Genomic DNA, 286,427 nt, shown 5'->3' with positions numbered 1-286,427 from the left:
AGCATTAAGCACGTGCTTAAATCCCATTCGCTTCAATGATACTTAAGCACATGCTTTATGCTTAGCAAAATCAGAGACTCATCGCGTGTCTCCCCCCGGCTCCCCTCCCAGTGGAGCAATGCGGAGCTGATTAAAAACCAGAAGAGAACAATTTCAAAGGGCCCCAGTCACTGTGTATGTGACAAGATTGCTGGATGCGGCACTCAAATACTTTTAATGCTAAATAAATATTACAAAAGAGATAATGAGAGGCTATTTTACGTCTGCACCAGTGTAGACTGAGGTATAAAATTCCTTTTAGAGCCATACGTTCCGCAGCGCAGTATATAATTGCAACCTCATAGTCTATTAGCAATTCACCGATGGGCGATATTCTTCCTAATTTATCCTGATCAAATCCTGTTATTCCACCCATGTGCTGGCAAGATGCAGCCGGTCTTTGGCTGCTCTGCTCAGTTACACTTCCTCTCTTTATTTCAGAGTCGGAGGTTTCTTGTTTTGAACTTGCTGGGACTGTCCAGATAACCATCCTCCCTCCTCCAGGAGATGCCTTCTGTCCTCTGTGCCATCTTCTCCAAATTGCTGTTATCTCTCGATCCAATCCTTCTGGGATTTGCTCTGAAGATGATGTTGATGCACCGGCAGTGCAAACCGAAGAGCCGGACTGACAAGCAAAATACACATGCTGTGTAATATATGAGTTCTCTGGCCAGTTAATGGCCATGCCAGTTCTGGACTCCCCATAGCATTCTTTTCATACTGTAATTTAGAGATACCCAGTGTCATCTTAGACCGCTCCCTCCTTGATTTTCAAAGGTTGAAGACCACAGGATGGCCAAGATATGCCTGGATCACAGGACGGCCGAATAATAATGGTAACAGGGGTTGTGGCAGGCATAGCAGCTACCAGTGCAGGAGCTCAAGTGGTATCGATCTTTTCCGAGGTGAATTTCATCTGCAGTGAGGGTTCTGCTGTTTGCCTGCAGTTCTTCAATGGAAAATGTTAGTGCTCTAACACACGTGTGTCCTGCAATATTGTCAGTCAGGAGTGGAGATGAGTGAGCTCTTGGCAAAAACTCTCTGGGAACTTTGGCTCCCAAATCTTCAACCTGGTTGGATTGCGTTTGCTCCATCCTGCATTCAGTTTCTGAGAATGCATCCACTGGCTGGTCTTTTTTTTTTTTTTTGTTAAAGTCCCAGCTCCCGGAGGCACGTGATTAGGTGGTTTTTTTAAAGGGATGTTTCTAGCCCTCATCATTTCAGAGAAAAGCTTGAAAACATGATATCTAAGGGCTCCAACACCAGCAGGCCCCAATATTTTGATTTTTTTTAAAATATTTTTTGGGTGGGGGTCAGGGGAGGCAGATGAAGGATTTTTAAACATTTGGGGTTGGCAAGACTGGAATAACAGGCTACACTCACCATTGGGTGTCTCCTTGTGGCCGAGTCTGGGGATTAGTTCCATTCAGGTCTGATACCCCCCCTTCTGAAGGTTGCTCGCACCGTGTCCCCTCCTGCTCTCCAGGACTTGCAGTGCTCCCTCTTCATGACTCAGGCCCTCCAGCCAGGTCACTATAGTCCTCCCCTTCCAGGGTATCAAAGTCCAACTGGATCAGCTGTCCTCATGGCGCTCCAGACAGTCTTCCAGTCCAAGGTCAGGTTCCATGCCACTTTCCCAGCAGCGGGTAGGGGAACCTGGGTTCACCCTCTAGTCCAAGTTCCAGCCCAAGGATCCTATGTCCAGAAGCTGTGGTCTGCTTGCTCCTAGACCCTTTAACTATTGGCCTGGACTCCTTCCTACTCCCCTTCTTTTTCTTCTGCTCCCAGCCCCTGGATTTACCAGTCCACACCCGCTCCTCTTTGGGCTTCCCTACACTGTGTGGCTCCGTCAATGCAAGGTATGCAAGTTGCGTTATATAAGTAACGTAACTGAAGTCGCCCTACCTTGCATCGAGTAGCCGTGCTGTCTTCACTACGCTGCGTCGATGGGAGACGCTCTCCCGTCCCCATAGCCGAGGCCAGGTCTACACTTACCTGGAAATTCAGCGGCAGTCACGGGGAGTTATGCAAGCTACACAGGGTAGGTTGCGTAACTCCCATCGACTTCGTAATGCCACTTCTACGTTGCGTCTCCACTGCGCTGCGCCACTTGAGGGGGTGGTTTTAATGCGTCGACTTCCAGATCGATTGAGCGGGTCTTCACTGACCACTCAATCGATCCGGATAGATCGAGCTGACGGCGGCGAATTTGCCACCCTCAGTGAAGACATACCCTTACACTTACACGTCTCGTTCTGGAGTCGGTGGGAGAAGCACGCGGCAATCGATTGCGCATGCCTTCACTAGACCCGCTCAATCGATGCTGCTGCGTAGCTGGCTGCAGCACCGAAGCCGCTCTGTGTAGACAAGCCCCCAGGGAAGGGCTGTAGATTACTTCCTACCTTTGGCTTCTTGCCAGACTCTATAGCCCCAGATCCACCTCCCTGCTCCCAGGGAGTGACTGCAGACTTCTTCCTCCACAGCCTCCTCCTGTTCTCAGTTTCATCTCTTTATACAGGTCCAACCTGCCCCTTCCCAGCTGAACATCAGCTTCCATTAAGCTTTATTGATCCCTGGCTCTCCTCCAGGTGCAGTATATATAGTTAATGGACGTAATTTAACCCGCTCTGCCTGGTGTAAGGTGGACACCCCAGCACAGAGTCACAAATGGGAAGACAGGGGGAATGTTTTTTTCCAGTAAATGGTTTCCTGCACAGTTTTTTTTTGTCCAGTTCTACTAAGAAGCAAGTGCTACCCCAGAGAAGCTGCCCCGGGGCTCAAAGAAAAACCTTTTGCTTGGTCCGCAGGAGGGGAGGAAGCCACCTCGAAAGGACGCAGCTGCCGGTGGGGCAGAGAGTGGCTGGAGCCAGGGTCCCCCTTCTCCCCACAGGCTGGGTGATGGGGCTGCCAGCTTTGGCCGGAGGTTTCGTCACATGACATGATCTTTACGGGCTTGGCAGCCCTGGACGGGGAGCACATTTGTCCCGTGAGCTGGGATGCCGGATACGCTGTCGGCAGGCGTGCGACTGACACGTTGCCCACTCCCTGCACCTGTTCCAGACAGACAGGGGAAGAGCCTTTGAGATCTCACGGCCAGCCGACTGTTGGGCCAGCAGCAGACAATGAAGACCTCCCCACCCTCGGATCTCTGGAGGTTCCCCTTCTAGCCCCATGTCGGCCCTTTTCTAGGTCTCCTCGTCCCGCAGCACGCTGCATGGCAACCACTGGTTGTGAGACACGGCCTGGAAGCAGCTCTCTTCAGAAGGGACACTTGTCGGCCGTAATTCCTGGGGCAGAAAAAGACTCCAGGAAATAGGGCCCAGGGGAGCGTCTCTGTGGCCATTGCCATGCAGAAGGGGCAGGGAGCTAGGAGACAAGGGAGGCTGAAGAAAGCCATGGATCTGCAGAGCGAGAGGGGATGGTCCCTTCCAGTCTCTGGGGGTACTGGGCAAAAGGAGGTCCAGGGGAGCGGCCCTGCGGCCACAGTCTTGTGCAAGGGGCAGGGAGATGAGGAAGAACTCAGGCGGGATGTCAGAGTTTTATTAAGCCCAGGGTGGGCGGCCAGTGGTTGCGACTGCTTTGTTCTGAAGAAGATTCAAGAATAACGAAAGCTGGCCGAGCCTGAGCCGTCTGGGGCTTTAATTGCTACCTTTGAGACACGGATAATAAGTTACGGCTTCCTCAGCTCAGGAGAGTGTTCAAGGGGTTTGTGGAGTGACCCTGAGAAGGGGGAAACTGAGGCTGCAGGGCACCTCCTTGGTATTAGAGGCACGGTGTGTAACCCTTCGGGAGCACAAACCTAAGGCCCTTGTCTCTGGCTGGGATCCCCCATGTGACGGCGGGTTGTGCTTAGCTCCTTCCCTTCTGTCCATTTGCTCCGGGCCCGGCCAATTGCTGCCCCCAGCCAGGCCTGGCCAGGGTGTCACAGCACACAAGTAACTGTAGCCATGCCCAGCAGAAAGGCAAGGCAGGATTTCCTTAGGAAACCACCCTCCCCTCGATCAGGGGGACCAGGAGAGAAGCAGAGACTGGCTCGAAGCACATCCACACATCAGCACACGCACACACACACTCCACACCCAGACCTGTGCACTCACAGGCACGCACGGACCCCTCAAGCACTGCACCCATGCAATCCACGTGTGCCACTCAGATGCATGCACCACACACCTGTGCTAGAGGCCCTTGCTCTCACACAGTGCAGGACACAGATGCACCGGGCGCAAACGTGCTCTCCGTGCCCGTGAGCTCACAAAGGCAGCCAGACGCACGTTTTCACGCACGTGCACGATCAGGCAGGCCCTGTCCCACGTGTGCATAGAGGTGCTCGCATACACGTGCATACCAGTGCATCGAGGAGGGACGGGATACGGTATTGAGAAAGGCCAGTGGGTTACTGCAATCGGCAGCCTGCAACGCCCAGCCACCATGGGACCATCAAAGCAGGCTATCCCGCACCAGACGGGCGGGAAGTCAGGACACCCGGAAGGCAGGGAGATAGCCGAGCTACGTGTATGGTCTTTTCCAGCCACACACGCATGTGACCAAGAATCAACTTCCTTAACCAGCTCTGTCCCTCTGCCACTGTGTTTCATGTCCAGATGCAAGCAGCAGCCAGGACTCTGGCAGGATCCCTAGCAAAGCTGCTGTCTCCTAGATGAATGGCAGCGGATGCTGTGTTTTGCGGATCCCGTGACTGGCGCTGCGAATGGTGAAAAGGGGACAACGCTTTGGACACACTCATTAATGGTTTTAGCGTCTCAGTGCTCACAGCTCGGCACTGAGACTGATTAAGGATGAGCTAATCTGTTACTATAATCTTTCAGCGTAATGAACAAATTAAAGCGAACGGAGAGAAGTTCATACCTCTTCTTGGGCTCGGATGACTGTAGAATTGATGAGACAGCAGCACATCCATTTGCATTTGGGAGAGTTCTCCTCCAAACCACAGGAAAGCTCTTGGTTTCCAGTTACAGCCTGGAGAATATAGCCAAAGACAGACATGAAGAGGAAAAATATCCAGATTCCCTCAGACAGAGGGCACCTGGGATTAACCCAACTGGTTTTGGGAAACAGAGAGTCTGGGAGGCTAGCTCCCCGGAGATACCCCTGGGGTGAGCCTAATCAGACACAGGCCCTTTGCTGGTGTACATTTGCCTAGCCCCATGGATAGTTTAGTTCAGGCCTGTAGCTAAATGAGATTACAGTGTTGCTAGGTTTCACAGTTTTGTCCCGTGATATTTGGTGTTTTTCTTAAAGCCCCAGCCGCTGGAGTCAGGTGATTGCATAAAGTGATTGTGATTGCATCAGAATTGCAGCTTTCCTTGCAAAGAAAAAGTCAGCTTCTAGCCCTCGGGGTGGTGGAGGAAAGCTTGAAAATGTGACCCGTGTGTGTGAGCCTCAAGGCACAAAAGATAGAAAGCAAAACAAAGAGCCCAAAGTGAATTATTGGTTTTAATTCTTAGGATTTTTAAGCTAATCTCTTGATTGGGGGGAAAGGGGGAGCTTGACCTGTGATATTTTTAATGCCTGGGGATGGCAATAATAATTCCCAGCTCTTTTCCCAGTTCTCAAAGTGCTTTACAAAGGCGGTCAGGATCATTATCCCCATTGTACAGATGAGGAAACTGAGGCACGGGGGGAGTGACTTGCTTTAGGTCTCCCAGCAGCAGAGCCAGAACCCTCCTCTCCTGAGCGCCATTATAATATGCTGCCTTCTAGGCCACACTGCCTCTACAAGTTGTTGTACATTTCAGGGAAGCCAGCCCATGTTGTGGGTCTGAAACAAGCACCAAACCCACATGAGTTTCCCCTGCATTTTGAGCCCTTCCCTGGCGTCCCCCACCCCCTGTTCTCTGAAGTCTTTTGGCACGCACCCTGCTTGGTTATAGGACTTCAAAGTGAATGGGGAAGAGCCACAAAGCAGCCACGAAGGACCTAAAGTGGTTTTTATTCCAAACTTTTCCTGCAGCCATTCATCAGTGCCTAATGCAAAGCCGCTTAAATACTGCCTAGTGCTGCCCTTGTGAGGGGCTAGAGAGAATTATTACCTTTAAAGAAAAGGGGATTGCAGCAGGTTTTGGTCTGGAGGGATATGGATTTGAGGCCTGGGGCAGCCAAATGTTTGATTTCATACTTCTCCTCCCCACCCCTCCAAATCTCTTCTGCAGGATAAGGTGGAGTTTGATCCTTTCGTTGGCTGGATTTCGGCAGCGAGAAAATCCAAGAGGGTTTGAAGGCCTTAGACACAAATCACTCAAGGCTTTGATCACCACGTGCTGAGAAAACCCCTGGCCCTCCCCCTCCCCCGGATCCCCAAGAAGGGACCGATGGGATTTCGGAGGAAACCATTTGGCAGTAGATTTGGGAGGGGAAGTTGTTGATCAAGAGCTTGGGGATTAAAACGGCTTGGAAATTCTGTTCAGATCGCTCTTCATCTCATCTTGCAAATTTCCTCTTGACAACCAACTTCCTTCCAGCATGCCCATCAGAATCTATAAATAGACGCCACCCCATTCTTTTACGGTGATCATTATTTTAGTTATTTGTATTGCAGTTGATCTCAGAGCTTGGCAGTTGATCTTAGAGCGCTTTGGTAATGCCTACAGGTCACACATGGACACTAGGGGCTGCACAAACACAAGGTAAAGGAAAAAGACCTTGCCCAAAAGAGCATCATACAATCCTCACCTCTGGATTTCACAGAGCACTGTGGCTTCTATACATCTATCAATTACACTGTAACGTCTTCAGAATCGGCTTTACCTTTGGAGATGCTACATTGTCACCACAAATCCAGGAACAAATAATCAGATAAGTGGCTAGTACACTTTCCGGCTCTATCATCACTAATGATTATTAGATCTATTGTTATTATTCACAATTCATTTCCAAACAAATGCTCATGTGTGCTACAATCTCGTGAGTTTTCAGCCATCGCAGCCATTGTTACAATTATCCTTCAGCCGGGCACTAGTAATGACTCACACGATCTGCTGAATCCTCATGATATCAGCTCCTCACTTTTCCTTGTGAACATCTGCCGGAATAAGGGCTTGGTGTTTTTTACACTTTGGTCAGTGCAAAGCATGTATCATAGAATCATAGGACTGGAAGGGGCCTCAAGAGGTATTACAGTAATAGAGCTGTCCTGCAGGACCTCAGGTTTTCAGGGCTGGGTTCCTCCAGCCCCAGATTCAAATAAACCCCCCACAGATACACACACACATTTCAGATTAACCGAGTGCGTCTGAGCGGACCGGGCTATCAGCGCTCTCAGCTGACCCCTTATATGTCCCTGAACTCAGCAGGTTGGGTGACACAGCACTTTCAGCTGTCACCCTTATATGCCCCTTTGCACCGCACCAGAATAGAGCGCACTTCTGAGCAGGCTGGGTTCAAACAGCACTTCTCAGCTGCCCCCCTTATTTGCCCCTGGACTCAATCAGGCTGGGTCAAACAGCACTTTCAGCTGCCACCCTTATATGCCCCTGGACGCCGTAGGCTAGGCAGAGGAGCATTTCTCAGCTGCCTCCCCCCTCACTATACAATTGTTCTAGCAGTAACCCTCCTGATGAGCAAACCCCATGGGACCTTTGGGCACTCCAGGGATCTTTGGCTTAGGTAAGAGAAGCGTTGCTGCAAAGCAAGATAGAAAAGCCAAGGACACAAAGGAGTAAATGCAGTTTGGAGAGAGAGAGAGAGAGAGAGAGAGAGAGAGAGTGGCAACCAGCTTGATTATAACAGTTCTTTTATTGCCAGGTATATAAAACTCGTGATACTAATAGTGATACCATACAAGGAGAGAAAAACAATCACATGCTTATAATACTACACAATTACAGTTGGGGTGTTGGAGGAAGCTAGTGCAGGTTTGATTACAAAAGTAGGAAGTTATATCTGGATTGAGAGAGAAAGAGAGAGAGTGTGTTGGGGGAAAAAAGGGGGGGTCTCACCACTCCATGCAGCTCAAAGGTTCCCAGGAGACAGGCTGTGTTCAGCTTAGGGTCTGGAGCGCTTGAGACAGGCAGAGCCCCCAACACAATCAGTCAGGAAGAGGGGAAGTTCCAGTGGCACTGATGCAGAATTTGGATCCAAGCATCAGAACAGGGGTTTGAACTTTGGTAGGGGAAAAGCTGCAGCCCCGTTGCCGAGTTCAGCCTGCTGGAAGCTGGCAGAGCATCGCCCAGCCTCCCACTGTCCACACAGCGGGGAACGAAAGAGTCTGCAGCTCAGGGTGGCTCTGCTTTCTCCTACCCCTCCCCTCCTGGGAGCAACAGGGACAGGATGGTGCATCTGCCCCTCTCCCCTGCAGCACCTGCCTCAGAAGGACAGAGGAGGTGAAAAAAAAAAACCTACCGCCTGGAAGGAGAAGCCAGGACCCCACTACAGCCCCCCAAGGGTCAGGGGAGGAAGTTGAAGAACCCTAAGAGATGCAGAGTGAAGTGGGGGGGGGGGGCGGGCACTGAGAGGGGATTGAACTCATATGGAGGCTAGAGGTGCTATTGGGTCTGGGGATCGGGAGTAGCCCGGATGGGTGGGGAAGAATAACGAAAATAAAATGAATTATTTTTAGCTATCTGGACAATTCATTATGAGATGTAAAAAAACCAGGCACCTAAAAATGGATTTTAATTACTGAATAACGTATATATTTATGTAGGTAGTAAAATTATACAAAGAAAGAAGAATGATTTAAAGCTATTTTTGAGATACTTTAAATGTGACTGAATTGGTTATTTAAAAAAATAGCATTCGGGGATTTTAAATATCATTAGTGCCCTGAACTAGAGAAAGCGCTGAATGGTGGCTGGTTGTTGCAAAGATATATTTGCCCCACCAGATCTTTGCAGCAGACATAAATCTTTACTGAAAAATAATCAGAAAACTTGAAACACGGAGTGAGTGCTTTGTGTTTCGTAGAAGTTCATTCTTCATTTACCAGCTCCATTTTAAAGGCTTTGTACAGTACATTTCTAAATATGTGCAAATTAAGTTTCTCCATCATATTTTATCTTCATCGCCCTACAGAGCTCTCCACTGGGTACTTATGTTGTACCTGTGTACAAGAACTTCACATAACTACTTACCCTTTTTCCAACCACTTCCTTCCACCTACCTCTCCATTTTTGAAGGGATGCATCCAGCTCGGATAAAACAAAGACTTAACCATCTTGCATCTTCTCCATTCTTAAATACATTGTGGACCTCCGGCATACACCGAGGCCCGGTCTACAGTTAAAAAGTAGGTCAACCTAGCTACAACACTCAGGTCTATGAAAAATGTCATGCCATGTAGTTAGGTTGAGCTGACCCCCCGTGTAGACACGGCTAAGTTGACGGAAGAATTCTTCCATCACGTTAGCTACCACCTTTTGGAGAAGTGGATTAACAACATCGACGGAAAATCCCTTTTGTCTATGTAGGAAGCATCTACGCTGTGACGCTATAGAAGCACGGCTGTAGCAGCTGTTGTGTAGACATACACCAAATTGCTATCTGAGCAGCCGGGGAAAGGCATGTGTGCATTAAAGGCTGACTTTTCCACCTGAAATTATCTCACATCCATTGCCTGAAGAGTAGAGGCGAGTTAAACGTCAAAAGACAGACTAAAAACCAGGGTGTGATGATGTTTTTTAAAATCTCGTGATTTGTGTGGTTAATCTCATGATTTTTTAGGATTGGCCTCATGATTTTTGACCTCCTGAGGTTGGCAATCTTGAATAACGGTCAGTAAAGACCTCACTAGTCTGGGAGTGCTTGCCACTTCCATCCCATTGAAGACAGTCTTATTTTGTTTCTGTACAGCTCCCAGCACAATGTGGCCCTGACCGCTGCTGAGGCCTGTAGGCCCTACCAAACCAGACCGAAGGCCCGGTTTAAGGCCCAGTGTCAAACTGTGCACAGTGGTGAATTGCACCCAACGTGAATAAAGGCTGCAGAATCAGGGCCATAATTTTGGGCACAAATAATTGTGAGTGTAAACAACGGCATTTTCATGCCCAGCCACACAATGGCACCCACAAAATCGGGGGGGGGGGGGGAGGGTGCTTTGTAAAATTGAGCCTTTAGGATCAAGTTTTGCTACTAATTTTGCTCACACAAATTCCACTGAAATTAGAACTGAGCATGGAAACAGGACTTTAATTTATCTGTTGGCTGCACTTTCTCCCAGCTTTCACAACCTGCTGGGAAGCACATCAGGCCGTGAGCCAGCAAAGCACTTTAAATACAAGCTCAACTTTTTAATGTCATATTTAAGTCAATGAGACATAGGCACATGCTTAAAGTTAAGTGTGAGCTTAAGTGCTTTGCCGAACAGGGCTGGTTTTCTGAAGCCAGTCCCTAAATATAGTTAATTGCACATTTTATTTCATCCAGCTTCTCAAATAAATTATTATTATTAAGAACAGTCTTCAGCAATGACATAATAGACACAGATCATATTCGATAGCAGCCACTGCGCTGTCTATATTTGGAAGGCCTGGTTAGCATTTTGCTCAATAGAATAAGTGGCCCAGTAAATCAAAATCGGATCTTGATTTGAGACCCCTCATTTAGAGTGTGACTGATGCATCTGCTGTTTGGATGTGTCAGATTGGAACCGGCTGAGCATCTGAGAAATATATGAGACACTAAAGCATGGAAAAAGTTGAGCGGAGCCAGGATGAGTGGAATGCGAGACAAAAGGGGGGGGGTGCCTTTCCATTGCCTCTATCCCCCACCGCCACAATTTCACACGCCTCTGAATGAAGGTGGTTCACTCCGTTGTTTCAATCCTTTATTCAGCACGTCTTCCTCCTTGGAGCCAGAAGCTGTGAGAAATGGGGTTATAAATATCTGGAGAAGCATCATGGCCCAGAATCAGACCTGGGCTGTATCTACCAAGACCCCAAATCTGTTTCAGAGTCACAGCTTCCCACAATAGAGTCCCCCATTCTGTAAGTATAACCTACGTTCTTTTTTCCTAGATGTATATATTAACATGTAGCCATATATATAACTTTTCATCAGCAGATCTCCAATCTCTTTACAAAGGAGGTCAGTTACATTACTTCCATTTTACAGATGGGGAAACTGAGGCAACTAGACATGCTCGAGGTCTTCCATCAGTAGAGCTGGGAAAAAGAACTCTTTCTTAGATCTAGCCTGCTGCTCAATCACTACTCCACACGGCCTCCCCGTAACAGTCAGTGATGCTATAGCTGTGTTAACGGCTAGAGAAATAACTCCTGGTCAATTCTTGAACAGATTCCCGGAGAAACCCAAGGAGTAGTTGCTGTTTCTGGAGCTTGGGCAAAACCTCCCCTAGCTGGTCCTTCATACCTCTCATGTGAGATCCAACAGCACCAGACACTTCCTACATGGAAGGACGCCTAGGGAAACAAATCTCCCTGCTGTTTCCATCGCTGATCGTGTGAGGAGCACGGCAGATCCTGCTCACCGGATTGCCATCAACACTGTGATTTTCTCATCCAGCCTTTGGGCACCAGGTGCACATTTCCAGCCAGGAAACCATGGCCCCAGAATCAGGTGGTAGCATTGTGCCGCTGTCTATCCACAAAGGGCTCAGAACTATCCAGCTCAATAACCCCCCCCAATGTCTTCCCTCAGTGGGGACCTTCTGAAACCTAGGCATTAGGAGTGACAGAGCACTGGCGTGGCACTTAGGAGACCTGGGTTCTAGGCTTGGCTCTGTAGCTGGCCTACTGGATGACCTTGAGCAAGCCACTCACCCGCTCTGTGCCTCAGTTTCCCCATGTGTAAAACAGCAGTAATGATACTGCCCTCCCTTGTAAAGTGCTTTGAGATCTGCTGATGAAAAGAGCGAGGTATTATTATGACAATGACCACTACCCCTGAATCACATGCTGGCCCTTTGGGGTCTTCTCTTCCCTTTGACGCTTAGGTACCGAGTCTCATCTCAGGCAGGCCTTTTGCACCAGTGCAGAGTAAAATTTACACTGGGGTAAATTGCTGCACCTTCTGCAGGGCCATGGCGAATCTGTCCTATGATTTGCTGTTTCTTTCTAGCCCTTTTTACTAACATTTGCAGAGAAGGTAGGTCGGCTTTGCGCTGGGCTATGGCTACAGAAGGGACGTGCATTTTTTCAGGTGTGCGTTGGCTCAGACAGGGCTCCACAAAAGATGCTCTTAGCTGGGTCACGACAACGAATTTCTGTAATTTAATAAACTGGTGCTCATCCATCCAATTTATTGAAACGTCTAAAAACGGTAACTTCATCTGCCTGTACTCTCTTTTTCTCTTTCTCTCTCTCTCTCACACACACACACACACACGCACGCACACACACACAAAACAACCTAGGAAATTCCAAAAAAAAACCCACAAAAAAAACCATTCACTTCTGAAGCTTTTTAAGGTTGCTCAGCGCGAACATTCAACTTCTCTCTCAGATCATTTATAAAAACCAAGCAGCGATAAGCAAGGAAATGAATCGTTAAGGCCTATTATAACTTTTACCCTATCTATAAAATCAAATAACACATTGTTCTTCACAGTGTAGGCTGCGTTTTATCTGACTCAACGGTTTGGGGAGATTGGATAAAATGTTCAGCGTTAGCATACCTCTAATCGTTATGTGCACACACACTGTGCTGTGTGCACCCACACACAGCTGTACATAGACACACACACTGTGCTATATACACACACACACGCTGTGCTGTAGACACACACACTGTGGTACGTTTAACTTCCTGCACATTTAACTTCCCTGGAGCCGGTCTATTGATTTCCTTGGGGCTAGCCCCAGAAGTTACGCGCGTGTGCGGGATCAGGGCCTTTTCAGCATGGGACCAAATGTTCAATTCTTCAAAGAGATTTCAGTTTGGAACAATCAGGCTCTGACTGTGAGTGCAGAGTCCTGGAGAATTCAGCCCCCATTGAGGGCGCGGAGCCTTTAGCAATCCAGCCCGGTTACTGAACCTCCAGAAAATTCTGCTCCTCACGTAGCTCAAAACAGTCAGTTAAATACAAGTGAGCTGGTGGTGATTGATTTCAGAATCCCTCTCATATCCCACCGCTCGCACATCAGCGTCCAGATGTCACCTTGGACCCTCCTCCCTCTTCGCCATCTTTCCAGCCATGCTAAAACCCCGTTGTTCCCCGAGAAATGAAATCAGCCGGTCCGCTTTTCCTCCCAGTTTGCTGGCAGGTTTCATTTGGTTTTTTATTTCTGCTGTGGTTAGGGCTGCTCTTCTGTGATCCCATTTAAAATCATTGATTTACCACGGAGTCCTCGATAAGCAATTTAGAGCAATTTCAGTTGTTATCTTGCAGCAAATCGCAGGGTGCAGGGGAGGGGAGGGTTGGAAAGAGAGGAAAAGAAAACCTCATGCACCCCCCATGCAGGGCAGGAGGGTCCCTGGCTCCCAGCAGAAGGCGCTGCCCCGTGGCGGAAGGGGTCTTCACCTGCGTGACGGGGGGACACGGCACTTTCCTCCTCCTGCACCCTGGGGACTTTCTAGCGCTCATGGTGGCAGCTCCCCTGGCTCTGGCCTGGCACCGCTGCCCCCCCCACACCACACTTACCCACTGCCGCGCCCACCTCTCCCGCTCCAGCCCTGCAGCTCAATGGGACCGGGCGGGGCGACCTCACCCCCCAACCAGGGGGTAGCCAGGGCGTGGGAGATTCCTCCTCCTGGTCACCCACAGCTTCCCCCACCCTGCCTGCCCCTGGGCTCTGTCCAACTGCCCCTCAGAGCCTCCGGCGCCCCCCACCCCCTGCAGATCATGAAGCGCCCTCTGGAAATGTTTCCACCACAAACACGTCACTTCTCCGCTACCCTTTCCTATGGGGGAGGCTCCCAATTTCGGAAAACTTTGAAAACACAATTCTGCTGGCTCCAGTCAGCGGTAGCACGGACGTCCAGCTGGCTTGGTTTGCCAGCTAAAGACCTGATCCAAAGTCGGATGAATTCAGTGTGAATCTTCAATGTGGTTTGAATCAGGCACCAAATTCCTTCCAGATGAGCATGGGAATCTGGTGTGTTTTCTTCTCCCAGGGTTGCTATTTAAAGACACTATTTAAAGGTGCTTTTCTAGTTCTCCCTCCTCCTCTCCCCCCAGTACCTATCTAACTCCCAGTACCGTCTTTGGCCTCTTTCCCATTCCAGTCTATCCCACAGTCCAGGAGCTCAGGCGCTGAGCTGAGCGTCCGCCTAAGGAAGTCAAGTGACACTTGCCATGCGTAGGTCCCAGAGCAGGTCACGCTGGTGCGAGTGAACTTTCCATATCCCCATTTCACACACAGGGAAACTGAGACACAGAGAGGGACAGGCCACCGTTTGCCGGGGAAGGGATGCTGATTTTGTATCCCTTCAGTTGTGGGTACTCTGAGAATCAGGCCTCCAGAGCCTCAAGACTCAAGACGGAGGCACCCAAACTTAGCTGAGAACAGACCTCCAGTCTCCTAATTTTCAGTCCAGGGCCAGATCCTCTGATGATGTAAAGGTACATCACTTCGGTGAAGCCAGCCCACGGAGGATCAGGCCCCAGTGCGCTATCCACTGGGCTTTGCTGCCCCCAGTGGGTGCTCGGCGCCTGTCAGAATCAGGCCTTTTGTTAGCAACCCCTTTCCCCATCTGTAAATCGCAGGGAAATTATTGTTGGTTATATTCCCATGGCACCAACTGAGATCGGGGTCCCACCGTGCTAGGTGCTGTACATGTCTGATGGCTGCACCTGGGACTGGACCAGGGGCTTCTAGAGCTAAAAACGTGCATGGTGAGGGTGGCAGGCAGGGGTAGCGGCCCAAGCATTTACCTGGGGTTCAGACAGGATTGTCTGTGAGGCAGCTAGTCTGTCGTGCTCCCACTGACTCAGTCAAAGGTAGTTGCGGGGGGGGGTCTCCATCCGAGCGGGAAATCACACCTCCAGCTGCAGCATGGACCTACCCATGCCGTGAGAAAGTCCCTGTCCTGAATATCTTACCATTTAAATAATCAATGGAGACCCACGGGGAGAGAGCAGGAAATGGCAGAGGGCCAGAGCTGGGACCGGGACCCACAGCACCGGACCCCCAGCCCGGCATCCAGAACAAACATTGGAGCCGCTTCGCTTTGACTTACTGAGTTATCTGCTGCTGTACGGAACCAACGTGGATTTTTACCTTGAGGTGGGCGTGATGAGCGGGGAGTGATTCGGAGAGGGAGGCGGGGTCAAAATGGGACTTGTGACTGCCCTCCTTCGCAATGCGCTTTGAGATCCACTGACAAAAAAGTGCTGGAGCAGGAGCATCCGTTAGAACACGTGGCCTCTCCAACCCCCCTGCAATTTGTGTTTATCCACAATCTCCCCCCCCCCCAGCCTCTCCACACACTCCAGGCTGCCAGCGACGTGCTGGGGTTGGCTTTGAAACGCGTTTTTCCTGCCCCCACTGCGGATCCATTAGCCACAGACAACATCTCCCACTTCATGAGTGTCAATTATATCTCAAGTGCTGCTGGCAGGGTCTGTATTTTTCTGCCTAATCCCAGCGCCCCCATAATTGCCCCTTGTCAGCCGCATGAGCCGTGGTTTCCTGCACGGCGCTTCGTGTCATTGCAGCTGACGCTGCCCGGGTTGAGTGGCGTGGATACACAGCAAACGAGCGTTCCTCTGCGCTTCAGCTGCTCCTTGCCTTCACCACCTTGCCAGCTGGTCGCGTGTTCGAAGCAAACGCAGACCCCGGATCACAAACCCCAGCAGGGAAATCAGCCCTCGGGCAGGCAAGAAGCCCAGAATGTGGAGGGGAAGGGAGCACAAGACGGGACATTTGTCTCCCGCCCGCCGCTGGGCCCACGTGGTTCTTTTCGGAGGATGGTTTTGTTGGGCTGGGAGAGGAAGGATGGTCGTGTGGTTCGAATGCACACCTCGCGCGTGCAGGATGAGGGGTTCAAGTCCGCGAGTTGCTGCCGTCATCAGTGAGAGCTTTAGAAAAGAGGTCGGTGGTGTTACCCCCCATTTTACAGAAGGAAAAACTGAGGCACAGGGAGGGGGCGTGGCCAAAGTCACCCGGCGGGCCAGTGGAAAAGCCAGGTCTCCTAAGCTGCAGCCCAGGGAGAAAAAAAACCTCATCCCCTGAGCGCCATGGTCCTGCCCACCTAGCCGCCGGCGTGGAGGCAGAGATGCAGACAGAAGAATGCTCCCGTTGACCCAGCAACCAGCCAGGCGGGGGTAGGCTGCGTTTAACGAGGGGGGGGAGGGATTACAGGTGCAGTCCCACCCCGAGGCTCTGAGCTTTCAAGCTGGAATGTAGTGCAGAGCGTCAACCATTCGCCTAGCTCTTGAAAGACCTGGGGCCCTGTCCCTGCGGCGCGACCCTGGGCAAGTCCCTGGGCCTCAATTCCCGCTCTGTAAAAGGCTACCCTCCATCACGGGGTGTTAGACAGTGCCATTAAGGGCCGTGCGGGGCTGAGATACTGCAGCAAAGGTATCACCAGTTCCGGGCAATGCCCAGAGAAGGGGCAACTGTATTGACCATGGAACGGGCTAAGACAGGGGAACAGGGAAGTCTCTGCCTTGGTCATCTTTGAGCAAAGGCTTCGGGGAGTATTGAGAGAGGGCCAGATTTGCCCCAAGTGGCATCAGCAGAGACAGCGCTGGTTTCTTTGGTACTCTGAATCGCCATCATGTCATGCTGGAGGATCTGCTCTATAAATCATGTGGGTGTTGGCCCTGGGTATGAACCCAGAGCTGGGATCCCAGCCAATTCCCGAGGTGTCCTGCATTGTCCACGGGACGTTCAATGGGTCCGTCAATTACCTCTTGCAGCCACTGGAAAAAACACAAGGGCCGTGAATAACTCATTAAAATCCAGAGCGGTTCGAATCCACCACGGCATTTCAGAGCTACCTTGTCCTTACCCTCCGTTCCCTCCCCAGGCGAAAGCTCCCATCAAGATGCGGCGCGACAGCAAAGTCTGCTCGAACAATTAACTGGGAACGGTCCTGCAGAGAGCAGAAACGCACCGCCATAAAACTTTACAGATGCTGCTTTTATCGGCAAGCCTTTAAAGAGGAGGAGCAGGTCAGGAGAGAGGATGTTAGCTGGGTAATACAAGGGAAACCTATTAAAACCGATCACTGGAACAGCGCGTGGCGCTCCGATCGTGACTGGGACACGTGCAGCACGCTAAGGGGCCGTTCCAGCAAAACACGTGCACGAGTCTCACTGATTCATGGATTCTCAGAGCAGAAGGGACCGCTGTGACCATCTACTCTGACCTCCTGTGTGACGCAGGCCATGGGACGTCTCTGAATAAATTCTTGTTTCAACTGGAGCTTCGTGTAGAAAAAAAAAAATCCAGTCTTGATGTAAAAGTTGCTAGCGGGGTGCAGGATCCAGCACAGCCCTTGGTGAATTATGCCAGTAGTTAATTAGCCTCACAGTTAAAAATATAAGCCTTATTTTCCAAGCTGAATTGGTCCAGCGTTAACGTCCAACCTTTGGAGCTTGACTTGAGAGGAATTACTCTTTGCTGAAACAGGACCTGGAGGTGACAAGGGCCCCAATTCAGGAAAGCACTTAAGCACATGCTTATTTTGAAATGTCACTGAGTTAAGCACGGGTTTGAATTTCAGCACATGCTTTCGCTGCTGTTTGCCTCCTGAGAGGTGGTGAGCATCCTTGTCTCCCATTGATCTGAGGGCATTGAGTCCTCTGGGCTCAGATTCGTTTCTAGCATAAGTGGGCCAAATTCCATCGAGGCCAATGGAGCTGCACCTTCTTACCCCAGGGATCGGTTAAGATCCAAGGCCAGAAGATGCTGGGGGATTCAGCACCTGTAATCCAGATTTTCCAAAGTGCCCAGCACCCAGCAGCTCCCATTGGGACACTTTTGCCCAGGAATTCTTTGACATTTCTGGTTCTGATTGTGAGTGTCTGATTCGGACAACTCCTGCCTATGTAGATGGGCCGGTGCAACAAACTGTTAGGTGAGTGCATCCGAAGGACAGCTGGTTTGCACAGACATGAATAGAAGATAAAGTATCCCAGCTAATGTCATGTTCCTAACCTGTCCTTTTCATCAACAGGTCTCTAGAAATATCATCAACCCCAGTCCAGAACACTGAGCTAAAAATACAGCTGTCGCACATGTGCAGAATGGCTTTAAGAAGAGCCTTAGAAGAAAGAGGGTCCAAAGGGTAGCATGCTACCATGGGTTTTAGAAGGCCTGGCTTCAAGTCCCCGTTCTGCCACAAACTTCCTGTGTCACCTTGGACACATCACTTAGCCCCTCTGTGCCTCAGTTTCCCTTTTTTACGATGGTAATAGGCCAGCCCTGCCTCAAAGGGACGTTGTGAAGATAAGTACATTAAAGACTGTGAAGTGCTCAGATAATAAGGTGATGGGGGCTTTGATAGATCTTCTCCAAATGACCTTTTTTTAAATGGGAAATGCCTTTTCAGTGAACCAGAATTTTTGGTGGGAAACTTTCCATCTTTGTCCGAAATGGTTGGGTTTTCACGGCTGGCCCAACAGGCTGGTCTGGGTTTTTTTGGCAACTGAAAATGGAAAGCTTTCCAGTTTTCAGCAAAACCCTGAAAAATGTCAAAGACATTTTTTTCAACAGAAATGTATTTGCGGGGAAAAAAGCTCATTTCCTGACCGGCTTTAGCTTTCAATGTTAATTATATTATTCTTCATCGTAGAATGGGCCCCATCAGTTCAATGTTCTGATTTATTGCTTCTGGTGGGAATGTACAAAAATGTGAAATCCATTATAGAACTGGCAGGAATTTCTCTGGTTTAACAATTAAAAAAAAAACCTCACGAGTATTTTCCCCAGCAACAAAAAGTCAGCTGGTTACCAAAAAGATGGGGGTCTCCTAGGTTGTTCTAGCTGGGAGGAGAAACTGGTGATACAGTCGGGAGTTCCTCTGATGCAATTTGGTTTATTTACAAAGAATGGAAAAGCCCCATTTCCCTGAATGCAGGAGGAGCTGAAAAACAGACACTAGTTTTGTGGCTCACAGAGCCAAGCCTCTTCTAGCCAGCACGTCCTGGCTGTGTGTGTGTCTTCTGCCCCTTCTCAATTGGCACTGCCCTTCCCTGACACATACCCACCTTTATCCAAAGACAGTAATGCCTCGTGGAGCTCTCTGCCCACAGAATTCAATTCCTGTCTCTTATTGCTGTCTTAATTGAGGGGAAGGGAGGTCACACCCAAGAGGTTAAACAAGGTTTCACAAACTTTTCCAACTGCGGTGCCTAAAGTCAGATGTCTTGAGTCTCGAGTCTGCAAAAGCGCCTAGTGATTTGCAGCTAGCGGTACCTGGAAAAGGCCTGTTTTTTCGGAGACTGGAAGCTCAGCAGTGTCTGAAAATCAGGCTTTTTGCAGGGGGTCTCAAGTCGGGTCCCCCAAAATGGGGCCCTCTAAGCATTAGTCAGTTTGCAAAATGCATCTAAGCAGATGCTTCACTGACCCCGTTGCAGCCGGTAGACGGCAGCGGTTCTCTCTCTTTCTCTTTCTGTCTTACAGACGCACACACAAACACACACACCATGCAACCGCTGCCCTGGGTGCCGAACAGAAGGGGACTATTTTACTTTTTTAAACTGCAGCAAAATCTGCACGATGATATTTCCCTCCGCTGGGCGGGCTCCATCTCGTCTGTCTGTCTGGGGCCCCGCCATCAGTGAATCTAACAGAGGCGAGGAGACAGCTGGAGTTTGTTGTGCAATTAATAAGCTCCCATGCCATGCTGACAGCCGTACACCCCGACGTCAGATTCTCTCTCTGTCTTTTTTGTCCTCCCGACAGGTCTAAAGATGACTGAAGCAGACACACATGCACGCTCGAGGCGTGGGGTGTGGTTAATATTCAGAGATGGAGGAGTTAACCCACAGGAGTCTGCTGAGAGTGATAAGGGGGAGGGAGGTGAACAGCAGACAGGGAGATAGATGGAAGACGCTTAGGAGAGAGACAGAGCAACTCAGAGAAGACGACAGACCGCCAGAGACATGGCATGGACCCTGGGAAAGGGAGAGAGACAGATAAACTGGTCACGCACACCCAGGTTGGCTCATCGCAGACCAGGGCAGGGGCGTAGCAGAGGTGATGCTGGTGTCAGGCATGCAGGGGGCTCCCTTGGGTTGGGGGTGACAGGCTGTGTGCTCCCCCAGACTGGGGATAGAGGGGTCTGGGCTGGGGTCAGACAGGAAGGGGGCTCCCCCAGACTGGGGAGAAAGGGGTCTGGGCCAGGGTCAGATGGGAGAGTGTGCTGTCCCCAGGAATTGATTTGTTGACAATCCCATCCTGGGCCAGACACAGGGAATTACCACCCTGGACACTACAAGCTAGTGGCCAGAACCCCCTGTTCTTATGCCACATGCCCAGCCAGAACCCCACCCTCCAGGAGTGGCTCTACGGGCATTCCTTGCGTGCATCGCCGCCCAGGTAAGCTGAGCTCAGACCCGTTCCCGGGCGTTGGGCCTTCGGCATTACAGTCACGTCATGCAGCTTTTGCACGTGGATCAGGGGCTGCCTGCCCCCGGCGCTAGAGAAACCTGGAGAGGCGTGGGGCCCGGCTCAGGGGTGGGAGGCTGCGTCGGAGTCCCTCCGACACGTGGGAGCTGGGTTTTGCCGTGAGGACCCAAAGTTAGGGGGAAGCAGTGGGCTATGGCTGGGAGGAGGGTAGGCAGAGATGTTGGCTATGCAGAGGGGAGAGAGAAGGAGCTTGTTGTATCCCCGGATAACCGGACATTATCCCCCCTGATGCTCATTTCTCCAAAGCATCCACATGGCTCCTGCTCCCTTCATCCGTGCATGGATACGGCATGCCTTTGCACTGTGGCTATGATATGGGAGCTGCTGGCTGCGGGCTGGTGTGGCCCTATAGAATAAGCCACCGGACTGGCAATGAGGGAAACTGGGTTCTAGCCCTACTACAGACCCAGGGCAACTCACTGCCTCTCTGTGCGTTGTTCCTTCTTCCATCCGTTGCCTGAAAACTCTTCAGGATGGGTGCACCTAGCACTTTGGGGTTCTGACCCCTATTAGGGCCTCGAAGGGCTGCCATAGAATGCTAACAAAACTTGTGATGATGGGTAAGGCCCTCCACTTCCCTGTGCCTCAGTTTCCCTCCATAGCATAGGGAGAGCAGCGCTCTTTGAGAGGTGCTGATGCTGGGTATTGGAACTACAGCCTCAATACCCTGGCCTCACTGAGCTGTTCTTCCTCATGCCGGGGAGTAGCCGGTCGTTCCTTTTCCTCCACTAGAGTTGAGCGGCTCCCCGGCCGACTCCAGGACTGATCGCAGGAGCAGGCCGCCAGGCTTCCCGGCCCACGTGTGCCTGACGAGGGGAATCAACTGAGAAGCGGAAAGCGAAATCAATGGCAATGTTGCTGCGTGATGAGCCGGCCGAGAGCCAGCGATCGAGTCCCTCGCTGTCTGAGCGGCAGGTCGATTAACCAATGCTCCGTCATTTAAACAGCTCTTCAGCTTTATGAGGTGCCATGGTACAAAGCACCAGGCCACGGCAGGGCGGCCCTGACAGTCACAAGCTTTCTGTGACTTTTGCCACAAGTCTGAGCCAGCCTTTGGGAGATGTCTTAAAATCACTGCAATGCAGGGCTGGAAGGGACCTTGCGAGGGCATCTGGTCCAGCCCCCTGCGCCGATCTATCTCCACCATCCCTGACAGGTCTTGGTCTAACCTGGTCTTAAAACCCTGTAATGATGGAGATTCCACAACCTCCCAAGGTTACCTGTTCCAGTGCTAACCTGTCCTTAAGATTTTCCTAATATCTAACCTGAATCTCCCTTGCTGTAATCTAAGCCCATTCCTCCTTGTCCAACCGTTGGTAGTCCTGGAGAACAATTGATCACCATACTTTTTATACAACCTTTTACATATTCGAAGATATGTAACATATTGTTATCGGGTCCCCCCTCAGCCTCCTTTTTCTGTAGACTAAACATTCCCAGTTCTTTCAACCTCTCCTTGTAGGTCAAGCTTTCTAAACCGCTTAGTGTTTCCACTGCTTGTCTCGGGATTCTTTCCAGTTTGTCCACATCTTTCTTCAAATGTGATGCCCAAACCTGGGGTCTTTATGAAAGGCTCAGTGGAAATTAAACTAAGGAAATTAAATGCCCAAAAACTTCATTAAGGTTGCCCAGTGGTGCCTCGTGCTCTTCCAGAATGTGGGTTGTTATTCATCTTAAACCTCAGAATACCAGGAATGCAAACTTAGGGTACTTGCCGCCCCCCATGTGGAGGCTGGCAGAATGGGGCAGAGTTAAGGTTAAACGGTTGTGCACCTTAATTCTGAATTTTAAATATAAATGTTCAGGACTTATTATTTTCTGGTTTTCAGAGTTTGAGTTCTGCTGAATGTGATGCTCTGCAAGGGCACGAGATACCCCCAGTCACCCCCAGAAGTATTTTTGTCAGTGAATAATCTGACCTGGTTGGCAGGTTTTGTTCATCTGCTGCCCAGGGCGGGAACAGCAGGAGGCGCTGTGTGGCGGAGCTGAGCTGCACTGGCAGAGCGGGGGGCGGGGGAAGAGGGAGCAGCCCCAGGATTACGGTGACAAAGAGGATCAGCACTGAGTTGGTTCCCTGGATAAAGCACCGTCTGTGGCTAAACCCAGTGACGCTAGGGAAGCCCTGCAGGGAGCCCAATACACAGGCTACATCTGGAGACTCTGGTTCCTTGGCCTGGTTCCCCATGGCACACGCTCCGAACTGCCCTGCCGGTTTATCTAGTGATACAATATGTGTCCTATTAAGCGGAAATTAAATGCCTGTCTGGGAGCGCTAATGACAAGCCTCGCTGGAGCTATTTGGTATTAGCGCTCACTTAGGCAGCGAGCAGGTGGGCTGCCAGCTTCCAGAGCGAGCCCAGGGCAGCCCGATGGGTCCCGGGGCTCCCCTGCGCAGAGACCCGGGCCAAGCTGCAGGAGGTCCCCTGCATGAGATGTTTTATGCAAATTATTGAATGAGGTCGTTTGCATCCATGGAAATAGCGAGCACGTGACCAAACTTCCGGGAGACACACGGCATCATTTGTTCTCTCGGCTTGGCCTGACCCCAGTGAATCGGACCAGGTACCATTCACGAGGAAGAGCAGGGGGCTGTGTCCTCCACTGGGCTGGCTTATGAGGCTTCCCCAGGCCAGCATCCATGACACTGGACTCAGCCTCCAGCTGTGATTATCTGGGCCCAATCCTGCCCCCCTTGACATCAGTAACACAACTCCCATTGGCTTCAATGAAAGCAGGACCTGCCTGTTAGTGCACTGTCGTGTGTGTGTGTGTACAAGTGTTTGTGTGTCCGTGTGTGTGTGTGCATGCATATATACATGTGTGCATTGCGTGCACGCACCACTGCCCTCTGTTGGATACAACCACAGTTGTTTTACTGCGCGTCTCTGACCGGACACAGCTTGCTCGTGCGTGGGAGACTCTTTGATCTGAAGCTGTGTGATTTATTACAATGAGAACTTATTGAAATGTTTCAGACAAACTTGTTTGTGGGTCCAAAAATGGCCTGTCCTTGAAAATACCATTTTTGCCAGAACATTGTCATTTTTCCACAGCTTCCCCCATCAAAATACACTTTTGGTTTTCTTTTTTAGGTTTTTTTGTTTGCCTTTTTTTTTTTAAACCGCTTTCTTACCCATGTTTCCCCCCTTTTTAAAATTAAATATTGAAGAAGAAAAAAAAGAGGTGGAAGGGGGAATATGTCGAAGGGGGAAGCCACAGAAAGATTAAAAATGTATCATTTCTAACCCGATTTTTGTTTTGGTGGAAAAAAACCACAAATATTTTCAAAAAATGAAAAAGCGATTGTTTTCTATAACTTTGACATGAAAACGTGTTCAACATTTTCCAAAATCTCTCCTCAGTTGCTTTTTAAAAAAAATTATTTTCAGCCAGTTCTACTAACTTTCTACCTACCTATCTGTCTGGTCTGTAAACTCTTAATGAACTTGCAAATTCTTTGGGGGCAGGGACTGTCTTTTTGTTCTGTGTTTGTACAGCACCTAGCACCGTGACGTCCATGACTGGGGCTGCTGGGTACTACTGTAATACAGCTAATAAATAATCAGACATCTGTATCTAGGGTTTGTTTATCACCACACTACAGCCCCTTTTGCATCCCTTGGGCAATGTGAAGGCACCTTAGGGGACGTCTATGCTGCAGTCACGGGATGTGATTGTAGTTCATGTAGATGGGCCCAAGGTAGTTGTAAATGTAGCTAGCTCAGGTGCGGGACCAGCGAAGCTGCGGCAGCGTGAGCTGATTGCCTGTAATTACCCAGACCTCGGGGTGGGCTTGTACAACCCGTGCTGAAGCTTGTGTTTCCGCAGCTTCAGTGCTCCGGGACCTGAGTGAGCTGAATTACAGCTACCTCAGGTCTGTCTCATGCGCGACAATCACACCCCATGATTGCAGTGGCGACATACCCTTACAGCATAATTTACATCTGGTTCTACGTGCCAGTCCGGCCCTCCAGATTGTGCCACCCTGCTATCAATGCTCACGCCTGCGCTTGGCTAGGAAATGCATTTTCTGCACATCTCTTTTGGTTCAGAAAGTCACCGACAGGGCTGCCGACGGCTCAGACGGTTTCGAATCTGATCTATTTTTTTTTTTTTGAAGCATTTACCCTTTCGAATTTGAATGTCACCGGCGTGGAATGCATCCAGTGATCAATACCGAGCAGGGAGGAATCCTTCCAAAGCTGCAGAAGGACTTTTAAAGCGGCTGTGAACAAGATGTCTGGAGGGGGTGGGTGGGTCCCCCCTCTGGCCGGGTTTTTATTTATTTCTCCGGCAGTATTCGGTGATTTAAATCCTGCCTCAGGAGAGAGGGTGTTTTAGCTCATCCTTGTGATTTTGTTTGGTGTGAGATCAGGCACTAGGGAAGGCCCATTGTGTGTCAAAGGAGTTACCCCGGAGAAGGCTGTTCTGCTCCTACCTCTGCCTTAGACGCCTTGTGTGACCTTGACCAAGTCCCTAAGGGTGTGTCTGCACCGCAAAGGAAGTTTTGATTGTAGCACGGCGTGGCATACCCGTGCTCGTTGGATCTGCCTAGTACGAGTAACAATAGCAGTGCGGAGGTGACGGCATGGGATAGCAATCCAAGTATGCACCCGCTGTCCCAGGCGGCTCTGAATTGAAGCAGCTAGACTGTGCCTCAGCATCTACACACCTATTAGTACCCGTGATAGTTCCATTAAAGCTAGCACGGACAGCCATACCCATGCCACAATCACACATTCCCCTGCAGGGTGCATATACCCTTCGCTTCCTTTCTCCCCTAGATCCGAAGCAGTGGGTACTTTTGCCACGCATAGGGAGGCTGCGAGGATAAATCCATTGATGCCTGTCAGGCGCTCAGATGCGTGTGATAAACACTGTCGAAAAGGCTGTCAATCACCTCCCACTGCTGGGAATGTTTTCCCGAGAAGAGTTGCCCCATAGCCAGCCTAACCTCCTCCTTTCCAGCCCTCCAAGTTCTTGGTCCTTGTCTGACCATCTTCTGAGGCTGGGACTAATTCCTGAAGACCTGCGTAGGCTTTGATCATCAGGTCCCCGAGCCTGCTTTTCACTGCACTATACATGTAACATTTCTGGGTCTCATGCTAGGTACGTAAATAAGAGGCTCTGTCGGACTCTGAGCAGGATTTTCAATAGTGACCTACCATTTGAGGGGGGGGGGGGGCGCAAATTGAGAGATCTAAAGAGGGGAGTGATTTTTAGATAGTCCTGAGCCCCTGTCCTCTGCAAACCAGGTCCCTTTAAGGTGTGTCAAGTTGGAGCCCCAAAAACCAAAGGGACTCCCCCCAAAAACATAACATGAACCACCCAAGATCAAAGCCAAGGGCCGGATCCTCAGCTTGAGTTAATCAGGTCAGATCCATTGGATTGACAGCCGTTGAGACTCCCTGAATGTGGCCCTCCACCCCGCATCATGTGGGTTATCTGCCATGTCTTGTGCTACTTCTTGCTGCCCTTCTTCCAGGTTTCTCTTGGTGTTTGCTACATCCTTCCCAGGAATGGCCTGTACTGTAATATTCCAGGGCAGCCTCTAGCAAAACTACAACTACCATAAACTAGATCCCTCTGCGGGTTCAAATCAGCATGCTTTCAATTAAAGCTACACTCATTTGCACCGACCCCATTTCCTTTCCTTAGTTTTGCACATATATGATTGCCCTATACACCCAAGATCCTCTCCACTTTGGTAGCTAATGTTTCCTAGCCTCCTCTGATGTGTCGTCAAAAGAGAGTGAGCTGGATAATTTTAAACATATTTCAGCTCACTCTAGCAGTCAGGGACATCAGATGAATCTGTGACACTCCCTGGAGGACTTTAGGTCCATAAACCAATGATTGGATTACACGGATCCAGAGGTGTCGTTTTTTCATCTGTGACAGAGACAATATAGATAATATTCTTCATTCGCTAAGTAATCCAGGATCATTCGATGCCGGTTACAAACACAATGTGAGCGACAAACATTCTTTGTTTATTTAACTGTTTCAGGAGGCAGAGCACAAAAGGACCAGAACTGCAGCACATACAAAAAGGAGGCCATGCAGATCAGTCTGCACTGCCTGTTCCCACCAGGCTAGATGTATTTTGCTATTAAAATGGAACGGAATAGACTGTCGATAAGGGCTCGTATTATTTACATTGTGTTGGCTGGTTATAAGCATTTGCTGGCTCTGCAGTTTGAACCCTTCATTTTCATCTGCGGAGTGCTTAACCCTTCGATAACTGGATTTGCAGTTATTAGCTGATCTGTACTCTGGTATTAATGTTTAAATAGTGTCATAAGTGCACAGGTAGGAAGATGTGGGTCCTGATTCTCCTCTTAGTTGCACCTTGTGTAGTGATTTATATCTGCAAAATGAAGGGATAAAACTTGCAATGTGTTATTTAGCCACTAGACGTCTCTGTATGGTGCATGGAGTTCCAAAGAGGGTTTGGTCCCTGGTAAACAAAGGAGACAAACCTGGCACTCAAGTTGTGTGGAAGTGGATTAGTAAACAGTTGATTCATCCAGTTTGATGGGCTGTCACTGAGTGCTTAGTGAAAGAAGGGAGGGCTCAGTTGGGATTGGAAGGAGAGGGAGATCACTTGGCTCACTGGAAGCAGGAGGCTGTTCTGAGGCTATCGGGTGGCAGGGACAAAGGCTCAAAGTGGAGTGTGGATTCACAGTCCAACACCACAGTGCCCATACCAGAAAGAAAGATCTGGAAATCCCTTCTGACAAACAGAGCTTCTTGCGCAGACCCAAGCAGGGCCAAATCTCCACTCTCTGCCCAAAGCAGTGCCAATGTTTTCCTATTGTCTATTTTTCATCCAAAGGACAGAATTGTACCATAGATATTTGACAGATATATTAAAAAACCTCTAGGCATCTAGAGAACAAAAGGCCCTGCTCCTGGTTAGGATGTGATTAGAGATCTTATTGCTAAACGGTGTCGTTTTAAAGGCCCAAAAATAACCTTTCTAGCATTTTATTTTTTATTTTACAGTAGTGGCCCCAGCTCAGATCAGGGGCCTATCGTGTTAGTCACTGTAAATGGACTCATAGAAATATAGGGTTGTCACCCCTACCCCACCCCACCGAGGCAGGATTAAGTACACCAGACCATCCCTGACAGATGTTTGTCTAATCTGTTCTTAAAAACCTCTGCTGACAGGGATTCCACGGCCTCCTTAGGTAACCTACATACATCCATTAAGAAACAGTCTCTGCCCCGAAAAGCTCACAGTCCGAACAGGCTAAGGAAACATCAGCACCCTGGGAAACTGAGGGAAAGAAAGAGTAAGTGACTTGCCAAAGTCAGACAGGGAGTCTTAGCATAAAAAGACCATTCTCATTGCCCTTCTTCAGCAAGCAACCCTCAAGCTGTCCTACCTTTGATCTTAAAAAAAACAAACCCTCAGTCTTTTAGAAATATTCAGTTTGCTTGGAGTCAAGGTCAGGTTTTGCATCCAAATGGGCAAAAGTTAGACCTTTCCTGAGCTTTAATCGGAAAACCTCCATTATTTTGGCCCACGTGTGGTGAAACTCCGGGACTGCAAACTCCCTCAGAATGAACATTTCTGGGGCACACATGTCTAACACTGAGGGCAATTAACCAGAGGAACAAACTCCCAAAGGAAGGGGTGGATTCTTCATCTCTTGATGTCTCCTAATCCAAACGGGGCGCCTTTCTGGAAGAGATGTTTTAGCCAAACACAAGGGATTGGGCTTAACACAGAGGGAACTGGCCTGTGTTATACTGACCACCTGTCAGTCTAAATGATCGAACGGTTCCGTCTGGCTTTGGAATCGATGAAATCGGGGATGGCTTTTTCCTGGAAAGGTCACGAACAGATATTTGCTAATTGCAAACAACCACAATCAGAATCCCTTGGGTTCTGTGTCTAGCTTTGTGGAGCTGTAAACACGGTGCGACCTGTGCATCTGCTCACACGCAGCGTCAAGCTGATCTTTCGATACACACACTGCCCCCCCCATGGCATAATGGTGCCGTTTTCTTTTTTTAACAATGCGATTCTTTGGGGACAGACACATACCGAAGACGCTGCAGATCCAGCTGAGAAAAGTCATCAGCACCCCTGGTACCTGCCAGGAATAAGGGGAACGTGGCCATTACAGCAAAGAAGCCACAAATAGAAGAGGAGAGGGGAAGGGTCTGAACTCAGGAAAGAACTCGTCCTACACAGCTGAACAATCCCCATCCTTACACTCCTAGATGTTAAGGGCATTAGACTCCCCAAAGGGACTTCCCTCAGTGCCTGGACCAATGAGGTGATACGTGCTCCCCCCATCACCCCGGCCGGCTTCTCCACAGCCCCTCTGCTTTCTTCATAAGCCTGTCTAGTGGCTGCCATTGGCTTTGGAGCTTGTGAGCTGCTGCCCCGGAGCTTTTCCAACTGCCCTATCTCATGCTCCATGGTGGAAGAGGCTCTGCTCTCTCCCGGCTGAGCTGCCCATCCTCCATACTCAGTCCTTTCCCTCCAACACAGGGAGGCTGGTCTGTCCCACCACAGGGCGCATGTCGGATATGCCACTATTTAGGGCCTCTCTTTCTCCACCTGTAAGGGCAATCGTCTGTCTAGGTCCTTCTGCAGCCCCCTAACTCTTCAGACATGTCAGTGTTATCACTTGACTCCCATTCTCTTGAGTCCAGTCTAGCACCTTCACCCCAGGACCAGCCTTCCCTGAGCTGCACCCTGAGCACATGGCCTTTCAATACAGGTGACCCAGTGCCCGCCCACTGTATGCACAAGTCCACCCGCTCCATTCAAGAAGAGGCAAGGTTATCCTCGCCATCTAGTCAGTGTCTTTGTCAGGCACTTATCATTGTGGGCCCTAAACATGGCATTTGTACTTGGTGTGCCTCCCAGCCACTTTCTTTCTTCCAAAACTCATCCTCTACCCAAGAGACAAGGTGGGGGGCAGGGCAATATCTTTGATTGGAGCAGTTTTTAGTGGTGAGAGAGACACGATTTCGAGCCAGCACACAACTCATCCACCAAAGGTCAGCTCACCTACCCACTATGGCTCCAGAGAGTGAGACACATCGCACGGTTGGGTTGGCTTTTTCACACGTGATTGATACGAGCCGTATTTCAGCACTGAAAAGCTCACCCTACATGCCCATCGTCTTCATCATCTAAGTCTGCAGCGTTTCACGGTGCAGTGGGCAAGAAGTTAAGGGAATAGCCGGTATAATTTGTGGTATCAATAAAGATGCTCAGCAAATATGCAGCTTGTGCCTGACTTTTATGCTTGGATTCATTATCTATTTGGCCAATACCTTATGCCAATGAAAATTAGTCTGTGGTCTGCTCTTCCCTGCGAGTGAAATTCACCCCTTTGTAAAGAGCTGGCACCACACCTACCTCTCCAGAACAGAGCGTAAGTGGAACTTGAGTGGTTCATAGGCTCAGTGAATTTCCCGTTCCACTGTTTCTTTGGGTGGCACGTGATTGGTCGCTGAAATCACATGGTCTTGTTCCTGCTCCCTCATTGGCTGATGGAATGAAGAGCAGAGAACGCTCTTCTGGTATACGATCAGTGATGGTTTCGGGAAGGGACATCGGCCTGGCAGAGCTAATTCCCAGACGCGGCCAGAAGGAGGCGCTCCAGCAGTGAGGTGGGGTCAGACTAGCCTATAGCACCTTCCATGCAAGGATCTCAAAGCACCACGACAGAGGTGAAAGATTCTCAACCTCCCCACCGCATCTGGTAGCGAAGAGTCACCCTCTGGTTTACAGATGAGGAAACAGAGGCACAGAATAGGGAAGGGACTTTGCAAGCTCACCCCATTGGTCAGTGGTAGAACTGGGACTAGACCCCATGGAGTCTGATTCACTTATTGATTTTATTCTCCTGGAGGGAAATTCCCCCCTGTGCAGAGAGCTGGTCTGCACACAAGCCCTCTGCCATCTTGCGTGGTGCACAGATTTCTGCTGGCTCTTTGCACAGCAGTAAATTCTATCCAACATGCAGAGCCCTGCCTAACTCCCTGTCCGGCATGCAAGCCACTTGATTATCCTTCCTCTCCCTATTATCATCTTCCTTGCCAGCAGCCACCTGTCCATGCCGTGCCCCCCTCCCCAGGCATTAGTGTTAAAATTAGGGAGCCCTATGGGAGACAATGTACCTTTAACTTACTGCATGAAATCATTCCATTCAGGGTTTAGGTGCTTTGCAATCATGCTAATGCTCCTGGGTTCACATGTGCCGGTGAAATGATTTTGCTGCATGTTGCAGCTGGACTATTCCTAGTCTATTTACAGTATGCTCATTATGCTTTTACTTCTCACTCCCTATTGCACATACTGAAGCGCTTTTAGGAATTTAGTCCTATTAATTATTTTGTAGCGTCGCACCTAATTACCCTGACGTAGATGACAGCAGCAGGTACAAAGCGGGGGTGGTGGACTCCAACCGAATGTCCTGTGCTTTCCCAATTGTTTTGCCATGGTTTCTATGTTTCTAATAGCTACCTTGTTGCTAATTATAATAATTCTCTTTGCTATGGCAAAGGTATCATTAGCTGGAAAAACTCCAAGCGCCACACCAACTATCTTTGTTTGCAAGTGATATTTGATTCTCCGTGTGCCGGCCTTGTTTGGGGAGAGAATATAGAGCATAGGCAGCATCTCTCCGAACACATATAGTACCTCTAGATCAGTCTAACGAGACATAACCAGGGGCGGCACATTTTGCTAGTGGGTTTTACAGACGTTTGCTGACGGTAGAGGGACGGTGAGATGCAGAAAGAGCAGGGTCCTTTCCAAGCACAAAAATGACAGCCCGTTCCCTCCTCGCAGGACCACTGCTGCCCCTTCCCTTCCAACCTTTTTTTTGCCCCAGTCCTGTCTTTTCCCCACCGCTGCCTCCTCATCCCAGTCCCATTTGCCCCACCTAGTCAGTCCCCCGTCTCCGCTCTCTCATCCTCATCTTCTGGCCCAGCCACACCTAGTCTCGCCTTTCTGGACTCCCCATCCCAGTTTCTCGTTTCGCTCCCTCTCTCCTTGGCCTGGCCTCCTCCGTTTTTCATGGGACAGGGCTGAGCTGGCGTAGGCACCGAACTCCAGGAGACAGGTCATAGCTGTGACCCTTCAGCAGCGGGCAGTATCAAAGCCCCAGAAAGGAGCCAGTTTAGCCCCCGCCCTGCTTCTTGGCCTTTTCTATTAGCTATTTTCCAGGGCTCCCCGCTCACGGTGCTGACTTCTGAGACTCCCTCATTTAGGAGCCTAACTCCCCTGGTGCATTGTCTAGGCAGACTGGCATCAACCTTCAGGTCACAAATTCTACAAGGCGGCAGGGCACCTTTGTCCCCTTGTGAATCTAGCTTTTAGGAGCCTGGGAAGTCAACAGACTTCAGCTCCCATGTGTCACTTGGGTGCTTTTGTGAATTTGACTCAGGCCTGTAAGAAAGTTCTGATTTCTTCTCTTTCTTTTTCGTTTTTTGCAACCGCAGTTTGTTAACATTGCAGGCATGGCATGGCCTGTTCAAGGCAGACACACCCCGATGATCCTCGCCTCAGTCTACGCCTCAACCTTTTTTCCTGAGGAATGGAGGTCTGGCCCCACCCGGCACCTGCCCACGCCGCAGAGACGTGAGCTCCTGCCCGATGTGAGCGAGTGTTGTGGCGACCTGGCACACACGGCGGCAATGCCACGCAAATTTGCGACAACTATAAAAAGCCGCATGCGGCGGTTTCCACACCGGAGCCGCAGCCTGTGAGTTGCCCCCGGCTTGACACCTGTGGCGTCTTTCAGAACGTACCCGTCTTTCAATCCATCCACACACGGCCTGTTCCCGAATAACTCCAGCCCCAAATACTTTACAGCACCATGTCATGCACCAAGTGTTTGCAGCATACATTTTGGAAGTAAGTGATATAAAGCCGGTTTAGAAAGTGAAAACAAAATTCTTTCAGATCTTCTTTATTCATCAAAAAAAGCTTTAAAAAGGGAGGGGGACTCATTCTTGTTTTTAAAAAACGCTTTATCCCTTTAAGAAGGATAAAAGTTCTTGAAGAAAGCCGGCTTGGAGTGATTTCAAGAGGAGCAAATGCTGTCCACCAGAAGCGTGATGGAAGAGAGCTGTATGCTCAGATACCTGTCATGCAAAGCATTCTTCAGGCTAGTCACTTTTTTTCCATGGCTAAAACTCCATATTTTCATAAACCATCTGTCTAGTGCGGGAACATTACATTTATTTCCAATCCGCAGCAACAGTAACCCTAGCAGCTAGTCACAGGAGATAATGTAACACATTTGAAGCAAGGCGGTAGGAGGAATTGTCAACGCTTAACAAAACTAAAGTGCAGGATGACACAATAGATTCACTTGAAGCTAAATTACAGGCTGAAATTATCAAAGCCACGAGAGATTTGGATGTATATTTCCCATTAGTTTTAATGGGAATCAAGGGTCTAAATGATAGATTATAAAGCCAGAAGGGTCCCCTGTGATCATCTAGTCTGACTTCCTGCATAACACAGGCCAGAGAACTTCACTAAAATAATTCCTGTTTGACCTAGGGCCAATCTTTTAAAAAAAAACATCCAATCCTGGTTTAACAATTGCTAGTGCTGGAGAATCCACCATGACCCATGGTAAATTGTTCCAGTGCTTAATTATCCTCCCTTTTAAACATTTGCGCTTTATTTCTCAAGTGAATTTGTCCAACTTCCGCTTCCCCTTGGAGGCGTTGGAATCTCAGACGCCAGCTTTTTCCCCAAAACAACAGCCACCCAGTGGGGTGAATCAGCATCGTTTCAATGCCAATTTGCCCCTGAAGAGAATCTGGTGCACTAGTTTCTGCTTTGGAGGGCAGTACCACCCTATCTAAACCAGACCTCCTGACTCTTCATCGCAGGCCTGGTTCTGTGGGGTATTGAGTGCGCTGGTGAGATCGCTGGGAGTGGAAGGTGCTCAACATCTTGTCGGATCCATCCCAAACGCCATCGTCAAGGCGCATCCAGAAGGTACACGGCTCCCTTGAAGATCAAGCACCACACGGCTTGATCTCTGATTAGGTCCTTGAGTGGGATGTTCGGTTTATGTCCATCACTGGTGACCTTATCATTCGTTTTCCATCGTAATCACATGTACCAAGAAAGCTACCAAAACCAAACTGGTGCTGATGGAGGTGACAGCTGGGTTTGACTTTAAATAGCCTCCTATTGGTCCCCAGCATTACAGTATAAATTATTGCTGGGAAATACTAGTCGGATATAGAGCACCTGGTGCAAGGAAGGGATAGCAGAGATTTTGGCTCTGCTTAATTAAAGCTCTGCTTAATGCAAACGTGGATTACTTTTGCATGTGCCTGGTATCTGCAGGCTGGACCAAATTAGGTCTAAGGGCGATGAAAGGTTACGTTTCAGCTAGCCACCCCGGAGCATCGCTCTCTGACCGAGCCAAGCATTGGAGGGCTCAGGATTGTCACTTGGCTTTTACAGGGTCAGGAAGTGAGCTTGGACACGGCACGGCGCAGTGTGTGCGTGATAATAAGGGGTCCAGCCCCCTGCAAGGACACGGTGAGCAGGGAGGCAGCACGTGCTGGTGTTACAACAGGCCACTGAGTGCTTACAAGAGCACACACCCGCATCCACATCCGTCCAGACATGTACATACGTGCATACGAAGGCCTGCCTACGTAAGCACACAAACATAAAGGTACTAGTAATAAATAACAACAATTGGCTCTTGCGCAGTGTTTTCCCTCCACAAATCTCCACGTGCTTTACCAAGATCATCACCTCCATTTGACAGAGGGGGAAACTGAGGCACGGAGCAGGGAAGCCACTTGCCCAAGGTCACTCAGCTGGCCAGCAGCGGCATTGGGAATGGGACCCAGGTGTCCTGAGCTCTAGACCAACACACTACAAATGCGTATTTGCACACACACACTTGCCGCTGCGCCTCTGCGTGCCGTGTTCTTTTTGCAGCTTGTCACACAACGTGGGACGGGCTGACACCTGCCCTCCTGCCAGCTGCACGCCAGGGCACACGATGCCTTCTCTCCCCAAGGCCCCGTGGCAGACGTGACAAACACAGGGGGATCTTTGAGACAACTGCATCTGTTTCATGAAGGTTGTCTGTCTCCTTTGTGAGCTGATTCCACTGAGATGCCACAGGCATGTAAAACAGTCGTGCCCGTCGGTATCCGTACGAGTGATATGCCTTTGTGTGTCGCTGGGTGGGTTTCCCGTAGAAGCAGGAAAGACTGGCGTGAAGGCATAACGCCAAGTCCCGAGTGCCCGTTATGCAGATGCCCGGGGAGAGGGGCATTGATCGGTTGTACCTGTCCCCGGAGGCCTGGGGGACAAAGTCCCCAAAACACCATCAAGTGTCAGCCTGAACGGACTGAGAGGCCAGTTGATCCAAAACCCAGTGTGAACCTGGAGCCAGGAGGCAAACCCTACGCACAGCCTGCATGGGGAGCAGTTTTATGATACGTTTTCTCTGTAACAGGATTGCCCGAGAATAAATGTCCTGCGCCCTGGGAAAGCAGGATGGTCACAGCTCGCCTGCCACTGTCCCTGAGAGGGAGGAGAACAGCAGGCGAGAATCACAATGAATTGCAGGGGGACAGCCAGCCTAATTCCCTGGTCTGGAGGGAGAGAGTCACGGGATTCTGCCCATAGGAGGTGATGGTTTGTCACGGACCGGGGCATGGGCTACCATGCCTAGTGGTCAGAGTCAAGGTCCTGGAGGAAGAGCCGAAGTTCAGAGGCAGCGGAGCAGGGCTGGAGGGGCTGGTGCAACTGCAGCTCAGGTATAAGCAGTAAGTAGTCACGGGCCAAGCGCTACTGTTGGGTAAAGAGCAGTCCTGGATCCCAGGCCCAGCTGCAGGCCCTGATTCCTGAGACCTAAAGGGGCATCCCTTGAGCAGACCATGGAGAGGCCAGAGGTGAAGTTACCCAGAAATGTCACAGGCTCGGCACTGGGAGCATTGCCTCTGTCCATCCCTGGAGATGGAGTTCCCCACCCCAGCCTTGCGTCTTTCCTTTAACACCCTGCCTTTTCACTAATCCGTAACTCTTTGCTGGGCATTGACTTTCAGGGTTTCCTCCATGTGTGCAACTCACTGCTTTTGTGGTCCCAGCCCATCTACTGAATTAGGCAGCGATTCAGCAAAGCACTTAAGGTCGTGCTTCTTTCGAAGCAGGTGAGCAGTCTGGCTGGAATCCTTGAGACTAGTGGCTTGCGTAAAGTGGAGTGGGTGAGTAAATGTTTCGCTGACTCAGAGCTATCAGGAGTGCCCCAAGAAGCCCTGTGTAGCCCAGGCAAATCCAGGTGAAGACATCATAACTCGAGGCTCTTATACAGTGCTCGTCATCCATAGATCTCAAAGAGCTTCACGATCTTTAAAGCACTTCTCCTTGCAACACCCCTCTGAGATATCCGCCACCAGCCTCTTCGAGCTGAGACTCCCTGGAGAAGCCCGTTTCACTGATCGCAGCCGCGTCGATGTCACACCTCTGCAGTTCTCAGGCGACAGTGATCCTCCTCCTCTCTGCTCTGTTGTCCGTGTCCGGAAGGACATTCCACAAGGCACAACTGAGGGTGCGTTTCACATTCTTCCTATTCCCACGGCACAGTCGGATGGTCAGCCAGCCGCAGGCAGCTGGCGTTGTTTAGGGATCCTTTTCGCCCCTTTCTCCAGATTGGGGAAAGCAACGCTGTCCCCTGCTCTGAGACCCGGGCAGGATACGAATGCTGCAGATGCTCCAGTGTCTAGGGCACATGCCCGTACTGCCTAGATCCAGGTTTGTAACTGGGGGCATCCTCTGTCTGCCCCCATTGCCACTCCCCCCTCGCCGCAGGGTGGGAGACGGGGGAGATAAACTGACGGACTTCGCAAGAGTGGATTTTTATTGATCCTGCTCTAGTCCCGGCCAGCCAAACGGGCAACAGGTTCAGAAAAGTGCAACCAGCAAGGCAACGTGCAGGGACGCAGCTGCTGAACCGACAGCTCGGTGCTGGTACGTCGCTGTGTGACGCTGCATTTCTTCACACCTTCACCGCTTAATCCAGGGTTGGGACCAGGCACCCGTAGCTGGGGCGTAGTAGCTGAGCGCCAGGGCACACCCAGGGGTATGCTGGATGACCTGCACACTGCCCCTTTGGGGGCGGGGGGGTGTTATTACCCCCATATCACAGAGAGGGAACTGAGGCACAGAGAGGCTAAGGAACGCCCGAGGTCATATAGGAAGTTCATGGCAGGCCAGGGAATTTAAGCTAGATTTCCAAAGTCCAAGGGACCATCCTACCTAAGCACAAAAGCCATCCTTCCAAATCAGACTAACTTCATCCAGCCTACCGGGGAAAAGGCCCTCGCCAGGAGCCACGCGGCCCTAACGCACCAGGGGGGGCAGCTTCTTCCCAACTCTAGGCGGTGAGACATCGACACATCTCCTGCCCCAGGAGGGTTTGCAAAGGAACCAGGGCTGGCCGTGACACAGGAACAAGCTGCAACCTCAGAGCGTGGCTTGGCCGGCGTCACAAGGCGCATTCTGAAGCCAGGGAATTTCAGGGGTTCACTTGACTGGTAGCCTCCTGTCCTCCCGCGCTGATGCTACCTTATCGACCGGGACAGCTCAAACAGGGAAGTCAATTAGCCGGCGTCGCCAGTGGCTTGCATCCAGCTCATTGCAGCTTTCCCTGCTTCCTTGACGTTGATGCAACGCGCCATCCCCTGCCATGATGAATGGTGCATGTAGGTATCAGGGCTAAATACCCTTGACAGATCGCACCTGTTCCCCGGGGCCCCAGGTGCTGAGCCACGGCCTCCCTCGGCCTCGAGTTGATCGACGCGCTAGCTTCTTTCAATAGCTTCGTCTCCTGACCTTGAACTGGGCTCTGCCTCCTCCCCCTCCTTTTTCCCTTCCGCCCATTTCAGGTCGATGCCTGGCCGGCGGGTGTCAGAGATCCTCAGAGAGGGTGCATATGTCAGTCTGCAGGACTGACTGGCACAGGCGGCTCCAGAGAGTTAGAGCCGGTGCCTTAGCCGGCTTAAACTGGTGTCGCTGCATTGACCTCCCTGAACGTGCACTCTGCTGACTGGAGCAGGATAATTTTGTGACCCATAAGAGTCCCTGGAGGGATGCCCTGACGCCGCGGTGAGCAGATCTCCTGTTCCAAGGTATCGGCTGATCACAGCAGGGGCCAGGGAGGAATTTCACCCCCTCGAACCACTGGGGCAGCAGCTTGACAAAGGCTGCGAACTTCTTTATTAACTGGCAATTCCCCGCTGGTGCTGGGGAGGGCACTGACTACAGGAAAACCACTCCTGTCCTGCTGTGAAGGGTGCCATGCTCTGGAGGGGCTCCTTGGCCTGGGTGGCTTGGCCAATGGACCTCTACCGCACAACGGATCCACCATGCCCCCAGCTGAGCAGGAGTATAGGTGCAATGCGGGCTCCTGTGACACCCAGGCTGTATTAGCACTGACTGGGCCACTTGGGTCTGCCTGCCTCTGGAGATCCCCAAGGATTGTTCTCTGTCTAGGAAGGAGCCCATCACTGCAGTGTCAGAGTGCCTCCCGGGAATTAATCCCTCCATTTCCCTGCAGGGCAGCGAGGTGAACATCCCCAGCTGAGAGAGACCCCGAGACCGCGTGGCCCGCGCACGTATGCAGTGGCTTTCTAGCCAGGTCGGTCCCAGGATCTGTGCCAGGTCACACGTGGGACAGAGGCGGGAACGGAAGCCAGATCTCCTGTGCTGGGCTCACCCGCCTGCTGCGGGGCCTCTGGATTGCCCTGAGGATTTGCCCCGCAACGGAGCCACGGCACTACCACCTCGGCCAGAACGGAGGCCCTTTAGCGGGAGATCCTTCGGAGTCTCCTCTAACCCAGCGCCTCTCCAAAGCCATTTCACGGGCAGCCCGGCCCCTCTGTTCCTTCAACGGCACGCACGATCAATCCGAGCCGACTTGTCATGACTGCTGGCAAACACTTAGTTAGGTTGCTCAGTACATCTCCTGGAAACACAGCTATTTCTCAAGCCTAAATGAAGTCTTTAATGCCGTCGTGTCTAGCCGGCGACGCCTGCGGTGCCCGGCAGTGTTTTCAAACACTAATGAGCAATCTATTGATTTGCTGCAGTCGCTGTTTAATGTTTGTGTTCCAGCGCTGGAAACACACATTCCCCACACTGTGGGTGTTACTTCAAAGGGGAGCGCCAGGCAAAGAAGATGATTGCCTGTCGCTCGGCGTGGGTTTCGGTCCCAGACACATGCGACATGGTGGTTGTTGGGGGTTTGTTGTTTTTTTTTTTTTCATTACCGTTGCTACTTGTGACAGATCATTTCGCGGGCTGTCAAGTGAGCCGCTGCGTGAGACAGTATCAATGGAGAGGTGGAGCGGTGTAGCAAGGAGTGAATGCACGCTGGTTTAAATCCCAGCCCCCCCCCCAGCGAAGACAAGGGTATCCGACGGGGAAGGCTGGAGAGGAGATGTACAGTTAGAGAGGACACCAGTAGCAGGGTCGATGTGTTGATGATGGATGCACCATTGGAACCCTTCATAACTGTGAAATATGGGCCTGAAATCTAGGGCTAGAGGCTACCCTGTCTGATCTTCCAAGGGCTGCCAGGATCTGTGAAGATGTAGGGTGGCATGTCCACCACTTGGGATTGTCAACACTAGACTTCCTAAAAACACAAGAAAATAGTTTCTCTCCCCTGCCAGTGTCAGTGTTTTCTTTTGTGTTTCTGTCTGTCCAGTCCCCCATGCAGCCATCCATCCCCATCCACCCCCCAAATCCCCATACACACTCATCCATCTGTCTAGTAGTGTGTTCTCTCTTATCTGTCTGCCTGCCTGTCTCAGGGTTTGGTGCAGCAAGCCATCACCATCGCCTCTCACCGCTTCCCAGGTGAATTACATTGGCACGCAGCCAGATTGCGTGGAGCCTTCATCTCGTCTCCCGTCCCGGCCTGCTCTGCTTGGGGTAATGTTTTAGTGGGGAGTGGGGCTGTCATTCAGGCAACGGGGGGAGAGTTTTATCAAAAACGACGGTCCGGCAGTAGGCTTTAAAGGTGCTCAGACACCAGGTTAGCTCACCTCTCCTGGAGGTTAGTTGCACAGTCGGGTCCTCTTGACCCTTTAATAGGTCTAAAACACCCCTGACTTCTGTGACCGTCACAGTAATCTCTGCTTCGTCTTGCAGGCGAGGCAGGCAGCTTGTCAGACCAGGAAGGGACGGGAGCTGGAGCAGGACTCCTCACACCGGGACCAGACAAATGCCGCAAAAGGCAATTTAGGTGCATTTGTTCCAATTCCACGCGGCGGCTCCATTTCACCCCGTTCATAGCGCCACCCTCTTCGCTAGGTGGAAATTCTTGGGTGGGCAGCTGCTGTTCACGCAAGTATTTGGGGAATGGCTGATCTCGGCGTGGACATTACTATTCACAGGCGAGCCAGCGTATTCACTGGTCTGGTTAGTATCCTTGGGTCTGCTGGTGAAACAGTTTCAACCTTCCATGCAAGGAAGAGAAGAAACTCAACTTGGCACCAAATAGAAAGGGAAGATGATCACGGGATCAGGCCCGTGTATCTAGCAAGATCCTGATTGTCTCAAATCCTGTATCTGGTAATTCAGTGGGCGTCCCTGTTAACTGACTCCTTTGCTACTGCGTCTTGAGTAGGCGAACTCTCTGGGATGCATTTGGGTGGATAAAGCCCAGGTGGAACAGTGAAATCAGAACCCTGCTAGGTCTGTAAAACGTCCAAGCCTCAGTGATACAGCACGCGGGGATTGCTCTGTTGGAATAATGTGTGCACTGTCAGACCAGAATGCAACGTAGATCCAGGCATGGCCGGGCGAGCAACTGACAACAGAGATTTTTGAAAATGCAACCGTTGGTTGCAGAGGAAATGGAACGGTTAATTTCTAGAACAGCTCCGAGGCATTTCCTCTGCAGCTGGATTATACTCATCCACATTAGCCCAGCAGCAAAGCCGCTGAGTTGCCTTTGAAGTGGAAGTTCTCCTCCCTAAACCACTGCGCTTTCCCCCGCAGAATGCGATTGAAAGTGGAGCAGGAAGCCTCAGTGAGAGTTTTGTCTCCCACCGCCCTCCCCGGCATGTCCATCATACCAGCTTAGCGACTTTCAGTCATGCTCTCACTTGTGTTTTATTAGGGTTTGGTTTTTAGCGGCTATGACTGTAAATTTTATTAGCGGCGCTGGCATCACATCAGCCAAGGGGAATCTGAAGGAGTCCAGATGTTGATCGATGGGTAATTGTTAGAATGGCAGGAGAGCTACGCGGCAATACTGGAGTGTTTTGCAGCAATGATCAATGTGTTACACAGATTTTGAATTTTTCTCTGAGCATGTCTAGAATCAATTGGCTTTAACTGGGCGTGAGAAATGTAGAAACTGGCCTTTTAGAGGGAGCTATTTTGGGGATCAGGGAAGTTTTCAGTACCGGGGATGGGCTATGAGTAGGGAAGATGGTTGGGCCAGTGGAGAGCACGCTAGTCTAGGAGTTGGGTGACCTGGCTTCAATTCTTTGCTCTGTCACCAATTCCCTGTGTGATGGGCAAGTCACTTAGTCATTCTGTGCCTCAGTTTCTTCATCTGTTAAATGGGGACGATAGCATTCCCCCGCCTTCTGGAGGCAGGGGAGTTGTGAGATGCTTAGATACGAACAAGGGCCATATAAGTACCAAAGACGGATGCACCTGGAATAAAGCCCAATCCACTCTACTGCAAAAGGTTCTCGCTACCACTGGTGTGCAATGTCATGGACCCTCCATCTTCTGCTGTTAAGATCTATTATTTATATCCAGTAAAGCCTACTGACTGCTAACCAAGAGCAGGGACCCATTGCCCTGGCACTCTACACACACGCAGCAAGAGACAATCCCTGTCCAAAGAGCTTAGCATCTAAAGAGACCAAATACAAAAATCAGGCTCATCCCCATTTTACAGATGGGAAACTGAGGCCTGGAGAGATGGAACGATTTCCCCAGGGTGACACAGGACTTGGCTACGTAGTGAGTTAGTGAGGGGGTCAGCCAGGAAGGCAATCTCAGTGTGCTGGCCTGGATGTGGACGTGTGGCCATGTGGACGTTGCGGCCGCTCAAAGTCCCACAGTGCCTTAGCTGCCGGGCCACCGTCTCCACTTCTTACTGATGGTTTCTGACCGGTGTCAAAGCAAGTCAGGGATGAGCATCTCAGCTAGCATGATTCCTGGAGTGAAGCTGGGAGCAGGAAAGAGAGCCAGCCAGCTGGGAAGGGGGAACTTCACTGCAGTGGGGACAGTGGGTGTAGGGATGGCCTGAAATGAAGGGTGAGCGGTGGGGAAGGAGAGACAGATATCAGCAGTTGATGCCAGTAGGCTGGGGAGGGTTGGCAGAGAGAGAAGCTCTATCTTTAGCCCTGGGTAAGCCACAAAGTTTGAGTCTCTCACCAGCAGAAGTGGATCCAATAAAAGATATTCCCTCCCCCTCGTCTCTCTAATAGCCTGGGACCTACATGGCGACAGCAGCCTGCCGGGCACCACGTGGGTCGCTCCGAATACACTGTATCACTCAGAGCTTGCTGATCAAATAGGAAACTAGTTGGAACTAATAAAGCCGCCTGCGCTGTGATTACATATTCCTGAGCCACAGCGGGCACCCAGCCAGACGAGTTTCATTAGAGGTAAAAGGAGGAGGAAATAAATAACTCTTAAGAAAATAAAACGTGGGTGAGACAGACTCTCTGAGCGCGGAGAAGGAAGCAAAGAGCTACCCACTAAAGACTCCCGGATAATACAATATCCCATGCAGTCAGCCCTTTATCTCTTTTGAGTAGCTATACAATGAAGAGTGAAAGAGATGGGCTTAAGCAGAGCTAAGGAGCCAGTGGGAATCAGGTCCACAGCCAGGTATCTAACGGGAAACACCCTCCTTTTTGCTGATGCGGCCTATGTATGCGGCTGTGCTTTCTTCCTTGAGCTCTTCTTTATGAAGATCGGTGGGGAGGATCTTCCTGTGGAGACGGCACCCTGGGCCTGCCATCGCAGTGGCTGTATTTCTGGTGGGCTAGTGAGGCAGGGGGCAGCCACCCGTCAAAAGCCGGTGATCACAGTCCGATTATTATTATTTATTTATATTGAGGTAGCACTTCGGGGCCCCAGCCGAGAGCCAGGCTCCATTGTGCCAGGTGCAGGACAGACACAGAGCGAGAGACAGTCACTTACAGGCAAAGGCCGCCCCTCGGGAAAACAGCCCAATTCGGAATAGCCCTGAAACACGTGCCCCAGCTCAGCCATCAGATATGGGCTGGACGGAGGGATCACTGCGTGACATTCCCCGGCTGGAGCTATGCAGGAGGTCGGCCTAGAAGATGATCGTAACGGTCCCTTCTGGTCTTGGGATTTATGACTCTATAACTTTAAGTCCCTGCGTAAGTCCCATGGAAACGAACCATTTAAGCACGTGCTTAAGTGCTTTCCTGACCCAGGGCCTAGATAGACATTTCCCCCCCCCAGCCCAGAGGGGTAGCAGAGGACAAGGGGGAAGGAGGTGAGGTCTTTGAAGAGTTTGTCCCATTGCCTGGCTCACGTCGGGAGGAACTGCACTAGCAGGGTTACGCCAGTGTCAGACCAAGGTCAGTGGGCTTCGGATCTCTGAACCGCCCGCCTCAGGGGTAGCCGCCAGTTGTCCCTCTGCTCACTCATGCCATCAGCTGGACCCAGAGATTCCGCTGCCCAAATTCTGGCTGGGCCAGGCCTCCTACCCCAAGGGCAGGAGTAGCAGCGGCATGATGGAAGCCCCCGGGCCTTTCTAGGGTAAGGAAGGTGGCAGGATTACCCTATCCCGGCCTCTATGTTATCGCTCTGTTTTTCCCCTCTCTTGAGTCTGCTCCCAGCCTCCTCTGAGTGCATTCCAGCTGTGTTTCTCGATTGCTTTGAAACAGTGCACCGGCTCCCGCCTGGCCTCTCTCTTATTTCCCCAGGTGTTTGACACAAAGGCAGCAATTTAATAATGTGACGGGTATGGCAGTTTATGATATTTTTAGGATCTGTGTGTTTTAGTGAGTAGGTACATTTAACAGCAGGGCAGAAATGTCTTCACAGAGCTCCCACCGGCTCTCGGTAAGACTCTACACAACCTATTTCCCTCCACCTCCCAGCCTTTCTCTCTCTCTCTCTCTCTCACACACACACACACACACACACTAACAAGTGTATCCGAACACATATACATGTGCACACTTCCACACACACATACATATGTATGCACATGCAGACACACACATACACATGCAGGCACACAGGAATGCATGGCCATGCACGGACGCACACCTGCGTGTGCACTCAGGCACACACAAATGTGCGCACACACAGACACACACAGGCACACAGACATGCAGGTACACATATATACATACAAACTCAAATACGTGCACACACACACACAGCGTTACCCCAAGAATTCTGGAACCTGTGGGCTACATTGTGCCGTGGAATATGTGACTTGCCTGTGGTCCCTTCTGGCCTGGGAATCGATGAATATTTGCAGACCACAGCTCAATAGGTAACACCGGGCTCTCTTCCCAGCTGGGTCTGAGCAGTCCCTCTGCCAGGCCAGGCCACCTTCTCTCAAAGGAGCTCTGCTATCCAGGCCCCTAAAAGAGGCAGCCCACCCTGCTATAGGGGAATTAATAGAGCTGAATGAAGGGTCACAGGCAAAACAAAACCTGGCCCGCCAGACAGCATCTGCTCCTCGCTGCCAGGCTGTGTCTGGGCTCAGGCTGGCCCTGGGTGGCTTCTCAATAAAGCAAAGGGGCCGATCCCCAAAGAGCTGCGTGTGGAAGCTAACCTCTTTTCCCTCGCTCACTCTATGATTTGCATGACGGCAGCCTCCGCCGTGAGTGGGGGCCCCATTGTGCAAGGCGCTGGACACATGTGTAGCACGAGACAGACCCTGGCCCAAAGAGCTCACTAGGCTGACGGGACAACAGCTGGTGGGGGAGGTGGCGGTGCGTGACGAGCGCAGGCAGACCGGAACCGTGCTGCTTTGGCCGGCAGTGTTGCAAACCACCCACCCTAGGAATTGGACAGTCAAGACGCATCCTGCAGTGTCAGGCATCCTGCAGAGTTTGGGGCACCCCCAGCAGATCCCCCATCCTTTCTCGTGCCAGGTGGGAGGGAAGGTTGAAGCTAGACGAGCAGCCAGCGGGGGTGGAACTGAAGGCAGCATGGCCTAGTGGGTAGGGCCTGGGGGTTGTGACTTGGAAGATGTAGGGTTCAGTCCCAGCTCTGCCGGTGGCCTGCTGGCTCAGTTCTAAAATAAGCCCAGCCTAGTCTGCCAGGTCCTCATCCCACAGGGTTTAAGTGGGACTCAAGGGATGCCCAGCTCTTATTCTGGCCCTCGACACAGGGGTGAATTTCACCCGCTCAATCACTTGCCGGGGACCGGACTCAATGACCCAGAATGATCCAGTCGAACATTTCCACGTAGCAGCCCTGCTAGAAGGAAGTCAAATCACGGCTGAAAGGACTATAGGACCCCCAGTTTGAGTCTCATGTCAGGGGCTATTCTCTCCCCGGGGGCTGGCCATGCTGAGCCCTCCAGGGTACACGGTGTCGGCCCAATCGCCCCACACTCACTGTTGTTGTCTGGCAATCCAGGATTGAAACCGCCCTGCTTGTCCTTTCCTCGATCGCTCCCGGTCTCCCGGTGCGGCGCTTGCTGTTTGACCTCAGGAATTGAGCCTCAGAGCTTCTCATACCTAACTGAGTTGCGAACGTTTCTTCCCTGGCTAATCCTGTTTGTTCTGTATCACGTCACTCCAGGAGCCCCCCGCGAACAGCTCCATGTAAACAAGCATTTCTCAGATCAGGCAGGCTCAGCGTTCTCTCCCTGGGGGAAGGCTGGCCAGTGTCTCTGCCGCGGGGGAGAATGGCAGCCCCTGTGTGGGCGTCGGCAGGGGGGCAGAGCGTAGCGTAAGTCCAACCTGTATCCAGCCCACCGCAGGACCAGTACCATCCCCGATGACAGGGGCCCAGCCATGATGAAGCGCCCTGTTACATTGGCACATATTGAGTGTCTCAAGGGGACTGGCCCTAAATAACATCCACAGCCACAAATCAGCGACAGAGGCTATGTCCAGGGCTAATCAGACTTAATCCTGCCTCAGCACGGTGGGTTGGACTAGATGACCTCTCGAGATCCCTTCCAGCCCCACATTTCTGCAATTGTGGGTTATTTAGATCTGACCCAAGGGTTTGCTACATTGCACTGCCGGATCCCTTTAATTAGGTGGGAGCACAGACTCCAACACAAGCATCTAAAACCAGCGTCGCACTTTCCTGCCAAAAGACGTGGTCCAATTGAAGGCACCTAGCCGTGAGGGTCCTAAATCCAGCCCTTGATGTACAGAAACAGGGCAGGCGGGCAGCTCTGGATTCTCCATGCCCTCCGAGCCCTAACCCACACTGGCCAGCCACCAGGTTTTCATGCATCTCTCCCTGTGATTCGTGGAATTACAGCAGCCTGAGATGAGATCTGGGCTTGGCTGTACACACATGCAGCGAGCATTCAAAGAGCTGAAACTATGGCGGGCGGGAGGCACTTCCCCCAGTCACAGAGCAGGTCACCTGGAGTGTTTTAGTCACTTGACCCCACTGCCCCACCCGTCCATGGCGATAATGACTCCTGAGGGCAGCGTGGCTTGGGGGATCAAAAACCAGGGAGGAGATGTTTTGCTTTCTGCCGTGGAGAGAATTTTACCTGCAATATCACTGGGTTGAGCGTCAGATGGAGAGATGGATGGATATGAAAGAAGCAACCACAGCTTTCATATCCCTGGCTGGTACATCCACTGGGCTTCTGCCCCCTGAAGGCAGCGGGGAAAGTCCCGTTCAATACGATGAGGCCCTAACAGGCACATAACTGATAAGCTGCTGAAGGAGATGGGCAGAAGAGAATGAATAGCAGGGTCCACTAGCTGAACAGTGGCCTGGCAACTACAGGACTCAGCACGTTCTTCTAGAGCCAGGCTTGGGTCTCTGACTCAGACACGTTTCGGCACGCACTGCCAGCTGTCCTGGGACTGCAAAGCTGCCTGTGTCCATGGCCATCTCGCTGGGCTGCCTAGATCGCTGTCTCTGGAAATCAGGTTCTCAGTTAAAAATCACTTCCACTTTCCTCACCTGGCAAATCCTGGGTTCCGAGAGCTGTGTTCCAGGCACCATTCACAGAGCCATCGCCTTGGTTCGCTTGATAGCGCTAAGTAAACCGTCGGGCGAGTTCTCTGTCACGCTGCGCCTTGGGGCGAGACCTGCACCACTGGCAGGGCAGGGCAGAGCAGAGCTCACCGTTCTGATCTGGCGGGGTTTTGCCCCCTTTTCCCACTCACTCGCCCTGACCCACCAGTCATCTGCTCTAACCACCAGACAGCACTGCTTTCCAGAACCCACGCTTCCTGAGTACTCCAGCCACTTCGTGAAACACAGTGACGCCAGATTGGGGGGTGCTGGGAAAATAAGAAAACAGGTCAACAAACTCCCAAATCTATATCTAATCAAGAGAAACTATGAGAATGAGATAGATAAATAGATAGATAGATATGTATTAGCTCTGATCGTTGTACAGTATTTTACTATTAACACAAGGCTGTCTGGCTGGGTACATCACGGCCTCTTTCAGCTCCAGGCTGTCATCTCATTTGTACATTCTCTCTTAGCAATAGACACGGTTTGAAAACAACACAAACCCATCCAAGAGATTAGCAATCCCGTGGCACATTAGCATCTTCAGCTCCCCCGCCCCCAGGACCATGGAAAGCCCTGGCGACGGCGGATAACAGACATCAGCCTTGTGTTCTGGAGCAGCACAACACACACACCGCTCAGCACGCAGGTAGCGTTTGCTCTCTGCTGAGAGATGACTGAGTATTTGATTTGGATACAAGTGACAGATAACACTGAACAGGCGGCGGGATGTAAGAACGCCTCTCTCCTGTGGATTTCAAACTGAAGAAGCCTGTTAGCCTAGAGGTGCGGTTTTATCACACCCACCATCCCCTGGCTGTGTTCTGTGCGTGGATGTCTATAGGCAGGGGGCGTGCAACCTCATTGCTTTGGCCTCCAAATATTAGGTGGGTTTCTGACTCCTCTCTTTACTTTATGATGGTTTTTAATGTTTTATGAGGTTCGATTGAAACAAAAATAAAAAGAGGGGGAAATATCAGGTTCTCAGCGGGGAGGAAAATGAGCATCAACTTAAAAGGCAAGCGGCTGTGCTGATAAGTAGCGCGGGAGTGAGCGTCCCTGGCAGAGGGTAGTCACAGGTACTTTGAGTTGCGCTGTAACACCACATTAAAATGCAAATTTCTCCCTGCCTGCTGGGAGCCGATAATAAAACGCTAACCAGGAAAGAGGCGTTGCAGACTCTATCGGGGGAGCCAGCGCCAGGGAGAGGGGAGTTGAAACAGAGTTTTCTTTTTAATTATTTTCTCTCTTGAAAAGAACGGAGACTCGCCATGTTTTCTTAAGGCATCAACAGCCATAAAGAAAGGCCAGAGGCATGTCAAGATTATCAGACAGGCTCAAACTCCAGATCCACCTAGGCTGGCTCTGACAGTCCTGTACTGACTCCGACCGCGGCCCCGGCCCAGTGCTACAGAGCAAGAAGCTCCACTAAGGACAACTGTGGAAGAACCTGCCCCTGGAGGAAATTCCCCAGGGCTCAGCACCTAGAATCGGGGCCGGATTTTCCCAAAAGCCCTTCACCCAACGTGCAGAACTCTATGGAAAGTCTGGCCCTCCGGGCTTGATCCAAAGTGCATTGCAGCCAAGGACAGGGTTCCCTTTGACTTCAAGGGACATGGGTTCAGCTTCCGAGAGGTTGGCTAATACGAGGAAGGTTTAAGTCCCATAGACCTTTCGTCATCGGTGGGTGTTCTCATTCTCCAGAGCATATAACACAGCAGTTCCCAACCGTTTTGGCTCGAGGGCCACAAATATCATCTTTACAACCCTGAAGGACCACCAGTCTATCAACTCATACAACGTATTGACGTGTGCACCATTCAGGACTACAAATCACGCCATATTTACAGTAAACACGTTGATGCTACGGGGCTCATTTTTACATTCACTGTTTTACACCTACAAATTACTCGCAGTGTGTCACACGCTCACAGACCAAGCACTAGTGTAGGTGGGTGACTGTCACTACACACTGAAGCATGTGGCCTGGCAGCTGTCATGATGAGTGACAAACCGGAAGGACCTGATTTTTAGAGTCCTGCCCCTCCTCAAGCATGGTGTGTCCTGGCTGCTCCGCCAGCAGGACCCCACCGCAGCCAGAAGGACGGAGTTCAGGGAGGAGGCTGCAGCAGGGAAACTGCACGTGTTCTATAGCTCTGTGCGCTTCACCTGGATCCCTAGGCAGTGGCTCCCTTTCAAAGGGCCACTTTGAAAGCCACCACGGGCCACTTTTGGCCCACGAGCCACGGGTTGGGAACCAGCGATCTAACATGTGGCGGTGCCCCCCCGCTGGCTGTGAAGTGAGTGCCCCGAGCCATGTTAACACGGCCCATGAGTCTCCCTCCCCTCAGGCCCTGCAGAAATACAAGAGGCAGGGGGTCAGGGTTTGCCAGTGGAAGGGGAATGCCGGTTCTACGTAGGACTTCCAAAGGCAGTTGCCTTTGCATTGCGGCCCTCCAGAGCCTGCTGGCCTCTGTGGGAGTCCTGCTAAAGACTGCATGGTAGGAGACAGAGAAATTGACTAGACGCAGAAGGTGAAATTGACTAGCATAGTTGTACTGTGGAAGGTGAGTGGAACAGCACTTAATGGACAGGTGAAGGGGTGGAAAATCCATTACACTGATGCCCTGAGGCTGGGGGGAGGGAAATGGGGACACCCCTCTCTCCCCCAACACCGCCTGGACTCAGAACTGTGCAGGGGAGACCACCCCACATTCTGAGTGCACTAGGACTTGGGGGTCTCACCCACCTCATGTGGGCTTGGGCGAAGGCTGCAGAGAGGAGACGGCCAGGCTCAGCACTGCACTACTAGGAAGATGCATTGTGGGTATTTCTCCCTTCCTTAGGCACTTTTTGTAAGAGCAGATAACTTTCACTATCTGGTTACCTTTGGAACTGGCTCCCTATGCAGCTGCTGCAATTACAGATGGAGACAGCATTCGCCTTCCCTTGCTGTGCTAAACTGTGAGGTTGCTATGTGCTGTTAAACAGCACCTCACTCCACCCCAGAAGTGGCTGCATTTCAGCGGTAGGGCAAGCACTCCCTGTGTGAGTTTGTATGCTAGCTGGTTAAGCTTGCGAAGCCAGGGATGATATACAATTGTAAGCTATCATATCATTAAAGCGGCAGTAAATGGCGGGCTCATCCTTGGCTGTTTTATACTTGCTATTATGTATAATGTCTGTTCCATAGCAACAATGAGACACCTTGGACTGTGTATGGCATGGCAATTATTGTGCTTCTCAGGGGTAAAATTGCTCAGCCTTCACACCCTGATTGGAACATACCAGAGGAGTGTGATAATGGCTCAGCAATGCACAGTCCCGACACCTTATTGGCTTGGAGGAAAATCACAGGGCTTGTTCTACAAAGGGACAGTTATTCTTTTTAACTCTTTAAGCGCCTGGGTCAGTGAGAGCAGAAAACGCCCCCAGCATCTCTGAAAATGGCAGACATGTGAGTGAGAGCCAGCTTGCCTCCAGCCCAGTGGGGATATAGACTCATAGAATATTAGAGTTGGAAGGGACCTCAGGAGGGCGTCTAGTCCAACCCCCTGCTCAAAGCGGGACTAACCTCAGCTAAGATTACCTAGTCGCAGAGCTGGGAACAAAAGCCATGTCTCCTGCATCCCAGTCCAGTGCTCTGTACACTAGACAACTACAAACCAGGTACCTAGCCTTTCTAGTAGTGTAGCATCACCAGCCCCAAAGGTTCAAAAATCGAGAGTTTAGCTTAAAAATCATGAGATTTTTAAAAAAAATAATAGTTTGGGGGTTCTTTTTCATTCCCGGCTGGTTTTTTGAGCTATGAGGAGTCATTTTTTCAAACTTTTCTCTGCTACCACCACGGCTAGAAACTTCCATTGGTTTTTAAATGAAGGACACACGCTAACCTTGGTAAATTTAGCTGTGATTTCCCAAGCAGTTCAACCAAAACCACATTGTTTTAGGTAAAATATAAACCAGGTGTATTAACTGCAGAAAAATAGCTTTTCAGTGATTGCAAATAGCGGGCATAGCGCGGGGGGGCCTTCATCCCAGGACTCGAGAGTCTGGGGCTTTAAGAAAAATGTCAACCATCGCAAAGACTCGGGATAAAACTTTGGACGTGGCAATGCTCCCAGCATGGGTACTCGCCGTCTCACAGCATTCAGGACTGCACTGGTGCCAGTCCTGCGGGATGAGACACATCTCTTTCCATTTAGGGATTTATCCCTGAGAAACAGGAGAGGTGACAAGCCCCCCGCTTGTCTGTAACACAATCCTGAGCCCTGAACAAGCTGAGCCTGCCTTTGATGCAGGTGGTCACCAATGTGACTCCCTCGGGGTGAGACTCACCCCTTTGCAGACGGCCGGCACTAGACCTTTACGTCGGCTGATAAGGCCTTTTGGCCAGAAGAGACCTGGCTCTCTGCCCCGGGATCAGTTTTACCCTAGAGTTTAAGCGATGCATAGGCCTGCACAGTGTATCAGCCCTCTGGTACAGGGTGACCAGATGTCCTGATTTTATAAGGACAGTCCCGCTATTCGGGGCTTTTTTTTAATATGGGCATCTATTACCCCCCCCACCCCTGTCCCAACGTTTCACACTTGCTTTCTGGTCACTGTTACAATGGGAAGAATGTTGTTATTTTATTGTATACTACCTGTATTACTGTAGCATCAAGGAGCCCTAGCCACGGACCAGGACCTCATTGTGCTAGGCGCTGTACAGACACCGAACAAAAAGATGGTCCCTGGAGAAGAGCTTAACATCTAAAGAGACCAGACAGATGCAGGGTGTGGGAAGGGCTTGAACACACCAGCAGAGTGACTAGTGTGAGGGCAGCAAACAGCACATTAATGCAGCCAATTATTTTTAAACACGTTAGCTGGGGATTAGCCCAAGGAAGGGCCAGGAGGCATTGAAGGGAAGGCGGGGTGAGGGTAAGAGGAGAAACTGGAAGGGCGGGAAAGGGGCGACATAAATGGCCAACCAGCGCAGGGCAGAGAAAGTCCAGCCAAAACTGTAGAAAAGTTCTCCAAAGGGCCCCTGCGTTGGCTGCGTCTGCCCCAACTGGCTGGATGTCTCCTCTCTGCAGCCTTCACCCAAGCCCACATGGGGTGGGGGACACCCCCCGAGTCCTAGTGCACCCAGAATGTGGGGTGGTCTCCCCTGCACAGTTCTGAGTCCAGGGGGTGTTGGGGGAAAGAAGGGGGGGGGGGGCCCATTTCCCCCCCACACACACCCTCAGGGCATCAGTGTAATGGATTTTCCACCCCTTCACCTGTCCATTAAGTGCTGTTCCACTCAGCTCCCACAGTACAACCATGCTAGTCAACTTCACCTTCTGCGTCTAGTCAATTTCTCTGTCTCCTATCATGCAGTTTCTAATGCTGCCAGGGAAATATGTTAAATCTCTTCTCCCTCTTCCCCTCACCCCGGGTCCCCTCCCTCTACTCCTTCTGCCAAAACACTAGCAATGCAATGAAAACAAAATACTAATAACAACAGCAATGAAAACATTCCAGGTAGATTTTTGTGAAAGGGAATCTGGGGCATAAACAGCTTGGCAGCGTTCCTTTCCAGCAAGGTGGGATTTATTGCTGCAGCGTAAATTTCCTGTACATGAACCTGGGGTTTTGGGTTGATCGTTTCTAGTGTAAATAACTGGCTCTAGTCAGAGTAAGTAGAACAGCAACCTGCAAGGGATGGAGCAAATGTGGGTCTCAGCCAGAGTTGGTTGAACGAATTCAACCAGAGTTGGTTGGTTCGTGTAGAGGTGTCATAAATTTCAAATGATTCTTCATTGTATAATTAGCCAGTTTGCCAGGATCCAGCCACACAGGAAGTCAGGGGCCCAAAGCCTTGGCTAGATTCTCCTGTCAGGCACCTAATGCCCTTGGGGCTTTTTTAAATCCTTGCCCTATTGAACAAGGGATGCACCACTTACTTATTCAGAGCTAGCTGCGTGGGATGAGGTGAAGGTTTTCTGATGGTGGAGAGGATACGTAAATGTGTGTGATGCAGCGCTAATATCTCTGCTAGCATCAGCTCAGCTTCTTAAATGTCCCCAAGCCATTATATAGAGGCAATAAAATGTAACAAATTGGTGGCCATGTTACATAGAACACCACTACTGTCACTATCCTGTATGTCGTGGCCACTAATCATGCAGCAGTATGGGTAGAACACACATCCTCCTCATTCAACAGCAAGGGCCACTTGAGCTAATAGAGAATCCCCATACTGGTAGTATAGGGCTTATGACACACAGATGAACAGTTCTGAGTCCATGCAGTAGAGGGCAGTAGTGCATATGCACTGGCCAGTTGATTATATTATCTTGCACATATACTTCTAAAATAAAATTGCTATATTTTGATCATGAAAATCTTCCTGCAGATATTCCACTAGTCAGTCAGTCTGCAGGAGTGGAACCAGTTACCATCTCAGGTGAGTAGAGGAAAATTTGATCAGTGTGGTGTCTTATCACTTTAAGACCCCTCCCCTGCATGGCTAAAATGCTGGTCGTGGTGAGCAGTACATCGGCCAAGCTGAGCTGATGCTGACTGCTCCACAGAACGCAGTCTGCCTTGCAGAAAGCTGTGTGCACCTCTTCGAAGTGGAATTGCTTCAAAATCTAACAATTCCTCTGGAAAATTTTGATTTTGCTGCAATATTTCAACTGTCCATTACAAAGCATTTCCCCTGGGGCCAAACAACTGCTGTGCATCATGGGAGTCATGTGGCCATGGTGCATCATGGGAGATGTAGTCCAGCTGGGGCACTCGGCCCATAGAGGAGAATGGAAACATGTGGCACCCAAACTATAATTCACATGACACCCAAACCACAACACCTATGAGGCACTGCAGGTGGCCACAGATTAATGTGGAACTGAGGTGAAATGAAACGTTTTTGCCATTTTTCAAGCCAACATTTTTTTGGAACTTTCTGCTCTGTGAAAAGTTTCGAGGTTTTAACTTTTCATCCCAATTTTGGGACTCAAAAAAATAAAAGGTTAAAATATTGAAATTTCCTGCTGGAGGCAAATCCCAATTTTCAAGCATCCCTGCTCCCCTTTATTAGCTATTACTTGGAACACAATGCTAGCTAACACGCACATCAGCATAGCCAGAATTGGATACTCCATCCAGCTCAGGGGCCAGTATGTAAGTCCCGAGAGAGGACAGGTTGTGAATTGTGATGTATTAATTCACAAAGGGCACATTACAGTCCCAGTCAGCCTCCTGCCTAACAACACACCTGGGACACGTTTATTTCCCATAATCCACACGCCGGAGTGTCTTATTGCAATTATAAAATTTTATTATATTCTTTTCTTTTTAAAAAAAAACACATATTCATGTATGTTAATTTAATGATGAGGCTTATAAGTTCCAAGCAGGGAATTAGGATGCATTAATTTTACTGCTGAGAATTTTTATTAGTTAATCAGCTCGCTCAATCACGCCTGCCCCCTTTTATAATTAGGAAGAGGAAAAATGTAGCATGTGTGTTTTCAGCATACCCTGAGCTGAGAAAAAAAAATGTGTGCAGGGCCTAGCCACGTAAGTTTTAGGGTAGACAAGGGAGAAATCGTCTAAGAGGCTGAAGTCCTGAAAGTGCCTGCAAGAAATCAGTAAATCAGCTGTCTTAGACTGTTCCCTGGGAAGTAGCTGTTCCTTTATAAGCAAACTGAGGCACACAGAATTAAGTGACTTTGCCTAGTTCAAACAAGCAGGTTAGTAGAAGAGCTGGGGGTAAGCTCCCTCGCTCTGCACTCGCTGGCCTCCGCTCTGTGTTCTCACCACTACATGCCACGGCTTCCTTAGGGGGCCGTAGCCTTTAGCAGGAAGGATCGCTCTGAATGAGATATCATTGGTAGCCATGAATTGGGAAGAGGAAGTTAAAAGGAGACGTTGGACAGAGAAGAGGTGGGCAGTTGGTCATTAAAGGGGACCTTAATGGGGAAAATATGGAGGGTGAGATTCTATGCTAAGCCTCTAAGAGGAGCACACACAACTCACAGCCTAGGGGGTTGGGCAGGGGCACTAAGGTGCCTTTAAGCCATCATTAAACCTTCCCAGTTCTGGGCTGCTCATACGGCTGGAGCGGCCCCAGGGATAACAATCCTGAGGGACTGGCTACGTTAGAGCAGCCTCCCCAGGCTGATCTATGGGCTACAATGCTGTCTTGAATCTCGGTCCTGGGACTTCATCCTCTCTACCCATCTCCAGCCCCACGGGCTTGTAGGATCCCTTTGTTCGAGTGCAGCCACTTTACTCCAGGTGAAGGGAGCAGAGCAGGGAGAGGATCTCATCCTGGATTTCTAAATGCTGGTTTCTGATGCACATAGAATGCCTGCCGGGCCTTGGTTTTGTGGAGGGGTCAGAGAACTTGTTCAGTGGGTTTTGTGGGGTGTTAGGTTGGTTTGGGTTTTTCACGTTCAGTTTTTTACCTTTGAAATCCCAGAAATGACATCTTTGTAAATGGAAAACAACAAAGAGAAAGGAAAAGCGGGATCAGGAACGGCTGGTGTGATTTTCCAGAGTTTGCTGGAGGTCTCTTTGGAGGACTCAGTGAGATGGCATGGGAGCCTTCTCAGACCTCAGTCAAGGAGAGGAGATTTCCTCTCTGTGTCAGTCATTTGAGTTAAATAGGCACTAGAAAAAGCCAACAGCAAAGACATTAAACAGTTCTAGCCCCTCTCAGTTAAACAGGATTTGTTGGCTTTCTACCTGTGACATTGCAGTCTTACTTGGTCTCCAGTTGTCCATAGAGTCTTCTGCATTACAAGTAATCCATCCCCAACCCGCTCCCGCGTCTCCGAAAAGCAGCTAGAGGAAATGAATGAATTGCCCGGCAGCATGGCTTAGCTCCCGCGCCCTGTTAGGGATGCTCTACACTTTGCATTATGCCCAAGCTCTGACTTAGGTTCGTTCGCACACACACACACACACACACACACACACCAGTCTGAATCAGCTCAGCCAGCACTGAGGAACCGGGTCCCTAGGACATGGCTTGGGGCAGAACCTGAATCCCACCAGCCCGTGAGCCCTGTCCTTTTACAGTGAGGACACAGCTCAGGCGAGAAGCGCTGAGCAATGCAGTGTGAACATTAGCACGGATGTGAGCCCACCCCCTCCCCAACCCTGGGGGGGTCCAGCAGTTATAAACCCAGGTCTACAATGCAGTGTGGACGCTCACGCACAGGCTTGGTCCGCCAGCCCGGGTCCCCGAGACCTGAGCTTAGCACGCAGTACAGAGAGCGTGGCCTGCCCTGGTGTCCCCGGGGGGCCGCTAGCGCCTGAACACCTGTCTCAGTGGGCAATCCCTTCCTGCAGGTGGGCCTGTCACTCTTGGGGTTGATTTGGCTTTGCAGGTACTGGTGCAACGTCTGCTCTTACCTTGTCAATGTGTCCCAGGAGACGTCTGCACTGGAATGGGGGGTGTAGGCTAGCGAGCCGCCTGAATACAAACCCGGGGCTCAGGCTTGGGCGGCGAGCCATGGTGCCGCAGCCGCACAGCTCCTTTTAGTGCCCGGGCGTGATGAAAGCTAGCACGGCTCTGCCGCCACATGCTGCCCGGCTTGCAGGAGGGACGTGCTCTCCGCGCACCACACGTCGCATTCTGCGCTCAGGCCCAGGTGCGGGAGTCCAGGGCATCCCCATTGGAGCCCAAGGACTGGCTCCGGATGGCCTTCCAGCAGAGGGAGGTCAGTGTGTGTGTGTGTGTGTGTGGGGCCAGAAGCGCCCGTGCCCGTTATCATTCCCCAGTGCGATAATGGCAGGCCCAGAATTAAAAACGGAGGCATTCGTAGGCAGGAGCCTTACGTGCAAGCGGAGAGCTGTGGAGGGCGAGGGAACGGAAGCCACTTGGGCGCGTGTGGCCTGCCTCCAAAGCCGAGTTAAAAAGACGTGAGAGATTTTTGCTCCATTTGATTAACGCCCCATGCAGCATGGGCGGCTCAGAGGAAGCCGCTGAAAACGCCATGAAGCACACGGCAGAGGCCGTGGGGAGGATGCAGTGGCTGATTTAGCCAAATTCATTTTAGGTCTTTGATGACCAGGCTGGGACGTAGCTGAACTCGGGTTCGTTCCTGGCGCTGCCACTGGCTGCCTTGGGGGAGGGGGGCTTCCCTGTGCCTTAGTTTCCCCTTCTATGCAATCGGGGGTAACGGCACTGCCTTTGCAAAGCGCCTGGCGAGCGATTGATGGGAGGGGAATGTGACAGCAGCTTGCTCCAGGCAGTGTGCGTGCCCGGTACAGCGCGTGCGCGCCCGGGGTGTCTCGCAGTGACGGATGCAGCGCGTAGCCGGGACAGTGTGCGTGCACGGGGTGGGGGACGTTTCAGGCTCGTAGGGCTACATTCCTTTTCTACAGTCACACTCAGCCTGAGCCCAACGGGCAGCCCGGGGCAGTCCACACCCGTAGCCGCACTATTGCAGGGCTCCGGCTTCCAACCATGCGTGGCAGCGCCCATCCTCTGCCTCCACGCCAACCTCCTCTGGCAAATCCGCCCCCGTGGCCTGTCGCCGGGGTGTCCGAGGCCCAGCAGGCTTTTCGCGCTACACCCGGGGGAACCCAGCGTAGAAGGGTACAAAGCCCACGCCATTTCCCTAAGCCAGCGGGCCACAAGGCTGCCACATGGGCAGACCCACTCCCCTTTGCCATGTGGGAAGGGCAGGCTGGCGGCGGCTGCCCGACATCCCCTTCGGGACCCGCCCATGTGCCATTTCATCCAGCGCTGGACAGGAAAGGGGGAAAGCAATTGCCTTCTGCTTTAATGTCTGTACACAGTGTGTTGTGCATAGCTACACCCTTATTGGGACAGGTGCTAATGGCCTCCGGCAGCTGAGCTGCTGATCCAAATCACAGAGCGAGAGATTGTTGACACTTGGAAGTTAATTCAGATTCAGGTAGGGTGTGAATTTAAAGTGCAACAGCTAGTCCTGACAAACTCCATGTGTTTGATGAGTCCCTAGTTAAAGTCAATGGGTAGGGCCAAGCAGGCTTTCAGACTCAACAGAAGGAGCAATTAAGCCACTTTATGGCATAAAGAGAGCTACAAAGAACGGAGGGACTGCCCAAGGCACATGGCAACTCAGAGCTGAGCCGGGTAAGCTGAGGGGGGTTCCCTGGTCACGAACACAGGAGCTAGGATACCAAGAGCAGCCGGAGTGTGTTGGTGGTGCCTGTGAGCATGCGCCTGAGAGGAAGCAGAGCTACAGGAGCTCGCTGGAGAAGGAGACGTGGAGATTCCTGAGAAAGGAAACTGCCAGCTGCTGTTTGCGTCTTCTGTGGTCAATGACCGGGACGGCAGGTGGCCATTCTTTGCTCACAAACAAAAGGCCATCGAGACTGTGACTCATCTCAGCAGTATCTCCTCGGAACGGAAAGAACCCAGCAAGGGGCCGATTATCGGCTAAGCCCCAGGCTAAAGGGGCGATGCTAAATAAACCCACCAGAGATGCTGGCCATTCTCCCGCCTTTCCAGTGCCTTTTTGTTTTTTTTTTCTATTCGCTTTTATTTATGTACGAAAAATCAGACACAGTGGTGGGCGAAGCCCAATCGAGAAATACTGTGACTCCCCCGTGGCGGGAGCAGCTGGACTCGCCTGCCCCTCTGCTAGTCAGTGCCGGTGCTACGGCCAGGGAGGCGTACGGCAGCGGCCAGCCACCCCCCAGACGGCTGTGCGCCATGGGGCAGCACACAGGGACCACTGTTGGTGGGTGGCGGGGCTGGGCGGTGGGGGCGCTGCATCCTGCCCTGTTCCCGGGCCCGTGATTGGCGCCATGGGAACGTGGCGATGGGAGAGGCCGAGCTGTGGGCTCCCTGGCAGGGAGGGGGTCAGCTGCCCAACAGACGACTATGCTCGAGGCCTCAAATCGGCGAGGCAGTGGCTGGGAGACATACTGTGGCCAGGCCTGGCTCGGGCAGGCCCCACTGGGCTGGGACTAGGCCTGGCACTGTGAGAACAGCAGCATGACGGAACCTGTCACCAGGAGCCGCTGCCCCTTCCCAGAGGATGATGGGGGGAGGGGGGCTCTGTGGGGCACATCTGGAGTTGCTGGGCGGCAACATGAGGGGTCTCAAGTCTCTCCCCCAACAGCCTCTGTGCGACCTGGGGAGGGGAAGGGGAGCCACAGAACCACACCAATGCGTTGTACAGAGGGGAAACTGAGGCACGGCGTGGGCAGTGCAGGGAGGGTGCTTCCAAAGCCTGTGGTCAGGGAGCCAGTTAGCTGCGAGCTCAGCTCACCCCTGCCGCATGCCCCGCCACAGCGGCTACGGGCCGGGCATACAGCGGGAGGCCAGCGTTCCTGGCAGAAACCTGGGTCTGGTGCACGTCAGCTGCGGGGACCCTGGCAGCGCCCATGGGGGGCCATTTCCGCGTGTGCTTTGATTTGTGTAAGGCACACACGTGGGAACCGCTGAGCACACGCAATGCAAGCAGGGGGTAGGGAGGGACGGAACATGGGGCCTTATGGGAAGGAGCTGGGGGAAGCAGCAAGATCCCAGTACAGGGCCGAGCACCCCAGCTTCGCATTCCCAGGTATCTCAGGAGCTTTGGGGTTGATCTCGGAGCCCTCTGGGGTCCCTGCCCTCCCCTCCCTGATTCAGACCAGTCCTGGATTTTCAGAAGCAGAAGAACCAGAAGAATGTGAAGGGAACATGCCCTGGGCTGGAGGGACGAACCCAGGGTGGCCCAGGTGAGAGGGACAGAGGTAGCCGCTATCCTCTGGTTCTGCATAGTCAGGGGAGTGGCAGAGGCCTCGCCACATACTCCCAAGATGGATGGTGACCACCAAAGCCACACCGCTTCACTCCAGATTTCCGGTGCGCTCCCCAGAGGGCCCAGGTTCTTAGATCCCCCTCCTCCCCTCCCTGCCCCCAGCATTTGGAGCAGCGTGTCCTGTGACACCGGGGGCACAGCCGGGTCTCTCGGTGTGTGTGTGGGGGGGGATCCCTGAATGTATATTTATTCAACATTATTGTGCAACAAAGAAAAGCAGAGAAATGTTGTTCGTCTTTCGCAGCCGATGTGTATTCGGCGGCCGCAGGGCAGGGTTCGCAGAGCGGGCAAAGGCAAGCGGCAGGGCACCAGAACGGGCACATCCGAGTTGCACACGGGGTCCCTTCCACGTTGGCCGTCATTGCCCCAGTTCTGAGCCCACCCCCCCCACTTGCTGCCCTATATCAGCCTCCTGCTTTTATTCCTTCGCCCCCCCTCCATCTGCCAGGGGCACCAGTGTCTTCCCCTTAACACGGGGCTCCGCGCCCCCCGCCACTCCGGCTCCCCGCTACAGCCCCACCTAGGTCCCGGGGACGAAAAGAGGGGGGGGCATTTGTGCAAGCGGCGTTCAGGCACCTTGGCACTTTGGCGGGTAAGTGGGCGGAAGGCAGAGGCAGCCCCTCACTCCCTCCGGACGCCGGGGTTCCCCCGGCTCGGTTTGGATCGCTCGAGGCTCGTTCCCTTTCGGAAAAAAAGAATGAAAATTAAAAAAAAGGTGGCGGGAGGGATCGGGAGGCTGGCTGGCTCGGGGGAGCCCCGTGTGCGGAAGAGGACGTGCGCAAGAGACAGCGAAAGAGAGGGGCGTAGGTAAAACTGGAGCCCCGGGCCAGGCTCCGGGGCATCCTCTCAGTCCCCGGCCCGTGGGCAGCAGCGGGCGTGGCGTGGCGGCCCGCTAAGCAATCTCCTTGATTCGCCGGATGTAATCATGGAGCTCCTCAGGGTCCTGCAGCCCCATGTCCTGGCACACCCACTCGAGGTCCTCCTCATCCGCCACGGGGATGGAGTTGTAGGCCAGCTCCTCGGAGGGCAGCGTGGCGAAGGTGGTGAACTTCACCCGCTTCCGCTTGGAAGTGGGCGAGTTGAGCGGGTCCTCGCTCTGGTCCCTGGTGGAGCCCCCCGAGGAGCCGTCCCCCCGCCCGTGCACCTGGCTCTGCACGCTGGTCTGCGAGCTGCCGCTGCTGTGGTGGTCCCCATGGCAGCAGGTCGGGACGCTCTCCAGCGGGTTGCCGGGGCTCTCGGGTGGAGGGGAGAGGTCGTTCTGGGCCCTCAGGGGTTGCCCGTTGCCCAGGAAGACCCAGTGGTGGGAGTGGTCCATGTTGGTCTGGCCCTCGGGCGGGATGCGCTTGTGCCTGTACTTCAACACGAAGACGATGCAGTTGATGAGGAAGACCAGGATGGCCAAGCAGAAGACGCCCAGCAAGGCATACATGCCGATCTCCAGGTCTGTCAGCCCCCGCGTCACCTGCACGAAGCCCGTGGGGAGGGTGGGGAAATCCTCGGTGGTGTGGGAGATGCTGGGAGCTCCGCTGTCCTGGCTGGGCTCCGGCTTCCTCTCCACGTCTGCTCGCAGGGTGGTGCTGGCTGCGCTCTCCTCCCTCCCCGCCGCCCCTGGTTGGCTCGGCACGTGGCCGGCGTCCCCGTAGTCGTAGGTGGGGTCCTCCTCGGAGCCGAAGCGCACTCGCACGCTGGCCAGCGCCGTGAAGAGCACGCTCTTGCGCTTGCTCTTCTGGCAGCTCTCGCAGATGACCAGCTCGGCACGCAGCAGGTCTCCTGCCCCCTCGCCTTCCGCCACCACCAGCGGGAAGGCCCGGTCCTGGGTGACCGACACTGACACCACCTTCTCGTCCAGGCTGCTCACCACCAGGTTGTAGTCTTTGGGGTCGTAGAGGGAGAGGGGGGCTGTGGTGCCGTCGCTGTACGAGACCCACATGCTCAGGAGGGCTTCCTGCAAAACAAACGCGGGGAATGGGCATCCACCTGTCTATCTGTCCATCTGTCCTTCCATCCCCCGTGTTCTCCAACCATCCATCCATCCATCCATCTACTGCCCCACCCCCCATTCTCTCCATCCATCCAACCCCCATGATCTCCATTCATTCATCCATCCAACCAACCCCTTTCTATCCATCCATTCATTCATCCATCCATCCAGCCCCCTTCTATCCATCCATTCATTCATCCATCCATCCATCCATCCAACCCCCTTCTATCCATCCATTCATTCATCCATCCATCCATCCAACCAACCCCCTTCTATCCATCCATTCATCCATCCATCCATCCAACCCCGTTCTATCCATCCATTCATTCATCCATCCAACCAACCCCCTTCTATCCATCCATCCATTCATCCATCCATCCAACCCCCTTCTATCCATCCATTCATTCATCCATCCAACCAACCCCCATCCATCCATCCATCCATCCATCCATCCATCCATCCATCCATCCATCCATCCATCCATCCATCCATCCATCCATCCATCCATCCATCCATCCATCCATCCATCCATCCATCCATCCAACCAACCCCCTTCTATCCATCCATCCATCCATCCATCCATCCATCCATCCATCCAACCCCGTTCTATCCATCCATTCATTCATCCATCCATCCATCCAACCCCGTTCTATCCATCCATTCATTCATCCATCCAACCAACCCCCTTCTATCCATCCATTCATTCATCCATCCAACCAACCCCCTTCTATCCATCCATCCATTCATCCATCCATCCATCCATCCATCCAACCCCCTTCTATCCATCCATTCATTCATCCATCCAACCAACCCCCTTCTATCCATCCATCCATTCATCCATCCATCCATCCATCCATCCAACCCCCTTCTATCCATCCATCCATTCATTCATTCATCCATCCAACCCCCTTCTATCCATCCATTCATTCATCCATCTTCCTCCCCATCCCCCATTCTCTCCACCCATTCATCCCCCATGCTATTTACCGATCCATCCATCCCCCTTCTATCCATCCATCTACCTCTCTATCCCCCATGATCTGCATCCATCCATCCACCCCCCCTTTTCTCTCTTCCCCCAGGGGGGTGCATGGGTTTGAAAGGACTGTGCTGTTCAGCAAACCTATAAAATGACCTCCCCCCTCAATGGGTTACATTCCTTGGGCCCATTTCAGCCCTGGCGTAAATTTGACTTCAATTTTCCCACGACACGGCCCAACAGGGCCACTGGCACCGACGCCCCTTTACAGAGCACGAGCTCAGTCGGCCGCTCGTGCCGAGCATAGAGATCCCATGGGGGAGCTGCGATGACACAGCCCGAGGTGGCCAACGCAGAGGCCTGGGCTATTGCACCCCGCAGACAGCGCCATGCCAAAGCCCTGCTGCAAAGGATTCCCAGGGCCAGGCCTCACCGGGAAGCTCCAAGGCGTAGCTGGCAGGTTTGAGACAGATGCAAGGTCGGGTATGCAAATTGGCAAATGAGAATTTGCATGTTTGCAAGTGATTTGCATACGGTCAGCACACGCCGACACAACTGGCGGCTGGGGCAGAGACACAGGGTTGGTAGCTGTGGGAACTGGGGCAGGTCAGTGGATGGGAGCTGGGGGGCGTCTGGCCACAACTGGACCCCCTCATCTTCTGCTCCCACCATTGGCTGCTCTGTCCGTGCTTGGATCCAGCCAGGATCAGTGAGAGAGAAGCCAAGGCAGTCCCTGCTACCCAGCTGGACGTAATGGGAACTCCCGCCGTTCTGACACCAGGCACAGGAGGGAGCCTCCCCCAAGGCCAGCTGATCGGGGGATCCTGCCTCCACCCCCAGCTGGAGCCTGGGCCTCTCCCAGGACCCACCAGTCCCGTTGCATTGCGTGGGATGGAGGTGAATTTCCACTGGGCCTATGAGATGAGCCCCAATGAATTTATTGCACCCGCGTCTGACCCGGAGCCGCACTGCACGCCCCGTCCCTCCTCTCATCATGTTATTTTAAGGGTGTCTCAGCTAAAGGCCCTCTCAGCCACCTGGCCCCCAGGGGCTGGACCTCGTCCACATGGCAGAGCGCTGACTGCAGGTGCTTCCAGTGGGAGACTACAGGCCCCAGCATGCAGTGCTCCGGGGATAGCCCAGCTGGCTGGGAGCACTGCATGCTGGGAGGTGCAGCCTGCTTTGGCCGGCCCCGGTGTTACCTGCTTGGAGAAGTTCAGGGTCTGCTGGGCGGCCGTCTTAGCGACGATGGTGTGGCTGTTGCCGGGGCTGGGATGGAGGGAGAGCGAGAGGCTGGACACCACCTGGGCCTTCAGATCAGTGATGCTGACCTTCTCGTCCGCCACCGTCACCACCGTCTCCCCCAGCACCGCCTCCGTGAGCGGGGACACCACCTGCAAGAGACAGCGGGCCGGGACGGCTCAGCCAGCAACCCACCCCCCTCCTGGCCCGTGCCAATGAGGGACCACCCCCCTGCTGCGAGCTTCTTCACAGCAGTGCCCGGCTGGCGTCAAGGAGCCAGGGCCCAGGCTCGCCCACAGAGCAGCGCTGCAATTCCCCCATTCCCCTAGCCTCCCCCTTAGCCAAGAAAAATCACTGGCCCCCAGAGAGCCGGGGAGCTGACGATGCGTCCGGCAGGGCCTCCCCCGCCGCTGGCCCCGAGACGACCACACGGGCATGCCCTCTGCCTGCACCACGGCCGAGCCGCCGGCACACCGTGAGAGCACCCATCCGCCGGCAGCCACCCCACTGACCTTGAGACGCTCGGCCCTTTGAAACCCGTATCAAAGAAACCAGGAATTTCGCTTATTAAAGCAAAACCGAGCCCAGGCCCTGAACTAATTACAGCCTGAGCGGCCTGGCACGGCACTAAATGACTGAAGCCAGCCTGCAGGGGAGGAATGTGCTAGGGAGATAACGTTAAACTGCTCCCACCCCATTCCTCCTCCCCTGAGGGAGGAAGGAGAGCGGCTGCTGCTTTGCTGAGCTTCAAAGCCAGGATGACATTCACAGAGCCCGGCTCGAAGGCAGATCTTGGCCAGGCAGATGCTGCTTTTGGGGCACGGGGGGACCTCAGGGAGATGGGCGTGGTGGGATTTCCACCCTCTTCAGCGCGGCCGATGGCATTTGCAAATTTCCTGCCTCTTGGGGTGACCCTGAACCCATGATCCCAACACCCTGCACACGCCAGGGCCCCACTGTGCGGGTGATGCACCCAGGCTGGATGCTGGAGCGGAAAGCTGCAGATTTGGCCCGGCTTTATCAGGAGCACAGATCCAGACTCCCCCAGCCTCAGGCCTATCCCGGCTTGTCTCCACCTTTTCCTTCTTAATAGAGCTCCTCAGACGCTTCACCCAGGGCTGGCCCCTCCTTCTGGCCAAGCAGGGGAAAGGAGAGTGCCTGCATTGCCTCTCCCCCCGCCGTTGGCTGCAGGAGGGAGATGCACGCCTGCTCAAGGAGATTTGCAGCATTTTCCCGCTGACAGTGGTTGGCACCAGGCATCGGCCAGTCGGCTCATTTACAGGCAATGGGTGAAAGGTGCCTCTGCCCCTTTAAATCTGGGGAAGTGTGGAGTTGCCCCCCCGCCCCCGCAAGGAAAAGGGGCGAGGGGCCCATACCTTGAAGAGCGTGGTGCCCGGCTCCCGCCCGGCCAGCGTGCTGCTGTCCACCATCTGGGCCACCCGGGGGTCATCCACCTTCATGAAGTCGCTGACTAGGTCGGTGACCTCCACCAGCCAGTCAGGCCCCAGCATGGTGATGGCCTGGTGGGTCCCCTCCGAGGAGGTGGTGTGGAACTGGGTGAAGACCTGCAGGGTGGCGTGCTGGTACTGGAGGGTGCAGCCCCGAATCTGCTTCCGCTCGTCCTCGTCCTCGTCATCCTCGCTCTCCTGCACTGACCTGGGGGCACAAGACAGATCAGTCACCCTGCCACGGCGGCCGCAGGCCTGGGCCTTTCCCCTCCTCCGCAGCTAGTGGGTACCAGGGGCAGAGACAGAGGTGAGAGGCTCGGCGGAGGGATGGGGAACAGCGGGCGCAGAGGCGGTAGTTCTGCTGGAAAGGCTCTGGGGGTGATAGTGCATCACAAACCGAACATGAGCCAACAGGGCGATGCAGTGGCGGAAAAGGCTGCTCTCCTGGGGTGTATTCACAGGAGCATCGTATGCAAGGCACGGGAGGTAGCGGGCCTGCTCTGCTCAGCACTGGAGCGCCAATTCTGGGCACCGCACTGTCACAAAGGTGGGATCACACGGGAGAAAGGCCAGGGGAGAGCAGCAAAAACGATCCAAGGTTTAGAAAACCTGAGCTGGGAGGAAAGGTTGAAAGAACTGGGTGAGTTCAGTCGACGGAAGAGAAGACTCGGGAGGGGGGGAACCTGATAACAGCCACTCTTCAGATATGTAAATGGCTGTTCTAAAGTGGACAGGATCAAATATTTCCCATGGCCACTGAGCAGAGGACAAGAAGCAATCAGCTTAGTTTGCAGGAAGGGAGATTCAGGTGAAATACTAGGAAACATTTTCTCTCTCTAAAGGGGGGTTGTGGAATCCCTGTCACTGGAGGTTTCTAAGAACAGGTGGGAAAAACACCTGCTAAGGATGGTCTAAGTCAATGGTGGCTAAGTACAGCTCCCTGACCACTTGTTTATATCCCATCTCTGAAACAGTGTGTGCAAAAACTGCTGCCCTTTTTTTGTCAGTACGTACCCCTGCGAATCTACATTTCCCACAAGGAATATTGTCACAGGCGGATAGATAGCTCCGTTACACTCCTTCATTTCCAGCCCTGTTGCCGTGCTCCGCCCCCCCCAGAAGTAGCTGCAATTCAGCAGTGAGGCCTGTATCTAAATCATTATGTGCAATAGTATTGCTGCAGAGAGTAAATTACCCCTCTGGGGCAGGAGGCCACAAGGGCAGCAGTCTGACAAAGGGATTCTGGATGCAGGTGGCGCCCGATGGCAGATCCCACGGCATGTGGCGTTGGCTGTCAGAGGGGACGGGGTTAATGTGAAGGGCCAGTGCTATTTGTGCATTCTGCACAAAAGGCCTCGGCCAGCTGTACAAATGGGAAAGGCAAGTGCATGTAGGGCATGTGCTGTGTATTGTTTATTAGGTGTGTTATGGTAATGCCCAGGAATCCCAGGCACGGATTGTGCAAGGCACTGTACATTATTTATTAGGTGTATTATGATAGTGCCCAGGAAACCGTCCTGGACCACTGGCAAAGGATCCCCCTCTGGATATCCCCCCTCTGTCCCTGTCCCGCTCTGCCTCTCTCTAAAACAAAGGAGTTGCTGTTGTTTCCTCCGGCTGAAATTAGCAGCCTGCAACCATGCAAAAAACTGAAGAAGAGAAATGGGATTTGCTGGGCTCCCGGCAGTTCTGTAAGGCCGGGGAAAGAGGGGGAAGGCCGTGTAGTCACGTGTGTGTGTGCGTGTGTTTGTCTGTGTGTGTTCACATGAGTATGCGCACCTGGGCCTGCCTGCGGGCACCTGTGTGTTTACATGCACGTTCGTTCTTTGGCCTGTGCTCGTGGGTGTATGTGCTGCACAGATGCCTGGGTATAGCACAGCTGCTGATATGCAGGTGAGTGTGTGTGTGTGTGTGGATGTGGATGCTTGTGCACATGTGCATGTGTGCACGTAGGTGTGCGTGTATGTACGTTTGCCCAGGGCTCCGAGTTAACCCACCCCCCGGGTTTATTAAGCTCCCGTCTGGGGTCACAGTTCCCAGGCAAAGACATTTGCCAATTGCTCAGCCTCCCCCGGCACTGCCCCCACCCCAGAGCCAGGCAGCCCGAGGGACCCCGGCGACTCTGCCTTAGGCACAGACGCACGGGGGGCAAACCCACGCCAGGGCCTGCGCCTCCTGGCTGCACTTCATGCCCCAGAGCTTTGTTCACGCCCGAAGAGCAGAGCTGTGTAATAAAGCAGCTCGTTAGAGGCTGCTGCTCATCTCCAGTGCCAGATCCTTATCCGGCCGCGGGGAGCCGCTCTCCAGACAGACAGAGTCACGGGCAAGGGTGCAGTCAGAGCTGGCGGCCCCAGGCTGGGGCCATCTCTCCCACCCTTGGCCGCAGGGGCGCTTTCTCTGCGGCGCCCTCCAGTGGCCGAGCAGGGAGCCACCGATGGGCAGCAAGATGCAAAGCCGGGCAAGGGCAGATTGGAATGGCTCCCCAGCCCCCCCCCCATTTTCCCCAGCCCGCGGGGCGTGAGCACCTCCTGTCCGGCAGGATGGCCACTCTCCAGCCCTTCACTTGGCTCAGCCGGGGGTCCGACAGCTCGATGCGCAGCGGGAGTATGGGCACCCAGACGGTCATCTCCAGCGGGGCGCTCAGGTGCTCGTAGCTGAAGGTCACCCCGGCGTTCATGGAGCCACGCGTCTCCTTCCCGCTGACAAAGACGTAGTCGCAGCTGCTGGACACCTGGGGAGAACGGGGGGGAAAACACCGGTGCTGAGCGGCGGGGCCGGCGGCCGCTCCCAGGGCCACTGGTTGGACCGAACCTTGCAGACGGGGGCGCCCTAACTCCCCTTCCTGCCCCCCATTTCCCGCCCCGGGTGCTGCATTGGCACCTTGCCTGGAGCTGGGGGGCAGACCCTGCCGGTGCGCGGCCCGGGGAGACTACAGCTCCCAGCATGCAATGCAGTGGGGTGCTTAGCTCCCGCTGGTTCCCGTGGGCCAGGGCTGTATGACCTGCGGGAGCTGCCCTCGTGCTCACCAGCTCTGATCTCCAGCATCTGCCAGGCAGGTGCCCTGCTCTCCCCGTCGCCGCCCCCCCCACGACACGTTCACCCCCATAGGTCAAACGCTAAAGGGAGGGCGAACGATACAAAATGCCATGGGATCAGTGTTTGAGCCCGCTCAGAGGACGGGGCAGTAACAAAGGGACGTTATATAGCAGGAGCTGTCCCTGTCTTGCCAAAGCCGGGAGCTGGCCGGGACACCCCAGCCGTATTGCGAAGGCAAACCACCCCAAGACCGCTGCTCTCATCAGTAATGGGCCCAGTCAGAGGAATAGCCTACCACTGACAGAGCTTTCCATTACCGGTGTGACACCCCAGCCGACCGGGAAACAAGCGGCAGCTTGGCAAAGCAAGGGCTAAGCAGAGCGGTACCCAGGGAGCAGCCTTTGTGCACGGCCGGACGTGGCCACATGCAGGCGTGCACATTTGCAGGAACAAAAAGCTGCCATGCACTGCATCGGCGCCCCCAGTGGTTAGTAAGGGTATTGTACAAAAGGGGCGGAGTCTGGAAAGGGGGCGGAGCCCTGCGTGGCTTTCGACCCTCTGGCGGATTGGGAAGCAAGGGCTCAGTCCTGGTAGGTAGTGAGAGGCTCCCGGAGGTGCCGATTGCCCCCCACTGCACCCCATTGAAGGCTTTTCCATGAGCAGTTACCCGACGTCCACGTGCAATTGTAGCAAACGTGCACACAGCTCAAGTGAGCAGTGGCACACGCAGTCCAGGGGAGAGAACAGCAGAGTGAACCTGGGGAGCCCCAGGTTCTGTCACTGACTTGCTGTGCGACTACAGGTGGTGCCTCAGTTTACCCACCGGTAAAATAAAGATAATGCTACTGACTTCGCTTTGTAAAGTGCTTCGAGATGGGTGCAAGTGTTATTATGGCTAGAAAACCCGCGCTCTGTGATGGCTTCCACCACACTCCCCCCTAGATGCTGGATAGCAACCCAAACTGGTAAAAAAACCCATCTTCCCACCCCACACACACACACTGTGAAACGAAACATCTTCATTCAAAAACTTCAGTTTAAAACGTTTCCCTTTGCGTCCAAATGTTTAGTTCGTTTTGTTTTGGCTCCGTCAAAACCCCCAAATGGCCTGAGATTCCAAATGTTCCTTTTTTCCCTCTCCCCTTTCGTCCTTTCCCGGCCCCGGATGCAACAGGACAAGCTGTGCTTAGATGCTGCTTTCCCTTGCGCCGCTCTGCGGCTTTTTGTAGCTCCCCCAACTTCGTAAAAGTGACGGAGCGTTGCCCGAGATCATGCAGAGAGGTCTCAGCAGAGCTAAGAATTGAAACGCTGTCTCTGTTAAACCCTAGCTCTGGACCGTAAACACAAGCCCAGCCTTGCTCTGAACACAGCCCGACAGGAAATACATGAGAACCAGCTCCTGTGACATGCAGCACCGAGTGGATAAGTCAGTTGCATTAGACACGCCTTTTCCACGTGCCAGCGGCACGTCTTGGAACAATTTACTTAACAGAAATGATCCCTATTAGCCATCTATTGTTGCTAATGTATTTACACGGTATCTGCCTTTAAGGTATTACGTGGCGCCCCCGTCGCCGTCATTAACGTTAATACCTTGAGATGCTTCTGCACAGAGTCAATTTTAATCTCATTGTTGTGTCTCCTCCCTTTCTTTAATTTCCATTTATGCAAATAACATTAGTTAAATGTGCTATAAAACAAATATATCCGGAGGGGGCCACTTATTACAGACCAATCCAAGCCAATTAAGCAGCTCAAGGAGGAAATTACTAATGGATTGCTCATGTTTCTTCTTAGGGCTGTAAGTCAAGAACATCGCCTGCCCAGAGGGGGAAAGGCAGCTCTCACACCAGGGACGCTCTTCCAAATCTCCGTGCAGCCTGTGTCTCTGTGAGTGCAATTCTACCCCTGCAAATAATCCTGCCTGCGTTTTTGCACCCGAGAGATTGGCCGCGGACCCATCTGCCTCTGCAGATCAGCTCAGTCGGATGCACCGAGCATGGCTCGCGGCGTAAAAAAACAAAAACAAAAAGAAGAAAAGTGAGCTTGTGGACTGACAGGTGCCAACCGCTCTCCACTGAAACGGCGCCGGTGGCTGAACGTCAGGTCTGCTGTGTGTTGTTTGTGGAATGGCTCAGCCCCTGGGATTGGGGCCTGGTTTTCTCAGGGACGTGGCATGCCGGATGCACGTTGGGCGCTGAGGTCTTTGGAAAATCTGGCCATGTCGCGAAGGGGTGCTTTTGCACATCTGGGCCCGTTTCGGTGCCTGACCGGGAGCTGAACTCGTTTGGAATCTGGCCCCCGTCTGGGGGCGCTGGCCTCTGGAGAATCCAGCCCCGAATGCGGATGGTGAGTCTCCGGAAATCCAGCCCGGATTTTGGGTGCTGTGCCCGGGACAATCCAGCCCTGGTCGTTGTTGCTGAGTCCTGGGAAATTCGGCCCCGATTATGGGCACTGAACCCTGGGGAATCCAGCCACTGATCAGATCCTATATCCTGGAGCAGGCAGCTGTACTGGGAGCTATGGGGGAGGGCGCGAGAAGGGGTCTTTAATTTCCCAAGCTCTTCTTAGGCCTGGCGTTGACATCAGACAGACACAAGCTCAGCATGTCTGCAAAGACAATCTCGGCTCTGCCAGGGCTGCGTTTGAATAAAGATGAGCTCGGAAATGAATTCCCCCCGGCGAATGAGCACTCTGGATATTGGGCCGTTTATCACAATAAATATGATGGTCTGCTGCTCGCATTACCTCGGGTCATAAATCCCCCCGCTCTGCTCTTCTGGGGCCACCGGCTTCTCAATTCGCTGAAAGCCGCCCGCCCTGTCCCACTGATGGAGCGTCCCTGTTATAAAGCTACTGGATATTAGCTCTTGAATGTACTGAACTCTATTAGGGACACGCTTTGTGTAAGCTGAGCTGAAGGATTCATGTCAAAGCGTTGAGGGAGGAGAGCTGGGTCTGTGGGCAAGGAGCCGACAGCGCCAGCCCTGCTAAATGTTGCACGGGACGCCAGCTTCACGCTCACCATCTGGAACCCTTTGCAGCCGTCACGGCTTTGTCCTCCAAGCGCAGCTAAAGAGGCAGTGGTATCAATGCTACAAATCGCCCGTCCCCACAGAGAGATCCTCTGCGGGTCTGCGGCTCCCAGGGGGTGGGAACAGCCCCGCAGGCTGAAGGGAACCCAGAACGGCCTCTGCTTCTCTCCTGCTGCGATGGGCCCTTCTCCACCGAGCGTTGCCAGGGATTGCGGGTGGCACCCCAGCCTGGCACATCTCTGGGGGCTCCATCAGCTTCGGCCCATTTCACGTCTTCCTTTAAAAGACTCCCCATTTCTAGCCTTTGTGGCGGCGGAGATCCTGGGGCGCCGACACGGGCTGGGGGGTCGGGGGGTGGGAAGGGTTTTCTGCCTCTGTGCAGCCAGTCGGGATGTAATAAGAGGCAAGGGTGCCTCTGTGCGTCTAACATCTCACAGGTCCTGGGACCTTCCAGGGAGGATGCTCTGCAACCTCAGCTTGCATTGAGTTCAGTGGCCCCCGTGCGGGATCTGGTCCCAAAGAAGCTGAGCTGAGCATACGCACGACAGAACTACAAGCATCGACCCGGGTGGTGACCTGACCCGTGGTGGGGGACACCACAAGACACCCCCTTCCGCCCACAAGTCCCTTCCTCTGCTCTCAGCAAACAGCTGTGAAACTCTCCGACAAAGGGCGTGTGTCTCCGTTCCCCCTCCAGCGGCAGGGCCACGTAGAAGATAACAGCCTACTACTGCTGCCAGTTCTCCGTTCGTTCAGCTGGTAGAGGACTGGACTGGGGATCTAAAGAACCCAGCCGTTGTTGTTGTTTTCATTTTTAAGCCTTGAAAAACACTGGCTCTTACATCCAGAAAAAATACATTCGAGAACATTCAGATTGCACAGGCTGGTTTTTTCCGTAGGATCCCTGCCTCATTGAGCGCACACACTGGATGGGGCTCTGCGAATGAACAGCTAGTCAATAGCTGATTTATCCTCATCATTCCAGAGGCGGCTCCAGGCCTTATTTACTGCCCACCATTCACACCCGGCTCTGATTCCAGAACTATTCATTTCCTCCCTGGTTTTCCGGTGATGCTCTTGACGAAGTACCTTAGTCCTTCATTAATGCCTTTATCTTCCCGACACCCCACTGAGGCGCGGTGGTCTGATTATCTCCATTTTACAGCTGGGGAACTGAGGCACAGAGATGGAGGCCAAAACGGTCACAAGTGGCATCGAATTTTCGGTGCCCCATCTAAGGGGCCGAGGCCCTGATTTTTCAGAGCACTCAGCATGTTACCACGCCTCCTATGTTCAGCGCAGCCCTGCCATTGACCTAACGTCGCAGCTGTGCAGGCTCAGGACGTCGGCAAATCAGACCTGCGGGGTCTCAGGTTGGGCACCCAGATGAGGAGACAGAGACTACCTGTGGAAAAGTTTGCTTTAGGTGACTCCCCACACAGGAGCTCTGCGGCAGAAATAGGCTGGAATCCAAGGCTTGCATGCCTTAACCAGGGGGCCTGCCTTTGACTTCCTGCAGCCCCTGCCTCGTTCACTACCCTGCCTCCAGCTTCTGCGGCAAAAGAGGCAGGAGTCCTCCAGCTAACAGCCTCCTTCACTGCACAGCCCTGATTCATTCCCAAGGGCAAGTCCTGTGCCCTGAATGAGCCAGGGGCCTATGGAATAAAAACGGTCTGTGATCATGGCATTAAAGACCGTATCCTATGCCCAAAGGGGCCGAATTAAGGTCACAAGGGCAACTTTAATTCTGGCATTTCCTAACTTTGGACTGCACGACTTTGCAACCTTTTCACACCCTTTTGTGTGCATGTAACATCTCTGCGCCATCTCTGTGTAGGGAGCGACCGAGAGTGACATCAGCAGCAGCCTTTCTCAGCTCCCCAGCTCTCCTTAACGTTCAATTATTTACGGTAACAGATAGCACATCCCGCTACGTAATCCTTGATTCATGTCACAGGTTTATAGCCCTGACACCGTATTCGTACTCCCCACGCTCTCAGGGTAACTGAGAGCTCCTACGGAACAAATCGCAGCCACAAACAAAAAATAACGCAGCCGGAGATTGCCAGGAGGCTCCTCGTGGAAAGCAAAGGGTGAGATCTGTGGGGCGGGGGGTTTGCTGGAGACATTATTCATCTCAGTTCGTGTGCCGGTGTCCGCTCCCTCCGGGTCCGGGGACGGCGGGGAAACAGATTGATGAGGCGGAAGGCAGCGCGTTCACCAGTTTAAGTGGCTCGGAGTCCATCCTGGAGTGTCTTATTGCTCCAGTGTCTTATCATGCTTCAGGGACCGGTTTTCCCTCAATTAGCGGGCGGGGGAGGCAGTAAATCGCGTGGATTGGAGCGTTGTTCTGGGACGTGGGCAAACATTCTCCAATTGTGCCTGTTCCCCAGACTTTCTCTCGCTGGGAGCTGAGGCCGTTACCCGGGGCTGCAGCGCACAGATTACAGAGTCTCGCCTTCTGGAGGCCGGGGGAACAAGTGAGGTGGCGTCCATGATTGGAAGCTGCCTCAGGCCCAGGAAGAAAAGGTGGCCGAGTAGTTACAGCATCTGCCTGGGGGGTGGTTGACTCAGGCTCTTTTCTTGCCTCTGCCACGGACTCCCTGAGCGAATCACCATAGCTCCATTGGCTCCTGCCATTCAAACTCCAGTGCAGGATTCCCAGCACCAGCGTTACCCACTCAAAACCACGCCTGCCCTTTGGAAAATGCGGACCTAATGATCCCTGGCACTTTCTGGACACGCAGCCTAACAAACATGCTGCCCTCCAGCCTACACCTCCGCCGGGTGCTTTGTGACCGCTTCCCACACCACTGCAGTGCTCTACCCCAGAGGTGGCTGCATGGCAGGGGTGCTATGTGCCTGGCGTCTGGGAATCCTTTGGCACAAAGGGCATGATAGCACTGATCTCCTGCTTCTCGAGCAATGTCCAAGTACACCGTGAGGATGAGTGTGCTGCAGGGTGTTGGTATAAAAGTCAGTAGCTAGACAGATAGATAGATAGATAGAAGGACTAAGGAGGAATAAATGACAAAATAAATGCCAGCTGTTTTTCTATCTTTTCTCTACCCTCCCTTCCTTGTACCTTTCCCTGTTCCTCTGGCAGCCCCCCTCTACCATGCCCCATTCACAGCCAGCATGCCTAGAAGGTGCTATCCAGCTTTTGGTGTTTGACCCAGCTTAGTGAATGCCATGCCGGGCTCAGCCATCAGGCACCCAGCCCACCCACCCCTCTCTCCCTTCCGTGCCCGGGAGGCTGCCGTCTTTGAAAGCTCCAGGACTGGCTCCCGGGAGCCAGAGAAGCACAAGCAAAGATCCTTGATCGTGCCATAATGCTGACACCGGGGGGGAGAAGTTGTGCAATTTGGAGTGTCAGCATGAACTGGCTCACGCTAGCAGTTGATCCTAACGGGAAATAAATGAGGCTCTGAGATGGAAGTGAAGCTGCTAATGAGAACTTGCTGTTTACATTTCATAGCAACAATATTTTGCCTTATCAGTAATAACTGGCTTGATAACCTGCAGTTATAGCCGCTTCCGACTGCCAGCGCATTAGATGCTGGAGTGGTCCCGTGGCCGCCCATAGGACGGTGAATCTCTCCCCCCTGCGCAGCTTTGAAATACAATACACAGGGGAGGAGTGCGGTTCTGCTCGGACCGTCTGGCGGCTCTATGATGACCCTGGCGTGTAATGAGCGTGGTGGGTCTCAGCCCAGCCCTAATTGCCGGCGTGACCCCACAGCACCAGCAGAAGCCGCACCGAGCACTGGGGTTCTCAGCGAGAACGAGCCAGGCCCGGCAGACACCACTCGCCCGGCCCACCACACTTGCTGGTCTTCTCAGCAGAGGAGCCATGGGTTGAATGAGATTCGCTCTGGCCTGGATCTGACTTTCTGGCTGGGAGGCTGGGGATGGGGGACCGTGGGATGGGATGGCAGCTGGATTGTCTTTTGGTTGGGTTTTGTATAGGCGGCCAAGGGATTTAAGTGCCGGTGTCTGGCTCTAACTTCCGCTTGCCAAGACTCTCCATGCTCAGGACACAAACAAGGGGCAGGACTTCCTGGCACTTGAACCCAGTCAGTCGACCCTGCTGATCAGTGTGGTCGCCCAGGTCTGGCGCTAGGGCTCTGGAGCTCTGGTCTCTAAAGGCACGTGGCGCTCCTTCCCCCACGATGGCAGCGCCTGTTTCCAAGCCGTGATGGTTCTTGCTGGGTCAGCCCATTTTGCGGCCCCTTGAGGCCACTTGAGCAACTGGCCTCAAAAATCTAGCCCCCGTTCTCCAGCGTGCCCTGGGCATCAAGTCATCCATGATCAAAGCCTCAGGGGACACCCACACTGGAAGCAGTGCACATACAGGAGCGTCCCACTCAGCGGGGCAACCAGCTCCGTGGGCAATCAGGGGAGACGGGGTCCTGATCAATTCACCGACAGAGGGACCAGAGAGGCCCGTTCCAGGGGAAGCCAGGAAACCCCACGCCAGAGCCCAAGACTCCAGCACCTCGGCCCTTCGGTGGCACCAATCAAACTGTGAGGCTGGGACATTTCCCGGGCACAGCAAGGCGCCCCGGAGCGGCTGCGCGGCTGATGGAGAGTGGCTCTGGAAGGGCCCCGGCTGTTCATTGAGCTCGCCCGGTGACTAACTCCAGCCGCGCAGGGAGAAATCTATCAGCAAGCTGAGGTGGTTGGAATAAACGGCCCCGGGATTGTCAGAACCCATCTCCCCGGCCGTCCGGCTCGCTCCACGCTCTGAGGGCCTGCACTTGCATTCAGTGGGGATGTTGCAAGCAATTGAAACTGGAGTCATGGGGGACTCAAGCGTGCTCACCCAGCCCTGCCCAGCCCTTTGCCTTTGGAGGAGGCGCTCCTTCCACCTTCAGCACACGGGGATGCTTCATAAGGCGTGTGGGTTTGCCCACCACAAAGTCAGAGTCTCAGGTCAGATGGGGCCACCAGATCATCTAACCCAACCTCCTATATATCCCCGGCCACCCTAAATGCTCTAAACGCCGCAGCTGAAATTGGATCAAAGTATTACAGCCTCCAGGAGACTAAAGCCATCGGCCGGGAACCAAAGGCACAATCTCTGCTCCTCCCTATGGCTTCTTCCGCTTTCCTCTCCCCTTCCCCGGATTCTCCTTCGTTCTCCTCCCCTCTGGCATGCCAGCCCGAAGCCGATCAGACTCCAGGTTCTGGTCATCCTACAAAGGTTCTAGGTAGAGCAAGAACGGAGCCCGGTGATCAGTATCACTCATAACTCCCACCCGGCAACTGAGAGAGTTATTGTCTCGGCCACCAGGCTGGGGTGGTTCCAGAGCTAAAAACGTGAGCGTTAGAGCAGACGGCCCCTAGCTGGGGCCGTGACAGAGGATTGGGCCAAAAGAAATCTAATGAGCTTCAACAAAGAAAAGTGCAGAGTCCTCCACTTAGGAAGGAAGACTCCCATGCACAGCTACAGACTGGGGACCGACGAACTGGGCAGCAGTTCTGCAGAAAAGGACCCGGGGATAACAGTGGATAAAAAGCTGGATATGAGTCAGCAGTGTGCCCTGGTTGTCAAGAAGGCTAATAGCATATTGGGCTGCATTAGGAGGGGCATTGCCAGCAGATCGCGGGAAGTGATTATTCCCCTCTATTCGGCATTGGTGAGGCTGCATTTAGAATATTGTGTCCAGTTTTGGGCCCCCCACTACAGAAAAGATGTGGACAAGTTGGAGAGAGTACAGAGGAGGGCAACAAAAATGATTAGGGGCTGGAGCACAAGACTTATGAGGAGAGGCTGAGGGAACTGGGCTTGTTTAGTCTGCAAAAGAGAAGAATGAGGGGGATTTGATAGCAGCCTTTAACTACCTGAAAGGGGGTTCTAGGGAGGATGGAGCTAGGCTGTTCTTAGTGGTGGCAGATGACAGAACAAGGAGCAATGGTCTCAAGTCTAGGGAGGTCTAGGTTGGACATTAGGAAAAAGTTTTTCCCTAGGAGGGTGGTGAAGCACTGGAATGGGTTACCTAGGGAGGTGGTGGAATCTCCATCTTTAGAGGTTTTTAAGCTGCTGCTTGACAAAGCCCTGGCTGGGATGATTTAGCTGAGGTTAGTCCTGCTTTGAGCAGGGGTTGGGCTAGATACCTCCTGAGCTCCCTTCCAACTCTAATATTCTATGATTCTATGATCTCCTGGGTGGATCGGGATCAGACACAGACAGGGGGTTCAACAAGGGCGCTTAATTGGTGACCAAAGCAAAACGGCTGCCCACGCCAACCGCGCGGTACCGTGCCACTATTGCCTTTGCACCTATTCGTTTTGATTTACAAGGACATGAGAAAGTCCAGCTCGGCTCTTTCCAGCCCCGCATCTGACCCCTTCGTTGCCGGTCCCCTAAGAAAGTTGGCATGACTAGCATGGTCTCGTTGCAGTCAAGAGCGCGTCACTGACTGACACCAGCCAATAATCTGGCCTTCTCCTGAAAGCTTAGATCCTGGAGCACCCTAATGCAGCGAACTCCCAGGGCAGGGTAGGGCAATGAGGAGTGGACGTGCAGGGCAATCTGGTTTCTCTCCCTGGGGCCCTGAGTACACGGGTGTCAGCGCTAAATGCCCGGCATCGGATGGGGTATGGCCAATTGTCAAGGGAGCCCATCAGCTCCTTCCAGCCTGCCCAGTGATCCTGCTTTGGGGGGGCTGGGATACACACAGCTGGAGGGGCTGGGTGAAGGGTCTGCCGTTCAGAGCCGATGCTCTCAGGCTGGGCAGAGACTCCCAGGGTGCATGGCTCCAGGACTCTTTGCCCCTCTCCCTGCCCAGCCGGTCGCCCCGGGGCCCACCTTGATGATGTCCTCGTTGTTGGACTTGCACTCCACCATGGCCGAGACGTCCGTGATGACGCCGGTCGTCTCGATGGCAATGACCTTCACCGGGATGGCCACTGTCCGGCCCGTCAGGATGGCCGTGTTGATGATCTCCGTGTCCTGGAAGGCAAAGAAGACGTTGCGTGAGTGCCCAGCGGATGAGCCCCCATTCGCTTCTCCTCTGCCCTGAGACCTCACTCCAGAGAGCACCAGCCAGCCGGCGAGGTGCAAGGAATGGACCTCGAATGTGTGTGCACACGCAAACGGAGTGTGTGTGTGTGTATGTGTGTGCATTGTGCGGGTGACTCCTCTGGGAGCCAGCACTGCATGCTGTGCTGTGCTGGGCGGGGAGGGGGCGCCGTGCCCCCTTTTCTTTTATAATGCCATGCAAAACTCAAGTCCTGACCGCTCCAGTTCATGGCGTCCCTTGATGCCTCCTCCAACCCCTCGCTCTGAAGCCCTCGGGGATTCATAATCTCTTCAAAACTTCAAAGAACAAGAGCAATAGAGATGGAGGGCAAGTCTAATTGCAAAACAGTTAATTATGCAAACATGGAAATCCGATACAGAAAATTAAATTGGCTGCCTCGTATCTGGGCCGCGGAGATGGAGGCAATCCAGCAAAGATAACCTTTCAAGTAAATGAAATGGCAGGGTAATGGCAGGGAATCTAATCTGCCTTCCTGGAAGCGTGTGATGGGATTGTCTTTGATGGAGGGACGGCTGGCGCTCGCTCATCCCATGGGCGGGTCTCTGTGGAGCGGGAGAGTTTCTGGTTCAGCCCCCCTCCCTCACAGACCCTCTTTACCTAAGGTCTTAAAGAGCTCCCCCGCCGCCCCATCACTCAGTGACCCCCGTCACCCGGGGCAGGACTCCGCAGGTTCTATTCAGCACACCCTCATTTCCCACGCCGTGGACGCACCGAGGGTCTGTCCACACTGCAATAAAAGAGCCGTGGCACGGCCGTGGCTGGCCCAGGCCAGCTGCTTCAGGCCGCGGGGCTATAAAATTGCCGGGTGGCTTGGGCTGGAACCTGGGCTCTGAGATCCCAATTGGCAGGGAACACCAAGCCCAGCCTGATCTCACTGATGATCCGGAGTCACTTCAATGGGCCGGGATCCGAACCAAGTGGAAACTGCCCTGCTTGTTTCTAACCGTGGGAGGGAGAGTTGTCTAGTGGGATGGAGTAAAGGGCGGGGAATCAGGACTCCTGGGTTCCACCCTTGGTTCTGCGAGAGAATGTGATCTAGGGGGTAACAGCAGGGAGCGGGGTAGAACGGCTCTCTGGTGCCTCGTGTGTGATCTCGGGAGAATCACGTCACCGCTCTGTGCCTCAGTTTCCCCCTCAGATAAAGGGGCCAGCGTCAGAAAGCAGCATCGAAGGTGCAGAAAGGGCAGCCAGCGGCAATGCCGAGCTGACGTGTGTTTGCTGGGGGGCTGACGGGGTGGCTAAGAGGTGGCTCAGTATGCAGGCCCCAGCTGCAGATGGTGGTGGGGGGGGGATACAGCCCTGGCAGAATGGCCTGCCGTGCCGTGCTGCTGGGTGAGAGCCTTCTATCTCCTGACCCCCTCCCCCCACTGGTCAGGGGCCCTAGTGGGCGGTGCCCGGCGTCTCTGAGCCAGGATTCAGGGGCTGCTCCTGGCTGGATATGCCTCTCCCCCCACCCCCAGCAAGGGACACCACAAGGAAACAGACATCGCTGCCCCGTGGGAGGCGTTTGGGCGCCAGTCCCAGGCCCGATGTCCAGCAGCCGGCAGGGGCCAGCCGAGACTCTCCCCCCTTCCAGAGCGGGCGCTCATGCCACACAAGCCCAGCGTCTGAGCCAGCACCAGTGCGGGGCGAGGGTGTGTTACGAGGGCACGCGCCAGGGTGCGCGGTTAGCTTTGTGCGGGAGGGTCCCCCCTTGGATAGCGGCCAGAGAACGTGTGTGCAACGTGTTATGGGTGAGTGTGCACGCAGGAAAATGGGGGGGTGTTGTAAAGTGAGAGTCTACCGTGGGTTTAAAGTGCACGTGTATGTAAATAAGTCCAGTTTGGGTGCCGTTGTGTGGGGCGTGTGCCTCCGCAGAGGGAACGCAGGGGGCTGGCTGGAACCCCCAGTCTACCCTGGGGTGGTGGGGAGCCGTCCAAGTTGGCTCACCATGGCCAGGGGCACGATGGCTCGGATGTCCCTCTGAATGACCGTCAGCTCCGTCACCACCTTCTCCAAGTCGGGCGGCGGGTTGGGGCCCCGGTAGTCGAGATGCCACATGATGCGCCGCGTCACCGACTGGCTGGTGAAATTCTCCATCTCAAAGTCCAGCTGCATGATCTCGTAGGAGGAGTCCTCGTCCCTGGGAGGAGACAGAGGGCAGACGCGGTCAGCTGGAGGCCGGGCCTGGCCTGGAGGCAGAAAGGAAAATCAGGCCTGATGGCAGGACCACAGCGCTGCGCTCCCACCCTTGGGGGAAAATCCCACAGAACTGAAGCGAGATGAAACCAATCAGGCCTTCCAGAAAGTGAACAGGGCTCTACCAAGACCCTAAACCCCTGAAGATCTTCTCTCTACAGGGATTTGGAACGACCCTATAGAATTCTTCAGTAAAGGAAGAATTCACTATTAAATTCAACCAACACCCAAGAGTGCAGCTCTTGATCCCTCTTGAATTCTCTGCGGTGTCTCAGGCAATGGGACTCCCAAGGCTTCCGCTCAAATACATTCGCGCTATAAAAAGGAGCTGACAGTATTGGAGTGAGCGTTAATTGTGCTGCCGCCACGTGAGCAGCCGATCTGCAAGAACGAATGACTCCCCGGCCAGGGGTGACTCTGGCGCTGCCCTGTGCTTGGGGGCACCGTCTGGCCCTGGGCGCAACTGGATTTACCTCTCTCATCTGCTCCTGGAGTATCATTTTCAGCGTGTCTCCAGAAAGTCAACCCAAAGGGCCAAAGAGAGGCAGATAGGGAGAGGGGCCTTTGAGATGCATCGGCGCAGTCCAGCGTCGTATGGCGGGGATGGCTTCGTGGCCAAACGTTCCGCCTTGCTGTGCTTACTACCAGAAAGCACTTTTCATCAATGGATCCCATGATCCCCATGGGGAAACTGAGGCACAGAGCGGTGATGTCACTTGCCCAAGGTCCCCCGGCAGATCTGGGAATAGAATCCAGGTCTTCTAAGTCCCAGTCCAGCATTGTACCCACTGGGCAACGCTGCCCCCTCCCCAGCTTACCTGAGTTGGTTTCTGTTCACATCAAGGTCAGGGGAACCTAGGAGTAGCCAATTGTCCATCCAGCCGCCAGAGGCTGCAAGGGACGGTGCCACCCCTGGAGGACAACTATGGAACGATCTACCCAGAGGGGCTTTTCGGCTGCTAAATGGGCCTTGGCCTTGAATCCTTCCTACCCCGTGGGCACCATAACGAGCCAACAGAGCTTTTTCAGAAGAATGTCCACGGCCCTTCCCCCTCACCAGTTTGGCATTCCACTTGGCTGCTTCCTCCACCCCAGATGTGGCTGCATTCCCCTGGACCAGCACATGGTTTGCAAAGCACTGTATGGGAATGCAGCGTATTCCGAGGGAAGCCGTGCTAGAGAAGTTGCAGCTATCTGACAGGCCATGCGTGCAGATCTCTGCAGACAGGACTCAAAGGGGTGCAGATATTTTGCTAGAGTCACATTCCTTGCTGTAAATGCGCCTGAATGTCTTCTTTATTTTTTTTTAAACAGAGGTTTCTTCCCCTCTTCCACTTCCTTCAATGGCGGTGCAGTTCTGCCCGCCGTGGGCCTGCTTCCTGCTCTTAGCTCCCAAGATGCTGCATGACCAAGCGGGGTTGTTCCAGGCATATCACACGAGCGCCTCCCGTCGCTAGTCCAGCCTCCCATTCTTCTCCGCAGCCCCGGCAATACGAGATCAGAGACCCGAGCTGGAATCAGCGGCACCTGGCGGAGTTTGCTGGTCCCTCTCTGTCAGACGCTCCGGAGGTAGGCAGGCGGCTGACTGATTTCAATGGCTCCCTGCAGCGTGCCAAAGCTGGTCTGCGCTGCTGCGCTGAGGGACGGGGCATGGAAGGGTCATCCGCGGGGCCATTGCACATGAAATGTCGCCCTCTGCTCAGATACCCACGGCCCTCAGCACGCACCCAGCGGTGCAGAGAGCTCTCAGAGCCTGGGATCACGCTGCCAGGGTGGGAGTCACTGCAGGCTATTAGCAAACAGGCCGCCAGCTCCCGGCAGCATTGCAAACCTCTCTGCCCCAAGGGTCCCTGGAGGGGTCGGGGGAAGCTGTGAGGCGACTGTGACCCCCCACAATGGGCAGAGGCCAGCTGCCTGGCCTAGCAGCAGCATTAGGCACACTGGGGCTTGATCGGCTGGCCCCTCTGCCGGGGGTGCTGGGGAGGGAGCAGTGTGGAGGGGCTGGCGTGGGAGGCGGCAGAACCTCCCTGTCCGGGGTTGATTCCTTGCTTTGCCCCATGTAACTTTCGCCCTGCAGGAACCCACACGCGCCCTCCTGCGGGCAAAGGCCTGTTTGCTGCGTGGGTGGCAGGTGCCAAGTGGGCACGTCTCACCTAACCAGATGCCCGGGCATTGGCGCCCTGGGTCCCGCCTGTCCTCGGCCTGTGACACACAACAGCTCTGTCTGCGGCCGACTAGTGTCACTGGGATTAACCAGGGATATAACCCCTCCTCTTATCTGGATATTATCATCCATATAAATGTCCAGTCCTCTTCTGAAACCTGCTGTGCGCCTGGCCTCGGCATTACTCATTGTGGCAATGAGTTCCGCAGGCTAATTGTATTTAACAGCATTTCCTTTTATCCCTATTACATTTTCTTCTTTTCACTGGCTGTGTCCCTGTCTTTGTGTTATGAGCCAGGACAATTAGAAGCTCCTGATTTCTCTTCTCCAACCATTCATTATTTTGGAGAGCAATACCATGCCCTTTCTTATCAGTCTCCACAACCACTGCATTTGGCCACAGGGTTGCAAAGGGCGCCTGAGACCTCGCGGGGGGGATGCGGACCAAACATTTTTGGACTCCACCATTGCACCAGGGGGTTTGTCCATAGAACAAGGAAGTGAAACTGACTAGGATCAAAATTGAAACTGACTCTCATTGGCCATTGGGAGAGAAATGGGAAACAGATTCAAAGGGCTGCCATGGGGGAAGAGTCAGGGAGATTTTGGAAATGGTTTCAGTGTTAACCATCATAGAAGATGAGGGTTGGAAGGGAGCTCAGGAGGTTATCAAGTCCAACCCTCTGCTCAAAGCAGGACCAACCCCAACTAAATCATCCCAGCCAGGGCTTTGTCAAGCCGGGCCTTAAAAACCTCTAAGGATGGAGATTCCACCACCTCGCTAGGTAACCCATTCCAGTGCTTCACCACCCTCCTAGGGAAAAAGTTTTTCCTAATATCCAAAAAGGGTCATATCCAATCTAAGGGGTCATTTCTAACCTAAACCAGGCAGATCTCTATTTTTAAATATCCATATGATTTTCAACCTGCCATTGTCCCTTTACTAGAGAAATAATTCATACCGAAGGTCTGAGCAGGCTGCAGCTGGTGTGCAATTGATTTCTCAACGTGTAACGTTTATTAAGAATGCACCATTGATCTGGGGATGTTTTACATGGCCACTTTCACGCCCATAAATATATAATGAACAAAAGGAGAAAAATATGGGCGTCAGCTGTTGTCTCTCAGCTCCCAGAGATGCTTGCCATCTTGCCATCCATGACGCCGTGGCACCTGTCCATCCGTTCTCGCCCCTTCTCGCCCAACCTGGCGCGGTCTTTTTTGCAGCTGGTAGAGTTCAACACTCCTTGGCTCACGTCGGCCTTCAGCTAGGAGAGGGAAGGAGCCGGGGGCCCCTGTTCCATCTCCTGCAGAGAGAGGCTGGGACAGGAATAACTGGGAGCTTTACTCTCCAGTGCTGCGTCCCACTCCTGACAGCGCCTCCTGCTGGGAGAAGTTGGGACTGAGGCAGCAGTGAGTCCTACGCCGCCCGGCACCCTCACCAACACATCGTTCCGTACAGCGCTCCCTGCTGGGGGACTGGCGTAGCTGCGCCTGCCCTGCTCCCAGCAGCGCCCCCCGTTTTAAATCAACCCAACACTAGCTTTCAGTGCCAAGAAAAATTACATCCTTTGATGCTGAAATCCCTGCGGAGAAACCGGGCTTAAGTCATTTATACTTTCCATTCCATTAATATTTGATCAAGTTGTTTTCCTAAAAGGTGATTGTAATCACTTTACATTCATCTTACGTCTCTAACCTTTCAAGGCTCATTTTAATCTGCGGGGGGAAGGACGGGGGACCACCAGCTTCTCTCCTTCCCTTGGCCAGCTCTTCATCTCATTAAAAGGAAATATTACCACCATAAAACCTCTCTAGCTCCCAGATAAAAGAGCCACTCATCCACCGGCATCTGGGGATTACACCTTCTTTCCATGAAAGCGTGTGCGGCTTTCATAATGCCCCGCTGCTCCAGCTGGTAACATCTGCGGCACTTGGGGAAACAGAAGGAAGGCAGGTTCGTGCCCTTGGCATCCCAGCCCCAAGCTCAGAATGTGACAGCAGCAGGAAGGGGAAGATGATCCGGATTTAGAGCTGCGAACGCTCCCCCAATCAGCTAAGGGGGGCAACTGAGTTCCAGGCCCAGCTGACCCCACCACATCACACGACAGCCAAATGCAGACTCGGTTTGAGTACTCAGCAAGGGACGCGGCAAAGAATCTGCAGGGGAGAGAGAAGCTGCAAAGGTTTCAATCCTCATGGGTACAGGCTGGGTTTGCCCTGCCCTACAGAACTTTCTCCCTGGAGCGGGTCGGTTCCAATCAGATCTGGAGGGGGGAGGATGTGGACTACGTGTCCCATGAGAAATTCTAACATTTCAAAATCTGTTTTCCTTCCAAATCGGAAGAACAGTCGAACTTTCCCACAGAATGGAGACTCCACAAACCTTCATTTTGGACCCATTGATTCGGGTCATTTTGAAAAGGAAAAGGCACGGAGATGAGTTGTGAGGCAGGGGGTCGATTTCATTCTCACCGTCTTCAAAGCGCTGTAGAAAGGCTACCTCTGGAGACAGTAACACCGGCGAAAATAAACATCTCCCTAGAACCAAGGGTTCGGTGCAATCTGCTCAGACAGGACCATATTTCTTATGGACTTGATCCTTCCCTGCCAACACCCCGAATAGCCCTGTACACCCTGGAAAAGCGAGGGCCGTCTGGACTCGGTAGCATTTAACAGCTGCAGCCGGTTACCCAAGGTGCAAGTGGGGAACCAGTCTCTGTAAGGAGTACGTGCTATGCCAGGCTAGACCTGCTGCTGGCATCCTGATGTCCTGGCATCCTCTGTAACCCACAGGTCCTGCGTGCCCTGAGATCTGATGGATCAGCTCCCCAGCGAGGGTGAATCTGAGATGCTTTATTGAAATCAGTGGGATGAAGCCAAGTCGCACCAGCTGATGAGCAAGCCCCATGGCCAGTGCCTAGGCTCTCTGAGTAGCTGGCATGTGTGTGAGCTGGAGGTGTGGAACGTGGGCTAACGACCAGGCTGCCCGGCATCTGTCCTACCTCAGCACCCGTGGCTGCTATGGGAGCAGAGGAAATGGGGCTATGCAGCTGCAGTCTTGTCCTGTTGGACCGTGAGCTCGTCAGGGCAAGGACTGTCTCTCACTGTGAGTATATGCAGGGCCTGGCACAACGGGCCCACGCTTGGACCCTTCAGGTGCTGCTATAATAGACACCAGGACGGGTCAACACATTTCCAGCTTAATGTTTTCCCGTTGGAAAATGGGGTTTTGCTGAAATCAAATGAAACATTTCATGTCAGTCAACAGTAAATCTGCGTTTGGCTCAGTTTCTGTGGTGCCTCATGGGAGTTGTAGTTCCGGGCATCTCAGTCTCCAGTGTCTGCTATAGGTTCTGCTCCCCAGGCAGACCACACCTCCCAGGATTCACCACGATCTCTCCCTAGGGCTGAGTTGCCCCAGTGCCTCATGGGAGCTGTAGTTCCAGGTCCCTCATGGCTCCAGCATGCCCTAGACTACATCCCCCATGATGCATTGTGAGCCCTCTCTATGGCTGACCTCCCACAGTGCATCATGGGAGTCCCATTGCATGTAGACATTTCCCCACTGCGAGACGTTGTGATATTTCTGTGCTTTGTCCCAATGTCAGAAAACGACATTGACATTGTGGAGTTTCCCACAGGATGAAAATTCCATTTTTCGATCAGTTCCAGTAAAAGGTACCCGGGCCTGAATCTGCAAGGTGCTGGGCGCCCGCTGTAGGCCCTGGGAACTGAGGACGCTCCGTCCCCTGGGACGGGATCCTTTCTTAGGAACGATGCACTGTACCATGTCCTCTCGCTTCTTTCCCCAGGGTCCCTGTGCTGCTAGGTGATATCGATCTCCATTCTCTTTGTTGCCATTGGCTGCTGTTTCCTTCCATTGCTCCCTTCCTTTGTACTGTAGTTTTCCACACAACCCACCAAAGAAAGAGGAACCTTCATTCCCAATGAGCCACAATCCAAATCTCTCACGTGTTAGTCGGATCCACAGACAGCTGGAACCTGGGATGTGGGGGCGGGAGGCTAACCCCTCCTCAGTGGAAGTATTTTGTGGGTTCTGCCCCCATGCTGCACAGCCAGGAGTAGGGGGAAGTGAGAGCGGGATCTAGAAGGGCCGGAATGGGCCAGGTAGGAACCCCTCAGCCCCTCCTTGGCGGATCCGGCTGCCCCTTCACCGAGCCCCAGTACCTCTGCTCACTCCCCCTCTTACCCCTCCACCCCCCCAGGCAAAGGGACCTTCCACCCACCTTTCTTCCCGCTCCCCCACTGGAACGCAAAGAGCTGCAACTGGGATGCCTTTCAATGAACTAGTGTTACACACACGCAAACACATCACTGAAGCTCAGGAAACAAATCAGGTACCTAATCACCTTTCATGGGCACGAGCAGGCCTAATAGACAAGCATGGGCTTGCCGCGCATCTCTGCACTCCTGGTTAGGTTCCAGGTTGGTGAAGAACGGAAAACAACATGATTATTTGAACTGTGTATATTTGCAAACAGACTTGAATGACTCAGCCAGCTTACATAGCTGGGCAAATAATGAAACTGTCACCACCTCCTCACTCCCATGGGTTAGCCGCAGAGTTTGAATCAAAGAGCTGCAGATCCAAAAGCACAGGCTTCTATCTCAGGAGCTGAAGGAATAAAATAACTCTTTTAGCTAGCTGCAGTAGTAGGTTGTAATCCTCTGCGTAAACTGGCCACTAAGACATTTTAACAGCATGTACAAACCCCCAATATTTTAGCTGAACAATTGATTAGGAGTATAATGTGAAATTGATTGTGTAAATGATTCTACCAGTTCTGGCTGATGAAGTTAATGGGTGTGACTCTGGATATACTTTTATATAAACAACAGCAGCATAGGAACAGTCACACTGGATCAGACCAAGGGTCCACCTAGCCCCACGTCCTGTCTCTGACAACGCTCGCACCAGATGCTTCAGAGGATGGAGTGTCTGTTTAGTATGCGCTACGCCACCCTCTACTGAAAAGGTTAACACACAAGAGCTGTTACATACTCAACTGGGACTCGAATGCAGATGTGTCTATTTAATCATCTAATGTTTCAGACTCCATGAGTCGTCCGTTCCCAATCCCTTTCTTTGTTCACTTCAGCTCCACTTCCCTGTCTCCAAGCCCATCCCGCTCCATGGGCTTAGAGGTTAACTGCTGAAGGGAGCATTCAATACAGCAATCAGTTTTAGTCCATTTTTTTAAACTAGATTTTAAACTTTTCAGGGACAAGATTGTCTCCTTTTATGTTTGTGCAGCACCTAGCACAATAAGATCCTGTTTGGGGCCCCAGCTGCTACCACAGCACACACTGATTAATTAATTAATCATGACAATTAATAATTCCTTATTTCTTAGCCTAAATTGCACAACTGATTTACCTGTCGCTAAGTTAGCTGGATCAGTAACCCCCTAGAGACTGGGATCTTATTTTAATTGATGTTTGTAAGGAGTTGTGTGAATGTGTCATGATATTTAATAAATAAATAATGGTAACAATGATATTCTCTCTTTCCCACACTGTGAAATACTCCTTCGCTTCCTGATTTAATCTCAGGGTGCTTAAGTATCTGGCACCTGTATATGATACCAGGACACAGATCTTCCCAAGCAGGAGGGGTTTAACTAAAGAAATCATCAGCAACTACAAGCACAAACAAACTCGTTTCCACGCAACTTGAGTTCCAGCATGGTTGCCTTTGTTTACCAGGACCCAGACCTTGGAACTCTATATCATAGAGACAACTAGTGGCTGAATAATATACTGCAAGCAAACCTTATAATCGGAAATGCACATTCTGGGACATCGTTTAGCAAATGGTGAAGTGCCATTGAATTATTAACTAAAGCAGATTAAAACCGATTTCTGGGCTCAATAGCTCCCCCAGCTGGGCATTAGGAGTATCCAGCGCCTACATCTAAGTTTAATTTCCAGCTTAGCTTTCAGTCCACCTCCAAGGCTGAGGAATCCCTCCCGCGCATCTGGCCTCGCCTCTTCTGAAGGAGTTCACGTGCCGTTCTTTCCATTAAAAAATCTCTCACAACAAACACTTGTCGGGTATTCCCCAAGAAGCACCCCCCGGGCGAGGGAGCTGCACAGAACCAGCCCTCCGACAGCCACCTCTGGCTCCCCCTTGCTTCTGGAGGATGGGCAGAGCTGTTGTCGAAGTGCGCCCTTGATTTTGTCATACCAAACGTTCTGCCCACCTCCAAATCTGCTCTGACCCTTCCTCTCCCCCAATCCCAGCTGCTCTGAGGAGGTGGGGAGCTTCCCTCGGGCCCTCATTTCGCTCCACCCTCCTACATGTCCCCCAGGTCGGCCGGGCTGTGACCGAGGGCTGGGTGTCATGTACTGATCTGCGGAGCACGAGCGAGGGAGTGATGGTGCCTTTTCATAGCTGGGCCCGCAGCACTTCGAGCAGCAGCAGAAGGCGCTCTGCTCTTGCTCAAGGGTACGAGGCCTGCGTTTCTGGAATGGAGGAGCAGGTTCTAGGCCCGGCTCCCTGGAGTTCATTCAGAACAGATAGCGAGGTCCATCCTCGTCACGCAGCTAACCGCCAAGTGGCAGCGGCTCCTCCCTCGCTCCCAAAGGGGTGCTTTTGCCAGGTCCGAGTCACCCCCTGCCTCTCCGGCTCACCGTGCAGCTTCCAGGTCCTCTCGGCGGCCCTGCGCACAGGCCGGTCGAGTCGCTCCCACACAGCTCAGCGTGACTGGCGAGCGGTGTAGAGAGAGCCCTGGCTTGTCCCGAACTGCCCCCGCGGGGTGGGATCTCGCCAGCTCTCAGGCACCCCGGCGACAAACAGCATTCGTCGTAGAAATGCTGTTTCCTCCACCCTGGAACATCTTCATGATTCTGCAGGGAGGTAGCAACAGGTCCCAGCCGGGGATCTGGCCCACGGGCCGTGGAGGCCAGCCTGCACCCACGTACACACTGCAGCTGCTGGCCGGGGAATGGGCTGAGCCGTGCCATCAGTCCTCGGTGTTAGAGAGGCAGGCAGGGACAATCCCTGAGCAGAGCCTGGTTCCCGTCCGTTCCCCCCCCCCCGCAGGCATCTGTGTTGGCTGCAAGGTGCAAAGGGAAGGATTAATCCTGCAGAGGGGATGATCTCAGAGGCGCAGGAAACTCCCACACCCACCCCCCACTGGCCCCACACGCCTGTAACCTGCTCGCCTCGGTCCCTTGTGCTCCAGTGGAAATCGTCCCAGCCAAAACAGGGAGCTGATGAGATGAGCCGTGCCGGGCGGATCCCAGCAGATCCACACCCCAAGCTGCCGGGGAAGGTAATAAAATCCCTGCCGGTCCAAACGGCAGGAAATTCCCTCCCGACGCGGAGGATCGCTCAGGCCCAGCAGCCGGGAAGGAGCGGGGCGAGGCTCTTACCTGGGCAGCGCGCCGTTTATCTTGGCCACGTCGACCGTGGCCGTGGAGTGCTTCCCGCCCGTCAGCAGCTCCGAGTTCACCAGCCACTGGAGGTTCCTGGACTTGGTGTTGAGGAGGTTGACGCCCTTCTTGGCCTTCACCCTGCAGAGCCAGAGAGGAGAGCAAAGCTCACGTCAGCACGGCCGCCTGCCCCCAGCCAGACCCACACCCGGGGGGCTTCCGAACACGGGGGGCCTTCTCGCCCCCAAGCACCTTTCCTCTCACAGGGGGCGCGGTGCAGAGCGCGGCGGCGGCAGGCCCGTATTCTGCCGGGGGCGGCTTGGAGCCTTGAGGGTTAGAGTCAGGGCCTGAGACTGGAACTCAGGAAAGAGGCATTCCCTGCCCCTGGCTGACCGGGGGCAAGTCACGTCCCCGCCCCGTGCCTCAGTTTCCCCACCTGCAGCTGGGGATGTGAGAGCGATGAGCGAGTTAGGCGTTGTTGTTCAGGGGCTATGCAAGGCCAGTTCGAATCCAGCCCAGCCTGGCAGTGACTGAAGCTGGCTAATACTGTATCACCCAGATTTGCAGGGGCTTATTTCCAGGCTGGGAGGGACCATGCGGATCAGTCAGCCTGACCCCTTGCATCCCCCAGGCCAGAGAACCTCGCCCAGTGATTCCTGCATCCAGCCCATATCTTGTCGTCAAGCTAGAGAATGACTTTGGGTGCGTGTGTTTAGTGCCGGGTCCTGGGTGCTGCTGCTGCTTCAGGACCCAAGCTGGCTGGGTTAAAGGTATAGCTGCTCCTGGTGCATTCAGCCCCTAAGTGATGTGGCCAAGGGCACACGGAGAGTCTGTGGCAGGTCAGGGACTTGAACCCAGATCTCTGGAGCGCCAGGCTAATGCCCTGGTTGCAGGACATTCCTTCCATTGTTATTGTCGGGCTGGCCAGGCACACGGGGCTGCCTGCACCAAGTTTTATTTCCAGGCATGTTTTAGTGTTCGTATGCACCGCTCCAGTCCAGCTCAGGCAGCCATGCTGAGATGCACTTCTTGGCGCACTCCGTACCATGTGCTCCATGTGATGGGTAAAGAAGGTGGATTTGATAGGCTCGGTGCATATTCGAATGTTTAAAATAAAATCAATTGGAATATGAACAATTAGGGAGCCGCACTTAGGGTCTATGGAGCCGCCACTGGCTCCCGGACCTTGCAGTGAAGAACACTGAGCTAGACCGTCCCTGACAGGGGTTTGTCTAACCCGCTCTTAAAAATCTCCAATGACGGAGATTCCACAACCTCCCTAGGCAATTTGTTCCGGTGCTTAACTACTGTGCCAGCAAGTTTTTCATAATGTCCAACCTACACTGCCCTCGCTGCAGTTTAAGCCCATTGCTTCTTCTCCTGTCCTCAGAGGTTGAGGACAATTTACCTCCCTCCTCCTTGTAACAACCTTTTATGTCCTTGAAAACAGCGCTCACGTCCTCCCTCAGCCTTCTCTGCTCCAGACTAAACAAACCCAGTTTTATCAATCTTTCCTCACAGGCCGTGTTTTCCGAACCTTTAATCATTTTTGTTGCTTTTCTCTGGATTTTCTCCCATTTGTCCACATCTTTCCTCAAATATGGCACCCAGAACTGGACACAATACTCCAGCTGAGGCCGTCTCAGCACGAGAGAGAGCGGAAGAATTACTTCTCGTGGCTTGCTTACAACACTCCTGCTGATACAGCCCAGAATGATGTTCGCTTTTTTTGGCAAGTGTTACACCGTTGACTCATATTTAGCTTGGGATGCACTGTGACCCCCAGACCCTTTTACACAGTCCTTCCTAGGCAGTCATTGCCCATTTTGTACGTGTGCAACTGATTGTTCCTTCCCAAGTGGAGCACTTTGCATGTGTCCTTATTGAATTTCATCCTATTTACTTCAGACCATTTCTCCAGTTTGTCCAGATCATTTTGCATTTTAATCCTATCCTCCGAAACACTTGCACCCACCCCCGGCAGCTGGCTCTCATCTGCAAACTGTGTAAGTGTGCTCTCTATGCCGTTATCGCAATCACCGATGAAGATATTGAACAGAACCGGACCCAGAACTGATCCCTGCGGGACCCCACTCAATGTGTCCTTCCACCTTGATAACTACTCTCTGGGAATGGTTTTCCAACCAGTCGTGCACCCACCTTATAGTAGCTCCCCCTAGGTTGTATTTCCCTAGTTGGACATCTTGGAGGGTGAGTGTCCCCGCCCAGTGCTCTCAGGCCGGGTCGTGCTGTCCTGGGCACTTGGATTGAACGTTACAAACGCCAGAGCATCTGATCAGAGCAGCACCCTGCCGCCGGGCGTCCCAGGGAGACGCTGGCCCAGTCGGCTGCTGCCGTGCGACCCACCCCCATGTCTGGGGGTCAGGGCCAGCCCGTGTGCGGGGGTGAGGAGCATCGTTAGAGCGTGATGGAACAAGCCAGGCAGGGAAGGAGCAGGGGACCACCCAGGGGTCAGCTCCCAGGCCGTACCTTCTTCTGTCCCCTCTCGTCCTGCCACCCCCACCCCCTCCAGCAACGTGAGACCAGGGGGGGGTCTCCTTGCCCCCTGCCCTCCCCACCCCAGAGCGCAGGCTTCTGTAGACCTTAGCGAGGGAGCGGGCGGGGGGGGGGGGGAAGAGGCTGATGTTGGGCCCTTAACACACTGGCTTCGGGGGAACCCAGAGGAGGCTGCTGGCTGGCCCATGGGGCCGTCCTAGCTGTCTGCAGGATGGGGCAGGACGCAGGCTGGCGCTCGGCCGTGTCTGACCTGGCTCTGATCCTGGAAGCGCTGGGAATCCTGCAGACTGGGTGGGCAGGCTGCCGGGAGCGGCAGGGAGCAGGGCAGGCGGGCCCGGTGCCTTCCCAGCCCAGGGGCTGCGCAGCGTCCCGCTGCTTTGTTATGGTGCCGCCAGTCATGATTAAAACCCCCTTCCTCCCATCGCCTCTAATTACACAGCAAGGGGCTAAACATAGGGAGAGCAAAAGGCCCCGCGTGGGCTGCCGGCAATAAATCGCTCCGCTAGTTCATGCTCAATGCCAGCCAGCGCGCCAGCCACTAACAACCGGCAACGGAGACCCGGGCAGGGCACAGATCTGTGCCAGCTCGAGCACTCTGCCAGGACCCTGCCAGCTCAGGAAGTGCATGTACAGAGCTGGCTAGCTACTTAACCCCATACTCACACCCCTCCCTCCCTCCGTCCGTCCGTCCGTCCTTCCCTGGCTGGGACACAAGCTCCTTCCGGAGCCCCCAAACAGGCTGTCCTTGGGGCCTCTCCACTCCAATCAGATACTTAGTACTTCCCAGCTGGATCCCACAGCGGGGAAGGTACAGTGTCATGTTACATATGGGGAAACTGAGGCACAGGGAGATGACACCGATGCGCTCGGGACCCTGGCTTAACATCTCACCTGCCGTGGAACAGCGCCCCCTAGCACCTTCCTGGGGCACTGGGGATCAGCTTTGACTGGGAGGGGAGAGCACCGAGCCCTCCACCCACCCCCCTGCAGCACAGCATCCTCTGGATCGGCCCCGGGGGTCAGCACTGCCTCAGAGAGGAGCATGCCCCGTCTGGCCTCAGGCACACCGTTCCCTGCCGCACCATGGCCCCGAAGCGCCGCGCTGGGACGAGGATTCTCGGGGCAGAGCCCCCGGACGCGTCATCAGCAACACCTCCCGCGGCAAACGGGTTTTCCTCCGAGGTCTCCACAACCAAGCTGGAGGCTCGCGAGCCCTGGGGAAATCCCGGCGCACGGCAAGGGGGCTGCACGGCCGAGCACGCGCGTCTCCAGAGGCCTGGAGTCCGATCGCCAGCCAGAAAGCCAACAGCCGCCCTGCCCGCCGGCTCTCACGGAGACCCCAAACTCCCCTGAACTGGATAAAGACATCTTCTCTCCAGCCCGGGGAGCCCTGGAGTGGCCAAGATTCGGGTGTATCCTTCTCCTGCTAATTGCTACGTTAAGTTTCGAGGCGAATTAATTGGACAACTAATAAGCAGCCGCCGTGTAATAACAGCACAGTCAGGGCTGGGCACTGAAGGGCAGATTATAAGGGTGGCAGAACGCAGCCGTCATTTACAAATGTCCTTGCCCGATGCCGCCGTCTTTGTACCATTCCGTTGAAGAGGGGTTTGGCGCTAGGTTTGGGTTCTTATCAAGCAATGCAGCAGCAGCTGCCACCCCCGGGCGCTGGGCACCCTGCTTGTCGCTTTCCCATAGCTCCGTTTTCAGCCCATTTCCCAACCAGCTCTAATGACCCAGCAGCAAATGCTGAGTCAGACTCTGCCCCGGTCCCCTGGGATGCCCTGGCCGAGCTGTCCGTCTCGCTCCTCCGGGACGTCTGCATTGTGTGCTTTGTGCAGAACGTTACGACACTCCCTGATACAGCACCAGGCGTTTCCTCACTTGCGCCCACCAGAAGGCCTAAAGAATCCCCTCCGGGGGACTAAACAACACACACAGTGCAACACACGCCCTTCCCCACCCGCCGCCAGACCTGCCCCCGTGTGACAAAAGCGCCCAGCCACCTAACTCCCCTCTGAAACCAACGGCAATGCCTTTCCAAACTCGGGAGAGAGCACTTCCCTCGCTGCGGAAATGCAGCCGCCTCTGGGGTGGGACGCGACAGCTGTTCCCCTGTGGGCTGGAAGACGGCGGCACGGCGCCTCCCACCAGCCATGTGGGGCGCTGGCTCTGCGCTCAGTGCATCGCTGCATCGGAGGGTTTATTTAGAGACCCCTTCCCCGGCAGCGGCCAGGCCCCGGTCCCCGAGCAGGCGGCGCGGGACGTACCTGAGTGTAAAGTGCTCGACGGTGGAGTTGGCCATCAAGTAGAGGAAGATGCTGAGCACCTCGCCCGGCTTGAGGGGCTTGTCCGGCAGGCGGATGAAGACGTTGCTGTCCAGCCGGTGCTCCTGCATCCGCTGGGTGGGCGGGGACTGGAACAGGCCTATGCTGCCGATGCGCAGCAAGGGATGCTGGGTGGGGCCTTCGGTCCGGGCGGCGCCGCCTCCCCGCCGCGGGGCCGTCTCTCCGGGACACTCCCCGGCCCCGTCGGGCGCATGCAGGGTGTAGTACAGCTCCGCCTGCTGGCTCTCGCTGCTCAGGTCCAGGCCCTCCGGCGCCTTCCTCCTGGCCAGCGGCACGGCCGAGGGGCCGAACCAGGTGTGGGGCAGCTCGGCCTGCACCAGGCAGGTGGCCAGGCCGCCCCGCAGGCGGCAGGAGCTCTTGATCTCGCGGGCCTCGCGGAAGGCGTGCAGCCGGACGCAGGGCAGCCGGTCGGTCACGTCGAAGTCGTCCCAGTCCCGGCCGGCCACGTAGAAGAGCACCTGGACCACGGGCTGGCTGGCCAGCACCCGCGGCTGGATGATGAAGGCCCGCACCTTCCAGTTGACGGTGAGCCGGTCGGGGATCTCCAGGGTGCTGGAAGGCTGGAGCTGCTCCTTGGGCAGGACCAGCCCCGTGCTGAAGGGCCCCAGCGAGACGTTGAGAACTGGCAGCTCCTTGGTCTGGAAGACGACGAAGGGCTCGGAGCGCTGCAGGGAGGCGCTGGCGTTCCCCCCGGCCCCCGCCCCCACCTCCTTCAGGAAGAAGGCCAGGCGGGTGTTGGAAAGGCGGTAGCTCACGGGCAGCGTCACGGCCGCCGCAGAGGGCCAGGGCTCCGAGGGCTCCGAGCTGGGCGCCGGCACCTTGCCCTGGGCTGGAAACGGGACAGAGAACAGGACGGGTTAGGGACGGGACAGAGGGCTGAGCGGTCCGTGCATTGCCACCCCCCAGCCGCCAACGGGCCCGGCCACCCCCGCCGTCCCACGCCTGCCCCCACTGCCAGCTTCCCCCACCGCCCCCTCTCCACTGCCCCGTGCCCCCCACGCTCCACAGCCTCAGTCTACTTCCCAGCCCCATACACCCCAGACTCTGTCAACAACACTGGGACCATGTCTTTCATCCACCAATCACAAAGCGCTTTACAAAGGAAGTCAGTGTCAGTATCCCCCTTACACAGATGGGGAAACTGAGGCACAGACACCCGCTCCTCCCCCCAACGTCCACCTGGCAAAAGATGCGCTGCCGTGTGGCACCTACAGCGGTAACGTCCAAATTCTCAGTCTGGGAACAGAGGCCGAGCTTCGGAGGACCCAGGGAATGTGATCGCCTAAGTATGGCACCTGTAAAATCCACAGGCGCCCCAATCACCTGGAGCCCCTAATATGTGCAGCCCCACACGGCGTGTGTACCCTCCCGGGAGGCCCTCCGCAGTCTGTCGTCAGCCACGGTGCTCACAGATTGCTATTTTATTGGGCCACCTGGCCCCCGGCAGACAGCCTGGTCCATCAGACCCCTGTTAGCACGGTGCAGTTAGTTGGGGTGGGCACACGTCTTCACACCATCTTTACTGGAAGGTGAAGACACGCCCACACTGATTCCCTAACTCCGCCCATCTCCTCCAGAGCTCTGGAAACACACCGGAAGTCGCTGGGACACACCAAGTGGTAGATAAGCCATGGCAAATATGCACTAGGAAACAACGTGAGAAGAGACCTGGGCCCATTCGGGGAGATGCCGATTGTGGTACGGTGTGTTGGCCACCGATGTTTATCAGTGTAGGCTGCGTGCATGTGTCCCTGTGCAGATGCTGTCCCAGCTCTGATCAGGAAACCGAGACGGCCCTCACGATCGAATGAATCGACACGACCACGGATTAGCTGAGCAACGAAGGCACCCAGGCCAGGTTTATTGCGTGCGGCACAATGAGAAGTGACCTACAGAGTATCTCCGGGTCAGTTTCGTATAGGCGGCGTTACAATGGCCACGGCTCAACGGCGGGACTTTCCGTTATCCCCTAGACTGGACAGCTTTGTTCCCTCTGACACCCTCTTTTATGCATTGTTGCCTACAATTTCGTCTTGCCCCCTTTGACGTAGGTAGTTGCCACCCTCTTGACATAGTCTAATACCACCTTTTTCCGTTAATTGGCTGATTTGGGCAAAACAACTTCATTTATCACGTTTTAGTCATTTCTATTCATCAAAGTGTCATTTTAGGGAGTTAGTATCTTGGTACCTCCTATACCTGCTACATAATTTAACATTTTGACAGCACTTTCCTGTGCCAATTCCAGCTAACTTGGTTTTTTCCACTTATACTCCTGTTCACTTGGTTTTTTCCACTTAGGCCTTATGACAGGTCTTATTCTTACTACACCGACCTCCACCAGGGTTTGTTCAGAGCCCCCAAACTTTGCCAGAGAAGCCCACTCCAGAGACACAGACTGCAAACGTTGCATTGAAAATTCAGAGAGGAATTTGGATAGGGTGGGGAGCCACGCTGATAATCAAGGCAGCGTTTGTACAGCACCCAGCACATTGGGGCCTTCGGGCTGCTAGGCGCTACCGTACTACACCTAATAAATAACGTACAGCACCCAGCACAATGGGGTTGAGGTCCTCAGCTGGGGCTGCTAGGTGCTGCTGCAACGCAGAGAACAAGAAAGCTTCATGCACCTTTCAGTGAGCTAGATCTAAATTCTGCAGCAAGTCCCTGGATTCTGCCGCCTCCGGCAGACTAAGGGTTCTGGGGGAACTTTGCTAAAATGAGGAGGTTTTTAATGAAGCAACTATGTAAATAAGCAGCACACTCAGCCCAGCACCCCTTGGGAGTGCTCCTTTGATCTTCGAGGCAATGTGTTTTCACTGATCTCCCTTTACCACTGTGATGGGTCAGGGCGTGGCGCTGGCAGCTCCCAGCGGAGGCTTTCAATGTTGCAAAATCTGGGTTCCGTCCGATTTGGAATGAAACTGAAAAACTCGGAAATTCTCTGCAAAAGGAAATGGAGCAGAGGACACTGGGAGCCAGGCCTGCTGAGGACGCAGCAGTCCCCGGGCTTTCAGGATCCCCATCATCCTGCCTGCAGACAGGGAGCTGGGACCGTGGACACCTTGACTGGGCTCTGGAATCTTGAACCGGGAATCTTGGAGCTAGGGAACCACTGCTCCCAACTCTCGGTCAGCCCGCCAGGTGGGCTGCTGAGGCCGGAGCTGGCAGGAAATCAAGCAGATTTCTGACTGAAGCCTGTCTGGGATCTGACAAACATGTAACGAACTCGAACCATGAAACGCTTCCCTTTCGACAAATCGGCACAACATTCCCGCCGAGAAATTCCAGCCAGCTCGCGGCGCCACTGTGGCAGGCTGTCTGCAGACTCAGGAAGACATTGCTGCACCAGCCACGCGCAGCTCACGCTTCCTAGGTGTTCTGGCCAACCTCAAAGGGGAGGAGCCGAGGACCAGGTCCCTCAGGGAGGGTCAGTTGAGGTCGTTCCACTGAAATCAGCTGGGACAGCTCTTCCTAAGCAAGTCAAGCTATTCATACGGGAGAAATGCTACAGCGAAAACATATTCAAAGCCATAAAGGAAGCTATGTGCATGCTAAGAAATTTACTCGTGGTCAACCCAGCCCGAAGGCGGGCTCTGGTAGGAGCAGCCCATGAACCCCACCCCTAAGGGGTCCCTTGTGGTTACAAGTTAATCAAAACTTCAGCTCCAAAAAAACACCAAGTGTTATGGGGCCTCTGTAGATCCCGTCCTACCAATTCTTCCCTAAGGATCGGGACCCTCCGTGGCCCAGGGGTGCTCTCTGTTGACTCGATCAGGGAGAAGTTCCTCAGCCTCTTTAAAACCAGGCTACATATCTAAAACTCCTTTCTTTGTCCGCTGCTCCCCGGAGAATCCAGTTTGAACCTCTGGGCACCTCGGGGCGGGGGGGCCACAAAGGGCTGTTAACAGAGGAAGTCCCTTAGCATTCCTGTCCTCCGAGAGACTCTACGTATGTTGCCACCCTAACACACAGCCCTGTACTTTTAATCCAACACCCCATAGGGACCAGCCGTAGTTCAACACAGTTTATCTTCACTCCGTACCCCTTGTCCCGGAGGTTGCAAGATATTGTCAGCGTGTCACGATGGGCTCCAAAGGGAACGTCCCTGCTGGGCCACGTGCGTTGAGCTCCGGGGTAGTGGGGACCCCAGGGCTGGAAGAACAGGGAGGCCGTGGGTCAGGATTGAGGGGTACCGGTGGAGCTGAGGGGGATCTCACTTTGCAGTGTCCCACAGTGACCTAAATCCACATGGAGCCCCGCAGTGCCAGGGCGCTGAGCTAAAGAACCCGTAGCCCATGGTGCCAGGACGCTGAACTAAAGCAGCAAGGATGCACGGGTTAGTTTCAGTTCCCAGGCCTGCTGACATGCAGACAGAGCCACCTGAACATTACACTAATTGCAGCATCGATCGTCCACCCACACCAATAACTGAGGAAAGGGCACAAAATGAAAACAGTGATTGTTCCTACAGAATTTCCACCTTTGGAAAATCAATCTCTTGTTGCAAACCATGCGGCTCGGCACTGGGAACTGGCCTCAGCCCACTGCCTATCGGAAGCTGCAGCTGGGAGCAGCGTTCCAGGGGGCAGATCAACACACAGCCCTTCCCACTCCCTCTGATTTCTGTTTTGCTGGCCCCAGGCTGTGGTTTCTCGGTGGATGGGGCAGGGACTGGAAGCTGGCTCCCTTTGAATGAGAGGAGGAACGGAGCAGTCATTGCATGGCCGAGGCCCTGATCCAAAGCCCATGGGAATTAAAAGAAAGCCTCTCATTAACCTTGGAGAGTGTACACACAAACACACACACACACACACACACACACACACACTCACACAGTAGCCTCAAGTCCCACGTGGCAAAGGTTCCTGAGGAGGGGGGACCAGTGTGAACTGGAAATGCTAATATCTGGGACCTGGCTCACACCAGTTTCACCCTGGCCCAGCTGGAGGGGGTAAACAGGATCAGTTTAAATCATAGGCATGGTAGGCCAGTGCTTAGAGCTCCAGCTTCTGGAGTCCTGTGATCACACCAGACTTTTTGCTTCCAATTAAAAAAACAAGGGCAGTTCCTAGTTCGGCTGGCAGTGATGGTGAAAAGCTCAAAAACGTAACTCCAGAGTAACCAGTCCAGTGATGTCTGCCTGAGTCTGTGGAGAGACTGAGACAATTGCTTGGAGGCGCTGGGGACTGGCTCGAGCAACTCAACAGGGTGTTAAGCCCCAGCCCCGCTGCTGTGAAGACCCCTCCAGCCCCATCCCAGCAGAGGACAGTGTGTGTGACAGAAGGTGACGTGTGTAGCAGGCCCAGCCCACCTACCCAGCAAATACTGGGGTACGTCCTGGTAGGGGGCAGGGTCGTTTTGCTGCCTCGCCTATCTCTGAGGGGACCGGTTTGCTTTTGGCTGGTACAAATAAGCCAAACTGCACCGATGGCAGTGCCGATCCATGCCAGCTGAGGGCCTGGCCCCATCGACTCTCATTAATGAAACCCAGGGGCCAAAACAGCAGTACAGGTCCGCAGAGCCCCGTGGGGCAAAGGATCAGGGTCACCATGCAGGAAAGTGAGTCCCTGAGGTCAGAAGGCTGGAATTAAGGACATGAAGACAGGCCCTCACCAACTATCTGGGGAGAAATGGACCCATTAATTAACATGCAAGGGAATGGAATCAGCAACGATTCGAAATCGACCCAACTTCCTTCCTTCCCTTGGTCTCCAACCAGGGAATGAAAGAACAGGCCATTGGACAATTAGCTGGTAATGAAGATCTTGTCAGTATCTCTGCCTGTTGATTAAACAGCCAGTCAGGGAAACTCAGATGAGCCAATTCCCGCTTCCACTAATGTCAAATTGAGAGACAGGTCTGGCCTGACGGATACAAAATAGCTAGCCAAGACCATACACATTCCAGGTCTTAAGGGAAGGGGCTAACAAATGTACTGTGCCCGCTGTGGGCACTTATTTCTGAGAAATCCACAAATGCAGCTGGTATCAGACAAATGGAGTCAGTTCAAATGCGGGGCCACTTTTCAAAATAAGGAAACACCATGCTCCCAGTAATTTCCAGGTGGCGAACTGAGTTTCGTCCCAGTACAGTAATGCAGCAAATGTCATATCACGAGGAAAAGAAATCTGTAGCCATCTAGGGACAGATTTTCAGACGATCTCAGCATCTTGGGTGCATGTTAGGTGCTGAGACTTGGGGAATCCAGCACTGAGCAGTCTGGAAAAATCTGGCCTTTAATGAAAGCACGACCAATAAGGAATGCTGAGCAGTTGGTTTATAAGTAGACCTGGTGGAATTAGATTTTTATATTTCCATCATTTCGACAGACAATATCGATGTTTCTTTTGCAACGTTTTTTAGATTTTTATCAGTGTAAATGTTCACAGTGGTGCAGAATTATGGGGGAGCGGAGGAGCGAGGTCAGACAATCAAAATATTCAATGACAGTAGGTACTGAGATTCCAAAAGTTGATGGCTTTATAACTGTTAAAACACACACTGCCAACAGCCCTGGTCAAAAGACACAAAATATAAATCAAACCCTCAAGTTCTTAAGTCACTTTTTCCTTGTTTTGCCTCTCCGACCCTGATGCTTAACAGAGCACAAAGCTCCTGTGGGTACATCTGGCCTTTGGACCCATACACTCCACCCTGGTTTGCACAGGACACACAGCGGGGGGAGCAGGGAGAGAATGCTGGCACGGCCCATAGCTTCATGCACAGCTGAAGCTGTATGAATATGGATGAAGGGCCTGCGGTTTCAGCGTAGCAAATTGCAAGCGAAATGTCGCTGGGAAAATCTGGGGGAGTATCTGCAGCCGCTCTGCTGAGACCGGCTAATGGGAAGCGCAGGAAGAGTGTTTACTAACACACCGGTGAAAAACAGACCTTGACATGGGGCCAGACCAGAATGCTGAGCCTGGAGGGATCAGCACCATCCTCTGGGTGGAGCTGAGCCAGTTCCTACTCAGGACTCATAAGACTTTAAGGCCAGAAGGGACCATTGGGATCATCTAGTCTGACCTACTGCACATCGCAGGCCACAGAACCTCACCCGCCCACTCCTGTAATAGACCCAGAACCTCTGGCTGAGTTACTGAAGGCCTCAAATCTGGATTTAAAGACAGAGAATCCACCACTGGCTTTAGTTCAAACCTGCAAGTGACCATGTCCCACACTGCAGAGGAAGACACTGCCTGTGGGTCTCTGACAATCTGACCTGGGGGAAAATTCCTTCCCGACCCCAACTCTGGCCATCAGTTAGACCCTGAGCATGTGGGCAAGACTCACCAGCCAGACACCTGGGAAAGAATTCTCTATAGTAACTCAAAGCCTCACCCTCTAGTGCCACGTCTCCGGCCACTGCAGATAGTTGAAGCTAGCAGTTACGGATGGGCCATATGCCATTGCAGGCAGTCTCATTACATCATCCCCTCCATAATGTATCAAGCTCAGTCTTAAGGTAGGTTTTTGCCCCAACTGCTCCCCTTAGAAGACTGTTCCTGATAGTCCCACCTCTAATGGCTAGAAACCTTCATCTCACTTCAAGCCTAACCTCATTGATGGCCAGTGTACATCCATTTGTTCTTGCGCCAACATTGGAATAACTCCTTTGGCTCCCTGGTGTTTCTCCCTCTGATGTATTTATAGAGAGCAATCATATCTCCCCTCAGACCTTCCCTTTGTCAGTCTAAACAAACCGAGCTCCTTCAGTCTCCTCTCGTAAGGCAGGCTCTCCATTCCTCAGACCATCCCCGTAGCCTTTCTTGGCACCTGTTCCCGTTTGAATTCATCTTTCATTTGATCAGCTGTGAGTGGGGACCATTGACTGAGCCTGGAAGCCGGGCCTGTGTATTGGTGTTTGGTTCATATGCTTCCCCACCCTGAGACCAGCTCAGCGGTTTGCATCTCGGACTCCTGATTTCTAAGCCAGGCTGGCCACCGACGTGTGTGAACTTGGGCTCGTCACGGGGGGCAGATCTATTCCCGAATGTTTTGCCAGCAGAGAAGCGGGGAGTCCGCAAGGAACACATTCTGTGATATACCTCCAACCAATCTCTTCATGTAGCCCTTTTTCCCACCTCGCAGCTGGACATTAGAGAGTTTTATAGAGGGCTTCTCTACCCAGAACCCTTTGCAGGGAAGGGAAGTCCCTCCCCTGGCTCTCTGGGTGATTGACAGCCCAAAAGGCCAATCAGCCGTCTTTCCCTCACTCCCAGCTCTGTAAGCGCTTCACCCCATCACAGTGTGAATGTCACTTACACGGCGCCCAGAGCCAGCTGTGATGTACTGACGTGACGCATGGTGGTTAATGACTGTCAAGCACTATCTAAAGGCTGATCATCGTTACCGAAGGACCCCATCCTGAGCTCTCCTTCAGACAAAAAACCCACTCCAGTCAATTGGAGTTTTGCCCAGTTGGGGGCTCCAGGATTGGGCCCGGTACTGCTATCGACAGAGGTAGCCGTTTACTTGGCTGCGAGAGGGCTTCCAGGAAGCCCAGTTGGCTGCGGAGCGTGAGGCTGCTGATTCCGTAGGAGGCGCTCTCTGCTCTGAGTCAGAGCTGATCCTATCCCCGGAGCCAGGCAGTGACTCGGTTTGGGAGCTGCTCTCCTCTTAACAAGACCTACTGCCGTGGATATCCAGACCAGTCCTGGCCGTTAAAAACCCAAGGAGTTGGGGAGGGAGCCTCCGATTCCTGCCTCAATAAAAACCTCTAATGTCAGTGGTGGAGTCATTCACACCCCGCAAAAGGGGCTCACTGGAAAATCCAATTCAGACAAAGGTCAGGGAAATCGCAGAAGGGGAGCTGAAAAGATCAGGAGGGTTTTGTGGCCCGGGACATGATCAGCATAGACAGGTAGAGAGGTGTGTACGGGGATGCACGCATAGATTAGATAAAAACAAATCTGCTGTATAACACCAAGAAAGCTGGGCCCATCTGGCTGCCAGCGCCCGCCCCCACCCCCATCCCCTCCACTTCAGTCCAGCTACGCCTACAACCAAAATGATGTCCTTTGCTAAGGTCCATCCTGGCCAGCTCTGCCTGCGCTCTGGGAGGCTGATTCTCAGCGATGCTCAGGTCCCTGTGTGTTGTTCTGGCAGTGCAGAGGGGCTCTAATGGGAGGTGAGTCCGCTCGCTGAGAATCCCCTGGGGCAGAGTGTTAGGGATGGTGGTCTAAAATTTTGATTTGTACAAGTATTAAGGCCTGTGTATAGGATTTTGGGCCTGCTTGCCCGCTTGAAAGCTAAGGTCTTTAAGGTACACATTTAAACAAGACATCATGTGTTACTCTTGCCTACCCGCAACCAGATGGGTTTTCTTTATTACTGCGAGAAGAGATAAGGGATGTAGTTAAAAGGTTGCGAGGTGTTGTGGGGGTTTGATATGTGCATGTACAAATAAAGTGTAGCTCTGACTCCTCTTCAAGACAGACGTCAGAGCAAGGTTGAGCAACCGGTCTGGAGGAGCAAGGGAGTAAAGGGAGGTGTGAGAAAGAAATACTAAAAGGCCATAAAGTGACCATGGACAAAATATAACCTTGCTTCCTACCGCTCCCATGGGGTACAAAAGAGGTAGTACCAAAGCCCCCAGACTCAAGACCCCCCAAAACAGAACATGACCATAAATTGTAAGGGGTGGTCCTGGGGCGGGCACTATAGGTGTAACTAAGAAGGAGGGAGCTCTATTGGCATACAGAGCTATGGTTAGAGGAGAAGGAAACTATCAGTGTATAGAACTACGGTTATGGGAAAGGAAGCCGGTGTGAACTAGTGTGAAAGGCTATGGTTTTATGCCTGCATGTTTAGTCCTAATAAACTCATCGCATTGCCTGCACTTTGGACTCTGACCTGCTGCCTTCTGTCTGTGAATGTGTCTGGGAACTGAGAGAGACAGGGCAGGGAAGCCCTAACACAGAGGACCTCCCTGGCCCATGTGGGACTAGAGTAGGACCTGTTCCCAGCCCCACTGCAGGGATGGGTTGGGGGAGTCTCTGGAGGGCACAGCTCTATGGCTATTCTCCACTTCTCAGGCCCATTTCCTCTATGGATGGAAGGTAACAGCCTTGCCAATGATCCACAGCAAGGGAGAAGAACCTTTCCCGCTCCATCATTCGGACGGCTGAGCAGGGCTAATGGGGACAGATCCAGCTCCTTCTCCCATCGCTGGGCCGGATTAATCGGGATAGAATCCAGCTCCTTCTCCTGTCGCTGCAGGGCTAATTAGATTTCAAACAGCAAACACTTCTTTTAATCACTCCAGTCAGCTGCTGTGACTTGCTGAGTAAGAAGCTGCTATTTTTACCTGGTCAATTTCCAAGCAGACCCGCCCTTTCAATCAGGACACCAAGCGGCATGCTGAGCCCGTTCGGGGCATGATCAACAGCGGCGCCTCGCTTTGGGGCCTTCAAATCCGACGGCCTTCAAACAACTCAGCGTGAGCGTCCCTCCTGCAGGATGAAACGGCCTCCAAGCTTGAAGTTTTCAAACACGGCCCCTTTTCGCCCGCCAGACTCAGAACAACAGAAGCACTTTGGGCTTGTTTTTCAAGCACAAAATGTCACAGCTGTTTTCTTCCCCCTGGCGCTTGTCGAACTCCAAAACAGAGACATGGATTTTCTTCCCACTTTGCCAAAAATGAAAAAAGAATACAATCCACGCTGGAACCGAGACAAAGCAAATTTCAGAGTCAGAGGGAAACAGCTAGGAAAACTCTGAGTCATTCAAATGCATGGACTAAGGGCCAGAGCTTAGCTGGTGTAAATCAGCGTAACTTCCTTGAAGTCAACAGAGCCTGGGGAATCTGGCCCTTCCAGTGATACAGCTTTATCAGTGTCAACGGCATTTAGTGCTGCTCCAAGACATTCATATGCCCATACTCCTCAGCAGCAAAATGATCTCTGCTGACCTTCTCATGCCAGCACACAGTGTATCACGCTCCGTGCCAGTTAAGGCACCACGGGGGACAGTTCTCCTGGATGAAATTTGCGCTTTCAATCCCATTACAACATTCTGTGTGTCCATCGGAGGATCTTCAGGCTAGTCGACAACAGGTTAGTAAGTCCCAGTTGGTTTCCCTGTTTTACAGAGTCACTCACTGTGACGCTCTGTACCTCAAAGTAGCACCCTGAGACCTCCATATTCACCCCTGTCACGTGATTATGTTTTGTACAATACATGCCTTGTGAGGTATCATTTTAAAAGTCTTTATCTGTTGAACCTTGATATTCTGTCCGATTGTTTGTGTTATTGGCGTATGTGAAGTTACAAAGCATTGCTATATGTGCTACTGAAATATGTCGTGAGGTTGAGAACGCCCACAGCTGGTCTTTCAACTGCAGTAAAGGAGCAGCTATCACTGGCCAGACAGGCTTTACTGGCCCATCAAGAAGAATCCAGAGGCTCCTTAGAGAAACACATATGCAATGGGGACTGCCTGACTCCCATGTCACAGCAAGAAACTTCCTAGCAGCTGGAAGAAAGTATAAAAGAGGAACAGTGATAGCATCACTTGGCCTTTCTCTCCCCATTCCCAACTGAATACATGGAAGATCGACTCGAAGACAAAAGACTTTGAACTAGGGAGACTGGTCCTAAGTGGGAAGGGAGTCCAGTCTGCGTATTGAGGAACTGAGTTGCCTGGAACACCAATTAGGGTGTGAGACTGTTTGATTCAAACCTTACTTAGTCTGTTACAGTTAGAATTTAGATGTCATTTCTATTTTTATTTCTTAGGTAACCGACTTTGATCTCTATGCCTTCTACTTACTATCACTTCAAATCGATCTTTCTGTAGTCAGTAAATCTGTTTTATATTTGACCTAAAACAATGTGGTTTTGGATTAAGTGCTTGGAGCAATCTTAGCTCATGTTAACGAGGGATGTTGCACGTCCACTTTCCTTTGAAGTGGCAGCGAACTTATTAGTGAGCTTGCACTGTCCAATCTTGAGTAGTGTAAGACAGTGTGTTGCTGGGGTGACAGGCTGGGGTGATTGGCTGGTGCCTCTCTCTGTGTGATTCACTAGTGGCTCAGGGAGCTTTCATGCAATTTAGCTGGGTGTGGGGCTCCACATGTTGATGGCTGAGTGATCCCAGCACCTGGAGGGGTTTTGCCGCTTGTCACTGGCGTAGCATTGTGTGAGACAGCCCAAGTTGGAGAGTGAAGGAAGCAGAAAATCCAGGAGCAGGTGGTCCTGAATCCCAGCCCCCTCCTGCTCTAACCACTAGACATGCTGCCTTCTGCAGGAACACGAGTTTATTATTGTTGCTAGGGGCGGGCAGTGTAAATGTGGGACACAGTGAGACTCTATAGAGGTGGGGGGGGAGCTCAGTGGGCACCCACTGAATTCATATGGATAGAGACGGGGCTGGCAGCCCCACAGCCTGTCTTCTACCACTTTGCCCCGTCTTCTTCATGGTTACCTAGCTGCTGCTCGGGAGACAATGCTCCCTGCTGGAGAAGGCAGAGCCTAGTTCAGCCCACGCAGGAGGACTGTACAGTCTGAAGAGTGCTGTAGCTTCAAGCACTAGGCCGCAGTCCATCGAGAAAGCTGAGCCAGCCGACCTGACTACCCTGCGTTCCTCTGCAGTCAGTTAGAAGTAATGAAAGGTCTTGTGATGCAGGGCCCTCCAGGGGGCTACTGCTGGGTATATGATAGTAGCACCGAGTGACTCTGCCCAAGATGAGGGCCTTCTGGTGCCAGGCGCTGGACATACAATCGTGGGAGACAGTTCCTGTGCGGAAGCGTTTACCATCCTAATAGACACGAGCGAAGGAAGGGAACGATTGGCCTCCCTGGTGCACAGCGGGGGACCTGGGACCCAGGGAGAGCCTGTCAATGGGAGTTAGGGGCCTCGATTCCCTTGAGGAACTGAGCCTGACTTGCCTTAGCAAATCACGCAGGGACTCCCAGCGGAGCTGAGCATTGATCCCGGATCTCCCCAGCTCTGAGTGCTGGCCCATGGCATTTGTCCTCCAGCACAAACAGGAGCAGCAGTGGGTGGGAAGGGAAAGAGGGAGCAGCTAAGAGGGCCTCCCCAGAGCCCCCAAGGCAGCGTCTCTTTCCCTGCCATGCCCGCCTCCCTCTGCTGGCGCTGACCTTCTCGTGCCAGCCCCTCGGATCCAGATATTGGGATTTCAGAGAGCTGGGGCGGACTGTGTAACCCCTGCTCGACACTGGATCCACACAGCCGTTCTCCAGCCACTGCACAAGGTCAGCGAATGGCAGAGTGGGGGGATGACGGGTGCCAAGAACCCCCTGCAATGGGTGGGGGGCAGGGAAGGTGGGGAGCCCCAGCCTGGCAAGAGAACCAGAGCCTAATGCAATTCTGCCACCCACTCTGGCTCATTGCGTAATCAGGGCAGGCGGCTCCATCTTCACAAGACAGAACTAATTAAGCTCTTCCTATCTGCCTGCCGCAGAGTGGGCTATCGCCGGGTCGCATCACTGGCCCGTCTCCACAGTTCAGCACGGTCCCAGACCCGTCTTGTGCCAGTGCCGGCGGTTGCCCCGCTCTGCTGTCACACTGTGCACAACTGAGCATGTGCCGGACGTGTGAGCCCGCTCCCCCACCCCCCATATACACACTGCGGATGGGGGGGGGGGGGCAACACACTGAGCATTCACTGCTCAGACACCATGGGGCTGGGATCCTAGCTAGATTCGGGGGGCGGGGTGGAGATAGCTAGTTGGCCTGATAGCTAATGAGAGTACTGACCCCCCCCCAGACACGGTGGCCCTTGGGCAGCACGAAGGTGGGGAGCAGGGATGCTGTCCACAGACAATTGTTCTCTGTGCACTTTGAAATGCAGCGATATGGCAGGGGTCAGCCGGGAGCCCTGGGGTCGATTTGCTGCCTGGGCCGGAGACCTGCATTGTGTTCCTGGCGCGAGCCAGGGTGGGCTCAGGCGCCCCGATGCTGCCCGTTGATCTCTTTCTGATTCAGAGGCGCCATGAACAAATTAACAGACGTCTGGATTTCAGCCCTTCCTCTTTCCTTCCTGTCTCGGCATTCTCTTCCAGCCACGCGCCGTAGCCACAGGAAGCTCTCTGTCCCCTCGCCAATCTGCCCCCCAGCAGCTCCCACCTATGGTCCAAAGCAGCCACGGGGCAGCCCTGACTCCACACAGCTCCAGCCCCCCATGTGGTGAGGTGCCCAGGAGCTGGGTACTGCAGGGGGCTAAGCCCCACGCACCTCCCTCCAGAGGCTGGTGGCCAGCTGTCCCCGCTCCTGGAGTCGTGTTCCCCGCCGACAAGCTGAGTGAGGTGACGCAAACTGACCGGGGTGGCCTGGTGAAATCACTGGCACAGCCCCCTGGTGTTAGGGCACCATCCTTCCAGCAAGTGGGATGGGAAAGTCCCTGCATTCACATCACACATTTTGGCAGGGAAAAGAGAGTGTCCCTGGGCCGGCCATCACAGCAGTCCATTAGCCCCAGTGCGGGTCTCCGCCTGTCTCCCTGCTCTAATCGTCTGCCCGCCTGGGCCTTCCGCCATGCGCATCCGCCCAGCCAATGCCTGCGAGACAGTGCACGAGCCAAACTTCTCGGGGAAGCTGGAGCCATAAATCAGCAGCTCGTCACCAGCAATTAGCACAGGCAGCTTCAACCACGCTGGAGGACCGGATGCCGCTTCATTTATCTTCCCAGCAAACAGGCTCACCTAGAAATCTGCTCAGGCATGACCGACAGCATGGGTGGGGGAGGGGGGACAGGAGAGGCCAGGGAAGGGAGCTAGACTGCAGTTCTCCTAGTTCTCAGTAGTTCTGAAGTCCAGATTCACTTCCTGTCCTAAACTGTTGGGCAGCGTTGCTGTGAGCGACAATTTCTGTGTCCCCCCCCGCCCCAGAGTTGGCTGCATTTTAGCGATACTTCTACAAATGATCTGAAAAGTACTTTGGCATGGAAGATGGAATGGTCACACAATCAGATCTAGCCCCACATGGCTTGGGCTGTGACTCTAGCAGCCTTTTCCCATTATTAATGCCCTTGATTCTATATAAGGATCTCATTAATAATTAGTAGCCCTCATCAGACTCTTAATTGCATGCAGATTTATTCCTTCAATCAGCTGCTCTCTGTCTTTCCCAGAATGGAGACACCTTCTAAGTATTTATGGCACAGACTGAAGTGTCTGTCAAGGGGTGCCAACTGGGGCTGGGGGTTTGTAAAGGAAGCGCCCAACTCCCACTGCGATGCCTAAATCTCCTAGGCTCCTTTGACCTTCTCAAGTAGTCTCCATGCCTGGATCTCAAAGTGCTTTACAAACGAGGTCGGTGTCATTATCCCCGTTTCATAGATGGGGCACAGGAGGGAGGGGAAGTGATTTACCGAAGGTCACCAAACAGGCCCCCACCAGAGCCAGGACCAGAATCTGCCACATCTGGCTTGCACTGGCGCCACGCCGGTGTCAGTTGCGTTGCACTCCCAGTGCTGAGAGCTGGGCCTTTCATTACAGAGAACTCTGTGAAAAACTGTGCTTCAGAGTTCCCCCCATATTCATCATCCATTTATGGTTATGATATATTACCTACAAAGTGTGCCACGTAAGATATCAGGAAAAGTCATTGTGCAGTCCAGATATGTCTATCGTTAGTGTGTATCCAGTTATGATAGTGTGTATCAAGTAACGACAATTCACTATGTTGTAAGTTTGAGAGTCTCTTTTACAAGGGTGGTGGTCTGCACCCAGGAGGATGTTAAGTGACTATTATCCAACAAGGGAGTTGTAATCAGGGGATTTGCAACTCAATGACAGTTGCGCAAGCACCACACAATGGGATTGCTCAACTCTAGGACTCAGTTGCATAAGACCACACTAGGGGGATTATTCAATCCTGTGTCACAGCAAAGCCCATGAGAACGTGCCTGGGCTAGTGTCTTCCCGGCATGTGGATGAAGGATATAAAATTATGCTTTGGCCTTTCTCCTCCTCCACCTATGCTGGAAGCAACAAGAACACTGGAAGACAATGACCTCAACAGGAGATGGGTTCCGGGCTTGAGAGGAATCCTGTGTATTAATAACTATAACGTCCTTGCCTTGATAACTGCTTGATCTAAATACTGCCTAATATAATGTGGTTTAATATTTACATTGTGCATTTATCTTTATTTTCTTTGGTAACTATCTCTGGATTTTTAAGCCTACCACTTACAATTACTTAAAATCTCTTTCTGTAGTTAATAAATCTGCTTTATATTTCACCTAAAACAGTGTTTTGGTTGAAGTGCTTGGGAAATCTCAGCTCAGTTACAAAGACTTGTGTGTGTCCTCTCCACATCAAGGGAGTGGTGGACTGCGTAATAAATTTACACTGGCCAGGCTTCTGATCAGGGCTGGACAGTACAGTTCTGGGGTGCAAGGCTAGGAGCTGGGGGGAATTGGCTGGTGCCTTTCTCTGTGTGATGCGTGAGTGACTCAGGGAGCGTTCACGCAATCTAGCTAGGGGCGGGGCTTCACGTGCTGTTGTGCGGAGTGATAAAAGCGCTTGGAGGGGTTTGCTGCTTGTCGCTAGCAAGGCATTGTGACAGACAACTCTTCCCTTGTACGTTCCGTCCCACCCGCCACGCCTGTCTGTGCTCTCCTCTGTCCTTCCCATCCGCAAGCTCCCGAGGGCAAGGATGGCCTCTCCCTCTGCATCCGGTCCGTGCCCCGAGTATTTGGGGAGCTAATGACGGATTAGCCGGCTGGTCTACCCATTCCCCTCTCATTGGAGATCCTATCGCCAGCAAAGTCTGCCTGTGGCCAGTAGGGGACACCCGCTGTCACAGCCAGCACCTGGCTGCAGGCCCTGCAGTTTTTGCAGGGAAGTCCCCGCATGAAGTTCCCAGGCAGATCTAGCAGCGGTGATTACACCGACGTCTGGAAAGTCTCCGTGCAGCCACCCACATCCCGATGGAGGGGTGAACCAATCAGGGAGGCTGGAACGGACACTGGCGGGGCTGCCCCTCTGCCCCCAGAGGAGCTGAGGGCTAGAAACTCCGTTCATTAGCCCCTGGCTCAGGCTGGAATCAGATGTGGGGGTTTTAAAGCAGTGCTTTGGCTGCTCTTAGCTTCAGGGCGCTGTGTTTGCAGAGCTGAAACGCCGATACTGGTGTGCAGCAATGATGCTCTGTCAGAGACCCCAGCCCAGGGCCGGGAAGGCAGGTACAGTCTGATCTGCCTGTGGAGACCACCCCGGCAAATCCATGTCAATATCTGCGGGGAAAACACCGGTGTGGAATAACGCATGAAGAGCTCTGCTCAGCGTCAGAATGATGTTCTCTTTAGAAGCACATTCCCTTTCCCAGAGATTGCTAGATCCAAAAGCCCTTTAAGCAGTCAAGCATCCCTTCTGCCTGTTCCCGACCTGATCATTTACTTCTTTCCTCCCACTGCACTGCGAGATCATGAACTCAACGGCTCAGTCTCCCTGCGGTCAGTCTCCAATCACTTTCATTCTCTGGCACCCCACGCTCTAGCACAGAGCTGCAATATGCTGGTTGCAAACGCAGCAGGGGAATGTTTGGACTCAATGATTTAAAAAAAAAAAAAAGAAACCATGAAAACATTTCTATGGTACCTGTGGGATAGGGGGCTACAAAATATAGAACGCCAGCAGAGGACTCACAAACTACTTAAAGAGACACGGTCATGTCCCTGTGCTCTACACACACTGACGTAGCTGACGGCAGAATTGGGCTCCACATCCACCCACATCACAGCAGCCGTTACACTCAAGCTGGCAACGCTTTCCATTCAAAGGCCCTATGTTGCATGCTCATAAATTATAGACGCACTCATACATCTCTGCAGTGGAAATGTTCCAGGTTTGCTTTCTGCCAGAGGTTATTTCTTTATCCTCCCCAAAACATGGCCTGAAAATGCCCATTTGTCAAATGCAAAATGTGTTGCAGAAATGTGTCAGTTCTGATGAATTTTCTTTTGGGGAAAAATTGCATTTTGATAAGATGGAAACATTCAGTGGGGACATTTGCGCAATAGAAGGTTTCTATTTTCCACTTTGAGACGACGTCTTGTTTCAAAAGTTCTTTTGTCTTATATACAAATGCCAAAACCAGAAGGAAACATTTCAACTTGCAGCCAAACAAAATGTTTTGATTGACCCAAAACAATTCTTTAAAAAACTGTTTCACGGAAAATTTTCAAACATTTCAAAATGGCAGAATTTCCCCTGGAACAGAAAATCCAGTTCCCAGCCAGCTCTTCCAGGGCAGGTGGGGTCTGCCGGGCCGTACCTGCCCCACGCTCACTCTTCTGAGCCAGGATGTTGTCCATGTCTCTGCCTGATCTCCTGACCTGGAGTAAGACACCCGCCCCCCCAGTTAAGCAGTCCCTGCTTTGGGACCCCCCACCGACACGGAACAGCTGTTCTGCAGCTGGGAAGCAAGGAGAGACCCTACCCAGGCTGCCCATGGCTGCTTTCGGGCCCTGGATGCTTTTCTGAACCAACCCACCAGCCCTCAGCCATGCCCAGCTGAGTGGGGAAACCCAGCAGCTGGCTCCTCCCTCCCTCTTCTCCCCCCTCCCTGGACAAAACTCCACCTTGGCTCTCTGCCCAGCCCTCGGCTCTCTGCCGCTTCCTCTCCGGCTGGGCTATCAGCTGCCTCGTGGCCATCCCCACTGGAGCCACTGGCAGCTGCCCACGTCCCTGGCCCTCTGATCTCTTCCCTTCTCACATTCACCCAGCCCCAGGAGAGAGAAGCCCAGCCTAACTCAGAGGGGGCCGTGGTCCTGGCAGGGCAAGCAAGGAGAGCACCATGCATGGAGGGCAGAGGGCGGCTTGGGGGGGAAGCAGCAGAGAACAGCAAGAGCAACCTCGGTGCCAACCACTGGGCCGGACAGGGAGAGGGGCAGGAGATCCAGGCCGAGTATAACTAGAGACAGGCTGCAGGGCCCCGCCGCATCTTTTCCATCTCCAATTCCCCAGGGCCGTTCCTCGCTGTGACAGTCCTTCCCCGGCGGTGGGGGGCAGGCTGGCGACCCTGCAATCCAGCCCCAGGCCAGGGCAGCGTGTCCGCACTTTCCCAGAGACTTTCCCGGAGCCACGCCCCAGTCCCTGCTCCCCCCTTGCTGCGAGGGGCAGGAAATCTGCTCCAGCCGTCGCTGATGCTTCCCTGCCACCCTCAACGCCCCGTGCATGGGCCCAGCTGGGTGGGCAGAGCCGTGCCCCACAAACCCACGCCGTTCTCCCCCCCTGCTGGCTCTGGTGACACCCGTGCAGGGGAGCCAGTGGCTCCTTCACCCCGTATACCCCCAGCAGGCAAACTCACAGCTGAGCCTGCAAGGAGGCAGGTTTCCCAAGGAGCTGCGGGGCTGCTCAGATGGTGTTACCCCAGGGATGAGTGCGGCCCCTGGGGCTCCCGGGTCCCAATCCTGCACCGGTGCCAGCACGAGGACTAGAGGATCAGGCCCTCAGGGCATCGCCCTCCTGGCACCGGCTGGTAAATGAACCCGATTGCTGGCTGGGGGTCCCGGGCAGAACCCTGGCTCCCGGACGGCAGCAGAGTTAGGAGGCAGAGCCAGATGCCAGCCCAGATCCTCCAGGGTATTGACGTGCCTAACTCCCATCGCTTTCACAAAAAATCATGACATCAGCAGGGGTTTAGGCTCCTAAACACCTTTGAGGATCTGGGTCCCGGGGCCTTGGGACCATCTTTGGTCTCCACACGATGATGCCACCACAACTGGGGGCCCCAGGCTCTGACCCAGCCCAACATGACACTGCTGGGTTTATTTACAAGCCTGGGGTGAGACTAAACTGGGCAGAGCACTCTCCAGGGCACCTCTTATCCCATTGGGTCCCCTCCCACCCTTGGTCTATGTAGACAGGAAGCTTGTCTGGGCAGCGCCTGGCCCCACAGCACCCAGATCTCAGCCTCCAGCCGCTCCTGTGATACACGGGCTGCTAATAAAACACCCCAGGGACGTTCCGGCCGATACGTGCGTCTCTCTATCAGCATCGGACGAAGCCAGATGCCACAGCGCCTTCATTTCTCACTGCTAACTGCAGACCGACTCCGCGCTGCTTCTGGGGCTGCCCGGTGCCGGAGCGGGCACTGCCCAAATGGTAGGCGTTGAGAGACAAGCGGGACGGAGAGAGGCTGGCGCATCAGCCTGGCCTCAGGAGAGCGACCTCGCTCCCTGGCGGGCATTCAGCGTGGGCGCTTTGCAGCGTCCTGGGGCTAAACCCCGGCTGATGAAGCAGCTCTCCTTTCCCAGGGCGCTGCAGTGCCCACGCCAGGGGGCAGGGACCCAGGGGAATGGCAGGGTCACACTGGCAAAAGGGAAATGGCGCATTTCTAGGGTGTCATGCAGCCTGCACTCTCCCTGGAGTGGGGCTGGAGGGGGCGGGACAGCGGCAGGCTGGATCCCACGGCAGCACCGGTTAGATCCGGGACCCTCACTGGGCCAGTTCCAAACCTCCCTGCCCCTGGGGCCCCCCTGGCCCTGCTGAACCAGGCGCATCGGGGCTAGGCCTGCCCCACATCCCAGCAGCAGGAGCACACCCAATACCCGCTCTGAATGCCACCCTGCCCCACGCTTTCAGGCCACAGCTCTTCCCGGCAGGAAATCTCCTCCCCCAATGCCGCGAAGCCGCTGCCTACACCCTTGTCGTGTCAAGGTTTCCCGCCGGACGAATCCACGTGCCAGGGCTGGATGGATTTCAAAGGCTGGCATGCTGGGGGTGGGATCGGGGGGCAGGGAAGACCCGACAGGTCCGCGACGGGGACTCCTAAGCTCCCAGCTGAGGGTAACCGTTCACATCCTGATATTCTCAGCCAAAGTGGGCTCACGGGCCTGGTACCAAAAGCTCAAATGCTCGCAGAGCACCCCAGCCCTCCCCGGCCCGCTGGGTCTATTCCACACTGGCAGAGAGAGAGAGAGTGAAAAAGGAGAGGGAAATGAGTTGGCCGGCTGCCTAGCAGAGTCTAGCGCAGAAGCCAGGCAAGTGATCATTAACGGGGGAGCGGCGCAGAGAAGGCAATCTAGCGGGGCCGGGTTTCTTTGGCACGCTGAGACGCTGGCAGGCTGGTACCAGGCAATACAAAGCTTGCTGCTTCCTGCTCCGCTTGCCCCTGTAGCGTTCATCTGACTGTGGGCAACCAGAGGCAAGGATCCGGCTGGAACAGGAGGGCTGGATCCCCTGGCAGGATGGTCCAATAACGCCATAAACACGGGCGTTCGGGGGTGCAGTGTGACGCAGGGCACGAGCGTTTGCCCAGCTTTACGCGCATGGCAAAGCACAGCGGAGCTGGGGAAAATGGCTGTACCCTGCTCTCTGTTATCTGGGGCAGCCCCAGCCAAACCCGTGTGGCCCAGAGCAGGAAATGAGGGCGGGGCTGCTGGGCAGGACTCCTGGGTTCTATTCCTGTTTGTTGGAGGCAGCATTGCCTAATGGTTAGGACAGGGTGCTGAGAGTCAGGACTCCTGGGTTCTATTCCTGCCTTAGGGGTGGGAATGGGCTCTAGAACAACACCCAGCAATTATGTAGCTCTTTTTGCAGTAGATCTTAAAGCGCTTTACTTAGGAAGTCAGTGTCATTAGCCCTGTTTTACAGACGGGGAAACTGAGGCACGGAGCAGGGAAGTGACTTGCCTAAGGTCACCCCACAGGTCAGGGCCAGAGCCAGGAAACCTGAGTCCAGTGCGATAGCCACCAGGCCCCAGTGCCTCGCACTGTTTAGAACAGGGGGTGCGGCGAGTCAGGACTCCTGGGTTCTGGTCCTGCCTTAGGCAGGGCAGTGGGGTCGAGTGGTTAGAGCAGGGTGCTGGGACTCAGATAGCTAGGGGCCTGCTGCTCCTTTGTACTGAATTCAGGGCGGCAGACTGGAGCTGGTGACCCAGGTGGACCGGTTCCAGGCACTGTTACCAAACCCCTGAGCCAGCCCATCTTCCTGAGCCTGCTCTCCTGTTATTGTTAGTGTTTGTGTCTGTCTGTCTCTCTCTCTCCTGGGGCACGTGGACCGCAGGCCGCCTAAGCCAAACATCAGCACCCTGGCAGAGCACCGGGCACTGGGACATCCGCAGCTCTGCTCACGAGGAGAGCCAGGGATTGGCACAGAAGGGCCGACACTTCTCATGGCGGGTGAATGCCCTGCATCCAGTCCCTGCATTCACCCGCCGTGGGGTACCAGCTGTCCTGAGTCCCATCCAGTGCCTTATCCACTGGCCCATGCTCTCTGAGCAAAGGAAGTGGGGGTGGGGGCTGCTTCCTGACTCCAAAGACGCTCCAGGATCCTTGGGGAAATCCCACTGATCCCGGGGGGCCTGCCGAGGGCGGGTCGTTTTTGAGAATAATACAAGCAAAAGTACCACTCCCTCTCTGGGTAGCCGCTGCGACCTCATTGGCTTTCCCTGCACCATTGCCCCACAGCGGGTTTTCCTATGGGGCCCCTGAGCCACCCTGCGCTAGATCCGATTTACCCCACAGCTCCCTGTGGGACCCCTGCCCAATGCCTCCTCCGCTGACTGGCCGGCCTCCAAGAGGAAAAACCCATCAATAGCTTTCGTTAGGATACAGCTGGCCAGCTCCACCTAGCGCACCAGGAAGGTGGATCTGCTACCCTCCCCCTTCACAGGTGCCTCTAAGGGGAAGACATCCCAGGTGAATCCATTTCCAACCTCCCCGGCAGGGAAGATGCGGATGTCAAAGCCAGCGTGTCTCAGTATCCTGCCCTGGTCCTCTCATTTGCATATGGTGTGTCTGTGACTAAGTGAGGGATTTACATCCAAATTACTGTCTCTGGGCTCCTATAATATTCGTGGAGGGGCTCCGCCCCTCACGCAGAGCTTTCCCGCCTGAGTTTAGCAATTCAAGCTGCAGGGGACAGGAGACAGGCCCCCGCTGTGTTGCCTCTGGGCCTCCCCAGGACAGGGCCGCAGGGGAAGGACATTTCAGGAGCCCAGGGGGAGCGGGCAGGACTGTCCTCTTGTGAACACGCTTGTGAGCTCACCGGTACTTCACAAGGATGCCAGAGCTGACGACACAATAAAGGTGGCTGCTAAAAAGTCAACGTGGGCCAACGGTCGTGTCCAGTTCTAAGTACCGGGGGACATTGCGGCATCTCAGACAGGCTGCAGCAGAACCAGGCTAGAACCCAGGCATCCTGATTGCCACCCTTGTGTACTGGCCCCAGCCCAGCACTCCTGCCACTTTACAGACAGCCACGGCCGCTGCAAAATTTGCTGCAGAATGCAGCCCTTGCTGTACAATTGTTCTCAAGAATCTTGGCTTCCCTTAAAGCCCTGCAATGTTCTCCACTGCTCCCCAGTGAAGTTGTCATAAATGAGGCACTGTCTGCCTTAGTCTGCACACAGCTTGCAACAATAGCTAAGAGGCGTGTTAACTCTGAAACCTAATGACAGCGGTGTTAGCTATTGCACTGCCGATTGCTTGCCCAGTGCCTGCACTCCTCCCACATTCCCCAGCTGTCTCCCATACTTCCCCAGGGGCTAAAAGCCCCAGATGCCCCCGACAACATCCCTGATGCAGCTATGAGCTGACGGTGCATAAAACCCCCAAAATGAGCAGGACTGCCTGCTGTAATAACTCAGAGATCGTGCAGCTCGGGTTCGGATCTGATTCTGTAAAAGCCTCCCTTGCTGGGTGTCCCTGCCGTTGCTGTGTTTCCCACCTGCAGCCCTAGAGAGGGCCCAGGATCCGCGGAGCCCAACATAGCATACAGGTCCGGCCAGCGGTGGAGGCCCTGGGGCCATGATAGCAGTTCCCTACGCTTGGATACGTAGCACCATAGGTGGCAGAGCAAGGTCCCTGGGCATACAGCCCTAGGGCTGGATCCCGCTGTTTGCAGGCAGGGCTGCCCCAGGCAGCTGGCGAAGGTAGCTGGCTGCATGTGGAGTTCCTAAGAGAACATCTAGCTGAGAGGCACATGGTAAATCGCTGCCTATTCCCAGTCCCTTCCCCTCTCTGGTTCCTCTTTAGACTGTGAGCTATTCGGGCAGGGCCAGTTTCTCATGGGAACTGGGCCCACTGGAGAGAACAGGAGCCCAGGGAGCCGTAACGACAACTCCCATGAGACACTGCAGCAGGTCATGACGGGAGGCAGAGATTCACAAGTCCTTGCAATGATTTTCACCCACAGCCATTTGTGATTTTGACTAAACCCCATTCTCCATCAGGAAGAGGTTCTGAACAGAATTTTTCAGCCAGCCCTGCTGCTAAGTTTAGAAAGGAAGAACGGGAGAGAAGAAAGTGGCAGAAGCAGTTGCTCTAAGGTTCCTTATAGCACAAGCACAAGGAGACGCATGATTCAGTTAACAGGCAGCACTTTGTACATGGTAGAAGGGAATTATATTTTGACACCACACACAATTAACCAGTGGAACTCCCCGCTGCAGGATATCATAGAGGCAAGCAGCTTAGCAAGGCTCACAAAAGGATTAGAGGTTTACAGCAATAAGAATAGCATCTGCAGTTATACTAGATAGGATAAAAATTACCAGGGTTTTGTCTAGTCTCACGCTTTAGGGCATAAACCAATCAAAGGAGGGGGCTGAGTCAGAATTCACCTCTCGCCACAGGACAGCATGGCATGATTAGGTGCATTAAGAGAACAGGAGGTTTATTCCTTTCTCTGAGGCAGCCGGGATTTGCAATGCCAGCGACAGGCTACGGGACAAGACGGAGACAGGTCTGACACAGCTAATCCTCCGTAGAGGAGAAAACTCAGGGGAAATGCCTGGAGATTAACAAGCAGAAGAAGAAAAGGCGCTTAATTAGTGACACTGGTAACAATGATCCAGCTGATATTTATCATATTTCTCTATCCATCCATCCATCTCTCCCTCCTTCCCACTCACTCACTCATCCATCCCCATCATTTTTCCATCCATACATCCCCATCAATCCATCCATCCATCCTTCCCTCTCACCTTTAAGCATCATTTTTCTATACATCTCTTTCCATTTCCTCTCCCTTATCTCCATCCACACCCACCCTCCCTGTGTCTATCTCTTTGGCACACTCGGCCAACTGCTCGCAAAGAAGCCAGCCTCTCAGTGAAAGAGAAATGGTGTCATGTCCCCCCGCGCCCCACGTCCAGGGAGCTGAAAGGTAGAGAGTGGTTTGTGCCTTCTCTGTCTCCTTGCCCTCCTCTGGGATGCTGGAAGAAGGAGAGAAACGGATCTCGCCACGCTGCTCATTGTGGCTGCCCCTCTCCCCAGCCAGCCGATCCCTCGGGGCGCACTGCAGCTGGGAAGAGAATTCGTTTCCAGTGGGTCTGGGGCAGTCTCTGCTCTGTTCGAGGGAGGCTCTGTCTACCCTGCAATCAGACGCGCAGCTGGCCCGTGCCACTGACTCGGATTCGCCGGGCTCAGGGGCTGTTTAACTGCGGTGTAGACGTTTGGGCTCAGGCTGGGGCCCAGGCCCTAGGGCCCTGCATGGCGGGAGGGCCCCCGAGCTCTGGCTTTCAGCCCGAGTGGGAACATCTACACTGCAATGAAACAGTCCCTTCACCCGAGACAGCTGGCAGGGGCCAGTCACTTTCTAGTGGCCTCCCCATCAATTGCTCCCACGCTGCCTCTCTTTGGCTTTTCCACCCATCCCTCTCCCATGCCAGACGCAGCCGCCCAGGCGCTTCCAAACGCTCCCCTTGCACTGGAGCCGCCAGCCTGCACCGGCCTCACCTGAATTAACCCCTGGCGCCATTAGCCGGGAGTCACTCACAGTGCAGCTGCTTGAGGTCTCCCTGACCCCCCTCTCCCCCGAGCTAGGTAATTTCATCAACCGAAGCCTTTTCATTCCAAGCCAAATGCTGGATGATGCGCTGCCTCCTGCTTTAACGCAGGAGCCCTGGGCACCATCTGCTCTCTGGCTTTATTGCTTAACAACACACACCCGCCGCCCGGCAGCTCTGCACCCAGCTCAGGGGGCATCTCGGTGTGCAGGGGACTCCGGGAAGGGCAGCTGGGTTGGCACAACCCCAGATGTGCCGCCTCTGGAGCACGAGGTGCCAGGTCCCCACGGTGCGGGGACGGGGGGGGTGGGCATTCTGTTGGACACGGCAGCTCGGTGTAACGCTGGTGGGAGCGGGCTGATCTCGATGTGCAGCGGGGCTGAGCGGCGGGGAAGTCCCAGCAGGCAATGGATGCGGGAGGTCTATCCGCCAGGCACAGCTCCGCCCGCACTCAGTGCCTGGGGGGAAGTTCCCTTCCCGGGCCTAAGGAGGGAGGGGCGGGGATGCAGACAGGCCCCCGTACAAATCAGCCAGGACTGAAATCCACCGTGACCTGATCCCAGCCAGCCTCATCGAAGGACTCTCCCCGCCCACCAGCCCCAAGTTGGTAACAGCAAGTGCCTGGTGGCTAGTTCATATGATAAGAGGTTACTATTGCTACCAGCTAGCGAAGCTGTTCCTTTAGCCCAGGCAGTCTATGTCTGTGCTTTCAGTGCTGAAGGTCCTGCGTTCAAATCCTGCCAATGACCCATCACCGCAGAGTTGCCCTTCCCGACCCTTCTCCCCACACCTCAGGCCACCTTCGCTCCCGTAGACTTTACTGGGGCTCTTCCCCAATCCTTGAGGCCATGAGGACCTTTCCTTTGGGGCAGTTTCAGAGAGATGGGAGCAGCCGGGGTGGGGTGAGCTGCAGAATCAGGCCTGATCGGGGATGGAGGGTCCAGTCACTGCTGCATGGGGGCAGCTTTTGCTCTGTTCTGTGCAATGAATAGGAAGGTTGCTCTGGAAAACACAGCAGGGCCTGGCATCCTGGGGCTCTCAGAGCCCTCCAGTGCAGAGCGACACAGGGGAAGACGGACATTAAGCCATGCCACACACGGCAGTGTGTCACCAGGCCCGCTTCTCCCCTCACTCGAACCCACAAGGCGCCAGCATGGCCCCGTGCCCCTCAGCGGCAGTACCTCTCATTGACAGCAGGCCAGAGTCCGGCCCACCCTGGCACAGGCCCCAAATACGTGTGGAGACCCCCCGGTCGCTATAGCGTTGGTTCGATACGGACTGGACAGAGAGCTTCCTGAAGGGCTGCTTGGACCCAGGGAAACGGGAATCTCCCAGGAAAAGCCACACAAATAAAAATAAATGGAACTGAAGAAAATAACAAGGCCCCTTTATTTACAATCCCCCCCGTCCCCTCGCTGGTATTAGGGGATGCTAACAGTGTAATGGGCAGGCGGGGGGGGGAGGAAGAATCATATATTTAGGCTTATTCTACTGGGCCAAAGGCAGGATCTTTGGGCATCCGATGGCCTCTGGCAGCAGACTTTCCCCCCGGCCAAGGCAGACCTTGCAGGGATCTGCAACCCTTTCTCTTTCAACTGCTAGCTTGGGAACAGGACACAATACTGATTGCCCGAGACAGGGGGCGGGGTGGGGTTCCCCTGTAGGAGGGAGGGGGGCATTTGATGCCTCCCTGACATCTCAGCCCTCAATGTCCCTCTCTCGCCCTTATTTACATGGAACATCTCCCGCAGGTAGGCAGCAGAAGAGACCTACGAAGACGGCCTGGCTTGAACACTGGGCTAACGGGGGAGTAATTCAGCAAAGAACGGAAAGTCCCCCAAAAGCAAAGCAAGCGGGAACGCGAGAGGATGGGGCTTTGGGGCAGAGTTGCCGCACAGCTGGGAGAAGTGGGCTGCAGTTCAGAGTGGAGTGGGACAGATCCACCGACCACAGGGGGGAAAAGCCAGGCAGCCCAGGCAGGAGTTCATGCGGGCGTCAGTCAGAAGATGTCACAATGAAGTCAGAGAATCACAGAAATGCACGGCTGGATGGGACCTCAGCTAGTCCGGCCCTGCTGCACTGACCACATAAACCGAGACCAGCCCTGGCAGGTGTTTGTCCCACCTGTTCTTAACGACCTCTAATGACAGGGATTTTACAGCCTCCCCTGGAAACCTGTTCCAGAGCTTAACTACCCATAGAGCTTTTGTAATATCTAACCTAAATCTCCCTTGTAGCAGATTAAGCCCATTACTTCTTAGGTGGAATGGAGAACAATTGATCACTATCCTTTTTATAACAACCCTTAACATACCTGACGACTGTTATCAGGGCCTCCCTGGGTCCTCTTTTGTCAAGACTCAACATGCCCAGTTTTTTAAATCTTTGCTCATGGGTCAGGTTTTCTAAACCTTTGATCATTTTCCTTGCTTTCCTCTGGACTCTCTGCAATTTATCAGCATCTTTCTTAAAGTGCGGCACCCAGAACTGGACACAGTACTCCAGCCGAGACTCACCAGTGCCGAGTACAGAGGGACAATTGTCCCTTGTCTCGCATACAACACTCCTGTTAATACACCCCAGAATGATATTAACCTTTGTTGCAACTGCATCACATTATTAACTCATGTTCAATTTGTGATTCCCTATAGCCCCAGATCCTTTCCAGCACTACTACCACCTAGCCAGTTATTCCCCTTTTTCTGTAGTTGTGCATTTGATCTTTCTCTTAAGTGCAGTACTTTGCCCTTGTCCTTATTTAAATTCAGATCAAATCTCCAATTTATCAAGATCAGTTTGAATTCTAATTCTGTCCTCCAATGTGTTAGCAACCCCTCCCAGCTTGTTGTCCCTTATACATGATATGTGACCTATCATTTACATCAGCTTCTGTACTAGATGACTGGAAGATAGCTAATGTGATGCCAATTTTTAAAAAAGGCTCCAGAGGCGATTCTGGCAGTTACAGACCGGTAAAGCTAAATTCAGTACCAGGCAAACTGGTTGAAACTCTAGTAAAGAACAGAATTATCAGACACATAGATGCGCATCATTTGTTGGGGGAAGAGTCAACATAGCTTTTGATAAGGGAAATCATGCCTCACCAATCCACTAGAACTCTCTGAGGGGGTCAACAAACAAGTGGACAAGGGTGATCCAGTGGATACAGTGTACTTAGACTTTCAGAAAGCCTTTGACAAGGTCCATCATCAAAGGCTCTTAAGCAACGTAAGCTGCCATGGGATAAAAGGGAAGGTCTTCTCCTGGATCAGTTACCGGTTAAAAGATCGGAAACAAAGATTAGAAATAAATGGTCAGTTTTCAGAATGGAGAGAGGTAAATAGTGGTGTCCCCCCGGGATCTGTACTAGGACCAGTGCTGTTCAACATGTTCATAAATGATTTGGGAAAAGGGGTAAACGGTGAAGTGGCAAAATTTGCAGACGATACAAAATTACTCAAGATAGATAAGTCCAAAGCAGACTGTGAAGAGTTACGAAGGGATCTCAGAAAACTGGGTGATTGGGTAACAAAATGGCTGATTAATTTAAATGTTGATAAATACAAAGTAATGCACATTGGAAAACACAATCCCAACTATACATATACAACGACGGCATCTAAATTAGCTGTTACCACTCAAGAAAGAGATCTTAGAGTCACTGTGGCTAGTTCTCTGAAAACATCCACTCAATATGCAGCAGCAGTCAAAAAAGCAAACAGAATGTCAGGAGCCAATAGCAAAGGGATAGATAATAATACAGAAAATAACATAACACCTTTATATAAATCCATGGTACAACCACACCTTGAAAACTGACTGCAAATCTGGTCACCCCATCTCAAAAAAGATATATTGGAATTAGAAAAGGTACAGAGAAGGGCAACAAAAATGATGAGGGGCATCGAACAGCTTCTGTATGAGGAGAGATTAAAAAGACTGACTTTTCAGTTTGGAAAAGACATGACTAAGGGAGATATGATAGAGGTCGATAAAATCTTGACTGGTGTGGAGAAAAAGTGATATTTACTCTTCCACACAAACACAAGAACCGGGGATCACCAAGTGAAATTAATAGGCATCAGGTTTAAAACAAACAGAAGGAAGTTCTTCTTCACACAACATACAGTCAACCTGTGAAACTCACTGCCAGAGGATGTTGCGAAGGCCAAAACTATAACAGGGTTCAAAAAAGAACTCGATAAGTTCATGAAGGATAGGTACATCAATGACTATTAGCCAGGATGGGCATGGATGCAACATCATTCTTTGAGAGTCCCTAACCTCTGTTTGCTAGAAGCTGGGAATGGATGACAGGGGATAGATCACTCAATGACTGCCCTGTTCTGTTCATTCCCTTTGAAGCACCTGGAATTGGCCACTGTGAGTGACAGGATACTGGGCTAGATGGACCATTGGTCTGACACTATATGGCCGTTCTTCTGTTCTAAATTTTATAAGCATACATTATCCAAATCATTAATGAAAATATTGACTAGCACTGGACCTAGAACCGACCCTTGCAAAACCCCACCAGATACACCTTCCTAGTTGGACAGAGAACCACAGCTAACTACTCTTTGAGCACAGTCTTTCAATCAGTTGTGCACCCACCTCACAGTCATTTCATCCAGACAATACTTCCCTAGTTTGCTTATGAGAAAGTCATGTGGGACTTGTGTCAAAAGCCTGACAAAAAACACATCTGCTGCTTCCCCCCATCCGCCAGGCCAGTAACCCTGGCAAAGAAAGAAATTCGGTTGGTTTGGCATGATTTGTCCTTGACCAGGCCCTGCTGGCTATTCCTTATCACCCTCTTATCTTCTGATGATAGGTGGAGGAGGCAGAGTGCGGCTTGGGACCTGGGTTGAGGCCAGGGGAAGGGTTCCACTTTCAATGGACATTAGGCACCGAACCTGTCTAGATGCTTTTGAAAATCCCAGCAGGTGCCTCTATGGGCACCTTTGAAAAAGATGTCCCCTTTGTGCATAGGTCACTTCTGAAAATGGGATGTAAGGCTCCTAAGTCACTTGGGTGCTTTGGAAAACGTTGCCCCTTGGCGTCAACAGAATCCGCTTGGATTTGGATGCCTTGTTGGAGACGTTGCTGAGGGCAACGGTTCTCATGGGGCTCCAGGGGCCCCCAACCGGAACTAGGGGGTTGGATCTGAACAGGATCTGATGAAACCGGGAGGGATTGATCACCCCTTTCTTTGACCTTGCGTCTCTCCCACAGCCAATCTTTGGGTTTATTCTTTAAAGCCAAGTTACTGCTTAAGCCACACTGTAAATATTTGTAAATATGTAAATATTTCAACAGTTTCTCCCATCTGTGCCAGTTCTGTTGTTAGGTACAACGTTTAGTGAATTATCTAATTTCTGCTACCTGCATTCCCATTTCTGACTGTCAGCAGTCCAGCTAGGGAACCTGACCAGACGAGAACGGAGGTAGGTTGCACATCGAGCAGAACGCCAACATTATCCCTGCTAGTTCAGCCGTCATAATGGCTAAAAAAATTGATAGTCTCGTGGATTTCTTTATCCCAAGTGGTGGGAGACAGAAGGCTGTCCTCACTCTCTGGTTTTCTCATCTTTAGACTCATTCGTACATATCAGGCAACGTTTGCCCCAGTTATCACATATATACCAATTTGCTATATTCAATACATTTAGCGCTCCTTTTCCTCTTTTAATTTCATTATGTAGTTCCACATTTATATCAGGGGGGTGCTTTTCTACCTATAATGTATTTCCCCATGGCTACATATATTCATTTCTTTTAGGTCTTCTTCTCTTAGTTCCTTTATCCATACATTGATCCTATTACAATGAGGCATTTTTGGTTTTTTCCTCCTCATGCTGAGTACTGAATTCCCAACATTCTTCATATATCTGTTCAGGGTTTCCAACTTCCCTGTTTCCTATGGCTTGTGCCCAAACAGATAAATCCAATATTTTTGTTCTTAACGCTACAGGCATTGCCCCAGCAGCTAGCTGCATCACACACAAAGTGGGCGTGATGCCACGCGTAATGCCCGGGCTAGGACTGAATTTAGCTTCCTTAGGTTCATTTTTGATGCTGAACTAAACACTTGGTACTCAATGCCTGGTCTTATTAATGCTCTATATAGAATTACCAGTGCTTTCTTGTCCATGCCCCAGGTGGTTCCGTCAACACTTGAAACCTAGCAGAACAGGCTAAGACATAAAACCCAAGTGGAAAAAGCCATGAACAGGAGTCAGGCTGTAAACTTACGACCTCACTGAAACTGGCTCGGAGAAAAAGCTGATACTGCAAACACACGTATTTCCAAAATATTACTAATATCAAAACATTAATAAAAATACATAGCAGGTGCAGAAGGTACCAGGACATCCTAACACCAAAGAGATAACAAGGGCAACCTGCCCCCCTGAAATGACACTTTGATGGATAGAAATGTCTTAGAATATGATAGAGATGTTTTGCTCGAACCATCCAATTTACGGTAAAGGGTGGTATTTGACTACGTCAAGAGGGTGGCCACCACCAACGTCAAAGGGGCAGAACAAAATTGTCTGTCACAGAGTATAAAAGCGGGTGTCAGAGGGACGATGCTGTCTGGCCTAGGGGATAACGGAAAGTCCCGCCGTTAAGTTGGGCCGAGTCCATTGTAACGGAGCACTCGTATTTGAAGTGTATCCTAGATACTCTATAGGTCACTTCTCATTGTGCTTCAACTGCAATACACCTGGGCCGGGTGCCTTCGTTGCTCAGCAAATCTGTGGTCGCGTTCATTCATTCGATCGTGAGGGCCGTCTCAGTTACCTGAGCAGAGCTGGGACAGCACCTACACGGGGACACACGCACGCAGCCTACACTAACAACCGACGGCAGCTATCACATGCCACATTTCAGGAATTTGTTGCTTTCAACTATACTCACTTGCGATCCGTATAGAGACAGTTTGCAATCTTCTTTAATTTTCCCTTCAGTGAATATCGCTCCTTTAGTTTTGAGAATGGACAAAAGAAAGCCGCACAGATCCCCATTCTGCACTTCTCCTGAGCGTTCCATTCATTCGCTGGTTCCTGTTTTCAGCCCACGTGGCACAGGAAATGCCTTCTGCACACAGCCTTTTCAGGAGGTTGTTTGTCATTACGCTGAATAAGCTGCGGCTGATGATACTCCCCTGCCAAGTGCCAGTTGTGATTGTATAGATGCGAGAGTATGTTTCCCTCCTCTGAGCAGCACAGAAATCCTTTATCCACCTGTATATTCTTCCTTTCATCCCCATGGATGCTATTTTATGTCCTCTCTCCATAACATACCCTGTGCTTTTTCAATATCTAGGAAACCTATCATTTGTTCTTTATTCTCAGACTATATAATCAGCTGTACTCCGTCTCCTCCTGAACCCACTTTGCTCCATGTCTATAAATCCATTTCTCTCTGGATATGTTGTTAATCTTTCGCCATTCTTTCCCTGCCTTTAGGGCGACTGGCTTGTACGCATCAGATCTTGTTTGCAGCTTCCCTGGTTTCCACCTCTGAACTACAACTACACGTTTTCTCTCCATGGGTTAGCTCACCTTTTCCCCATATACTATGGTAGAGTTTTAGCCGTCGGTACGGCTTCGCTTCGTCCCAGTGTTTTAGCATCTCATTACAGAGGCCAGCCATCCCCGAAGCAGTTTTTGCTGTTAGCTCTAGCTTTTTAAAGTTCTCTCATACAGGAGTTTGTCGTATCGTATCCTCATCTTCTTCCCACCTCTTCCAGTTCTCATGAAGGATTTTTTTTCCACGACACGGACTTCTATACTCTGATTGTCACCATAATTAACGTTAAGGAATATTCCGTGTTTCCTTCATTGGAGCGTTTTATCCCTTGGACCTTCCACAGTGAGGCCTGGTATAGAACATGTCATTCATTGTCCTGATCTGTCACTATAACGCTGATGTCTTTGCATCTTTCTGCATTTCCCACTGTACTTCCTCCAGCATTTTTTTGGCTTTTTTAATAGCCCTTTGCACAATTGCCTTGTTTCTTTTATATTTCATTAACTCCTCACTATTCATTGTATTTTTCACTTTCTTATATGCCTTGTACCTTTCCTCAATTGCTTTTTTTACACTCCTCATTCTATCATGGTACATGGTTTCTACAGATATCAAGGGGCACTTAATATCTTAGGTATAGCTAACTTTTCTGCCATCACAATTTCCTTAGTTACACTGCTACTCATCTCTTCAGGGTCATCATTTCTACATCGTTCATTAATGTCTTCACTACATTTGCTTTTCAATAGTTCCCAGCTTGTTTTGTTTTGGGGGGTTTTTATATTCTAAGTAATGGGCCATCCTCAACATTGCCTTTACCTTGATGTACTATGAGTACAGGGGAGCGATCGCTTCCCATTCCCTTCTCTATCTACTTCCCAGCTGCATTTGCCTGGCCTGGCCACGGCTCCACAACCAACCTGCCCCCAGCTGCAGCCTCAGCCCCTGGTTCTCAGCCCTAGACCTGCCTCCAGCCACGGTCGCTGGCTTATGGCCCTGACCATGGCTCCGGTCCCGACCACGGCCCCACTTCCAGACTCAGCTCTGACCCTGGGGGGGGCACACACAGGGGAAGGGGTGAGCAAGGGGGGTGCAACATAAGAAGTTTGGGGACCATTGCTCTACGTATTTACTGTTCTTATCACTTTTTAACTTCCCCACAATGCGTTATGGCTATTCAAGGTTTCCACATATAATCTATGGACCTGCTGCATCTTCAACTGTCTCTGTCAAATTCTTACTCTCCAGTTTTCCACAGGGGCTTTGAGATGCAAATTTGTTTGGAACTGGAATCTCAGTACGGTTATACTCAATATTTAGTTTCTTCACATCACTTTCAAGGTAATTCAGATTTAATGAATGTCAAACCTTCCCCTTCCTCCTCCTCTAACTTGCCTACAGATGCCACACCCTGGGATTCTGACATCTACGTCTCCTATTAACCATATTTCTTGTATGCAAATGTATGAGGTTTAGCAGCTTTATCGAGGACAATGTCTTTAATTCCTATCCATGTGTTATTAGGCTCTGTGCCTTCCAGCAGTAAACAGTACTTTTCTAGTTATCCTTCCCTGGAAAAAAAGCACAGAGTCATTCTACCGATAAGTTGCTAACAACTATGTGCTTTTCTGCAGCTTTAACTATAATTTTCATTTGCTCTGGTTTCTTCCCTGTCGGTGAAGTGCAGTTTATTACTTCAATCATAAAAGCTATAAACCTCTGTCTGTACATAATATGTCTTCTCCTGTTTTCTCTGTATCACTCATTATAGCCTTTGATTTATTCTGTTATGTGCTTATCTTTCTCCTTACTGCGCTTCCTTTCTCTTCCCCATTTGGTCATAGATGCCTCCTCGGAGCTTACACAGATGACACGCTAGTTGTAGGTTTTGTTATCTGAATCTCTCTTGCCGGCTCTGCTGCCACATAACCTCCGCGAGCTGCACTGTGCTTTCCTCCACAGCTGGCGACATTTTCGCTGTCCCTTCCACCCAGTTGTCATGGGAGTGCTTCCCTCCGCCTTTACTGCATCTCAGTTTCCCTTTCCGTAAATGTGTCATATGTCCAAAGCTTCGGAAGCTGTAGCACCTCACCAGAGGTGGGATATATGGTTTCTTCAAAAAAAAATCCGGGACCCTACTGTTACATTAGCCGGAAGGGTTTCTCTTTAAATGCAACTAGCACAGTGGTTGATGGTTTTTCCCCCTCTCCTCTCTTGCTAATTAGACACTTCACATACAGTACCTTATCCTCCCCTGTGCCTGGCTTTACCTTATCTTCAGTCATTTCACTCAGCACCCCAGATACAACTCCTCCGGTCTCCGTCAGCTATTTAGGCAGTGGGCAGCCGGCTTTCAGTTCTCCTAGCATTTACCAGGTTCCCCACTCGTTCCTTGCTTTTACATTCAATTCATAGATCCCCCTCCTGGCAGCAGCCTAGCTCTACGTCTCCAGCACTCTTTTAAATCCACCTGCCGTTTTCAGAGGCTTTAGATCCCCTACCTTTGCATCCTTGACTAATGAGTTCATTAATGCAGCAGTTCGATTTTTTTCCCTGACCTGCGACCAGTCTTCCCTTCTGCTAGCTCTTTCCTCGGTTCCTAGATTGGTTTCAGTATTCTCCGTTAGATCTGCCATAGTCCCACAAAGCATTGCTCAGCTGGAGTAGCTTAGGTGACCGGCCAATATTCCTCCAGCCCAGCCAAACTGCTCCCCAGGAGCCGGAGCTGGAGCCCAGCCAAGCCCCAAGCCCCCTGTCACAGCCAGACCAGACCAGCCACAAGGCAGGCAGACAGCCTCCCCTGGTTCCTGTCCCCTCATTGATAGAGATCAGCTGCCTTTCATCAGGCCCCAGCATGAGGCACAGATGGGTTAGATTAGTTCCCTATTAAAGGGCCTGTTCTACGTTGGTACACTGCTGTTGTTTGCATAATGGCAGTGCCTGGCGGTTCCAGCTGAAGCCAGGGCCCCATTGTGCTAGGTGCTGCACACACAGAGCGAGACAGCCCCTACTCTGAGGAACTTACAGACAGAGAAGACTAGCAAAGGTGGGAGGGGAAACTGAGGCACAAGGGGGGGGAGTGACGAGTCCAAGGCTACCCAGCACACTAGTGGCAGAGCTAGGAATGGCACCTGGAGACCCATCCCAATGGCCTGTCCATAATATACTGCCTTGCTTTTGTAAAGTGCTTTGAGATCCCTGGATAAAAGTTGCTACTTAAGGGCAAAGGAGTATTATTAAATACACCGGGCCAAGCTGGTGTAACAGCACTGAAAACAACGGGATTTTCAGCACCTGGGATTCACTGGTTCTGTTGTTGATTTGATACGTGTGTGCACGCACGCACACACACCCACACACACACGCTCAGACACAAACACATGCAATTGTGCACACCCAGATAAAAATCTCACACACACACACCCCGCCAAATACACGCACACACTCACATATACCTGTGCAGACACACACAAATAAACACACGCTTAGTTTGCCTGGCCAATCTTCCTCCAGCCCAGCCAAACTGGTCCCCAGGAGCCAGAGCCCAGCTCCCCGTCACAGCCAGACCAGACCAGCCACAACCCAGCCAGCCTCCCCTGGTGCCTGTCCCCTCATTGATAGAGATCAGCTGCCCTTCATCAGGTCCCAGCATGAGGCACAGATGGGTTAGACTAGTTATACAGGCTGAGTGGTCAGTGCTACGTGGATTTAGAGAATGCCACTGCTTTGAAACGCCAATAGCTAGATGGGAAGGTCCCTGGTGGTTCCTCCCCTCACACTTGGAAGCCTTTGATTGTGGGGTTGTTTTTTTTTTTGTGCTCTTCGTCTGCGAAGCAGGCTGCAATCTGCCACTTTCCTGACCTCTTGATCTAGATTATCCAGCGACCAACCGCCCTGCAGCTTGCTGACATTCGCTGGAAGTGTGTGTAGGCGGAGGAAGAACACCACACATTCGGTCAGGCTGCCCACCGCAGCGGGCAGGTGGCGGGTTGTCATTTAAAGGGACGGCGCATCCACCAGGCTCCTAGAACTGTGAATCCTTTTGGCCAGGGTCAAAGGCCAGCCCTGAGTGACAGGGGGCTTCGATCCCCGGCAAAGACGCCACATGGCCTCAAAGGATTCCTGCTCCTTGTTTGTTTCTCTGTGAGTGGCAAAGTGGGACCAAGTGGCTCTTGGATATTGTGGTGATGGACATAGAGAGATAGAAAGAGAGAGACAGGGAGTCCCAGGAGATCTTTTCCACCTCTAACTTAAAGGGGGTCCAGTTCACAAAACCCACCCACAGGCTCACTAGGAGACGAGCCAGTTGACACCCAGCTCTCTGCCTTCTCCTGCGCCCGCCCAGATCTCTGCTAGCGGTTGGGACCCCTTGGCTAGCAGGCTGCACAGCTTCCATCTGTCCCCCTCCCCGGGCCTCTGCTGGAGGACAGGGACTGCTGGCAACGCGCCATTGGGCAATGCATCCGACCCGGCTCCCGGAGGGGAAACAAATTAACTGGGGGTCAGGAAGGCCGCGCCCGAGATAAATGCCTCCCGGTAGCCGTCCCGCTGCTCCTCTGCATTGCGTTGCTGCAGACGGGGATCATCAGCTTTTTGCCGGCGAGCAGCTGCCCGGCCTCCGTTTTATCGCCATGGCACGCGGCACTTGCTGGCGTGGGCCCCCTGCTGTAGGGACGGGCACAGAGAGAGACAAAACACGAACCCCATGGGAGGCAGCACCCCACGCCAGGTATGGGGCACGAGTGCCGGCGGAGCCATTTCTCTTGGTGCCTGCCCAGCCCTCTTTCTCTTGCCCGTTCTCCAGAGGAGGCACTGAACGCAGGCGTCTGTCCCAGCCTAACGTCCTGCCCGCTATCGTCCTGGACTGAGCTGATGATGCTGCGTGCCCGCCGCTCCCACTGACGTCCAGCGGGTTCTCCCACTTCTGGGGGTCCCCGCGGAGGGGCGCGGGGACCGATGGGAACTCCTCGCTGGAACGTCCCAAGGCCGTCTCCACACGGGGTCCCAGCCCGTTCCAAACAAACACCCCTCCCGCCCACAGCAGCCGGGCACCGGGAGCGGAAAAGGACGCGGCCATGAGCTCCAAAAAGGTTCTGTGGAGAAGAGAGAACCGAGGGGCAGGGTGCAATCAGACCCAGAGCACGAGGGAAAAGTCTGACTGCCCCACACTGGCTTCTGTATTGTGCCCGGGTGCACCACAGCTGGGCACGCTGGGTTTGCAGACAGATAGGCCTGTTACTGGTCCTTGCCCGCATTGCCCATTGCTTACGCTGGGGCGGAAGCCTTCCCGTCGAACATCCACGTTTCTCCTGGCACTCTTTGGGAATCAGATCCTCCCACCTGGCATCCATAGCTCCGTATCCCACTGAGAGGAGACGTGTCTAAGCCCCGCAGAGCTGCCCCGAGCCCCGGGGGCTGCGTGAGACCACCTGCTCTCTACAGGGCTGGACCCAAAGGCCAGCGTGGGGGATGGAAGGACACCCCCTGCCCCATCAGCTTCAACAGGCTGTGTCAGGCTGCAGAGAGCAGGCTGGCAGATCCCGGGGCTGCGCTGGGAGGTGCAGGGGCTGCTTCATCGGGTGCCCGTGGCATGCTGAGCTCCCTTCTTCTGAACCAAATCGATAGTAAATAGCACAAGCAAATCAAAGGGAAAACAGCGTTGGGCTCCTGGCTGGGGTCTCTGTAATGCAGGGGCGGTTATGCCAGGTCATGGTAAAGGCACACACCTGATGCATTTGAGCTCTCCGCTAACGCGTTACCCCTCCCAGGACAGACCCACGTCGAGGTCAGTGTAGGCGATACGGCCATGAATCCAGAAGGTGCCCAGGAAGGCAGTATGACACAATGACTAGAGCATAGGTTCTGGCTCAGCATGACCGTAGACAAGTCACTCCCTGCCGCTGCCTCCTCTTTGTCTATTTAGATAGCAAGCTCGTTGGAGTCTGGGTTGTTTCTTACAATTTGTATGTACAGCACCGAGCACCACAGGGTCTTGATCTCACCTGAAGCCTCTGGTTATTGCAATACAAGTCACAGCACTAACAACATAGCCCCTGTCTCCACTTCTGGCTCTCCGAGCCATCCAGGAATTTACCAGGCTCTGCCAAGCCCTAATTCTTCACTAAACGTTTTCACAGCGAGACACGGCCTAGCACGGCATTGGCGTAGCCGGAGCTATATATCCCTCACCGGTCTAAGCAGCTAGAGTATTAAAATGCTTTATTGAGAATTCCGAAAGTCTGGAGGTGAAATAAACAGGTAGCACCGTGGGCTGTTTTTCTTTTAAGACTTTTAATTGAATTACAAGCGGGCTCCTGGGAATAATGAAATGCAGCTATGCTGCGAAGTGTTTAAAGGGTTCGATTTAAAATGTGCGTGGCTAAGAAGGAATCGTCTGGGTCTGTGCGTGCACGCACGTCACGCCCTTTCAGGGCGGGAGGGAATCGGCAGAGTTTCAGCTCTGATCAGCTCATTGCAAAGGCGGCGTCTTGGGCGCCATCCGGCAACGTCACCAGGAGATCACTAATCAAGGAGATTTATGGGGAGGGTCTGGGCAAGCAGCCCCCTCCCCGGACTGAACGATAGCTGGCACAGAGCTGGTACCCAAAAGCTCTCAAACTGCAGCAGTGGCAGCCACTGGCAAGATATTTATGCCTGATCTGCTCCGCGGGTGCTGGAGTAAAGAAACTTGCTGTAAGAAGCGCCTGTCTGCTCCAAACTGGCCATCAGGAGGCGCTACAGGCAGTGCCAGGTGGGGGCTAAGAAAGCGCAAGGTTTAATATCCCTCCCAGTTTTGTTCTCAGTAACTGTGGTAACTCTGGATACTCTTGTTATCCACACAGCCGCCCAATCCTTCTTAAATCGTGCTCAGACCTCGGCCTCAACACCACCCTGTGGCAATGAGTTCCACAGGCTAATTACACAGTGATCGAAGACCCTGGCTTTGTCCTGCCAGCGACCCACTGCATTGTTTTGCCTTGAGTCACAACTGAAAAGAGGCTGGTGGCCTTAACCCAAACAACTTTAACCTGCCTGACAAATTCCACCGTGGGCTAAGATGAGCCAAGGGATGTTTCAGGTGGGCTGGTTTGAGCTGGGTGAAAAATCAGCCTCATCATGGTGCATTAGCTTCGCCCTGAACTTGGAGCCTGGGATCAGACCAGGGTTGACACTGCTGAGATGGGCTGTCTCGTGGAGAATTCTTCCCACCAGGGAAGTTTCCTCCTGCCCCCGGTGGGTTTATGCGACGAAGCAGGAGGGTTCATATCCCTGATGCATTTTCCTCCTTGCTGCTGTCCTCGCAGATGGTCTCATTCTCCATGGAAATGTGCAATCCTTCGCTGATCCCGGCTAAGTGCAAGGCAAGCTGGCTGCTCCGACTCCCACAGGCTAACCGCGCCCCGTGCAGAGACCGTGTTTCCTTGTAACCGCTGAAGATGCGTTGCTGGTTCATTTCACTGACCGTCCCCTTGCAACTGTGCAATGAGGGGATTGAGCAGGGGTGCCCGATTCACCTTTTCCAAACCAGCCAATCCTTGACTGAGCTCCAGCCAGTCTGGTATCCCTCTCTCATTATTTCCAGTAGTGGCCTGACACCCCCCCGCACCGAAGGTCCAGGGAAACCATGCCGTGCAACCACCCCCCAGCATGCCATTCTTCGACCTGATCTGTTCCCACAGGGTTTGGAGGCAGAACAGTCACGTGCAGCCAGCTATTCGGTCTAACACGTGGCAGTAAATAAAGGGGTTGACTCTGTCCTCATTGAAACCGAACGGGAAAACGCCTCGTAACGGGACTGAACCCAACACCTGCAAAGCAGAGAGGCAGTGTGGTCTAGCAGAGAGAGCATTAGACAGGGCGGTAGGAAAGCTGAGTTCCGTTCCCAGCCACGCTGCTGGGTGACCTGGGGCAAGCCACTCCCCTGCTCTGCGTCTCAGTTTCCCCCCTCAATTTTGTCAGTCTTCTCTACTTAGATTGTAAACTCTCTGGGGCAGGGGCAGTCTCTCTCTATATGTACAGCCCCTAACACCATGGAAAACTGATTTTGGCTGAGGCTGCTACTGTAACAAAGATTCCGCATAAAACCTGCTGTATACGTGCGGGAATAGAGAAATCAGCCAGACCCGAAAGCCCTAACTCACCTTTTACCCAGGATGAATGTCCAATGAGGTGGGAGAGTAACGGCTGTGTGGAAATAGAGCCCAGCTGCTCCCCTTCGCTCATGGGGAGTAGGACTGGGTGCCGCAATATGGCCCCACTGAAATGCAAGAGACCCCTTGTGGGGTGAAGGGCCATTCAGCATGAGTGAAGGTAACAGCTCCGGGGCCAGAGGAAGGGGAAACGACATAACCTAGTGAACAGAGCACTGGGGTGCGGCTCGGAAGACGTGAGGTCTATTCCTGCTTCTGGAGGACTTTGGGCAAATCAAGCCCCCCGCTCTGTGCCTCAGTTTCCCCATCTGTACACTGGCGCCGATGACACTGCCCGGCCCCTGCCTTTGTAACGCATGCTGTGCTCCACGGATGGAAAGCGCTCACTGGGAGTGGTGCGTTAGTGGACGGAGGGCAATGTTACGGACACACACCACCCTGGCCTCTCTATAATTTGTGAAGGTGGCTTTTTGTCAATGGCTGTCTCACTTCATAGGTTTTTAAGGGCGGCAGGGGCCATCGTGATCATCTAATCTGACCTCCCAAGGCACCTGGGGCTTCCTGCATCAAGCCCATACCCATTAACTCAGTCACAAGTTATCTGTCAGAAAGACTCCAGTGATGGAGAATCCACCAGGGCCCTAGGCAAGTTGTTAACTACCCTCCTGGTTACACAGGAACCTTATTTCCACTTCAGTCTCTGTTGACTTCAACTCCCAGTGCCAGGATCTCAATCAGCCTTTGCCTGCTAGATTAAAGACCCCTCTGCTATCAGGTATCTTCTCCCCATGTAGGTACTTGGAGATCACAATCAAGACGCCTCACAACTTTCTCATCACGAAGCTAAATAGATTGAATTCCTTCAGCCATTCAGGGTAGATCAGATACACAGCCCGTCCCTGTGCTATGGAAAAGCAGCCTGGCAAATACCCATGTGAAGGTGCCACTGGGTCCAAGGTACTTTCCAGGGGCACGCACGCACACACACACACACACACACACACAAAACCACACAACAGCATCTGAAGCTGCAGTAATTTTTTTTTTCCCCGTCCGGTTTTGACTTTGCCTTCAAACCAGCCGACCCAGCACAATTTAAACCCAAATTGGTGAACAAAGAAATCAGTCGTCAGGCGGCTCTGCATTTGCATGGCTGGATGGAGCAGTTCTGGCTCAGTGAGAAGCCCATTAAATGCGGAGTTAATGGCAGAGCAGAGGGACCATCCGTGACTCCAGCAAACCACTCTAATAATCAACTGCTAAGCACTAGTTTCAGTCCATTCAGGCTACCCCCACTGCCCTCCACACTGCTCTGGTGCTTCAATCGCTCCATCCATCCCTGCAATGTTTGCTGCAGCATCTAAATTCCTCCCTAGCTGGCACTCATCTGGAATATGTCCCAAAGCCATTTACCCACCACTGACATGCAGCCCCCTCTGGGGTGGAATGAAGCAGCTGGTCAAGAGGGTAAGGCAGGGTGTAAAGAACATGACTTCCAATTGAAATGAGGGGGGTTGTGGAAGCCCCCCCCCCCCCCCCCGGCCATCCTGGGCACACGCCTGAACAGCAATCATTGCACCTCCCCCGAATCATCCGGCCAAAAAGATGAGTCCGTGCTGTCTAGCAGGCAGAGCACGGTGCAGGGGGCTCAGGAGAGCTGGGCCCTGTTCCTGGCTCTCCCCCTGGCTTGCTGGGTGACCCTGGTCAAGTCATTTCCCTGCTCTGTGCCTCAGTTTCTCCATCCTAAGATAAGGATATTGACCCTGCCCTCCTCTGCAAAGAGCTCTGCGGATCAGAGCTGGGAGTTACTATTCAGGGACGTTGCACAAGAAAGGCCCTTGCAAAGCGGGCTCCCCCCTCGAGAGCCCAGCCTCCACCCCAGCACACGCCAGCAGCGTCCTCCCCGTGGGTCTGCCGCTCGTTCTCCCCACAGCCTCGGCCCCTGCGCCCTCTGGCCCCTCCACGACACGCCAGCAAGAGTGAAATCGGGGTCACGGCGCAGGAACTGCAGAACAGCATTGCAAGCGGCTAAGCCCCCTCCGGCCCCTGGGCAGGGCAGACCCTGCAGGGGGCGCTAGTCAGCAGTTAGGGCAGAGGCTCCTCCCCACGGGAGCCTCACACCCGTTTCCTGCCAACCGGCTCTCGGGCTGGGACACAAATGGGGGGAGGGGCGTGCGTTACGTGAGCATGCACGAGTGTGTGTATGCTCTATTCAGCAGAGAGGATAAAAGTCCTACTACTGCTAGCATCTTGGGATGATCTCACTTTCGCTCACTGGCAGAGCCTGGTATTTCGCAGCTCAAGATCTCGGCTTCTAGTCCTGCCCCTCCACCCTATAAGTCTCCTCCCACGCCCCACTGCGACCCCCTTTCCCCATCCCACACAGCTCCTCTGCCTCCTAGGGGCTGACAAGTGCCTGGTCCCAGCCGCCCAGCACCTGGCTGGAGTTCAGCAGCGGCAGGGGACTGGAATCTGGAGGCTGGCAGCAGGAGAGGGGCGGACGGGACTGGCTCCATCGATCAAGCAAAGCCTGAACAGTTGGACTGTCGGGGCGTGCCGTAAAGCTGACTTCCCGCCTGGAAATCCCGGCTCACTTCACTGCAGCCCTAGTAGCCCCACAACCCAACAAGCCACAAAGCAGCGCCTGCCGTCTCTCATCTGTGCCTGAAACTCCCAGCACACGGAGGATATGTGCCTGACCTGTCCCTAGTCCCCTTGCCAGCCCTTCCCGGGCCGATGGGGTGAGACATAAGAGAGGCTTGCCACAATCTGCCCAGCATCTGGCTCCCTTCCTGCTGCCTTTGGTCCCCGGGATGCAGCAGTGCAGATGGATGCTCCAGGCAGCGGCAAGCACAGCTCCCACTGCAACACATTACGGGGGCGCGGGGCTTATGGCCCTGCCTCATTCTGGGGCACTGGCTATTACATGCACCCCTCTAGCGATGGGCCTGGGGGATCAGCTACCCACAAGCCAGTTCTCCCCTCTCTAGTTAAGGGCTGACGGATGCGGCTCATCTCATCCCCATGCCCAGCACTTCCCTGGCCGGGCCTGGCCTGCTCCCTCTCCGCAGACACCGGCCGGCTGGCTGCAGCCTATCCCGGCTGGTTATTGATCGGGAAGGGATCGACTTCCAACCCGAGTTCACAGCAGGGCTCCTGTAAAGCAACGTGAATAAAGAGAATAAAACGATCCAGGAGGTGGATTTCCAGCCAACTGGGGCTGTGGAGCCCTGGGTGAGGCCCACCCCACACAACGGGGGGCAGAGGGTGATTCCCAAGAGCTCAGTGCCAGGAAGGAAAGGCCTGGCACTCAGTACTGGCACCGCAGACTCCTACAGCTCCTGCATGCTGGGGATCTGCCCGGGACAGATGTTAGCCCATTAACCTTCCCCTCCTCTTAGGTCTATCTCAGTGCTTACGTGACCTCCACACCAATGCACCATCCTCACGCATGCACCCCACTGAGGATTAGCTCCATGTCACAGGTGGGGAAACTGAGGCACGGATCCAGGAAGGGTAACATTTTCAAACACACCTAAGAGACTTGGGAGCCTATATCCTCTTTTCAAAAGTGACTCAGGTGCTTAAAGCCAATAGGATTTGGGCTCCTAAATGCCTAAGTCAATTTTGAAGACTTCTGAAGACACCACGAAGATGCTGCGGTGCGTGGCCCTGGGGTTTCTTTAGGACCAATCCCATTAAGCGGCCTGTGAAGAAAGTTGGCATTTTACAGGCTCCAAGGAGCCAGTCCCCAACCCGGCCTAGCCCAGCCTGCCTGGAAGGGATGTCCCCAGTGCCTGGGGTCCGAGGCCATGCCCGTTGGCCAGCTAAGGAAGAATCATGAAACACGGGCACCATGCCCCACCAGAGGGGCGGGGGGCGAAGGACAGACTGAAGTCCTGAGCAGCAACGGCACTAGAGAGCAAAGCCGGCTCCTCCGAGCATCAACTTGAAGAGATCCATCCTTTTCCAGTATTGATCTCGCCTGGGAAGGGGCCTGAATCCTGACCGGCAGCCAAGGAGGGGCTGAGTAGGGGAGAGGATAAATGCTCCGGCCAAGATTAGTTTAAAGAAACCTGGATCCCCGGCCCCCAGCCATTCTCTTTTCTCTTAAGAACAAAATGCATTTAAACGACCCGATCATCTTTCGCCGCGGGGGGTGGAGGGGGAGACAATCGTTCCTCGGTTGGAAACTAATCCCGCCGGAAAGCTGTCTAATCTGCCTGCTTCCACCCGCGGCTGAGGCAGCCTGACCCGTCCCGCCCACACGCCAGGCCCCTAAACTCAGGCCCGCAAACCATGCTAGCCACAGGACGAGCTAAGCGAGCCGCGCGAGGGAGTGGCGCTGGGCAGGCCCACATGGGGTGTGTGCGCTGAAGGGACTGGGGTGGCTGCCCTCTGATGGGCGGTGCAGGGCGCTGGCAGGAGGATGGGCGAGCAGCGGCTGGGAAAGGTGGACAGAGCGGGCGTGACACCCAGAACCACCAGGCAGGGCAGGAGCCAACGGTCCCAGCGCGGCTCGGGCGGCATTCAGGGGCCACGCGGGCAGGGGAGGTTATCCCCCAGCCTGCAGCCCGGAGCCACCCACACAACCCACGGTGCCGTATGCGCCTGCCCTAGCTCCGGGCATGGATGCACTTCCAGCATGCACTGCGCCCCGCAGGGGAGCCTGGCGCGCTGGCACGGGTGCACCCCACAGCTCCTTCCTGGTGCCCTGGCTACCTCCCCACCTCCACGGCTGCCCGGTGAGCCAAGAGACAGACCCCATCTCCTCTCAGAGGACGGGACGGCCAGAGCCAGAGCACAGCCCAGGAGAAGGCTGGGCCCGTGGTTAGGGTGCTCGCCTGGGACAAGGCAGGCCTCGGCTGACGTCCCTGCTCTGCCACCGCCTTCCCCTGTGACCTTGGGCGAGTCCTTTAGCCTCTGGGCCTTGGTTCCATCCCGAAAGCAGGGATGACGGCCCTGGCCGACTGAGGATAAATGCACTAAAGTGCGTGAGCATCACGGCTTCGCGGCAGATGGATCTAATCACAGGCTGCTCGACCCGGACTCCTCTGCCCCCAGGAGAAAATGAGGGGTTGTGGTTCTAGCTGGCAGAGGACTGGCCCCGTGCCATGGGCTGGGGGAGAGGTTTCCTCCAATACAGCCTCACCCCCCCCCCAATGAGGACCAGGCGCTCACCGTCTCCCGCATCGCTGTCAAGTCACAGCTCATCAGATGCCAGCCCCGCCCTCCTCTGGGCAATGCGAGCAGCGGACACATGGCAGACAGAGCCGGCCGTCTGTCCTGCTGGGCCCCGGTTCACCCCTGATCTCAGTGTCTGATTCCCATCACCACAGCACGGAAGCAGCTGTTTCACAGCCACCCTCCTCCGAGCTAAGGGGAGGCAGGGATCCAGGGGTGCTCCCCACTGCCCCTGTTCATTCAGCTTGCGGGGCTCCCTCTCCTCTGGGGATGGCTCAGTCGGCAGCGTGGCCGGCCCTGAGAGACGGGGAACGGCAGGACACAGCGCCGGATCTGAGCACTGCTGAGCCCAGCGTCTGTCCTGGCTGACCAACAGCCGCGGGGAACGGAGACCGCAGGGCTCGGATTGCCACCTCTGCTTGGCCCGGGATGCCGGCCGCGCTGCTACACACAACCCCTGGCATGGGCACGGGAACCCTGCAGCCTCCAGTCTTCCCAGACCGCACAAGCTGTAGGTCGGCCAGTCCCCATAAGCCCAGCCGTTTAGCAGCCTTCCTGGGACAGGCACATCTGGGAAGATACCTACCGGACGGAGATGGGCCCCTCATGACCCAAGCCAGATCCTCCCTCCTACGAGTGCTGTGGGGAAGCTCAGCCATTTCTCCGTGTTTGTGGAGGTGGAAGGGGCAAGGAGAGGGGAGACATGGGATTAAGGGACACGGGGCACCCCCTTCGTGCACCATCAGGTGCTCGCCATCCACAGTTCCTAGAGGAAAGTGTGACCCTCCCCTCTTCACCCCAGCCCATCTGGATGGGAGGGAGGGAGCAGGGTTCATTCCAGCAGCAGGGGCTCCACGGGGGGCTAAAGAGCTTTGCCTGCCAATGAGCTGCATGCCGGGGGATTACTGGGGCAGACCTGAGCAGACCATATGATCTCTCCAGGATTCCTGCCTGGAGGCTAAAGCAGATCTTGTTTCCTGGACTCTCTTACCCGAATTTGCAAACTCACTCTCACTACCAGGGACAGAGGGCCAGCGCTGTCACCAACCAGGCCTGGGAGTAGAGAATACAGTAACAGTCCCTGCACTCATGCATCCATCCGAGGATCTCAAAGCACTTTGCAAACAGTCATTAATCACTGAACCCCATAACCCAGCCTCCCTTGGCGAAATACAACAGGAAGGAATCACGTCACCCACCTCTGAAATGCAGCTCTCTCTGGGGTGGAGCGCAGTAGCTGTTTAACAGCTGCACAGCTATGGAAGGCAACAGGTTACAGCATAGTTTCTCAACTCATGGTATGCATACTCCTGGGGGTACACGAGACACAGGCAGGGGGTACCCAGGAAAAATAGAGTGAAGGGGAGGCAGGCAGCAGCTGCCGACTTCTGGGGAAGGCAGGTGACAGCCCCCTGCTTCCCGCCCAGTCCCAGCTCCCAGCTGGGAGGCAGGCAGGAACCGTTACCTTCTGGGGGAGGCGGGCAGCAGCCGCCTGTGTCCTGCCAGGTCCCAGCTCCCAGGTGGGAGCCTCCTGCATCTTGCGAGCTGGGCTCACAGCTGGGTGGCAGCCACCCGCGCCCCACCCCCGAGCCAAGGGACAGCCTCCAGTGTCCCGGCTTGAAGAAGGGCAGCAGCCGCCTGCCCACATCCCTGGGTCCCAGCCGGTGCGGACGCCTCCTCTGCCCCAGCTTGGATTGGGTGGCAGTCGCCCACCTCCCGGGTTGGCAGCCAGGCAATAGCCCCCCTCCCTGGCTCAGTGAGCAGTGAAATTGACAACTATGACAGCCCCAGATTTCACCAGTTACCCTCCTTCCCTGTCTCTCTCTCACCCCTTCCTCCTCTCAAATCTATGGCAAATAATTTGACGCGGCGCTTTACGTTCCCCACCATTGGCAGGCCGCTCAAAGCCTCCTAGCTTTGGCCAACATCACCTCTAGCCCAGGTGCACACTGGAGCTGTGCACCCCGGTGTAAAGGCGGTGACCCGACCCACACTAGATCTGACATCTGTATATACTCAGCCCTTCTGCCAACATAGGGCTCCCATTAGTCTGTAAATATCAAATCCCCTGGAAAATTGGGTGTTGAGGTACTTATTAAAATGTTCAGAAGTTAGGGGGTACTGGCTACTGAAAAGGTTGAGAAACACTGGGTTAGAGGAGGACAAAGTCAGTCTGAAAGTAGATTTTCACAGGCTGCTATGACGGGCCTTTTTAACAACTGCTCAGCTGTCTGGAGCGAGTTTCAAACTCCGGTGGGGTATTCCGGGCCCTGAGGTGGAGAGGAAGAAGAGAAGAGAACCGAACTGAGTGTGGGACTTTAAAAGCCATTTGCTGATGGATCCTTTTTCTATCTGTGTTTTCTCAGGGAATGCAAACAGCCCCATGTGACGCCCGCCCGCAGCCGGCCCTTCGAGGGGGGAAAATGTTCGCAAAGAGAACCCGTGGGAAAGTTTGCCAAGTAAAACTAGACAAAGGACTAGGCTGGAGGACAGGGAAAGGGATCAGCGGCCTGGTGCCCAGAGACACGGAGCACTGGGGAAAAACAGGCCAGGATTTCATGGGGTAAATCGGAGAAGCACACGAGTATCATGCAGGACCCATAACCCAGGAGATGATGGATCAAAATCCCCCTCTGCTAGCGGCTGCCCCCTTTAGGGGCTCAGGCAGGTATCCCCGAAGGCTACACTAATCCCTAGCGCCTAATCAACGCTTTCATCAGCAGATCTCAAAGCGCCTCATAAGCCTTTTAATGTATCTATCTTCACAACGCCCCGTGAGGCAGAGCAGGGCTGCTACCCATTGCACAGACGGGGAACAGAGGCTCAGAGGCGAGGTGATTCGCCCAAGGTCACACATGGAATCTGTGGCAAAGAAGGGAACGGAATCCGGGCGTCCCAAATCCTCGTGTCAGGAAGCAGGGGCTGCAGCTGGGCCAGTCTCACACAACCTAACGGGCACGGCTTGCCTGCAGCAGGCTGCCGGACTGGCGACGCGCCTCAGTTCAGGGAGAGTCAGCAGACGGGCTCTTGAGCCCCGCAGCCACCCCACTGCACCACAGCGGCTGTTCAGTGCGTTTGTCCCCCCGGGCTGCAATGGCTCCTGCTTGGTCCCCTCACTCCAGGTAACCCCAGTCCTGACCCTTGGCTCTGATTCCCGAGTGCTGAGCCCTGCTCTAACCACTAGGCACTACCGCCCACATCCCAGTCCCTGACGCGAAGCTAATGCTCCAGACACCGGACCCACCCTTCTGCTTTCAAGGTGCCCAAATACCTTTGACGACCTGGGCCTTGGTCGCCACAGTGATGGGCGTAGTAGGATAGGCTAATTTTGCTCCTGTGCCACCTGCCAGCGTGTGGTTTCCTCGGAAGAGTGAACCCCACCTGCTCCAGACGGCGGGCACGGAATGACGGGTTTACAGATGACACGACATTGCAACCGCCTCCGGTAGCGCAGAGCAAAACAAGCTAATGGGTGCCACCAATCTCTGACCAGACTTAACGGCCCCGCGGCTGGGAGATTTGTTACTGACGCCAGCTTGGCTAATTACACTCGTTTGCTCAATGACCTGTGACGTGCCACACCACGTGGCCCCGTCCTCCCACCTTTATCATTCCGCCCTCTCCCCTTCCCACTAGGGAAGATCCTCTCACCACGATGCAGAAGATAAATGCCTCGTGCGGGCAGATGTTCCGTATCAACTGCCTCCAAACAGCTGCTTTTCAAAATCGTCCCTTCTGACTGGATGCCAACAATCGATGATCTGAAGGCTGATATCGCTAAGCTGCCCAGCACATGACTGCTTTCCACTCCCCCAGAGCCACTGGGCTCCCTTGTCTTGGGTCCTCTCTCGCTTTCCCAACCCCAAGAGTTCAAACATCACGATTCAGACACCACAAAATCGTGAGAATGACCAAAAGACCACGAGATTTTATAAAAACAATGCATTTTCTTTGCCTTCTGGTTTCTGAACATTTGAGGTACACACATGTCACATTTCCAAGCTGTTCTCCACAACCATGAGAGCTAGGAATTTGCTTCTTTTTTAAAATGAAAGCTGAGGTTCTTACCTAATCACATGACTCCAGAAGCTAGGGCTTTAAGAAAGTTAACAAATATCACAATCCACCTCCTGGCCACATTTCGGACTCACTGCTAAAGGTTTTGGGACTATCACTAGTCTCTATTTGATCTGAATTACTGGCAGCCATCTTTAAACAGTAAGCAATGGCTCTGATTGGCTGATGAACATTTCAAGGCTAAGATCTGTCACCAAAACGACGTAAACCCAAACCCATTGATGAGCACATGTCCCGACGGCCCTTTGTGCCTTATTCATGAACTCATCTGGGTGGCCAGGGGGCTTTGGCCATAAGTTGGGAAGATCGCATACTAGAAATGCAAAGATAGATGGGGGAGGGGGTACCTGGGGACAGACAACTGGATAGAGGGGTGTCCAGGGACAGACAGACAGATTCTGCAGTTGTGTCAGGAAAAAAATGATTGGGCAGATACCCTGGGCCAGGCTCTCTCGGAGGAGGCAGTGGGCAGGCAGGCAGGTCTCATTATCAGTCCTGCACGACCCCATCCCATCACCTTGACCGGTAGCTTCCACCAGGCCCGTGCCGTTTCCACAAAGCAGTCCCTGCCCTGCACACACGCATGTCGCTAGCACGGGCAGTGCTACGCCAGGCGGCCGTCCCGCGCTTCAAACCCCACCTGGGTCAGGAAACGCTAGGCGCAGCGTGGGAGGAGGCTGCGTTCTTCTGCCAACTCCCCTCCGGGCTGTCCTTCCCGGCTTCAGGGAGCATCAACCCACCCAGCATGTCTGTGCCAGAGCAGGACCGGTGCGTCAGTGGAAAAAGAGGCGTCTCCTGGGAGAGAACGGGCCCACAGTGCCAAGCAGAGGAGGCAATGCTGGCAAACTGAGGGGACCCCGCTGCCACCCTCACCCCGCCTTCCTGCTCCACAGCGGCTCCCGAAATCGGCCAGACGCGGGAACGTACCTAATTAAGCAGTGAGGACCCTGACACTGGCTCCCCCCCCACCCAGCCCATCCCTTGTTTCCCGTGTTACTGATTTCATGCTTCACTCTGCACGGCAATGAGTGTTTGTTAACCTCCAGATCCAATTTCTCGACGCGGCGCTCTAATCACGGCTGTGCGGCAAGAACAACAATCATCATCATAAAGGGCCCAGCCGGCGCTGCACAGCGCCTGACCCTGCCGGCACAGCCGGGCGGCTGATCAACGGCAGCCCAGGAAAGACAGATGCAAGCCGCTGTTAGCAGGGAAATTGCCTCCTGCCCGGCGGCAGGGGTTATGTGGAGTTTACCTGGAGCTGTTTAAATCTCTGCTTCCCATGAGCAGAGGAGAGTTAGAGGGGGCCGGCTTCCCACAGCCAGATGTGGGGCACAGGGGGCAGTCTGGTGGGTGGCTAGGGCAGGCAGATGCTTTACCACAGCCAGACTCTTCCGGGCATGGGGTATCACCCGGGCTCAATTACCGGACTGGACCTGCACCCGCCCGAACTGACCGGGCTTGGAATGCCGTATTGGCTCCATTGCTCGGTGGATTTCATCCCCACGACCAGACCTCCTGGGGTGGGAGAGTGGGATGAAGAGGGGCTGCGTCTCCCTCCCAATGCAGGGCGCTGGGGAAGGAGCCAGCTGGAGCCACGCAGCCCCGGTGTGTGTCAGGATCCTCACCAGGGCAGTCAGGAGCAAGGGTCAGAGCAGGGTCAAACCTGAAGCCGGGAGTCCAAAGCCAGGTTCAGCGAGTCAGAAGGCCAGGTTCAGATCAAGCTGAGGGCCAAAGCCAGGAGCAGGGCCAGTCGTGGCAGGGCCAGGAGAGCCAGGCGGTTGCCTAGACGTGCCCAGGAAGGCCCCTTGGGTATATATAGGGCGGGGAGCCAATCAGGAGCCATGAGGCCACTGCCTGCCAGGCCCCTCGAGGCAGGACTTCCCCTGGCCTGTGTCCACCGTGGTCCACGGGCAGTGGCGTGCAAGCGGGCTGCAGCTGCTGTTGGGTGGCAATGCGGAGATGCTGTGGGGCCGCACGCTGCAGGAGTGGGCACCAGCCCAGCCAAGAGAGGCATCTTCCAAAGGGAGATGGGAAACGAGGGAGAAATCAGTGCCAGCCCCTCCACGGGCGAGCCAGGCCAGCCCATGGCATCTCCGTGCCCCAGGTGCCCCTTTACCCATGACCCCTCGATGTCAGCGTTGCTCTGAGTGGCATTATCCATCATTCCCAGCGGCTCTCAGCCCTCCAGGCAAACCTCCCATTATCCATCATTATCCATCATTAACCCATTATCCATCATTCCCAGCGGCTCTCAGCCCTCCAGGCAAACCTCCCAGGGCTTGCTTGGCCAGATAGAGCCAGTTAAGACGATGGAAACCTTATAACAGGGACTCCAGCCTGCCCAGCGCATCCCTGGGGCAGTGTCGGAGCAGCCAAACCACCACCTTGTGCCAGTCCGTGGCTGGGGTCGGAGCACCGGAGACCCACGGACAATGGCCCCTGCCCTCCCGCTGCAGAGGAACTCACAGGCCTCCGCAGATATGAACGAGCTGAGCTGCAGGGCGCCGTGGGAGGAAAACAGAACTGTTACTGCCCCCATTTGCTGAGGAGAGAAACTGAGGCACTCCGGCTCCCCAGCCATGTCCCCCCAAGTCTCACTCCATACACACCCACCCATCTACCCATCCCGCCATCTATCCCCACACACCTCTCCCCCCCATCGGGGTATTTACACTACACTCCTCCCGTCGACTCAGAGGGTCCCCCATAGAGCTGGGAGATGAGCCCCATGCCCTCCCCCAGCCGGGTGCTACACACTTGTCCTATGCCCTTAGGTCACCCCAACAGCCAAGGGCAGGGGATTCTCCCCCTCATGGCAAGCCCCGGGTTAGAATAACGGGGGGCTGCGTGTCAGGACCAAGGAGCACCCATGGAGTGGTGTGTGTGGAGCCCAGGGTTGGAAACGCAGGAAGAGCCTGTCCCAGAAGCCAGAATTCCCTGCTCCTCTGACAATCCCCCGTCCCGCACCCCACATTCCTGCTGCCTCCTTGCGTAACTCTGCTGGTCTCTCCTTGCTCACGGCCACGGGAGCTGGGAGCCCGGAAGCTGCTGAACAGGGGTGGGAACGGATCACACTCCATCAGCCGCCCCGGCCGGCCCCGGGGAGCCACGCGGCGCTGACCAGCTCTGGGGAGCAGCTGCGTCCTACTTCCATTGGCCAGGACCAAGAGGGAAACGGCCTCAGTCATTAGTGTTTGTTTCTCAGGTGCACACCCAGCTCTCCGAGCGCCCAAGCTGGTGCCTCCCAGCCCAGCTCCCTGTCCATGGCCCCCCAAAAACCCTCCCAGCCTCCCCCCCCCACACACCATTAATGACACAGCGCCCCAGAGGCAGGGACCCAAGCCTGGAGCCCTGACTGAGTCTGATGCCGGATCCCTAAGCAAACTGACTAAGCCAGTGAAAGGCCTTAGTGGGCTAAACTCTCCATCCCTTCGCCATCACAGGGCAGCAATAATCAACAGCGAGCTAAAGCATTATCCCAGCACACAGCTGTTTACGGTGGGGATCGCTTTATCCCCACTCCAGGGGGATCTGCCTCCTTTCATCCCGACTTATCCCACCGTGTGCGGCAGGGGCTCTTGGATTATATCCCCACTTACCCCGCCGGGGGGGGGGGGGGGGGGGGGGTCACGGGACACATTTCCCCTTACATTTGCAGGGCGTGTGGGTCTGGCACAAGGCAGGATCCTCACAGGCCAGGGAGCAGGACAGTGAGGCGGTGGGCGTTGAGTCAGGGTCAAGGGACGCAGCCGTACAAAGAACCAGGGACAGCACAAACAAGGGATGAGTGAGAAGAGTTGCTGAGATGGTGAAGTCTAGTGGTTAGAGCAAACCCCAGCCACAGCGGCCAGCGTGCTGGCATGAAAACGGGCTCATCAGCTTATTAATTGGACTCCCCTGCTGGGCGAGTCACTGCAGGGTCACGGGAGGGGAGGACTAGGAACGAAGGATGTCTTATAGGGTGAAGGATTCATTTTGAAATGAGCCTAGAGATTCAACCGAAGGAAGCGCAGAAGGGATGAATTAAGGGTGACAGAGATTTCGAAGAGGCCCGGTGGCCAGAACAAGCCAGTTTCATCTTGGGGGTCCCAGTCTCTCCAAGACTAAGCGTTCAAAACTCATCAGCCACGTCTCAAAAAATCAAGATTTGGTCTTAAAAACCAATGCGATTTTTACAATGTTTAATGGCGGGTTGATTCTGCCTTTGCCACCTGGCTTCTGAGCCTTCGGGAGGTAGGAGGGTGTCACATTTTCAAACTTTTCTCTGCAACCAGGAGGGTGGAAACTTCCTTTAAAATGTCACAGGAACAGGCAGTCAAATCACGAGAGCTGGCACCACCACGGTTCCCCTCGGAGCTCCCCCAGTGCGTGGAAATGCCAGTCTTGGTTTAAAACCTTCACCTGACACGGCAGCGGCACCCAGAGAGCTGACCAAGGCCAGGCCCCCATCGTGCTGGGGTCCTGGATGGACACACAGCGAGAGACAGCCCCGGCCCAAAGAGCTTCCAGTTTAAACGAAGGGTGGGAGGAAAAAATAACTTCCTGCTCTCTTACCAAGATCTGGCAATCCACAGCTCTGCACAGGGGGCTTACGCCCGCTGCAGAAAACTGATGGATCCATACCCAGTGGTGAAAGGACGAGACCCAGAAGCCCACACTTGGATGGGGATGAGTGGCTGCTAATCCTCTAAGTCCCCTGGGCTGCCCAGCCCAGCCTGCGCCACCCTGGGGGCAGCTGCTATGGATCCTGTGGTGTGTGTGAAACCGGGGGGTGGGGCAGGGGTAAGCAGCTTTGGGTGGCTGATGTAACGGAGAGGAGTCCGGCGCTTAAAGGGCTAAACCGGCGTGCAGGCTGCCGGCAATCCGCCGGGGCTTTCCCCTTTTAATCCCTGGAGAGCGCAGCGGGTGGGTGTGGGCAGGGGGCGCAGGGATTGACCGTCTGCGACTGATCCGCAGCACTGATCCCAGGGCAGAGGGGGTGCATCCCAGCCTGCTCGGAGACAGGGCCCCTCTCACAGCTGCAGCCTGGCCAGCTCAGTCACTCTGGGGCTAAACTGGGCCTGGCTGACGTCTGGACCAGTGGGGGGTCCATGCCCCCAAGCACCCAACTCCCACCCGCTTCCTCCGCATCCCCATTGGACAACACAGGCCCATTCCCATCCGGACCCACGAGAACAGCCAGGCCGAGGAGCCAAGGGGGGGGCAGATACATTGGGGCCTGCCTCCAGCGCCACTTTCTGCATTCCTAATGCCCTCCCGCCAGTCCAACGCAGCAGCACGGCCTGTGTCCATCCTTCCGCTCCCAGGCGACGGCAAAGGCCTGTGTAGCCTGCACCCGCCCTGGAGAGACTCGATTCCAGAGGAAGCCAGAAGCAGGCTGGCATGGTGGGGCAGGGCTGTGCCAAATGCTGCGAGAGAGGTGAGGCTGGTTGAGCCCCAGAGACGGCAGCTACCAGCACTGACTGATGGCGGTGGTGAGGTGTGACGGGTAGCAGGACACGGGGACGTAGGGAGCGGGTCTGTGGAGTCTGGCAGGCTGGTTGTCTACGCACAGGGGTGAGATGGCAAGCTGCTGAGGGGAGTGGGACATCTACTGACCCCATCACCAGGGGATGCACCTAGATATCAACCAGTCACATCACCCCGGGAATCACCGTGATATCCACCAACCGTGGGGCCAGAGTTTACTGGAAACCCTGCCCCATGCACACTTAAACAGTACGGCTTCGTAAAGTGCATTCTGCCAGTGCTCGGAGGGGAGGGGTTACCCCACTCAGGAAGAAACAATCTCAACGTCCTGAATCTAAACCGCAAGGGGAGTCATTTCTTCATGCCCCTCTCGCTGCTTCATGGGGCTGACTGAAATTTTCCATCAAAACTGGGTTTTGACAGCAAGTTGGGTTTTAGATCAAAAAAAAAAAAACCACTTTTGTGAACAATTCTTGGTTGCCATGGAAAGTTTCGGGTTTTTGGTCCAACCTCCCCCCCCCCAAATGTTTCGGTTTGGAAATGCTGCCATGGTGCCTCTTCCCAGTGTCATCCGGGTGCCTCATGCCAGGCTTTGTGGTCAGACTACATCTCCCATGATGCATCATGGCCATAGGTCCCATCCATGCACCCCCTCCCTCTCCAAAAGGGGAGATCAAAGAGCATCATGGGAGATGTAGTCCGACCACTGAGCCCGACCTATAAAGCAGGATGGAAGGGTGAGGCACCCAAACTACAACTCCCATGAGCAGCATTTCCAAACCAAAATATTTCAATTTTCCGGTGACATTTTTCAGTATTGGAATTTCTGCCCCTCAAATCGACATTTTCTATGGCAAACTGAGAAGAACCTGATTTCTTTTTCATTTTTGCCTCAATTTTCCATGGAAAAACCCTATTTTTAGACCAGCTCCACAGCGTACTCCTGCTGATCTCACCCCACCTGGACATGCTATTGCTTTAGCAGTCAGCCCTCGTTAATTATTTTAAGTTTCTCAGTCCTAAATCTCTTTCCCCCTCCAAGTTCCATCTCAAGCAGTGAAATATTTGGCATCTAATGAGCTGGCAAGCCCTCCACAACCCTCACGAGAAGAAGTTTGGCTGAGATTGCAAGTATGCCATGAAACGAGGCCCAGCCTATGTTCTACCTGGTGGGACAAGCTAACTGTGAAGTGCACAAACCCAGAACTAGGCAGGAAATGCAGGGCGAATGAAGATGAACAGAGGTGGACCTGGGAGTAGCTTATGCCCTCCCTTGGAAAGGTGTGTAAAGTTCTCGGGCGTTTCCCTCAGGGGACACCAGAGAGATCTCCTGGCATGTGGATTCCCGCCCTGGAAGCTGGGAAAACGCTAGCACTCAGCCACTTGCCAAAGAAGCAGATTTCTGACTTTAATGTACCTTAATCAAAGGGGGCTAGCCGGCGTCTTTCCCGGTTAATACAAAAGCAAATGGGAGGCGTCTGTGTAAGCCAGTGACAGCTCATCTGCGTTACGGCACGCTGAAAGGCGGCGATGCAACGAACAATTCAAACACAAAGCCAGAGCACATGGGGAGTGTAACGCTGACATCCTGATTAGTAATTGCTGCTATAGCCTGGGCTTCCTGCAGCAACGGGGACTGGCACTTCAGAACAAACGGCACCAGAGTTTGAAGCAGCAAAGCCCACCCGCCCCTGGGTTTGGTGGGACAGAGCCGCAGGATGGCGGGAAGGCATCTGGCTACCTAGCGATCTGCATGGCCCCAGCATGGCAGTACCTGAGATCTCCCCTTTTGCAACCTCCCCCTGAGGCCGGCCAGCATTGCTCACCCTGTTTGGAGACATGAGTCACCTCGCCGGCAAACAATAGCAATGGAAAGACAGCTGGCTCTCTGGTAGCAGATGGGGACCCAGGAGACCTGTTCCCGGCTCCGACGCAGACACCCCCACCCCATGTCATCTCGAGCAGGTGGTTTAGGCCAGTGGTTTCCAAACAGGGGCCATGCCCCTAAATCTGTATGTAGCCTCCTAACTGCATGGCTTGACTTTCAGAAAGGTGGGTTGCAGTTTAAGGCCAGAACGTACATCTAGTCCAGGGGTTCCCAACCCCTTTTCCCTGAGGTCCATCTGTGCCACGACAACAGGCACTGCAGCCCTCGGTTAACACTTCTGGAGGAAAATCATCCGTTTTAATTCTTACACCCAGATAAACTATAACACTCTCAATAAACAACGTACATCTTTCCTTTCCCGTTCAATGTAAACAATTGTACTGATAGAAATACCCAGCAACAGGCACTCTGGGCCACGGCCCACAGTTCGGGAACCCCTGATCCAGTCTGACTCCCTGTAAAACACAGGCCAGAGAATTCCACCCACCTTCCCCCTCTGTGGAGCCCAATCGTTGCGGTTGGCTAATGTATCTTCCGCTCTGCATCCGGAGACACTTCCGTGGGCGTTTGTAACTTGCGGACGCTCAGCGCTTCTGAAAATCAGGCAGGTTGCTTAGCCCACGTACTGATTTAAGGCACTCAGGTTTGAGAACCTTGGCTGAAATGAGCTGCCCAGGTCAAAGAGGGAGTCGGGAATTGAACTCAGATCTCCGGTCCTCTAACCAAACAAACAAACAAACATTCACTGTCCCTCGATCCTGACCCACAACGCTCCCTCGCTGGTCCAGTCCCGGGCGCCTCTCGTCCCTCAACCCCAAACCCCAGCCCTCAGGAACAACACAAGTCCTTGTCTGCCAGGCTACTCTCTTCTTCCCCTCCGTCCCATCAGATCCCTTTCAGACACAGCAGCTTGCGGCCAGGAGCACCGCTCTGCTTTGCCGATCCCCTTTAATCCAGACTGGTTTTCTTCTTACCTGGCTGCCACGAACAGTGGCTGTCAAACCTAATTTCCAGCTGCACTTACTGCCGTTATGAAGGTCACGCCACCGCTAATCCATGTAATTCTGAATGCCTCCACTACATCAAAGCCTTGACATTAACTCCAAATAACCCCTGACATCAACAGCGGTGCTGAGAAAAGAAAATCAGATGAAGGGGGAAGGGGGAGGGGAAAGGCCTGAATCCAGCCACAGAGGCTAAATAATTCAACAAGACACACGGTGAAAAGCAAGCAGCAGTGACCCCGCCGGAGCACGGGACTGTTAGCGCTGGGGAGCAGAAATCAGAGCCGAGACAGAGAGATCCAGCAGGGATGGGGGGACACAGAAGCAGATCTGCTCAGTAGTGGGCTGTGTGTGCGCACCATATGGGGAATGACACATCCACAATCTGGCAAGTGCATCTAAGCATCTCTAGCTCCTTACAGACCTTCCCCAACCAGCCCGGCTGGTGTTGGGTGTCATCCCACCCCGGCACCTAGGACTTTGGCCATTCTTCCATCCCCTGCATTCCTGCCATGAAAGGTGCATATGTACACGCCGAGAGCCCCTGCCCCAAAGAGCTCACAGGTTGAGCAGACAAAAGGAAGGTTTATCCCCTTCATTGTACATTGTGTGGCTGAAGCCCGGATCCTCCAATCAATGGGAGTTAGACACCTCATTACCTCTGGGAATCTGGGCCAAAGTGACTTGCCCAAGGCCACAGGGGGCATCGGTGGCAGAGCCGGAAATTGTCCCAGCTTCCCTGAGACCCAATCCTCAGCCTGGGCCAGGCACTGATCTTCCTTCAGCACCCCCACTTGCGCCCTTTCCTCTCTCCAAAGCAGCTGCCTCCTTGTTTCCTGGGTACGGTTTCAAGCTATTGCAGGTTTTCAAGGTGGAGGGGGTAACCCAGGGCCCCAGGGCACTGATCCTCATCCCCAGCCTCAGCCCAGCACCCAGGAATCCCCAAGAGACGCACAAGGCAGGGGAGGGGTGCTGGGACACAGCGGGGACGTGGCAGCTCACTATCGCCATGGGAAACGGCCCTGCAGAGACCCCGGGAATCGGCTGCTCCCCCTGCAGGCATAGCAAAGAGCTGCCCAGGGGCTCTGGCACCCACAGCCATAGAGGGAGGCAAAGTAGGGTCTGAATGTCCGTCCAACCCTGCCCTCATGCAGGGGGAGGAGCTATGTACCCCAGGGCTCCACCCCCTCGCAGCACCCTCCTACAAGACCCCCCCTGCCTCACCAACCTGCCTGCATCTCCCTCCGACACCCCTTTCCCCCAGCTTCCTGCTACTGCCAGCTGTGCCCTCTGCAGCACGGTGGTCAGCACAGCATGTGCCAAGCCGCAGCACGGACTGGTAACGCACGGCAGCCCCGCCGGGGTCCTGCTGACAGCTGAGCTAGGGAGGCAGAGCCGTGCATCCCAGCTCAGCCTTCCCCCGGCCCCAGCTCCAGCGTCTGCCCCGGTTGAGCCGCAGCATCTGCACGGCGCCAACCTGCCCAGCCGGCAGGAGGGTAATTAAGTGTCTGCGGCAGATCTTTGAGAACACAGACATGCTGCTGGCATTCCCCCGCCAGCCGCGCTGCCCCTCGACCCCCCTCCCACGCACGCAGGAGCTTTCATTGCTCACTGGGCTTTTAATAAAGTGCAGGGCAATAACCAAGGGGTCAGGGAGCCCGCGGGCACGGTCTCCAGTCTCAAATCCGCCACCAGGAGGGCCCGGATCCCAGATCCCCAGCCCGTATTGACCTCTCTGCCCTGCCTGAAAGGAGAACCCCGGGCGTGAGCCGCTGGCACGTGCTCTGCAGGGCACCAGCCTCTCCAAAGCACCCAGCTCTCCCCTGGGCACCTTCACCACACGGCTGGGTTTTGGAGAGCAGCGGCATTTTACAGCCACTTAGCCCTGGGCGCAAGGGCAGCAGGGAATCCGGACCCTGGTGCCAGCATCTTTGGCATCTCAGCGTCTGGGGAGGCACCTTGGAGCGGGACAGAGGGGGACACGCAGGCAAGGAGCCAAGGGAGCTGGGGACCAGATCAGAAAATATTCCAGGTGGAGACTGAGAGATGGCAGCAGATCTGAGTGGGTGGTGGGGAGGCTCAGAGTTCAGGAAAGTGGCCGAATGTATCTGCGGGTAACCTGTAGAGGGCGCCGTTACACTGGCTGGGCCAATGCCCCACTGCTGTTTCCCCCCCACTGTCTCCACGCGCTGCGCCGTGGCTCTGGCTTGCAAAAGGACCCTGAGACCTGGGCCTGGCTCCCACCATACACAGTGGGCTTAGAGGGCAATGCAAACTCCCCATCAAGATCTCGCTTCTCTTGTAATTAGCGAGTGACGTCCCGGTGGGAGGCCCTGCTGGATTCTTAGCCCAAAGGGAGGGGGAATCAGCCAGCTAGTCTTGCAGGGAGCTTCGAGTAAGCAAATCCCCCCTCTTTTCCCTGGCCCCACCGTCGCCGGGAAGTGGCAGGCGTACGGGGTGGAAGGACGGAAGCTGCCCTCTGCTCCTAGGAGCGCCGGGCCGCCACGGCGGATCGCTCTCTGTTCTGAGAGCTGCGACATTGGACACAGAGCCGGCAAACAGGAGCGCCGGCACCGCTTCTCCTATCGTGATTTTCTGGCAGCGGTTTGCAACCTTTCGCCCAATTGTTCCCGCAAATGGCACTGGGGTGCAGGGCTCATCCATGGGCAAGTTGCCGGGCGGGTGCCAGCTCCCTTTCATTGGCGGTCCCAGGGCTCGGCCCCCACAACTGGACCAGATTTCCTAGGGCCCGGCCCCCACGTGCACCTACAGGCTAAGCTTATGTGAAAATCCGGCCCCGATTGTGGGTGCTGAGCCCAGGGGGATCCGGCCGTGAGCGCCTTGGAAAATTCTGGCTTTTAGACAAGAGAAGCCCCCGGAAAAGCTAAGGAGGGACTAAAACGACTCTCTGCAGCCCCGAAGGGTCCATCTGAAGGGGAAGCCAAGGGGACTGGGCGCTCAGCCCTGGACTCCGCAGTGAGGGGGCTGCTGGGAAGGGTTTTCCTTTCATCAGGCTTTGCTGCCAGTGTTTCCTGCCCTCTGCCCACAGAACCATAAAGCATCCCCATCCCCTGCGGACGGCAGCAGACCGGTGCCAAGCAATTACTCCCCCCATCACAGCCCGGATATTCCCCCCCCCCCCACTTCCATCTCAGCTGAGCTGGCGGCAGATTGCCTCAATAAATCCAACCAGCGGAGCCGCGATGCCTGGCTTCCAGCCAAAGACACCTACCACTGCACGAGCCTCCTGCCCCGGCCCCCCGGGACCCAGGGCTCCCTCTTGCTGAGCCCCTGACTGCACCAGTCCAATGCCTGCCTCTCCACAGCCACCTGCAGGCTCAGAACACAGCTGCGTAAGGCCCTGGGACGTGGGAGACGCCGGTTCAATTCCCTGAGCCTCTCCGGGGCTCGGCCCCCCAGCAGGATACAAGCCTTCCTCTCTGCCTCGTCTGTTTACACCAGCAGCTCTTTGGCAAGAACTGTCTTCGGCTGTGCAGTGCCCAGGAGGATGGGCATCTCTTCTCTGTCAGGGCACCCGAGCTGCTACGTTAACGCAAACAACAACAGCTCCAGTGTGGGGAAACTGAGGCACAGAGAGGAGACATGACTCATCCAAGGTCACCCGCTGTGATGAAGTGGAGGCATTTTGGGGGTTTTCCCTGAGTGCTGTGTGCGCGCCTCAGTTTCCCCATGTGTTACGTGCGTTTGCTGGTGATGGGACCCTGCTGTGTGATCATTGCAGAGACCACTGAAGGGCAGAAGGGCCTTCCCCAGACACAGGTCCGCCAGCCAGAGTCCTCTGTCCTCCTGAGTCAGCCTAGCTGGGACAGGTTGTGGCAGATGAAGAGTAGGAGAAGTGGCCACCTTGCCCGGGAAGGAGATAAAGGACTGGGGAGGGGCTGGGGGGAAGAGGCCAGTCCCCCGCGAGGGACCGGCAGGGAGGGAGCCCCGAGAACGGGGCTCTCCAGGTGGTCGCTGCTGTAACTTCTAATTAAACTGCCAGCAAAGTCCTTCTACGCTGCAGTCCTGAGATCCAATAAACCCTCTGACTTCCACTGGCTGTGAATCGCTTCTGACTGCGGAGGCGGGTGAATGGCCCTTGGGGGAGGCATAGGGCTCCCCAGAGTCCCAGCAAAGGGGGCTCATAGGGGCAGCTCGGGCAGAGACGACTGGGCTGGCGTGTGGAGACCCAGGGGGGCAGAGACCGAAGCGCTACAGTCCTGTCTGGCTGTGTCGAGAGCCGTCCAGAGCACGGTCCCTGGGGGACTTCGTCAGACCAGCAAAGCCAGGACTGGAACCCAAGGCTGCGCTGTCCGAAACCAGCCCGAGCCCCTCAGCCGCATCCTGGCTGCGAATGCTGCAGGTGGGGCAGGGGTGCTGCTCACGGACAAGCCAGCTGGCACCGCTCTCTGCCAGGCCTGTGCACGGGGAGCTGTGGGCCAGTCAGGGGAGCGCTGGCATGTCACCAGGCGGGAGACCTGCCCCTGGCCTTGGCTCTGGCCATGCATAACGCAGGAGAGCGGGAGGGGGGAGCAGAGCGGCCTCTGAGATCCAGCGAGAGCAGCACGCCTGCTGCAGACGGGCAGGGGCCTGGAAAGGGGCAGGCAGCCCCGACGGGACGAGCGGTGGGTGCCGGCAGGACCGGGCTGGGGGCTGCCACGGCCAGGCCTAAACCCTGCCCCCAGCTGGCGGGGAGGGCCCTGGGCACAGGCCAAGCGGAGCAGCACCTCTGCAAGAGGCCAGGGGCCTGGAAGCGGAGCGGGGGACCCCTGGCCAGCCTGAGACACACCCCAACCTGGGCAGAGGAAAGGATTCCTCTACCCCCCCCCCCACCCGCCCCCAGCTCCATGAGCTTGAGGCACGGAACAGGTCCAGCCCCCATTATCCCAACCTGATGCTGGCCCCGGCCTCTGCTCAGGCAATGCAGCAGCCAGGCTATGTGCTGCAGCCTCTCCCCGCTGCCTCGGAGGCCCACGAGGCAGATACCCGAGATCCTAGCCCAGGCCAGGCCAGTCCACCCCTTCCCCCCGCCACAGACGGCAGCAATCATCTTCCTGCAGACGCAAAGCAGCAGCCGCCTTCATCTCCCTGGCAGGGTGCTGGGGCTGCCCCTGTCCCCAGGGGGGCAGAACGTGCATGATCTGGAGAGCCGTAGACGCAGCGGGGGGAAGGCAGCCTGCGCGCCCCAGATGCTCCCGCCCCTGAGCGGTTCATAAAGAGTTGGGGGTCCATTGCAAGCACTTTCCTTGGCTGGCTCCTTCAGAGCCTGTGGGGCATGAACTGGCAGCTGCAGCGCAGCACAACCGAGCGACGGCCGGGGCCGGAGGGTGAGCGCCAATCTCACCACCAGCAGGTGCTGCCCCACGCAGGGGAGAGGCAACAGCATCGCATCGCCGACTCCCGTTCAGGCTGTGATCCGCCACAGCCCCCAGCTCCTTCTCAGCAGGGCCGCTGCGGAGCCAATTATCCTGCAGTCGGGATTTGTGCATTTGGTTTTTCTTCCCTAAATGCAGCACTTTGTTGAATTTCATTTTGTTGTCTAGAGCCCAGTGCTCCAATTCATCAAGATCCCTCTGAATTTTAGCTCTGTCCTCCAAAATGTTAACAGCCTCCAACCCCTCCCCGACTCCCAGCCTTGTGTCATCCGCACAGCTGATCCGTGTGTTCTCTATTCCTACATCCAGGTCACTAATAAAGATGTTAAACAACACCGGACCCAGAACAGATCCCTGTGGAACCCCACTTGAGTTCTCCCCAATCTGACATCATTGCATTAATAGTTACTCTTTGTTCGCGATTGTTTAATCAACTACGTATCCACTTAATGGTAGTTCCTCCAAGCCCACATTGCTCCAGGTTATTTATGAGAATGTCATACTCTCTTCTCTGGCCCCTCTCCAGGGCTAGTCGAAGGGGAGAACCAGCCAACAGCCATGAAAACGAGGAGATGTTTCATGTCAGACTGATAGATTGGCCTGAGTTAAGATGCTCTGTCTGTATGTTAACTCCACACCTAACAAAGACAGTTGTTAAGTTACTAGCAATTAGACTAGAGGAATACTTGAACACAAAACAACGCCTGGTTCCAGCAGTGAAGGAAGTGGTAGAAAGAACTGAAAGAAGTTAAAAAAAAACCCAACTTGAGGTGACAGTTACTCAGCAGTGAAAAACAAGTTTGAATGAAATAAGACGGATGAATTAAAGAGTTCTGAAAAATGTCGAAAAATGCTGCAGAAAATTGGAAAAGGTTTAAACGAGACTGATTTATTTCTGAGGGCAGCTGGGTCTACTCATAAGGAAGATGAACAAAAGATTGCCAACTTTTTTAATATTGCAGGCACTGAAGCAATTTCATTACATAATTCATCTGAGCTTAATGGTAGCTGACTATGAGTTTGTTTTAATAAAAACTGAGGAATACTAAAAAGAAATGAAACGTTTGAAAGAGAAGATGGGTGAGGAAATATCTTTTACTGGTCCAACTTCTGTTGGTGAGAGAGACAAGCTTTGGTTAAGCTCTGCGTAAGCCCGCAAGTTTGTCTCTCTCACCAACAAAAGCTGGTCCAATAAAACATATTACCTCCCCCACCTTGTCTCGCTAACATCCTGGGACCATACTGCGTATGTCTGAAAGATTTCGGTTTCACTCAAGAAATCAAACAGAGGAAGAGAGATTTTTAAATCAATTTTTAACAGATAAGAAATCAGACGTGTAATTTGCAGACTCTATCTGTGTCAATGATAAGAGATCAAATTGTGATGGTTAAAAAAGATATCAATGTAAGAAAAGGACCATCAGAAATAGAGCCAGATTTAAATCTGAAAAAAAGCAGTGAGAATTTGCCAAATTGATTAACTTAATCAACAACAACTGCACATTTTAGAAAGAAAACAAACTGATGTTAATATAGACTTAATAAGGAAAAATAAAAAACAAAAGTATGGAGGAAAACAGTGAAAGTATTAAAGTGAAAACATATGAGCATATGAAAGAATGGTCTAGATGTGGAAGGAGACCTGACGTAGAAAATGTCCAGTTTATGGTCAAACCTATCATATCTGAAAGAAACAGAAACATTCAGCAAAAGTTTGTAAACAGAGAAGTCTGGAAAAACTTAGAAATATACATTTAGTTCCAAATTCAAAAGGCTCAGAGAACATACCAAATAAGGAATACAGAGCTGACATTACAGAGGAAGACAATATGTTTCTGGGTATTTTGAAACAGAGCTACTCTGTGAACCGCAAGGAGGGTTGGACAGCTACCCTATCTACTAATGGAACATTTATTTCATCTGTAACAGAGACAGGCACAAGCTAATGTAATTTCAGAAGAAATTATAAATGTCTAAAAGTAAAACCTATAGCGAGAGAACAAACACATATTAATTTACAATCTTACGGTGATGAAAAAATTCCTGTCATAGGTATTTGTGAATTACAATTAAAGATAATTTAGAAAACATAAGATCTGTAGTAGTTAAAGGACAAAGGATTTCTATCCGAGGGTTAGAGGTATGTTTACCAGTCAATCTATTCTGGAACACTGGAACTAGAACATCAATTTATAGAATTAGTCACTGGCATTGGTAAATTGGATACAATCCATAAAATAGAGTTAAATGAAACATGCAACTAGAAAAATATCCTTAGCTTTAAGAAAGAGAAGGGGAACGGGAAAGGTTAGTTAATTTAGATATAATTAAAAGAGTGGAGGAGCTGACTGAGTGGATGAATTCATTAGTAATAGCAGAAAAGAATGACAGATTCCTACGTTATGTTTAGCGCCGAAATACTGAAATAAGTATATTAAAAGGGAACATTTTAAAACACCTGCCAGGGAAGAAATATTTGGACAAACGTCAGGAGCAAAATACTTTCTTCTTTAGATGCTTCGAATGGATTTTGGCAAATACTGTTGGAGCAAGAAAGTCAGTTGCTATGTACATTTAATACAGCTTTCGCGTGTTACTGGTTTAAAAGATTACCTCTTGGATTGTGTTCAGCTCCAGAGGCATTTCGCAGAGCAATACAAAAGATTTTTGAAAATATAGATGGCAGACAAGTGTACATGGATGATATAATAATCTGGGGAAGAACTTCAGAAGAGCATAATGGAAGATTAACTGAAGCATTATCTAGAGCAAACAAAGCAGGATTGAAAGGTAACAAAAATAAGGCTATGTACACACTGACGGCAGCAAATTCGCCACTGACAGATAGATTTTTCCGGCTCGATTGAAAGGCAGTGAAGACACACTCGATGGATCCAGAAGTCGATCTATTAAAACCACCTCCAAAATAAGCGCAGTGCTGCATTGACAGGAACTCATTTCCCATCGGCGCAGCACAGTAGAGACGGCGCGCTGAAGGGAAGTTACGAAGTCAACGGGAGTTACACAAGCTACTCTGCGTAGCTTGCATAACTCCTGTTGACTGCTGCCGAATTTTGCCGGCAGTGTAGACCTGCCTTCCATGTAAATTCAAAATGCAAGAATTAATATTTCTAGGCAAAAAATTCACCAGCCAGGGATTACAGACTGATCTACAACAAATACAAGCCATTGATAATATTGCTTACCCAAAAGATTAGGAGTCATTAGAAAGTTTTGAGTATTATTACCTATGTGAGAAAGTGTATGGAAAGAACTTGTACAAGCAACTGGAAAGGATGAGACTGAACAAAAAGTTACTACAGCTATTGAGAAGGGACATAATACACAAAGAATACTGAAGCCATATAAATCAATTTTTTTCAAGACTTACCAATAATTGAAGGAATTATGTGTAAAGGTAATAGAGTAGTAATTTGTTTAGGGTTAATAGCAGAAATGTTGGAGAGCCGCATACATGAGGGAGACTGAGGTACTGAAAAATGTAAATGTAGAGCAAGAGAGGCTCTGTATTGGCCACAAAGGTATCAAAACAGAGAATTCTATCAAAGAATGCGAAATATATGTCAAAAACGTAGAAATGATCAGACCAACCCACCTATGCCATTTATTCAAGAAAACTTAAGACCTTGGTCTAAAGTAGGTGTAGATAAAGGAATATTAGAATAAATAATGGACATGAATATGTTGAAGTTCTTGATTATTTTTCACATTTTCCTGAGATAGCCGTACAAGAAAACACGTGTGTGTCAAACAAATCATTCATAAAAATCAATCACATTTTGCAAGGCACGGCATTCCCAACACAGCAATGACTGACAATGGGCCTCAATGTCACAACCAAGGGTTTAAAAGTTTTGCCATAGCATATGACTTCTACTGTTTCAAGTCCACGTTACTCGCAGTCTAATGGGCTAATTGCAAATGGCATTAAAATTGCAAGGAGACCACCAACAAAAGCTGAAGAAAGAAATCCAGATTGATATTTGGCATTATTAAATTACAGAACTTGGCCATTAGAACCGGATTCGTCACCTGCACAGTTGTGATTTAACAGAAAGCTCAGAAACAACTTACATATGTGTAGGAGAGTAAAGCGTTAAAAGCTGGACAAGGGGTCAGGCCTAAATTACAGGGAACGGGGTCAAGGCAAGGGCAAACCTTGTTTCTGTTAATTGGTGTGAATTTTAGTTAGAGTCTGTTATCTTTTTCTTCTTTTCCTCCCTTCCTGGCCTTCTGTGCTGGGAATGAGGTTAATAAAATGCCTATTGCTATTTCTGTGCAAGGCCTTGGTGGGAAGAAAGCATTATCTTCCTTCCCCTCTGGCATGCCTTTACTTCAAAGAATGTTAGTGTAAAATGTATAGGTTTTAAGGTGATGTGCCTGCCCTCTGTATGGTAATCCTGTAAACAACAAACAGGGGCGGGTATAATTGTATTCATTATGTAGTTGTTAATATTCATTTTGCAGGTGTCAGTGTAACCAAACAAGGGTCTATGGGGAGTTGCTAGAAATGTATACATTTACAGACTGTTATGGATAAAAGAATTGTAAAGTAACCCCCTCGTTGCTCACTCGTGGTGTCGAGGTGGAACAACCAGGCAATAAAGGGTTCCGTCTCCCCAATCCACCCCTGGGACAACCTGTTTGGTTATTTCTAACAATATGTTTATTCAAGAAGTTGCTAAGGAATGGAATAAGTATAAATATCAGTCGTGTTTGTATCAAGAGAATCATGATGATAGAGGATCACATAAACTACCTTATTTGAAACCTAATGATAGAGTGGAAACTGGAAGGAATCAATGGAACAGGGCAATTATCGGGTGATCCATCCCCAGTCGTCCAGTCCCAGCATCTGGCAGTCAGAGGCTTAGGGACACCAGAGCATAGGATTGCGTCCCTGACCATCCTGGCTATAGGACTATAGGAACTTCTTTTTTCAACCCAGTTATACTTTTGACCTTCACAACACCTTATGATGTCATGACTAATAAAGTGCACGCATACAGACGAAATTGCAGACATCTGCAATTGTTATCTGAAAGACCAGGCTCAGCCGAAGGAAGAAATGATACAATACAGCAAGGAGGACAGCAAGAAAACGAAAATGACATCAGACTTACGGAAGAGCCCTGGGTAAGCTCGAAAACTTGTCTCTCTCCCCAACGGAAGCTGGTCTAATAAAAGTTACCACCTCCCCCCTTGTCTCTCTAATATCCTGGGACCAACACAGCTACAAGACTGTACACATCATTCCACTATACTAAGAACAACTTCAGTAATACAGCAAATGTAGAAACTCGACACTCATTGCTTCAAAGACAACCTGTCCAAAGACTTACAGAAAACTGTTAAGATGATCCTGATACAGACGAACGAATACAATTGTTCTAAAAAAACCCCAAACCGAAAAGAGATGCAGCATTACTGAGGTGTTGAGTGAATGACTAGACTCTCCAGGGTGCGGGAGCTGAGAGTGGGAGGGGACAGCTGGTCTCAGGTTACACTGATAGACAGGCTGGAGTTAAGATGCTCTGTCCGTATGCTAACTGGGGGTCTAATAAAGACTGTTGTTAAGTTACTAGCAATGAACTATTATTAGCACCAGTGATTACCTGCATATAAAACAAGCCATCGCTTTCCTGGCTGGGGAGAGGAAGAGACCACAGGGGGCCGGGAAAGAAGGCCCTCCCCCAAATGACACCCTGGATTGATCTGTCAATCTCTGCCTGCTATTATTTGATATTTATAACGCAGCAGGTTGCAAAGGGCCCAGTCAGGATTGGGGCCCCAGTTCGGATACTCCCCCCTAAGAATGAGATTTCCGACTACCTTGTCTTTCACTCCCTTTATCAGAGCTGCAACGTGTAATTTACAAGCTTCTCCCAGACTGGATTACAAGGGAAATCAGGGGGATTCTTCTGCCTGGGACAAATCCTTGAGCAGGGAGTGAGAGTGCTGGCGAGGGATCTAGATTGAAAAATCAAGCCTTCAAAAAGCTTTCACGGATCGGAGGTTCACACTCGACCCAGCTCTGGAAAACTTAGGGCAGGCTCAGTCACTGCAGGTGTGGGGCTGATGTATTGCCAATGAAGCAGGGTCTATGTGCTACAAGTGCTCTTAATCCGTGCATGCCCCTGACAATGGTACCAGCTCCATAAACGGTGGGACTTTCCGTTTCTCACATGGCCAGACAAAGACGCTTCCTCTGGGTCCCTCTTTTCTACACAGATACAAACAAGTTGCGCATTGCCCCTCTGATGTGGTCACAGCATCTCTGTCCATCACATTGTCATCCTGACCTTACCTCTGATGCATACAAGGGTGATGGCTAAAGGTTGCCAGGCTCTGTGAATGCACTGACTCACCACTCCTGCCCCAGACAGACAGACAGACAGACACACACACACACACACACACACTGATTCCTGCCTTTCAAATGACTGTGGGCATTTAGCTTCCAGCTGGACCAGTCATCCAGAGTGCAGTCTTGCTCCCTTTAGAGAGACAAGGCAGGTGAGGTAATATTGTTTATTGGACCAACTTCTGTTGGTGAGAGAGACAAGTCTTCAAGCCACACAGAGCCTTTCTTCCGGTCTAGGAAACATACTCTGAACCTCACTGCTAAATGAAAGGTGGAACTGATTGTTTAGCATAAGCAGTTAGCACATTTTCCAAGGGACCATTCAAGGTGAAGTGGCCTGTCAACACCCCTCCAGTCATAGAGGGGGAAAAAAGGAGGAGAAGGAACTGGAGGGGTTGTTAGTGGGTTGCAGATTGTCATAGGAAGTCACAAATCCAATGTCTCTTCAGTCCATGACTGTTAGTGTCTAGCAGAGTTATGAATTTAAGCTCCTAGACTTGTCTTTTGAAAGCATTGTGCAGGTTTCCTTTGAGGGTGAAGACTCCAGCTCCGACACAGAATGATCGCTTTGTGGAAAGCGTCTCTCTCACCCACAAAAGCTAGTCCAATAAGAGATATTACCACCTCAGCCACCTTGTCTCTCTATTTTGTTTCTCATCAGTTAACGTGAGCTAGATGGTGTGGATAACAGGAAAGCTAAAGTGCAGTAAAATTCAACTAACGCACTATAAGGGAATTTGCTTTTATACAGCTCTTTTCACAAACAAGGTCTCACCCAGCGGTTAGTTAGACAAAGGCAGCTAGATAAAAGCTACAGACAGTCTGTACTGATCAACGTCCAGGTACCCTTGGGCAGAACCTGCTGAGATCCCACTGGAGTTTGCCAGGCCTCTATTTCTTACTCCTTTAGGGCCCGATCCAGGAAAACACTTAGACACGAGCATAACTTTTAGCACACCAGCAGTGCCATTGACTTGACTGCCATGGGACTCACGCACTTAAAGCAAAGCACGTGCTCCAGTGCTTTGCTGAATCAGGGTCTTAAAAGGCCTCAAGGCTCCTTAACATCCTCCTAGAGAAGACGCCTGCTGAGATAGACGGAATGGGCCAGGAAATATCATCTCGTCTGTATTTTTGCACAGTCCAAAACCTAAGACCGGCGGCAATGATTCCAAAGCACGCAAACCAGCCCTGCGATTTCTTTTTAAAACAATCATTTCCCCGAAGCCTTCGCAATCCAAACGTGCAACTTTCTGGTTGGCGCCGGAGCGTAAAATCAACTAGAATCAAAGGTGAACCACGCCCCGCTCCATTCTCCTTGCTCAAGAGGAGAGAAATGCAAAAAGCAAAGCCAAGCAGCACAGCTGAATCAGGAGAGAGTCAGTCTGGTTTGGAGAATTCTGCCCATGCGAACAACGGCTTAGTAACGGAGAGATGGGCTTTGGTTTTAAATCTGGGATGTTTAACCTGCTGCAGCCCTTTGAATTGCTCCTCTGATGGATGGCATCTCTGACTAACAGCAACATCTCCCCATCTGTGCCATAGGATCAGTTTTGAAGCTACCACCCTGGAGAGAAAACAATGACCAAATAAGCCATGCTAGTGCAGGAGAGATACACCCCGGACGACCCATGCTGCAGCATGGAACCACAGCTGTTAGGAAAGGCCACCACAGTCAGCCGGATGGTGACAGGTCGAGCAGAAAGCACCGTGCACAGCTTCAAAAATTTGGCTTCGGCGGTCAAAAAACCCAGCCCGAGAGAAAGGGCTCGTCATCAGTGCTTCCAGTTCACCTGATTTCTCACCTGGGCCACCCCCCAAAGGTGGGCGCCTTCTGCCACGCCGAGTGCCACCTTTCACAGCTGTACCTACAGCCGCCTCCGCTCCAGGCTCAGCTTCGGGAATTAATTAGCAGGGGAAACTGCAAAAGCAGCTCTGAAGGGCAAAGCTGGGGCAATCCCCAGCACGTGTTAGGTCCTTTTAGTTTGAACTGTGCATCCCCCTAGGCAGCAGGAAGCTTGAGGCTCGGAGCAGCATTCAGTCCTGCATGGCTTTGTAAGAGGCCCCTTTGAACTCGGCCACCTCCCCCTGACGCAACACAACCAGCCCTTCCCCAGAGATGCCTTCAATTAAATGGACGCCATCCTTGTGAAAAGCAGCGCCTGCGTCTGAAACGCCTGCGCTCGCCCTAGAGGCTGATCTGCAAAGGGAACGGTGCGGACGGACCCTCGCTGGGCCCTAGTCACAAGGAAGCTGGAGAGGACCATGCAGGAAGGTGTTTTCTGTTGTTTATTTTCAGTTTGTTTACAGAGTGCATTTAACTCAGCACTCCCCATCAGTGCTTTGATACAGCCCCTGTGAGCATGGCACCCACAATCTTTAATCCTCACCTACATGTGTGAGGCAGGGCTATTATCCCCATTGCACAGACAGGAAACTGAGGCACAGAGAGGCTAAGTGACCAATCAGACTTTCTGGGGCAGGGACTCCCAAATCCAAAGTGCGCACCCCAACCACTGGGCCATCCTTCCCCTTACCCCCGCGCAGAGCTGGGCACACTGAGAAATCTGGCCCTTGTTTAGGTGTCTAAACAGCAGCCGGGATCTAGGAAAAATCCGGTGCTGATTGTGGGCACTGAGCCCTGGGGACCGGCCCCCATTGCAGAGGCTGTGACCTGGGGAAGCGGCCCTGTTGCCCACAGACTACCACAGTGCAACGCTAATTTGTGGCAGCTGGGAATCGGTCCCAGTATTTCCCCACCTTGCGTCAGCGTGGGGCACAGGATCCATTTCCCAGGGATGAGGCTTTCTCCCACAGAGCCAGTTCAGTGGCCGCCCCGCTTCTCCCGCACATCCCACTGAACAAGAGGGGCCAGGCAGGCCTTTAAGGCAGCTCTTCAGCTCCCGTCTAGAACACTTCCTGGCAGCCCCCAGCCCTGGCAGCCGCAGGAGGGGGCATCTGTCTGCTGGGGCTGCTTTTGCACAGCCAATAGTGAGCGGAAATGCAACCAAAAAAGCAGGGAGGCCGGTGCATTACGGAGTACACAGAGCAGAAAATACCTATCCTAGGCTTGAAAAGACCCAGTCAGGGCATCCAGCCAGGCCACTAAATCGCCAGGCCATTCCCTCCGGTCAGCTCTTTAACGGCAGGCATGGAGGGGGAAGCAGAGAGGCAGAAGCACAAAGCCAGGCCGCCCCAGGGCACACAGACTGCCCGGGCTGATGCAGAATTAATACCCTGGCTGGGTATTTCCTAAAGACCACTGCAACCCAGTCCAGCAGCCCGGATATTTAGCTAACAGCCAGCCGAAGTCCAGCTCCCGGCGGGGGAAGAAAAACTCGCTCCCTTTGGAGCTGGCATTCCGTGGGGGGGTCTGAAGCAGGCTGCGTTTTTGCAGGGATGCAGCGAGCCAGAGGGAGAAGGAAGGCAGGGCCGGAGGGCCGGGCTGGGTGCATGGACCCTGCTCCTACCCGTAAGGCAGATTTCTGGAGCATCCACAGCCAGGATCTGGCTGGTCCTGTGGTTAATACACTGGGCTGTGCTTCAAGAGGTCCGGTTTGATTCTTGCCTCTGCAACAGGCTGCCCTTGGGCCAGTCACTTAACCTCTCTAGGCCTCAGTTTCTCTTCAGTACAAGGAATAACATCCTCTGTCTTGTCTAGTGAGCGAGATGGGGCAGGGGCTTTCCCGCTGTGCGTCTGTGCAGCACCTGCCACGACGGGGCCCCATCTCTCAGCAGGTCCTACTTCAATGCAGTGATGCGGCCCAGGGGGGCGAGTCCCTCGTGCCACGCTATCTATTGCGCCACGCGGCCTGGCCGGGCCGCCCGCTTGAAGATGCAGTCCCCGTGGGCTGCACGTGTGTGTGAAAGGCAATGGAGGAGTCAGAAGCCCCAGGTAGCGTCTGGCCCAGTTTCACCAGGTGGAAGCAGCTGCTGTCCTGAGAGAGAAGGTCTCCCGGTCCCCACTCCAGCCCATGCCTGCCCCTCAAAGGCACAGGCAGCGCCTTGCACTAACGGGCCAGGGGAGCTGTGAGTAGAGGATGAGTGGCTTGGTGCCTGTCTGAGCCTGGATCAGTCCTAGTCAGCAGGTCTTGCTTCCAATCAGCAGCAGCTCGCCTCCCCCAGCCTGCACTGGGAACCAGACTGACTTTGCACAGAGCAAGGAGGAGGGCTGGGGTATTAAGGCCTGTGGCTGGGAGGCAACACAGCAGAGCCGGGGAAGGGAATAATCACAGCCTGAGGCTGCTTCCTTACAGCCCCCGGCAGGAGAGGGAGGGTTGGGCTCCCAAGCGCTAACCCTCGTTGACACTGACCCTCACGATCACCTGATGGGAAGGCTCCTCCCCCGTGCCTCAGTTTCCCCATCTGCACAATGGAGATGACAATGCAGCCCCGATGCCGTGGGGGGTTAGTAGGATTCACTATTCCAACCCCAAGTCACGCCAGCTTCTGTCAGGGTGACCCAGCGTCCCTGGCAGCAGACACTGGGAATTGCCAGGGCAGCCCCGAAGCAGCTGGAGATTGCCAGGAGAGTGGCAGAGTGAGGGCAGCTGGGGGACGTGCGGAGCCGAAGGTAGGGCGTGAGCGCCAACAGCCCCTGCCCTGCTCACGGCGAATCCCCTGGTGCCAGGGGGACACGGGAGCAAGACACATCCAGAGTTTTGATCCTTCAAACATTAAAAGGAGCTACCTAAATGCCAAGGGTCTGATAGACAGATCGTAGGAGAGACGGTGGGATAGGTGGATGGACAGATAGAGCAATGTGTGGCATGGAAAGACAGAAAAATAGGCAACAGAGGGGTGGACAGACAGAAGGATAGAATGGCAGATCTGTGGCATAGACAGACAGACAGGAGAAGTGGGGCAGACGGAGAGCAGATAGAACAGTGCGCAGGGAAACTCATCTAACGAGCTGCTGCTAGTGCGACTGTCGGAAGGAGATAAATGACACGCCTTTAACAACGTTGCACGTCGGTTTCTAGGTTCACGCTTTTCTAATCCCACCAAAGTAGCCAAGGACAAGGCGTTTTATCTTCTCCGAAGGTTTGAACTGCAGCACCCACCCCGATGGAACCTTGCCACACGCCGAGCGCTCGGGTGCCCTGATGGAGAGATTTGGTGCGGTCTCTCTGCACACGGTGAGTTTCACCCACTGTGAGTAGGAGGGGGAGAATGATCTGCCACCAGAACGGCACCTCAGCAACTCGCGTTCTCGCTCCCCTTGCAAAATAGCCCCCTCCCCAACGACATCATCCACCAAAACCTTCGGGCCCATCGGGGACTTTTTAACGCTGCAGATCTGAGCGGCAATATTCAAAACCTGTGTCATGTGGCTCAGCTGTGATTGCACAGCAAGAGACACCTGCAGTGTTCCCCGATTGGTCACATAAGCCACCGAGTACTGTTTCTTTTCTCCGATTGGTCACGTGTGCGACGCGCCACTATTTGTTGTTCCCCGATTGGTTGAATGGACCACATGGCATAGCTTCTCTTCCCTGATTGGATGAGCACGCATCTGACCCTCCCCCTATGTAAAGGCCAGAGCAAGGTCCCAGGAGGGCTTGCTGCATTCCTGTCTCTCCTGCGTTATGGAGATATAGGGCAGGGCAGCTTCGTTAGCCGTGAATATCGGGACCGTCCCTATAAAATTGGGACATCTAGGTAGCCTCCACCGCCCACGCTATGGCGTTTGTTAGCCCCGTTAGCGACCATAAGCGATGGGCTCATCTCCTGCCCATGGACCAGCCAGTGAGGGGAGCCATGCACACGCGTTGGGTTAGCGTGTTGCCTCTGCACTGGTGGGGCAACTGCTGGCAGGGCCAGCCCGCGGCACAGACCACATCATCGCATCCCTGGCATGAGTGGAGGGACTCTGTCCATCCTCCGACACTGAGCGGGGAGCCCGTCTGGAGAAATCAGAGACCCCCAGCCCCAAACCCCACCCTTCAGGATGCTGCCAGACTGCGGGGAAGGCTGCATGCAGATGGCCCAGTCTGTCCCCACCTCCTGGGAGTCACGCGCATTTGGCATCTGCTCTAAGGACCAGATCCTCAGCTGGTGCAGACAAAGGAGCTAGGCTGATTTGCACCAGCCAGGGCTCTGGCCCCGCTTCGGGCTAGAAAGATCTCCATAGCAGAGGCGGGGTCTTTCTAAGAGGGGTGCTATAAAGTAACCGGTGAGCATCATCCCAGCTCTGAAGTCTGGGCTCTTCGAGAGAAAAGAACTCTTCCAAGGCAAAACTGCACCCATCTGCTACACACGGGAGCCGGTTTGGTTAGGCTGGGTCTACGGGCGCCTGGGCATTTTGGCCGGGAACCCTGCAATCTCACAGCTCCAGCCGACTCCAGACCATCATCAGGCAGGAGATTTTCCATGACAGAACTTTCCGCCCTCTCATTCTCAGGGCTGCACAGGAAAAATGGAACTGGCATAAGCCAGACAACCTGCGCTGATGGATGGCATCGGTTCTGTTCTCCTTCCAAAGTAAATGTCTTTGATGGATCTGTCCTGGCTGCTACCAAAGCTCTTCCCATGATAAGGGTTTTGTTTTCTCTGCTGTCTTGCACCTCCGGTTAGCGTACAGCTTTCACGTGAGGGGTTTATCAGGCCGTCAGAACTGGGGAGATGTACCTAGAGCTTTCAGGTCTCCGCAGACCCTTCCGAGATCCCCCTCCAAAAATCATGTGAGCTGAGACCGGCCTGTCTGTCTCTCCAAATAAAAAAACAAACAAAAAAACCCAAACAAACCCACAGTAAGTTATCCCCTGGAGGTAGATTTCATCTCTATTAGTAGAGCCTTTTCCCCAAAGTCTCAGCGCATCCTGTCCATCACAGGACCGGCAGGTGATGAAAGGTGAAGGGAGCAGGTGGGTGTGTTCTCTGACAAAGGTACAGCACACTGTGAAGCTGGGATTCTGACGAGACATTTGGCTTTTCTGAATGCCAAGGAGACGCGATTTCATTTAACGCCAAAGATCGGAGCATGATGAAAGGCAGCAATTCCAGCACCTCCAGCATCAGAGAACTTCCCTGGCACAGAGAAGGGCTAGGGAGCCTATTTTACAGAGAGGGGAAATCGAGGCACAGAGTGGGGGAAGTGACTTGCCCAAGGTCACCGAGCAGGCCAGTGGCAGAACGGGGAATAGAACCCAGGAGTCCTGACTCCTGGTCCTGCCTTGGGGAACCCCTCCTTGGACACCAGTGCAAACGTGGGATTTGGCGAGAAGCAGGCGGAGGAGTCAGAGGTTGGGTCAAAGCTGGAGGACAAGTTCAGCAAGATCAGCAGCAAGATCATTAACGTCTAGCAGAGATCCAGACCACAGGTTTACATCTCAGCTGGAAGATGGCACCTCCAGCAGCACAGCACCCCGCAGAACCCCGGGTGCTCCTTGCAGGTCACCAGATCAGCACGAGCCCTGGGACCCAGAAGGAATTCAGCTGCAGGTGCCCCCCCAAATCACTTCATGAGCCAAGCTGATGTGTAAAGCTAGTCAGCCTCCCATTCCCCTCTCCCTTTGCCTTTCTGGCCTGCAGTATCGTTCCGCTTTTTCACTCCAAGTGGGTAGCCAACGTGCGGGGTCTTGTGGGTCGTTGTCATTAGGAGAAGCTGATGATGCAGTCACGTATTTTTCTAATGCAATCCTGCTTATGTACAAAGAATGGACAAAACACTGTTTCCCTGAACATAACAGGAAACAGACAAACAGGAGAAAGTTCCTTTGTTCACAGTCCCCAGCCTTTTTCCATCCAGCACCATGCCCAAAAAGCTCTCCCACTTGGCTTTCTCTCAGGGCCACGTTATCACCCATGTTCTGTTTACAGACACACGCACCTCTGCCAAACAACGCCCAGCCCTCTGCATTTGCATTCAGCCCCCGGCAAAACCCTTCCACCCACTTAGCTCTGTGTTTTGGGCAGTGGCTCTTCTTGTTCGAGCTGCCTCATTTCACATTTGTCCGGAACAAAGGGCAGCTGATGAGTCTCGGCAGACAGAGGTGAGGAAGTTATTTCTCTCATAATAACTGGAGTTTCTTCGAGATGCGTGGTCCCAATCTGTATTCCCCTGTGGGTACGCATGCGCTAGGCGCCCGCCGTCAAAGAATCCTTGCAAGCAACGTCCGTTGGTCGGCGCCTGTGCCCCTGCTCACTCGGGCTTTCAAATGAGGGCATAAGGGGCAGGGGGGGGGGGGGGGGGGGGGGGGGGGGGGGGGGGGCGGCGCGACCGACTGCCTCTCCAGTTCCTTCTCTACTGCAAATCCAGAGATGATCCGAAGCAGAGGAAAGAGGGTGGAAGTGGAATGCAGACAGGGACCACTCCCCTGGAAGAATCTCGTTACTCTAAGGTAAGTAACTTCTTCCTGGAGGGCTGGTCCCTCTGACTATTCCAGGGTGAAGGGAGCAGGGGCGCAGGCCAACGCACGCCACTTGCAAGAATTCTCCGACTCTAGGCGCATGCGTGCCCAAAGTGGAACACAGACAGGGACCAGCACTTGAAGAAGAAAGACAGGTTACTTGGAGGTGGCGTCCCCTGCAGCTATTATTCCCTGGGAGCTGCTGTATAGCAGCATCTCTGCCGCACTCCCTCGGGTCTGGCATCTTTAATTCCTTTGTTGCTCAGCTTTGTAGACATCGGGCAAATTAGACAGGCCAGCTTCGCGTATACGCAGTAGTTCAATGAGTCAGATCAAGGGGTTGTTCAAACCGTGCAGGGACCTCTGCAGAACTGGAAACAGATGGGTTCATTTAATAATTAGGCTGAGACGCTGTGCGGTAAAGGCAGTTTGTTGCCAGTAAAGCAGTTTTCCTCCCGTCTCCTCCTTTCCCTTATCCTGATCAAAATTCAGAGCTGCTTCTGTGTCTTTAGCATGGGCTAAGGAACCGGGATCAATGCTAATCCACAGCCATGCCCTGCAATAAGGCATCTGCTGAAAGCACAAGCAGGAGGCAGGGTTCAGATCTGAGTGCCAGCTTTTCTCAGAAGTGAGGATCCAGGTCAGGAGCGTTACAGAGACAGGCCTGGGCTGGGAAGCAGGGCTTTTGATCCAAACTTTTCTTAGCTTCAGGGATGTTTGCAAGGATCCAGTCGAGGGCTCATGGAGAGAGAAGCCCAAGACGCTGAGTTCAGAAAAGGCCCTTCCTAAATGAATAATCTCACGAGGCCACATTTCCAACAGAGCTTCGTCAGGGCTCCGCGCCCACAACAACGGCTCTTTGGACTCTGGGTGTTGAGCCCTTCCGAAGGCTCCACAGGGCCCCATCTAAAAGCCTGCGCAAGGCAGTGGCAGACTTTCCACTGACAGGATCAGGACTGCATAGACCGCTTTCCCTCTAATGGGGTGGGCGTGCCGGGTCCCAGTTTGCAGTCACCGGTGCCTTTCCCCCTGTGCCAGTGGCAGAGATTTAGGGGGGCAAGCGATGATTTAAAGCAGAAACAACAGATGCCACACGCTCATGGAAGGCACGATCTAACTATCCAAAAAATAAACCACCCCCAAACATCCGCTGATAGCGCTGTGATTCCACAAGGTGCCCGACCGCTCTGAGAGCACAGCACCTGGAGTCCCTGACCGCAGGGAGTGGGATGGTGGTGGACAGATGGGGCCCAGCAGCAGAAAGATCCTGTGATGCCATCTCCCGTCGCTAGGGTTCCCCACATTGTTCTCCCTCCCGCCCCGGCTCTGCAATTCCCCTCTTCCGATTTTTAAAATCTGAAGGTTGGGAACATTTCACGAGCAGTGGGAGACAGCCAGGTAACCAACGAGTGCCGGAAATTCCAGCTCCCATCTCCCCTGGCTTGTCAGGGCTTTGTTTCTTTTTTCCCTTCTCAGTCCATTGGAAAATCAAAGCCTGGGAATTTGGGAGAGCGAGTGAGACAGGTACAGTGTTACTGTGGCCTTGCTCACATACCGCCTGTGCCCTGCCGCTGCTCACCCCAGCGCCTGCCTCCTCAGAGAGATTTGTTTTATCCAGTGAAGGAGAGTCTAAGGATTGTTATTGTAGGTCTCTCCTAAGCACTGGGATGCACACCCTGGTTTGTTATTGTAGGGTCTAGATTTCTTACTGGTTATCGTAGGGCTGCTGTATGAGTTGAGCTTGTTATTAAAGGATTTCCAACACTGACCAGTTACGTAGGAGACTCCTTACGCTCTGCATTTCACATTGGTTCATTATTGTGGGGCAATATACCAGCAGGGATGCTTCTGAAGAAAGATTGGTTTTAACAAAACAGCACGGGTAACAAGGACTTCGCAAAGGGCAGGAAAAAAGCCAACCAAATCAAATGTCAATTTCAACCTCGCTTGTGCCAGTAGGAAAGGTCAGGGCAGAAATCCCAGCTGACCAGCAGCAGGGACAGGCTGAGCTCACTCAGGGACAGTCACAAAAGCCAAGCCAGGGCATTGGAGCTACGGACTTGCAGTGAAACAGGTGCCGGGCGAAAAGCTACAAATACGTCTGTGTCGGCGTGAGGAGCAGCCATGAATGAACGAGGACGGCTGGCAATGGGCTAGGAGCTGAGAATTAAACAGCTTCAGGGAAATGAGGTGGGATGGCCAGAAAGCAAAGGGCTAGCTAGAATACCTAGCTAGAAACCATCCAGGAAGGGCAGAGCAGGCTGTAGAGACGGGGGAATTGTGCAATACCGAAGAGATTCTAGCGAGGCAGCAGAAAGACCCTTTCTGAGCAGAGAGGGCAAAGCACCAGCAGGATTGGGCCATATCCAGACCCCTTCTGGCTGAGAAATGGCCACTGGCTCAGCCTGGGGGAACAGTATCTACTGCAACCCATCGCCTGGATTGTCAAGTTTTGTTAACAGAGCAGGCAATCCCTCAGACCCTCTAAGTTACCTCCTTCCTTGTTCTGATAATGACCATACCACAGGCAAATAAAGCAGCAGCTTTTTGCTCCACAAAGAGTGACTGAAAAGCATTAACCGCACCAAATCGCTGCAAAACCCCCTCGCCGCCTCCCTGCGCCTACCACTGCTGCAGCGCTGACGGAGAATACGCCGCGCCGGCTCAGGGTCTGGGAAGCCAGCAGCTACCACAACCGCTGTGCACACGTGCATATGCACACACGTGCATGCACACTCATGCACACCTGCCTACACATGCATAGGTGCGTGCACACACACACACGCTTGCTCACACCAGTGCCTGCACGCACCCCACGCACACCCCCCAGGAATGCAGCTCTGGCTTGCCGTCCCTGAGAACTGCGGGAGTGTTTGGTACGGAGGCTGAGTGCGGGCGCATTTGCTGGTCTATGTTCCTTTCTGTTGGGGAAATGGGGTCTTGTTTTGTGGTGTTTGTTTGGTTTTGTGCTTGCTGTGGGTTTAATTTCAGGATTTCTTTCGTTGTCACAGGCTTTTCTCTGCCCTCTGTGCTGGCTGGCTGGAGCCTCCATCCGTTCTGGATTTGGAGGGTTTAACCATTGGCCATGGATTGATTTTGGGCCCAGGTTTGTCTCCTGCATTCATTTATAGTATAATGCCATAGCTAGCCTACTTCGGGTGAAGGGTATTTTGAGCATCCCCTTTCCGATCTGCAAGGGAATCAGACAGTGCTGTTCGCTGGCTGGGTTACTGGAGGCTCTTTCTATTGAGCCTCTCTCATGCACGTTACGAAAGCGCCTTCCTCTCACTGTTGCCGCTTGTGCACCAGTGCAGGTCTCTGCATAAGCTGACGATGGGACTGTGTTTATTACTCATGCTGGGGGTGTCCAGGTTTTGACTCAGTGTCAGCACTCGTTTGAGCAGCCTTCCTCAGCTCACATGAATCGTGGGAAGCTTGGGACTCCTAATGGGGTCTTCGGAGATCTCCTACCCGCTGACTTTGCCGGCAGGGGCTATTGTGGAGCCAAACTGGCTTTAAGGCACTAGGAATGACACTGGGACCGGATGCTGTTTTAGATCAGAATGGGAGGGATTTACGGGAAAATTGGAGGCGAGGTTGTAAAGCTGGAAGTGATGTTTGCCTCAACTCGCCTTCCAAGGACAGGTGTTCATCATCCCCCTCCAATTTGTTTAGGAAAACATCCAGAAAGTTCTTTTGGACTTTTTCTGGGATGGCCATCATTGGCCGAGGCAGAATATTTTGTATCTGCCCGTCGTGGAAGGAGGTCCAGGTCTAAAAGTCACTACTTTTCAGTCACTGGCTCTGCAGCAGTTGTTCTTTGTGGGTGGATCTGTTTCTTCAGCTGGCCTTTGCTTTTCTTCAGCAGGTAGAGGGGTTGGGTTTTGATTGGGAACTTTTTTGGTGGGCCCTGGGCGCCTCAATTTTTAAGGTGTTATCTGGTTTTTAATCAAAGCCTTTTTAACGCTGGGAGATTTTTCAAGCTGCGGCCGCAAGATAAGCAGCTGGAGTTTCCAGGGTTGCATGGTGAATCTCTCGTTTATATCCTGCTGTGAGCATTCCTAGTCTTGTTTCTAGCACTCTTGTCTCTTCCTTTATTGCAGCAGGTGGAACAAAACTGGTTCGTTTAATTGACTTTACTTAGTTTACGTGAGTCTCAGAGGATATCTTGGCTGTCAAACTTGGTTTTCATTCCGTTCGCTGGGTTTCTCGGTTTTCATCAGAGGTTGCAATCAGTACTTCCTAGGGGAAGTATTGTCAGTCTGGACAGATTTGTCATTTTCTAGCATTCGTTGATTATCCCAATCCAGTATGGAAAAGAAAACTTCTGGTGATCGACTCCAGTCAGCCAGACTCGCAAAGTGTATACAAGCCTCTGACTACAAAAAGGATGGGTGATCTCCAGTGGATCTCCAGTGGATCTCCAGTGAATGTGTTTGTGCCTTGTTTGACACTACAGATGTCGGTGTCATGTCCTTTTTGTGACCGGAGGAGACTGTTTTTATACGTTTCCTTATTTGTTTTACTTCTGGGTTATTTTTCAGTTATTGTCCTTTGATTCTTCTCCCGCTGTATTTGTTTTCACCATGAAGAACAGGTTCACAAATAGATCTGGGGTATGCCTTGCAAACTTTATTTGAGGTCAAGCAAAGTTCCCATATTAAAAAATAGACAATGAACATTATTCGGTCTGGGGGTTGCCAATGTTCTTTGGCTTTTTTAGATTGTCAGTGGTTTTATGCCTTCATTTGGAGTTTAGACATTATAATCTTATAAACGATTTGGATCCATTTATTCCGTGGTGGACTACTGGACATGTGCTTTGTGCGATTTGGGATGGACAACTGGCTTTGAATTTGTCATTTATTTTTTGTTTTGACCGTGTTTCTGTACTGATATGATTAAAAGTGTTATAAAACTCTGAAGTCCCTCTCTCCCACACCCCCAAACACGCAGCAAGTCGAAGCTTTTTTTTACCACCCCCACTGCTGCACTGGTCAAACCCCTACCACCCTGGGCTTGCGTGGTGCACTCAAGAACTGGCAGCACCACTGGATAAGTTGCAACAATGCACAATGCATCCCAGTAGCTACACCGGTCACAGACAAGGCCTCAGCTGATCTAACTCCCACCCGGCTCCAGCCTGGCCTGGCTGCCCTTTCCTGCCATTGCACCCCACGACCCCAATGATTTACACCAGAGGCACGGAAAGCAAGAGTCAAGCCATGCCATCCTTTGCAAGAAAGAGGCTGAGTGCAAGGGGGCGAGTTAGGTCCTCTGAAGAATCCCAGGCGACGTGAACAACAGACGCCGCGTCCCCCAGCGGTGGGAGCGGAAAGCTGCCCAGCTAAAACAGACCCAGCGAGGCTTGGGGCACTGCACCCACACACCGCGCCAATGGGAGCCCCACACATCCCCCCAGGCCAGGATTCTGCCACGGCTCTTGGAGCTTTACTCTTGCTTCCTCTGGGCTGCAGCAGTGACCGTTTCCAACGGGACTGACCCAGGACTTGTGTGTTTCACCCGACTTCCCCATCCCGCGTCTGTTTTGTCCAGCTAACCCTTCCTGGGGCAGGGACCATCTCTGCATCCCTGCTGCGCTAGCACAATGGAGCCTGATCTCAGCTGGTCCTGAGGCACTACGGTAATAAGCGCGATGAAGAAGGAGGATGCTGTTCCAGGCAGTTCCCTCTGACCTGAACCGAGGGCCAGCGGAGCTGCGCCGAGGATGAATTTGGCCCACCAGCTAACCCTGGGAGGGGAGCAGCACATTGGGGAACGGCGACACAACCAATCAGACGAGGAACTCGCACGTCGCAGGTTGTGGGCGACAGAGGCAGCCCCGAATCAAACACACGTCGGCGACCGACTCCTCTCTCGATTGCTTTGTCTACAGATTAATGCTGCCTAATTCATGAGCAAACCCAGGCAGCACGTCGGCCTTGGCCTTCGGAGAGTTTGAGGCGTGTTTAACGCTCACGGTAAACAACTCCCAGATACACCAAGAGGCCGGCGTGCTCTCTGGCTGCGAACACCACGGTGCTGTTTGTTTTAAAAATCGGGTCTATGCCATTGATGAGCTGACGCTGGCCAAGGTTTGTTTTCCTGAGGAACTCGATGGCGGGATATTGATTGGAGCTGCTGAGTCTGAAAATCCCTCAGAAGCAACTCCCTGCTGGGTGAGTTTGCATGTGTATTATTGTGTTCAGGAAAAATCTGCAAAGCACCTAAGGGACTTAGGAGCCTATGTCCTGTTTGCAGAAGCAGCTTGGGCACCTAGCAGCCTCCGTCTCCCTGAAAGTCGACTGGCAGCTTTAGAAAAGTCTGTGCTCTGTCGCTGTCACTGCAAAGCGAGAAAAACCCCAGACACCAAGGGCTAACACTGAGATGCCCGGCTGCCCAGTGGAGATCTTGGCCCCAGGTAGGCACCCTAGTTTCCTACAGGGGAAGAGTTAGGTGCCCAAGAATGGGATTCTCAAAAGCCAGGCTGCTGAGCACGGAGCGGCCCAAGCCAGCCAATGGGAAATGCTGGACCCTGGATCGCCATTCAGGATTCTCAGCCATGAAACTTCTCTTGCAGGTCAGCCCTGCCTTGCCAAAAAAAAAAACCGAACCAGGGAGAGATCTGCCCCAAACTCGGTCTAGCTACGCTCACGAAAACCAACACGGAGCCCAGCATGGAGGGGAAATGTGACTTCACGGTTAAGGTCCAAAGTGGAGTCTGATGTGGGTTCAGTTCCCGGTTCCACCCCTGTGTGACCTTAGCACACTGACCAGCATTTTCAAATCCATTTCGGGGAGCTCCGTGCTGGTCCTTAATTTGCTAATAAAACCTAAAAAGAAGCTGATTGGGGACTGCAAAGCACCGTTTAAACTGGGGGGGGGGCATAAATTTGCCCCTCCCCGCCTGACCCTCTTCCCCCAATAGTGCCCGGGTCCATGAGCCCCTACCCTCACCCCCCCACAAATCGGAGTGAATGGTGCTGCAGCCTGGCTCCCAGGGTTGCAGTGTCCCTCTGATTTGGACTGGCCAAAAAAGTTCCCATTATTTCTATGCGGGAGATAAAGTTATTAACTCGGGAGTCGGGAGATTTTTGCTAGTAAATGGGAATCTCCCTGACATACCGGGAGACTTTGTCAGTCTGGATCTTCAGCCAGTCACTTAATCTCTCTCAGGGCCTCGGTTCCCCAACTGTATGCTGGGGATAATGCTTTCCTTCTGCCAGCCTCCACCCGCCTTATCTAGACTGTGGCTCACTGCAGCATTGCCTGTCTCTTGCTGTGTGTGTACATAGCGCCGAGCACCATGGGGGCCTCTGATCCCTACTGAATAGAACTGATAAAAAGGCCACATCCTGATCTGTTCCATTGGTGGCAATCTGGAGTCACTCTGGATTTACAAGGATGTAAGGGAGAGCTGAATCTGGATTGCACACACACACACACACCACAAAATGTTATTTAAACTAATCTGTTCCATACAGATTCTACCTGGAGAATTAAACCAATCAGTAGCTCCTTCGGTTCAGCAAAGTATGCCAGAGGTGCCTGGTCTTCTGCAGCAGACACCAGATTTCACGGGCTATCCCCTCAGCGGACGCAAATCAGCAAATGTTTGCACCAGCTGAGGATATAAATGGGATGGCAGTGGGTGTTCTACACACGCGGCTTCCCAGCACCCAGCCCACCACCCACCCTCCCAGCTCATGACCTCCAGCCATTCCTGAAGGGCAACAACATATATTCCCTGGATAACAGCTGTCCCCATTTGGAGTAAGTTGCAAAAGTTGCCTGTGAAGCAATTACGTGAGCTGACATAATGATAAAGCCCCTCGATAAATTCATCAGAAGGGCTGTTGGGAGCGAAAGATACAGTATGCGTGGGGAGGAGTTACTTTATTATCAATCTCGGCCCAGCAGCTGGCTTCGGACTGATTTAAAGCCCTGCTCGGGACTCCTGGTTTTTTCCCTCCCACAGTAGAATTTGGACACGAGACAAACTCTCTGGCTGGGCTAAATGAGCTGGCAAAGGAAGCACAGACTCTCTGAGTCATCCGCCGAATGGCTTTATGAGCTCACCGCATCACATGCGGCATTTCCTCCCCTCCCCGGTCACTGCACATGGTGAACTGCCTGCTCCGGGCAACCCGTCAAACGCGCCTGCCCAGCAGCGTGCTTGCTACGTGTCATGCCATGTCATCCCCGTCCTCTCACCTGGGTGCCCTTTACACTGCTCCAAACAGCCTCCAGCGTGACGGTCATGCCCAGCTATGTCTGGGTGTGCTGCAGCCAGCCAGCCATACCTTGGTTCTTATCAGCCTTGGTTATACCGCAGCGTGACCCCAACACACTCCCATTCCCAGATTTCCCCCCAGAAACATACGCCCTCTACTGCCCAGCCCTCTCCTGGACAGCACAAATGTATTACATTTCTTCTTCCTAGAAGGGAACAATAGGCACCCAACTTGTTACCCCGAATGGAGTTACCCAGACACTTCAACTTAAACACACTGGATTAGATAAAATAGTACAAGAAGTGTATTAACTACAAAGAGAGATTGTAAGCAATGAGGCACACAAGTCAGAAATGGTTACAAGAAAAATAAAGATAAAGTGCTTGCTGATAAAGTCTCCAGCTGATAAGTCCTCAAACCCAGATCCCGATCACAGGCGCTCAAAGCCAGGTTAAAGCAATCTGAGGCCCCAGGACGCATCAAAAAGGGCCCCTTTCATGGCTTTGCCCCTACAGTCCCACCCCCCTCCCTCTCTCAAAGATGCGTGGTGTTGTTCACACCTTGCACCGCTATCATCAGGCTCTCTGCAGACTCAGGCAGCATCGCTGCATCAGTTACAGTCAAGTCACGTTTTCAACATTTTTTTCGCAACCATGAAGATTAGAAACTTGTTTTTCTTTCTATTTAGGTGAAAGCTGAGGTATCATCACGTGACCCCAGCCACTGGTGCCTTAGGCATGAGTCTTTAGTGCTTTAATTTGGCCTGGCACATAATCATGAGAGATCTCAGGGCTTTTCCCACATGCTGACCACCATATCCTGGCTGAATTCCAACACGGGAAATTACATTCTCCCGCCTCAAATTCCCCCTGAAAAATCTTGCCCTTGAGGATTAGGAAGATGGTGACATCGCTCTGACACACTGATATTTTAGATGCAGGACTCTCTCCACTGTAACATCCTGGCAGTTCCATAACACCTGGTGCACGGACATTCCTGAATCTGAAGCATTGCATTTTGCAGGAAAGGCTTCCTAGCACCTCTGAGAGCAGGGTCTGAGAGGGCTGGCATCCCTGCTCCGGTCTCATGGCAATCTCCCAGTTCCTGCATTGCCCTCCTCGCCTGAATGGATTTATTAGTTATTCGGTCTCGGCTGCTAATACACCAAGCCTGTGTTTTATAGCATGTCTTTCCTGTTTTATAGAATAGATTCTCTTTCCCCTGGTGAATGGATTTGATATGGCAGAGCCAGACATCAAATAAAACGCTGATGGATGGATTGATTGTCAGCATCTGGCTGGTGACCGGAGCAGTTTGTAAGCAGCCGACTGTGGGAAAAAAATCCATAGACTTAAACCAGTGCTACAACAGACGCCGTGTGCCCCCACTGCTATGGAGGGAGCCCCCCAAAGATAAACGCCCTGAACAAGTGCATGGCTCACAGTCCCATGGCATAAAGAGATGGATTCTGACCCCCCGGCTGCACGGATTTAGTTCTGAACTCTATCAAACTCCCCAAGCCTTCAGCTCCAGCACCCTAAGTGAACTTGGCTATGGAATCGTAGAATATTAGAGTTGGAAGGGAGCTCAGGAGGTATCGAGTCCAACCCCCTGCTCAAAGCAGGACTAACCTCAGCTAAATCATCCCAGCCAGGGCTTTGTCAAGACGCAGCTTAAAAACCTCTAAAGATGGAGATTCCACCACCTCCCTAGGTAACCCATTCCAGTGCTTCACCACCCTCCTAGTGAAAAACGTTTTCCTAATATCCAACCTAGATTTCCTCCACTGCAACTTGAGACCATTGCTCCTTGTTCTGTCATCCACCACCACTGAGAACAGCCTAACTCCATCCCTCTTTGGAATCCTTTTTCAGGTAGTTAAAGGCTGCTATCAAATCCCCTCTCATTCTTCTCTTCTGCAGACTAAACAAGCCTAGTTCCCTCAGCCTCTCTCATAAGTCTTGTGCTCCAGCCCCCTAATCATTTTTGTTGCCCTCCGCTGGACTCTCTCCAATTTGTCCACATCCTTCCTGTAGTGGGGGGGCCCAAAACTGGACACAATACTCCAAATATGGCCTCACCAATGCTGAATAGAGGGGAATAATCACTTCCCTCGATCTGCTGGCAATGCTCCTACTAATGCAGCCCAATATGTCATTAGCCTTCTTGGCAACCAGGGCACACTGCTGACTCATACCCAGGTTCTTGTCCACTGTAATCCCCAGGTGCTTTTCTGCAGAACTGCTGCCTAGCCCGTCGGTCCCCAGTCTGTAGCTGTGCATGGGATTCTTCCATCTCAGGTGCAGGACTCTGCACTTGTCCTTGTTGAACCTCATCAGATTTCTTTTGGCCCAATCCTCCAATTTGTCTAGGTCATTCTGTATCCTAGCCCTGTCCTCCAGCGTATCTACCACTCCCCCCAGCTTAGGTTATAGGACAGGGCAAGTTACGCTGGCCTTTCCCTATCAGATACTCTCATTCAGTCGAATCATTCTTGCTCATGCTTCATTGCATTGAGAACCAGGGAACTGGAGTAAAGATTCAGGCACCTGGATGCTATGGCAATGAGATTAGCTAGAGAAAGAGATTGCCACGGGAAAGCAGGTGATAGAGAATGAAGGAGAGAGGACCACAGGACACAGGACTGGAAGAGATCTCCTGAGTCACTAAGGCCGGGCCCCTGCTGTCTCAGGCAACCCCATCATATAATCGGTTCAGAAACTCATCGAGCTCCATTTAACACCAGGTAGGTTATTTATTCCCATTCCCATGGAGAGGCTGTTCCAGAACCTCCCTCCTCTGATGGCTAGAAACCTCTTCTAATTTCCAGACACAAAATGTGTTCCTGGCAAGTTTATCCCCATTTGTTCTTGATGTCAAGTATTTTTGTCACTACCAGGCGACCAGACGGGGGAGGAAGAACACAATGTCATCTCCCCAGGGTGCTCCCATGTTCAACAGGAGTGTTATTAACGAATGGTTGTGAAGCATCCAAGAGGCTCCCTGGAAAAAAGCACTGCGCAAGCACATGGTCTCATTGAGGAATTGGAGCATCACTATTCTACCCCTTCCAGCATTACCTGGGCCTGCCTTACGCTGCTCCTCACCCCAGCGCCGGCCGACCACGCGTTAGCTGCGGAGACTGGGCTAATGTTATATTGGTCACTGGGAGGTGAGGTTGAAGAGTATAATTCTTCTAATCAGGCCAGATCCTCAGCTGGTATAAATCCACCTCAATAGGGCTTCAGTGGGTCACAGGGATCCTTGCCCACTGCTGTCACTTTTGCAGCATGTGGTAAAAAAAAGTTACATCCAAAGGAACAGAGCCCTCCAGCCAATCCTAGGCAGGTGGGTCGCCCCACTCAGAGTAAAAGGACGATTACTACTAACTTCCTAACTTAACTGCTAACGTCTAACTTCTAAAAACTGTGTTAAAACTGTTGTCAACTATATAGAAGAATGCTAAAAGTCTATCAATGCGGAGAGAGGAAGAGGGGTCCGACTCTGGCCATGCGGCGGTAAGAGGCAACTGTGACGAATACTGCTACAAACAGTTCCGGCTCCGGCACATACGCGCACCCACGTTTGGAATCCGTGTAGGGAGCAGCACTCGAAGAAGAAAGACGAGGGTCTACACGAACAGCACGTGGACAGAGCAGGCTGTGTAGGGATTGGCTCCTGAAAAGTAACCCAGCCAAGCCAAAAACCCGGGATGTAAGGAGTAGGAAATGGAAAGGAACGTGTAAGTGTATACAAAGGAAGCGATTTACGGTGCAACTCTGGATGTGTGATACGCCCTGTACCCAACCCTATGCTCGAGTCTGATCAACTCAGCATAGCTTTGCTGTATGCCGAAGAAAGGAACCTGAGTGATAAAACCTGGAGTCGAATTGAGTTTTTTAGATCCCAGAGAACTGGATGGAGTTTCCTCCCAGACCTGGACAAGGTTTTCTGGATAAGCCGAGTGGAAAAGGCCTCGGAGGGAATCCCAACATCTTGGAAGCAAGGATCCTATATTGGCCTTGGGCAGATGTCAGCTAGCATACCTCTCCTTCCTCTACCTTCTCTGGCTCCATCGTGGAACTGCCGAGCCCCATAACCATTCAGAGTGTCTCCATGCATTCCCCGCTCAGCACCAGGGCAACAGGAGCCGAGCCCTTTCCGGAAAGTTTGCAGGAAGCCCAGGTGCAGTGGGGTGGCATGAGTATCTAGCTAGAGCAAGTGCCCTACTGGTACCTTCACTGCTACTCAGTGAAGCCCCGGCAGCTAGTCTGTGGGGCTGCTGCTTAACTGTTTTTGGTACCCGCACTAGCTAGTGGAAGCTAGCGCAGGTCTGTCACCTCGGGATGCGGTCATGCACCCCAGCCGTGCAGCACAGACATGCTCGGAGTCCCGCCAACGACCAAATACAGGGAAGGCGTCAGGGCTCCCGACAGATTGGAAGCATCTGATGGACAAAGAGAGGAGCGCCTGCAGCCTGGCCGCCGTTTGGCAGGGACATCAGACCTCGGCAGCCCGCCTGGGAGAAGCGAACGGTGTCTTTTCAGAGCCCTGAAGCGTGGAAAATGTGAAGTTATTCCTTGCTGATAGTCCGCTAGGAAAAGTGAGAAAGGAAAAAAGAAACGAGGGAGGCACATGAGCCATGAAACAGATTGTGAAAAATACGACGTACCAGGCCAGGACTGGCTAAATGCTTCCCCTGACATGGCAGATTCTTAACAGTCAGACCAAGCCGTTTTTTATTTCATAGAACGTTGCCTCACTCAAGGGTCAGACAACGTAGCACTTAATATCTGGGAGGAAACGGCTCCGTCCCTCTCTTCCACTTCACTCACCTTTCCCGTTTGAGGAATGAATACACTTTCCAGCCCTCCTCGGCAGAGATCATCTCTTCCGACGACAATCTGGTCTCCCGTGGCCCGCATCTTGAACCAGAGAGACTGCCACGCACACCAGCCCAGGATCCAGCCCTCGCTCCGGGGGGTTCCGCGCGGGGCGATCTTTTTCGGTTTTGTTTTAGAAAATCCCAGGATCTCGTGATGAAAGGGGAAATAAAAGCCCGGCTAAGATTAATGACTGTGGCGTGTGTACCGAGAGCTAAGAACGGACTGGTGTAGGTAGGAGAGGGGTTTTTTAGCCATCCAGTTACAGTGCCCATGGGCCAGAAGGCTGCAGCAGCAACTAGAGATGGCAAAAAGGCATCAGTTGTCGAGCAGAGGGGGCTGTCCGTTCAGACAGGGAGAGAAACACGAGGCAGTAAAGGGAGCGAAGGGAAAGCCAGAGGGGTAGTAACAAAAACGAGAGATGGGCTTATGGAAGGAAGTGGTGCCATGAAGAGAGAGCTGGAGGAGAGCTGAGACGTACCGCGCGGGTTCTGATCTCATGCTGACGCAAACCAGGAGAAATACCTCGATTTGGATCTCGTTTGTGCCAGCGTCAGTCAGAAGTAACACCACCGGCGTCGGCGGAGCTGCAGCTGTGTGAACGCTGGCTGTTAAAGGGATCAAGCACCAGATCCAGTGTAGATAGGGTCCAAATAAACAGAGGAAGAAGCCAACACTGGCTTTGACCCAGCAAACGTCCACACACGCTGAGTACCTGGACACATGCAGGTAGTTCTGGGCACGACAATGGTCCTGCTCAGATGCGTCAAGTCACTCATGAGCGTGTTTCCAGGATCGGGGCCACAGTGATGGAGGCAGTCAGCCACGGATGCACGCGGCGCCCCTTACGCTGGGCTTCGGGAGGGCTGGCTGAGCAGCTGGGAGTTGATGAGTGGTTAATAAATGACAACTAGGTGTTCTCCGCATGTCACGGGTACGAGCAGCGTTGTTAGAGATGGTCACATGTGGTACCCGGCGAACACGCCGCCACACACAACCAGAGCCTCCTCGGCAGTGAGGATGTAAGCCCTGGCACCAAGGGACAGACAGACCGACCGACCGACCGACCCATGAAATTAGATACACAGCTAGCTCCCTCTGTCCGTCCGTCAGCCTGGACAGGCTGTCCCGTCAGCCAGGCAGGGCAGGTGCAGAGGCACCATGGAAGGCAGGGTGCTACTCATTTCTAGCGACTGGTTCCCAGCCGCAGCTTTGGGGATTCAGTGCTGGCCCGACCCTGTTCCTGCCGTGCCTGCAGCAGCGTCCCACTGTAGCAGCTCTTTCACGGGCTCCATCCAAGAGACGCAAACCACAAATGTGGAGAAAACAAACTCCCGCCGGCTCGTAAAACCAGCAGCCGGCAGCTACCGGGGCGGAGTTCAATCATTTAATACAATGTCCTTCACTGCTGAAGACAGCTCCCGGGGTGGTTAACAACAACAAAACAACAACAACGCACAGCTTTTATACAGCACTTTTCATCAGTGGATCTCAAAGCACTTTACAAAGGAGGGCAGGATCATTGCACCCATTTTACAGATGGGAAAACTGAGGCACAGAGCAGGCAAGTGACTTGCGCATGGTCACCCAGCAGGCCCAGGAATAAAACTCATGCCTGCTGAGTCCCAGCCCAGTGATCTATCCACTAGGCCACCCCTTTGCTGTTGTCGCTGCCTAGGGTGACCAGATAGCAAGTGTGAAAAATCGGGACGGGGGTGAGGAGTAACAGGCAGCTATGAGAAAGATCCCCAAGTATCAGGATTGTCCCTATAAAACTGGGACATCTTGTCACCCTATCGCTGCCTCCACGCCAGGGTGTGTGATACGGCTGCGTCCCAGGCCACACACCTGGAGTTCTGGGAACACGCACAGCCCCACAGGCCGGACGCTAGTGGCAGCAGCAGAGTGCAGACGGAGCCGGATGAAAGGCTTCCATGGCAGCCCGTGCCTTGGAGGAACAGACGTGGTTCAGCGCCGAGACACCGGGGGTCTCACCAAGTGCTGCGGTTTGTTCTGCGTTGGGATCAGGAGCCCACGGAGACTGGCCAAGCCAGTGAGGGGAGACGGGTGCCCAGTCCCGTTCCTTTTAATGAGGTCTGAGCATCCCTTAGGCAGCTTGGAAAACCGCAGCCTGAAAGGAATGGAAAGTGTGTCTCGAAATCCCCCAGGCAGCTTTGCAAATCTCAGCCTTAAATCCATGCCTAAGCACTTAAAGATCCGCACTTTAAGCAATCCTTACAACATACTCCCAAGGATCCAATGCCTGCACATCACACTTCGCTTGTCAGCTCTTTGGAGAAGTGTTTGTAACGCACTCAGGACCCAGGCTGTGGCACCATCCAAATAAAGAACAACAATAATAAATAAAGGGCCTGATTTTCAGAGGCACCGAGCACCTGAAACTCAACTCCCAACCTGCTTGCAACATCTGCCGTGCTCACTGCACGGGGACCCAGAACTCGTGCTGGGTACCCAAAAAACATTGAAATACATACAGCTAGAGTAAAGCAGAGCATGTGTATCCCCAGCTGGCTGGGCTGAGCTGACAAATGAGGTACAAATGGTCCTGCTCTGAGTTAATTAGCCATTTTCTAGCTTCACGCAGTAACCATCACCCAGATCTAAAGCCCTGCCTGATACACCTCTGATCCGGTAGCTGTGATCCGAGACAGCAATTCGTTTATTAATACTATGCAGACAAGGCAGCCGGCTGGCTCGATTGTCCCGGACCCAGAGTGGATTTAGCCAGCAGCAGACATCACCAAGAGAGTGGAGATTTAAGATCTAGGAGATTGATGCCCTCTGATGACTCCACGGTCAGGAGATCTGCCCTTAACCAAGAGTCCCTCTTTGCCCCCCGCCCACGCCTCACCGGCTGTGAGATGCTGGATAGCATCGCCGGTAATACGATCAGAGATTGCTCAGTCCCTCCAAAATTATCACACTCCCCCCACTTTCTCAAGTCTTTCCCATGTAGCAGTGGGATTCCTCAAGGACCAGAAGAGACAGACATGCCAGGTCACTGCCTCCCGGCTCCAGTGAGGTATGCAGAAAAGACAGCCACTGCTTCTCAGTGACACAGTGGGAATGTTGGTGCTGCCGGAGCCTCGTCTACACTAGGGCTCCCCCAGTGCTGACACTGACCTGGCCATAGCATCGGTGGGAAAGTTTTCAATAGCTCCTTAGTGTAGCTGTAATCCAGGCTCTTCTTTGTCCCTGACTGGCTAGGCCACGGGAAAGGTTACACAGGCATGGCCTTCCTCCACTGCTCCCAAACCGGCCTCACCCCTATCCTCCACCCTCCCAGCATCGATCACCAGATACCCCTCTGTCCCCGACAGACAGCCGAGGCCTCGCCTCAAACTTCCCCACTCCAGCCCCCTCCCTTCCCCACTGCACAGCCCGCTCTCCCCACCTCCCAGCCCCCTCATCACCCAGCTTCCTGCCCCCTCTCCCAGCAGCACTGAGCTGGGATCGCAGCTGATGTCTCGCTTGTGCAGCAGACTGCGGGTGACAGAGGGTTAAAGGCGCTGGGCAAACACGCCCCGACATGGTGACTCTTCTCCCTCTGGTAGATAACAGCTTTTGCCAACCCGATTTCATAGCTCAGGGGGTTTTGCACTGGGACGTGCGCCCGCCCTCCCAGACCTGACCTGATCTGCCCGCCCAGAGTTGCTTGGGGAACAAGCTAGGCTTCCCAGCATACGTCCTATGGAGCGAGGTGACCCGAAAGGCACCGCCACCCCTGGCTGTCTCTGGCTGGCAGGGTCAGGAAAGGCTCTGGGTCCTGGCAAACTGACTCTTTCGTGGTGTTTGAACGTAGATACAGCACAAAAGCTTGTTAGGGTGGTAGCGTCAAGAGCCTACAAATGGAGGTCCCTTGTGCAGGGCCCTGTACACACGCCCACTACGAACAGCCCCTTTTCCAAGCCTATCACCTAAATAGACAAAGCAGAGGGGGACCAGAGAGGGGAAATGGCTGATCTGAAGTCACCCAGCAGGGGAGAGGCAGAACGGGGCACAGGACAGAAGTCTGTTAAGTCCCACGCCAGCTGGCTACTAACTGAACCACCCGCCTTCCTAGCCGAGTTTAAACCCAACCGTAGAAATGGAGCCTGCAGCTCCGGCGAGAGTCACAGAGGCTCGCAGAGTCTGAGCTGCTGGCACCCCAGCCCGTTTGTGCAGAGAACTCGCCCAGGTATTTCACACCCCTGGGCAGAAAAATGCAACTGCATGGGCCATACCAGGGGGTTTAGACACTGAGGTTTCCCCTGCTGATGTGGGCTTGAGCCCGGCTTCGGGTGTGCAGGTACTACGGCAATGGGCGGTTTTACATAAACCCAGAGGACGGATCCCAAGGTGTCCCCTGCCTTTGATGATAGAGGCGGGCGCTCGGCACCTCTACCAGGTTGCTCCTGGGAGCAGTTATTTCAGCAACTGTCCCGGGCCAGCACAACTTCCTTTGCATGCAGGACAGGTGACCCAGGCTGGGGAGATCCAGCCCATTCACAGGAATCATTAAGCAAGACCTTTTTTTCCCCTCACCGGCACGGCAGCCTTCTGCAGCCTCCATCTGTGTTTGTTTCCATGTGGCGGCCCGGCAGGAATTACTTGGGTCTTATCTGAGAAATGGCTCTTGGAGGAGGCGGGGGATTGGAAACAGCGAGCGCCCTCCAGCACGCCGGTGAGGAGGATGGAAGAGGCGGCGAGGTCAGAAGCACAGCGGGTGAGGCTGGCGTTCCCCAGGAAATCCATCGCACGGGAGACTGCAGAGCCGATCCCGGCGAGACATTGATCACGCCACTCGCCCTAGTCGCTCCTTAGCAGAAGGTGAAGGCACCTGCCATCATGGCCCCGCTTTCTTCACTAATAAAGCCGAAGACGAGGGCCACTCTGGGCCACATCCCCAAGCCAGGCAGGAGCCATCTGTGTGATCCCGTAGAGACAGAGAGAGCAAAACTGCAGCGCACCAGAATATTCCAATGGCACCCTAGCTGCACGGAGCGCCCCAGCCCGCCTATGGGGCCATAGCATCTTATTGTGACTTTACAATGTCACGGTCAGGCCAGGGCATGGGCCAACCGCCGTGCTGTCCGGTTTATTGCCTCTCTCCTTCCTGCCGCCGCCCCAAACCACCCTGCGACATGTGGCGGCATCTGTAGGCAATGACAGAGCCGCAGTGCCAGCGTGTTGGAGGGTCTAACACTATGAGAGCTATGCCAGCCTACTAGGCAAGCTGCAACTCAACACAGATGCTGGCAGACTCAGTGAGAGCTGTCTGCATTCGGGACCTCCGAGCCCTGTGCAACCAGCTCCGGTCTAAACTACAGCTCCAGCCAGAGCTGGGCTTTGCTTTGCAGAGTAGACAGGCTCCAGCCGCGTTTGAACGGTGTCTCTGCACAGCAAAGGTCATTAGTGTGGCTTATGCAACAGTAGCACCTTGAGATCCCATTGTACAAACATACGATAAGAGACATCCGTTACCCTGGACAGCCTGCAGTACAAACAGACAAGACAGAAAAAGGGTGACGGGAAAAGGACTTGTCCAACGTGTCAGAGTCAAGAACAGGATCCGGGCGTCCTGAGTCCCAGCCTTCCTCAAAGATACAGCCTCATTCACAGACCCACAAACCTCTAACAGTGTCCGGGGACAGCTGAGAGCAACCTGATTCCCCAAAGACTGGTGCATCGACAGTGTAAATGGCACCTGACTGAACCACACCAGTTCCTTGGCTGATGATGAAGGACCAAAGCAGAGAACCCTGTCAGAACGTAGCGAAGATTCGTTTTAAAAGCCAACGTGCATCTTCAGCATGTTTTGGGATTCTTCACACCGATCCCCACGCCTCTGGAAAAAACGGTTCACTCCTTTCTCATCAGCTATTTGAGAAATCTAGGAGAGAGGCCTGGGTACTGGACATTCAATTTCTGAGAGAGGAAAGCCAGAGGAGAAAGATGAAGACCGCTCTTTGCTAGCAATTTGCATATAGACATCATTGAAAGTACTTAAGGCTTTTTTGCTTTGTCGGCTGCTTCAATCGGTTGGTACAAATCTGAATTTAAATAAAGCGCAAGGCTTTGAAGGTGATGATTCCAAAAATTAACTCCCTGGGACTTCTTTTTTGGATCACCACAGCCGCCAACGCAAATCCCAAGTTTTAAGCACCCCCCCGTCACTTCAGAAAACAAAGAGGCTTTTTATTGCTGCCGCAAATAACTTCTTGTTCCTCCAAGTGCTAAGAGAGCTTACAGTAATATACACACAGAGCTGGTACCCCCGGGCCCCTTTGTGAAACTGAACACACAAAGCCTCACACACACACACCAGAGTTGAACCCCATCAGAGCTAATGGATTTGCTTCTAATTTACTCCCCGTGTAGACTGATGATAGGATCTGGCCCATGCAGCCAGAGAGCTGAAATCTGATTATTACACTGCACAAACTCCACCCCTTAACCCACCCCCTCGGCCTCCACGCACCCTGGGGCAGCTTCTCTGGCATACACTGACTGGAAATACCCCAGCCAGGGAGGGATGTAAGTGGCAGCGGAAGCCGGCTCCTGCAGCTGCGGTCTGTGTCAGCACGGAGGGAGGTTTGTCAGAATCTCTGCTTGCCCTTTGCAATCTCTTGTAGGACAGAGAGATGCATTAATATCACACGGCATGCAGCAAAAACTCATTTAGCACTTTAAATATATATATGTGCTGCTATGTGTCTTTCAATCTAATCAGCTATTTCTTACCTCCCCAAATCCTATTTATAACCCTCCTCTCTGTCTCACGCACACACGCACCCCAACACAAATGCGTGGTTCCGTGACTCACAAAAGCAAGTCAGAAAATGATCTCCATTTCTCACTAGCTAGCTTCAGATAAGGCTGGGGACAAACTGTGTTTCGTCCCAAACAGCCCAGAGCCCTCCTTCATCTGTCCCAACATTAATCAAAGTCCTCTTTGTTTCTGTTTGGAGAGCAAATCGCCTCCAAGCAAACCCTACAGCCAGAGGAGCCCAGGGAAGAAACAGTTTTCATAACGTCCCTTCCCAAAAGATGGAGTCCCGCCCGGATGGAATTTGTGGGACACGCAGCCTTCTCAATAAAGATTCCAGTAAGAGCCAGGCACCTTTGAGTATCAGAGCCTGAATGCTCCCCCTGCCTCACGCTGACTTCCCAAAACCAGGAAGGTGGAGGTCACCCACACACCACCACTGTGACCCAAAGAGCTCCTTTGGCAAAGGGTGCGCTGTTCTGCAACAGCAAATCCCAGCAGGTCTGACAAACTCGGTACACCCACCACAGTTGTCAGACCTTATCCAGACAGTATCTTGTCAGGTCACATGGGACAACTGGTGACGCACTGGTGATGAATATCACTGGGTGACGTAGGCACAGGCTGAGTGTCTATAGTTATGGATGGGTGCTGGAAAAACACTCTCAAAATGTTCCAGAGGCAGCTGGCAAACAAGCCTGCCCTATGCCATCGGTTCCCAACCTTCTCGAGTGTGCGGACCCCTTTTCAACCTCCAAACGTTTCGCGGACCACCACGTGCTACTAGCTTTATTTGAAATTGTACATTTCCTTGGTGAGAATGTTATTATTTTTCCCGGACCCCTTGTAGTAGCCTCGCGGACCACCAGGAGTCTGCGACCCACAGGTTGGAACCGCTGCCCTAGACAGAAGGATGCGGCTGTACCAGTCTGCATGGACCAAGGTAATAGGAGGATGAGAAAACAGCAGGGCTCGATCACAGGCAAAGGACAATAGAAGAGCATTAGCATCGAAGGGAAACAATGTGATCAAGCCAACTGGAAAAGCCATTTGGCCACAGGATGAAGAAGGAGCTCGGTGCCCGCACCCGGAAGAGCAAGCAGCAGGGGAGAGGAACTTTGTCTGGGCTTTCTTTTCAAGGCGTACATGTCCAAGGTTCGCTGGACTTGAAAGTCAAGAAAGGGGACACCTTTGTGATCCATCACTCAAGAGACAAAAGGGGCCAGCGCTCTTGGAATCGGTGAACGGTGGATCCCACGGCCGCACGCGCTGAGGAGCTGAGAACTGACTGCTGGTGAGAAATTGCCTGAGCCGAGGAGCATCACCTGTTAGGTTTTAGACGGTAAAAAGTGTGTTTTCTTTTATTTTGTTTGTGGCCATTTTCTCCTTCTACCATCTCCGCTTAGTATCACTTCAGTCTTTGAGCTTTGTTAATAAATGTAATTATCGTTCGACCATAAAGTCGTCTCCGTGCTGTTACGTTAAAGTGAGGTGTACACCTTCCCTGAGATGTGCATGCGTCTGATTAGTATTTCTGTGGGCAACTTGCCAGGCATGCTCTCCCAGGGGCTTCAGGCACGGGAGCTCACTGAATGGTACCTGCAGAGCAAGGTTAAGGCTGGCAGAGTCTCGAGGAGTTTGCTGGGGAGGCGGGCGGACTGGCGGTGGCAGGGAGCTGACGCAGAATTTAAGCTCCAGCAAAGTTCTCCTTTGCATCTTACGGCTGGAGGCACTCTGAGACAGCGTCACAGCCGCCCCCATCTCCTCCAAGCTTAACCTTTCACTTCCCGGCACGCCAGCTGGCTGTGAGACTTCGCCCTCCTCTGAGGCAGCTGGGGAGCTCTCTCTGCTCTGACGGAGTGCACCCAAAAGAAAGGCAGATTTGGCCCTCTTCTGCAGATGGGGAAACTGAGTCACGGCAAGGCGCCAGACACCCCCTGGAGGCCCAAACTCTTCGTCAGGTTCTCACAGGCGTTGCAGGGAAGCAGTAAATAGGGTTAAAATACTGGGTGCCGTCCGAGGCCTCTTCTTTCCCCTCCCTGGAGGATCCCAGACCCAAAGGCCACACTGCAGGTACCCACGGTGATCCCTGTGCTAGCTAGCCACCAGGCAGGGTGCAAACTCAGCCTTTAGTCCCCACACCGGGCTAGCAGAGACTCTGGGAAGGGGGCAACTGAACTAGAGAGGCTGATCCTGCCCCAGCTCCAGCCCCACAGACTGCTGCAGATCATTAAAGAGATGCAAGGGGTGGGGAGAGAATCCCCCCAGCCTGGAAGCTGTTAGGACTCGCACTGCGCCTGGGTAAGGGGCATGCCAGGGGTGGGATTGGGGGCGGATCCCCGGTGCATAACGCGATAGGGATTCTGAGCTGCTCCAGGCCCCAGCCAACCTCGAACGCAGGCAATGCAAGGGGAGTTCCTCCCAGGCGCCATCCCCTGTACTGCCCCAGCAGTGTAAAACCAGGAGCCACCAACCTCACCCTCCAGCGCTCCGAGCTGGCACCTTGCCATGCAGCCCGGGCCAGACGCGTCACTCACAGGCATGGAGGCTGCTAACACCAGGGCAGACAGGGGCTGACACACACCCGCCCTGTCTCTGCCGGTCCGTTGTTTCTTCGCTCTGTTAGCCCAGCAACGTCACAGCACTGAGATTTCCCATTGGAGATGGGTTAACAACAGCCGGCTACCTCGCAGGGCCGCAGACCTGCCGCTCATCAGGTCCCGGGGCGAAAGGTAGACAGGGAGGGCAAAGGGTCCCTCTCGCTACGTCAATGTCCCAGCCGGGGCCTGCAAGGAAAGCACGGTTTGCGCCATGGCAAGCCAGGCAGTACCAGCCAGCCCTACACAGGCAGTATGGCCCAGCAGATAAGGCCCAGCCCTCGGACTCTTGCCTTCCATTCCTGGCTGTATCACTGACCTGCTCCGTGCCTCAGTTTCCCCTTGTCTGGTTGGACTGCGAGGCCTTCGGAGCAGGGCCCGTCTCGCGCCCCGTGGCTGTGCAGTGCCCACCGCAAGCAGGCCCTGTAAGTGCCCCTGCAATCATTCAGAGCCAGGGAACAGCCGGATGCAGACGTGAAGAGCTGCCTTCTGACCACGGGGAGAGGAGCGACGTCCCGCCGGCCCGCGTTAACTTTCCCTCTGCGACGGAGCGCGCCTGCTTTGCAATGCAGATTTCACTTCTCTGAGCAGGCAGCGGGGCCGGACTGAGAGAAAAGTTATTGACACCCCTGAACTGCAGACAGCAAGTAATTCCCATGCCCCCACATCCCTGGGCACCGGCTGCATGCGCACACACACCCCCCCCCCCCAACTGGGGGTTGGGGGAGGCAGCTGCAGCTTCCAGAAACTCCTCCTGGCCCTGAGATGTCCAGCTGGAAAACCAAGAAGCAGCTGTTTCCTGCTGCCTGCGTCCATGGAAATGGCCAGGGCCAGATGCTGAGCAGCTGTAAATTGACACAGTGCCACTAGCGTCAATGGGCCAAGAGTCCCAGCTGGTGCAAATCACTAACTGAGGATGTAGCCCCACAGGCTACACAGGAATTAGTTTTTCGTTCCCCTTGGGGCTCGGTCAGACCAAAATGGCAGCGTTATCCATTTCTGTAGGGCGGGAAGGCTGGCTTCCCACCACCTGGAATATTGCAGCTGCTTCTGGGGGGTTGCACTGCTACCAACAACGATTTGCACCGGATCCGGGCAAGCGGAGCTCAGCAGCCACACAGAGCCGAACCCACTGCAAAGGGGCGTGGGGGAGTCCGTCGGTGGGAGTACAAACCACCCAGTGCCCAGCGAGTGCGCTCCAAGGGGTAGCTACTGGATACTGCAGCCCTGGAGTACCCTGCCACCGGCTGGCTGAGGGGCAGGGCTCTCTCCTGCAGGGGGGCAGGGGTGGGTCTGTCTTGCATTCATGCCCACTAAATTACACCGAGGGGGGTGAAGGGAGGGAAAGAGGGGGTGTCGGTGGGGGAGGGCAGCACCTTTCCGGTTCTGAGTTTGTACTGTACAGGGGTAAGTGTTCCACAGCGACCACCCGGCACCAGCGCCTGCAAACGGCAAGTGACGCCTGCGACAACTGCTGTTCTGTGCTGCCGAGCCCAGCCGGGCCAGCGCCAGGCCCAGCCACGTGGGCCCCCGCCCTGCCTGGCGAGGGAAGCAGCAGCAGCAACAGGGGAGCCCAGTTCCAGGCAGCCCCCAGCCTGCGCAGATGCTGGAGCTGGTCGTTCAGATCCACCCGTCTGCAGGCCATCCTGGGCCACAGGGGCGGGGAAATCCCTGCTCTAAGGCATGGGGCAGCTGCCCCATTTCGGTGCGATGCCGCCGAGGCTGGGTAAAAAGAGGTGAGAGCTCAGCCTTGGTGCAGCGCAACGCACGCACGGTGGGCTCCAGCAGAAACCCAGCCCCACTGGGCTTTGCCTTCACGCTTACATACGTCACACAGCCCCGGAGCAGGACTGCGCTTACCACAATCCTCCGTCCGAGCCGGCTGCTCCGCACAAGTCCCTCCACGAGGCTCTCTGTGCCTCCTTCTGGCTCGCTGCTGAGCCGGAGCGAATGAGACCCTCGAGATCTGGCGGCCGGTGAGAGTCAGCAGAACAGCTCTGCGCCGCCACACAGCTTCCGAACGCCACAGCAGGTCTGACCCCCACCGACAGAGGAGTTTGGAGAAAGGAAGGCGGGTCTGCCGCTCAGTGCGCGAGACAAGCGACGAAGCAGCAATTTGTGTGCACGTTAAAAAAACAAAATTCACCCCTGCGCCGAGGCCCTGGCCTCAGGTTGCTAGTGAGGAGCTCTGTGTCTATCTCGCTGGGAAGTTTATCTGCCAGGAGCTCAGCGTCAAAGCGATGCTGAAAACCCAGGGCTTCCTTCCACAGCGACACATCTCATTTCAACAAATAGTCCCGGTGCAGCCAAGCTGCTGCTCCGAGCTCTGAGCACAGCCGGGTAGAACGTACCTGCTAGAAAACACCGGCTGTGCCGCTGAGTGTAGCAGACCCCCCCAGGCACAACACCCCAGTGGCGCTATGCAGGCACCCAACACCTGCTGTGCTAGCGAAAGCTCCCAGGACCTCCCACTAGAATGCGTCTGCTGGAGCGTAGCGATCACCCCGGGTAGAGCACACCTGCCATGCTACGGAGCGGGCCAGGTTCTTCCAGCTACAAGGCAGCAGCTGGATGTCCCTGGCACACGCACTCAGGATGCACCTGCCATGCTGCTAAACGCAGGCTGAACTTCCAATCACAGGGTTAACGAAATCTGCATTATCGCCTCTGATCTCCCACCCTGAGCTGGAGTAGCAGGGGTGAGATAAAGTCTCCCCACACCTCCAGCACGGGGTGGGAGAAACCTGGTTTTCTTCCCCCTCCTCAGGACGGATCACTGGCGGCAGCTGTGAAAAGGACATTTCCAGTCCCACCCTTGCAGGGCTGAGAGCCAGGAGGGGAGTTTCTCGGCACACGTTCACATTCCTTAGTAACAGCAGCACCCAGTATTAACGAGCGTATTAACCAGGCCGACGAGGGTTTGACTGCTTCCCTCTGCGTGGGATTTCCTGCTCAGCTGTCAGGATCTCAGCTTCGAGTGCGCCCCAGGCCTGAGGCAGATCAAAGTCCGTCTCCAGTAAGTTACAAGGGCTGACAGTGTCTGTGTTGCAGGGTCTCTGATCTGGCTTCCCTGCTCTGTGTGGCAGGAAAACGAGGGAACTAGAATCGAGACATCCCGTGTTTTTAAAATGCAGACAAGGCCCGGCTGCCGACCGGCGTATCACTCAACCTGTCACAGAAGGGCTCACGCGTGGGAGGAAGGAGCACTTGCACCAAAGGACGTCATCGACTTGGCCTGTGCCTGCATTTCCTCTGCTGTTTCTGCTAACCCTGGGTCCCTCTGCTGCAGACGGGAGGGCTGGCCCTGGAGCTAAAGCCTTGGCTGGAGACTCAAGAGATCCAGGTTCAATTCCCCGCTCTGCCAGTGTCACCCGCGTGACCCTGTGCCAGTCCTTTGTACTGGGATTTTCTAAAGAGCAGAAGTTAGCCCCCCTCCCCTCCATCGGGATTCCTACCTTCCCTCCTGTGAGAATCCCAGCCATAAATTCTCTGGGCCTTGGTTTCCCCCAAGTGCAAAGGGGAATCGTGATACTTCCCTTCCCCACAGGCGTGCTGATGCCTGAGAGGGTATGTCTGCACTGCAACAAAACCGTTGCGACTGGCCTGTGTCCGCTGACGCATGCTCCCAGGGCTTGGTCTGCGGGGCTGCAACATTGCAACGTGAACATTTGGACTTGGGCTGGAGACAGGACAATGGGATTCTCAGGCTCCCCTCGTCTGTCCCTCAACATCCCAAAGCCCAGGCTCTGGCCACACAGCAGTTTTGCAGCCCGAGCCCCAATCCGCTGACACGGGCCAGCCGCGGCTGTTTTACTGCAGTGGAGACACACTTCACGACGTGGGTGCTATGGCGCCGGGAGCCAGCTGAGTACGTAGGCCCAAATTCTGAGAGCCTTACTCGGATCGGTGATGGAGTTACTTCTGAGTCCTCACATCCTGGCCTGCAGCGATACCTTTACACCACTGCTGGCGTGGCCAATGGGAGACGTGCCGTCGACCGCAGAGGGACCAGGGCTTGGCTTCAGAAACAGAATTTCACTGTGAGAGGAAAGGAATCTACCCAGCAAAACAGGTCCTCTCCTTTCACCCGCTACTCCATTTCCAGGCAGCCCGTGCTTGCTGCCCAAGATTTAAAGTCGAACCATTGAACTGCTGGAAGTCACCGGCTAACCCGAGTCCGCCGAATTGCTAACCCAGCTTTTCACAGCAGCGGCAGAGAGAGTATTTTCTTCATTTCGGTCTATTCAGCTAGTCCATTGACTAGTTCATTCAAAACTGAGAAACCCTCTGAGAGCTGAAAAGGCAGGAACGCTTGTTTTCCCTGCCAATCGACGACTAAAAATGAGGTGTGAGAACCTGAGAGCCGCTAGTTCTAAGATCTTGAAGGGCACGGTGACCAGAAAGAACCAGATCAATTCACTAGCTATTGAGAACGCCGCCTTGGGTTACTGAATCAGCTAGTTTGAAATGCAAAATGTGTTTTGATAAACTTACTTTTTTTTTCCCCCCCTTATGCATCCGCCACATTTACGGTAGTTTTATTTAACGAATACGTTTTTTAAAATGCTGCTTTTCTGCCTTTTTAATTGAATGCCAATTTCCATCCAAATGCAGCTCGACAAAGCACGAGTAAAAAATTAATCATCGTCTAGTAAACAAGAAATGTGTCATTCGCCCTTTTTGAACGAGAAACGAAACGTAAAAATTAAGACTCTGAATAAACGTGTTTCCAACTACCTGACTGCTAGTATAAATGTGCCTAGATACGGAGCCTCCCCCTGGTTAGCAAAAAATTCAGGTAAAGGCTCGATTTAGCTGCAAATCAACGTGTTTTAATGGTCACCAGACTATGAGAACCAGCCTTTCTTTAGGAAAATAATTAAAAAGCTCACACGGAAAGCATGATTAAAATCAGTGATTTAAGGCAAGGTTTCCTGCTTGCTGATTTAAAACCATGATTAAAAAAATCGATGCTTTAAATTGCTTTGATTTGAATCAACCTGTGCTGGTTTGAGGAGGCTGTCTGGTCACTGGAGCTAAAGCTGGGCAAAAGCTCCCAAAGGAAAGACCCACAGGCATCCACCCCCAGCTGGACTTCTTGGCAGTGAGCAAAGCTGATCCCGCCCCTGAGAGAGGTGAAGGTGCAGGGTCTGTCTGCTGAGAGGTGCACTCATAGGGGTGTCAAAGGGATGCAGCTAGCCCCATAACGGAGACAATGCGGTTCTAGGAAGGGCTAATGCAAACTTACGCACGAGGCCTGCGAACGCACTAAAGCAGCCAGGAATTTGTGCTCCACCTCACAATAAGCTGGCTTCCCTGGGTTAGTCCACTCCACCTGGCTTCCCTGGGTTAGTGCACTACAAGGGTTCCCTGTCCTTCCTCTTTTTTCCTCTTCCAGTTTCTCTCCCCCCAATCTGTATTATTTGGATGGCAGCAGCCCCCAGTAGAGCTCCAGTGACAGGCGCAGCACAGCCACCCTGAAAGTCTCTACACCAAGGGACAAAGCACAGGAAGGTGGATTATCCTCATTTTATAGAGGGGGAAACAAAGGCCCGGAGAGATGAAGTGACCTGCCCAAGGCCATTCAGTGAACCTGTGGCAGAGCCAAGCACTTAACCCACATTATTGGGTCCCAGCGCAGCCCTCCTCTTCCCAGGGAAATAGCTGCCACATGCAGGGCACGGCACTGGCATTCCAAGCCAGAAGTAGATGGATTCTGAGCGAAAGCGAGAAATCTCCTTTAAGCAAATGCCACAGCTAATTAGCCGCGGCGTCTAGGGACTCGTCGCAAACAAACGTTACACGGCACTACATTTTAAGGCGTAGTTATTGTTAAGATATTTCCCCAGCAGGAAAAGCTAATTCCTTGCTACCGATTTGCACACGCTGGCAAAGCATTTCTCTTCGCCGTAGATACCAGGGTGCATCCCTTCTTTGGGAAGGGCTTGACATCCCGCTACAACGTAGGTCGTTCTGGCCCTTGGATTACTGATAGCCAGCCTCAATTATTTCCCCCCACAATCACTGAAAACGGGTAGAATGACACACACACAAACACACACACACACACACTGGGAGAACGGACTCTGGCCTGGCACTGTGACTTCAACAGAGCAGCACTGGTTTACACCGACTGAGAATCCAGCTCACCGCCGTTTCTAACAAGAAAGCAAAATGTGCTAACGTGAGCAGAGAAGTCCCCCTGACCCAGGACTGAATCCAGCACTGGGCCTTCCCGGAAACCCCAGAGTAAGGAATTGTTCAGATGGGAATGGGCAACCGGTATCGCAGTCACACACCCCGGCAGCATCCGAGCCCTCCTGGCTGACAGGTGCTTTAAACAGTAACTCGCAGTGAGGGCTTTTCCAGACTGGTTATTTCGGCCAGGGTGAAAAGCGAGAGAACAGAACCAGCTCCAGTTCGGTTTGATTTCTGCAGTCCTAATGGCAGGCTAGAGTGCACGTGGCTGGGGGCCGAGGTGGAACGACTGTATATAAAGCATGAAAGACTCATGACTCACAGCTCCATTCAAAGGTTCACACCTCTGCAAGCATGTGGACTGACTGATGAAACATTTAGTGACACTGGCTCCAGCAACACACACCTCATAAACCCCATTCATGCTCCACCTGCCCGAAAATTACCCGATTTCAAGTCAATATTCAAAGAGGAACTCCATATTTTTCCATTTAACGACTGGGGAAGTGAAAGGCCGCACTCACATTTCAGGACAGACACGTCTGCTGTTATTTATAGATATAGGTTCTGGACAGGCAGCTAGCGCTGGATACCAAGTAGCTTCCAGTCTAACTGGGCAAGGGAGAATCATTACCCGCGGCTACCAAATGGGGAAGGAACGCCCAGCAATGTTAAGGGGAGGATTCGCAGAAGCATTTAGCATTGGCCTGTCTGCTTTAAAGCCACCCAAGCCCAGGCTGCTCCAGGGACTTTGCATTCAGCAAAGCAGCATGGCTCCTCTGTGCCACTTCTCACACCCCCCGGCGGCTCAAGGCAGGCCAACAACACGGCAATTCTCCCCCGGGGAGGGTGGAATCCACCCACTGACCCTACGAGTCACGTGAGTTAAACTAGGCCTGGGTTCGCAGGGCGGGGCCTTTACTTACCCACTGAGTCCTGAGTTCAGGATTCTGCGCTCCCCCAGCAAGAGCTGATCTTGCAGTAACGGCAGGCCGGGAGACCACGTTCACACCCACACGCGGAGTTTCATGCCAGCACAGACCCAACTGCAGGAAACGGGGGACAGGAGGCAACTGCGGTGGTAGGCCCCAATCCTGTTCCATTCAAAGCAGGGGCCAAGCACATTTCGCACAAGGCCCCGCGTGCTCCAGTCAGTCGCCAGCTGGTGCCGACTCTCACGGCAAGGCCCCATAATCCCGCAGGCCTCCGATGCCGCAGGGAAAGGAACTCTGCAGCAGCGGGATTTAAATGGAAACTTCAAGGCCTTTACTGAACTCCTCCTGGAAATGATTATGGCAGCCAGGGTACGATTCCGGGGGCGATTCCTTCCTCTCCATGACTACATTCATTTATGCCATTTCTCAGCTCTGAAAGTGCTGCAGATTTCCAACCTGACGCTTCCTAACCACATCACGAGGGAGAAGCTGGGCGGGAGGGATTATAGACACTGAAATCTGACAAGGAGTTGGGGCCGGTGACTTGAAGGAGGTTAATGAGGGTTGCTCAGAGGAGCTGAGGTGGTAAAGCCAACCCCGTGGGTACTAAGCAGTAACATCCTTCCTTATTTTTTTTCTCCAGACCAGTCATGGTTTTATAGACCTCTTTTCATGTCTCCCCCTTAGTCGTCTCTTTTCCAAGCTGAAAAGTTCCAGTCTTATTAATCTCTCCTTATACGGAAGCTGCTCCATACCTCTAAACATGATTGTTGCCCTTTTCTGCACCTTTTCCAATTCCAAAATTTCTTTTTTGAGATAAGGCAACCAGATCTGCACGCAGTATTCAAGATGTTATTTTCTGTCTTATTATCTATCCCTTTCCTAATGATTCCCAACGTTCGGTTAACTTTTTTGACTGCTGCTGCACACTGAATGGATGTTTTCAGAGAACTATCCACTCTTTCTTGAGTGGTAACAGCTAATTTAGACCCCGTCATTTTGTAGGTATAATTGAGATCATGTTTTCCAACGTGCAACATTGAATTTTATCTCCCATTTTGTTGCCCAGTCACTCCGTTTTGTGAGATCTCTTTGTAACGCTTGGCAATCTGCTTTAGATTTAACTATCTTGAGTAGTTTTGTATCATCTGCAAATTTTGCCACCTCGCTGTTCACCCCTTTTTGCAGATCATTTATGAACATGTTGAACAGCACTGGTCCCAGCACAGACCCCTGGGAGACACCACTATTTACCTCTCTCCATTCTGAAAACTGATCATTTATTCCTACTCTTTGTTTCCTGTCTTTTATTCTGATCCAGGAGATGACCTTCCCTCTTAGTACATGCCAGCTTACTTTGCTTTCTCCTTCCCCGTCACCAAAGCGTCATCCATAAAAGGGTGCATCTCGGGAATAAACCCCATTTTTCAGGAAAGTTGCTGGTGCCAATCATAACAGCACCAGGAACTACTGCCAACGTAGAAGACGTTGCAAGGTGGGATTTCACTAACTGTGTCTGCGCTATCCTATGCAGGATCTGACTGCGCTCATTGCCGCAGTATCTGCGCACCTCGCAGTCATGCATGAAGCACCATGACTGACACCAGTCACATGCTGGAAACTGTTTCTCTAGCATGCACAGTGTTGGAGACCAGGCCACGGAAGCTCTCAAGCTCTGTTGAGGAGGCCTGGAGTAGTTCTCCCAAAAGTATTGTGACGGCGCTCAGACGCGAATGCTGTCCTCCGAGCTCCAGTCTTGTCCACACCACTAAGCAGCGTGAGTTTAACTTAAATAAGTTTCAATCTGGTTTAGTTAAACTGGTGCAAATAATCCCAGTATCGATGCTCTTATTTCAGTTTAGCTTAAACCGCTCCTTAAACAACTAAACCTAACTGGGAAAAGTCCTGTTTAAACCAAAACCAGAGCTTCCAAAGAGGGGTTTGCACCACTTTGATGGAATAGAAACTGAGCTCCTGGGGAAAAACCAGCCACACGGATGGGCGCAAAGCCCAGGGGAATCCAGCCCTGAGCTCTTCCGAAAATGTGGGCCCATAAGAACTAGTCGCATGCCTGATACTAAAACATCCATTTACACAGATCAGCAGTAGGCTGTTTCGACTTTCTGAATTCTTCTTCCCAGGCCTAAGAGAGATCATTAAATAAACCCGTGGAAAAAAAAAAAAGACTAAATGAGAACGAAAAAAATAAATAAGGGCCCTTGTGGAAAGCTCAAAAATGCCTCTTAACAACTGGGAGTAAAATTATTTTAAATGAGACAAAAGACAACATGGTGTACTGTTTCCTTTGATGTGCTGAAAACCTCCAGCTCCGCTCGGATTTAATTGGAACTCAATTAAGTGAATAATTGGTCTAAATGTAAAATTACCTTCCACCAACTTGTGGAAATGAATCGCAGGGGCTGCATGCAAAATGAGGCTGCCAACAGATAACAAACCCTGGCTCCATGTCTCGCGCTATTCCCCAGCGGGTGCCGGCAGTGCAGGCGGCGCCATCGGAGGAGCCGGTGAGAGTAGCTCGCTCCTTGGAGGCGCTGTGGGGCGGTGTTAGCATTTCTGATTCCCCCCTGCCTTTACCCATCTAAATAGCATGCTGACGGTGCGTACTCTCTGCGGGTCAGCGCTTTGGGTCTGGGCTTTGTCCCTCACTGGTGTCAATCCGGGAGAACTCTCTGCAAGCCAACGGAGGAAAACTGGATTTCAGCCAGGCTCTAGCTAGTAGAGATCAGGATGAGATTCAGTGGGAAAGGGGGGAATTATCCCTCACCTAGCTGCTAGGAGGTTCTCCCACTTTTCTTTGGTGCCGGACAGTGGAATGGATCTGATCCACTCTGGCCCTTCTTACGGAGTGAGAGAATCTTTCTCTGAGCTTTTAAACCACGCCAGTGTCAGACTCCGCAGCACCAGGCCTTGTCTACGGGTGGGATCTAGCAACGGTATCGCCACAAGGAAGGAAAGCGTTGGACTGCAGCAGCTCAGCTTAACGCTCTGCTTGGAAGCAGCCTTCACTCCAGCGGTTCCAGCCACAGCTCTCCTCGGCTAACAGAAATACTGAGATGGGCCCCTGATATCCCCATTACACAGATGGGAAACTGAGGCACAGAGACTTGCCCAAGTCACGTGGAGAGCATGTGTGAGGCAGCAGGGAATTGAACTCAGGTTCCTACGTCCTAGGCTGCAGCCCTAACCACTGGGCCATCCTTCCATCCCCATCCCCAGCCCTTGACAGGAGCATCTACAGCAGCTGCTGAAGCCGGGACTAACCCCTAGCCCAGACAGGGCTTCGGGACCTTTGCGGTAAGTCAGTGAAGTCAAGTGACATATTGCAGTGCTCCCACAGGCAGGCAGTGTGGTGCAGTGGCTAGAGCATTAGACGGGGACTCAGGCCCCCTGGGTTCTATCCCTGCTCCCCTTAGGTATGTCACTTCCCCTTGTAACCTACATCAGTCTCCTCTTTCCAGACGGTGAGTTCTCCAGGGCCGGGACCGTTTCTCCCTGTGGGTCTGTGCAGCGCCCGGCACAACGGGGCCCTGATCTACGTCGGGGTCTCTAGGCTCTGCTGCAACATAAACGACGACGACACACGATCCCAGCCCAGGAAGAGGGGGCTGCGTTCTCTCACGCTGACGCTGGCATAAAGCCAACCAGCTGGCAGCGCGGAGGCTTTGCCAGGCCAGGCCACATCCGGCGAACTCCGGCAGCCAGATGCTTCAGGGGCGGCCAAAGTTCCTGACCTTCCCCGCCGCATACAACCATCGTCAGAACTTGGAGAGCCAGGGTGCACCCGCCCGGCCTCTGGGCTTCTGCCCCACTCCTGCCGAAGCCCTGAACCACAGCAGGTGCCTCCCGCGGGGCGGAAGCCCCTAAACCCCCCCTTCCTGCAAGACAAAAGCCTCTAACCCCCTCCCTCACCGCACCGCAGGGCAGAACCCCAGTGCGGCAGGCGGAGAATGGGTAGGGGGACGTAGGAGGCACCATGAGCTGCAATTTAACTGTAAAAGAGCCGCAGTTGAAGCAGGAGGGCAAGCGGCCGTAAAAATGCACCTGGCCACGTGTATAATGCCACGCCTCAGGCAGTCTGGGCGAATCTTCCCTCCTCTCCCACAAGGCTGGCGTTTGCTCATCCTCCTTCCCTTCAGGACGCTGGCGCTGCCTGTGCCCTGCAGCCTGGGCACAGCATCCAGCCAAGACCTAAGTCCCGCTCCGCTGAGCGGCTCCTGCTTTGTGCAGGAGAGAAGGGATCTGGACCCAATGGCCTGGGAATTCATCTCAGCAGGATCCTCCAGTCTTCCCCTCCCGAGCCATGCCAAGCCGAGCCTGTTTCTCACCGTGCTGGGGCAGATTTCCCCTGCTGGGGCGTTCCACAGCCGTATAGCGAAACCCCCCAGCCCCGAGCCCATGAAATGCTCCCGGCCCTGGCGGTCACCAAGCCCAGAGGTGACAAAGCGAGCTCCCAGCACAGACACCGGGATTCTAGCCAGACACCTTGCCTGGCCCCGCCACCTCTCCGAACAGCTGCTCCCCCACACGGAGCAGAGCCTCCAGTTACAAGGCGCATCCTGCCGTGCAGCAAGAAGACCTAAGGAGGGAGGTGGGGACCATGGGATATCCACAGCCAGCCTGAGGGCCACAGCACAAAGAGACCAGAGCCGCTCGGCAACCTCCAGTGACACGCCAAATACACACCAGAGAGCCGAAATTCTGCCGTAACTGGGGTTAAATGTTCCAGAGGGGTAGCCGTCTTAGTCTGTACACAGCAAAAACAAGGAGAGTCCGGTAGCACTTTAAAGAGTAACACATTTAATTTCTGCAGGCATTAGCTTTCGTGGGCTGTAACCCACTTCATCAGATGTAAGGAATAGAAATCAGAGAGGAGGTATATATATATACACATATCCAAGGGTAAGGAACCACCATGGGGAAGGTAGATATGAGCAAAGTCCATTCAGTTAGGGTAGATGAGGCCTATTCACAAAAGGTGAGAATGTGTGAACAGTGACAATTACTTCTTGTAATGACAGAACCATCCCCAGTCTCTATTCGGACCCAGTCTGACTGTGTCAAGTTTGCAGATCAGTTCCAGCTCTGCAGTTTCTCTTTGAAGTCTGGTTTTGCAGTTTTTTGGTAGAAGTATGGCAACTTTCAAGTCAGTTACAGAGTGTCCTGGGAGATGGAAGTGCTCTCCCGCTGGTTTATGGATGTTGTTATTTTTTATGTCTGATTTGTGTCCATTTATTCTTTTGTGCAGTGAAGTCCGGTTTGGCAATGTACATGGCAGAGGGGGTTAAATGTTTGCTGAAACCCAGGTGACTTATTGTCAGAGGCAGCCCTGGCTGTCTTCCACATGCCCCGTTTCGGATTGAAAGGGGAACCCAGCGGGGACCTCCAGGCTGCCTTTTCAGCACTGGCCGCTTTGATCCGCCGTGTTTCCCAGCCACATAAATAATTAAGAGGATACTCAGGTGGCATCAAGTCACCGTGGTGGGAAGAGCCTCAGAAGCAGACAGATTAGGCAGATCAGATAGCTAGAGGGAAAGGAGACCGGATAGGGAGATACGCGAGATAATACAGACCAGACTTACTTCTGCTTTCATTTACCTGGCACCAATCTCCTGGCCTCCAACGGGCTGCAGTCCCGGCCCCCTATGCACAATTCCAATGCAGCCCGATGGCTGAGACTGCAGGAGAGAACAGCTGAGGCAACTACCAAAGCTACCTCTGCAAGCGCTGCAAACACATCTCCTGCCTGCAGCCTAGACGCACCTTAGAGAAGGACTTCGCCAAACCTTCCCTCCAAGTTTACCACTGGCGAGAATGGGTTACCCAGCTCCACACAACACTTCTCAACAGCATGCCTCAAAGCGCTTGACAGAGGAGGTCGGGATCCTAGTGGCCCCATTGTACAGATGCAGAAACTGAGGCACAGGGACGGGAAGTGACTTACCCAAGGTCACCCGGCTGCCCCATAGCAGAGCCAGGCACAGAACCCCAATCTCCTGAGTCCCTGATGGCCTCCCCTGTCTTCATTACCTGCCTGCTGCCTCCCCACTAGTTAATGGCCGTGACCCACCCCGGCATGGCCGCATTCGGCTGTCCAAGACCACCCTTCGACAGCAGATCTTAAAGCCGCACAAAGCAGGCTCTGTCACTATCGCCCGTGTTTTACAGACGCGGGGCGAGGGGGCTGGGGCTCTTCTCACTTGCACTGATTTAAATCAGGACCAGCCCTGGGTAAGACACCGGCACGATGTCCAGAGAAAGCAGCATGACATGGCCTAGATTACACAGCCAGCGGGGGGAAGAATCAGGAATAGGGCCAGGTCTCTCGATGCCCCCCAGACCAGAGCTCGGTTCTCGTCTCTCTAATGAGCAAAGCACTCAGGGACAAATGCCGCTGCAGAAAGGCGACGGGGCTACCTGCACGATCACAGCCGCCCGGCTCTCACGCAGCTGCGATTAACGAGGACAACGCTGCTCTTTCGTATTGAACCACCACCAAGTGTTGGCAGAGTAAAGTCGCTAGATGACTTACCAAGATCCCTTCCAGTCCTGCAATTCTATGATTCAACGCCAGCAGCGGCGAGATGCTTTCAACAATGCACTGCCAGCCCCGTGCCACGGTCCTTTAGACGGGTGATGGATGCACCCTGGCAACACCCCCGCAGGCAGAGACCTCTCACTGGCCCAAGCCACAGATCACACCCCTAGGGTGCGTTTCCCTTTCCCCGATCACCTCCCCTGCACACCACAGCCGAGGGCTGCGTTGGCCCAGGCTGTGCTGGGGAACGTCTTCACAGAGGGGTTACAGGAGCAGAGCCGGGTAGAGAATTCCTGTCTACACCACGACAAAGGAGCCATGCTGCGGTTCTGAGCCAGGGTTCCATGTTCCCTTACGCTGGCCCCGAGAGCCGGGGTGAAGGTCACCTCCTGCAGGGTTTGCACAGACACTTGATGGATGATGGTGATTTGGGGGGGGGGCAGGGAAAAAGGGGAGTAGGGGACAGAAAGGGGAGCCCACCACTGCTTGAAAGGATGGGCAGGCGGGGTGACACCCTCTGGCCTGAGCTACGCAGCAGCTCCGACGAGATGATTGGAATGGCCTGAAAATCTCTGCCTCACTGACCGGCCGGGGCACCAGCCCTTCGGGATTGTACGCACTAAGCGCTCACAGCTGCCGACAGCTCCTCCTGTCAGATCCCGTCCTGAGAGACAGGCTAACGCCGTGTTGGTATGAAGCAGCGCGCGGGGATGATCCGGGCCCTCACGATACATGCCTCTCCGCTTCTTCCATTAGCGCCTCTCGCTTCAGAGTAGATCATTCACCTTGCAGAGCGACGGGATGCATAATTGCCTTTGACAGCCCGCCTCAATTTGTTCCTTCCAGCCCCGGCATGCAATAATCCCAGCCAACCCTGCTAATAAAGCGCACGAGCCGTTTGGCTGGGATTCGTGTCTTTCTAATTGCTCCTGCTCCGAGGAGAACAGGGACCCAGCTGCATTCGCACCAAGCCCCAGACATACCACAACGCAGCTCGGGTTCAAGAGCCGAAGGACTCCATGACAGGCAGAATTGTGGTTTAGTAGTGATGGAGTAAGGGGTCCCTCTGACTCAGCAAATCCCCCTCTGCGCCGGCTTCTGGGCTCTCACCAGTGAGCATCAATCGAGTCACTCTAGCGCGAGTGAATCCAGCCCTCGGATCCTACACCGGGACCGTGCATTATTGCGGGAGGGTTATGGGAGCATAGACATGGTCAGAGCCAGGCCTGGCCCTTAAAAGCTAAACAGACACAAGGTGAGAGGCAAAATAGAGACACAAAGAGAAGTGACATGCCCAAGGACCCCCAACCCATCAGCGAACCCAGGCATCCTAACACCCAGGGCAGGGTCCTAGCCACTAGACCGCACTGCCTACTCCTGAGACAGACCTAGCTCCTCCACAAAGCTTAGTGGAGTCGCTTCACATTGACACCAGTGTGAACGAGAGCAGAACACGTCCCACTCTGTTTAACGGGCTTTTAATCTGGGACTTCTCCTCCTCTCGCTTCTTGGGGTGTCAGCGAGGAGTGACCCCCTGCAGTCCACGGGGCTGGGGCAAAACCGGCGCAGGGGAAAGGGAGTCAGGCCCATCCATTTGACGCTGCCTCCTGCATCTGCTCTGTGACACATGGGGGGCTTGTTGTCCCCCTTTCACACCGCACTGTTCTATGTGGCTGTGGGTGGATGGGGTCCTATCACCCCGCAGACCTAGGACCCCAGTCAATGACAGCTGAACAGGAGACAGCGTTACGTAGCATCGTTCCATCTATAAAGCCACTATGATTCCCCCGCGTGTCCCCGCTGGGATTTTCCAAGGGGCATAAGGAAGCAGAATGCCTGAATCAATGGGATCCAAGTGCCCAACTCCCATCAGCCCTTTAGCAAACCCCCACCTTCTTGCCGGGTTGCAAACACACCCCTGACTCAGCGCACCCGACCCACGGCCAGGCATCAGTCCACTCTCAGCTACAGTGTGATCTAGGCCAACGGACCTCCACCATCAAACCTTGGGCTCCAGCTTTCCCGGGCCATTGCTGCGGGGAGAGAGATCCTGAATATGAAACACGGGGCGTGGGGGGGCTGAAAGGCATCCGCAGTAACTGGGGGGAGCTCCCACCATCTGTGCTGACTTTTGAGACTGAACGGAGAGTGGAAGCAAAGGCCTAGGCACACCCAGCAGGAGCCTCGGGCCCAGCAATTTCCCAGACACACGGCAGGGCAGAGCTGAGAGCCAGGGCTGCATTTCGTGGCCCGGAAAAGGATCGTGCCATGAAAACGCAGCCAGTCCTTGCCGACCTTCTGAGCCGCAAGTCCCAAGAGCTAAGAGTAGAGGACGTGTGGCAGTCCACTAACCCACGCTAGCATAGGGTGGCTCTGTGTCCAAACCACACAGAGCGGTCTGAGGGTGCTGCCATCTCTGCAATTAGTAAATCTCTCCCAGCCAGAGACGTGGCACTAGATGGGTCGGGCTCTGAGTTACGACAGAGAATTCTTGCTCAGATGTCCGGCTGCTGGGTCTTGCCCACACGCTCAGGGTCTAGCTGATGGCCAGATTTGGGGTCGGGAAGGAATTTTCCCCCAGGTCAGGTTGGCAGAGACGCTGGAGGGTTTATCGCCTTCCTCTGCAGCGTGGGGCAGGGGTCACTTGTAGGCTTACTCTAGTGTAAATGGGGGATTCTCTGTAACTTGAAGTTTTAAATCAGTCACACAGCCAGAGGTTAGGGGTCTATCACAGGAGCGAGGGGATGAGGTGCTGTGGCCTGTGATGTGTAAAAGATCAAACGCGATGATCGTGCAACAGGGCAAATCAAGTATCTAAGAGCAGGCTGGTTTGGAGCAGACAGTCATCGCCATCTAGCCCACGATACCGAACCAGAGTCCACTGGGGGGTTGTCAGCAATAATGAGATTCAAGAGGTGCGCTTGCCCCACAAAGCCAGCAGGCCAGCCGCGAGGCTGCACTCCGCATGGCATGTTATTCCCACGCCAGCACACGCAGCAGCCGGAGGTTCCTGGAGCGGGGGGCCATGGCTGATGCCTTTGGGGCATGAGAAGTAATCCTGGAATCGGATCTGCCTGGGCAGACGTCTGCACCCACATGGAGTCCTCTGAAATCACGGAGGCTCTGCCCACGTGGATCTGATTACAGGACTGGGGCCCACGTTTGCCAAGAAGATTATTACAAAGCCCGTGCATGTGTCCGGCGCACAACTGACCACGCTCTACCTCCTGGGACCGGCTATCACGCTTGGTGACGCGGCCGAGCAGATGACCCCCTTCGTGTCTCTGAAAGGCCAAGTGCGTTAGTGAGAAAGGAGGGATTTTGTGTCTCCAGTGAAGCCAGGGGAAGCAGGGATAGACAAGAATGCGGATACTGGTCCTGAACTGGGCACCCACCCCAGCCCCAAGGGCCACCTCATCTGCAACTCCAGCGCAGGACACAGAAGGGAAAGCAGAAGAGAACAGACGGCTGCAGCGCTGGGCACGGTGGATGCAGGCGGCTGGGCTGCATCTACCCCAGACAGTGGAGACCAGACTTTTGATTTGGTTATGCAGGGCTAATGCAATCACGTCTGTGCAGCTTTCCAGACATGCCTGCAAAGCGATTCCCTGCTGCTTCCCACAGGAACGGCTGAGAATGGGGAACACGACCAGGGGAGACAGCTAGAAAGTCAGCGCTACAGGTTACAGTCACGGCAACAAGCAGCCGGCCCCTGCACAGGGCTGCCTGGAGCCTCCAAGATCACCCACGTCTGGCCACATTATCACCCTCATGCGCCCCAGAGCTCAAGGGCTTTGAAAGGCCTGGGCCGTCGCTCCTGCAAACTGGGCGGTGGCTCTTGGGACAGTGCAGCTATGAGCCCTGAGCGGTCCCTGGAGCCCCAGGGAGTGCGGAAGGCCCCCACCCCTCTCCAGGCCCCAAGTCTCCGGCCCCTCAGACCTGCCTGGCATTTGCAAAGCCTCAGCACGCGGCAGCTCCAGGGGAGGGGAGGAGATGCACGGACACGCCCGCTGGAAAAGAAAGGCTGGAGAGAGGCACAGCCTGGGCTGTATCTCGGTAAATTTCAAGCCCAATTCCCTGGGCTAACGGGATCTCCAGGGTGCCTGGAGAAAGGAGCCCGGGGCAGGACAGTCTGGGAGTCATCGCCATGTTCCAGGTAACGCACTGACAGGAGAGACTCTGCAGACGGGACTGGAAGCACGGCCTCTGCTGCACTCAGCTGGCCAACAGGCCATATGCCCGGCCCGGCGGCCTGGAAGCTGGGAGGACCTGGGTTCTAATCCCAGCTCTGATCCTGACTCCCACTGCAGGGCCTTGGGCAAATCACCCCCCCCCCCATGCCTCAGTTTCCCCACTTGTCAAATGGGGTTACTAAGGCCTGCCGGGAGGGAGGGTGGCTAGGGTTCATCAGCAGATCACACACTCCGTGTAAGCCTGGTTACCAAGGGTGCAGGCGGCCACAGAACACGCGAAGGGAGGCGAAGGGTGGAGGGAAGAGGCATGAATGGGCGGCAGGGCTATAAGTGGAAGGTAACACACGCTAGGCAGCCAGGGCTGGCTGGAGGGAGCTCGTGGAGACAGCCCCCAAAGACGAGAAACAGAGCACGGCAGCAGCAGGGCAGGGAGATCACAGCTCTGAAGGAAAAGGGAGCACAGAGGGGAAGGGAGTCAGCAACCCGTCCACAACTGCCCAGGCCAGGTCGTAGGGAGACCCAGGGGGGCGACTCCTGGCAGACCCAGCGTGGGAGCCACAGAGGCTGCCTGAGTGCAGGAAGAAACCCTCGTTTGTTCCTCACAGTCGAGCCCGCGACCAGCGACACTGCCGAGAGCCGGAACCACCCGGCGTCCTGCTCCGGCTGCCCTTCCGGACGCTAGCAAGGCTCCTGCTGATGTGAGGTGAAGCCAGGTGGTGGGCGGGAGCGCGGGGAACAGGTGCGAGAAGGAAACATTCATTGTTGGAAAACCTGCCTCAGTGACAGACTCCAGGCCCTCGGTCTGTGTCGCGTGTTGGGGGGGAGCGGACGCCCTACAACGGAGAACACGGATTTGATAAATGGGCTCGTCCGCCTAGCAGAGGAAGACCTAACGCCGTCCAACAGCTGGAAGTTGAAGCTAGACAAATTCAGACTGGAAATAAGGTGTGCATTTTTAACGGTGAGAGAAATTGGTCACTGGGACAACTTACCAAGGGTCACGGTGGATTCTCTCTCCCCGGCAATTTTTAAATCGCAATTGGACGTTTTTCCAAAAGACCTGTTCTAGAAATTCTCTGGCCTGTACTGGGCAGGCGGTCCGACCAGGTGATCCCTCCCGGCCTTGGAATCTATGAATTTTATACAGTCCTCCAGACAGAGAGCAATAAAAGTCACACGCAGCAGAACCAGCTGGGTAGCTAGAACCAAGCCCACGAAGTGGGTCAAATAACACACGGACCTTCTCTGCCATCAGCGTCAGAACATTATGCAAACACCTTTGCTAGTTGAAACAGCACGGACAGCACAACTGGAAAGCCCAGAGCTTCGGCAGCATCAAGTCACCGCTTTATTGGAGGCCACAAACGCATCGTGGGGCTTTGGGTGCTAGACTTTAGCCCAGCGCTAAAATCGGCCTTTGACAGGAGGGCCGGAAGATGGAAACCTCAGCTCGGCAGTTTGCGATGTTCCCTGGCTCTGTTGCAGGCGCGCCATGGCCCGTCGTGCTGAGGACAGCTTTTATTACCCATTATTAACACAACAAAAAAATAAATACAACTCAAATGAGACGCGCCGGCTCCATGTAAGCAGGGTGTCTGTTTGTTAGCTGCTGAGAGCAATTTACACAAATCTTTTAGAACAGGGAGAGGGGGGGAAAAAACTGGATGCCTTTTTTAAAAAAAAAAACCCTGACGTCTGGACTCTCATTAAATGGAATTAGCTGGCAAATGCGATAATCCCATTTCATGCTGCGAATGCTGCAGCGGGGGGAGGGAAATGATAGGGGAGCCTGGCTTGAATCACACCAGGAGGCCCCGAATGCCCTTCCAGCACTTCTTTTAGGAGCCCGAACATTGTTCTGCTACTTCTCCTGGCCCCGGGCCAGGCGGCTCCTTTCCCGCAGAGAGAGCCGGGGATGGTGCAGCCAGAACATGGGGCAGCATGGGGGCCGGAGCTGCTGGGTGCCTGAGATGGAGCCGGGCGATATCGGGAAGCAGGTAGAGAAGCTACCCAGACAGTGGAGCCCTCTGCAGGGAGCGGCAGTGAGGCACAATTAGGGGGAAGGTGGGGCCGGGACGGGCTCTGCGGGGAGTCACCCCAGCTCCCCCAGGCCTCCCTCAATCTCCCCCCCGGCTCCCCCTGCTATCCTAGAGCTCCTCCTGCTGCCCCCAAGGCCTCCCACTGCTCTGCGTTCCAGCCCGTCTTTCTCTAGGCCCAGTCTACAGGACAGAGTTCGGGGGATGGAAGGCGGCGTCTACACTACAGTGCTGCTCCCCCTGATATAACTGCCCCACTACATCAGCTTAATAACTCCACCTCCGCAAGAGATGTGGGTAGGGTGAGGCAGGCACTGTGTTACTTACATCACCTGTCGGCTGTCAGCCCGGGGGGGGCTAACGGTGGGAACCCCCCCCCACCCCTCCTAGGGCTGTCAGAGGGGGACCTGGCTCAGTTCCACAGCAGGCAGGTTACCAGCAGTGAAATCGGCATTCGTGTCAGTTTCACAGCTGCTTTCATTTCACCTTTGGTCTCTGGCTTCAGTCCCCGGGAGGGGGGGGCTCCAGCTGTGAGCCCCACCCCGCAGGCTGTCACTGCCCCACTTCAGTCGGTGCAAGTGCTCCCGGCGTGGACACCCACCCCCTGCAGAAGGAGGGCAGCGTGGACACCAACAGCCGACCTAAGTGCTGCAGTGGCTGCAGGGCGACCTCAGCTAAGTCGACCTAATTGTGTAGCGTGGAGGAGCCCTCGGACTCCAGCGCTGCATGCGAGACATCTGCACCCTCGGTTTAACGCAGCAGCGCTCTGGCGGTGAAGTCAATCACGGTCTCCTCTGGCCAGGGAGGGAAGTGCGCTGTAGAGCTGGCGTTGCTCATGGGCCAGGGAGCTGATCCTGAGCCCATCACAGCACCGGCATCTTACATCCGGAGAGCACAATGCAACTCACAAAGGTGCCCTGATGGCGCGGTGATGGCCGGCAGGATAAAACCCTGAGCTAAAGGTCTGCTCCCTGGAGCAGATGGGGGTGGAGAGGTTGGTCCTGCCGGCCGCACAGCTCCCTGCCGCTGGGTGTGAGCAAGCAGGCGGAATGTAGGCGTGGCAGCCTTCCATTTAACGGGTCAGTCTCGTAAACGTCGCTTGCGCCTGACGCAGAAATCGATGCAAAAAATATCCATCCACAGCAGTCGGCAAGCGCAGTCTCCCCGGCACCTGGCACCCTCCTGGGCCCAGACCCCTGCCGGGACCAGGTGCAGGAGGCCGCAGTCCTGGCTGGGCACGGCAGGGCAGAGACCCCCCCAGCTAAGACCGCATGGAAGGCAACAAGGCCCCAGCCATGGAGGAGGCCACCTTCCTGCTAATCAGCTCCTGCCTGGAGCGGCGGGTGAGTGAGGGAAGCCATGACACCGGGGCTGCGGGGGACTCGCCAGAGACAGTGGGGTGGCCTGACCCCCAGCTGGGGGCTTGTCCTCTTCCTCGCAGTCCTGGCTGTGGGACTGCTCTGCCCCGCCAGGATCACAGTCTGCCCCACACCTTGTGCCTGGAAGGAGCAGGCGTCTTTAAATAATTGTCATCTCACACACACACACACTTAATTCCACACACACACACACACACACACACACACACACACAAACACACACCCACACACAACCACAAACACCCACACACACACACACAACCAAAGTCAAAAATCAATAAAAGTCAAAAACCAATAATCGATATTATCCAACCGAACCAACAAACAAATCCAAACCGAACTCTGCCAGGCCGACCCACGTGCAATGGGAAGACCAGCCTGCCAGACATGGGCACCTGCCTGGAGATGTCCTACCACCACAAAGCCCACAGCAGAGCGCCCCTCCCTACATAGCCGGTCTCCACAGCTCCTGGGAAGGGTGATGGAGGGGGTCGCCCCTACTCCAACTGGGACCAGAGATGGGACAGAACGGACAGAGGCGGGAGATGGCCATGACGCCGGGACACACTCACACCGTCAGGGCGCTGGGATCTGTTCTCCTTGCCGATGCCCCACACGCAGCGAACGCAGGGGAACGGTCGCTAGAGAAGAATGCTGCACATTGCACAAACCGGAGTCGGTCCCGACTCCAGGCCCAGCCTTGGGCGAGGTGAGGGCCATGGGCTGCAGTGACCCAGGCTGTGACACAGGGACATCCTGACGGTTGATGCCAGCAGTAAGGTACTGCCTACCCCAACCTGCGCTGGCTCCGCTCCTCTGGACAGCAGGCAGGGGCTGGAGCCCAGGCCCCACTGGTTCACACCTCTCCACCCCCATCTGCTCCGGGGAGCAGACCTTTAGCTCAGGGTTTTATCCTGCCGCCCATCACCGCACCATCCACCTAACATCGGTGGCAACGGCAAAGTCCCCCATGGGCCCAGCCTCGCTGACTCCTGAGCCTGGGTGAATGGGGGGGGAGAGATCTGACTACAGAAGCCCTGACCCAGCTCACTGCTTACACAGCCTGATCAACAGACCCACGTTTTGCTCCAGGTCACACAAGCTTGGGAAAGACCCGAGCAGCCGGCTGGCAAAGGCTCTGGGTGAAACGCATCCCATGCGGCTTTCCATCAGGGGCTTGGTGGAAGGAGCAGGACAGCGTGTTCGCAAAGCATGTCCCAGTCTGGTCGGGGCGAAGGGCCGACACGTCTGTCTGCAAGCGACGCTCTGCGCATGTAAATCAGCGCCAGTCCGTCGGCGCCAGTGCCGCTACACGGATTCACAGCAGCTGGGGACCTGGCCCCAATGGACTGCTCGTTTCAAGAGGTTTCTACTCCTCCTTGCATGGCAAACCTGATTTCTGCTGCCCAAAGGGATTCCCAGGAGGGACAGCAGCGGGCTCAGCGTCTGCACGGCATGCCCCAGGTGGAGGAGTTCAGAGCTGGGCGACCCCACACGCTCAGCTCCACGCTCTGCACGGGCTAAGGCGACACGGACAGCGTCCTCTCGCCCTGCGCTGTTCGGGAGCAGGGGCTGACTCAGAGCGGCTGAGTCACCCACGCCACCCTCTCCCGTCACCGCCGACGTTCCCCGGAGGCCTCTCCTCCGGCAGGGAGCCAGCGTGATAGACGGGATTAGCCAGGGGGCGGGGGGGGGGGGGGGGGGGGGGGGAAGGAAAGCTCCAAGCCGCAGAGCTTCCTTCCCGTCTGATTGATCACCGCACTCACCTCACCTGCACGCACCTCCGCTGACACAGCCGCTCGCTGCCCGGCAATTACAGGAGCCCCGAGGTGAGGCCAGCCACGCCCTGCGTCTGCCGGATTGGGAATTCCTCTGGCTACCGGAAATCCTAGTGTCAATGGCCCTACGCAGACAGCAGGGACCCAGTTCTAATGCCCCCGCTGGGGGACAGTGTCTTAGCAAACCCTGCGCCCTGGGATGCTTGCAAGACAGACAGAAGGGTCTGATTTCAGACACGTCCTCCCCCGGGTCAAGCCGAGGAGTCATAAGAACACAGGACACAGGGCTGGGAAGGGGCCTCCGGGGAGGCCGTCAAGTCCAGTCCCCTGCTACTGCAGGCCACGCGGCCAGACACCCTGGCTCCTCCTCAGATCCTCTCGGCTGGGCTTCACTCCAGCTTCTGCACTATGAGATACAGACAGACGTCAGCAGCTCCCGGGGGGGCTCATCCCAGCAGCCCCCTTCCCAGCGGGGCTGAACTCTGCGCCCCACGGCTCCCTGCCCTGGGGCTTCACCCAGCAGGACATGCAATGGGGGGGAGGCAGGGCAAGCGGAGGACCAAACCCTGAGGGAGACTCAGCGCCGGCAACTCCCAGTGACTGATGGGAGCGGCAGGGGCTCAGGATCACTCAGGATCAGGCCCCCACACAGCCAGGGACGGAGGCTCCCTAACGAAGATGGTCGCTGGACAGACACCCAGGACATGCTCCGGCCTGGAACGCGGCAGGGCTTGGGTTCCCGGCTAGCCCCGGGCCGCACGACTCCCAGCCCTGCCCGCTCACTGCACCCCAGGTCTCATCCCAGCTCTGCCTCCTTCCGCTCCCCCCTGTGCCCCGACGGAGCTAGCCACCGAATCCCCTGCAGCCGCAGACAAGGGCAGAGACGGGGACAAGCGGCAACGCCCAGGCTCCCACGGGGGAGAGGATAGCCAAGAGGGCCTGGTCCTCTTCCCCCAGGCCCCGCAAGGTCTGCTTGATGCCATAAGCAAAATTCCCGTCAAAGCTCTCGTGCTTCCACAGGGTGCCGCAGAGACGGCGCGAGCCAGGAGCCGACGATGGGCTTGGGGGGCGGTGGGGAGAGACGGCAGCGCAGCGGGGAGAAGACCAATCCCAAGGGTGATTAGATGCAGGTGGTGATGGAGCAGGGAAGGACTCACCCCGCACGGGGGTCGCATGGCAGAGGCTGCTGGCAGCTCAGCAAAGGTAGTTGTGCCGGCCCAGCCGTGCATGGACAGCGAGCCAGGGCCAGACCAAAAGATCACACACCCCACCTGGTGCCCACCCGTGGTGCCAGTGCCCACACAGACACACGCTCACCCTTGCTGTGAGTGCTCTCCCCCCCCCCCCCCCCCGGCACACACAAAAAGATGACGCTAAAACCCACAGTCACACACACACAGTTCAATGCCAGGACACCAGAGCAGAGAGAGAACACAAACATCTCCAGAGAGACCCCACACGAAACAACACACCCTCCTCAGCCCCAAAGAGACAGTGTCTGTTTTCCCCCCGCCTCGCCCTGGGAGCTGTGCTCTCCGGGGAGACAAGCGGTTCTGACTCTCCTAAAAGAGCCGTAGAAATGAAAGGAGCGAAGAACCAGCAGGGACACAGCACCAGACGGGATCAACCGCAGGGAGCCGATAACTGACTCCGTCCGGCTGTAGATCCTTCCCCACCTGCCAATGACCTGCCCCTGCAGAGAGGGGTTTTCCACCCAGATGTCACACAGAGCTGACCCCAGCTCCCCCTCGGTCATTGGGACCGGTGCTCTCAAGCAGAGAAGAAAGTTCTCAGCACTGTAGCCGTTTCGCTGATGAGGATTCGAATTACCCGCCAGCCGCACTGAGATCAGGGCAGGGCCTCGTTGTGCCGGGGGCTTACAACCGCAACAGACCAGAAGGGGGGAAGAGCGAGCCACGGAGCGGAGCTCTATCCACTAGACCACGCTGCCTGAGAATTTCAAATGATGTCACCTGAGCTGAGGCCGCAAACAGGACTTGGCAGGTCAAGCCGACATCCCTGCTTGATGGCTGGTCCACTTACGACACTGGTAAAATCTCTCAGAGGACATCAGGCCGCTCATCACGGCAGCTCTGGAGCTGGACGTCACAGCTGTGACCGAAACAGAAGCCCGCAGGGCTGGGCTGACTCACGTCGGGTAGGACGTGCCGTTCCGCCCCTCGCAATGGGACTGCCGGCTGCCCCGGCCGTGGCCCAAAGCTGGAGTCTGTTCTGCGCGAGGAGCTCGGCACCGGTGCAAATCTCTTGTGAACCGGCACAACGCTGGCGTCAAACACGGCTTCAGCCAGCGCCCCGACCTGGGATCTGAGCCGAGGTCAAATGCACCACAAGGCGGGCGTGGTGCCTGCAATGGGGCAGCTCCGTCTGTGCGTCACAACCCAACACACACCAGCACGATCTGACCCCGGAGAGGCTTTGGGGGGGAAGAGCTGTCGGAGACCCTCCGCAGCCCAAGCAGACTCACTGATTTAGGTTTGGGATTCACAGATTCCCTCCCCGCTTTGTGCTCTGGAGGTGACACCTGATAACCGGGAAACTCCAGAATCCAGCCCTAGGGAGCGGCTTGGAGTCACCCCACTGGACATACCACCTCCGGCCAGCCCAGGATGTGCCAGCCTTGTCCAAGCTGAATATCTATGAGCGTCGCCCACGTGGAGCCGCGCTCCCGCTGCAGCACAACTGCCACGTGCCCCGCGGGCCGGCTCCGCCGAGCACCTGCAGCTCTCCTGGATCTCAACAATCCCCTCGCGGGGAGCTGCACCCTGGAAAGCAGGGACCCTGAAAGGGAACCGGGGGCCAGCAGGGACAAGCAACCTAACACGAGCTCCCAGTGCAACACAGCGGCAACGAGGGCTCATGAGATCCCGAGGGTATGAAGAGGGGCGTTGCGAGGACGAGCAGGGTGGTGATTGTGCCTGGGTACATGGAGATCAATACTGGAGCAGCGCAGCCAGTTCTGGCATCCACATTGCACAAGGGACGCTGAAAAACTGGGAGGGGGCAGAGAACAATCCAAGAGCTGGAAAATAAAAAAAGCCTCGATCTGATTAGCTTCTCATGTAGGAGCTCAAGAGGTCGCTTGATTGCAGGGTATCAGGGTCCTCGCAGGGAGCAAATACTGGTTACTAAAGAGCTCTGACGCGGAGAAAGAGAGCAAGAAGCGACGGCTGGATGCTCCCTTCTGGCCTTAAACACCATGAACCAACAGTGGTGGAAGGGGGGGGCGGCATCACCCAGCCTCTCGCAGGCTCACGCCCTGGGTAGGTACGTCCAGCATCGAGGCCCACAACCAAATTCACGTATCCCGGTGTTCGTACAGGCTGAGCGGACGCCCGCCGGCTCCAGGGTCCCACCCCAGCTCTGCCCCCAGTGCTCCGAGACGATGCCGACGGGCTGCGAGGAGGGGAGATACAGGAGGACTGCAGGGAAATCTCTAGACTCCGGCTTGCTCTGGTCCTATGAGCTAGAAAGCCAGAGCCCAGAGGATGGAGAATAAAAGTGAGAGGAGGGTGGGAATCTGTATCTAGACCCCTCCTGGAAGCTGGCAGCGCGGGGCAGCACCAGAGAGGAGGGGGATGTCTCACCACATGTTGTGCAAATAAAACAAGGGCAGCGTGCAGCTCCCCTGGGCTCTGCACGGCGATCCCGAGACCCCAGGGTCTGGGGAACAGAGCTGCTCCCCCGGGCAGGTGAGATTCGTCTTTGCTGGTGGCGTCTGAAGGAGAAAACAATCCAAATGAATGAGTGACGGATGGAACGAATAGCAGCCAGCCACGGCTTTGTGTAAATCTTTAATCACCTGTAGTGTACAGGCAGCTAAACCTCCGCCACGCTCCATGGATTCCAGCCTGCAGCTGCCTTCAGCAGGTTAAAGAAAGGGCCTGAGAGCGTGAGCCCCGGGAGCTTTCATTTTGGGGGAGCAGGCGCCTGGAACGTGCCTGCCTCTCACAAGCAGCTGTGAACTTGGCTCCTTCTCTGCTTGCGGCTCCAGGGCTATGGGGAGGTAGGAGACCAGGGTTTGTGCGGCCTTTATTTGGTGTGTTTGTTTCCCAACACGTCTCCAGGCAACGCAGCGGCTCAGCCGGGCAGCGCAAGGCAGGGGATTCTGCCGGTCCCAGGAATTTTGCTCAGATCCAGGGGCCGCACCCAGCCCAGCCCATGGATTTTAGAAATATTTCAGGAGCTCTCGGGCCCAGATCCCCAAAGGTATTTAAATCAATGGATGTCAGGAGCCGAAATACCTTTGAGGATCTGGACCTCGGGGCATGGCCGGATCCGGCCCACACTCAGCGGCCATTTTTGTCCCAGCGATGAGCCTAGATTTCGCCCTCACCCCCAGCAGCCGCTGGCCGGGAAGGAGAAGATAAGGTTCCCACTAGTAGTAAAGCAGAAGCAGCCGGCAGCCCAGAGTGAGGGACAGCTGCAGGCTCCGTGAGGACCAATCCAGCTTCTCACGACACCTTCGCACCCATGCCAGTCCCGCAGACCACACACACCCGCCTGGGCTCTGCTCTCCGTTACCCGGGCACCACCAGCCTGGAGAGCAACTCGGAGCGGGATCCGGGCCAGGGCTTGGAAGGTTTCTCATCCAAGCCACAGGCTGGAAATCCCACAGCCGCGGGGGCAGGCTTTGCGCGCTGGCGTTGCAAGCAAGGGGCTGTAGATTACTTCTGGCGAGTCCTCTTCTCATGGCTGGTCCGCCGGGAGGGTAACGGTGAGTCCTCTAGCTCACCTGGCAGAGGTCAGGCTGGGGCACTGAACGTCTCGGAGTCAAACCTCGCTGCAGACCTCCGGGACGGGAGGCTGGGCCTCAGAGCTACAGGACGGAAAGCGTCCTTCTCTTTTTCTTTTTCAAACACCACTCGCTGTCATGGTGTTGGCCACCTCCGTGCGCCCCCACACGGCAGCCCTGCAAGCTGCCCCAGCCTCAGTTTCCCCTCTTGGTTCCTCACCAACTCAAAACAAGGGTGGGTCCAATAGCAAGTCTCCCTTCTTGGGGTCTGGTTTAGTAACATAAAATGAACTCAAACACAAAATCTCTTCCGCCCCAGTCTCACACTGGGCAGAGCCCCTCCGCTCTGTGGGTCTGGCGTCCTATTTCCCCAGCACTCTCTCCCCTGAACATCCTCCTTGTCCGCAGCTTCAAGGGGACACAGCTGATCTTTAGCTCTGCCTACTCAGCAACTAGGGTTGGTTGGCCCCCTGCCTCTAGCCGTTCCAGGGGGCAAACCACCCTCTTTTACTGACACGATCCTGAACAGGAGGTTCCATAGCCCAAACCCATCAGAATCCACCAGCTGCGGCAAAACTCAGGTCTTCGCCTTTGAAGCATTCGACGCATTGGGATCGCTTGGGTCACACGTTGGCAGCCTTTAAACCTAAGGTGGCACTTTCATGAGAGGAGGATTTGACCCCCTGCCTTTTGCTTTGCTGGGATGCTCCCTTCCCCCCCAGCAGCAGCTGCCATCAGGGGCATGTGGTCACTCCTTAGCCAAGCTTTGTGTGCTGACAATAAGAAGTCCCAATTACATTGGAGAGAGTGACCTTGTCCAGACAGACTGAACTCTTTCACTGTGTGTGGGAGAGAGGGTGGGAATGGGACACTCGCTAATAGCTTCCACATCTTTCCAATTTCATGCTATGCCGGTGATGCGATTACAGGAGATGAAATCAGGTTACACCGTGTAAACAGTCAACATTTGATGTTCCCCGCCTATTCATCTCCGCATTTGCTTGTATACATGCAGAATCGGCAATGGGTTTCTGTTCACCACCCATTTAATCCTATTGCCGATGTCAAAGCCATAATCCTAGAAGCAGAAAGGGAATGTAAAGAGAAGAGACACTAAAAGGACTACTTGTATTGACAGCAGCCGGAGCTGTCTTTACCGCTCGATGCGTTCTGCATGGATTCGGCCCATTGCAAACACATTTTCTCCAAACAACCTCCCTGCATTATGTGTTGGAGGAGCCCAGCGAGGAAAGGAATTAGCATTTTGTCACAATGCAGAAAAGAAAGGCTTTTCAAAGAGCGCTCCGATTCAGAAAGCCTCCCGCTCTGAGCCAGGCCTCCAAACAGCTCCACGGGGCAACCTTTGAGGCGCAGCTGTGCGACGTGCTACGGAATCCCTCGCTAGATCCCAGAGGGCTGGGACCGATCTTTCAGCGCACCCCGGCGTGGAGCTGCGGCGGCACGTTGTTGTGACGACCGAAAGCAAGAGCAACGTGTCGCCAGGGCCCGCTTTCAAAGCCCGATGGAGCCCAGATCGAGAGCTGCTCCCGGCGCTGAGAGCTGGCAACAAGACAAGGAAAAGGGTTAAAAAGGAGAAAAGGAACTTCTCAGGGCGAAGGGTGCATTTTAGCCCCCTGATCCCATCACTAGCAAGAGCTGGCGCTTCCTGCATTATTTTGATGGAGACCTGCCGTGGGGACCAGTGGAAATTCAAGAAGCTCAGATCAGGGCCAGGTTCTCAAGATGGCAGCGCAGAGCCCAGCTGACCCCAGAGAGACGCAAGAAATAAGGGGCCCTTTTTGTTTCCAAGTCAGACTCGGTGTCTCCTTTGTCCCCTGCCCTCTTGGAGGGCACAGTGAAAGGCAGGAGGTGGGCATGCACCACAGCGGGCATGCCCAGCGCCGGCACAGCAAAGAGACACTGACGGGGCAGGAGAACTGCCCATGCCGGTTGAAATCCTGTCCCTCGGGATTATTGGGGACAGAACTTCACCCTTGTATCCCGAGCAGATGCGGCGGCTGAAACACTCCGCGCTCCACCCTCCCGGAGCTGCAGGATGGCGTCAGCACGATGTAATTACAACGATAATGACCATTTCATGCTTTGAACTCCTCGCATCTGTGGCGATCCAAGCTCCCAGCAAACAGCAATTAATAAATGAGGCCTCAGCCCCTCTCCTCCTCCGGAAAATATCACTCTGCCCATTTCACACAAGTGGCACAATGGTAAAAGGGCCGTCAGAAGGCCCACTCACGCCAGTGCCGCTGGAGCTGCCGTGGGCACTGTGCATGCAGAATGCTCCCAGCAGGGATCAGCCAGTAAGTGACTTACTTTTAAGATCAGTGGCAAAGCTCTTTATGGTACTTATACGACCTCCCATGTCTGAGCGCCTCCCGATCGCTAATGTGGTCAGTCTCACAACCACGCTGCAAGGCGGGCCAGCGCTGTCAGCCCCACTGTACGGCTGGGGAACCGAGGCAGAGAGACCCAGTCAGGTAAGACGTCTGTGACAAAGCAGGGAATTGACTTGAGGTCTCCCAAACCAGGTGCTTCGCTCCCTAACCACAGGCCCAGCCTTCCACTTGCCCCGTGCCTCTGCTCTAACCACTAAACCACACTGCCTCCTTCACACCAGGAGGGGAGACAGTCACAGTACAAACAAACAGCAGGAAGGTGCCCAACTCCCACTGAACACGAGGGGCCTAAATGCTCTCGGTGCCTTTGCAAATCTCCCCACAACTGTTCAAGGAGACACATTTCTTCTGGAACAGTGCTACGTACTGATGTGGAAACGCCAGGTGATAGCTACAGGGGCAAACATGCAGCTTTTAACCAGCTTTTGATTTTACTCACCTCTTTCTTTTGTTGGACCTTCTTAGACCTTCCTTAGCAAAGTCCAACTCACCTCTCAGCCGGGTTTCCAATGGGCCGCTAAACGTCTTTCATCTCATTTGAGCCCCCAAACTTTTTCCATCCCACACAGAGCTGATGCCCTTCACTGAGAGGGCTGAGATTCGCATGTCAGCAGTAAAGGATCGTGGCACTGAGTTGATTTACACCAAAGGACGGCATCCCGGAGCCTTTTAAATCTCCTGCACGAATCATTTGTATGCGAGTCTCTCAGGCTGGGTCTTTGTCACACACAGCCTCATGCACGTGAGCCCTGCAGGCTAAGAGATACGCCTTCCACTCCTGGCTGGATTTATAAAGGCCCTGCTAACCTCTCTGGTCAGCCCCCTTCCGCACCCACCTGCTCCATTTCGGGGAACAAGCAGACCGCTGGAATTTACAACATGCCTTTTCTCACTCCTCCCACGTGGGATGCATCTACACTAACAGCGAGGTGCAGAGCACAGACACTGCGTGCCCAGCTAGCCCGGGTACAAACAGCGGTGCAGATGGCGAGGCGTGGCTTAGGCAAGCAGAGCATCCTACGCACCTGAATCCCGAACCCTGCATGGCTCTCTGCACAGCCAAGCTGTGCCTCCCCTGCTGTTTTTAGCACGGGAATGTCCCACGGCCAGAGACTTTCCTCCCTGCAGTGAAAGACTCCAGCAACGGGGAAAGGCCCCGGCACCAGGGAGCTGCTGGAGTCCTTCCCCGCTGCCAGAGCCTTTCACCGGGGCATGCAGCTACATGTTGAGTGCCTGTACGTCGGCGTAGCCCTAGAGAGCAGCATTCTTAGAGATTTCAGAAGGCCCCTGAGCAGAGAAGGAGGGAGAAGAGAGGACTGTAGGATGGGAATGACCACCGAGCGAGAGACTCCATGTGTCCTGGGTGCATTTTTGTAGGGTTGTCCTCTTGGGATTGTTTTACTTGGCTCCACAGCAGGTCCTTGTCTGGAGGCGGGGGAGGAGGGGATAGTCTTATAGTTCAGGAGTGCAGGAGAGTAACACGGCAGCTATAAGGCAGGTACAATGGGCGGCTCGTCACCCTGGCTGCCTTAACACTCCCCCAAGTTTTCCGTCTGTTTCCAGGACTGAAGCGCCAGACTCAATCACCTTCTTTTCCCTGGGTTGGCGACCTCATGCTCCCTCTTCCAGCTGATTGCCGGCCTCGCAGCCGGAAAACCCAGGCTGGTGGGATAAATATTCACATGGATGAGGCCCAGTTGTGCGTGCCCGCCGTGCAAATTGTGCAGCTGGGGGCAAAACGGAAGCAACTCTTGGCGTTGCGCACACATCCCGTGTGCCTTTCCGCAGGTGTGGTCCTGTGACCCCTGCAGAAACGGGAGCGATTTCTCCCCACGAGAGGCGCAGGGCTTATGTCGGCATGGTTAGGGGCGACACAGTATCTAGGTGGTGCTGCCCCGAGACTCCCGGCTTCCCGCAGCTCCTGGCTCCCAGATCTCCTGCTAGGAGCCCGGGGGCTGCCCCCCTGGGTTCTCAGGTCCCTGCTCCCCGCTGGGCAGCTGCCTTGCTCCCAGAAGGGGATGGGAAGCTCCGGGGCAGCACCCGGGCTCCTGATGGGAAGCTGGGAGCCTCAGGGCAGCACCCAGGCTCCCAGCAGGGAGCCAAGAGCCCAGAGGCAGGCGGGGAATTGCACCCGGAGCTGAGAGCACAGGCTCTCAGCCCTCCACCCTGCCCTCAGTCCCTCAGAGGACCCACACCACCAACAGAAGAAGGGCAGTGTGGTCATGAACCACCGCAATAAGTCAACCTCACACAGGTCGACTCAAGTTTTCAGTGCAGACATGCCGTAAATCTCTCCGACAGGCGCCTTTGAAAGCAATCACCCCCCCTGACCAGTTTGTAATGGTTTAGCGTCCCTTGCTGCTGCTCGATTCATCCCTAGGGTTCCAGCGGATCACCGGGATGGAGGATCCTTTGCATCGATCCCTCAGTTCCAAGGCCAGGGGGGACCACCGTGATCATCTAGTCTGACCTCCTGCATGACACAAGCCAGAGAACACCCCCAAAATAATCCCTAAGTGGATCTTTTCGAAAAACATCCCATCTCGATTTACAAATTGTCAGTGATGGAGACTCCACCACGACCCTGGGTAAATAGCTGCAGTGGTTAATTATTCTCACCGCTGGTCATTTGCACTGTATTTCCAGCCTGAATTTGTTTAGCTTCAGCTTCCAACTGGACACATTCAGAACCGGCCCTGCCCATCGCCGGCTCCAGCCCCCCTCAGCTGTCCTGAGAGGAGAAGAATGCCAGCGATGCCAGAGAACCGATACAGGATGGCCACCGAGAGCGACCCACCGGTGCGTCTTGCGCAGCCACCGACAAACGTGCTCTACAGAGGGAGCACGCACCAATACAGATTCTAATATTAATGTGACCTGGCTGCAGTTCTGCTTCTCACAGGAATACAGATGGCCATGGACTGAACCATACCCAGAGTCGGGCTTGCAACTTTTCCGAGGACACGAGAGCGACCCGAGGGGAATGGGGCCTGCCAGCCTGTCCGCACAGCAGCCAGCGAGCAATTTATTTGTGACAAGAATGGAGACAGGGAGAGATAGGTGCCACGTGACGCCATCATAACAGGTCTGTCTGGGAAAAAATACACTGAGTTCCAGCTCCCAACTGAGCATAAAGATGCAATCTGGGTAGGCTGTGTGAGTCTGGGGCTTTCTAATGGAGCCTTTCCCTGCAAGGGCGAATGCAGCCCAGATCAGAAGGGACGATCCACAGCTATCACCATCTGGTGGGCCATGTGAACATGACGACTGACGGATCGCAAAGGCCCATCTAGCCCCGGGGCCTGTCTCTGAGAGCGGAAGGCATCAGAATCCCGCAAGAGGCAGTGATGGAGTCATCTATCCCCATGACAGTTTCCTCCTGACCCCCAGTTGTTAAAGGCCAGCTTGTGCCCTGAAGCATGAGGGTTTTGATCCCTCCCACAGCTCTCATTTATTATGTATTATTTATTATCATAACTCTGGCTATTCTCATTCTCCAAGTGAACAGCCGCTCCCTTCCCGGAGACTAAATGAGCTGGGGGCTGGGCGTGTCTCAGTCCAATTCCCAAGGAATGGACAAGTGGCCACGCCACGAAAACAACCACAAGCAGCGTGATCTAGATGCCCCTTTGCTGGGCGTCTCAGCCGATGGGCTAAATCCCGGAAGGGCCATGGAGTCCGAGCATCCTTTTCAGCCCTAGTGGTGGGGGCAGGGCATTGGGAGAGCACGCCGCTGCTGCCAATCACGGGCATTCCCGGGCTAGCCACTTTCACCAGCACTACATTCACGGGCACCTTTCCTGAAGTGTGATCTCCCCCTTCGGGCTCTTCACAGCAAAGCAATCGGGCAAGTCAATGGAATTTGGTACCCAGATCTCTTAGGGGCCTGTCAACATTTTAACCCACAAATTCGAAATGAGAAACAATGCACAATGTCTAAGACGGAGGGTGATTAGCCAGTGGAGCAAACTCCCCAGGGAAGGGCAGAAAGGATGTCTACAAACCCAGACTGGAGGCCTTTCAGGAAGAGCTGGTTTAGCCAAGCATTGGTTCTTGGACTCAATACGGGGTAGCTGGCTGGGCAAAGCTGTCTGGCCTCAAATAGCTACGAATCTAGGACCGAGCCGATCACGTGCACATAGGAGTCCGGAGACATGAGTTCCAGGCTCCCTCTCGTGACTTCGGTCAAGACACTTCCCCTCTCTGCAGCTCAGCCGGTTCCCGAGGAGGGGCATGGCGGAGCTGTCATCCCCCGCTCCCCATCCGCCCGGGAAGTGAAACCTGACCTGGATTTAAGATCTGAACCAGCACTTGTTAGTCAATAACCTGCAGCCCATCCAACCTGGGGACCACTGGGGCCTGGGCAGAGACTGGCTGCTGGCACCTTCCCCAGACTCTTCAGGAGGGACATTAAATCTGCAGTCAGTTACACGAGGCCTAGCTCGGCTGTGGAACTATTGCCTCCTTCAGGCGGGTAGGAACTGACATCCTGGATCAGGCCACTAGACCATCAGCACCCTGTTCCAGCGATACCTGGCTCTCCAACACCAGGAACACATCCTCACCCCACCACAGGGCCCCATGATCATGATGGTGTTCCTGATCTCTGACGGCAATTGGCCACGACATATGGTTCCTCATAATATAATATGGCAGCTAATGCGCAGTAGCAGCACTTATGAGATTACCCGCTCTCCACCACCTCCCGCAGCAGTGAGTTCCACAGGTTAGCTATGCTTATGCACTGCACTGCTAATGAGCCAGTCACCACAGTATCTGCCCCCCCCCGGAAAAATGTAAGAGATGCAACCTCATCACTGCAAAAGGGAGATCTCTCTTCCCTTCTCTGCATGGAGCTGCTGCTTCAGGCTCTGTCTACACTGCACATGAAGTCCAGGCTCTGACTCAGGTTTGAGCCCAAGCCCTCTTCCATCCACACACAAAGCAGTCTGACTCAGGTCAGCAAGCACTCAGGGCCCGAGCCCTAGGACCCTGCTGGGGGGTGGGTCAGAGCCTGAGTGACCCTGCTATGAATCGGATCCAAGCCCTGTCATTTTGCAGCGTGGACGCAGATCAAGCCACAGACCCGAGTCAGAATGTCTGCGCACTGCAGTGTGGACGCACTAGCACAGCTGGGAGACCCAGGTCTAGTCATTCTAACCCCGGGCAGATGCTCAAGCATGGGCTTGAAAACACTGAGTCCACAAGCCCAGGACCCGCAGCCCTAGGTTTACCATGCAGCGCTGACAGGGCTTCAATTCTCAGAGTATTTCCCGCAGCCCACCACGCCCCGCCCTGCCATTCTCAGCGGGAGGCGCCAGGGCTCGGGATTTTATGTGTGTTCACGCCCCCGGCATGAGGTGGGCAGGGATAAACCGAGTCCCAGAGAGTTGAGTCCTCGCCCGTTTCGGGTTAGCAGATACGGACTCCGACCCTGAATGGGCCCCAAATGGATTAGCCGAAGTCCAGCCCCGGGCACCGGAGCACGCCCTGAGTATCAGGCCTGCCCGTCTCGGCTCTCCTCTCCGGGGCCTGTAGCAGCGAGCCCTGCCTACACGGCTGGAGCAAAGCAGCAATGGCTCCTGGCTGGCCCACAAAGGACCACGCTCCCGTCCCCAGCTCCGCCCTCCGGCCAGCCCTGGACAGCTGCCCCACGAGCCCAGGGAGAGGGCAGCACAATAGACCCCAGCTGATCCCAGCCCATTCCCCTTCCCCCTGCTGCTGACTCCCACCCCCATCCCCGCCCTGCACGCCCCCAGCAGCAGAGGGGCCTGCATTGCTCAGTTGCACCTGCTCAGACCCGCGCTCTGCCCTCCGCAGCCCCAGTGACTCCCATGCGCCGAGAGCCGGCTGTGGCCTTCGCGGGCTGGACTGTGCTTCAATGGCAGCTGTGGGAGGGGGCGCGGCTGGGGAGCAACCCCGTAGCACGGAGCCACTGCATTGCTCCTTCCCGGGCCTGCGCCCCAGCGCCCAGCTCCATCTGCAGCAGGGACTATCCCTTACCACGGCCCTGCCGCTTCGGGGTGTCCGGGGCTGCTCCCCCCTCCTGCAGCTCAGGGACTGAGCACGCTCAGCTCTGCACCAGAGCTCTCTGCAGCCTCCCCCTCCGCACCTACAAAGCGCCCTGGCTCCTTGGGGCCTGATCCAGCAGCCATCAGGGGACACGTCAATGGCATTACCTACACACGGGCTGCAGGATCAGGCCCATTCTGAATGCAGCTGCCGGATCAAACCCTGTGCTCAATGACACTGCGTACATCGACGCGCAGACGCAGACAAGTCCTCGCCTCCTCCCGCCAGGCACCCTAACCTATATCCCCCCCAGCACTCAGCCCCTCGCGCCATTTCCGCTCCTTCCTCTCCAAGCAGCTTCCAACAAGCACTGTGCTTCCAGCGGAAGCCGGCCTGCCCAGCAGGGTGGGAGATGGCCCAGGAGGCAACGCAGTCCCCTGGGCATCTCTTAGGCACCCCGTCTGCAGAATCAAAGGGGCCCTGCCTCTCACAACACTTCCACGCTCTGAAGTCTCGCTGGGATCCAGCCCGCCACAGACGTTGCTGTCGGCAGCTCAGCATGTGTTTTCCCACCTAGTTAAGTTACAGAGATACAGATAAAGAACCACAGCTACGCTGCAGGAGCTGGAAACAAAATCTCCGCAGAGGTCACAGGCACTTTGTGGGACGGGGCATTCAACAGCCAGGCTCTCCTGTCGAGCCGCACTCACTCAGCAGAGGCGTGGGCAGCAATGTGGAGAACCCCCCTCCCCAGCCGTCCCTACTTCGAGAATTTGGCGTTCCTGACGCGAGCCCGTTTGCAGAGCGGTCCCAGGAGAGCAAAAGCACTCCCCTCCAAAGAGACCAGCGCCAGGATCAGACAGCTTCCCCCCGATGGCAGGGCAAGGGCAGTTTGCCGAGTGCTTTCTAAACCAGAGAGGGAACGCGGGCATGGGGAGAGAAATGGGGGGAGTCAGGACGCTGGGGTTCTACTCCTAGCTCTGCCGCTGATCTGGGGCGAATCACTTCGCTCCGTGCCTCGGTTTCCCCATCTGTAGAACAGGGATAATAGCTACCTGGTAGCATAGGCAGCAGTCCAGGATTTAGGGACACCCTATTGGTCTGCCCGTGTCCAGCAGAGAATCCCTTGTTTCATTCATCACGAGCAGCCCGGAGGGATGCTACCTGACTCACTTCTCAAATGGGGATCGCGCCACCCCTCTGGCAACTGAAAAGTCTCAGACTGAACCTTCAACTGGTGTAAACTCTCGTTAATCCACTGGCTTCAGCAGAGATCCCAATTCCCGCCCCTGAGAATCTGACCCCATATGTTGCTCAGCGAACAACTTCCCCTGTTACGACCAACCCCTTTAGCGTATTCAAATCCTCATTCTTAACGCTGGCGATCTGTTTCCGCCTGCGTTTCTCTCCCCTCGGGCCGTGGAAATCCATGGTGCCACTTTCGCGGCTGTCTACAGTCACTCTCAGGTGATGGGTCTGGGCTGCAGAAGCTGGCTGGTCTGCACAGAAGCCAGCTGCTTGTGCTGGTTTTTAGGGTTATTTCTGTGCATTCCTGCTCCTCTCGGGATCGACACCAGCGCTGTTCTCGCACCAGCCCTTCAGTTGGGAGCCACCTTGGAGGTTACGGTTTTTGTTGGTTGTATTTTGGTAGCGCTTAGGGGTGGCAAGCGAGATCAGGGCCCCCTTGTCTAGGCGCTGTCCAAACACACGGGGAGAGATAGTGCCTGCCTCAGAGAACTTACAGGTTACACAGACAAAAAGTGGGTGGGGAAACAGAGGCACGGAGGAATGAACTAACTTGTCCAAAGTTAAAGTGTAGGTCAGGAATAGAACCCATGTACACTGACGCTCAGACTTGTGCCCTAGGCCTAACCTGGGGGGGCCAAACTGTGGTACACAACCTCCCCGCCCCCCACTCCTCCGGGGTACCTGAGACATCTCTGAGGGGTATACAGGAGAAATTGTGTAGTGGTGGATTTTATTTTATTTCATTTATTGCGTTTCCATAAGAGATAAAGCTAAAAAACTCTGTGGGAATGTGTTATATAAAACACGGCAGTGAATTTACCTCAAGACGTACCGATGAGACCCCAGATACAGAGACGCGGAGGTACAGAGCCCTCGCCTCCAATCACCGGACAGCGCGGGTTCAATTGCCCGGCAACTGTCCAGTCTAACTGAGCTCAGAACTTAGCCAGGGGTTTCTTTTGGGGTTGTATACATCACAGCGTAACTACCTCGGTATGTCACAGTGAAATATGGCGAACGACAAATTCCTAAGAAGAACACACAAAATATCAGCGATGAGAAAAGAAGTGATGAAATTTGTCTTGCCAATGCCAGGCCACTTGCTGAAATCGCTGGTGAGACGACGACTGACTCAACATGCGGCTCTTGGTAGGTCAAAAGTAAAACCAAAACCGTAAATGACACGTATTATTATTATTATTACAGTCGTATGTTGTGTGTTCAGGTGCATTATAATCGGCACATTTTGTACAACGCTTGGGCATTAAAAGAGTTAAAATCTGAAACCTGTATTCTGGGAGGGCTCTGCAGGCAGCTGCTAGATCTGGAAGCGGGAACGCGATAAGAAAAGTTTGGGAACCTCTGGCCTGGCCTACCCTGCACTGCCAGCCCCAGGTCAGAGTGTCCTTCGAAAGCTGCCCTGTGATTAGACCCAAACGCAGGGCCGGTACCTCCTTTCCTTCTTTAACAGCAAAATACCCTTTATAAAGCCCAGGGGTTTGCTTTGCATTTCTGTTAGAAATGCAGATCTTGTCCACCCTTCCTTTTTCACGGATGGCTCTACGGGGGACTAGAGCATCACTGGGTGGATGAGATTGTTTTAGTATTACTTAACGGTTTTCTCCTGGCAGTTCTTAAGGATCATAGTCAGGCTGGCCCTAATCGCGCTGGGGCTGCACAGACATATAAGTGGCCCTCCCATTCTAGTCTGGTCTATACAGGTTGTTAGAGCGCCCTCGTGTCTGAGCCCCCTGGAGGCATGCATTAAGCGAACATCTGTGCCGTGTTTGTTCCCTTGTCCTCTCCCCAGGTGAGAGGTGTGTGCAGTGGAGTGGGGTTTTTTTAATAATATATGCACACGCATTGCTGATTGTGTATATCACAGAGGGCAATGTCAAAGAAATACCTTGTATTTGGAGTGGAAGGTGGGGTGATTTGGGTTGGTCCTGAGCTCCTGGCGGAGTTCATTTCACAGCCTGGGACCAGCCCTCGAGAAAGCTCCCTCTTCTGCACAGATTATCTTGGTGCAGAGAGTCCCACTGTGCCAGAGAAGTGAAGCTATCACCCACAGTGTGTGCCTCAAAGTGCTTCCAGACCAAGCAGGGCAACAAAATGTTCACAAAGACAACGAGAGTTCTGTGGCACTTGAAAGACTAACACATTTAATAGTGCCGCAGAACTCTCGCTGTTTTTGCTGTATACAGACTAACACGGCTACCCCTCTGGAACTGTTCTAAGATGTTCACAGTATGCTCAGTGTGATCACAGATTTGCACAGCTCTCTCACAAGTACCAAGGAAATGAAAGCTGAGTGATCAAGGCAAAAAGGAAGTGGGTCTTGATCAGGCTGTTTGAAACGTGTGTGGGAAGGGGGTTGGTTGTTTTTGATGGCACCCATTTCACTCAAATGCCAGACACACAGTAGGGAGAAAAGCGCTTTTTGCTAAATGTTCAGTGCTCCTGCTCCTTTGGTTTCAGCGATGAGAAAACTCCCTCTGGAGACCATCATCAAAAACAAGGGAACTAAGACTGGATAGGTCTAAAGTGAAAAACAAGGAAGGGAAAAAAAAAAAAGCCCTTTTCATGCTTTCTTTATCCATCATAAAGGAGCGGGTGGGGGCGAGGGAAAGAGCTCAAACCCAACTGTTTAGCACATCACTCTTAATGAGTGGAGGTAAACTTTGTTGAGATCATCAGAGCAGAGTGATGCATAGTATGATTCTAGATGTGTCCTGCGTGTGTGTGCACATTTGCTTACACACTTATAGCCACACACATTTCACACGAGGGGGAGAGGAAGGCAAAGCGGCCCCGGAAAGGTGAGCGGCGTCTGACGTGGATTGTATTTGTGTGAATGGTTTGGATGTTCTGCGCTCCGTCCTCTCAGGCAGCATTTGCTAAATTAACGAGATGTCTCTGAGATGAATCACCGTGCAGCATGGTGGCAGTACCGGCTTTGCTGGTCTGCTTTGAACACTGCTACTGCTCCTTTCACAGGAGTTTTACCTTATAATACATCAGGGCTCAATAGAGAGAGAAGAACATTACTGTTCTGAGAACTCGGCCATGGAAACATCCGCTTTGTATGCTTGTCAGGGAGGGCAGCGCGCCCGCACACACAGAAGAACATCATTCCTGCAGAGGAAATCAAGGAGCCGAACGCATCTTTAAATTCATAGGGAACAAAACCACGGCTCTGATGTGCGCTTTATCTTTAAAGGGGCCTACCTGTTGCTAGGATGCAAAAATGAACTCAGTGGCAAGCAACAATTCAGCCTAGAGTTTAAACCTGTATTAGGATTCGAGGCTCTCGGGACAAAATCACCGCTTGGAGTATTTTGAAAACACTGCTTCTCATGCCTATAATTTTTTCCTCCCCTTAAATGCTTCCGCACAGATGCCACGCCACCCGACCTTCTCACAGCTGGCTTCCCAGACAGGCAGGGCTTCAACCCAGGGAAATTAAAATGAGCATGGGGGCCGGGGGGGGGGAGAAGAGACAAAAGGCAATTGCCCTATTGATGCCCCGCGTGGGTTTGTTATAGCAGAGTCATCGCTCCACCCCAGCCCCTGCCGCCGGCTGATAATTACTCTGCAGCGCACGGCCCCAGGCAGAATTTCTGCCACTCTCCCCCACAGGTGAGCATCAGAGGTGGCAGCCGGAGGAAGCTTCTCCCGGGCACTGCCAAGCTGCGAGCTGAGCCAAGGGGGTTAACAGGAGCGGTGGAGGTGGGCTCGGAGCCTGACGGATGAGGGATGGAAAGCTCTCTAACCGTGCGGCCCCTGCGGTGCCAGGACCACCCTTTCTCGGTGCAGGGAAAGCTCCCACAGCCAGCACGGCCGCTCTGTAGTGAACTAAGACTGCACAGCAGAGATCGCCCTCCTCCCCCCCACCGGCTGGGTTGATGCTAGTGATCTTGCCCCAGGAAACACAGGGGGCTCCTGGGCCACTCACAAGGCCACATTTTAAAGGGCCATCTGAAAAGGTTCCTGCAACTTCCATGCCCAGCTCTCAGCACGCCCTGCAGGGAGTCGCCACCTGCAAAACGGCAGGGGCCGCCCTGGCTCTGCACCAGGCTTGGAGGCCTGAACCAAGCGAAACCTCCCTGGCACTGAGCACGGCAGACGCCGCAAGCAAAGCAGTGTCCACCCAGAGAGCTGCCATGCACCAGTGGAAGTTCGGCTCCCGCCTTCACCCCGTTCATTTTCTCTCCCCCCCGCACAGACTCTCCTGCATTCCCAGGAGCAGAGGGATGTCAACAGCACTTTTAGACAAAACCAGCGTGCCACGCCCTGGGCATCTCTGGGGGGGGACACAGAAGAAATTGTGTGGGGGAGCCCCCCCCCCTCCCGCCCACCCCGTCCTGTCGGGGATGATTCATGGGCAGAATCAGCTGCCGTTTCCCTGCTAGGAGCACACAGAGACGTGGAAAGCGACGAGACGCCGAGCTGCAGCCGGCGCCTTGCAAATCGCTGCTGCCAGCGAGTGCCCGCCCTGCCAGAGAGCAGAGAACGGCATTTCCCCAGGCCAGCAAAGGGGGCACTGAAAGGTGATGCTCGTCCAGAGACGGTACTCCCGGCCCGTGACTGCAGCCTGCCTCCATTAGCTTCTTCATGGGGAAACCAGCGGGCTGGGCAAAGGCGGGTAGCGCTGGATCCTCCCAAAAGCTCGCAAGCGTGCGGGCACCGGCTGTGAGACAACGCCACAGCGATCCTGGGCTCTGGAGGTCTAATTAGCGCCCGCCCGCTGCCTCCTGCACCCGGCTGCTCAGCTGGACCGCCACGGATTAGGATGGGCAGGGCCACGTCGGCGGAGAGCCGGAGCGCTCTGAAATCCTGCGCAGCGGAAGCCGCTTTGGGCAGGACAGTGGTTACTGGCTATATAAAAGGAGGCAAGGGAACCAGCTCTACTGGACGGCAGGAGATTTCATGCAATCGGAGCCTTCCAGGAGGAGTAATGACAGGCGGCTAGAGCCTGCACAAAGCTCCCGGAACACTGCAGGGGCTGGCGGAGCCAGCGAAAGCCCTCTTTCATAGGAAGAGGTTTGCTGCTCTGAATTCTGGCAGCAGGGAAGCCGGCTTTACGGTGTCTGTCTAGACTGGCTGTGGTTCACAATTGATGGGCTGCATCCTCAGCTGGTGTAAATCAGCCGAGCCCCATTTCTTATGGCTGGAGACAGGTGTGCTTTGCGAAGGGGGGAAACTTTAGGCTAAAAGATCCAGGTCTGGGTCTATCTGCAGCTTCCCACGCACGGCTCCCCCCAGGCTGGGTCAGGTTCGTATCTACTGGATCCCTAGTGCAACAAGAAGGGAAACCGGCACCTCCCGCAGGACCCTGGACCCGCACTCCTAGCTCCAGGCATGGAACTAGACGGCCCGCGCTGCACAACCGAAGGAGAGCGCATGCATCCCGGCCTCAGCGGGGGTCAGACGCTGGGATGGGGCAACTCCACGCTGCAGGGGGGCGAGGAGGGCCCAAGCGCGTTCCTGCAGCGCTCCGAGTGCGAATCCTGCCTCTGTTTGTTTGTGAAATGGAGCCTGGTTCTCACATTGTCCCGAAGGGCGCTCGCTGCCCCAGAGGCGCCTAGAAGCTGGAGCAGGTCGCTGCCGCTCAGAACTCAGCATATCACCGTCTTACTCAGCCCCCACCTGCTCCATATCCGCTCCTGTTAGCTGACCGGCCTCTCTGTTCCACGGGTACCAGCACCCGCACTATGAATCTGCGGAGCCTGCAGCAGGGGGAGGAGAGGGCATGGAGCAGGAGGCTCCGGCACCCCGAAAGTCACACGCTTTGCCACTGCAATCTCCACATCATGGCTGAATGACAGGCTGGGAGATGCAACGTAGCCCCCGTCGGCGACCCCCACATCCCTCACCAGGACACCTCGCTTCCTGCCTTAACCGCCTGGCTCACTGCGGAGCTGGCACCGCCACCGAGACGAAAACAAAGCATGCGCTGCACCGTCCTAAAGGGCCGGCGTTGGCTGAAAAGCAGAGAGCTCTGCGGCTCCTAGGGGAGCCCGTTCCACTCCCCAATCCCGGAGGGATCTTTCCCAGCCCGGCACAGCCAGCTGCATTGCTAATGGGCTCCTCCAGGCTGGCAGGGGACTTTCCAGGGGGGCACGATACATAAGAACGGCCACATTGGGTCAGACCAATGGTCCCCCTAGGCCGGTATCCGGCCTTGTGACAGGGGCAATGCTATAGAGGGAATGAACAGAACAGACAATCAGCGAGCGAGCCATCTGCAGCGTCCACGCCCTGCTTCTGGCAGTCAGAGGTGAGACACACCCAGTGCGTGGGGGTGCGTCCCTGACCATCTTGGTTAATAGCCACTGATGGACCCATCCTCCAGGAACTTCTCTAGCTCTTTTTTGAACCCCGTTATAGTTTTGGCCTTCACAGAATCCTCTGGCAAGGAGTTCCACAGGTTGGCTGTGCGTTGTGTGGGTTTGTTTTAAACCTGCTGCCTATTAATTTCATTGTGTGGTGACCCCTCATTCTCGCATTATGTGAAGGAGTAAATAACACTTCCCTATTTACTGTCTCCACATCATTGACGATTTTATAGACCTCTACCATATCCCCTCTAAGTCGGCTCTTTTCCAAGCTGACAAGCCCCAGTCTTTTTAATCTCTCCTCATACAGAAGCCGTTCCATCCCCTTAACCATTTTTGCTGCCCTTTTCTATGCCTTTTCCAGTTTAGAATTGTATCTTTTTGGAGTTGGGGCAACCAGAACAGCACCCAGTATTCAAGGTGTGGGCATCCCATGGATTTCTATAGTGGCATTATTATATTTTCTGGCTTATTATCTACCCCTTTCCGAATGGCTCCTAACTTTCTGTTGGCTTGTTTGACTGCCACTGCACAGTGAGTGGATGTTTTCAGAGAACTAGCCACCGTGACTCCAAGATCTCTTTCTTGAGTGGTAACCGCTAATTTAGACCCATCATTGTGTAGGTACAGTTGGGATTGTTTTCCAATGGGCATTACTTTGCATTTATCAACATTTAATTTCATCTGTTATTTGTTGCCCAGTCACCCAGCGTCGCAAGATCCCTTTGTAACTCATCTGGAGCAGTTTTGTATCATCTGCAAATTTTGCCACCTCACGGTTTATCCCTTTTTCCAGATCACTTATGAATATGTTGAACAGCGCTGGTCCCAGCACGACCCCTGGGGGACCCTGCTATTTACCTCTCTCCATTCTGAGAGCTGACCATTTATTCGTACCTTTTGTTTCCTGTCTTTTAACAAGTTACTGATCCAGGAGAGGACCTTCCCTCTTATCCCATGTTGTGTTACTAGTTTCTCCCCTCCCATTCACCAGCGTCTGGGTCTCCCTCTCTCCTATTGGGCGGATCTCCTCCCCATCAATTCACCACATGTGGGTGCCTTTCCCTGCCCATCCACAGGGTACGTACCCACACAGAACCAGCCTCACCGATATCCAAGTAAAACCAGCCGTCACATTCCCAGTCTACTTGCAAATATACAGATAAAGGGAGGAGATGCAGAAGCAGCAGGGTCCAGCACACAAGGATAGGCTGAGATTCTGAACTTCAATACCCTGCTCTGCCACTGGCCTGCTGGAAGACTGTGGGCAAGTCACTGTGCCCCTCTGTGCCTCAGTTTCCCCCTCTGTAACATGGGGATAAGCACACCCACTTGGTTCGGGAAAGCGCTGGAAGTGCACGCCCTGGGATGGACTCATTCTAGGACACTGCACCTGTGTTGCCTCTTTCATCCCAGGGTCTCCAAGCGCTTTGCACACATGAATCGACATTTCTCCATACATTTTGCTGTCGGGCTTATCGCTGGGTGCCAGGGGTGGTGAAACTGAAACAAGGGAAGGGAAGCCCAAGTTCTCCCAGCCCTTAGCAGAGCAGCTTTGTTTCCATTATTAATTAGTAGCCTGGGGAGGAGCTGGGTTTGTTTTTTCAATTTGGAAATGAAGACGGTAATAGGGACAAGCTCAGGAGGGGATAGTTAATCTATTAAAACCCTCCCTTTGTTTGAAATGGTGGGATTGGAAAGCAGGGCTCTTTCACAGGCAGTTTCCCCTGCTAATGAAACCATTCTGCCGACAGGGCTGTGTGCACAGAATTGTCGGACGCCGTTAAACGGGAACAGCGCCGGGCGACGCGACAGAGGGCGGCATTGGGGCTGCGCAGCTGCCGGGCTCCCACTGGGGCAATGGGGCGGGGGGCGTCCATCCCTCGTCCTTTGCACTGGCCCAGAGCAGGAGCAGCCTCACGAGAGCAAACGGAGCAATGCTGGTTGGTGTTCAGGGGAGAATCAGCCTCAGTAGGGAGCGGTCCGTGGGCTATACGCTCTCCGGCGCAAGGACCGTGTCTTTGTTTTGGGTTTGTACAGCACCTCGCACAACAGGGGTGCTGGTCCAGACTGGGGTGGTTAGGTGCTACCATAATACACCTAATAATTAGCCCGATGGTGTTTGCTGTCAATGGGTCAGGTTGTGGCTCCTCCTCTTGGGTGCCGTGGAGTCAGGAGTCACCCGCCAACCATGCTGGGGGTGCTACCAGCCCGAGCCAAACCTGCCCAGCCCAAGACCCCCGGCTTCTGAAAAAGGAAGCAGCAATCGTTGGTTTGCGTGTTTGCTGCACTGTCATCATTAGCACCCAATGCCCCAGCTCAGCCTGGAGCGGGTGGCTTGGCTTGGGTGGGTGAAACAACCAGATCCCCCGTGGCCACAGGGCTGGATCAGGGCAAGGTCGACCGCCTGCCAACCCTGCCCTTTTACATTAGGTGGGCAGGGAGCTTTGTTGGATCCAACCCCCATCTGATCGTCATGCAGCGCCAGGCCCCTCTGCACCAGTTGGAGTGCTTGCCCCCGTGTCCTGGTCAAATTCCAACTCATCTAATTATATCTGCCCTTCCTTAAATGCCCCCTGGCAGCTCCAGTGGGCTTCTCCTGCGCTGCCTGCCCGAGATTCCCATGTAAGCGTTGCTCTACGCTGTGACGTAGCTGCCACGCTCCACTCCAGAGGCAGCTGCATTTCAGTGGTGGCTGAAGCAATTCCTCTGGCTATAAAGCCAGACTGAAGCCAGCCCCCGTGCGGATGCATAAAGACGGAGCAGAGTGCACAGGTGGGTAGGTGGTCTGTGCCCCACCCTCCAGGGTGCCTAGGCGAGGTGCTCGGATACAGTGGCGATGGGCAGGGTGCAAGAACCAGAATCGAATCCACCACTAGGAAGGCTGGCTGAGCCCACTCCAATCCCTCCTACGGACTCTGGCTACGGCACAGCCCCTGCACCTGCCCTGCCAGCACGGCTGAGCCAAGAACATGCTCCAGCACCACTCGCCCGCTAGCAGCCATCTCAACATAGACAGGGAGAGCGGAGTCGCCACTGGGGAGCTAACCCCCCCCGGCTGGGCGCCGCTCGCCGGCTGACTCTGCGGGCCCTACCCCGCTCTCCGTCAGTGGAGACGTCACTGATCTCGCTCCCGTTTCCCTCTCCCCCGCCCAGCATCACCCCCGCTGATTTCGGTGAGGTCACTCCTGATTTACGCCCAGGGGGAGCATGGAAACGATCCCCTCCGCAGACCGAGGGGCCGCGCCCGGACTCCTGCGCCTTGCACGTTCCCGCTGCAGAGCGCGGCAATCTTCCTGCAGCCCAGGGCAGGGAGGTGGTGTCTTGCCGGCTGGACCAGCTCCCGCCGTGGCGAGATGGAAACGCCACCGCGCGCCTGCCACCGGTCGATCTGTCGTTCCCTAGGCCCGAGCTCGGGGAGATCAGAGGACTGTCAAGGCCGTGGGGCTGGGAGGCTGCAGGGACACACCCACTGAGGAGAAACCCAGCCCCGGGGCCTTCTCAGACAGGGCACAATCCCAGCCAGCACCACCCCCCTGCCTCCACTGCACGCGACAGCCCCAGCTTCTCCAATGAGCCGAGCCCCCACCAAACCCAGACTCATCCGCCCCGGAAGCAGAACACGCCCTCACCTGGCCGCTGCCTCTTTAGGCTGCCCGTGCACCCCTGCCCAACGCCCCAGATGCCGCCTGTGCCCCCCTCGCCTTTCCTCCCCTGGTCCGTCTTGTTCCCCTCCCCTCCCATGGCACTTACTCTCCCCCCCCCCACTCCCCGCCAGCCAGCTCCGTCCCCCACCTCCTTCCAATCCACCCCTACTAGGGTTCTCCCCACGCTCCTTCTGCCACGGAGCCCTCTGCACCTTCCCGTATCTAGATGGGCCTCCTGGGGTTGATCTGGGGGCCCTGCCTGCCCTGTAAAGACCCACATGGTCCAGCCCTGTGCACCCCACTGAACCTAGCTCCCACCCCACTCTGGCTAATGTGCCCGTCCCCTGGCACTGGGTCTAGCTGAGACCCGGGCACTGCTCCCTCCTCCCCTCCCTGCAGTTCCTCCCAGCACTGACCAGGGAACGGGGGGCCAAGGGCTGCTTAGCCCCACATGGAGGGAGCAGCCCGCCGGAGTCAATGGGAGCTGGCACACAGCCGTGGGTTCCCAGGGCATTCATCACTCAGACTTGCTGACAATGGCTCTGATCCAGAAAGCCAATCAAGCTGGGACTGAGTAAGTCACACTGGCCCAGCCTTTGTCCCTTCCTAGTGACTGTCCACATGAAAGGATAAGAGCCTTCTACCGCTACCAGAGGAGCTCCTCTAGCCGAAGTGCTGGTTCTTTTAGCTCCAGAGGTGCAGGATCCAGACCCTGCTTGCTGAAACAGGAATGCAAATACCCGTTAGCTGGTGTTAAGTGATGGATTCTCTGTTTGCATAATAATAGATGCACACGTCCCCTGAGTGGCTTGTGCATAACGAGCTGTTCAGGGAAATGGCTTTACTGGAAAGAGACAGCATCCCCTGTGCTGCTGGGTGAGGCATGGTGGCATCAGCCATCTAACCTTGATCCGTCCGGCTTTCTGGGGTTGGAAATGTTCAGCAGAACGGAGGCTGTATGTGCGCAGAGCAGATTTCTGCCTTGTGCGGTAACTAATGGTAAACTGTCAGCTCCTAAAGATTATCTGCCTGGGACGGTATCAATATAGAAATAAAAAAAAAATAAAAAAAAATCAAGCCGATTTCGGCAGCCGGCCGCCAAGTTGATAGCATATCTCCATCTACTGGTCTTACAGATTCACACGGCTGCTCCATGCAGGCAGCAGCACCGTCAGCTCCCAGCATCTGCGAGACAGAGGAAAAGATGCATTTTCCCTGCCAACGACTCCTACAAATAACCTCTCTGCAATTCGCTCTCCCCTTTTTCAACAGGACCTGCTCTAAGTCAGTTCCCCTGCTCAGAAATGCTCTCTGACGGCGGGAAACTAAAGCAGGCGGGGGGGGGGGGGGAGTGTAATATTTTAATGGCGAGCGGCGAGGGGGTTGCGTTTCCAGGCGAGGAGAGCGCAGGCCGTGCCACGTTGTGTTTTACAGTGCTCCCTTTGGAGAAAACAGCAGGTCAGGTTCTCTCACGCTGTGTGTTCGGCACGTGCACAGGTCGCTCCGCCACCCTGCTGGCTCCAAGCCAGGACCACAGCTATGCTGGAGCACCAGGTCTGAGCCAAAACCCAGTGGCGCCGATGGGCTTCTGAGCAGGTCCTGGGGCACAAATGGGGAACCAAACCCAACCGCTCTCCACACATTCACGCACAGCCAGCCCCCTGGCGTCTTGCTGGGCCTGTGGTGCCCCCCACACGGGCACCGGGCACGGGAGCCTGTCAATAACTGATGACAAGCACAGCTGGATTATGGGACCCCCAGAACTAGCAGCCGAAGATTCCCCAGTTTGTGGCATGGTCTTAAACCGACCCCGGGTCTGCCAGGCCTGCTGCTCCCCCAGTGCCCGCAGCAAGGGGCTCACGCCTAGGCAGAGGGGTCCAGGCACCGGTTAAGCCCCCCCTGAGCCCTGCTCTGAAGAGCTAGGTGGGCCGGGAGCAGAACCTCGCGCCAGCCACCGTGAATTCAAGCCAGGGCTAGGTCAACATCCGATCCACGCCGGCACTGGGACCCACACAGCACGACCTGGGTCACGGGAGGGGTGAGCAAAGAGATCGGACACCCCCCCCACCACAGCACGGGGTGGGGGGGGCGGAGCAACCTGGGGAACTGCTGCCCTTCCAACAGCTGGGGGTGGGGGTCACAGAGAGGTGTTGAGCAATCGAGACCACCCTACCTGTCCCCCCTTCCTAGATGGGAGAAGGGGAACTTGGGGGGAGAGGGGATCTGCTGTGGAAAAGGTTCAGAACCCCTAGGACAGAGAATCCACCGAGGGAAGGGCCATGGAGCAAAGCTGTGAGCTGAGGGCAGAGGCAAGCAGCAAGCCAGGGGAGGAGGCTGCTAGACAAACCACAGCTCGGCTCAGCTCTCCTGAGCCAGGCCAGGTGAGATTTCCCTGCACTGGGCCGGGCGGGCTGTGGAGCCCCGGTTCCAACTCCGGAAGGCCCGTTCCTGGCAGGGGAGGGATCTGGAAAAGGCGCTGGCAGGGGAGATGGCACGCAAAGATCTTACTGCATACTTCAGAGCCAGCGAACTGGCCTGGCCTCAGGCATGGCAGGAGGCAAACCCCCCTGGCGCTGCAGCAAACCCACACTCCACAGCAGGCGGCAGTACAGAGCACAGACACATAGGTGGGGGGGGGGAGAGAAGAGAGATCCCATGTAGTGCAGACAGAGACCGCTGTGCAGACATGTATTACACCCTTAAATCTCTAAAGGGGCCTGATTCTGCTCTTCCAAGCCCTTTCAATACGTGGATAGCCTCTGCCTGCCAAGCCAACAGGTAACCAAGTAACGGGTGGTGCATTTAATGCACCCCCAGCTGGATCTTCTGCCCTCCTCCCACCCTTGAGTCCAGTGGAGGATGAGGAGGAGACTTCTGGGGATGAAGGATGCCCCCCGTGGCAGACACCATCACCTCTGGCACTAAGCAGACTTCATGCATCGGGCTCCATCGATTGAGGCCGGGGCTGTGATCAATACAGAGTCTATGAAACACCAATAAAAACTCCACCAGAGGGCCCCAGACACAATGGAGCTGCAGTGCAAAGCCAGGCAGGAGTCAAATGCCACCAGGCTATGTATTATGTTGGAATCCCTTTGCTCAAATGAGTTACCTTTCGTATTACTGCTGCAGCCTGACATTTTGTACAGGGATTTCCTCCCGTGAGGCCAAGTGAGTGGCACTAATGGAAGCTAAAATACTGCGCTGCGTTTAGTTACCGGCCCGGCCCTGGGAACGACCTGCGTCTTTCAGCTGAGCATCTCAAGCGTTCTCCAGAGGTGGGTAAATATTACAAACGGGGAAACTGAGGCACGCAACCGCCAAGTGACTGGTCACGCAGCGCGTCAGTGGCAGATGGAAAAAGAAACCAGGAGTCCTGACTCCCAAGTCCTTCTAACCAATGGACGATGCTGCCTTCCATGGGAGCACGAGTTATTATTCAGTGGGGAGGCCAGGCATCGCCCCGTCAGCGGCTAAGCACCCCACACTTCACCAACGACCTCATCACAGGTTAAAGGGGTTCTGCCCCCTTTGAGACACCTCTGTGCCCTTTGGAGCACCTCCTTCTCCTAGAGTCGGGCCCCAATCCTGCAAAGTGCTGCCAAGTCAATGGCACCAAGGCGTTCATGCGCTTTTCAGCTTCCTTTCCAGTGCAAATGGCTCGAGGCTGCTTTGCCCCTCCTGCTCCCGCAACTCCGGGGTCCACAGCCCCATGGCCTCGCTCCAAACCCTTGCTCTGGACGAAGACACAAAAAGATGGATCTTACCCAGAGTCTCCACAGCTGCCCAGGGCAGGCTGGCTGTGCAGAAAGACAATCTGCAAAAGCCTGTCTCAAAACAGCCCATTTGCTTATCAAAGCCAAACTGTTCAAAGGCTGCAGAATAGGAAGGGGGGGAAGGAGGCGGAGGGTGGCAAGTTGTTACTAAGGCATTAAATTAAAAAAGGAAGAGAGGAGAAGGGCCCTGATTAGTGGCAAACTGACCTTGGCAGCAAATGCAAGTAATTGGAGAGAAAGGGCTTATAAATTACCAGCTTTCGGAGCTTGCATTCTGTGCTTGCCGGAAGCCAAAAGCCAGTGCAGGTGCTAAGACCTTCATTTGTCCATCAGAGGACAGAGAGCGACTGGACAGTGGTGAGTGCTCTGATCCTGAGCACAGCACAGCTCCCACGGCTGCAAGCTGAGACCATGGCAGCTTCCTGAAGCAGCAGGATGGCTGGCAAGCAATTGAGGGCCTGATCCAAAGTCTAGTGCAGTGCAGACTCTGCATGCCTTCGTGGTGCACAGATCAGGCTCCACGAGCGAGGTGCTGCTGGACAAACAGGTTTGTTTCGGGCACCTGTTTGTCAGCATGTCTGGCAATTACCTCTGCAAAGTAGCAGGGAGTTTGCTGCACGCCCCTTGGAAGAAGGCAGGGTTACACACAGGTGTAGGAGGCGCAATGCTGTCCGGCAATGAAAGTCGGGGGCAAAGGCTCATGCGCAGCCTGGAAAATCCTCCCAGCCTGCACACTTGGGATGAGCCATTTTAGCAAAACATCGCCGGCTCGTTTACCATCTCTGCGTGGGAAGTAGGTTTAACGCCCAGGCTGGGGAGTGTCCATGACAGCTTTGCACGGCTGAACCTCAGGGGATGGATTTGATCTAAGACTAGGCCCCCCATTTAGCTGGATCGCGAGTGGGATGCAAGGTGCAGATTTCCATATCGTACCAATGCTGGCAGCTGGATTTCCCAGCCTCAGAGCAACACCACCTCATCTGCTGCCTGGCACTCAGGGCTAGCGCCCACCACTGCCGCCCAGCAGGAAGCACGTACCCTCAACCTCACAGCCGCCTCAAAGGCCATCCCAGTAATTGCCCAGCGAGGGTTACAAGAGATTTTCCCCTCCATACAGATCAACGGTGACCAGATCACTGCCGGCCAGAGACACTGCACTCACCCATCCCTTCCTCCACCCCCTCACTCGAGCAGGTTCTGCATCCCCGCCCACGTCTTTGTGGTCCTCAACACCCACCGGCCGGGTCTGTTCCACACTTGGCTTTGGAGCTACGAAGGTTTTATATCATGGGGGTTTAATTTCCTTGCCAGGTTCTAACATTCCCAACTTCCCATTTTTACTGTGTGGCATTTTCGGGAGTGTGGGGAGGGGTTATCTGAAAGCCACACGTTTTGACTGTTTCAATGCTCAGATACGGCCATGGCTGGTGCGATAGACACACAGATAGATAGATCAGAGGCAGCTTATCATTATGCTGCTCAGATATGAAACGACACTAAAGATACACAGATTCACCACTTAAATTCCTGCCCTCAGTTACAAATAACCCCTGGGAGCTTTAAAAAGGGAAGCTGCTGTTCACCTTTTATGCTGTTTGTTTACTTTGCATTTCAGGGCTTTGGCCTGAAGGACTAGATGTGGGGGGGGGGGGGACACATTGTTTCTAGTCAGTTTAACTTTCCAATTCTAGTGCTAGCCCCAGGGACTTGGGGAAAACCATGGGGTGAAAATTCTGTGGGTATCAACTTTTGACAAACAAAAAATGCCTAAAGATGGGAACCTGACCTCAGGGTCCCTTTAAAGTGCGGGAGTTGTGCTTTGACCTGAGCTTTCTCTGCTTGTGGAAGAAGTGCTGACGCTATTCAGTGACATCCATGGACTAGTCTGTGCTCTGCAAGGGTCTGACTCTGAAGATGATGGGGACTCTTCTCCTGCTTTCAATGGGCTGACGAGGAGTCCCCAATGCCTGGCACCTGTGCTCACATAACATGACACAATGCAACCCTGAACCGCAATAATGGGACGGGGAAGAAGCCCTTTTTCCCACCCGTCCCCCTCTCTTCTCCTGCCCATCAAGTAGATTCATATCTAATGATGACAGCCTCTAGCAGCCTGCTCCTCACAGCTAGTCTAGAGGCCAAGTCTCTGCTGGCGTAAACTGACACAGCTCCACTGACTTCAATGGAACTGCACCGATCCACAGCCATAGAGGATTTGGCTTGGGTCTTTTGAGATCTCTCTACGTGCAATAATAATAAAAACCCCACACAGCTTATTCTGCAAGACGCATCTTATCAAGAAAGGGCATGGGAAATCAGACCACATTTCCAGCTTTACATTTCTAGGTAGATTAATTACTCAGCCTTCCCATCTTCACAATCATTGCCACAGACATTCATTAGCATCTCCAATATGTCTGTTGGTTCCATGTTCCCTATTACCTGCCCACAGATTAAGTTTTTGCCCAGGTTTTCATGTCATCAGTTCTAACTCACCATCTGCTCACAAGGAGGGAAAAGAGAGTGTGCGCTGATTGGAAACTTACGTGTGTGGGTAAAGAGCAGGGAAGGTGTCCCTTCCATTCAGAGCCTTTTAACACTACATAATAATTTAGTATTGTTTTTAAAATGAGTTTCCCTGTATTGCTACCATCCAAACACCAACAAATGTGACACTTGATTGTCTCTGCCACCTTTTGGAAAAATGATTATCCAGACACCTTAATCTGATAAAGCAGTAGAGGTAAAAAAGATCATATTTTCCCCATCACATAAGCCTGCCGGCTGTCAATCACGTGGATTGCAAACATTGTTACTTGTTGTTCCTAAAGATCAAGACTCAGCCAAGCAAAACACAGCTGAGGAAATAAAACTTACAAGCAACTTGTCTGGAAGACAAAGGGGCAAGCATTCAAGGCACTTAAGGGATGCTAAATAAAGTTACGCTGCTCAGCACCCAGGATAAACCCTTATTCTGCTCATAAAGGATTTGTATAGATCGGTAGGGAAAGGACTGGAAGAACACAGAGCGCTGCTGGTTAAAGCACCCTAGTCCCTTTGTTTATTTCTACTAATGGACTTGGTTCAAGGAAGTTGTTTAAAAAGCTGTTTATTATCTATAATCAGCATTCCTGCCTTCTAGTGGAGCAGAGAAGCGTACACAGGGCGAGGGGAAAGTGTTTCCACTAAAGCATCACACGCTGGGCCTTTTTAAGTCCCTCTTCCATTAGTCAACAACTTCAAGAGGCTGGTGGCAAACGGTAACAGCACAAAAAAAGGCACCTCTGCACCCCATTTAGTCAGAGCCGACGCCTCTCCCCGTTTGCCATGCACCGAGCGGCCAGGACGCCAGTCACACAGCTCATAAACAGCAGAAAGGCCGTCATGGCACAATTTCATTTCATTTGAAAAGTCAGAGCGGAGAAGGAGGAGCGATGCAATCACGGCCAAAGAGCGACCAAGACGAGCGTGGCAGTGAAGATCCACGGCACGGAGCAGCTTCCTCCAGACGGTGCTGCTGTATCCTAGGGACCCCGCGTTAGGCAGGCTAATAAATAAATCCAGCCCGTCCATCTCTGCCTGGGAGCCGCGGGGAGAAAAAACACCAAACCCACAGCAGAACACCAAAAACGAAGCCCGGGTTCCTCTTGCAACTGGAGCCCTGGACCCACAGGGACGCCCCACTGCATCCTTACCACACAACACTGGGGGGCGGGGGGGGTTCAACAGCTTGCCAGAGGGCAGCCACTCCTCCACTGACCGTGACCTCGCCCAGCAAAAGAGCAGCACCCCAGCAGGTGCCTTCCTCCCTAATGGCAGGAAATGATTTCACAGCATGTCACCCGCAAGGCGGCAATCAATTATAGGGTTAAGGGAGCGCGGTGAATGCAACTCAGGGAAAGTGAACAACTAACAGGGGTTTTTTCCCATAAGACTGCGGGGGGGGGGGGGGGGCATCTAGAGACAGGATGTATTAAAAAACAAACCCAAAAGCCATCAGCCAGCACAAAACAGGGAGCCAGGTCGCTTTGCCACCAGCCCAAGCGGAGGCAGGCTCAGCCCTGGCTGCAAAACTGGGCACTGGGTTGCATTGGTCTGTGGCTACAGCAGTGAGATAACAGCAGATCAAGACTTTCCTCTTTACCCTAAACCCATCGCTGCTTGAAGAACGCAGGAGACGTGAGCAGTTTATCCACATACACATTAAACCCCGACCGCTCCCCCCCCCCCTTCCCCGTGCAGCCCGGGGAGCCCCCACATTAGAAGCGCAATCTGTCATTTGATTAAGCCCGTGCTCAACTCTAATCCGCCCCCTTCCACTGACCATGGGGGGGAGGAGGGGGACAGGAGGAGATGGGACGCGGCAGAGCTGCGGCGGCGGGCACCGGGCGACGGGCAGGGGTGGGGGGGAGAGATGGGCGGGGGGGGGGAAGTGGAGGGAGGTGGCAGAGCGGAAGGGAAGCAGCTCCTGCCCCCTTGCCATGGGGGGGGTGCTGGGACTGGAGAGGGGCAGTGGGGATGGGGGGGCAGAGGCTGCAGGGGAGGGGGTTGCAGATTTGGAAGGGGGCAGTGGGGCTCTCTCAGGGGGGCTGGAAGGGGCAGAGGCTGCAGGAGAGGGGGTTGGCGATGCAGGGGGGGCAGGAGATGGGGTATGGCGATGCAGGAAGCCCCTTCCCCTGGCCGTGGGGCGGATCGAGCCCCCCCAGCCCCACTGCCGTGTCCCCGCCCGGGCGGGCTCTTACCGTGGGCGAGCAGCGCGCCGAGGCAGCAGCAGAGCAGGGCGGCGGGTCCCGGGCGCGGCGTCCCCGGGGCCATGGCGGGCGGCGGTCGAGGTGCGCGGCGCTGGGCGGGGATCCAGCCAATCCAGCCGCGGGAAGGCCCGGGCCGGGTTCGGGTCCGGCTGGGGCACCCAGCTCCAGGGGCGGCGGGAAGGGGGGGGCCCAGTGGCGCCTGCTGCCCCGCGCTCCCCTCCCACCCCCCTGCAGCGCCGGGCACCCCGGGGTGCTGCACAGCCCGGCCCCTAGCGCCCGGGGGGGGGGGGAGAGCCTGGGGCTCGGGAGCGGGGCCCCCCCGCCGGCAGGAGGGTCCGAGAGGAGCCGGCACGTGCAGTCCCCCCCCCCGCGCTGCTAACGGGGTGTTTGCTATGGGGGGGGGCCGCTCCCCGGTTTAGTCCAGCGCCGAGCTCGGAGACTTCAGCCCCGCCCGGCCGGCGAACGTGCCGCGGGGGGCGCAGGCAGCCAAACGCCGCTTCCCGGCTCCAGCCGGCGTGGGGGGAGGCCCGGAGCCGAGCGCCCCAGCCAGCCGCCGCCGCCTCCTCCGCGGGCAGGCTCGGCTCGGCGAGCGCAGCCGGCTCCGACTCCGAGGCGCTTCCCTTCGCTCTGCGCCGGGCTGCGCTGCGCGGGAGGGGGGGGGGGCACAGATGCGCCGCGCAATGTGCGCGCTGCTGCTGCTGCCCGGCTCCAACTTTTCCTGCAAATCCAGAAATCCACCAACTCCGGGCTGCGCGGAGCTCGCCGGGCCCGGTCCGGTCCGGGTTCCCCCCTCCCCCGCCGCGGGCTCAGGTTCGCCGCCCGTCACTCGCGGCCGGGGCGCCGCGATCGCTTCCCGGGAGCCGAGCTGCTGCTGCTGCCGCCGCCGCTGACGGTCCCGGGCTGTGCAAAGCGGCGGGCGGCAGCTGGTGCGAGCGAGGCGAGGCGATTCCTCCCCCGATGCAAAGGGGGGCGGGGCGGCGGGGGGGGGCAGGGAGGGGCGAGGCCAAGCTCCCCCCTCCCCAGCAGTTGCATGCGTTGTTGCAACCTCCCTCCCGGCAGCTCCACGGCGAGAACCAGCGACTCTCCCCCCCCCCCCCTCTTGCATCCCCCTGCCCCCTCCCCCGCCAGGTTTCCCCGGATCACGTGGCTTTCCCGGAGCCGTCTCTCCCGAGCCGTGGTCGCCCCTCCCTCCCCGCGGTCCTCTGCAAAGCCCGCAGACTGCGAGGCGAGCCCCCAGCTCCACGCGGCCCCCTCCCGCAGGCCTGGCGGCGGGGATCCTGTCCGTGCGCGAGGATGCACCGGCTGTCTGTCCTTCCCCCCTCCCCCGGGCGCGGCAAGGCATCCCCCCTGCACACACGCACGCACACACACACGGGGGGGGGGGGGCAGCTGGAAGGGAGGAAAGGAAAAGGGGGTGCAACGTGCCCATTGCAGGCTGCAGCGCGTGCATGGATCCTGGGGCCCCTCAATCAACCCCTTCTCTGCTCCCTGAGGTCGGTGGCTGGCTCAAGCGTGGAGTAAACAGCTGGGATGTCCCCCCCTTGCAGGAAGGCGTTGCCTTCATTTTACAGGCTTATCCTACCTCCTGCCTGGTTTCTTCCCCTGGGGTTGGTCTCTGGAGCGGGTCTTTGCAGGCCAGCCCACGCTACACAGGCCAGACTGGTACCTAGGCCCCCGTGTCGCCGCTTTGCTCTGTGCTGGAAGTGCAAAGGGCTGGGTGGCTGGCTGCTGGAGCTGGCTTTATGCCCCTGGCTTCTGGTGGGGGAGAGCAGAGGAGAGGGTGTGTGTCTGGAGGGCTTTGCTGGGTGACCCCTTGATCCTGGATTAACAGACCGATCCGGAGGGACTGTCAGCAGCTGGCTAACCTTCGAGCTGCCCTGAAACTCCCCTAGGTTGGGCCCCCAGGCTCCGGAGTTGGCAAGGTGGCAGGAGCCGTGTGACACCCTCTCTGACTCCCCCCTGGGGTCCTGTCCAACATTGTATCTGATGGAGCTGGTCACACCCGCCCTGCATTTTTGTATAAACACACCTGGGCCGCCACTACAAAAGCAGGAAAGTTCACAAACCTGGACAGGAGGCTGGAGAGGAGACCACCTTGTGGTGCTTACTCATGGCGACTCAATAGGGGAGGACAGAAGCAGACACCGAGTTCCCCAGTCCCGTGTGCACTCTACTGTACTACCTGCAGCATGGGGAAGCATCTGGCAGGTGGGGCAGGGAGGGATAGTGTCAGGGTTATTAATAAGCATTTCTCCATGTATTTGCATGCATCTGTGTGCACACGTGTGTGCACATGTCGTATTTGCATGCACACGTGTGCGCACAGGTGTGTATTTGCCTGCACGCACCAGGAGCCCTATATATGTATACATCTTCCCCTCCCAAGCCCTGGCGTGTTGAGGGATGTGTGTATAAATACCCCACAGCGTTCGTGTGACTCCTGCATAGCGTGGGATATCTGCACCACTTGATTAAGCACCACAAACTCGTCTAACGAGAAGTGTATTTTGATGGTGACCTGCCAGAAGAAACAGCAAGACACAGAGCTTGTGCTTTGATGGATAAAGAGAGCTTGTTCTCCTCACACAAGAAGCGTTGGGTGGCGGGGCGGGAAGGAGGAAGGTTTCCCTTCTTTTTTGGTTGGTTGGGTTTGTTTTTTTTAAATTAGAAATTTGGGTCCTGTTCACACTGGTGTTCCTGGAAGACTCTGGATGAGCTCTTTGGTTTGTTAAAATGAGAAGCACCAAGCAAATGACACTGGGGGAAGCGTCTTTTCTCCTGCTTGTTTAAAATTCTTGGGCCCAGCTGGTACCAGGTTAGCCCACACAGTCGGGAGAAAGCTGTTTTTGTTAAACATCCAGCCCCCCACAGGCTGAGAACAGGCCCCATCCCTGTGCCAGCCTGCGGGTTCTCCCCAAAAGCCTGCGGTACAGGTCTAGGTTCTGTGGACAACAGGCTAGCCAGACCTCACCCCTTCTTTCCATGTACCACACCCGTGGCGATTGCCCTATAACTAAGACCCTCCCTGCCTGCAGAGAGAATCAGTAACTCTGCTGTGGCATATTTTACCCACAGAGCTGTCCAGAGGAGGAAAGGAACATTATCCCCATTTTACAGATGGGGAAAACTGAGGCAGAGATTATCACAGTGACACAATGAAGGCCACCTAGCAAATGCTACAGGAATGGAGCCCAGGTGTTCTAAGGCAGCCCCCTAGCTGCTGGATCCCACTGCCCCTCTGCAAAGACAATCTTTGTTGCCTCTCGCATCTCTGCGTCTGCACTCCATGCAGGGGAGGGATGGTGTTTCACCACAGCCGTTCTTCTCTTGAGTTCAGTGCCAGGTCTTTACACAATGCCATCAAAGCATCCTCTGCTTCCACTGTCTCCAGGGTGCATTTGTGTGAAATTAACGTGAGGCAATGGCTGGACATGCAGCAGGTGAAGTCTGCGTAACAAGCTCTCCCCGGTTTATGATAGTATTAGCCAAAGGAGGGGGAAAGGTGTTGTGTTGGCATAGAAATCAGAGAGGGGAGAGATTGTGTAGGTTACTTTACCCATCCAGCCAACACAGGCATCCTGCCAGTGCAGGCTTGCTCCTGGGAGTATATTTTCCGTCTTCCGTCTCTCTCCCACACATGAATATACACACACACACACACACACACTCACACACACCTGCTGGTTTGCTGCAATGTATTCCCCGTCCAGTTTTACCAGGAAACAGCGGCTGGTGCTCCTGTACTGCAAGAAGCCTCGTTTACAGTGGAAGTGCATCTGACATCCCCATTAATGCCAAAATAATTCAGGGCAATTAGTATTATTAACCTGGAGTAGCAACGCAAGTGGAGGATGCTACAGAGAGCTCCCCCCTCATTGCCATACACAGTCCATGTCTTTATGGGCCGGGCGGGGGGAGCTAGTGGCTGCCGGAACCCCATCAGTAACGATACCCCTCCAGCCTTCGGCCCTTGCGGGAAATCACAAGGCTGGTAGGTCCTTTCCAGATGATGCTATGGAAATAAACCGGCAGGGCTCTCCGTCCCTGGGAAGCAAGTTAGAGAGCCGAGAGGTGCTCGAATGCTGGCGAGCTGAGGACTGAGGAAGAGAGAGACAGCTAACAGCAGGCAAGCACTAGCAGACCCACCTTTCTCTTGTTATCATGAGGTCAGCACCTTCCAAGATCAGGGCCCCCTTGTGCTAGGAGCTGCACATGCACACGGCGAGACAGGCCCTGCCCCCAAAGAGCTCATAGTTGAAGTAGAGTAGCCAGGCAAAGGGTGGGAGGGGAAACCCAAAGGAAATGACTTAACCAGTCACCCACCAGGTCAGTGGTACAGCCAGCCTCCTCCATCCCAGCCTGCTGCCCTACCCACTGGGTCACACTGCCACTCATGCTACTGCGAAGGGAGATCGAGTCACCTCATCACCAGCTGCTGTAAAGTGGGTCTGAGCAGCAGTTTTACAGATCACATTTCTCCACCCACTTTCAGGCACCACCAGCCTCGGGTGGGTGGGTGGGTGGACGAGCATCTGTCTCTCTTTCCCTGCCTCTCACTTTCACCTGACTAGAGCATCTCTTGCACAAAGGACTCTCTTCTCCACGCCAGGGTCTCAGGCAGGGAAGTGATCAGAGGTGCGGCTGCGGTTGCCAGCCAGCTTACAAGGCTCAGGCTCAGCCTCTGCCCAGCCCCGCCGGAACAGCCTCACCATCTGGGAAAACCCAGAAGAGATTTAGAAAAGCTCAAGCAGCCACAACCTGCGCACTGCTGGGAAGTGGTCTGGGTTGGCAAAGCAAATGCTGCTTCTTCGGGGCAAGGGGGGGTTTTGTTGTTAGCAAAGGCGCCCGCTTCTGGAGCTCCCAGGGCTGGAACAACAGGAGGTATGTCAGTTTCCCCCTCGCCCCTGCCAATGGACGGCTGTCACCCCGCACACACACACTCCCATCACCACTCCGCCAATGCACCTCCATCCTGCCCTGCAGCCCCCAGTGCTGGAACACCCCTCCCCAGGCATGGTCACAGGGGTCTGATTTCCAGGGCACCCTGTTCCCGACCTGCCACTCCCAGACCCGGGCTTCTCCACCCCTGCCCTGCTGTGTTCTGGGTTTGTCTGTCAAGCGAACCAGGTGCAGGCTCAGGACCAAGAGTAGATTTGGAAGAGGTGATAGGCCAGCGCACCCAGTTGCTGGGCAAATCCTTTGCCCTGGCTCTAGACTGCACCACAGGACCATGCTTCGCAGGCTGTGCCATGGGCTGGCATCATAAACCCAGCAGAATACAGAAGCAGAGTCGGAGGGCTGGCAACAGGAGAATTGTGCACATCGCAAGAATAGTGTGTGCGCAGACTCGTCTGATTTGTGCACACAGCTAGTCTAGGTTTTGACAATGCTCAGTCTATTTCGTGTATAGGACTAATAGGTGACTTGACCGAGTGTCTATATTCTGAGACAGGGAGAAGGTTTCTAAAAGTGGCGGGCTATTCGATCTAGTGAACAAAGGCCAAACAAAATCCAGAAGCAGAAGCTGGACAAAGTCAGACTAGAAATAAGGTGCAATTTTATAGGTGATGGCAATTAACCATCACCACAACTGACCGAGGGAGGTGGTGGATTCGCCATCTCTCGGTTTTCTCCATCCAGGCTGGAGTCTCTTGCTAAGAGATTTGCTCTAAGTCAAACAAAAGTTCTGTGCTCAAGGCAGGAATTGCTGGCTGGAATTCTCTGGCCTGTGTTATTCAGAAGGCCAGGCTAGATGGTCACAGAGGTCAAGTCTGGCCTTAACAATCTATGGATCTATGAAAAGCCATGCTCATATTGCTGTTTCCTTGCCCTGCCCCTCGCTGTGAGCCTGGCCTACCATTCATCTCTCTGATATTCAATTCAGGCTCCTTGTAAGCTCCTTGGGGCAGGGATTGTTTCCTGCAGTGAGGACAGAATTTTCAGGTGTCCCATTTTCATTTAGACACCAAAATAGGCGACCAGATTTTCCAAGTGATGTAACCTATTGGGAGCTGGACCATTTGGCAAATCCAGCCCTGATTGTGGGTCCTGATCCTTTGCCACCAGAGCTCAGGGTCACATTGTCAATCTGTCCCTGTGGATGCCCAGCTCCTTTCACAGTGGGGCCATGACTTCTTTGGGCCTGTGAGAGCTACTGGGATACAACAAATAAATACTAACAGCTACACAAACCCCCCTCTAAACACCCCCTACACAAACACACACAAACACCTCCCGAGGCCCTGGTCATTAATACCCAGTGGCACCTAATCCAAATGCAAAACACCCTCAGGCACACACTCCTCCTCTTCCAACACATGCCCTCCTCCGCACACAGAAGCGACCTCCGTTGTTCTGCCTGCCAACGCTGCGGATGAGCGCTATCCTCTGGAACAACGCCCGTGGGGCTGCGAGTTGGCATTCAGGGCACCAAGTGCAGTAGTCCTTCAATCCTGATGTACCCCAGGCCAAAAAACCTGGGCCCAGACTCAGGCCAGGGTTTTATCATGCCCCAAGTGGCCTGATGTGGGGGCATCCTGGGCAAACTTCAGGACGGCACGCTGGTGAAACCGGGGCACAACCAGCTGGGTCTGAGGCTCTTGGGTCCAGGGATCCCGGTCAATATGATAGAGGCAGTCACCAGTCAGTTTGAAATGAGGCCATTGGTTTGCTCGCTGGGGCTCTGTTACAACCCCGTTGACACAGGCCAACTGTTCATACACCCAACTGAGTGTGGGGTTTGCCCTCTGGTCCCGACTGAAGTCTGTCCCTATGCTGGGGGGTCCCCTTATCAGTTGGCAGCGGGGATTCAACCTCTCCTCCCGGGTGGTCCCGTCCAAGATCAGGGTCAGCGGGTTATCCGGGTCTCGGCCTTTGTCCGACTTGCCTTCGGTGTTGAGGGGGTTTCCCTCGGAGGCCATCGTGGTGGGGGGTGGTCCCCCCAAGATTCATGGTGTGGAGGACCTTGACGAACCCCTGCTAGTCCCACCCCAGGATGACAGGATAGGTGGGTCTTGGTGCCAATCCTACTGTCATAAGCTGGGTTACCCCGTTCACTGTCAGCAAGACCTGCGCACTGGGGTAGTGCTTCATGTCGCCATGAATGCATTGGAGCCGGATTACCCTCAGTGCTGGGTTGGATATGGGGGGTGAGTCTTCAGTGAGCCAGGACCAGTCCTGGCATCCCAGCCTGAGCTCCCAGCCCAAGCTCCCAGCCCAACAAAGACCTCAGCAACCAAGAAGCCCTCCATCAAGGGGAACGCGGTGCTCAAGATGGCTGGGCAGTGACGAGAACCCAGGCTCTCCTTCGGGGTGGGAGGATGTGGGCAAACTGCTCAAGGGTGATTTGCTCGGCCATCTCAGTGGTGGAGCACCACTTGGACTGGATCCACCCAGAACGTGTTCTTCAGTTCCTGGGCCACGAACCGGGGTTGGGCACCCGGCAGGTAAATCATCCCCCAGAACTGCTGCCGGAACATCTCAGGGGTGATGTCCAATGCATCGAGCATAGCTGACTTCACTCACCCATATAGTCTCAGGCCTCGTCTCCTGGGAGTCTGCGATACACTGCTTGGGCAGTCTCCGTCAGGAAAGGGGCCAGGATGGTGGCAAACCACTGGGGGGCTACTTGGTGGCTGAGGCAACCTGCTCAAAGGAGACAAGGAAGGCCTCAGGGTTGTCTTCAGGCCCCATCTTTGAGTGCTGTACTGGCATGGTGGGGACAGCCGGGTCGCCACTCCCCTGGGCTTGGGGCCACTGTGGCTAAATAGCAGGGCCACCCAGTGTTGGAAGCATGGACGCTGTTGTTCCTGCTGCTGGGCCCCAGCTCCCAGACCAACTGCTGCTGCTGCTGGCTCTCTGCCAGACACTCAATTAACTTCTCCACCTCCAGCGTGGTGGTTGGGAACGCTTGGGATTTTGTGGTTAGGCTCAGCGCCTTATCTCAAGGGTGGGGCTGCCACCCGCGTTCTCCACCAAGTGTCATCTGCTGGAGAGGGAGCCACCCTGACTCAATGCATCAGGCAACAAAGAAAGCTGAATGAGCGGTATCTAGCCCAAGCCAGCTGGCTGGAGCAGACCGTGATCATGGGCTGGGCTCTGACCCTCCGGGTGAGGCAGGTCAATAAGCAGTCTTTAGCCTAGGCCGCCTGGCTGGGCCAGGCAGTACCTACAGTCTAGACTGGAGCTCTCCACGCCGGGTAGGGCAGTGAGCAATTACGCAATCTCTTGCCTAGCCTGCTGGCCAAGGCAGACAGCAAACACAGTCTAAGGACGAGCCGGAGCAAGCCACCAACAAGACACAGGCCTTCCAGCCTAGGGTGAGTGGGCTGCCCCCCTACAGGTGGGATTGGTGGCAGGAGGGGTTGGGGGACCTGGGCCGACCCTACTCCATTGGGTCCCAGCCCAGGGCCCTAACAGTGGCAGGGAACCCTGACAAAACACGCTGACTTGTATTGCAACAGCACAGCCTGACGAATATCTGGTTCCCCATGGCTCCTTCCTACCACAGCCCATCGGTGTGGCTCTGTGATCTGCAGGCTCTGAGTGGATGGCAGTCCCAACAGTTCTTCCCCACTCTCGCTCTCCGCTAGAGCTAGGTCATGGCACAGCTGGGGGGTCTGCTCTGAAATCCTGCAGCAGGCAGGAGACATCCACCTCCTTCCCTGGCTCCCACCCAACTGCACTGAAGGGCCCGCCTCTTATACTTATAGGGGACAGGGCCATCTTGGCTCCACCCACCGGGGAGAGTGTACTGGACCCTCCATGTCAGGCTCAGAGGGAGGCCACGCTGCCTCACTACACCACGCTGGAAGTGAGAGACAGACAAGTCCTGCTGAGTCACAGCTGATGCATTCCCCCCTCTCTGTCTGATGGCACAGAGCCTCTTTCTATCCCTGACTCTGCCACTGACTAGCTGGGTGACCGCGGGCGAGTCACCTCACCTCCCTGTGCCTTGGTTTCCCCCTCTATGAAATGCAACTAATGATCTCAAAGAGCGAGGCTCTACGGGTTAACCGACCCGTGTTTGCAGGGTGCTTTGGACGCGTGGCGTGCAGTAAGATTTCTCTGTGTTCCCTGCAGTCTGTTGCCTAGCTTGGATGAAGTAGGCCTCGTAGCACAGTCTACCTCACCGCCTCGGCGCCTCCTGCTGGTTATCTGGGGAATCAGCTGTCAGCCAGACAGCAACGCACCCCTCTCCACGCTGTCTTGTGCTCAGTCCAAGCCGTGCTCCCCGGCTTCCGGGGCATTCTGCTGTCGATTTAGCACCTCTTCCTGCGGCCACTGCAGTCCTGCCACCAGTCCTATGGCAATCGGGGGTTGCGGAGGGGACCCAGGCCCGCTCACTACCCTAGGTCCTGGCCAAGGGACCCTATGTGTGTGGCAGCCTTTCGCTGCACCTCCCACAGGACATCTCTGTCCATTTCCCTGGGCACCTTCCCTGCAGCCCCAGTACCTTCTCCACCCCTGCTTCAGGGCATTCAGCTCTGCTGAGTCCCAGCAGCCAGCCACTGCTCTGTCCAGGGTACTGACAGTCCTTCTTTGCTCTACTCCCTTATATACCGGCCTCCTGGGCCCTGATTGGCTGTCACACAGCTCCTTCCTATTGGCTGCCTCTCCCCACCTCACCAAGGGCCTTCTTAACCCTTTCCTGGCCAGTGAGGGGCAGGCACCTCCTCACAGGCCTTTTTAAGCTTTGTATCTGGGTGCAGCGTCTCTCTCTTTGGAGCAGTTCTGGCATTTTCTCGGCATTGCCGCCTGGTCTTTTCACCTCTTAGAGAAATGAGTATTTTTGCCCTATTTGGATTTTATGTATGTCTTCTGCTTCGGCAGACGGAAGGTCCATGGTGGGTGAGGGAAACTGTCTGCGATCCCTCTTCTCCCAGCAATCACTGGACCTCATCAGTGGATATCTACAGGTGCCCTACATGCCTGTTGCCTGCATTTCCATTCATGCCGCCGGGGTGGGGAGGCAACAGAGACAAATGATGTTTGTTTTAGCATAAAATGATGCAAGGAAGGTCAAAATGAGACACTTCGTTTACATGTCAACTGCATCATCCATGCTTTGCAATCAGTGATTTCTCTGAACGTCTGGGACTTGTCAGAGTCACATCCAGCCGGCAGAGAAGGAATGGGGGGAACAGAACGCAGACTCAAGGCACTGGGCAAGAAGGAGCGAGCTGCCATGCTCAGATAAATGGAGGCTGGATAGGTTAGTGGATTACCAAAGAGTTTACTTCTAGGACCTCAGTTCAAAGCCAGCCCCAACTGGAAATGCCTGAAGATCACCGAGCATGGGATGTTTTAAAGGAGTTAGGTGCTCACATGCCACTGATGTCCTGTGAGAATTGGACGCCTCTCTTAGATACCCGTCTTTGAAGATCTGGCCTTTGGTGGCCACCGTGGAATGAGTTTGCTGGTCTCAGACCAACAACCGATTCCCTGGCAGTGGCTCTTCCGCTCAGTGGCAGGAGATAGGCCTGGAGCTGCATGGAGGCTGTTATTGTCTCACCTGGAGCGCTGGAGCTGGGGGAAGCTTGCCTTGTCGCTCTGGGGAAGGAGGTCCGACACCACAATGATGGGTGTGATACAAGAGCCTGGCGAGACAGTCTGCGGAACCGTGCATGTAGCACTGAATTCTTGAACCAACAGCAAGCACAGAAGGGGGAAGGGGAATGCATGCAAGTGCACGAGTGTGTGTGTGTCTCAGTTGCATCTGTGGTCACCACGCCCGCACGCTGCCCACTTGCTCATCTTGTGTAGTTGGGACCCATCCCCACACAATTCTGTGTGTTTGAAGAAGAAGCACCTCACAGCGCAATGGGCTGGCTTTTGTGGCAGTGCAACACTGCCACCTGTGGGACAGAGACCGCACTCGCCAGCTGTGTGTCATTGGCCCTGGACTGGTAGTCAAGATTCTATTTCCTACTTCAAGCGCCAGAAGCCTGCGCTTCCGGGACAGGCGGCTCGAAGCCTGACCCCAGAACTCACGGGTGAAGCGGCAAATAGCCATGCGGTTACAGCATCGCCATGCCACTCAGGACAGCTCTGCTCTAGCACGTATTTATTATCACGTCCCCGCCTTGTGCCTCAGTTTCCCCAGGATAATGTTACTTCCCTGCCTCCCAGGGCTGTCGTGAGGATTAATCCGCGAATGGAGGTGCAAAGCGCAGATGCCACATCCACATGCAGCAGTGAAAACCCTACAGTGCAACGAAAGCCTGGGTCGTAGGAGGCAATGGATTTTGTTACTGTAATGTTCCAGAGATGCCATCATCACGGCTGTCGCGGTTAAACTCTCCCCTTTTAACAAGTGTCCCCACCAGCCCAGGATCCCAGCGGCAATCGATCTTCACAGGCAGCCAGATTTAATTTCTCTTCTTTGATCAGAGGAGCCAAGGGAGGAAATTTGTTGCTGGAGATCAAATGCATCTGCAGTGTATTAAAAAGCACGAGTGTGACGTTACCGAGGAGTTACAGGAGCCGGGGCGGAGGCTGCGTGAGGGATGTGTTAGAAGACGGGCTCGTTGGGCTTAGATCCCGTTCGTTACCAGAGGGAATTAAAATGCTTATGCTGCACTAGGTGGTGGAGACTCACATTGCAAGGTGGTTGTTATGGTCTATTCCCATAACGCCAACGAGTCCTACTCACGGCCCCAGACCCCCTGGTGCTGGGTGCTGCACCAACAGGAACAATGAGACGTTCCTTGCCCCCCGTAGCTGCCAGTCTGAGTGAGAGGTGCAGCTGATGCATCCTTGGGATTCCACCGTCATTTCCAGTTGGAGGATCCTAGAACGTGGGCATCCTGGGAGCCAGGTCACCTACAGTCTTGCTCCTGGGAGGGCTCCATGCCTCAGTTTACCCCTCTGTGAAATGGAGAGACTGGCAAAGTGCTTTGAGTTCTCCAGATTAGAGGGGCTACGGGCTGGGGGGGCCGGGAAGGGGCAGCAGGTGGCTGCACTGTCCTAGGAGCGTGGTCAGGACCAGACAGCGAGTCTCTGAGTCTAAGCCCTGCTCCAGCGTGGGCTTGGGCACAGATTTCTCCCCTCCACAACTGCCACATGCCAGCTCAGCTGTGCTGACCACGCGCCAGAGGCTTCACCCCATCTGACCACTCCCTGCCTGGAAGGAACACTAGCCCTCCCACCCTGGCGATGTGGGCAGCCCCCTTACTGCCTTCTGCGGGGTGCAGGTGTGTTCACGACATCACGTGAGAGCAGCAGGGCAGGTTGCATCACACCCACAGGCTCGCCAGGCTCCCCCGCCCCACAGAGGACAGGCCATGCCCCGGGAAATCAAGATCACGGAGCTGCCCTAAGAACAATCTGGGCTGTTAGTCACGTGACGTGTGCGCCTGTGCTCAGGCGTGCCCATGCTCATGCCTGCACACACACATATTCACACACGCACACCTGGATGGCTGCGCGCACACACACACACACACACACAGATACCTCTGTGCGCACACATGCACGGGGCTGCATGCACGGCCGCACCCACACAAGAGCACCAATGTAGCACGTGTGCACGCGTGTACGCACATATGGACACACACATGCACATGCATGTGCACCTGGACACTACAGACACACGTGCATGCCCACCTGCCCACACACAAAAACCCGCGCACCATGCACACACTCGTTTTGTGCTGCAATGGTCAGTCATTATTTTCAGTCAGTTCCCGGTAATACATTATTGATACGCAGCAGAGGAATTGTCTGCGAAGCGCGGACACCTTTGAAAAGGGAGAGTTCCAGTTGGATCTGATCTGGGCTGGTGGCCGTGACAGTCCTGGAGGGGACTGGCTGGCGGAGGAGGCAGCAAGAAAACGTTTTCCTGCAGTGCCCGAGGCCCGTCAGTACAAATAGCTAGGAGTTACCTTAGGGGGGCTGTTGCTTTCCTGAAATGAAATGAACAATGGCGGGGAGTCTCGGTGCAGTTCTCAGGGGGAAGATCTCCAGGTTACAAAAGCCATAGTCTCAGCTGGCATCCTTGTAACCTCAGCCATCGCGCCCATGGGGTTGATGGGCGTAATGCCACTGACTGGTACAGCAGCAGGACCAGACGCTGACTGGGCAGGGAGGAGGAGCCCCACGAGGCTACAGTCCCCTTCGGTTAACGTAGGAGTAAATGATAAATGAATCACAAGGCCTCCCATGCCGCCCGAGACAACAGGGGCTGTGGGCAGAAGGGCTTTTGCTGAGCAGAGCGTGTGTGTGTGAGAAAGAGATGGAAGGCAGAACACACAGAAACTGAGAACACAGGACAGACGGAGGCAGAAGCAAAAGGCAAGAAAGCCAGGCGGTAGCCGGAGAGCACAACGTGACCCTGGAAAAACTAGATCCCATAAACCAGTGGTTCTTAACCTTTCCAAACGACTGTACCCCTGAAGCCTGAGTCCCACCCCCACGGGGCTGAGGCATGTAACTTAGTTTCATGGCGCCCCTGTGGCTCCAGGCAATTACCTTTCTTGCCACCCCCAATACCAGCTCTGCACTTGCGACCCCTCTAAAACTCCAGGTTAAGAAACACTGCCATAAACTTTTGGGTCTGGTGTTGGCTAAAGAGGTTTGGGGCTATAGGCTAAGAAGCTGCTCCTTTTGTTCTTGGTTCTTCCTGCATTCAGAGAAGCAGGACTTTGTACCTTCCTTGCAGGAAAACAAGATGGCATCAAAGAAATTACCAGCCTCCATCAATTTCTCCTTCCATCTGGAACCCGCCCAGACCCCCCGAATTTGACTGGCTGCTCAGGTCGAAAAGGGATGACGATAGTCTCCATGAGCAAATAATGAAGGGAGTGGATCTCCTGTCTCCTAGAATGTGATCCCAGACTCCAGCAGCGTCACCCCCTGAGCTGGGTGAGCATCCATCAATACTGCACCTGTGCCATTCCAATGTCACCCTGACGTGCCCCTTCCAAACCTTGGATGTGGTGTGACAGGGTCATAAACAGTCAGCCCTTCCCTCTGGGGAGTGACAAGCACGTCATAAACATCCATCCTGAGCTAGGTGAGTGCCACGGACACCTGCTTCGACCATGGGGAAACTGAGGCACAGAGGGGGATCCAAGAGTGCAAAGCACCCTGGTGGCATTGCACAGGGCCCCGTGCTTTTAGTGTCCTTGAGGTTGGCATTTATTGCCCCAGCACCTTCAGGGAACAGCATCCCTTATTTCGCTCTGGCAGGCTCTTTGTCACGCTCGTAGTGACCCGGCTTACAGGACGTAGGCGGAAGCTTGCGCTGGGAGGGAACATGTGGTGGTGTGTGGGCTGGGAATGTGGATGGGCACAGAGCTAGTTGGATGCTCGCAATTCCCTGGCCCACAGATACCTGCAGTGCTGCCAGGCCCCTCCTTTACTCCCCTGCTTCCCCTTCAGATTTTCAATGCCTCCTGCCCGACACCCAGCACTTCTGCAACATACCGACCTTCGTCTCTGAGCCCCTGCCCTGCCCCCAGCTAGCCAGACAAGTGACATTGACAGAGTGGGGAAACTGAGGCACAGAGCAGGGCATTGACTCAACTATGGCAACGCAGGAAAGCTTAGGACGGGGCTGGGAATAGAACCCAGGTCACCTGAGCCCCAACCTGGTGCTCTGACCACACCACCCCCCTCTCCGTGGGGAAGGGCACTCGGAGAACCTCTGCCGGCAAGCAGGGGTGGATTGGGGGCATGCACGGGTTAGGCCGGGTGGCCAGGAGCTTCTCTTTGCCAGGGGTGCCTGGGCAGATGCTCCTTTGGGGGTGCCATTTCCGTCTCCAATTTGAACTGAGCCAATGCTCCCCACACGCCCTGGCCTTTGCCGTTCCCGTCACAGGGGTAACCCTAGATCCCGAAGGGAGGGGGGGGGAAGGCCCTGTGCCCTGGTTCAGAAAGGACTCACCTGCCCCTGGGTGGGATTGTATTCAGCCCTGAGAAAACCAAACCTCTGGCACTTAAGCCAGCTGATTCCAGTACTGCCAACCCACCTGTTCAAAACTCACGAGTCAGGCTCACCAGAACTCACGAGCTTGGCTTGCAAATCACGAGGCTATGTAAAAACAATAGCTGGGGGGGGGGGAGGCGGTAATTTGCCTTCTGCTTTTTGAGCCTTTCCGCTGCCCTGGGGTCACATTTTGAAGCTCTCTCCCCAGCCACCAGCGCTAGAAACTTCTTTTTTCCATAAGAATGAAGGCTGAAATCATCACCTCTCCCCTTGACTCCAGGAGCTGGGGCTTTAAGGAAAGCAATAATCATCATGAGAGCTGGCAACACCAATGCTAAATTAACAGCCTGGATTAAAGAAAGTGCTTTCACCAGAGCCCGCCCGCCTGCCCACCCCGTCCCGATCAACCACTGCTGCGGGTGGGTGCTTACTGCTAACATCACTGGAGTCACCGGAGGATTTTCACTCGGGAGCATCCCCTCCCCACCGCATTCTCCAGCGAAGCAGCCCATCTGTGTCACAGCTTAATTGCTGCTTTCAGCCCCGTCCCTGAACTGTTTGCAGACGCCATACAAGAGTGCACAGACACACACAGTCGCTGCTTTCCAGCACCGCACCCCCCGGCTTCTGTCTGCGGCATATGGGGGTGAGGGGGAAGGGAAATCCTGCAGTCTCTTGGGAACGAATTAAAGAAACTCCCTTCTGCTTTGCTGGCAGAGGCAAAGACACGCTAGTGGGGCTGAGGGACGGGAAATCGGCCCAGTTTGGCAAACTGAACTGGGACCTTCAACTGGGGGTTGAGCCTCAGGATCCAGGCCCAGCGGGAGGCTTGCTTCAAGATTTCCTTTCTGATGCTTCGTCCAGGCTCCTGGAGGCCAGATTCGCCCCGTCCGCTCATGCACGTTGCATAGGACTTTAATCCGTGACATGCCAGAGCCCCCTAGCACCACCCTGGGGTGTGGGATTAGCATCGACCCATGGGGGAGGGCACCCAACCCTGCTCCCTGCAGCACAGCACCCCCGCGTGGAGCACCGGGGTCAGCACTCAGAGTGGAGAGCGCCCCCCGCTGGGCTCCCCAGGCCACCCACTGCAGCACCGCCGCCCCCAGCACCACGCTGGAGCATTGTTAACTCAGCGGGAAGAGCGCCCCCGATCGAGTCACTCCCTATGGCACCTGGATTATCTCCGGAGGTCCCGCGTCCAAGGATTGCCTCCTGAACCAGTTCCTGGCCAAGGCCACACTTCAGTCTCTCCTCTCCCCTGGAGCCCCCCAGCCCTCATTAGAAAGTGCTCGGCGCACACAGGGACACCCGCCTTCATTCCCCACAGCCGGGCACCCTGCACCCCCAGCCGGATTTTCAGAGTGGCTCAGCGCCCACGGTAGGGGCCAACTTCTCAGGAGAGCTGGGCTTTTATCTAGGAGCCTATGGGCCGGATTAGCCAAAGGGCCCGGTGCATTGGGTGCAAATGGGGTGCTGGGGTCTTTGTGAAATCTGGGTGCAAATGTAACTATGGGAGGTGCCTGGCTCTTTAGAAAAACTGGTAGTGTGGGAGGGTGAGTCTCCCAAGAACACAGGGAAGCAAAGGGGGGAGCAAAGCTCCGTCACAAATGCTGGGGGGCAGCTGGCACAGAGGAGACAGATTCAGGGCCCGTGTGGGTTAGTACTGCTTAGATGAACTGGCCCAAGCGCCCCTTGGTTTATCTCCCGGCAGGTGGGTGTCCCCCTTACAAAACCCATTGCTCAAACCAGCATCCTCATTGGCCATCCCAGCGGGAAGGCGGAAGCTGAGGGGCTGACGGAGAATGGGAGTCAACTGGAAAAGGGAGACATTTCTTGTCAAAAAATGAATGGGGAAAAAATCCCTCTTTGAAAATGGATTTGGCAATTGAAGCCTAAATTACTTGCCCAGGGTCCCACTGGAAATTTTCATTGGTTGCAAGGGAAATTTTCAAAACGAAAACACAGTGATGCTTATTTTTTACACTTTTACTGATTTCAAACTGGGGGAAAGTGGGGAGCAGGGAGAAAGCAGGGAAAGGAAAAAACCTGCTTTTCAGACCTCTGACAAAACCTCTTTTTTCCCCTCCCCGAAGAAATATTTCCGTATGCAAAATTTCTACCAGCCCAATTGTGAACCCTTCACCGGCTGAGTGTGATTCAAGATCTGTGAAACGTGCTTCAGTGTGAGACTTGAGACGCTCGCTCTGTTTAGTGCAGCCCAAAGAAGGCGAAGAGGAGACTTGATCACAGTCTGAAAGTAATGACTGAGTATCAGATCCTTCACAGCGAGAAAGGGCTCTTTAACCGTCGGAATAAAGGACCACGGGAAATGGTGGATTCCCCATCTCTTGCCGTCTTCGTACCCAGACTGGAGGCAAACACAAGTGATTGGGCTCGACCCAGGGGGAACAAGGTGAAATTGAATGGTCTGTGTTCCACGTCTGCACTTGGTCCAGGCACGTGACCAATGAACGATGGCGCACGCCTACCAAGGATCGTTGCCCTGCACTCTATGGTCACGTGGGCGCCACAAGCTTCCCTGTGATCACCAGTGACAGATAGCGACTGAACCTCCAGCCAGACCGTTGTAAGGATCCAGGCAGCACCCATGTGGGTGGTGCGTGAGCAGCAAGGAGGCCACGTCCTCCTGGGATTTGCCCTGATGGGGATGGTGCTCTACAAGGAGAGAGACTAGATGATCTAATGATACTGTCGCGATTCTCCCCTCGCCACCATTCACCTCCTGGTGGCTGGGTGCAATAATGCCAGGGTTACTGCCTCCGTTTCTCCACTCAGACACCTTAAAAACAACCCCCTTCTCCTGTCCCACATCACCCAGCCCCAGGTTGGGGTAATCAACCCACATGGGGCAAAACAGTCCATGAAAGCCCCCACCACATTATCCCCAACACTCATGAAACACCTCAACGACAGCCCGTCAGCCGCCCGCTGCTGGCTCAGGAAGGCCAGAAGACTTGTCCCTCCCCTGGTCCCCTGACAATTCCTCCCTGTTCCCAGCCAGGGCCCGCAGAGCTGTCCACCCTCTGCCGCTTCTCCCTGCGCCTGGGCTGCTCCCTTCCTGGAAGCGCCTCCTGCTCCAGGTGTCTCCCTTTCCCCCATCCCGGCTCCCACGCCTGATTGTCTCTGGCTTCCAGCTGCTCCCCGCCCCAAACCAGGCCTCGCCAGGTGCAGCGGTTTAGTCACAGGATGGGAGGTTCTGCGGGGATTAGAACGGCCAATGTCGCTACCCGGCAGCCGCGTGCATTGGCACATAGAGACCCTGGGGAGATTAGCGCCCCGGGAAGCAGCACCTTGTGAGACCGGACTGACAGCGTCCTTCAGTGCCCCGCATTGGGCCGGGTGCCCTATGTAAGCCCCGGAGGTGGCTGTGCACAGAAGTGTGTCTGTGCGCTTGCGGAGGGCGGGTGGGAATCTGCCTCGTGGCTTGTTCTCAGACGCCCGCCGCCAGCTCGGACTCCTGGTTCCTGACTCCAGCTGGGGGCTTCAGCGTTGTTCCCGGCCTCTGCGCTGGCCTCTAGGCCCGGTCACCCCCATCCTGAGGCAGGAGAGACCAGCCCCTCTGGCTGTGAGCTACGTCTGTCCCAGCATTCCCAGCAACTTCCGCGCCACCCGTTCGAGTTCACAGGGGGCGCAGAACGTGCTGGCCTCCCGCCCCAGTGCCGTACAGCAGCTCTCTTACCCGCTGCCCCAGCCTTTTCTTTCCACTCTCTTGCTTTCTCACCTCCCTTCCCAGGGCGGTTCTCACCCCTCCGCGTGTGGCATTAGCTCCCACAGGGAGCTGGTGAGAACTTGCAGTGGCTTTGGAGGTGTCAATTCTTTCAGCATCATGCAAGGCGCCTTGCTACAGCCATCCTCTCCCCCACCGAGCCCAGATCACCGCCATTAATGAAAGGAAAAGAAAGAGACGCTTGTGAGCGGCTGATTCTGACCTTGACGGCCGGGGTGCAGGGCTTCCGGATTGTAACCTGGGCGGAGAAGGGGCATGGGTGGGACACATGCGCTCCCCTGGGTGGTCACACAGCAGGCTCTACGGACTCCTTCCGTTTCCAGGTGTGGGCTAGGAAGGCCTGGGCAGCATGCCCTGCTAGCGGCTGGTTCTGTACAGCATGCAGCGCTGACCCAGGGAACTCCAGCGCCATAAGCCAAAGCCCCAGAGGAGCAGCCGGTGGGAGTCAGGAGAGCTAGTGCCCGCTCCTGCCCCTAGGCTTGTCCACACTTGGACTGGCACAGCTGAGCAGCGGTGCTGCAGGAGCGCTGGGGTGTGGACTTTGCCTCCGCTGAGGGGGTGGAGAGCTTGACAGACGAATACTGCCACCCACCTCGCGCTGTCTAAACAGGGTGGATTTTTCACGTCCCTGAGCGACGGCAGTAAACGGACTTAATTTTCCAGTGTAGACGAGGCCTGCCCTCATACTGAATCATTAATAATAAAGGGGGATCTCGGGAGCACACAGCAAAGCCATGGCCGGAGGACTGCAGAGAGGGCAGGGGCGTGGATGTAGACACGGACGCGACAGAGAACTGCAGCCATCTCCAGTCACACAGCCGGGGATCAACGCCAGGAAAGGGGAGAGAGATTTAAGCTAAAGGACGACACTGGCTCACGAGCCGCTGGGGCCAGGAGTACATTTAGGCTGGAGAGGAGACAGTTTCGAACCATCAGAGGAGAGAGGCTTTGGAACAGCCTGCCCGGAGGAGAAGTGGGCATACCCACCCACCGAGTCTGAATCTGGAGCAGGATAAGTTTTTGACTGGGATGGGATGATGGGGCTGCCTAAGATCGCCGGGGGCTGGACTCGCTGACCCCCCCTCCTGGCCTATGTTTCTCTCCGTTGCAGGGCGCTGGGTGTGCTGTCTCAGCTCCTGGCTGTGGCACACGTGTTGGGGCTGATCTGGCTTTCACCGAAGCGGAAGGCAAAGCTTCCGCTGACTAGAGGCTGGAGCGGCTCAGCCTGGGGCGGTGGGGAACGGCCCGGGGCTGACGGCACGTCCTGAGCCGAGCCACGCCGGAAGAGCCTCTGAAAGCAGCTCGCTGGCCTTCTCCAGATGCGCCAAACATGTCCCCCTCCCCTGCACCGCCTCCTCCCCTGTCATTACAACTTCTCCTGCCAAGTTTCGGTTCCATCCGTAACATCATATGGTGCCCTGCGTGCGCACGCCCCCAGCTTTGCACATTTCGAGAACTGATCTAATTCGGGCCTGTGTTTATTGCAAAGCTTTCGGTATTTGTGCTGCAGCCTGCCAGCCGGATCCCACCCTGGGGCACGGCTTCAGGCACTTGCTGCCGGGGCTCCCCCTGACAGCCCTATGTTCATATTCGCAGAGCAGCGTGTTCCCTCTGCCGCACCCGGGGCCTTAGCCGGGCCACCACGAACGGGGCCTGACGGTTCCCCACGCGGCAATAAGATCACAGCGTGTCGGATGTGCGGCGGACACATGGGCTGGATTCTCCTCCCCCTTGGGAGTAAATCAGGTGTAACTCCAGGGACAGAGGCGTCAGAGCGGCGTGAGATGAGGCTCCGCCAGCCCGGACCATGCACATACACAGCCAGCTTCTACAGCTGCTGCCCCTGGGACGTGCTGGGGCAACCGGGGGGCTGGTGTCATCTGGCTGCCCTCAGATGGGTAACCCGTTGAGGGCCGTTGCCAGCTGGCGTGGGTTAGAGAAGCCACCGGGCAGCTCTGATCCACGGCAGGGCAATGAGAACCGGGAGCTGTAACCGGCTCCTGGGCAGCCGCCCGCTCCCTGCCAGGGCCGGCGACAGAGCCGTGGCCGCCGCGGAGAGCACCCGCTCAGCGAAAGGCATTCTCAGGCCGGGGCGCGTTGGTTCGGGGACTGGGTTGCTGGGCCGGTGACCCGTGGGGGAGGCGGCTGTCCTGCCCGCTGAGGCATGTGCCCCCAGCGAGGTGGTGAAGAGGAGACATTAGCTTGACACTCGATAGCCACGCACCTCGCCCACCCGCCGAAGGCCCTTTAGCAAGTACACGGGAAAGGACTTAAAGCTGTGAAAACCACCCCATTTCACGCGTCCCTGCCTCGCCCGTGTTTCACAGCTCTGCGCTCCTCGCCTCCTGCCCACTGCGCTGCGCCAGCCTCCTGGGGGGCAATCAGACCAGCTTCCTCCTGGGCCGGGCCGCCCGTCTGGGACCAACGGCACCCAGAACTTCCTTGCGTTCCCTGAATCTTCGTTCCTCCTGCTGCCTTTCTCCCCTGGCCTCGTTCGTAGCTCCGGGTGGCTCCGGGCAATGGGGTGGGGGAGGCAGAACGTGACAGGCGCTGGCTCTGTGGCAGAGCAAGTCAGCGGAGACCCCAAAGCCTCCCCATCTGACGGCTGCGTGGAGCCGGCTTGGGTCCCAGCAGTAACAGGCTTCCGCTGCAGACGCTGGGGAGCTCAGGCTCAGGGGAGTTTGCGGAGCGGAGGCTGGATCTCTGTCCTGAGTGGAGCCAAGCCCACTTTGATACATACAGGCTGCTCAGCGCCTGTCCCGAGCCAGGGAATTCGTGCAGGTGGTGCCTATTGATCGCTAGCTGCGGTTTCTGGAGGCTTCCCCCGAGCGTTGTGTGTTTCTGAAGCTGCTCGTCTCTTCCCTCCCTCGCGACGGAAGATCAATCCAGGCCTCCAGCTAGCCACTAGCTGTGCTGTGACACCCCGGGGGGTCCCGTTCTCAGGGGGAGGAAGGCAGCGTGGCTGGTATCCCGATATGCATCCCCCCCAGGTTAGAGCGGCCTCCGAGCCATCAGCCGCAGGATGCTTTGCTCTAAGCTTGCGTCCAGCAATGGCGTCAGGTACCTGCTCTGAGCTGGCCGCACCTGGGAGGTGCAGAGCAGGACCCAGCCCAAGTTAATTCGACCTCACGCTTACCTCACCTCCCCAACCAGCTGCTTCATAAGCACAATCAGGTAAATATTTGGAAAGGTTCTTGTCAAACACAGAGAAAAATGTGTTCTTCAGTGAGTCATCCTTGCCAGGGCCTGGCACTGAACGCTGGGAAACTGCCCAGTCGGTCCCATCTGATTAGAGACACATGCAGACACAGACGCAGAGCTCGAGAGAGTGATACACACACACACACACACACACACACACACACACACACACACACACACACACACACACACACACACACACACACACACACACACACACACACACACACCTACATACCCACCTACAGTCGTCCCATGTATTGCCACATTTACCATCAACCTCCCCACACAACGACAATCAGCCTCCCCACACCTATAATCCGTCCCCAGACATGCAACCCTGCCACACCTACAATCAACCATCCACACACACCTACAGTCAACACCCACCTAAATCAGCCCCCCGTATACAGTCAACTCCCACACCTACAGTCAACCCTCCCCCCACGCATACAACCGATTCTCCCCTCTTATAATGCCCCCCCACATTTACTATCCTCCTCCCACACCACATCCGGACAATCATTCTCCCTCACGCACCTACAACCAACCTCCCCCCTCACCTACAACCGCCCCACACATACTCCCAGACCTATCAGCCCCCTGGGATGATCCTCGCATACAGCTTCGCTCAGGTCTGTTTTCACCCACGCCCACGCACCCCACCCTCCTACACTCGCTCGCCTATTTAGTCAGATGCCTACAGTCGCCCACGCCTCCTACCCAGCCAGGCTGTTTTCTCACCCCGTTTGCAGAGTGGCACCCTGTGGTCACAGTCCCATGGTACCCAGCCCAGGCACAGCCTGCTGCACCATGCCCGGGGGCATCATTGGTGTCTCTTCACCATCCATCTCCAGTCCCTGGAGCCCGCCCCGCACCCAGGAGCCTCCCCATCGCCACTGTCCCAGACTCCCAGCTTCCCCTCCGGTCGCACCGTTTACACAGCCTCGTCCCAGTGCATCAGGAATCTATCCTGCTAACAGCAAGAGGACCGAATGAGCTGCACAGAGTTTACATGGCTAGGGCCGGGGATCAGTGCTTGTGCCAAAGCCTGAGTCAGCCTCCTCCGTATATCATGGGCCAGGTCCTCAACTGCTGTGACACAGGAGGAAAGTCGCACTGGGACTCAGGGGATCTGGATTCAATGCTCAGTTTTACCAGGGCCTCCCTTAAGCTTTGTCTACACGGGTGAAGTTGACGGGCATAGCTGATCTGGTATCATTGAGCTATCCCGGAAGATATGGGCGTCCGGTGCAGGAATTATTACTCCGCTTTGCAAGCAGAGTCACTTGGACTCTGGAATAGCGTCCACACGGGACGCCTGTCCGCAATAGCCATGGTGCAATAGCTTAGTCCACAATAACTGTGCCAGTCAATTTCCCCATGTAGACAAGGTTTCCGGGCTTCGGTTCCCCATCGGTAACACGGGCACGATACAAGACACCTGCTCTGCCACGCTTTGTCTGGTCAGACTGTAAGCTCTTCTGGGCACGGGTTCCCTCTGCGTGTCTGGGCAGCGCCCGGCCCCTCATGGCTTTGATTCAGATTGATGCCTCTAGGAGCGCTCATAATAACCCTAAGAACGTGGAGCGAGACCTTTGTGAAAGCTCTTGGTGATGGCGCGTGAGCCGGCTGCTAAGCGATGCTTTGAGTGTCGTAGGTCTGGGAGCCCAGCTCCCCCATGCCCTCCTGGCTGGCTGAATTTTCCTGCGAGATTCACTCCAGCACTCCATAATTAATTACCTCGTTACCCATTCTGATGGCCTCAATTGCTGGCCATTAGCGTGAATTAGTATGAAGGAGGCCAGGGGAATTCCAGGCCTGCTCGGCGTTAAGATTTGCCGTCCTTCCTGCTTTTAAATCCCCGGAGCATCTCCCCTTCCTGCCCCATTGGCTCATTGGTACATGCCAGTCCCGTCCGTCTCCTCCCACCCAGCCACTCTTCACCCCTGCCACGTTCCAGGGCAGCCCAGGTGCTCCCAGCCAGTCGCACCTTTCCCTGCATGCTCCAGTAATCCCGTGCCTGGCAGCTCAGGGCTGGAGCTCTGCCTGCTGGGATGTGTCAGGTCAGAGGTAGCAGCTGGGGAGGCCCGTCTGGATGTGTATTTACAGGGAAGAGAGTGCAGGAGGGGTTATTCCAAACAGGACACAAGATTTCTCTGGATGCCAATGTCTCAGGCGGGCTGGCGTCTAGGCTCTGGAGCCGAAATGCACTGAGCTTTGCCTGGTCAAACAGCATGGCCCCTCCGTAAACCCTGGCCTGCCTTTCACCTGCCGCTAATCTCCAAACGGCGCTAATCAGGAGAATAATAGCTGGTCAGCAGATGCTAATCCCAGACGCAGGGGCCATAATCCGTGTGGGAAACGCGCTGGAGGTGTCGTGCGCGCCTGGATCTGCCAACCTCCCGCTGCATCAGCTGAGCGAGATGGAGCCCGGCGGAGGCAGAGCGGGGGCATCTCCTCCCTAGAGCACCTGGACTCCAAAGCCCCTGAGATCCTGTCTACACTGGACTCACGCCTGGGATCCTGGCTCCCACCCTGTTGCCTGGACGTGGACATTAACCGTATTTCAGAACCAGGCAGCGCCATGGTCTGACCTGGGATCTGAGACACTCGGCATGTTGGCTAGGGGTCAGCCCGGGCTGTGGCTGTCTTGTGTGTTGCAGATGGGAGAAGGCTGAGCACAGCCCGTATGCGGCCTGGCGGGTGCAGGGTATGGAAATGTGGCTCAGGGCCTCTCCGGAACAGCCTCCCAGGAGGCAGACGGCCTCCCTGGCGTGGAAGTGGAGCTTGATGCATTGATGAAGGGACGATATGGGGCGCTGCCTGCGACAGCTGAGACTGGCCGTGAAGACCCAGGAGGTGCCTCCCAGCCCCATGTGCTGCTCCGTAGCCATGTGCCTGGTTCAAATCCAGCCCAGGACAGCAGAGGACCAAAGCTGTTCCTCTCTAGAGGACACGCAGGGCTCTGCTGTCCAAGAGATGAGCTGGAGGCAGCAGTACAGCTCCTAGCACACCCGCAGCAGAGGAACAAGTGGACTATCTGCCCCCTGTGGCGACTCCCCTGGGCAAATAGGGGTGCTGTGCTGGGAGGCGGGGCTGCACCAGCTGTGGGCGCATGGATCGTGTTTCCCACTTTCAAACCAGTGTGCAAGCATGAATCCACAGAATCGCAGGAGTGAGGGATGGGACAGCGCTGGGAGAGGAGCCCCAGGCCCAGTGCAGGCCTGCCCCTCACAAGACATTATCCCCAGCTCCCACCTGGGCCTTTAAAGAGGAACAGGTCTCAGTCCCTAGTGGCCAGAGTCAGCGTTCGACGTAACCTGGCTGGAACCCAGACCCCCTGGCAGGACTGGGCAAGAGACACCATCTGTAGCCCCCGGCCCTCCAGCAGGGCGGGCAGGCAAGCGGTCTGTAGCTAGGCAGGGGCTCGTGCACCCCTGCTGTCTGATGCCCAGGTAGGGTATTGCTGTCACCCCAAGGGGCGTGGGGACACAAGCCCACCTGACGCCACGTCCCAGCCCGGGGCTCTGGCCATGACAGGACGGTCACCACCCTGGCCCATGGGGATCCCACCGCAACGCGCCAACCTGTCTCGGGCGGGGGATACCACTCACCCCATCCCCCTGGGCACTTCCTACCGTGTCTCCTGTTGCCAGGTCGCGTCGGGGCCTTCAGGTTCCCTGGCATCAACCTTGGGTAGCGGGTCTCCATTCAGGTCCCCAGGGCCACCGTTTCCCTCCGCCAGGGGTGGTAGCAGCTCCCTGCTTAGCGCTCCCACCAAGCATCCTTCTTCCTTGGTGGCCAACCTGAAGTGAGCCAGGCTGCTCCCTTTTATACTGGGGCAGCAGTTGGAGCATGCCCAGAATAGCCTGGGAGGCGGGACTTCCGCCGTCCATAGTGTGGGTTTAACTCTTTCCTGCTCAGTGCGGGATAAGCCCACCCTGTCACAGGAGCCCTGAGCGACCGAAGAAGAAAAGACTGGGGCTAGATAGGGCTGGGAGGGGCGTGATGAAGAGTGAGGAAGGACGAATTTGCAAATTTTGGACCAGACTTGGAGGGCCTCATTGCAGAACTGTGTCTGATAACAAACCAGCCTGAGCAGGGGCTCTTGGCTACGGGAAAACCTTTGTGAAATTATTGAGGAGTCCTGAAAGGAGGGAAATCAAGGCAGGGAGGCTGCAGAGCTGCCCATGCCATGAGGGGGCGCTCTGGAGCCAGCGGTCCTGTCACACCCTCAGTAATTTAACTGTTCTGAGCTCACAGGGGGGACAGCCACTGGAGGCGGGTTGCCCCAAAACAAAATAAACATTTACAGCCTGATTTCCAGTTCACATCGGCTGCATTTGTGCAGCACCTTTGAGTGCGATAGATTTGCTCCCCTGCAAATGAGAACAGGGCAGGTCCCCACTTCTACCCATCAGACCTCAAGGCAGCGACCTCCCCATCGTCTGAAGCAGCTTGTACAGTCCCACACTTCGCTAGGTTTAGTTGATGGGCCAGAACTCCCACTGGTGATCAGCCGGGGCTTGGCTCCGTATCTCTGTGTGCACATGACCCACAACCCTGCCATCTTTCCTGGATTTCATGGGACCCCGGGGAGCTGTGGGAGAACTAGCTCCCTTTTACAGGTGGGGAAACCGAGGCACACCAAAGATCTGTGGAAGGACGCACAAGTAGCCAGGGCAGAGTCAGAAATCAAACTCGGGTCTCCCAAGGCTCAGCCCAAGACCGCCCTCGCTGTGCTGCGCGTGGAGACACGGGCGAGGTCCCAGACTCATTTCTATCGGGGTCTGGCATCCCGTGATCTAGCACAGTGGGGATATCCCATGTGGATTCAGCGAGCTCCAGCTTATCTGACATCCAAAGCCAACCCCGGTGCCTGCCGTGATAGCCACTTCCCTCCGGCGTGTGCCGACGACAGGCTCCGGCGGCATTTCCAAGTCGCACCATGACAGTCCTGGCCTGTCTCCCGCACGCTGAAGTCTCTGCTCAGCACTGAGAGAGAGGAGTTTAGCAGATTAGCCAGAGTAATGCTGCTGTCCTTGTTTTCCTCTCAGCCCGGCTTGCATTTGGCTGGGCTTTACTGAGTCAGCTTCCAGAGGGAGGTGTTGAGCAAATCAATTGGCTTGTCAGCAACGGGTGGCTTGGGTGTATTGGCAGGGGAATATCGAGCCAGAGCAGGGACTGCATCTTGCATTGCACAGCATCAGTGTGACCATCACCGGGAGACGGTGTCTAGTTCTGATGCCTCCCCCCTTCAAAAAGGACGTTGCCAAATTGGGAAGGACTCATCAAAGAGCCACAAGGATGATTCGAGGTCTGGAAAACCTGCCTTACAGTCAGGAAGCTCAGTCTATTTCGTTTAGCCAGGACAAAGTTAAGAGGAGACTTGATCACGGACTAGAAGTATCTAGGTGGGGAGAAAACGTCTGATAGAAGACAGCTTTTTAATCTGGCAGACACAGGCTGCAGGAGATCCAACGGCCGGAAGCTGAAGCTAGAGAAATTCAGTGTAGAACTAAGGATCAGTGTTTTTAACAGTGATGGAAATTAACCATGGGAACTGCTCCCCTGGGGGTCTGGCGGAGTCGCCATCACGTGGAGTCTTTATTTTCAGACTGGATGTTTTTCTACAAATTTACAGTCCAGCTCCACCAGAAGTTTTGGGCTGGCTTCAGGACATTCTGGCTGATGCTCTGTGGCTTGTGCGTACCGGAAATCAGGCTCAGTAATCCGAATGGTCCCTTCCGGCCTTAGAAATCTGTGCTGGTGAGTGGGCGGCACAGAAGCAAATCCAGAATCTCAGCAATGGGCCCCCGCTGCAATATACCCTAGGTAGGGACCATCTCCTACTGCCTGGGCTGGCTCACCAGGGGTTTCACACCGTGGCCCGTTGTTCCGGGGCTGACCCGAACTCACCGGGATGGGTCTGAAATCTCCAGGACTTGGCAGGACTCTCCAAGGAGGCACAAAGGCGAGTGTCACTTGGGGATGGGCTGGTCTCGCCATTAGTTTCTCAGCACAGCGGTGAAAGCAGGGCTAGTTGCCAAGGGCACGTCTCCCTCGGGCCTGGTACCTGCCGAGGGGAATGCCACTGATTTCAATGGGGCTAGACTCAGCCTTCTCTCTGGCTCTCTGTCCCCAGCCACATCCTCTATCTAGCTCTCACCATACACACCTGTCTCGCTATCTCCCCTGATACACACCCGTCTATCTGTGGGCCCGGCTCTGACTTTCGCTGCGCCGGTGCAAATCACAAGTTGCTTCACTGAGATCAGTGGCCCAGATTCTAGGGCAGGAACTGGTGGGTGGGGATGGGTTCCTTGCATGACTTCCAGGGGCTGAGCCAGCAGCCAGAGCACAGTGGAGCTCTACCCCTTTCCCCGGCCATGCCCCCAGGCACCACGTCTATGAGCTGTGCTGGGGTAAAGCCACCGGAGAATCCCTCTGAGTCAGCGCTGGAGCCTGGTTGCAGTGCTGGAGCAGCACTGACGGGCGATGGCACAGGCAGAAACTGGCCCACGGGGGTCAGACAGTGTGAGTGAGGGCAGGAGCAGACCCAAAATATGGCAGAAATGGGGGTGATCCACTGCTGCCTGCAATGCCAGGGCAGTGATTGGTTTCCCTATGATAAGCATGTCCCATTTAAAGCAGGGAGGTCAGATGCCATGGTGATGGGGCATGCCTGGGTAGATGGGTATGTACGAGGGGAGGGCGAGAGAGAGATGGGTATGATTGGTGACACAGGGGTGCATATGGGGATAGAGAGAGAGATACAGGGGTGCATATGCGGATAGAGAGATAGATCGAGGGAGGCGTACGGGGACAGAGAAATAGACCTACCAATCTCTCAGTATTATGCAAAGGATTCAGGCAGCCCGTGGGGCTAATGTCTTCTGGTCCTGACAGGGCACTAGCTACAGAAGAAGAATGTCTCAGCTGTTTGCTGCTCCGGACTGGTGACAAACCTGCGCCCTCTGTAACACAGGGCAGATCTCGCTGAAGAGGAGGTGATGGCAGGGAGAGCCTGTTGTGATAACTACGAGGTGTGTGATGTGGAAAGCAAAGCCTGTCTCTTCCAGATGCAACTGCCCTCAGGCTCCAGGCGTCCCAGGAGGTTTGACCAGGTTGTGACTGAGTTTCAAAGGCGCTCGGTAGCAACCGGTGGCTGTGCAGAGGGTGAGAACGTGGTGGGTAAAACGACATCTGATGACCAAATAAACCCTGAACTAAAACTAACGGGTCGGATCCTCAACCGGCATAAACGGACGTAGCTCCACTGACTGCTCACACCAGCTGCGGATCCGGCTCTTCGGCAGCTGGGACACGAGGGAAGAAATGTGTCTGGTGCAGCAGCATCCAGTACGGTTGAACGTTTTGCCTTCCCGTCAGGCATTGCTTTGGCGTGCGCAGAGACAGCGGTTAGGGAGCCAACCTCTGACTCCAGAGACCGGTGTTCAGTTCCTTCTCTACCTCTGACTCTCACTCACACCCACAGCCTCAAAGGTAGGTCGGTAGGTTCCTAACTCCCATTGCAATCAACAAATACCTCTGGGGATCTGGGCCTCAATTACTCATCTTATAAATGGAGAGAACAGCGCAGCCCTACCTCACAGGGCCGGGAGGATGAATACATTAGAGATCGCGAGGCACTGGGACATGACAGCCCCGGGGGCCGTGTAATTACCTTCGCTGGATCGTGCGGGGCTACTGACTGTGCCAGGATGGGGAGAATCACCTTCAGAAGGGCTACAGGAGTCAGTCTTTGGAGCAGTTTGCCAAGACACCGCAGTGAGGGGCCCCTTTCTAAAGGCTATATAATAATAAGGCTGCATCTGTAAAGCCAGAAAACAGCCCACTGGCAGCTTCACGTCCTCCGCGAAGGGGCAGGAATTGTGGAGAGGAACAAAGACCCTGTCTGTGCTGAGCGCAGACGGTCCCACTCTTCAGAGTCGCGTCTGACTCGCTGGTGCTGTTGACTGCGTCGTGACCCCACCTGGCGTTTCTGAGCCCCGGGAGCTCTTTGCGCTTAGACCGTGCAGCGGCGTGCCCAGAACCGCTCACAGGTGCGCACAGCAAGCATTTGCTGATGTCCTGAGAGTCCACACGTGCTCCTGTGATTAGGCAGGTACGTGACACTGGAGCTGAGCGCACATGGGGCTGGTAAATTCAGACCTGAGGTTTCCTCGCAACGCACTAGCCAGCATCCAGCTGGCTACAGCGACGGACGAGCGGACAGCACCACAGTACAGGCACTAGAAAGCAGAGGCAAAAATACCTACCTCGACTGTTATATTGAGGGCGCTCACAGCTCGCAGGGACCTGGAATCACGGCTAAGACGCAGCCAGCGATACATTCAGCAGACGCTGTCTCTCCAGATCCACTTGAGAGGTTGAAACCTGCCATTGCCATGCACCCTGCAGATGTTTTCAAAGCAGCTGAACTCAGGAGTCGCTGTGGTGCTCCGTGCCAAGTTCAGGTTGGCAGTGAGTGCCATGCAGCGTACGGGCATCTTTATTAAAGTGACAGCCCCTACCGACGGGGATAACTCACTAGGCGTCGTCGGAGAGCTCTCGATGCATGCTCCGCCTTGAGACAGATCTTAACAGCGAGATAATGAGTGCTTAATTTGTGGCAGAGCTTAATTTGTGGCAGCACCTCTGGGCTTGGCAGTTCATAGCCCCGGCACCCTGGGGCTTGCTGCATCAGTGGTGAGTGTAAAAAAAAAAATGCTTGAACCCTGGCAGCTCTCTCACTACAAATTAAGCACTGGCGATAACCCAGCCCCATTCCCCTTTGCCAGCCTCGGAAAGGATCACCCGCCCACTCCGCCTGCTGGATGCAAGGACACACCACCGGGCAATTCAACCGAGCGGACAGCACGACGAAGCGTCCCTGGCAAATTCTGGCCGATACAGGTTCCTTCGCCTCCTCTTTGACACCAAGATAAGTCCCAGCACGAGACTGACGAGGCAGATGAAGGATTTCATGGGGGCGCCGGCGCTGCCGGTTTCCTCGGCTGTAACCCCTAGACCGTACTCCCCCTCCAACGCGCTGCATGGCCTATTCTCCCACTCCTTCCCAGCGCTCAGCCCAGCGCTGGTGTGAGTTTAGCGGCCCCCTCCCCAGGGAATGTCACAGGGTGGGCTAGCTCCTTTGAGAGGGAACTGGTCCAGCCCAGTGTGTCTCGTTAACAGCCTGGATGGGGCCTGGTAGAGGGCAGCTGGTCTTGCTAAAGAGCCAGAGGGGAAAAAGGAACCAGCTGAAGGAAGCCAGGGACCGAGAGATTCCACCAGGTAGAGCTGGGGGGGAGGTGGGGGCTGCCAAAGCAGGGAAGAAGGGGGATATTTATCCCCCAGTTCCCCTTTTCGACCAGGCTTTCTGGCCAAAAACCAGACATCTGGCAACCCAATCTCCTCCTGGGCGCTGACTCAGAGGGGAATCGGGCTCTGCCCCAGCTCTCCCACCAACGGGGTGGCCAGGGAAGCACTGGGAGATGCATGGCAGACAGCGCAGGGAGCGTGGCTCCTGGCCTGTGGGGCTAGGCAGCCCCCTTCACCTGTCCCCTCACGCAGCCCAGGGGCAGGATGCTGCCCTCAGAGAAGGCCATGAAGAGGGCTCAGCACCCATTGCAGCGATGCTGGAGCAGCTTCCACTCTGCCTGGCTCCGTTATCTAGGCCCCACCAAGGCTCCAGCCTAGGACCCAGACCCGGCTCCAATAGGTCTGGACCACAGCGCCTCCAGCTGGCGTCTCTCTTGCACTGACCTCCTCTACCCGGCCAAAGTCTCTTCACTGTGCAAAAGCTCCCGGGGCGCTGCAGCAGGGCAGGTTCCTGCCCACATTTTGCAGGACGCTGGCATGTTCAGAGAGGGGCACACGGAGGGGCCCCATGTCCTCCAAGCTGCTGCCATCCCTCTGGAAACCGAGATGCAGAGCTGGGTCGGGAGAGGGACAGTGGGCTGAGCTGGTGCTAGAGACTGGGCTATCTTAGGCAAACTCCAGCCATCCCTGCCCCTCTGTCACTCCCACGCTGATCTAGAAACACTGCCCCAGGACAGATGGTGATGCAGCTCGGGCAGTATCTAGCCATTGCCAGTGGCCTACAGCAGATGTTCTAGATGGGGCACAATGCATCTGACCTTTGCTCAGTGATGCAGTCCTCCAGTGAGAGAGGTGGAATGACCCCACTGGATGATCTCCTGCCTGAAGTATGAGGCGCAATGGCCTTTTTATTCAGAAACTGTTTCTTGGATCCGCTCAGGAAGCATTTTGCTTCCAGGACATCCTGCAGCAGCCAGTTCCGCAGGTTAAGTGTTAAATGGACCTGCCTGGATCCATTACAAACTTGCAGGCTTTTATGTGCTTGTTGTCCCAGATGGCCTGGGTCCCAGTCCGGGGATGTAAACATTCCTCCTGGCATGTTCATTTCCTAGCCCAACTTGAGCAAGCGTGCAGCCATGTCCCAGAAGCGGGGCCAGGCCCGACTGTGACTCTGAGATTCACAACCTCATGCGTCCCCATTGCTGCAGCGGGCAAGGAATGCATTCCTGACTTACATCAGTCCTGCTCTGCCTGGAGCTGGGCAAGGAGAGGTGCGTGGGAAGGGGAGGAGCCAGTGCATTGCTTGGATTCTCTCTCCCTGGTGCACAACCCAAAGATGCAGGTAGCATCCTATCTTCCCTTACTCTCCCGGAGAAGTGTGCAAGAAGGGTCACAGCCGAGTCCTCCGAGAGACTCAGCTCCTGGACTGAAGGGCCCGCATGAGGCGCTAGACAGAGACAAGTCTGGTGTGTATGAGGTGCGTGGCTCTCACCTCAGTGCAAAGCTCCATTCAGTGAAAAAGCAATGCAAGGTGTTATCCTCGCCCCGGCTAGCTGGCCCCCCCGTCAGATCTGTGGGAGACCCAGGAGCCTGTGTCAGCACTGACCCAGGAAGCCTATGGCAGGGATTGCTCCATGACAATCCTGCACAGTCAGCAAGTTAAAAATCCTCTTGCTGTTAACCAGGATTGTCCTGTTTATGCAATTCTCTCACACCTTTAGGTTAAGCCTCCCTGATGGGAGTTTAATGTAGATTTATCGCAGGCCATTATTGCATGTTCAGTGCATTCCAGGTGATTATTAAAAACATAAATGTAGAGGTTTATCATCTCTGATTAGCTACCTCTACAGCTGTTACGGGATAGACATGCCGACACAGGCAGGGGATCCAATGGGAACACATTGGGAGACCATCACTGAGCTCCATCCCCGAATCCTTCTGTTCCTTCCACTGAACCTAATGAAGCCTTCAATAAATTAGTATCTGCTGCAAATTGTGTGTCATAGCCCCATCTAGTGGCTGGGCCACTAGTAGATAACAGCCTCCTACTGCTGCCAGCTGATGGAGCTACTCCTTCGGCTCTGGATGTGGACCTCTAGGCCATTGTTCCTGGATTCCAACTCTGCTGGTCTGGGGTTGTTACATGGTGACGCAGAGACCTGGAACCTGACACTTATAGGCCTCACAAGCCAAAATATCCTCCGGAGGGATGTTTAACCTTTATAATCTGTGTCAGGCAACATAGCGGTTCACTCCATGAGTGCGGGGTCCAGGCCAGGACTTACAGCCTGTGTGTACAGACTGGGCAATACAGTCTGGGAGCCAGCACGAACCACAGGGTCTATCAGCGTCCAGCTGCCTCAGTCAAGAATCTACTTGATGTTTCTTACAGCTGAGTCCTGTTTCTTCCCTACCTCGGGAGGCAGCAGAGACGATACCTGGGAATTAGTGGCATTTGGAGGCATAAGCTATGGGGATCAGCTCAGGAAATGAATTGGCGAGTGGAAGTTTAGTAGCTGGCTCTGGTAACCAGAGGGAGGGTTTAGCTAGAAATTGCACCGTTGTTGGAAGTCACTGGGTAGCATCATTACAGGGAGTCTTACTGTTCTCTTTACCTGAATGCGTGGGCAGCGAGATCTTGGAGAAGTGCTAGCTGTAA

The 286,427-nt window shown here is 54.3% G+C and overlaps 1 protein-coding gene and 1 long non-coding RNA gene across 3 annotated transcripts; both read right to left on the bottom strand.

Annotated features, from left to right (window-relative positions):
- Positions 1 to 59,720: 59,720 nt before the first annotated feature.
- Positions 59,721 to 252,624, bottom strand: TMEM132E (transmembrane protein 132E). The gene is made up of 9 exons (XM_067538156.1): positions 252,552 to 252,624; positions 94,853 to 95,759; positions 90,066 to 90,206; positions 80,252 to 80,444; positions 78,088 to 78,231; positions 67,728 to 67,933; positions 65,131 to 65,410; positions 63,715 to 63,906; positions 59,721 to 61,497 (listed from the first exon to the last, which is right to left on the bottom strand). Exons 1-9 carry the CDS (start codon positions 252,622 to 252,624, stop codon positions 60,445 to 60,447), a joined length of 3,189 nt encoding a protein of 1,062 aa, XP_067394257.1. The 3' UTR covers positions 59,721 to 60,444.
- Positions 252,625 to 263,833: 11,209 nt separating this feature from the next.
- LOC137146419 (uncharacterized) lies at positions 263,834 to 278,257 on the bottom strand. Of its 2 annotated transcripts, none has more exons than XR_010917924.1 (2): positions 278,083 to 278,257; positions 263,834 to 263,993 (listed from the first exon to the last, which is right to left on the bottom strand). It is a non-coding gene; the product is annotated as an uncharacterized lncRNA (long non-coding RNA). The 2 variants fall into 2 exon arrangements; XR_010917925.1 differs by lacking the exon at positions 263,834 to 263,993 and adding an exon at positions 270,818 to 271,048.
- Between the last annotated feature and the right edge of the window lie 8,170 nt (positions 278,258 to 286,427).

This window comes from Emydura macquarii, unplaced genomic scaffold, assembly GCF_026122565.2.
Source record: "Emydura macquarii macquarii isolate MOO-44397 ecotype Brisbane River unplaced genomic scaffold, CSIRO-AGI_Emac_v2 contig_450, whole genome shotgun sequence".
Lineage (NCBI taxonomy): Eukaryota > Metazoa > Chordata > Testudines > Chelidae > Emydura > Emydura macquarii.
This window is presented reverse-complemented; position numbering and strand designations above follow the sequence as displayed.

Bases quoted from the DNA above. Each gene is read 5' to 3' on its own strand.
- TMEM132E (XM_067538156.1), bottom strand. From the start codon at position 252,624: ATGGCCCCGGGGACGCCGCGCCCGGGACCCGCCGCCCTGCTCTGCTGC. The intron at 95,760-252,551 runs GTAAGAGCCCGC...TCCCGTTTCCAG, and splicing joins CGGCGCGCTGCTCGCCCACG to CCCAGGGCAAGGTGCCGGCG. The intron at 80,445-90,065 runs GTAAGAGCCTCG...GTCTCCTCCCAG, and splicing joins ATAAACGGCGCGCTGCCCAG to GGACGAGGACTCCTCCTACG.